The 288,358-nt window shown below is 43.1% G+C and overlaps 3 protein-coding genes, 3 long non-coding RNA genes and 4 pseudogenes across 23 annotated transcripts; 3 read left to right on the top strand and 7 right to left on the bottom strand.

Moving 5' to 3' along the window:
- Positions 1-48,644: 48,644 nt before the first annotated feature.
- On the bottom strand, positions 48,645-73,331 carry LOC145507416 (liprin-alpha-1-like). Of its 4 annotated transcripts, none has more exons than XM_081493919.1 (13): positions 73,298-73,331; positions 72,050-72,116; positions 71,064-71,177; positions 68,667-68,768; positions 68,054-68,194; positions 67,317-67,463; positions 61,142-61,225; positions 58,291-58,404; positions 56,988-57,050; positions 55,971-56,050; positions 53,630-53,765; positions 50,788-51,011; positions 48,645-48,983 (listed from the first exon to the last, which is right to left on the bottom strand). In XM_081493919.1, the coding sequence occupies exons 5-13, from the start codon at positions 68,123-68,125 to the stop codon at positions 48,665-48,667; spliced, it is 1,239 nt and encodes a 412-aa protein (XP_081350045.1). In that variant the 5' UTR covers positions 68,126-68,194; positions 68,667-68,768; positions 71,064-71,177; positions 72,050-72,116; positions 73,298-73,331; the 3' UTR covers positions 48,645-48,664. The 4 variants fall into 4 exon arrangements, with proteins under 4 accessions (XP_081350045.1, XP_081350056.1, XP_081350025.1 ...); XM_081493930.1 differs by having other exon boundaries at positions 68,667-68,730; XM_081493899.1 differs by lacking the exons at positions 72,050-72,116; positions 73,298-73,331 and having other exon boundaries at positions 69,971-71,130.
- Positions 70,408-74,155, top strand: LOC145507486 (uncharacterized). The gene is made up of 2 exons (XR_014054896.1): positions 70,408-71,520; positions 73,262-74,155. It is a non-coding gene; the product is annotated as an uncharacterized LOC145507486 (long non-coding RNA).
- A 1,837-nt stretch (positions 74,156-75,992) lies between these two features.
- Positions 75,993-99,432, bottom strand: LOC145507462 (huntingtin-like). 2 transcript variants are annotated; one of them, XR_014054891.1, is made up of 7 exons: positions 98,901-99,427; positions 88,455-88,538; positions 80,449-80,569; positions 77,645-77,704; positions 77,178-77,257; positions 76,179-76,354; positions 75,993-76,089 (listed from the first exon to the last, which is right to left on the bottom strand). XR_014054891.1 is itself a non-coding variant. In XM_081494038.1 (7 exons), the coding sequence occupies exons 1-7, from the start codon at positions 99,167-99,169 to the stop codon at positions 76,056-76,058; spliced, it is 810 nt and encodes a 269-aa protein (XP_081350164.1). In that variant the 5' UTR covers positions 99,170-99,432; the 3' UTR covers positions 75,993-76,055. The 2 variants fall into 2 exon arrangements, 1 of the variants encoding a protein (XP_081350164.1); XM_081494038.1 differs by having other exon boundaries at positions 76,179-76,340; positions 98,901-99,432.
- Positions 99,190-128,965, top strand: LOC145507494 (uncharacterized). Its single transcript, XR_014054902.1, has 2 exons — positions 99,190-99,351; positions 127,674-128,965. It is a non-coding gene; the product is annotated as an uncharacterized LOC145507494 (long non-coding RNA).
- On the top strand, positions 99,698-102,519 carry LOC145507488 (uncharacterized). The gene is made up of 2 exons (XR_014054897.1): positions 99,698-100,360; positions 101,695-102,519. It is a non-coding gene; the product is annotated as an uncharacterized LOC145507488 (long non-coding RNA).
- Positions 111,755-251,484, bottom strand: LOC145507431 (solute carrier family 71 member 2-like). Of its 10 annotated transcripts, none has more exons than XM_081493999.1 (7): positions 251,071-251,484; positions 204,230-204,325; positions 167,363-167,425; positions 152,878-153,005; positions 150,233-150,347; positions 146,146-146,364; positions 111,755-112,199 (listed from the first exon to the last, which is right to left on the bottom strand). In XM_081493999.1, the coding sequence occupies exons 1-7, from the start codon at positions 251,167-251,169 to the stop codon at positions 112,155-112,157; spliced, it is 765 nt and encodes a 254-aa protein (XP_081350125.1). In that variant the 5' UTR covers positions 251,170-251,484; the 3' UTR covers positions 111,755-112,154. The 10 variants fall into 10 exon arrangements, 8 of the variants coding, with proteins under 8 accessions (XP_081350125.1, XP_081350143.1, XP_081350134.1 ...); XM_081494008.1 differs by lacking the exon at positions 111,755-112,199 and adding an exon at positions 140,276-141,410; XR_014054862.1 differs by lacking the exon at positions 111,755-112,199 and adding an exon at positions 141,761-142,931 and having other exon boundaries at positions 144,807-146,364.
- Positions 117,125-119,371, bottom strand: LOC145507426 (olfactory receptor 10AG1-like; annotated as a pseudogene). The gene has a single exon (XR_014054859.1). The product of XR_014054859.1 is annotated as an olfactory receptor 10AG1-like (transcript).
- LOC145507423 (olfactory receptor 10AG1-like) lies at positions 127,837-130,149 on the bottom strand (annotated as a pseudogene). Its single transcript, XR_014054856.1, has 3 exons — positions 130,023-130,149; positions 129,350-129,394; positions 127,837-128,777 (listed from the first exon to the last, which is right to left on the bottom strand). The product of XR_014054856.1 is annotated as an olfactory receptor 10AG1-like (transcript).
- Positions 135,584-140,817, bottom strand: LOC145539522 (olfactory receptor 10AG1-like; annotated as a pseudogene). Its single transcript, XR_014077870.1, has 4 exons — positions 140,771-140,817; positions 140,406-140,445; positions 138,685-139,626; positions 135,584-135,712 (listed from the first exon to the last, which is right to left on the bottom strand). The product of XR_014077870.1 is annotated as an olfactory receptor 10AG1-like (transcript).
- LOC145507476 (uncharacterized protein C8orf88 pseudogene) lies at positions 189,626-190,403 on the bottom strand (annotated as a pseudogene). The gene has a single exon (XR_014054892.1). The product of XR_014054892.1 is annotated as an uncharacterized protein C8orf88 pseudogene (transcript).
- Positions 251,485-288,358: the final 36,874 nt, after the last annotated feature.

The following is a 288,358-nucleotide window of genomic DNA, read 5'->3' as shown; positions in this document are numbered from 1 at the left end:
CCCGCCTGCCCCAGAACAACTAAGCCCGTGTGCCCCAACTACTGAGCCTGTGCTCCAGAGCCCGGGCTGCAACAAGAGAAGCCCCTGTAAAGCGAAGTCTGCGCTCTGCAACGGAGAGGAGCCCCCGCTCTGCACAGCTCGAGAAAAGCCTGTGCAGCGACGAGACCCAGCACAGTCAAATAAATAAAAAACAATTTTTAAAATGGTATTGACAAACCCAAAGGAAAATATCCTCCAGAAACACCTGATACCTCTTTTCAATACACATTGCTTTTAATGTTAATTTCATATGAGACCCATTTACCATCATAAGTATTTCTCCTTCTTTAATGAGAATGATTCTCTGACTTCTAATCTCTCTGAAATATATGAAAATTACTATTCCAGAAATATGAACTTTGTTTCAAATTAACATATATAACTAATGTACTAGAATCTAACTTTTAAAGTGGTGAAAATAATTTTATAGTATGTTACTTTTTTCTTTGAGTTTTAACTAAATTTCTTATAAGGTTTGGAGTCTCTGATTTGAAAAATAATTTAAAACAGGTTATTTTTATTCATGAATTCTGTTGCTACAAAATGGAAAGGGTGAATGCAAATTTCCAATTAGAGGCAGCCTTAAATGGGCTTTTGAATCTCAGTCTATGTCCAAAGTGCAGAGATAAAGATAATTTTTAAAATCATATTTTTTCATTTATGCATGACATAGATAGCTATTGTATATTCTATGTGAATTCTCTCAAAAAATTGCTTTAGATTGAAGAGCAATACTCTGTCGATATATGAAATTGACAGTCACATTTAGAGTTGGACAAATGTGGCTTATACAAGGAAAATCTATTCTTATAATTGATAAGCAACACAATTCAGGAAAGCTAACATTTCCTATTTTGCTTCGGAGAGAGTCTTGAGGTTTACAAAGATGGAGGTTTCAGGGATTGCTGGCTAGGATGACCAGTGATAACATTTTTAAAGTCTTGGAAAAGAATATTTCTGAAAAGTAGATGAATTTGGATGACTGGTAACTTTGGTTGTTACACTAACAGGTGACCCGAATATGCCATACAGGGTGAGAGCACGGCCACACGGGGACGTCCAGGGGCCCACCAACATGACCGCCTGCCTTGCCGTCGGTTCCAAATCCTTAGAAAAACCAATTCATTCATTCAAACTATTTTGGGTGCTTTATATATATCATATATAACTATATATGAGCTTCCCTTGTGGCTCAGATGGTAAAGAGTCTGCTTGCAATGCAGGAGACCCGGGTTTGATCCCTGAGTTGGGAAGATTCCCTGGAGGAGGGCATGGCAATCGACTCCAGCATTCTCACCTGGAGAATCCCCATGGACAGAGGAGCCTGGAGGGCTACAATTCATGTGGTCACAAAGAGTCAGACACGACGGAGCCACTAAGCACAGCACAGCACAAGCTTTATATAGAGGATAGGTAAACAACAAAGTCCTACTGTACAGCAAAGGGAATTGCATTTACTATCCTGTGATAAGCCATAATGGAAAAGAATATAAATAAAAGGTATATGTATGTGTGTGTATATATATATGTATATATAGCAATCACTTTTCTGTACAGAAGTAATTAGCACACTATGAATCAACGCAGAAAAGTGAAAGTGTTAGTCATTCAGTCATGGCTGACTCTTTGGGATCCCACGGACTATAGCCTGCCAGACTCCACTGTTCCATGGGATTTTTCAGACGAGAAGACTGGAGTAGGTAGCCATTTCTTTCTCCAGGGGATCTTCCCAACCCAGGGATCGAACCTGGGTATCTTGCATTGCAGGCGGATTCTTTACTGTCTGAATTGTACTCATTATTATACTACTTCAGTTTTAAAAAATCAAATTAAAAAAAGAGAACAGGTTGGCCAGGTTAAGATATTATAAGGAAGCAATGTTCAAGCAGAGGTCTCAATAAGAAGAAAGAGCCACGCTTGCCAAATATGGGCACAGGGGTCCACATAAATGAAGAGCAGGTTTACATGTCACGTTAAGGTTCTGAGCAGGAGCCGAGTTTGCTGTCCACAAGCCCTCAAGGAGACGGCCTTTGGTCTGGAAGGAAAGGCAGGTGAGCAGGCAGAAAGGCTCAGGGCAAGGCCAGGCCTGAGCACAGCCTGGCGAGACTGGGGCAGAAGATGGGTTTTATCTGAACTGTCAGTCAGTGAAGGATGTTAGAGGGGTGAGAGACAGATCCAACTCTCTCTGGTTCAGCCTGCAGACCGGACACTGCAGAGCAGAGCAGGTCATCAAAGCTGCTCTGTGAGGACGAGGGAGCAGAGGTCGAGCTGGCGTGAGAGGAGACGCTGACCCGGGTCAGGACACACCGCAAGGCAGTGTCACAGGACCTTCTGGTGGTTCAGGGTACACAAAGGCTCTGAGGGGTGAGACCCAGATTCCTGGTTTGAGCAGCTGGTTGGGTCGTGGGAGGAATGTGGTGGCTTTGACTCACATGGGAGGGTGGGCTGCATTGAGGTGAATAAAAATGTCTGGTCCTTCTTGATACATTAAAAAATTTTTTCTTGGCGTCTAGTTGCTTTACAATGTTGTGCTAGTTTTTGCTATACAGCAAAATGAATCAGCTATACGTATACACATATCCCCTCTTTTTTGAATTTCCTTCCCCTTTAGGTCACCATGGGCTTCCCTGGTGGCTCTGACAGTAAAGAATCTGCCTGCAATGCGGGAGACCTGGGTTAAATCCTGTGTCGGGAAGATCCCTGGAGAAGGGAATGGCAACCCACTCGAGTATGCTTGCCTGTAGAATTCCATGTACAGAGGAGCCTGGGGGGCTACAGTCCATGGGGTTGCAAAGAGTCGGACACGATTGCATGACTAACACTCTTACTAGGTCACAGAGCACTGAGTTGAGGTCCCTGAGCTATACGGTACCTTCTCATTCGTTACCTGCTTCATACATAGTGTCAATAATACATGTGTGTCAATCCCGATCTCTCAATTCATCCTCTCTCCCTCTCCTTGGTGTCTATACATTTGTTCATTTGTTCCCTATGTCTGAATGTATATTTCTGCTTTGTAAATAAGATAATCTATATCAATTTTTTCGAATTCCATATATATGCATTAACACATGATATTTGTTTTTCTCTTTGTAGACATTCAAGTGAGGGTGTTGAATAAACATTTTGGAGCTCGGGGCCAATCCAAAAATTGGGACTCCTAAGTAGATAGACGGTTTCAAAGTTCAGGAATTAAATGAGATAAATTAGGACAAGTGTTTACACAGAAACAGAAGAGGACCTAATACGAATCAGGGGACATTTCCAAATAGGGAGGTGGGGAAGAGAAAGCGTTCACAGAGCAGGAGACTGAGACAGTGTGACCTGTGCAGTCAGAGTAAGGCAAAGGACCCCTCACTGCAGTCAGGGAGTCATGCCTAGGATTTAGGAAAACCAGCTTCGTTGGGTTAAGATTAGTTACATTCTTGCAGATGTTCACTGCTGTTCAAATTCTGCAAAAGTCTGAATTGTACACTGAATTGTTTTCAAACACTGTATTTAGCTACTAATACATCTAGTATTTCCACAGCGTCTGATTTCTGTCCAATTTTCAAGTACTTTCAAGGGATTTAAAGAGAACCAAGAAAATTAAGCATTGTTATATAGGTCTTTGATACCAGGTGACAATTTGAGTAAAAACTTTCCCACTTTTCCTATTTGTAGCATCGTGTTTCCCCAGTTATGTTCGATTTTAACTCTGACAACAAGATGTATCTAAGAAAGTAAGAAGAGCAAAATTAATAGTCATTAGGGAGGTTGTGCTTTTCAGTGTTTTTATTAGAAACTGAGATGATGATAATAATGATTGAAGAGAAAATCTTTCTGAACCAAATTTGTCAACTTGTAAACTGATAAATGTTTCAATGAGACATTCACAATGTTCATATTACTCAGAGCTTCACAGAAGTGAATTACGTTCTTGTAAACAAACAAACAAACTTCTCCTGTTCCTACCGCAATACTGATCTGAAGATGCTTTGCAAAGCTTACCCTCTTTTAAAACACTGGAAGGCTTGCTGGTTTACTATTACTCTCCCATTCCAGCTACCAGCAACATTCACCCACAGGGATTTGAGAAAAATCATTTATTTATCTCATTATAATACAATATATCTGAAAAATGTTTATATTTTTGACCAATTGTGCACTAATACTCTAAGGAAATCTCTTGAAAGAAAGAAAAATTTTAATACTTAGAAGATTATGTTCACAGGATTTTTACTAATTACATTTTATGCATAAAGAGAGAACAACCAGGACTTCCCTGGTGGTCCAGTGGTTAAGAATCCACCTGCCAATGCAGGTGACACAGGTTCAATCCCTGGTCTGGAAGGATTCCACATGCTTCAGAGCAACTAAGCCTGGAGCCACAACTACTAAGCCTGTGCTCTAGAGCCCAGGAGCCACAACAAGAGAAGCCACTGAAATGAGAAACTCACACACCACGACTTCAGAATAGACCCTGCTCACCACCCTTAGAGAAAAGCCGATGCAGCAACAAAGAGCCAGAACAGCCAAACATAAATAAATAGATGTTAGTTTTTAACAGAGAGACAGAGAGAGAATGTCCAGAAATGTTGTCCAAGTAAAATGGCTGTGTAGACTCAACCAGTGTAGATAAGAAATTATACTAGATAACAATTATAGAGCCAGATGAAATAAAAAGTTGAAAATGTAAAGGCAGTAGAAATTATCCAAAATCAGATAGAGGCTACAGGAAATTTTGCTCTTAAAAAAAAAACAGTTCTTAAGAGTAAGAAATGTGTTTGCAACAAAAAGAATAAAATACCTAGGAATAAGCCTACCTAAAGACACATAAGACCTGTATGCAGAAAATGGTAAGACACTGATGAAAGAAATCAAAGACTACACCAACAGATGGAAAGACATACCATGTTCCTGGACTGGAAGAATAAATACTGTGAAAATGACTAGACTACCTAAAGCAAACTACAGATTCAATGCAATCCTTATAAATTACCAAAGGCATTTTTTTTCACAGACCTAGAACAAATCATTTTACAATTTGTTTGGAAGCACAAAAGACCCCAAATAGCCAAAGCAATCTTAAGAAAGGAAAACAGAGCTGGAGGAATCAACCTTCCTGGCTTCAGATACACTACAAAGCTACAGTCATTGAAACAATATGGTACTGGCACAAAAACAGAAATACGGATCAATGGAACAAGGTAGAAAGCCCAGAGATAAACTCATGCACATATTGGCACCTTCTCTTTGACAAAGGAGACAAGAATATACAATGAAGAAAAGACAGCCTCTTCAATAAGTGGTGCTGGGAAAACTGGACAGCTATATGTAAAAGAATGACATTAGGACACTTCCTAACACCATATACAAAAATAAACTCAAAACAGATTAAAGATCTGAATGTAAGACCAGAAACAATAAAACTCTTAGAGTGAAACATAGGTAGAACGCTGCATGACATACATCACAGTAAGATCCTCTATGACCCACCTCCCAGAGTAATGCAAATAAAAACAAAAATAAACATATGGAGCCTAATAAAACTTAAAAACTTTTGCACAGCAAGGGAAACTACAAACAAGATGAAAAGGGAACCCTCAGAATGAGAGAAAATAATTGCAAATGAAGCAACTGACAAAGGATTAATCTCCAAAATATACAAGCAGCTCATGCAGCTCAATATTGGAAAAACAAACCCAACCAAAAAATGGGCAGAAGACCTAAACAGACATTTGTCCAAGGAAGACGTACAGATGACCAATAAACACATGGAAAGATACTCAACACCACTCATTATTAGAGCAATTAAAATTAAAACTATATGAGGTATCACTTCACATGGTTACAATGAAAGTTTTAGTCACTCAGTCAGGTCCAACTGTGACTCCATGGACCCCTAACCCACCAGGTTTCTCTGTCCATGGGATTCTCCAGGCAAGAATACTGGAGTAGGTTGCCATTTCCTTCTCCAAGGGATCTTCCCAACCCAGGGATTGAACCTGGGACTCCTGCACTGCAGGCAGATTCTTTACTGTCTGAGCCATCAGGGAAGCCCTCGGTTAGAATGAAGTGAAGTGAAGTGAAAGTCGATCAGTCATATCTGACTCTTTGCAACCCCATGGACTATACTGTCCATGGAATTCTCCAGGCCAGAATACTGGAGTGGGTAGCCTTTCCCTTCTGCAGGAGATCTCCCCAATCCAGGGATCAAACCCAGGTCTCTTGCATTGCAGGCAGATTCTTTACCAACCGAGCTATGAGGGAAGCACAAGTGTACCAAAGATGGTGCATATATGTGATTTCTCCAAAACGTCCCTGTTGGGTAATCATTTCTTTCGTAAATTATTTTTTAACATAAGACACATAACAGTTTAATATATTTAGTGAATAGTATGTGTGTTAGTCGCTCAGTCATGTGGAACTCTTTGCAACCCCATTGACCGTAGCCTGCCAGGCTCCTCCATCCACAGGATTTTCCAGGGAAGAATACTGGAGTGGGTTGCCATTTCCTTCTCCAAGTGAATGGTATAGATGCATATAAAACCTAGCCACGTGAAGCATGAAGCTAGAGGCTGGAGGAGCAGAAAAAGTCTGAGTGTTAAAAACGACAAAGCAGAAAATAAATCATTAACCATGTGTTAATCAACCCACTTTCCACAAGTCACCAGCTTTCTCAAAAGATTACACTGCTTTCATAGGTTCTCTAATTAATGTTTCTTAAATCAACATAGAGCCAGGGGTTAGGCTACCGGTTCTGTTTGTTTTGTGCATTAATTCTGCCTGTGACTGGTGGCTCAGTATATTAATAAATGCTTGTCCATAACTGACTCTGTGTTTTTTTGCTTGAGAAACCAAAGCGGAGAGTGGGCATACTTAAATTGGATTGAATGGTGAACTTCAGTTCTTTCTAGGGACACCGTGAAACAAGTCTATTCAACTGACCACACACTAAACACCTTTTGATCTGCCCTGAAGTTAAACACTATCATCAAAATGTTTTGCGGAGACTATGTGAGTATAATGGCTGTTTTCATAAAACTTGACAGTTTTTCGAGATGTGAACCTTGTTTATAAAATTTCATTTGTGGTTCTTGACATTTTCAACAAGAAATACTGGTGTTTTAATTTATCTTCATTAAAGTTTTAATGAGGAGGTGTTCAATGTAACTATTAAACCAAGTTTGTGTTATTAAATATCAAATTCATGCTAATTTTGAAATAATGTATTATTCTCTAGAGGCAATTCAGTGATCCCTACTTTCTAAAGTTACCTGACTCAGAATTCTAACTGAAGTGTAATAAGCTCTTTTTGTCTCCATACTTACGTCTCTCTATAAGAAACTAAAAGTAAACCTGACTGCTAATTTTTATTTAAAATCTATGGTATGTTCAGAAAATACAGTTTATTTTTTAACAATTATTTTGAATTTAAACAAATGTAAGACTTAGTTTAGTCATTCTATTTTTTTCCTTGTCTGAGCCACTTTGATCCAATTGCTCTAATAGTCCATGAACTTTGGAAGAGCCTATAGAGACGCTGAGTTATTTAAATGTCCATCATTTGAAAAGATATCCACTTCACACAGCCTCGGAAATTATATATACCTTTGTTGAGGATTTTCTAAAAATCTGTATCGTTAAAAATGCTTTCCAGAAGCCTTTTATTTTTAGTGCAAAAATGTTATGCAAGAAAAGAAAACAAGTATTTGGTTAAACTCTGGCACAAAAATGATGTTATTTACCCATTTACAAAGTATTGATCCCTAGAAATTTTTATTTACTTATATTGTTTTTCAAATTAAATATTGAATGGGACCTCAACTGTAGCTACTTTCCATCACTGTTGGTTCATGAATCTTAATTTTACCTTGAGATTTCAGGATCTTATTTGCAGTTGAAACTTCCTTCATCATCTCATTAATTGTAAGGCAGTTACATTCTACTAAAGAAACAGAAGTTGTTATGTAATTTAGGCCAGCACAGTAAATGATTTAATTTGTAAAAGAAGTTGTTTTCTCCCGATTATTACTTTCAAATAATTGTACTTGGATGAATAGAAGATTTCTCCCTTTTTGTTCATTCAAGTACAATTATTTGGAAGTAATTAAAACTATATTCTGTGGGTACATATGGTGTTATATTAACATTTATATGCCCATCTATCAAAAGATATATTCATAGAATATTTAAATTACATTTCAGAGACTACTAAAAGTTACCAATGATAACAAGCTTTTAAAGAACTGCAATGGTTTGCCATGCTTCTGTAGATAAAGAAGAACATCAGAGATTAAAGAGTTGGATTTCAGCAGACCCAAACTTTCATTTTAAGTGTTCTGATCATCTATTTCAGAGATAAATATTAGGTTTTATGAATTATCTCAGAAAATGAGACATGGTTTTACATAATCATGTGATTATATTTATAGTCTTTAGGATATATATTTATACATCCCGTTCTATATATATATCCTTAAGATTTATGGACTAACTGGGAAGAATTGGCTATTAAAGAGGCCAATATATGAGGTCAAGTTCACCTGTTTGATCTCCATTCTGGGTGTGTGTCCTTCAGCAAAAGGCAGACTTTTGCATAACAAGCAAAAGTCTTCAAGTCATAGGGGAGATAGTTACTGACTGGGTTGCTTATTAAACTATTGAGTTTACATTAAAATTAAATTATCGACTGAGCCTTCTTCTCAGCAGCTCTGATTGAATGACACCTGAATTCACCCCCTCGGTATAAACACATGACTGTCTTTAGAGCCACCAAAATAATGCATTATGTCAGTTACAAAACATAGAAAATTTAAACAGAAATCAAGCAAGAGGCAAGAATTAGAGAAAAGCAGTTATATTTCTATAGGAAAGAAGCATATGCACTCCTTGAAGATTCCTTTCCAGAATTTTGGAGTTCGAGGACCCTCAGGGATTAAAGTAATTCAAGTGGGTTAATTACACCAAGAAGGTAAATTCACCTTCCTGTAAGTATTTTACAGGTGTGCTTGACTGTAAAACTGTCAAAAGCAAGCTTTAATGAAATGACGTTGGCGAGCCTCGAATTGTTTTCATTTACTATTTAGCCAGATATAAATCACCCGTCAGGAAGATGGTATTGTAACATGTCTCTTCGAGTGGAAAAAATTTCACTGCAGAGCACTGCCAAAAACCTGCCCAGATCAGTATCTAAACCAGGTCTCTCTCTGCCACCGTAACTCAAGCTCTTATCCACAGCAAAACACTGTCTCTTCCACATACATCGCCCTGATTCTTCTGCCAAAACTGTTGGCTGTTTTTGTCCTGTTTTGTCATCAACTGATTCCCCCGTTTTGTGTGCGTGCTCAGTCACTAAGTCGTGTCTGACTCTTCTGTGACTCCACGGACTGTAGCCCACCAGGCCCCTCTGTCCACGGGATTTCCAAGGCAAGAATAGTGGGTTGGGTTATCATTTCCTCCTCCATCATTTTGTACAGTAGCATTTTATTTATTATAGACTCCTTTACTTGGGAACACTCTTCCCTTTTGCCTCAAAGGAAATTATAGTCCTTTTCCTTTCCTTTTGACAACTTTCCTATTTCTACCACATTTATTGACTCTGGAAAAAGTTAATCATAGGAAGATCACAAGCAATAGAATATGTCGAGCACACATTCCATACCTGAATTTACATTTTATTTTACACAGAGAGAAGTTATCACTATCACAATTTCCTAGTCGGTGATAAACAGCAGGAGCTTTGCGTGCGTTGTCTGATGGAACAGTCACTGTGAATCTTTTTACAAGAATACTCCTGGACACGCAAAGGTCCTTCCGTTCTTCTTGGAGGCTCCAGACATCCTGCTCAGTGGTTTTAAATATATTGCTTTTAGGCTTCACAACCTTCATGGAAAATTTTATCTACCAGTTTCCATATGAATATACTGAGGCTTAGAGAAGTTAAATAATTTTTCCAGGAATGGAAAGGCAGGAAGTGGCGAAACAGAATGTAACTCCAAAACTGTATCCATCACACGTACACAGTTAGAGGTTAAACACATCTAAGTGTGACTGCTGTGTGTTAGTCACTCAGTCATGTCTGACTCTCTGCAGCCCCATGGACTGTCGCCCGCCAGACTCCTCTGTCCATGGGATTCTCCAGGTAAGAATACTGGAGTGGGTTGCCATGCCCTCCTCCAGGGGATCTTCCCAACCCAGGTCTCCTGCACTGCAGGTGGATTCTTTACCAGCTGAGTTACCAGGGAAGCCCCTAAGTGTGATGATCCTACATAATTCGAGGTTATGTTATGAAGGAAAGAGCAGACCCTTTGTCAGTCCAATTGAGAGAGGAAATTAGCAGCGGTATTTTCACAGAGATGCTGTTACTCATAGATTTGCTTCCAGAATGGCCTGAGAACAGTCTGACAACAGCAGCTGAGCTAATGTCTAGAATGGGCGACAAGGCATTCTACATTTCAGCTCAACGAACACAAAACAAGGCTCAGTATTAAAGAACCCACCTGCCAAGGCGGGAGGCACAGACTTGGGTTTGATCCGTGGGTGGAGATGCCCTGGAGGAGGAAATGGCAACCCACTCTAATATTCTTGCCTGGGAAATCCCATGGACAGGGAAGCCTGGCGCATGACAGTCCGTGGGGTCAAAAACAGTCGCACATGACTGAGGACCGAATAACAACAACATGAATTAAACGCATGGCTGCTAAGGTGCGAATGGCCGGTGAGGAAGGCAGACAGGCAGGAAGTCAGAAGCAAGTCCGGGCTTTCAGTCTGGGAGGGTCTGCGGGCTGAGAAGGCCTCCCTCCCCTGGGGGTAGAAGCTGGGAAGGGCAAGATCTTTTGTAAAACATGTTTATTGGAGTACAGTGGATTCAAAGGCAAAATCGTTTGAAAAGCAGATTTTTCCTATAGAAAGGGATTCCTGAGAGAAACATTCCAAGCAAGAAATGTGATTTGCATTGCTTATCTACAGTATGACTTACTGAACAAATAATAAGAAAAGGTTATTCGTACTGCGATTGCATTTTACTATCACAGGACTGCATTGTCTGAACTTGACACTCTGGAATTTAACAAAACTCATGACTCGTGGGTGAGGGCCTCCACTGCAACTGAAGCTTCTGTTGAACTCATACATACTGGACTGGAAAATTCGATGCAGGCACGTTTTCCTTGTAGTCATATACAAGCATATTGCTAATAAGTATTATTATTATTGCTAATAATATTTCAAAACTTCTGTAACAGCTGTGGATTGCTTTACTGGAAGAGCAGGGCAAACATAACTGTAGGATCACTACTGCACGAGCACTCAGGGCCAGCTTTACCTCCAGGGCTCTGTGCTGAGGACCATTTACTCAAGCTTTGTCGTTGTTTAGTCACTCAGTTGTGTCGGACTCTTTTCGACCCCATGAACTGTAGCCCGCCAGGCTTCTCTGTCCATGGAATTTCCCAGGCAAGAATACTCGAGTGGGCTGCCATTTCCTCCTCCAGGGGATCTTCCCCACCCAGGGACTGAACCCGCATCTCCTGGTTTGGCAGGCGGGTTCTTTACCACTGAGCGCCACCTGGGAAGCCCTTACTTAAGCTTTCTGCATCTCAATTTTCCTACCTGTGAGATGGGCGATATGGGCTTCCCAGGTGGTGCAAGTGGTAAAGAACCCACCTGCCAATGAAGATTAGACATAAGAGACGTGGATTCCTTCCTTGAGTCAGGAAGATCCCCTGGGGGACGCCGTGGAAACCCCCTTCGGTATTCTCGCCTGGAGAATCCCGTGGACAGAGGGCAGAATCCCATGGCTGCCGGCAGTGGGATCGCAAAGAGCTGGGTATGACTGAGCAACGTAGCACAGCACACAGCACAGCAGAATGGGTGGCATAACAGCACCTGTGTTAGAGGAGTCTCTCGAGGACCACTTGGCAGGTAAAGCTCCGAGAAGCCCTGGAGCACAAAACACATCTGGGAAAGTGAACTATTATTAGCAGCTTTATTAAGTAGCTGTGCCAGAGTTTCAACCCAACTAATGCAGAAGCCCTGGCTCTCAACATCCCAGCACATGGCTTCTAGAGACGAGGTTACACATAGACACACACACAAACACACACACACATATGTATATTCGTATATGTGTGTGTAAGTATTCATAACATTTATGAGCAAATCTGAATACCAGCAAAAGTTCCATGGGTAGACATAGAAATATATTCTCGTATGTGAATACATTTTCTTTATCTGTAAACAGCTTCTACTGTGCTGAAAAGTTTTTCACAATCCCACTTTCTTCGCCAGTTATTGCAAACTCTGTTTCTTATGGCACAAGTCCTCCAAAGTGTATTGTACTTGTGTTATCCTGCTCCTCACCTCTGAATCTCCCTGGCTGCATCCTACCTGGGCTGTCACCCACCCCCTCTACCTGCTGGGTCCTGTGGAGGTTGGCAGTGACCTCCATGACCTGACCTATACCCCATTCTCTGCCTTCTCTTGCAGATATATGGGTGAGGTCTTGCCGGAGTTCTGCTCCAGCTGGTCCAGGGGTTCCTTCAGGAAGGACGGCGTCAGCCATGCGAAATGAGAAGACACAGCGAATCTTCGAGCCTCCAAGTGTCTCCTGACTTGATTGTTTTCAAGACAGCTGTTATATTTTTAGTGGTACATAGAAACAAATGTAACGTGTAGAGTCATACCAAATCAGCTTAATGGCTCAGCAGTTTTAACCCTTATGGACACCGTTTGCATATCTTAGTTACAAAAAGTTTCATTTTGTTTACATCATCTTCTGGCCTGGGGGCCTGCTAACATCTTGTGACTCTATTGATAAGGGTTGATCAGCCAGAACACTTTTGTATCAGGCACAGCAGGAAAGAATTCATCAACAGAAAGTTTCAAAGTAAAACCTGTTTTCGGTAATCTATCCTAGCCTTGAGCCTAACGGAAAAGAATGTGGTCCCATAAAATCATAGAACAGCAAGCTGAAACAATGTAGCGCAAAGGTCATTTCTTAGCAAAAATCACCAGCTGAATTAACAATTGTCTTATTATTTGTATTAAGGCTAAGCTTTTATTTTTATAATTCTTAAACTATTATATTTTTATTATGTAGGCTAAATATGTTAAGAGGAAAAATATAGCAAGTAAATATAGACTAAGTAACAGTTTCATAAAGCAGTATTTCTTATGCTTTCTAATAAGCCCTTTCCTACGAAGGGCTCTGTGCCCATTGGGGCTCTCTGTGCGGAGGCTCTTAATGCTGTTTATTGTTAAGGAGCAGTCATGCACATTAGCTCCAAAGGCACAGGGATTTTTATCAAGCAAACTAATATACTAGTAAGAGAAGTGTCAATTAAAATACTCTATATCCTAGATAATCTTATAGGGAACTACCGTTCAGGGGCCGTAAAGTTTTCAGATTGATCTATTTGAGAAGAGATCAGGAAAGGCCTTCTACCTAAGCCGCAGAAAAGAAGAAGAGGTTTATTAGAAAGATAGATATCATCTTTAAGGTGAGCGCCGAGGCAGCCTTCCGAGAATTCCCTGAGGCCTGAGTTGCTCTGCTCATCAGGTCTTCTCCTCATGACTCTGTCATGGGTGGGATCTCGTGAGCTGGCTCCCGGCAGAACCCCACCTCGCAGGCATTATAGTTTCTGTGTTTGGGTATGGTGCATGCTCAGTCGTGTCCGACTCTTGGCAAACCCCGTGGACTGTAACCCGCCAGGCTCCTCAGTCCATGGGGTTTCCCAGGCAAGAATCCTGGAGTGGGGATGGAATCTGCATCCTCTGCACTGGCAGGAGGCAGATTCTTTACCACTTGCTCCACCTGGGAAGCTCTGTATTTGGAGGAGACACAAAAGTTGGAGCTGTTTTCTCTCCTGCCAGTTTCATTCCAAAAGCAAGCAGCGAGAATTCCTTTTCTTCCCAATGGGCAAAGGAGAAGCTTACAGAAACACTAATGAGGACTCCGTGTGCCCATGTGGACCTTAGGGAGTTATATAACTTTATCACTTTTTTTTAAGTTAGAAGAACCCAGTGAAGCCTTCCATTACCTCCTACACATGGACACCTAGCACAACCCCCACGATGTCCCCAGGGACACAGAGGCTGGTGTTAACATGCTTAGGTTTATGACTTAGGAAATGAGAGTGATTTTATTTGACTGCTCCCTTAGGGTTTCCAAAAATACTAGCTTCTTTATATGCATCCTTGAAATCACAGCCCATTGTTCTCAAGAACATACCTGTCTAGGATCACGGTAAAATTTGTGGGGCCCGGTGCCAATGAAAACATGGGGTCCATTGTACAAAAGTTATGAAGAATTTCACAACAGTCACAGTACAGTAAAACATCAAACCCAGGGCTCTTTTTAGTGTGACCAGTGAAACCTTCCATATCACAAAGACAAAGCATGCGGCCATCTTCATGGCAGAGTCTCCCAGAAAGAACAGCTCTTTGCAAGAAAGAATGAGATAGGAGTATTGCTTCTCCAGCATTCTTTTGATTTTTATTTGCATACAATATCTTTTTCCAGCCCCAAAGTGAAGTCAGAAAGAGAAAAACAAATATCATACATTAACACAGATATATGGAATCTAGAGAACAGGTACTGACACTGATTTGCAGGGCAAGGATAGAGAAGAAGAGGGAGAGAATGGATTTGTGGACACAGCGGGGGAAGGCGGGGGTTGGGGAGAGCTGGGAGAGTAGTGTTGACAAGTATACCCGACCGTGTGTGAAATAGACGGCTCGAGGGAAGCTACTCTATAGCAGAGGGAGCTCAGCCCAGAGCTCTGTGATTACCAGAGGGGTTGGGGGGGAGGCTCAGGAGGGAGGGTGTGTGTGTAAAGGTTTGACTTCTGCACGTTGTTGTATGGCAGAAACCAACACAACGTTGTAACGCAATTACCCTCCAATTTAAACAATTAATTGATTAAAAAATAAAGAATCAATGAGGGTCTAGAGAGGCTGATTAATTTCATTAGGATTGAAGAATATACTAGCACCAATATGTTGAACCTATAAAATTACCGACATTTTTCGCTATAAACAGCAATTTCATACGGTTAAAGCCTCATTCACAGCTGTCATGACAGCACGCTTTCCTTAGGATTAATAACCTTTTGAGTTGGCAACACTGAAAGGAAATAAGATGATGCTGACGGCTGCCACACACGGGTCCTTGTATTTCATGTTTGCAGGACGATAACTAGTATCTATGTGTACACATGTGCATAAAGATAACACGTCTGCGTCTCGGACACTTAGAAAATTTTACAAAATTAATTTAAAAATGAACACGATTCTATGCTCTCATTGTAAAATTTGGGGTTTTCTTTTCCGTATAAACAACTTGCTTTCATTTGTTTGTTATTTAATTATGTATTTACTGGCTATGTGGGTGCCCCGTCGTGGCATGAGGCTTCTCTTGCTGCTCTGGGTCCCAGAGCCTCCCGGCTCTCGAGTCCCTTGCCACATGGGACCAGATCCCTGCCACCAGGGACTGAACCCCCGTCCCCTGCATTGGAAGGTGGGTTCTCAGTGACCACATCACCTGGGAAGGCCCCCAAGACTTTGGTTTTCATTCCAGTTTTCTGTTGTGTGTATGGATGGATTAATGGATAGATAGGTAGATACATAAACTCATGCATAAATGCATAGGTAGATATGTGTGTATATGTTCAGCTGCTCAGTCATGTCCAACTCTTTTTGACCCCATAGATGATAGCCCACTAGGCTCCTCTTGCTCATGGAATTTTTCAGGGAAGAATATTGGAGTGGGTTGCCATTTTCCTCCTCCAGGGGATCTGCTCAACCCAGGGATCAAATCAGCGTGTCTTGTGTCTCCTGCATGGGCTAAGTCACTTCTGTTGTGCCTGACCCTCTGTGACACTATGGACTGTAGCCCGCCAGGCTCCTCTGTCCATGGGATTCTAAAGGCAAGGATACTAGAGTGGCCTGCCATGTCCTTCTCAAAGGCATATTCTATTTTTATTACAATATTGGATTATGCCAAGTGGTCTGTTTTTGTTTTCTAATATTTTTCCCAAATTTGCAATATTGTGAGCATTTATATGTTCACAATCCGCAAAAGAAGATTTTTGAATTGTGTAATATTTTATCTCTTAGGAACTGTCATAATTTATTTAGCCATTTCCCTATGTGGACATCATTTTTAAAATTTTCTAAGCAAAAAAACCTGAGATGGACATTCTTCTATTTAAATTTTTTTCCACACCATGAGTTACTTCTCTAGGCTAAATTCCTAGATGTCAAATTGTTGCTTCAAAAAGTTGAGCTTTTAAAGCTGTTGACCTTGCCTTCTAGAAAGGTTAGATTTTTCAGTCCTGCATCAGGACAGGGGAGTTCCTTTCTTCACTGCCCTACTCAGTTATCAGCTTTAGAGAAGCACTGATTAGTGCTCATAGATTTCTTCTTTTCAAACACAAAAGTGGAATGGGAAGATGCAATAAGGCAAAACAGAGTATCAACCCTCCCCTTGTTCTCACTCCCCACCCCACCCACCTCACATATACACACTCGCCCTCTCCCAGCACTAAGACCCCCACCCCAGACATAGCTCCATTCTATTCTGATGCGTACACTCTTAGATATCTTCTGTACAGTAGAGTCATATGTACGCCCATGGACACAGACTGTTCATAGCTGTGATCTTATGATTCACATTGCACTGTGGTGTGACATATTTTCCGGGAAAGAATTGAAAATGTTTTGATAATTTTTTTATCTGTAAAAATTGGTTATGTCATTCTTTTGTTATGGCTTAATAGAATTCCAAAATGAATCATAAATAATGTCTCCATGGCCTTATTGACCTTTCGATATCATGATACATATTTATTTGTGCATCTGTTGGCTGTTTATCTGAGACCTCACAGAAAGGCATGCTTCCTGAGGTCAGGGTCATTGTGTGTCTCTTCCAGTCTGAATTTCCATAAGTCAAAAAGTCCAGATCTCTGAAAGGCTGGAGACAATGTTTTACAGCTAGCCCCGGCAATAGAAAACAGTGAGTTTGGAGAAATGGCCAGGATGGAAGTGACCTTATTCAGTTCATTGAGTTTTGAATGCATGTCCCCCATGTGCTGAGAAGTAGGGATGCACATAGCAAGTCAAGGGCTCCCCTGGGGGTCCAGTGGTTGAGAATCCACCTGCCAACACAGGGAATACAAGTTTGAACCCTAGTTCAAATAACAAAGGATTGGAGTAAGAAGGGCATTTAGATTTTTCTCCACTGCTAAAATGGACACATGTGAACATGTATCTCCATGCACATGAATGAGAATTGCTGTTTTTCTCTTTTTGGGCCCTGATACTCAGCTTGTGGGATCTTAGTTCCTCAACCAGGAATCAAACCTGTGCCCCCTGCAGGGAAAGTGTGCAGTCTTAACCACTGGACCACCAGGGAAGCCCCAAGAATTTCTTAAAACTGACCTACTAGGGTTTCCCTGGTGTCCACTGGTCAGTAATTCACCTCGCAATGCAAAGGACTCTGGTTTCAATCCCTGGTCTGCGGATGCCACATGCCACGAGGCAGCTCAGCCCATGAGCCACAGCTGCTGAGCCCAGGGTGGCAGCTACAGACACCTGCACACTCGAGAGCCTGTAGTGACCGACATGCGACGCTGTCGCGGTGAGGCGGGCACGCCCCAGCGAGGGTGGGCCCCCAACACGCCCCAGCGAGAGAGAGCCCACGGGGAGCAAGAGACCCAGTGCAGCCAAAAGTAAAATCGATTAATTAAAAAATAACCTCCTAGAAGAAGAAAGCCCTGCTCCAAGTGCATATAGTGTTTAATTTCTGGTAGAACTGCCCTTCTCAAGAACTAGATAACTTTCACTCCCACCAATCACGTCTGGGAGTTTATCTGCTTTGCTACATACTCTCCAGGACCGTGGGTATGGTTGGTTAATGAGGCGGTTTTGATTTTGGCAAGCATCAGCAGGAGCGCCATCTACAGCTCCTCAGGCTGCACACTGATCAACTCTGAGGGTGCCATTCGCATGACCTCCAGCACCAAGGGCACCGCCGCGCCCTCCAGCGTGGCTACTCTAGGAGGTCAGGGGATGGTCTCTGAGCATTTCTCCTTTCTTCTTGTGGTGCAGATACTGACAACTGCAAGCTGACCAATTCTATGCTGCTTATGTAACTTAACTAGATAAATGGTAGTTTCTTGAAAATGCTGCAGGACCTCGAAAGACTTTTACTGTACTTTGATTTCAGACTTCTAGATTTGTATGATATTTTCACTGTCTTGTCTCCCTCACACCTAATATGATAGCATCTTTTAGCTGATTGCCTTTATCATTTTTTTCCAAGGTGTTCAACTTAGTTGTCATAGAGATAATTCTCTTTTCATACTTACAACTTATCAGTTTATATAATGCTTAATTAAATGGTATAATTATAATAGCAAGTACAATTACCATGAACAGATTTAAGACAAAAAAATGAACACTTGGCAAGCACCAAGCTTCAATAGAAGTGTGCAGGAAAACTAGTCTACCAGCCTGGAGTCTTCAGCGTGGAGGCATAAGGAGTCAGAATGCTTTCCAGAAGGAACATGTGAGTTAATTAATCCAGCAAGGTGGCCAAGTAGAGGTCAATTCACAGAGCGTCAGAAATACCGGCAACAGTGCAAGCAACTGCCCCCTCCAACCAATGAGTAAATCATTCCAGAGTAAGAATCATGTAAGAAACACAGATCTGTTGTTTCTTTCTCCGTCTCCCTTCTCCATTGCCTTTCACCGTATAACCATCAGACTCGCTGGGGCTTAATGACGCAGAATTCCCTTTTCTACAGCCTTGCCTAAAAATACAAGGCAACTGCTTCTTGGGATGCTTACACAGAAAAACAGAGATCTCTTTGTACCCAAGAGCAGAAGTGGCCAGATTGAATCATTGACCTAATGTATGTCAGTTTCCAATAGGATGCCCTCCTAAAGAGATTTTCACAGTTAGTTCACCCTGCAGATGATTTCTGCCCTCTGTACTGACCTTCGAATTTTACCTAAGATGGAATGAGGATCCCCTAAGATGGCTTTTGCGCTGAGAAGATGCCAAATACTTTGCAATTTAGCTTTTAATGTATAGATAAAATACTAGAATCATTTCTAGTGGCATTCAGCGTTGCCGGCATCTACAGAAATTTATCACCTCCCCGCATAGTCTCATCTGATCAAAAAGCTGCCATCTCATCTCCCTCCAATCCTATGTTTTTAAAGGCACAGTGCTTGTATAATGCTGCTCTAGGAGGATTTATTACTAAATAATTAAACAACATCGATCTTAAAGTTGAATTACCCAGGATCTTTCCTTATGTTAACAAAGTGACTGATTCCTGTAAAAAACCAGCTCATTAGTAAATTTAGACTTTGAGATTCTTGGTTTATTCAGAAAATTTGGAAATACTTTATTTTATCCATTTAAAAGCAAGATATAACCATTTAAGTCTTTCTTTTTATTTTTGATTTTATGGCGAGTAGTTAATAACTCACATCAGACAGAAGAGTATTTTATTACTATTGCTGTTAGACTATCTCTCCTCTGAAGAATGAAACAATGTTATTTTTCTTAGTGGATTAATGTCTCCATAAATTGCTGCAAAACTATGCTTGTGTTGACACACATAGTATTTGTTGGTGAGCCTGAAATACGGAAATTTCTGCTATATTTCTTGGGATGTAAATATGTGTTTATGCATTCATCAAACATTCATTATAACCTTGCTTTGCACCAAATTTGTCCAGGGAGTCAAGAGTACAAGAACCTCTGCCATCACAGACTGTCAGTCCAGACGAGAAAACAGACATAACTACAGGCAATTTAAATGCTCCATACAGATAATTACACAATGTTAGAAGGTTGAGAGGGGGCACCTAATGTAACTTGGCTATTTAGAACAACAAATCTGTGCTTCTCTTAATCTACTCTCTCTACATCTCTTTATAAAAATCCCGACTCTCATCTAAGAAACTCACATTTTTAAATTACCTTCTAGAAGATACTTTGAATCATTTTGCTGAAAGACATTCTCAGATTGTCTCATAACTAAGAGCTGGGTAGTTTGGCTTTGGCCTAGAGTGGAGGTCAGCCAATGACTGCGGTCCATGCGCCAAATACTTCTGTCCCTTATCTTTGACCAAGGCTTAAGAATGATTCCTGTAGTGTTTGTTTGTTTGTTTTTAGTGGTCGAAAGATAAGCAAAGGAAGTTTTCTGAACACAATGTAAAGAGGAATGGATGACCCTCTCTTTCAGGGCAAAGACTAACATGAGAGAAGAGAAATACAAGCTCAGACACAAAATCTAAGGGTGGAAGACAGAATGCCAAAGCATTCAGTTATCCAGGTACATCACATTATAATGTAGTATTTTTCAATCAAAATTAACACCAAAACATCCATGATACACAAAATATTTTTAATGCATAATTACTATTATTAATTCCTTTAACTAATGGCTCACCCTAACACTACTCTTGACCCAATCTTTCTTTAAAATTTTGATTTTTTCATTCATCATGGGGTTTTTTTGTTTTTTGTTTTTTTTGCACTGGGTCTTCACTGCTGCCTGAGCTTTCTCTAGCTGCAGCAAGTGGGGCTTCTCTGTGTTCCAGCACGTGGGCTTCTCATTGCAGTGGCTTCTCGCTGCTGAGCACTGGGGCTGTGGGCTTCTGCAGTTTGGCTCATGCGCTTAGTTGTCCCAGAGCATGTGATCCTCCTGGGCCAGGGAGCCAACCCGTGTCCCTGGCATTGGCAGGTGAATTCTTAGCCACTGTACCATCAGGAAGCCCCATCATGGGATTTTAAATTAATTTTGACTTTTAAAACTATTGCATTAAATATCATTTATCTGGGGACTTCCCTAGTGGTCCAGTGGCTAAGATTCTATGCTCCCAAGGCAGGGGGCCCAAGTTCAATCCCTGGTCGGGGAACCAGATCCCACATGCCACAAGTATGAATTCACGTGCTGCAACCAAGACCCAGTGCAAATAAATAAATATAAATATTTTATAAAATAAAGTATGGTTTATCTGGATTACTAGGTTTTTTGGTGGCCTCTCGGGTATTGCACCTAAGGCCAGTGTCACATTCCCTTTACCCTAGCTGCCTTCGTCCATTCTGGGTGCTGTAATAGAACACTGTAGGCTGGATGACTATAACCACAAACGTTTGTTTCTGTGCATTCCAGAGGCTGGGAAGTCCAAGATCAAGGCATGGGCAGGTGTGGAGTCTCCTGGGTGCCCACTTCCTGGTTCACAGGCTACCATCTGTTTGTAATGTCCTCACATGGCAGAGGGGGGAGGGGAGCTCTCCAGCATCTCTTTGGTAAATGGCACTAATTCATTGATGGGGTGCTCCACCCTTCTGAAACCAGAAGGGGTTAGACTTCAACATATGGATTTTGAGGGTGCACAAAACAGTCTATAGCTCCAGTGTTGGCCTGCTGCAGAGTTACGTTTGAAATTCCCCTAAGTATGAATGTACTTGTTCTGGGAAGGGAGAGAGCAGCCCTTAGCATTTGAAGGATATGGCAGAGCTCTTTCAATTTAGGGAAACCTGAAGCCCACTACACTTACCATTTCTATAACAGAAACGTAAAATCCTCCCAGGGTTAAAAAGTCCATATATTTGAGGCGGATGGGAAGACTGGGGCCTTCATTTGTTACCTTTTAATGGGAACCCTGAGCACCCCTCTCTCAAGGTTATGGACGAAGTGGAATGACTGTGCTGTGAAGCTGTGCGGGGGTAACTCCCGGAATGTGTGGGTGGAACCACCGCAGAGCCGCAAATGACAGACTGGGAAAATGCTCTACCGTACCTGGGGGAGCCAGGCACTGCCAGATTCAGTATGATTTCAGAAATTCACTAAAAATCCAGATCTCTGAAAGGCTGGAGACAATGTTTTACAGCTAGCCCCGGCAATAGGAAACAGTGAGTTTGGAGAAATGGCCAGGATGGAAGTGACCTTATTCAGTTCATTGAGTTTTGAATACATGTCCCCTACGTGCTGAGAAGTAGGGATGCACATAGCAAGTCAAGGGCTCCCCTGGGGGTCCAGTGTTTGAGAATCCACCTGCCAACACAGGGGATACAAGTTTGATCCCTAGTCCAAGAAGACCCCGCAGGCCACGGGGCAACTAAGTCTGTGCGCCCCAGCTACTGCAGTTCGTGCGCCTGGAGCCTGAGCACCGCTGCAACAGTAGCCTCCGCTCCCGCAGCTGGAGAAAGCCCATGCAGCGGCGAAGGCCCAGCACAGCCAAAAATAATAAATAAATAAATACTTTAAAAATTTTTTAAATAGTTTTTTTTTTTAAAAAAGTCAAATGGTGCTGAGTCCTACCATATGCTGGGGATGATGGTGACCAGCTAATATGTTCACAGGTATTTACTCCTCATAAGATCTCTATAGAAACCAATATTGTCTGTTTCACACTTGAAGAAATTGAGGCTCTGAGATGCTCAGTAACTGCCTCAAGGTCACCCAGCTACTGAGGAATCCGCCTGAGATTCAACCCCAGATGATACACTGCAGAGATGAGAGACTAAACTGAGATAAACAATGGCAGAAGAGTGATTTGAATGTGGGGGGGTCACCTAATTTCCTACTGGAAAAATTAGTCACTTTACCCATTTATTGGAAGAATATCCTTGCTATTAAATACAAGGTCATTCAGCTAGAATTAAGGTCCCTGAAACCGAAGCTCTCGAGTTGGAAGGGCGATTAAAGAGTCTTGTTCAAACTTCCTTCCCTATATTATAGATGAAGAGTCTGGGGCATCCACAAGGAATAGCTTGTTACACTTGTAGAAAATTATTCATCTTCAGCCCTCCTGATAAACAAGGATTCGATAGCCAAGAATGTTCGGGGGAGGGGGGCAAGCTAAAAAAATGGGAAGACTAAAGAAGGAGAATCTGATCATTCAGAAATAAACTTATTTATTACCAGGAGCTACAACTTTGCAAGAAGGATGAAGAAGGTCTTTCACTTAACTAAAGCGAAATTGTGCCCTAGATATTTGCATGCAGCTGTGAGTGCATTTCAGGTTAACATTTGCCCTCAAATCTTCCTCTAGTTTCCCCTGACAGCAAAATACCCTAAATGTACAGCTGAATAAGTCTCCTTCAAGGTCCCTTTTAGGGAGATTATGCCTTGCCTGTTAGGAGGAAATTTTCCTCATCTTGTTTGCAGTTACTTAGACCTTCCTGTAAATTTAGTACTTTCACACATAATGGGGCTAAGACATATGTAGCAAAAGAAGATTGCTTTTGCCTTTTCTCCCTTTTTTTCCCTCCCTAAATTCCACATGGAGAAAATCACACTCATAGAGCCTACATGGTCAGCAGGAAAAGCATCAGTGATTCCGTTAATATGTCTGCACGTGGGGGCACATTCATCTCACCCTGCGTCAGTTACAAAGGGCAAGAACTGAGCTCCCTTACAACCTATGCCTTTAGGACAAAGCACATGATGCTAAATTGTGTTTTCCTCAGAAGGACCGTTGGCCCCAAAGTCAGGGAAGGAACACTCCACCCAAATTCCTTTAGAGCAATGGCTGTCAGTAAAGGTAACACCATCTCCTGGAGGTGGGCATTTTGGAAATCTGGTGGAGGCACTTTTATTGTTGTAATATCTAGGGGCGCTGCTAGCATTTAGTGAGTAGGTCAAGGATACTAGAAATTCTCTGAAACACTGGACAGTCCTGACCAAGAAAAGAAAAAAAAAGGACATTTCATACCCACATGACTTTTGAAAGACTCCCACTGAATATTTGGGCTTCTGTGATGGCTCAGTGGTAAAGAATCCAGAATCCACCTGCCAATGCAGGAGATGTAGGATTGATCCCTGGGTCAGGAAGATCCCCTGGAGAAGGAAATGACAATCCATTCCAGTACTCTTGCTGGGAAATACCATGGACAGAGAAATCTGGTGCGCTACAGTCCAAAGGGTCACAAGGAGTTGGATACAACTTAGCAGCTAAACAACAACGACATTGAATATATAGAAATCATGTATGTGGGGGTAATTTTTAACAATAGTGAATTTTCCAGGAATGCAATTATCATATACAGCAAGGGCAGTGCTTTTCCTTAATTTTGTTAAGGAGGTATGTATTTTATTAAGAATTTTACTAAAAGTTATTTTCCAGTTATTTATTTTGCTTATGTTTTGGCTCATTGTGAAAATAAAAATTAATCTCATGATGATGGTAGAAAAGGTAATCATCAATAAACCTAAATATTAGCTTGTTTCTATTTTGCATGGCTTTCTCAGAACATAATACGGAACTACAAGATAATCTAGGTGCTATCAGTTGTAAATGAGGAGAGAAATAAGCAATGGTCAACCTGCTTCCTTTTTTCCTGGGAGAACAGAAAACAAAGTAGAGAAGTGAAAGATGGAAGAGAAGCCATGTAGACAGAGCATCTCAGGAAGAATAAAGCCCTGCCTTTCTGGGTGAGCGGGACTAGGTGCCCCACAGCACGTGGGATCTTAGGTCCCCGACCAGTGATCAAACCACATTCCCTGCCTTGGAAGGCAGATTCTTGGCCACTGGACCACCAGGGAAGTCCCAAGCAACGGCTCTTTAATAGGAGGCTGACTGGTATGTCATAGGATCGCAAAGAAGGACTCAGGAGGCAGGAAGTTAAAACAAAAGCCAGAGGAAAATAAAGCCAAATGAATGGACCCTGAGTCCCTGTGAGGACATGGGCTTTTTCTCTTTGATGGGCAGCTATTGCTTAAGAGCTTAAAGATGACTCTACCTACTTCATAGTCAGGAAAGCAGACACATCTCTGAGAGATTAAAGGAGGAAGAACTGGGGAAAGGTTGGTGGGAAGTCAGGAAAACGTCGTTTTGACCACTTAATTGTTGCTCTAGTTTTCCCCTTTTGCTTACTTTACCCAACAAAATTTCAACGCCAAAGTTTTTCAATGAGTTTAGTCACCTCTTGTTATTTATTAGAATCAAGTTAAGTTACATGTTAAGAGAATAGGAAGATAAAAGTAATAGCGAAAGAAAGTGAGTGTTACTGGCTCAGTCCTGTCTGACTCCTTGTGACTCCATGGACTATATAGTCTGCCAGGCTCCTCTGTCCATGGGATTCTCCAGGCAAGAACACTGGAGTGGGTGGCCATATCCTTCTCCTGGCCATCTTCCTGACCCAGAGAAGGAACTCGAGTCTCCTGCATTGCAGGCAGGCTCTTTACCATCTGAGCTACCAGGGAAACCCAGAGAAAGAATGTGGGGTTTTTACAGGAAAATGTGGTTCTGTTTTGGGACCGATTCATCTTGATTATAGTTCTTTGGTGAGAAGTTAAATGCATTTGAGGAGGGGAAAGGAATATATATTTGAATAAGTATGCTGGATACGGGAGTTCAACAGAGTATTATTTCTACCTGTGGTCAACATGGGAAAGTGAAATCTCCACTCCCAGCCATCAGTGTTTTTAACCTTTCAAGGAAACTTCTTCCGTGGAAGGGAGTCATTCTATATAATCAGATTTAATTATATTAAGTGGGATGAGATGTAACATCCTTGCCAATTATGCCAGCAAGTTGCTTGCCTAGCCTTTCTGAGTGTGTCAGCAAGAATTCCTCCAGCACCGGAGAAGATTCCTGTTTGAGGCCACTTCTCAGAAAAAGGAAGATATAATAGTCTTTCATGTTGAAGACTAATTGCACAAAGAATCTCCCTAAAACTTCTGTCAGTTGTCCTCCTTCCAGATTAGACAAAAGCCAGGGAAATGACCCTCATGATTTTACATCTAAATTCCAGTACTAGGAATACCTTCTTGGAATTCATTGGGAAACACTCTACCTAATGCAACAGCAACTAGAATAAGAATTTGAATTGCTCTGATTTCTCAAAAAACTCAGTTCACTTTTTCACTTTTTTAAACAAATTCATGGGTGGGGTGGGAATGGATACTCTCTTTTGGAGTTAAACGTCATCATCAAGTAAAATCATAAGGAAGGTCACCTTCTATTTATCATTCTAGAATTCTAAGATTATTTACTATTGGGATTTCCCTGTTGGTGCAGTTGGTAAGAATCTGACTGCCAATGCAGAGGACACGTGTTCAATCCCTGGCCCAGGAAGATCCCACATGCCCCAGAGCAACTAAGCCTGGGAGCCACAGCTGCTGAGCCCGCTCTCTAGAGGCTGCGTCCGCTGGAGCCCACACGCCTGCAGCCTGTGCTCTGAAGCGAGAGGCGCCATCACAGCCACACCTGAGCCCTGCAATGAAGAGCCGTCCCCACTCCCCGCAAGCAGAGAAAGCCCACAGGGGAGCCAAAAATAAAGAGAGAAACTTATGTTTTTAAAAAACTGATTAAGTAAGATTATTTACTATGAAAGATTATTAAACTAAGATACCAGTAAATGGGAGATATCCTAGATGGATATTTCAAATATTCAGAATAAATAGATGACTGTGGGGAGACCACTCTGAAAAGAACAGATTCAGCATCACTAGGGTCCAGACAGAGTCTGAGTGCTCACTCAGCAGAGGGAGGGGTAGGCACCCAATGTGCACTGACAAAGCAGCTCTGTTAGGCCTGCTCTAAGCCTTGGTCAGACAAAGGAGCTTGGGGCTGAGGCTGGGGTTAAGGCCACTGGGCCTGTCTTCAAGGCGTTTACATTTTCTAACCCTTTCAATCTAAGATCTCACAATTCTGTATTTATAATGATAAGAAGCCTCGTCAAAAACAGCCTGTAGTAGAGAGTTTTCTGGTGGCCCAATGGTTAAGACTCAGCCTTCCAATTCAGGGAGCGTGGGTTTGATCCCCAGTCAGGGAACTAAGATCCCACATGAAAGAAAAAACATTATATAGCAAAATATAGCGAAGTAATAAAACTAAAAAGAGAATAACTATTAACTTTATTATTGAGAATCACTGTTAATAGCAATGAGCTTCCCATGTGGCTCAGTGGTAAAGAATCTACGTGCCAATGTGAGAGACAAAGGAGACATGGATTGCATCCCTGCGTCGGGAAGATCCCTGGAGAAGGAAATGGCAACTCACTGCAGTGTCCTTGCCTGGAGAAACCCACGGACAGAGGAGGCTGGCGGGCTACAGTCCACGGGTGCCGGGAGCCAGCTCACGAGATCCCACCCATGACAGAGTCATGAGGAGAAGACCTGATGAGCAGAGCAACTCAGGCCTCAGGGAATTCTCGGAAGGCTGCCTCGGCGCTCACCTTAAAGATGATATCTATCTTTCTAATAAACCTCTTCTTCTTTTCTGCGGCTTAGGTAGAAGGCCTTTCCTGATCTCTTCTCAAATAGATCAATCTGAAAACTTTACGGCCCCTGAACGGTAGTTCCCTATAAGATTATCTAGGATATAGAGTATTTTAATTGACACTTCTCTTACTAGTATATTAGTTTGCTTGATAAAAATCCCTGTGCCTTTGGAGCTAATGTGCATGACTGCTCCTTAACAATAAACAGCATTAAGAGCCTCCGCACAGAGAGCCCCAATGGGCACAGAGCCCTTCGTAGGAAAGGGCTTATTAGAAAGCATAAGAAATACTGCTTTATGAAACTGTTACTTAGTCTATATTTACTTGCTATATTTTTCCTCTTAACATATTTAGCCTACATAATAAAAATATAATAGTTTAAGAATTATAAAAATAAAAGCTTAGCCTTAATACAAATAATAAGACAATTGTTAATTCAGCTGGTGATTTTTGCTAAGAAATGACCTTTGCGCTACATTGTTTCAGCTTGCTGTTCTATGATTTTATGGGACCACATTCTTTTCCGTTAGGCTCAAGGCTAGGATAGATTACCGAAAACAGGTTTTACTTTGAAACTTTCTGTTGATGAATTCTTTCCTGCTGTGCCTGATACAAAAGTGTTCTGGCTGATCAACCCTTATCAATAGAGTCACAAGATGTTAGCAGGCCCCCAGGCCAGAAGATGATGTAAACAAAATGAAACTTTTTGTAACTAAGATATGCAAACGGTGTCCATAAGGGTTAAAACTGCTGAGCCATTAAGCTGATTTGGTATGACTCTACACGTTACATTTGTTTCTATGTACCACTAAAAATATAACAGCTGTCTTGAAAACAATCAAGTCAGGAGACACTTGGAGGCTCGAAGATTCGCTGTGTCTTCTCATTTCGCATGGCTGACGCCGTCCTTCCTGAAGGAACCCCTGGACCAGCTGGAGCAGAACTCCGGCAAGACCTCACCCATATATCTGCAAGAGAAGGCAGAGAATGGGGTATAGGTCAGGTCATGGAGGTCACTGCCAACCTCCACAGGACCCAGCAGGTAGAGGGGGTGGGTGACAGCCCAGGTAGGATGCAGCCAGGGAGATTCAGAGGTGAGGAGCAGGATAACACAAGTACAATACACTTTGGAGGACTTGTGCCATAAGAAACAGAGTTTGCAATAACTGGCGAAGAAAGTGGGATTGTGAAAAACTTTTCAGCACAGTAGAAGCTGTTTACAGATAAAGAAAATGTATTCACATACGAGAATATATTTCTATGTCTACCCATGGAACTTTTGCTGGTATTCAGATTTGCTCATAAATGTTATGAATACTTACACACACATATACGAATATACATATGTGTGTGTGTGTTTGTGTGTGTGTCTATGTGTAACCTCGTCTCTAGAAGCCATGTGCTGGGATGTTGAGAGCCAGGGCTTCTGCATTAGTTGGGTTGAAACTCTGGCACAGCTACTTAATAAAGCTGCTAATAATAGTTCACTTTCCCAGATGTGTTTTGTGCTCCAGGGCTTCTCGGAGCTTTACCTGCCAAGTGGTCCTCGAGAGACTCCTCTAACACAGGTGCTGTTATGCCACCCATTCTGCTGTGCTGTGTGCTGTGCTACGTTGCTCAGTCATACCCAGCTCTTTGCGATCCCACTGCCGGCAGCCATGGGATTCTGCCCTCTGTCCACGGGATTCTCCAGGCGAGAATACCGAAGGGGGTTTCCACGGCGTCCCCCAGGGGATCTTCCTGACTCAAGGAAGGAATCCACGTCTCTTATGTCTAATCTTCATTGGCAGGTGGGTTCTTTACCACTTGCACCACCTGGGAAGCCCATATCGCCCATCTCACAGGTAGGAAAATTGAGATGCAGAAAGCTTAAGTAAGGGCTTCCCAGGTGGCGCTCAGTGGTAAAGAACCCGCCTGCCAAACCAGGAGATGCGGGTTCAGTCCCTGGGTGGGGAAGATCCCCTGGAGGAGGAAATGGCAGCCCACTCGAGTATTCTTGCCTGGGAAATTCCATGGACAGAGAAGCCTGGCGGGCTACAGTTCATGGGGTCGAAAAGAGTCCGACACAACTGAGTGACTAAACAACGACAAAGCTTGAGTAAATGGTCCTCAGCACAGAGCCCTGGAGGTAAAGCTGGCCCTGAGTGCTCGTGCAGTAGTGATCCTACAGTTATGTTTGCCCTGCTCTTCCAGTAAAGCAATCCACAGCTGTTACAGAAGTTTTGAAATATTATTAGCAATAATAATAATACTTATTAGCAATATGCTTGTATATGACTACAAGGAAAACGTGCCTGCATCGAATTTTCCAGTCCAGTATGTATGAGTTCAACAGAAGCTTCAGTTGCAGTGGAGGCCCTCACCCACGAGTCATGAGTTTTGTTAAATTCCAGAGTGTCAAGTTCAGACAATGCAGTCCTGTGATAGTAAAATGCAATCGCAGTACGAATAACCTTTTCTTATTATTTGTTCAGTAAGTCATACTGTAGATAAGCAATGCAAATCACATTTCTTGCTTGGAATGTTTCTCTCAGGAATCCCTTTCTATAGGAAAAATCTGCTTTTCAAACGATTTTGCCTTTGAATCCACTGTACTCCAATAAACATGTTTTACAAAAGATCTTGCCCTTCCCAGCTTCTACCCCCAGGGGAGGGAGGCCTTCTCAGCCCGCAGACCCTCCCAGACTGAAAGCCCGGACTTGCTTCTGACTTCCTGCCTGTCTGCCTTCCTCACCGGCCATTCGCACCTTAGCAGCCATGCGTTTAATTCATGTTGTTGTTATTCGGTCCTCAGTCATGTGCGACTGTTTTTGACCCCACGGACTGTCATGCGCCAGGCTTCCCTGTCCATGGGATTTCCCAGGCAAGAATATTAGAGTGGGTTGCCATTTCCTCCTCCAGGGCATCTCCACCCACGGATCAAACCCAAGTCTGTGCCTCCCGCCTTGGCAGGTGGGTTCTTTAATACTGAGCCTTGTTTTGTGTTCGTTGAGCTGAAATGTAGAATGCCTTGTCGCCCATTCTAGACATTAGCTCAGCTGCTGTTGTCAGACTGTTCTCAGGCCATTCTGGAAGCAAATCTATGAGTAACAGCATCTCTGTGAAAATACCGCTGCTAATTTCCTCTCTCAATTGGACTGACAAAGGGTCTGCTCTTTCCTTCATAACATAACCTCGAATTATGTAGGATCATCACACTTAGGGGCTTCCCTGGTAACTCAGCTGGTAAAGAATCCACCTGCAGTGCAGGAGACCTGGGTTGGGAAGATCCCCTGGAGGAGGGCATGGCAACCCACTCCAGTATTCTTACCTGGAGAATCCCATGGACAGAGGAGTCTGGCGGGCGACAGTCCATGGGGCTGCAGAGAGTCAGACATGACTGAGTGACTAACACACAGCAGTCACACTTAGATGTGTTTAACCTCTAACTGTGTACGTGTGATGGATACAGTTTTGGAGTTACATTCTGTTTCGCCACTTCCTGCCTTTCCATTCCTGGAAAAATTATTTAACTTCTCTAAGCCTCAGTATATTCATATGGAAACTGGTAGATAAAATTTTCCATGAAGGTTGTGAAGCCTAAAAGCAATATATTTAAAACCACTGAGCAGGATGTCTGGAGCCTCCAAGAAGAACGGAAGGACCTTTGCGTGTCCAGGAGTATTCTTGTAAAAAGATTCACAGTGACTGTTCCATCAGACAACGCACGCAAAGCTCCTGCTGTTTATCACCGACTAGGAAATTGTGATAGTGATAACTTCTCTCTGTGTAAAATAAAATGTAAATTCAGGTATGGAATGTGTGCTCGACATATTCTATTGCTTGTGATCTTCCTATGATTAACTTTTTCCAGAGTCAATAAATGTGGTAGAAATAGGAAAGTTGTCAAAAGGAAAGGAAAAGGACTATAATTTCCTTTGAGGCAAAAGGGAAGAGTGTTCCCAAGTAAAGGAGTCTATAATAAATAAAATGCTACTGTACAAAATGATGGAGGAGGAAATGATAACCCAACCCACTATTCTTGCCTTGGAAATCCCGTGGACAGAGGGGCCTGGTGGGCTACAGTCCGTGGAGTCACAGAAGAGTCAGACACGACTTAGTGACTGAGCACGCACACAAAACGGGGGAATCAGTTGATGACAAAACAGGACAAAAACAGCCAACAGTTTTGGCAGAAGAATCAGGGCGATGTATGTGGAAGAGACAGTGTTTTGCTGTGGATAAGAGCTTGAGTTACGGTGGCAGAGAGAGACCTGGTTTAGATACTGATCTGGGCAGGTTTTTGGCAGTGCTCTGCAGTGAAATTTTTTCCACTCGAAGAGACATGTTACAATACCATCTTCCTGACGGGTGATTTATATCTGGCTAAATAGTAAATGAAAACAATTCGAGGCTCGCCAACGTCATTTCATTAAAGCTTGCTTTTGACAGTTTTACAGTCAAGCACACCTGTAAAATACTTACAGGAAGGTGAATTTACCTTCTTGGTGTAATTAACCCACTTGAATTACTTTAATCCCTGAGGGTCCTCGAACTCCAAAATTCTGGAAAGGAATCTTCAAGGAGTGCATATGCTTCTTTCCTATAGAAATATAACTGCTTTTCTCTAATTCTTGCCTCTTGCTTGATTTCTGTTTAAATTTTCTATGTTTTGTAACTGACATAATGCATTATTTTGGTGGCTCTAAAGACAGTCATGTGTTTATACCGAGGGGGTGAATTCAGGTGTCATTCAATCAGAGCTGCTGAGAAGAAGGCTCAGTCGATAATTTAATTTTAATGTAAACTCAATAGTTTAATAAGCAACCCAGTCAGTAACTATCTCCCCTATGACTTGAAGACTTTTGCTTGTTATGCAAAAGTCTGCCTTTTGCTGAAGGACACACACCCAGAATGGAGATCAAACAGGTGAACTTGACCTCATATATTGGCCTCTTTAATAGCCAATTCTTCCCAGTTAGTCCATAAATCTTAAGGATATATATATAGAACGGGATGTATAAATATATATCCTAAAGACTATAAATATAATCACATGATTATGTAAAACCATGTCTCATTTTCTGAGATAATTCATAAAACCTAATATTTATCTCTGAAATAGATGATCAGAACACTTAAAATGAAAGTTTGGGTCTGCTGAAATCCAACTCTTTAATCTCTGATGTTCTTCTTTATCTACAGAAGCATGGCAAACCATTGCAGTTCTTTAAAAGCTTGTTATCATTGGTAACTTTTAGTAGTCTCTGAAATGTAATTTAAATATTCTATGAATATATCTTTTGATAGATGGGCATATAAATGTTAATATAACACCATATGTACCCACAGAATATAGTTTTAATTACTTCCAAATAATTGTACTTGAATGAACAAAAAGGGAGAAATCTTCTATTCATCCAAGTACAATTATTTGAAAGTAATAATCGGGAGAAAACAACTTCTTTTACAAATTAAATCATTTACTGTGCTGGCCTAAATTACATAACAACTTCTGTTTCTTTAGTAGAATGTAACTGCCTTACAATTAATGAGATGATGAAGGAAGTTTCAACTGCAAATAAGATCCTGAAATCTCAAGGTAAAATTAAGATTCATGAACCAACAGTGATGGAAAGTAGCTACAGTTGAGGTCCCATTCAATATTTAATTTGAAAAACAATATAAGTAAATAAAAATTTCTAGGGATCAATACTTTGTAAATGGGTAAATAACATCATTTTTGTGCCAGAGTTTAACCAAATACTTGTTTTCTTTTCTTGCATAACATTTTTGCACTAAAAATAAAAGGCTTCTGGAAAGCATTTTTAACGATACAGATTTTTAGAAAATCCTCAACAAAGGTATATATAATTTCCGAGGCTGTGTGAAGTGGATATCTTTTCAAATGATGGACATTTAAATAACTCAGCGTCTCTATAGGCTCTTCCAAAGTTCATGGACTATTAGAGCAATTGGATCAAAGTGGCTCAGACAAGGAAAAAAATAGAATGACTAAACTAAGTCTTACATTTGTTTAAATTCAAAATAATTGTTAAAAAATAAACTGTATTTTCTGAACATACCATAGATTTTAAATAAAAATTAGCAGTCAGGTTTACTTTTAGTTTCTTATAGAGAGACGTAAGTATGGAGACAAAAAGAGCTTATTACACTTCAGTTAGAATTCTGAGTCAGGTAACTTTAGAAAGTAGGGATCACTGAATTGCCTCTAGAGAATAATACATTATTTCAAAATTAGCATGAATTTGATATTTAATAACACAAACTTGGTTTAATAGTTACATTGAACACCTCCTCATTAAAACTTTAATGAAGATAAATTAAAACACCAGTATTTCTTGTTGAAAATGTCAAGAACCACAAATGAAATTTTATAAACAAGGTTCACATCTCGAAAAACTGTCAAGTTTTATGAAAACAGCCATTATACTCACATAGTCTCCGCAAAACATTTTGATGATAGTGTTTAACTTCAGGGCAGATCAAAAGGTGTTTAGTGTGTGGTCAGTTGAATAGACTTGTTTCACGGTGTCCCTAGAAAGAACTGAAGTTCACCATTCAATCCAATTTAAGTATGCCCACTCTCCGCTTTGGTTTCTCAAGCAAAAAAACACAGAGTCAGTTATGGACAAGCATTTATTAATATACTGAGCCACCAGTCACAGGCAGAATTAATGCACAAAACAAACAGAACCGGTAGCCTAACCCCTGGCTCTATGTTGATTTAAGAAACATTAATTAGAGAACCTATGAAAGCAGTGTAATCTTTTGAGAAAGCTGGTGACTTGTGGAAAGTGGGTTGATTAACACATGGTTAATGATTTATTTTCTGCTTTGTCGTTTTTAACACTCAGACTTTTTCTGCTCCTCCAGCCTCTAGCTTCATGCTTCACGTGGCTAGGTTTTATATGCATCTATACCATTCACTTGGAGAAGGAAATGGCAACCCACTCCAGTATTCTTCCCTGGAAAATCCTGTGGATGGAGGAGCCTGGCAGGCTACGGTCAATGGGGTTGCAAAGAGTTCCACATGACTGAGCGACTAACACACATACTATTCACTAAATATATTAAACTGTTATGTGTCTTATGTTAAAAAATAATTTACGAAAGAAATGATTACCCAACAGGGACGTTTTGGAGAAATCACATATATGCACCATCTTTGGTACACTTGTGCTTCCCTCATAGCTCGGTTGGTAAAGAATCTGCCTGCAATGCAAGAGACCTGGGTTTGATCCCTGGATTGGGGAGATCTCCTGCAGAAGGGAAAGGCTACCCACTCCAGTATTCTGGCCTGGAGAATTCCATGGACAGTATAGTCCATGGGGTTGCAAAGAGTCAGATATGACTGATCGACTTTCACTTCACTTCACTTCATTCTAACCGAGGGCTTCCCTGATGGCTCAGACAGTAAAGAATCTGCCTGCAGTGCAGGAGTCCCAGGTTCAATCCCTGGGTTGGGAAGATCCCTTGGAGAAGGAAATGGCAACCTACTCCAGTATTCTTGCCTGGAGAATCCCATGGACAGAGAAACCTGGTGGGTTAGGGGTCCATGGAGTCACAGTTGGACCTGACTGAGTGACTAAAACTTTCATTGTAACCATGTGAAGTGATACCTCATATAGTTTTAATTTTAATTGCTCTAATAATGAGTGGTGTTGAGTATCTTTCCATGTGTTTATTGGTCATCTGTACGTCTTCCTTGGACAAATGTCTGTTTAGGTCTTCTGCCCATTTTTTGGTTGGGTTTGTTTTTCCAATATTGAGCTGCATGAGCTGCTTGTATATTTTGGAGATTAATCCTTTGTCAGTTGCTTCATTTGCAATTATTTTCTCTCATTCTGAGGGTTCCCTTTTCATCTTGTTTGTAGTTTCCCTTGCTGTGCAAAAGTTTTTAAGTTTTATTAGGCTCCATATGTTTATTTTTGTTTTTATTTGCATTACTCTGGGAGGTGGGTCATAGAGGATCTTACTGTGATGTATGTCATGCAGCGTTCTACCTATGTTTCACTCTAAGAGTTTTATTGTTTCTGGTCTTACATTCAGATCTTTAATCTGTTTTGAGTTTATTTTTGTATATGGTGTTAGGAAGTGTCCTAATGTCATTCTTTTACATATAGCTGTCCAGTTTTCCCAGCACCACTTATTGAAGAGGCTGTCTTTTCTTCATTGTATATTCTTGTCTCCTTTGTCAAAGAGAAGGTGCCAATATGTGCATGAGTTTATCTCTGGGCTTTCTACCTTGTTCCATTGATCCGTATTTCTGTTTTTGTGCCAGTACCATATTGTTTCAATGACTGTAGCTTTGTAGTGTATCTGAAGCCAGGAAGGTTGATTCCTCCAGCTCTGTTTTCCTTTCTTAAGATTGCTTTGGCTATTTGGGGTCTTTTGTGCTTCCAAACAAATTGTAAAATGATTTGTTCTAGGTCTGTGAAAAAAAATGCCTTTGGTAATTTATAAGGATTGCATTGAATCTGTAGTTTGCTTTAGGTAGTCTAGTCATTTTCACAGTATTTATTCTTCCAGTCCAGGAACATGGTATGTCTTTCCATCTGTTGGTGTAGTCTTTGATTTCTTTCATCAGTGTCTTACCATTTTCTGCATACAGGTCTTATGTGTCTTTAGGTAGGCTTATTCCTAGGTATTTTATTCTTTTTGTTGCAAACACATTTCTTACTCTTAAGAACTGTTTTTTTTTTAAGAGCAAAATTTCCTGTAGCCTCTATCTGATTTTGGATAATTTCTACTGCCTTTACATTTTCAACTTTTTATTTCATCTGGCTCTATAATTGTTATCTAGTATAATTTCTTATCTACACTGGTTGAGTCTACACAGCCATTTTACTTGGACAACATTTCTGGACATTCTCTCTCTGTCTCTCTGTTAAAAACTAACATCTATTTATTTATGTTTGGCTGTTCTGGCTCTTTGTTGCTGCATCGGCTTTTCTCTAAGGGTGGTGAGCAGGGTCTATTCTGAAGTCGTGGTGTGTGAGTTTCTCATTTCAGTGGCTTCTCTTGTTGTGGCTCCTGGGCTCTAGAGCACAGGCTTAGTAGTTGTGGCTCCAGGCTTAGTTGCTCTGAAGCATGTGGAATCCTTCCAGACCAGGGATTGAACCTGTGTCACCTGCATTGGCAGGTGGATTCTTAACCACTGGACCACCAGGGAAGTCCTGGTTGTTCTCTCTTTATGCATAAAATGTAATTAGTAAAAATCCTGTGAACATAATCTTCTAAGTATTAAAATTTTTCTTTCTTTCAAGAGATTTCCTTAGAGTATTAGTGCACAATTGGTCAAAAATATAAACATTTTTCAGATATATTGTATTATAATGAGATAAATAAATGATTTTTCTCAAATCCCTGTGGGTGAATGTTGCTGGTAGCTGGAATGGGAGAGTAATAGTAAACCAGCAAGCCTTCCAGTGTTTTAAAAGAGGGTAAGCTTTGCAAAGCATCTTCAGATCAGTATTGCGGTAGGAACAGGAGAAGTTTGTTTGTTTGTTTACAAGAACGTAATTCACTTCTGTGAAGCTCTGAGTAATATGAACATTGTGAATGTCTCATTGAAACATTTATCAGTTTACAAGTTGACAAATTTGGTTCAGAAAGATTTTCTCTTCAATCATTATTATCATCATCTCAGTTTCTAATAAAAACACTGAAAAGCACAACCTCCCTAATGACTATTAATTTTGCTCTTCTTACTTTCTTAGATACATCTTGTTGTCAGAGTTAAAATCGAACATAACTGGGGAAACACGATGCTACAAATAGGAAAAGTGGGAAAGTTTTTACTCAAATTGTCACCTGGTATCAAAGACCTATATAACAATGCTTAATTTTCTTGGTTCTCTTTAAATCCCTTGAAAGTACTTGAAAATTGGACAGAAATCAGACGCTGTGGAAATACTAGATGTATTAGTAGCTAAATACAGTGTTTGAAAACAATTCAGTGTACAATTCAGACTTTTGCAGAATTTGAACAGCAGTGAACATCTGCAAGAATGTAACTAATCTTAACCCAACGAAGCTGGTTTTCCTAAATCCTAGGCATGACTCCCTGACTGCAGTGAGGGGTCCTTTGCCTTACTCTGACTGCACAGGTCACACTGTCTCAGTCTCCTGCTCTGTGAACGCTTTCTCTTCCCCACCTCCCTATTTGGAAATGTCCCCTGATTCGTATTAGGTCCTCTTCTGTTTCTGTGTAAACACTTGTCCTAATTTATCTCATTTAATTCCTGAACTTTGAAACCGTCTATCTACTTAGGAGTCCCAATTTTTGGATTGGCCCCGAGCTCCAAAATGTTTATTCAACACCCTCACTTGAATGTCTACAAAGAGAAAAACAAATATCATGTGTTAATGCATATATATGGAATTCGAAAAAATTGATATAGATTATCTTATTTACAAAGCAGAAATATACATTCAGACATAGGGAACAAATGAACAAATGTATAGACACCAAGGAGAGGGAGAGAGGATGAATTGAGAGATCGGGATTGACACACATGTATTATTGACACTATGTATGAAGCAGGTAACGAATGAGAAGGTACCGTATAGCTCAGGGACCTCAACTCAGTGCTCTGTGACCTAGTAAGAGTGTTAGTCATGCAATCGTGTCCGACTCTTTGCAACCCCATGGACTGTAGCCCCCCAGGCTCCTCTGTACATGGAATTCTACAGGCAAGCATACTCGAGTGGGTTGCCATTCCCTTCTCCAGGGATCTTCCCGACACAGGATTTAACCCAGGTCTCCCGCATTGCAGGCAGATTCTTTACTGTCAGAGCCACCAGGGAAGCCCATGGTGACCTAAAGGGGAAGGAAATTCAAAAAAGAGGGGATATGTGTATACGTATAGCTGATTCATTTTGCTGTATAGCAAAAACTAGCACAACATTGTAAAGCAACTAGACGCCAAGAAAAAATTTTTTAATGTATCAAGAAGGACCAGACATTTTTATTCACCTCAATGCAGCCCACCCTCCCATGTGAGTCAAAGCCACCACATTCCTCCCACGACCCAACCAGCTGCTCAAACCAGGAATCTGGGTCTCACCCCTCAGAGCCTTTGTGTACCCTGAACCACCAGAAGGTCCTGTGACACTGCCTTGCGGTGTGTCCTGACCCGGGTCAGCGTCTCCTCTCACGCCAGCTCGACCTCTGCTCCCTCGTCCTCACAGAGCAGCTTTGATGACCTGCTCTGCTCTGCAGTGTCCGGTCTGCAGGCTGAACCAGAGAGAGTTGGATCTGTCTCTCACCCCTCTAACATCCTTCACTGACTGACAGTTCAGATAAAACCCATCTTCTGCCCCAGTCTCGCCAGGCTGTGCTCAGGCCTGGCCTTGCCCTGAGCCTTTCTGCCTGCTCACCTGCCTTTCCTTCCAGACCAAAGGCCGTCTCCTTGAGGGCTTGTGGACAGCAAACTCGGCTCCTGCTCAGAACCTTAACGTGACATGTAAACCTGCTCTTCATTTATGTGGACCCCTGTGCCCATATTTGGCAAGCGTGGCTCTTTCTTCTTATTGAGACCTCTGCTTGAACATTGCTTCCTTATAATATCTTAACCTGGCCAACCTGTTCTCTTTTTTTAATTTGATTTTTTAAAACTGAAGTAGTATAATAATGAGTACAATTCAGACAGTAAAGAATCCGCCTGCAATGCAAGATACCCAGGTTCGATCCCTGGGTTGGGAAGATCCCCTGGAGAAAGAAATGGCTACCTACTCCAGTCTTCTCGTCTGAAAAATCCCATGGAACAGTGGAGTCTGGCAGGCTATAGTCCGTGGGATCCCAAAGAGTCAGCCATGACTGAATGACTAACACTTTCACTTTTCTGCGTTGATTCATAGTGTGCTAATTACTTCTGTACAGAAAAGTGATTGCTATATATACATATATATATACACACACATACATATACCTTTTATTTATATTCTTTTCCATTATGGCTTATCACAGGATAGTAAATGCAATTCCCTTTGCTGTACAGTAGGACTTTGTTGTTTACCTATCCTCTATATAAAGCTTGTGCTGTGCTGTGCTTAGTGGCTCCGTCGTGTCTGACTCTTTGTGACCACATGAATTGTAGCCCTCCAGGCTCCTCTGTCCATGGGGATTCTCCAGGTGAGAATGCTGGAGTCGATTGCCATGCCCTCCTCCAGGGAATCTTCCCAACTCAGGGATCAAACCCGGGTCTCCTGCATTGCAAGCAGACTCTTTACCATCTGAGCCACAAGGGAAGCTCATATATAGTTATATATGATATATATAAAGCACCCAAAATAGTTTGAATGAATGAATTGGTTTTTCTAAGGATTTGGAACCGACGGCAAGGCAGGCGGTCATGTTGGTGGGCCCCTGGACGTCCCCGTGTGGCCGTGTTCTCACCCTGTATGGCATATTCGGGTCACCTGTTAGTGTAACAACCAAAGTTACCAGTCATCCAAATTCATCTACTTTTCAGAAATATTCTTTTCCAAGACTTTAAAAATGTTATCACTGGTCATCCTAGCCAGCAATCCCTGAAACCTCCATCTTTGTAAACCTCAAGACTCTCTCCGAAGCAAAATAGGAAATGTTAGCTTTCCTGAATTGTGTTGCTTATCAATTATAAGAATAGATTTTCCTTGTATAAGCCACATTTGTCCAACTCTAAATGTGACTGTCAATTTCATATATCGACAGAGTATTGCTCTTCAATCTAAAGCAATTTTTTGAGAGAATTCACATAGAATATACAATAGCTATCTATGTCATGCATAAATGAAAAAATATGATTTTAAAAATTATCTTTATCTCTGCACTTTGGACATAGACTGAGATTCAAAAGCCCATTTAAGGCTGCCTCTAATTGGAAATTTGCATTCACCCTTTCCATTTTGTAGCAACAGAATTCATGAATAAAAATAACCTGTTTTAAATTATTTTTCAAATCAGAGACTCCAAACCTTATAAGAAATTTAGTTAAAACTCAAAGAAAAAAGTAACATACTATAAAATTATTTTCACCACTTTAAAAGTTAGATTCTAGTACATTAGTTATATATGTTAATTTGAAACAAAGTTCATATTTCTGGAATAGTAATTTTCATATATTTCAGAGAGATTAGAAGTCAGAGAATCATTCTCATTAAAGAAGGAGAAATACTTATGATGGTAAATGGGTCTCATATGAAATTAACATTAAAAGCAATGTGTATTGAAAAGAGGTATCAGGTGTTTCTGGAGGATATTTTCCTTTGGGTTTGTCAATACCATTTTAAAAATTGTTTTTTATTTATTTGACTGTGCTGGGTCTCGTCGCTGCACAGGCTTTTCTCGAGCTGTGCAGAGCGGGGGCTCCTCTCCGTTGCAGAGCGCAGACTTCGCTTTACAGGGGCTTCTCTTGTTGCAGCCCGGGCTCTGGAGCACAGGCTCAGTAGTTGGGGCACACGGGCTTAGTTGTTCTGGGGCAGGCGGGATCTTCCCGGACCAGGGACTGAACCCTCGTCTCCTGCATTGGCAGGCGAATTTATTTGTTTGTTTTGAAATTGAAACACAAGATGCGTCTGACTCCCATGTGAAGGCTGGAGCTGGTCCTAGGAAGGAGCATCAGTTCTCACGGAGCAGATGTGAACAAAGCAGAGCCATAACCATGACTTAACTTTTCTTGAAATCAGTAAATAAAGTTCATGTCATCATATAAAAATCCTTCCCTGGTGGCTCAAGCAGTCAAGAATCCACCTGCAGTGCAGGAGACATTGATTGGATTCCTGGGTCAGGAAGATCCCCTGGTGTAGGAAATGGCAACCCACTCCAGCATTCTTACCTGGGAAATCCCATGGACAAAGGAGCCTGGTGGGCTACAGTCCATGGGGTTGCAAAGAGTCGGACACGACTGAGCGACTGAGCACACACACTAGTCTTATCCATTGAAATAGCAAATATAGTTTTTGCAAAATAATATTTCATTTTGATGTGTGATTGTGAAGTATTTAAGAAATAGACAAGCTGGAATTTACATATCCAGGCATGTATTGTTGTTTGCCTTGGGAGATTATTAATGATGGCAGTGATGCCCTTGTTTCAGTGATAAAAGTGAGTATTTTTCAGCACCAAATGTGCCAGCTTTGTTCTAAACACTTTAAATAGTTTTAATTTGTCCCTGTAAACAAGCCTATGAAGTAGGCTTTATTATTTCTCCATAATATAGTTGAGGTTGAATATATGGAAAATGAGATTCAGATGGTTGATGCTCTGTGGAGCATCCTTGTGTGAGGTTTTAGTGAAGATAAGGACCTGGAGCGGCAGGCAGGAGAGTCCAGGCAAACCATGGGCTTGCCACCGAGGCCCCCCACATGGGAGGATGCGACACCCACAGATGGGACCATCACCTGTGGATGTGTGTTGCTTTGGGAGACTTTGCTAGAAGCTTCCAGTGAGATCTGTCTCTGGTTATGCAGCCAAGCCAGGCTGACTCACCTGCATCAGCAGTTCCTGGCTGCTGTGGGAGTTGTCTGGGGTTAGTCTGAAACTGCTGCAGTGGGACACCCGCCCGCGATGCAGTAAGGAGTTTCATGATGCAGCCCCCACTTTGGGCTTCTTTTCCCTTCAGGTGTCTCAGGCCCATTTTCCAGACCGCATCAGAGGCCCACTGGCTCATCCCCAACAACGGGCAAAAGCCACTTCTGCTGTTGGCGATTTCCTCTGACGGTGAAAGGAAGGAACGGTGCTTACCTCTGCCCACAGCGGGCTTTTCTTTGACCTCTTCAGTTAGTGTAATGCCATCAGCATGTCAGCAGAGCACTGTTTTCTAGATGGAACACAGGCTGGTCATCTTGATCAGTGGTTCCCAACCTTTCTGGCATCAGAGACCAATTTTGTGGAAGACAATTCTTGCCCCAGCCGGGAATGAGGGGTGTTTTCAGGATGATTCAAGCTTTCCATTTACTGTGCACTTTATTTTTAATCTAACCCCACTACTGATGATGACAGGAGGTACTGAACCACAGCCTGGAGACTGAGGACCCCTCCTCTAGATGGTCAATGACCGTCTACCATCCATGCCACGTGGCACCCTCTGATAGTGTCACAGGAAAGGGACCACTCAGTGACATCCGTTCAAGAGTCCACAGGGAAATGGAGGACCCGGGGGAACACCAGCCTCCTGAACATCCTCCTGATGAGGTCCCATAATACGCCCCCGCCCCCAACCCCCGTGATGCTGTGAAAGTGCTGCACTCAATATATGCCAGCAAATTTGGAAAACTCAGCAGTGGCCACAGGACTGGAAAAGGTCAGTTTTCATTCCAATCCCAAAGAAAGGCAATGCCAAAGAATGCTCAAACTACTGCACAACTGCACTCATCTCACACGCTAGTAAATGCTCAAAATTCTCCAAGCCAGGCTCCAGTGATACGTGAACCGTGAACTTCCAGATGTTCAAGCTGGTTTTAGAAAAGGCAGAGGAACCAGAGATCAAATTGCCAACATCTGCTGGACCACTGAAAAAGCAAGAGAGTTCCAAAAAACATCTATTTCTGCTTTATTGATTATGCCAAAGCCTTTGACTGTGTGGATCACAATAAACTGTGGAAAATTCACCAAGAGCTGGGAATACCAGACCACCTGACCTGACTCTTGAGAAACCTGTATGCAGGTCAAGAAGGAACAGTTAGAACTGGACATGGAACAACAGACTGGTTCCAAATAGGAAAAGGAGTACGTCAAGGCTGTATATTGTCACCGTGCTTATTTAACTTCCATGCGGAGTACATCAAGAGAAACGCTGGGCTGGAGGAAGCACAAGCTGGAATTAAGATTTCCGGGAGAAATATCAATAACCTCAGATATGCAGATGACACCACCCTTATGGAAGAAAGTGAAGAGGATCTAAAAAGTCTCTTGATGAAAGTGAAAGAGGAGAGTGAAAAAGTTGACTTAAGGAATCTCCACACTGTTCTCCATAGTGGCTGTACTAGTTTAAAAAACTGGGAATAGAACTGCCATATGACCCAGCAATCCCACTGCTGGGCATATACACCGAGGAATCCAGAATTGAAAGAGACGCGTGTACCCCAATGTTCATCGCAGCACTGTTTACAATAGCCAGGACATGGAAGCAACCTAGATGTCCATCAGCAGACGAATGGATAAGGAAGCTGTGGTACATATACACAATGGAATATTACTCAGCCATTAAAAAAATACATTTGAATCGGTTCTACTGAGATGGATGAAACTGGAGCCCATTATACAGAGTGAAGTAAGCCAGAAAGAAAAACAACAATACAGTATACTAATGCATATATATGGAATTTGAAAGATGGTAACGATAACCCTTTATGCGAGACAGAATAAGAGACACAGATGCATAGAACAATTTTATGGACTCTGAGGGAGAAGGTGAGGGTGGGACGTTCTGGGAGAATATAGCATTGAAACATGTATATTATCATATGTGAAACAGAACACCATTCCATGTTCGATGCATGAGACAAGGGCTCAGGGCCAGGGCAATGGGATGACCCAGAGGGATGGGATGGGGAGGGAGGTGGGTGGGGGGTCCAGGAAGGGGAACTCATGTAAACCCATGGCTGATTCATGTCAATGTATGGCAAAAACTATTACAATATTGTAAAGTAATTAGCCCCCAACTAAAAAATAAATAAATAAATAAAAAATAAAAGAAATGAGTTATTTTCACTATTATGGGGGAAAAAAAAAAAGGACAAAAAAAAAAAAGTTGACTTAAAGCTCATCAGTCAGAAAACTGAGATCATGGCATCTGGTCCCATCAGTTCATGGCAAATAGGTAAGGAAAGAGTGGAAACAGCGTCAGACTTTATTTTGGGGGGCTCCAAAATCACTGCAGATGGTGATTGCAGCCATGAAATTAAAAGACACCTACTCCTTGGAAGGAAAGTTATGACCAACTTAGATGGCATATTTAAAAGCAGAGACATTACTGTGCTAACCAAGATCCGTCTAGTCCAGGCTATGGTTTTTCGAGTAGTCATGTATGGATGTGCGAGTTGGACAGTGAAGAAAGCTGAGTGCCAAAGAATTGATGCTTTTGAACTGTGGTGTTGGAGAAGACTCTTGAGAGTCCCTTGGACTGCAAGAAGATCCATCCAGTCTATCCCAAAGGAGATCAGTCCTGCGTGTTCATTGGAAGGACTGATGTTGAAGCTCAAACTCCAATACTTTGGCTACCTCACGCGAAGAGTTGACTCATTGGAAAAGCCCCTGATGTTGGGAAGAATTGGGGGCAAGAGGAGAAGGGGACGACAGAGGATGAGATGGCTGGATGGCATCATCGACTCGATGGACATGGGTTTGGGTGGACTCTGGGAGTTGGTGATGGACAGGGAGGCCTGGCGTGCTGCAATTCATGGGGTTGCAAAGATTCGGACACGACTGAGCGACTGAACTGAAAAGAAGTCTTCACTAAGAGATAATCTTGTATCAACCTAGAGGGGTGGGATGGGAAGTGAGATGGGAGGGAGGTTCAAAAGGGAGGGTCTATATGTGTACCTGTGGCTGATTCATGTTGCGGTTTGACAGAAAAGAACAAAATTCTGTAAAGCAATTATCCTTCAATTAAAAAATAAACTAATTAAAAAAAAATAGATGATCTCTCCTGGACTCCCAGCTTTTCCGCTGGTCCTGGGTCTGAGGACAGGAAACAGTGGTGGCAACAGTGTGGGGAACAGCTAACCCCTTCAGGGTCCAGACGGGTCTCACTTACACCTTTGCGCGTGTGGTTCAGCCAGGAGAGGTTTTAGGAAATATGCACGGCCAAGTATTTTTATAAACAATGAGTGCGCTGTTTTAACCAACTAACCTGTGCCTTTTTAATGAGATTCTGTAAAGAATACTGATCCACTGCAGCCCCACAGGAGCTTGGTGACAACAAAGTGACTTAGTGCAAAATACAGCTGAACTCATTTAACAGCAGTTGGATAAACCGTGCACCCTCCCCTGATCTCTAACCACCACCCTCAGACAACAGAAGGCTAAAAGGCTAGAAATTATCCACATGGAACTGAACAGGGATCAATCTCAAATTCAAGTTAAAAGAAGCATTCATAAAAATCAGAAAACAACAAAGAACAGACCAAGGAAGTGACACACCTGGGTTGACTATAGACTCCATGGAGAAAAACACCTGCCTCAGAGTCAGGGACCACGGCCAGGCCCTTCCCCCAGGCCTCCTCCTAAGGCAGGCCTCTGGGTCCCCAGCCTGGCTGCCCTCCCCCAGGATGGGAGCCCGCCCCACGGGTGCCCACGTGACTAGGACGGGCAGTACCGTGTCCTCACTTAACAAGAGGGCAAAGCAGGCCACAAAGCGGGCGAGCCGTACACCCAGGTCACAAACCCCAGGGTGACGGTGCTGCTCTGCTGTGCCCGGCAGAAGGGTTCCTGGGCACTGCGCTGCCTGAACTGGAGAGCGGCTGCCCGAGTCCTGCGGGAAGGCCCCAGGAGTGCTCGATTAGCAGGCTGGAAGCGAGAGAGGGACAAGGAAGGCCAGCCCTCGGGGCACTGGACTCCAACAACAGGGGCTCATCCAAGTGACCCGAGGGGAGAGGCACCGAGCTCCCTCCTGATGCTCCCTCCATCAGGGATGCCATGATGGACACGAGAGCCTCTGGAGGAAAGCGGGCTGGACGGCACCACAGCTAAGTGTCCAGGCTCTGATCAGACCAGTCCCCACCGCACTGCTGGGTGTGCAAGCCTGGGCATGGCGCCCAGCCTCTCTAAGCCTCAGTGTCCATGTCTGCTGAATGGGGATAACAGCAGCCTGGACCTCACCTGGGTGTCTGTGGGATTAGATGACAGGCTCAGAAAGCACTCTTCGGGGTGCCTGGCGCACAGAGTCTCCTGCACACTGCTACCCACCGTCATTAAATTGGTTTCCCCCAATTCTAACATCTATGGTTCTGATTCAGTCATTTCTTTTAAAAAACCACTAAGTGGAAATTCCATGGTGGTCCAGAGGTTAGGTCCAGAGGCACTTTCACTGCCCGGACACAAATCTGATCCCTGGTTGGGAAACTAAGATCCCGTAAGCTGTGCAGCATGGCCAAAATAAATAAGTAAATAAAATTTTAAAAATAATAAATAATACTATGTCCATTATAAATAAGCATGATATGATTAGAAGGCAAACAAGTGGGAGAAAGGCAAACTGTTACAATTTTCCCAAGGAATGACCCATTTGCAACAAAACCATCAGCATATTTTAAGTGGTGGGTGAGTTTCATCACTTCCATTAAAATGTCAATTATTCACCAGTACATAACCACATAGCGTTCATTCATGTAAAACGATAAAGACTCTTTAATACTTCATCGAGAAACAAAGGCATGCTAAATTACTAAATAGTTTACCTTTCGACGATGCTTCCTTAAATCACTAGGCTGATAGATGCATGCAAAGAAATGAAGAGAAACCAGATTTATTGCGACTTTGAAGCTAAAAATCCAAGAATCCGTATAGGCAAAGACAGTAAAGCAAAAATGACAGCAAACATATAAGTGAGATGAAGATTTAGAGAACACGTAACTGGAAACAGAACATTTTCTTTGACCACAGAAGTTAAATAAGCTATTCAGGATTTACTAGAGAAACACTATACATTATTCCTCAGGAAGATACAATTCTATTCCAACATCATGATTTGTTAAAGCACAGCATTCTGTACAACAAAGGGCCTTAACAGAGGGCCTGAGTTTTCTATTCTCAGCCAAACTTCTCTATAACTTAGTTTCTCTTAATAAATAACATGTTATACTTTAAAACAGTAATTTAACAGATGAGGAAGTTACCATAATACCTTTTTTAACACTGAACAAATCTAACCACCTATTGGACGTTAATGTAATATCTTTACGTAGAATCTGATTTCAAACTTCTCAAAATAAATTCATTAAAGCAGGTACCCTGTGAAAATATACAAGAATGAAAGCTAGAATAATAGCAGGTGGAGTCTTTACATTTTATGAACCATAGAAGATACATTTTAAAAGAGTCTAGTAGAGACATTAACCGTGCAAAAGCTGATGAGATTTACAGTCTTAAGTACAAGCACCAACACAGAAAGGATATTGTGTCAAAAGTCCATTAATTCTACACTTAGAGGATCATTTCTTTAGGTAAGCATAATCTCATTTATGAATCACACGTTACGTAGTGTACTGTCCATCTACATTCTGCTTGTAACTGCATAGTGATACAATAATTCAAACTTCCTGCTGTGGGGGAAGAACATCATTTAATGAGACATGAAGACAAAGCACAAACCCGACGAAAAGGGACACACGCTGTGGACCACAGCACTGCTATGACCAGAGCAAGTGGGAGGGCGAGGGAGGGGAGACGGATGGGTAAACTACAGCCTCCGGGTGGGGGGATGGGAGGCTGGGGTCTGGACTGACGACGACTAAGCAGACAACAGTATGAGACAGGAAATCAAAACCAATGATGAAAGCAGACACACCGTCAGAGAGCTCCAACAACAAGGAAAAAATATACAGAACTGTTCTTTTACAAATACTCGGAAAGAAATCAAACATGAAACCACAGAGAAATTTCAAAGAATTTTAAATACCAACTAATTAGCCAGTGATGCAAATTATAAAAACAGTGTGTCAAGAGACCACAAAATGGACGAGTTACCACTTCATCTGCAGCTAAAATGATTCACCGTTAATTTAATTATATGCTAACTAACAATGCAGCTACAATGAAACGGGTGGTAACAAAAAAAAGTGATAGTACAAGTGCAGTTACAAAGCAGAGTGTTGCAGACATGATTTCATGGGGTAAACAGCAATGCACTCACAAAACCTAAGCTAAACACGCAAGAAAGCTGGAACATGTGCTTTAGAGCCGCACACTCTGTCACCAAAAGCCCTAGGTCGTCATCCCATTTTTAGACTCGGAAGAGTGAGGAAGCCCAACTTCTTCCCTGGGGCCCTGGGCTTTTAACCTGGTTTCACACGCAGAGCTGGCCTGAGCGTGCGGCCAGGTCCAGCAGCAAGCAGACCAGTTTAGCTTCTTGGTTTTGTTCCCACCGCATGCCCTGCACCCTGCAGCCAGGCCATCCCCAATGGAAAATGTGCTGCACGGTTTTCACACACCATGAGACCTGCCTATGGTTACTTTCACGAAGCTGTCTGCTCCCTGAGAACAGAAACTTCCCTGCAGCTGCTGTACCCAGCACAGGCCAGGCCCAACGTTACAGAGGCAGGCTCTGGCTGAGTTCATGATGATGTGGCTAAGCCGGTGGTCCAAATATCAAGACTCATTTGTCGCTGTGTGATTATAGAATGATTAAAGACTAGCCGGTTTTAAAAATCTTAGACCTCTGAGTGTAGCAAATGTATCTGATTTTATTCTGGGTAAAAAGAGAAAAAAACAACAAACAAACAAAAACAAAACAAAACCAGTGTGCTTGGGGAGGGACGCAGCAGGGAGGCCAGAGTCTTGATGTCCAGCTTGTCTACCTCTTGCTCCGGGCTGTGCAGCCTCCTTTGGGGCTTGGAGCGCCCACTGCTGGGCGGGCAGGAGTCGGCAAGCGAGGAGGTGGGACACAGGTTGAGGGAGCTCACAGATTTACGACGACGAAGGTTGCCTAAGCTCCCCCTGCACACTCTGCTCTCAATCTCCTCGACCCGCTGCTCCGTGTTCTCCTTCTCTTCTTGGATCAACCTAAAATAGAATAAAACTCTTCACCTGCCTTTGTCAGCAGAGGAACGTGTCTGGACAACAAATTTGGGCTTGCATTGTGTCACGATTAGCAAATTCCAGGAACAGTTGCTCAACTAACATCTCAGCAAAAAGGTAGGACTTTCCCTCTTTTCAACAGTCTCAAACTTAGAATAATTATCATTGAGTCTTACAAAGTGGCCCCTGATCATTCACGTTTGATTTGACTGATTTACTCTAACATTCTGACGGGGCCTGGGTGGCGCCTCTCTCCCTGTGAGGAGATACCTGAAGTTGACAACCTTCACCTTCCCTGCTCTCAGGGCAGAGATGCACGGCAGTGCCTCAAGTCTTTTCCACTGGGAATCAGGAACTCTGTATAATCAAACAGCAATTCACGAACAAGCTGGAGTTTCTAAACACAAGTCTCCAGACCAGATGAAGTGCTGAGTTGATTTTTTTTTTTTTAAGGTTCTATACATACAAACGCATCACTTGATGCAGTTCTCCACCAGCTTTGTGTGAGTTTCTGGATTCATGTCAATGTGCTGCATTAACCTATAATTCATGGTTACTGCTTTTCTCCCCTAATGTGTCGTGGATGATTTTATATAGCAGTTTAAATACTCGATTATGCAAATAAAATGATTTTCAAATTTAACTACAAGATTCTTACAGGTCGTAACCTCTCCAGTTTCACTTCTGCTTATACATACTGGAAGTTTTTCACCATTGATAACAAGTTGATGGACAGCATTTGCCATTTACATCAAGTTAACTTGTGGCATAAGGAAAAATCACCTTTACCTGACAACGTGCTGTAAAAATAAAAATATTAATATATAACCGTTCCAGATTACCTGCGGGGACGGGGAAAGACAATCTTTCTGAGCTGTCTGTGCTCAAAGCTGGCCCACAGAGCAGTCTGTCTACGGCGTCAGAAGTGCAGGCGGCACCACCTGCGTTTGCTGGTTGGCCGTCACCCCCGCCTTTCCCCCGGGTCCCCCGTGCTCGGCCGACAGGAACAGGCACCTCGGCCTGGGCTGACGTGACAAGAACAATCTGAGCAGCGGCTCTGCCAGGTCCTGTGCAGAGTCACCGGCCTGCGACCAACTCTGAACGTGGACTCGGGACAGGAGGCACGGCTGTGCGGGTGTGGTACCAGGCAGATCTCGGGGCCCCCAGCCACCCGGCTGCACCCAGACCCAAGGCCCCCTGTTCACCACGAGGCCGGCCTTTGGATTCTAGCCCGTTTTGTAAATTGTTATAACTGCCAAGACGGTGTCTAAGGAAAACATCTTCAATATACTGATGAGATGAGAAAAACTCAAACACATGTCCTTGGACCACTGTCTTACTTACAACAAGCTGATCTTCACACTGTATTAACTTTAAAAGGAAAATGCAGATCTGAGTGGGAATTTGCCAACCCCCAAACCCCAGCTTTTCTGTTCTAGGTGGCTTTTCACCAGAATGTGGGCGGCTCCGAAGGACACAGGAGGGCGAACCCTCGGTGCCGGAGGGTGCACGGGCCACAGGGGGACACCGCCTTGGCACCTCACCCACCTTGGGGCTCAGAGCTGAGAGGGGAACAGCCCACGGCGCCTCCCCACAGAGTGCTGACACCACACTGTGGACAGAACGCCCTGGCTGACTGAGCTCTATAATCAAGGGTGATCTCGGAACTGAAAATTCTTGAAGCAGACCTGAAGTCAGTTTTCTTACTAGGGAACACTCAGACTTGTCTAAGGAGAACAGCTCCTCAGAGAAACCAAGTTTCCAGGAAGCTGGGCTCGGGCGCACCCACCGGATCTCTCCGCTGATGCCGTCCAGCTGCTCCTGAAGCATCGCAGTCAGAGTCTCGGCATCGCCCTGCCCGCTGGGCGACAGCAGAGCAGCCGAGCTGAAGAGGGTGGCCCTGTCGCCCTCGCCGTCAGACACGTCCACGTCACTCTCGAACGCCTGGGCCACGCTGGCCGGCACGCTGGCTTCCTTGGCGCGCTCGCAGTCCTGTTTCTTCGGGGTCTGCACCTGGGCACGAGAGGACCACGTCTCGTCAGTGACCACGATTTTACATGGAAGCCCTGACTTTGGATAAACGGGCCATGCTTATGAGACACTGCCATCTATTCAGCGAGCAGCACTGAAGAAACGGGCAGGAGGAGAATCCAGTTCCTAGATGGCCTGGTGACATTCAGGTCTTAGCGTGGACGGAAGGCAATCCTGTGAGGTTTTTCGTAAGGGTGGGCTGATGGAGTCAGAGACAAAAACCAAAAATTAAAAAAAATACATCCATGCTTTCTTCAGCCAGGCTGAAGGAAAAGAAAAAAAAAATCCTTCAGCTCCGCAGCCGCTGGGTCCACCTCAGCCATCATCACTTGTACTAGTTCACCGAGGAGTGCAGTCCTCGCAGGTTCCCAGCCCTCCGTTTTCCAGGCTGGTCTGAACACCTCAGACAGGAGTGAGCAGGGGCGGCCAGGGGACGGGAGGGCCAGCCACCCGCGGCTCTCCTCTCGGGACACAGGCACTTGGGCTGTTCTGGGGGACGGCCCCTCACACCGCAGGGGCGGCTCTGTCATCAGAGATGCCCGGGAGAGTGCCTGCTGGGCCCCATGCCGCTCTTCCACTCTCACACCTCACACCCTTCTCTCTGCAAATCTCCCCCCTGCCCCACTCTCAACCCAGGTCCTGCCTTCTTTTCCCAGACATGACCTCAAAGCAACCGAGGGGCAGCCTTCAGGGGCTGGTTCGACGGCTCCCTATCCCCCGTTGTCTGTGCCCTCGCCCTCTCTCTTCGTCACAATCCCTCCCCAGGGCTGGGCCACCCCCTTCGCTGGCTCCAGCACCTCCTGCCATCATTCTTGCTCCGCTCCAGTGAACCAGCTGCCTATGGGTTCACCCCCATCAGCCCGGTCAGCACGTCCTCTCCCTTCTCTCACCTTAAAATCACACAATGGGAACCAGCAGATTCCTCCTCCAGGGCTCCCTGCAGCACCCACTGCAGGTCTCTGAAAGCTCCCTGGGAGCGGCCTCTACTGTCCCCTGCCCCACCCAGTCTCCAGCTCTCTGCAAGCAGGTGGTGTGCCCCACCCCGCAGGGCAGTTCCCCGGGGGCGTCAAGGAACCCATGTTATCAAGCCCCCTCCCCTCCTTGCCCCCGCAGCATGTCTCTCCCTGGGCTCCAGGCCCCTCCCTCTCTGGGGTTATTCCTCAGTCCCTCGTGCCCCTTCTCAACCTTGGAATGTGGGGCACCCCACGGCTCTACTCTTGTACCCCATCTCTCTCCACCAGCATATGCCTGGTGACTTTACCGTGCTCGTGCCTTTAAATGCCATCTGTATGCCCACGACCCTGAGTCCTCTCCCGGATCCAGGCCGGAACACTCAGCTGCTGACCTGACACGTCCCCTGGACATCTGACGGGCTCGTCCACTTGAACAGGGCTGAGGTCGGCTCTTAGCTCCCCACCCCAGTGCCCTCCTCACCTCAGGAAACAGGCTCCGGCCTCGAGCTGCTCAGGCCTGAGCCCGGGGTCCTCCCTGATGCGGCCCTCTCTCTCCCTTATCTCCACTTGTTGACAGGACCCCTGATCTATCTCCGAGTGGCTACTTCTCTTCCTGCCTCCGGGTCTCTGTTCAAGGTCACCCTCCTGGTGTCACCTCGCTGGCCACCCTGTTCACACACGATCGTCCCCCCTCCTCAGACAACTCGGGCACTCTGGTCTCCTTTCTCTGCTCATTACTGTCCGACAGGCTGCGTGGGTTTAAAAATGGGTCCACAAATTCTTCCATCCTCTTCCCTTCAAGAGGCAGAGGGGGCAACTCCTGCTCAGCCCCTGAGCGAGGCAGGACTTCGCAGCTCACTCTCGCAAACAGAACTGAAGGTGTGCGGCTTCCGAGACCGGGGCGCAAAAGGCCCCGGGCTACATCCCGCGCTCTCGCTCTCAGAGGGTGTTCTGAGGAAAGCCAGGCCATGAAGCGGTCCACACAGCAGGGACCTGGGCCTCTCCCTACCAGCCAGGTGAGTCTGAAAGCCTGCCATCCAGCCCTGGGGGGCCTTCCCATGTCTGTGCCCTCAGGAGGCCCTGAACCAGGCCCACCTGCAACAATGCACAGAAACGGTGCTCTGTGACCTGCTCACTGGGACGTCACTAAGCTTTGCAGTGATTCCTTACGTCGCAGTGGATCAAGAATGCACACGGGTTTTAATTCACTGCTGGAGTCCTTCTTCTGACGATGTCTGGCCCCAACTAGCTGCTCACTGAATATGGAAGCTCAAACACAGACATGTATGAAAAAATTCATGCCATGAATGAGGCAAAAAGATAAAGGCACTTAAACTTCCAATGAGAATTCTTCTCACTATAAGATGATGGATATGTGTATCCAGTTACTCGTAGGACGATTTCAAAACTGTGCTAATTAGTACCATGCTGGGCCTCGCAGTAGGCCACAAGTTATCAGAATTGGTTCTTTTAAGAAAAAAAAAGCATGTCTTCAAAGTAAACTCTTAGCCAGAAAAAGGAAAATGGGAAGACATAAAGCGATCTATCAACGCTTTGTTCCAAACCCATCTCAGGACCGCAGTGTGAGGGTGCAGGTGCCTCACAAGGTGCCCACCAGGGACGGGCAGGGGGCGGGGGGGTCCTTGCCTTGGACGGCTCGTCACGCAGCGCGGCCAACTGGCCTTTCTGGGGGCACCGCAGCACCGCCCCGCTGCCGGAGGAGTCTGCCGGCCCATCTGCCACAGGGAACCTGAAGTCCAGGGCGCTGTCCAAGTGGGGTTGGCTGAAACACACGGGAGACAAGAGCGCTGTTAGAAGGAACGAGAGCTCACTCTGTCAGTCAAGCCAGAGCCTGTCAATTTGGAAAATCGGCAATTTCAGAGAAAAGGGCCCCCGGGAGGGCACTGCCCTCCTGGCTCCAACAGGAACAGGCCACCTGCTGCCCCGCAACCACTCAGGGCTCAGCCCACCATCTGCAAAACTCCCATATGGGGGGAAGGCAGTGCTGACGCGAGGGTGTGGAGCTGACTAGGACGGGATCAGCTGTCTGGGGCTGGGGCGTCCGTGGTCCCCTCGGAGCCCACCCTCAGGTCCTAGGGCGGGGCCTGCACCTTCTCTGCTTTCTCCTTGGCACCCGCACCTCCCCTCCGGCCCGCGCCTGCTCTGACCTCCCTCTCCCGCGTCATGTCCGTGGATCACAATCACCCGTCTACCTGGAACATTTTCTGCACCGCTCTCAGCGCTTCTAAAGGTGCCTCAGACAACCAGCAGCAGAAAGCCCTGAGACCCACAGCTCCGAGCTGAGCCGCACTGGTGTCTCCCATCAAAAGCAGAGATGAGCATGTCACCAGACTCTGGGCGGAACAAGGCCCAGCACAGATGCTCAGGCCCTGAGCACTAAGACTTGGGCCTGCTGGTGCCAGGAGCTCACTCAGGAGGGGCCTGCTGAGAGACGGTGCGGCCCCGCTTTGACTGTGAGCCGCCTACACTGCAGGACCGCCCGGGGTCTGCTCAGTCTTATCTCTGGGAAGAGGGTGGCGCCTTCACCTGCAGGAGTCCCTAAACCCGGGAGACAGAGCCCTCCTCCGAGGACAGGACACCCCATACGTCTGCAGAGCGGCCAGGCCAACCACCGGTCAGCCTGCTCGGGTTCACACGCTGCTCTGCTCAACAGTTTTGCGAGGAAAACTGTGCTGCGCTGAGATGGAAATCTGGACTCTCCCCGAGCCACACCTGTCTTCCCTCCCGGCTCCCCCACCTCCTGAGGGAAACACTCCTTTCTCTGCTCGACTTCTACCCAAGGGCCCGGGGCCAGACCACACTTGGGAATTGGGTGGGAGGTACGACACAGTCCCGCTGTGGACTGCGGACACTCGAGGGTCCTCTGAAGGCCACAAAGGTCTCTGGGTGTGTCGCCCCCCAACCATCACCTCCCAGTCCCCTCGTGGAGTGCAGCCTCCATCTCTCTCTCCCTCTTCACCCGAGGCTCTTTCCTCTGGGAGAAGGTCTCAGAGACAAGGTGACCATTTCCACTGGGAGGTCCTGCCAAATACGCCGAGCCTGCCCTGACTGTGAGCCAGCTTTTCTGTCCCCACTCCCTCCCTCCTGAGCCAGCATAGTGCCCCCTACCCAGTCCACACTGCCCGCAAGCCCTGTTCCAAGGCCCCCCTGTGCTGCCAAGTCCCTGCATGAGCCCTTGAGAGCTGCCTCCTGGACACACCCCTCCCCTGCACCAGCCTTTCTGGCTCTGCCTTTGTCTCAAATGATATCCCCTTACTCTAGAAGAAGGCTGGGCAGGGGCCCTGGACCGCGAGCATCCCCTAAGCACACAAACACAGAAATATGCGTGTGGGCTCCAAACTGTCTCCTAAATCGGGATTCAAGCAGCAGTCGATTTCCTACATATGAATGAATGTCACCAGTTAAGCACTTCAATAACCTTTGCTAAAGTTTCTCTCTTACTTGTGACCATTTTCCATGCAGAAGCCAAAGAAACATTTAAATACTTAATAAGAATTACTGCCGCTACAACAACGAGGAAGAAAAAATCAGGATGCTCAGTAATCTGCTTGCCTCATTCACAAGCCAGGTGATTCCTCCCACCGCAGCCAATGGCCAAGTCACGTCTCAGTCTCCATTCACGTAGAAAAGACTACAGGTCATTAACCTTCTGCGACTTTAAAGAAACATCAGTGTCACAGTCTGTCAGGTCCCTCAAATGAATACACCCATATATCAACTGGGCCGCCCCCTACTTCCAAACCTCCGCCTGTGGTTTTGAGTTTTGTCAATACTGTGACCACCACTCTCCCCGGTACCAAGTTCGACCCTGAGGAACGATGCTTGTCTCTTCCCTCTCGCTGGCCATGAAGCTACAGGCTCCTTGAGGTGCGACCATGAGCGACACCCAGTCATACTGTCCACACACCAGACAGGCCCTTGTCACATTCGACAGTGCTGAGGGGAGCTGCCCAGGGGAGGGCCCTACCCGTGGTGGAGGGGAGCCCCTCCCAGGATCATCTGGTCCACTTCGGCTCTCAGGGTTTCCAGGTTTTTAATCAGCTGGTCCTACGAGAGAGCAAATGACACAGCCTGCACCGCTTGCTTTCCGGATGTAAAATGACTTGCACCAAAATGTGCGTAACAGGTTACGTTAGTCGTTATCAACTCCGAACATTTTAATTCTGAGGAAATGTACTCTAAGCGTCCCAGAGCAAATGTAAACACTCAGAACAATAGTAACCCTTATAAACCATAATGAATTAGAAGTTACATCTCAGGTGTAGAAAAGCTTCTGGAGGTATCATGGCAAGCCATGAACAACGATGAAGGCTGTAGAGAGAAGCTGGACTTGGGGCGGGGGCTCGGGTCGGGGGGACAGGACTCACTCTATTGCCCTCGCTCCTCTCACTGCTTTAAAGTGTTTCCATGGAGCTCACATTCATTCCTCTACACCCCACTTCACTTCCTCACGGGGTAAAACAAGTCAAACGGGCCAAGTTTCCGAGTCGCTCGACTCAACCTGGCAGCTCTGTGCTGTCGGCCACGGCAGTCAATCACCTCGTGCAGCCACTGAGGACGAGACACAGGCCGGTGCAAAGCTCGATGCGGAAATCACACAGATTTCAAGACTCGCGGTGAAAAAAGTATGGAAGTAGCTCGTTCGTTTTTAGGAAAGTTTAGACTGTGTGTGTGGCTCGTATTATCTTTCTGACGGACAGCACTGTCCACGGGAAAGGCTCACGCTTTGTCTCAGCTTTCGGGTGAACCCAGAAAGGACTACTCAGAATTCTGAACCACACACAACGGCCACACACTCTAAATCCACCTATAATGCAAACACATTCAATGTTCAAAACCAGAAATGCTATACGTGTTACAGCAGTAGACTGGCCAGGAGGAAAAGGTAACTCGACTTCCACTAAGCACCTGTAGTAACTGTAACAATGAACCCAGCTCAATTCAGCTCTTAACACATTTCTGAAGGATTTAGAGATTTAAGTACCTGGTAGTTTTGCATTTCTTCTAATTCCTTTATCGCGTTTTCAACTCTCCGTTGGAACGAATTCTGAAAAAGACACACACAGTGCTTTAGAGTCAATAGTCACAGACGTCGCGTGGACTGCGGAGGGCTCCTCTTCCGTCTGAAAGCGAAAAGCACCTCGGGAGGAGCGGCAGAGTGAAGTGCTGGCACGAGGCCGGATGACAACTTTTAACGCTCACTTGTACACAGACAATCTCCTGCTTCCCCGACTGATCTTCGAGATACAAGGACACCAGGTCCCTGGGCTAAGTGAAACTGCTTTATACTTGCTTTCAGCTCTTGCAGTTCAGTGGTCACTCAGGAAACAGGCGCAGGGTACTTATGCCAAATTCAAACCTGAGACAAAACTCTCCCCACCTCAGGCCCAGCCCACAGGTCAGGGTGACGTGAGGGGAGCCCTGTGTGGTCTCTGGTGAGGTGTGTGTCACCTTGGGTTTTGTGGGGGAAAAACGTGCCGTAGCACTTGTAGTGACCATGGGTCCCTCTCAGACAAGCGTCGCCCAAGCGCCGACCTCGGGGAAGGTTCTGGGCCTTGTCTTTAGGGCACTGGTGCAGCTGGGGCAGGTTTTCACCAAGACTGAACCCGACTGTTGCCCACCGAGCTGCTCTGATGGAGCTTCTCAGACACTTTCCAAAGCAAATGAAACGAGAGGAGGCTGGAGCTGGCATATGAGAAAGCTTGCGTTTACTTGCTTCATTCTTTTCTATCACATTATATAAAAGATCCCGAACTAAACTTCTTGATTTGGCTGCGTCGGGCCTTAGCTGCATCACGCAGGACTCCTTTGACGAGACTGCCGCCTGGCACGTGGGACCTTAGCTCCCCAACCAGGGATCGAACCTGCATCCCTGACCTTGCAAGGCAGGCTCTCAGCCACTGGACTGCCAGCAAAGCCACAGAAATCAACTTCTAAGAAAGAAACGAAGGGGTGAGGGTGGATATAGAAGAAAGTTCTCACACGGTGGCTGGCAACACCGGGGCCGTCGGTGGATCCAGCTCCCTGATGCTTTCTGTAAGGGTTGTGGGCACACATCTAGGTCTGTTCCTGTACACACTGCCTGTGGAAGCTGTCACGCTTATTGACTAGCATGAGATGCTGCTACTCAATTATTCGTAACCATGAAAGACACTCACTCTGGGGCCCTCTATGGGAACAGTTTTCCGACTCCTGTCCTGGAGATCCCCCCCCGCACACACAGACTGGGCCGGGCCAGGCCAGGCCCAGATGCGCCTCTTTGTAAAGGGGCCGTGGGGCTGGCTCACCTTATCCTCCGGAGCCGCCATCCTCTCCTTCAGATGAAGCTGAAGCCTCTCATCTGATCCGGACAGAACCTTATCCTCAGTATGTTCTTCATGCATGTTTTCTCTCTGCCTCACCTAAAACAGGAAACACAAAAACTCATAAACTGCAAGAGCAACTACGGTCGTTCTTTTAAAAGCACTGGGGAGCCGCGACGTGAGCGGCCTATGCCCCGGTTCCCGAGGCGGACCCCTCCCACGGCCACCCCTGGTGGGCTCTTGAGCATCACCAGAGCAGACGGGCAGGTGCAGAGGGAGGCTGGGACTTCACTTGTCGAAGGTCACTCCCAACGCTTCTCTTCGGCACAGCACCTGGGGGACCTTAGTGTCACTAGCCATTTCCTGTCGAAGGGGCTCCGAAGGCAAGCACATTTACACTCAGAAACAAGGAGACTTTAAAGGCGATCGGCTTACACACACGTAGGTGAAGGAATTTCTCAGTACATAAACAGAAGCTTGAGTCTGGATTAAGGGGGTAAAATGAATTCAATTGGTAAAGTAAAAGGTGAGAAAATTCATTTTGGGAAAAAAGTCAGTGGAGATAGACTTTCACTAATTTTTCTTTATATGCAACATCACTTGCATTCTTTGTAATGATTGCTGCTCTTCAGCGGCTCAGTTGTGTCTGACTCTTTGTGAGCCCATGGACTGCAGCACGCTAGGCTTCCCTGTCCTTCACTATCTCCCAGAAGTTGCTCAAACTCACATCCATCGAGTGAGTGATGCCATCCAACCATCTCGTCCTCTGTCGCACCTACTCCTCCTGCCTTCGATCTTTCCCAGCATCAGTGTCTTTTCCAATGAGTCAGTTCTTTGCATCAGGTGGCCAAAGTATGGAAGCTTCGGCTTCAGCATCAGTCCTTCCAATGAATATTCAGGACTGATTTCCTTTAGGATTGATTGGTTTGATCTCAGTGAAGTCCAGGGGACTCTCAAGAGTCTTCTCCAACACCTCAGTTCAAAAGCATCGATTCTTTGACGCTCAGTCTTCTCTACGGTCCAACTCTCACGTCCATACATGACTACGGCAAAAACCACAGCTTTAACTAGGTGTTCCTTTGATGGCAACGTAATGTCTCTGCTTTTTAATATGCTGTCTAGTTTGGTCATAGCTTTGCTTCCAATGATAATTCATATTCAATTCAGTTCACTTGCTCAGTCATGTCTGACTGTGCGATCCCACGGACTGCAGCATGCCAGGCTTCCCTGTCCATCACCAACTCCCAGAACTTGCTCAAACTCATGTCCACTGAGTGGGTGATGCCATCCAACCATCTCATCCTCTGTCATCCACTCTCTTCCTGCCTTCAATCTTTCCCAGCATCAGGGTCTTTTCCAATTTGAAAATTCATATGAAAACACTGGAAATAATTACCTCAAGCAATTTTTAAATGTAATAACAAAGTTGGCAAATCTGTGTTTTATAAAATGAGCATCAATTTCACCGTTTAGAAAGCTGTTTTAGGACCTACTGTATAAAAAAAAATGCAGAGAAGACACAAGAATGATATACTTGAGACTGGCCCTGTGTTAGAAATTGCTGAGGCTGATTGACGGGTCATGGGTATTTATTATCCTACTGCATCCACGTTTGTGCATGTTTGAAATTTTCCATCGTAAAAACTTAAAAAACAGGTTCTTTTCTGTTAAATATTGTCTGTTAAAACAGAGTCTTCTCCAGCAACACAATTCGAAAGCATCAATTCTTCAGTGTTCAGCCTTCTTCGTGGTCCAACTCTCACATCCATACGTGACTACTGGAAAAACGATAGCTTTGACTCCATGGACCCTTGTCGGCAAAGTGACGTCTCTGCTTTTTAATATGCTGTCTAGGTTTGTCATCGATTTCCAGGGAGCAAGCATTTTTTTTGAATCTCATGGCTGCAGTGATTTTTGAGCCCATGGAAATAAAACCTGTCACAACTTCCACAATAAGGCATCGGCATTCAAATATTTTTAAAGCAAAACAAAAGTTGACTTTGAATTGGCTTAGTCATAAACAGCACCCCAATCTCAACAGCCTCTGAGCAGCAGTTCTGAAAGTAAGGAAGTACACCCCTGATCGGGAGACACTGAGCTCTCTGCCGAGGCGGGGAGAGCGCCTCACTGCGGGTCTCCTGATGGGAGTCAGAACCACTGCCCCCTGGGAGCCCGCGTGTGAGGCTCTGCAGTCCAGGCCCAAGAACACTGGTATGGTGGGGACCGTACTGACCCCTGAGGCTGGACCTGGGTTCATTTCCCCACTCCATTTCCTAGATGGTCTGTATCGCCGTGTGGACAACCCTTCTCGGAAACCTCCCTCAGACTCGCTCATGCGAGCCTCCACCATCGCCCTTTCCTGATGCGCCTTCTGTCCCAGCACAACTACGGTTCTCCTCCTGCCTAGGAGCAGCCATCCTACACACACACCCTGTCTGGACCAGCAGTTTGGCATATGGGACTTCAGCGCCACGTCTGAGGCAAGCAGCTCCACATCTGGGCGCCATGCCTTCAGTTTCATGAGCCCCGGGCTGGCACCCTCAGCTTTGTTTGCGGGGCAGTCGGGAGGTCCACCTGTATCCCGAGCAGCTCGCCGGACTGGCTGGTCAGAGCAACAAGCAGCCTCCTTGAACGTGGGGACGCCCTGGCCCCTGCCCACCGCCTATGGGCGACCACCTCTGGCCTTGCTCCCGAGGAGGTGGGTGCCCGGATCAGCAGACGGGCCACACACGCACACACTCCGCGGCAGAGACGGGAGCAGCGGAGAACGGCAGCGCCGGCCCCCGCCCAAGCCGCGTGTCCGGCCCAGACGCGGCCTCCCCGTCAGCACACGCACCGGCTGCAGCTCCTTGTCCTTCTCCTCCAGTTGGGCCTCCATCTGGCGCAGCCTCTCCTCGATGTTGCCGTGTCCCTCCTCCGCCTGTCGGCCAAGAACAGCGTCAGCTCCGCTCGCAACAACACTGTCCTGACGACATGCGGGCTGTGACCACAGGGGCGGCAAGCGGGCCATGCTCTGGGTGGACCACTGGCCCCGGGTTCGCGGGGGACACGCCCGCACGCCGGCTCACGCAGCCTGCACAGCTTCGCGTGTGACACGTGGGTGACGCAGGGTGCTGGTGACCGGCTCGTGAGAGGAGACGTGCGCCCCCCCCACCCCGGGCCCCACAACCGCGGCCGCTGCGCCCCCTCCTCAGACTGCCTGTGGCGAGCCAGCGTGGGCAGCAGGCAGCGGCAAGCACGGGACGCATGAGGGCATGCGTTCTGCCTTCCTAAGCTGGAAGGTAAGTTCCAACAGTTTAGCCTCCTTATGGCAGAGCTTCTGGAAGACAAAAGGTCAGACTACGAGGCCGACCGGGGACAGACAGCACAGATGCCAGCGGAGAGAAGAAGCCAGCCTTGAGAGGAAGATCACAGGCAGAAGGGCGCTCCCCTTGCGCCTGTTAGTGACCCTGCTCTGGGGGGTTTGCCAGCAGCCCCACCGCCGGCTTCCCGCGACCGGCCGGCCCCTCTGCCGCTCACTGAGCTCCGGGCAACGCTCCCACAGCCGCGCCACAACAGGCCCAGCCCGCTTCTCCGTGCCCAGACAGTGCCCGCCGGCAGCGCAGGGCCACGCCTTTCCTGCCAGAAGGACGGGGTGGCTGGCTGGCTGGCTGTGGGGACAATGCCCCCAGCAGCGCCACATCTCTGGGACGCGGCCTCTCACCCTCCGGCTTCCGGGGACGGCGAGCTGGGAGTGGGGCCCCTGGTCTGCACATGCCCCGCTCTGACGTCTTCAGCAAGTGTATGAATAAAGACTTAAAGCTGTGTTCACTGCAGAGCTATTTAAGCCATCTCTTCAACGAGAATGGGATTTTTCTAGGTCTCTATCCTGCTAGGATTTGAGTTGCTGACTGAACTCTGAGCAGCAGTGACTCGGAGCTGAAGTGTCCTGGGGACACACACAACACAGGACAAAACTGGAGGGAAATGAACGTATGGATGACACACAAGCGGGGACTGTCTGACACTCAGGGAGCACTCCCATCTCGGACGGGCAGCACGACCCCCGCGTCTGCGCTCGTTTGTGGACTGAGCAGCATGGGCAGGGGCACGGAGGGACAGCGCAGGAACAGGAGCCAGTAAGCCTCAGCAAACCACAGCAAGTAAAAACCCTAATCAGACTGGAGCTCTAACCCTGCCTTTTGTCACAGTGACCCCAGTTCCCAACAGGCTGCCGTGAAGTTCCCTGCTGCTGATTAGGGTTTGTACTTGCTGTGGTTTGCTGAGGCTTACTGGCTCCTGTTCCTGTGCTGTCCCTCCGTGCCCCTGCCCATGCTGCTCAGTCCACAAACGAGCGCAGAAGCGTGGCCAAGAGGAGCTAGGCCGGGCCGGGCCGGGCCGGGCTGGGGGCCGGGAGCTGGGGGCAGCAACCGACAGGGGCTAGGCCGGGCCGGGGGCCGGGGCGGCGGCCGAGAGGGGCTAGGCCGGGCCGGGGTCCGGGGGCGGCGGCCAACAGGGCCTAGGCCGGGTCGGGGCCCGGGGGCTGGGGGCGGCGGCCGAGAGGGGCTAGGCCAGGTCGGGGCCCGGGGGCTGGGGGCGGCGGCCGAGAGGGCCTAGGCCGGGCCGGGGCCCGGGGGCGGCGGCCGACAGGGTCTAGGCCGGGCCGGGGGGCCGGGGGCGGCGGCCGACAGGGGCTAGGCCGGGCCGGGGGCCGGGGGCTGGGGGCCGGGGGGCGAGAGGGGCTAGGCCGGGCCGGGGGCCGGGGGCCGGGGGCCGGGGGCGGTGGCCGAGAGGGGCTAGGCCAGGTCGGGGCCCGGGGGCTGGGGGCGGCGGCCGAGAGGGCCTAGGCCGGGCCGGGGCCCGGGGGCGGCGGCCGACAGGGTCTAGGCCGGGCCGGGGGGCCGGGGGCGGCGGCCGACAGGGGCTAGGCCGGGCCGGGGGCCGGGGGCTGGGGTCCGGGGGGCGAGAGGGGCTAGGCCGGGCCGGGGGCCGGGGGCCGGGGGCGGTGGCCGAGAGGGACTAGGCCGGGCCGGGGGCCGGGGGCCGGGGGCCGGCGGCGGCGGCCAACAGGGCCTAGGCCGGGTCGGGGCCCGGGGGCTGGGGGCGGCGGCCGAGAGGGGCTAGGCCGGGCCGGGGGCCGGGGGCCAGGGGCCGGGGGCGGTGGCCGAGAAGGGCTAGGCCGGGTCGGGGCCTGGGGGCCGGGGGCGGCGGCGGCCGCCGAAAGGGGCTAGGCCGGGCCGGGGGCCGGGGGTAGCGGCCGACAGGGGCTAGGCCGGGCCGGGGGCCGGGGGCCGGGGGCCGGGGGCCGGGGGCCGGGGACCGGGGGCGGCAGCCGAGAGGGGCTAGGCCAGGCCGGGAGCTGGGGCCGGCGGCGGCGGTGGTGGCGGCAAGAGGAATTACCCAAGGCCCAAGGTAAGAGAAACCCAAGTAAGACGGTAAGTGTTGCGAGAGGGCATCACAGGGCAGACACACTAAAACTAAAACTACAGAAAACTAGCTAATCTGATCACACGGACCACAGCCTTGTCTATCTCAATGAAACTAAGCCATGCCGTGTGGGGCCACCCAAGACGGATGGGTCATGGTGGAGAGGTCTGACAGATTGTGGTCCACTGGAGAAGGGCATGGCAAACCACTTCAGTATTCTTGCCTTGAGAACCCCATGAACAGTATGAAAAGACAAAAGGATAGGACCCTGAAAGATGAACTCCCCAGGTCAGTAGGTGCCCAATATGCTAATGGAGATCAGTGGAGAAATAACTCCAGAAAGAATGATGGGATGGAGCCAAAGCAAAAACGATACCCAACTGTGGATGTGACTGGTGATAGACGCAAAGTCCGATGCTGTAAAGAGCAATATTGCATAGGAACCTGGAATGTTAGGTCCGTGAATCAAGGCAAACTGGAAGTGGTCAAACAGGAGATGGCAAGAGTGAACGTTGACATTCTAGGAATCAGCGAACTAAGATGGACTGGAATGGGTGAATTTAACTCAGATGACCATTATATCTACTACTGTGGGCAAGAATCCCTTAGAAGAAATGGAGTAGCCATCATGGTCAACAAAAGAGTCCGAAATGCAGTACTTGCATGCAATCTCAAAAAAGACAGAATGATCTCTGTTCGTTTCCAAGGCAAACCATTCAATATCACGGTAATCCAAGTCTATGCCCCGACCAGTAACGCCGAAGAAGCTGAAGTTGAACGGTTCTATGAAGACCTACAAGACCTTTTAGAACTAACACCCAAAAAAGATGTCCTTTTCATTATAGGGGACTGGAATGCAAAAGTAGGAAGTCAAGAAACACCTGGCGTAACAGGCAAGTTTGGCCTTGGAGTACAGAATGAAGCAGGGCAAAGGCTAATCGAGTTTGCCACGAGAACGCACTGGTGATAGCAAACACCCTATTCCAACAACACAAGAGAAGACTCTACACGTGGACATCACCAGATGGTCAACACCGAAATCAGACTGATTATATTCTTTGCAGCCAAAGATGGAGAAGCTCTATACAGTCAGCAAAAACAAGACCAGGAGCAGACTGTGGCTCAGATCATGAACTGCTTATTGCCAAATTCAGACTTAAATTGAAGAAAGTAGGGAAAACCACTAGACCATTCAGGTATGACCTAGATCAAATCCCTTATGACTATACAGTGGAAGTGACAAACAGATTTAAGGGACTAGACCTGATAGACAGAGTGCCTGATGAACTATGGACAGAGGTTCGTGACACTGTACAGGAGACAGGGATCAAGAAAATCCCCATGGAAAAGAAATGCAAAAAAGCAAAATGGCTGTCTGAGGAGGCCTTACAGATAGCTGGGAAGAGAAGAGAAGCGAAAAGCAAAGGAGAAAAGGAAAGATATTCTCCTCTGAATGCAGAGTTCCAAAGAATAGCAAAGAGAGATAAGAAAGCCTTCCTCAGCGATCAATGCAAACAAATAGAGGAAAACAACAGATTGGGAAAGGCTAGAGACCTCTTCAAGAAAATTAGAGATACCAAAGGAACATTTCATGCAAAGATAGGCTCGATAAAGGACAGAAATGGTATGGACCTAACAGAAGCAGAAGATATTAAGAAGAGGTGGCAAGAATACGCAGAAGAACTGTACAAAAAAGATCTTCACGACCCAGATAATCACGGTGGTGTGATCACTCACCTAGAGCCAGACATCCTGGAATGTGAAGTCAAGTGGGCCTTAGAAAGCATCACTACGAACAAAGCTAGTGGAGGTGATGGAATTCCAGTTGAGCTATTTCAAATCCTCAAACGTGATGCTGTGAAAGTGCTGCACTCGATATGCCAGCAAATTTGGAAAACTCAGCAGTGGCCACAGGACTGGAAAAGGTCAGTTTTCGTTCCAATACCAAAGAAAGGCAATGCCAAAGAATGCTCAAACTACCGCACAATTGCACTCATCTCACATGCTAGTTAAGTAATGCTCAAAATTCTCCAAGCCAGGCTTCAGCAATACGTGAACCGTGAACTTCCAGATGTTCAAGCTGGTTTTAGAAAAGGCAGAGGAACCAGAGATCAAATTGCCAATATCCGCTGGATCATCGAAAAAGCAAGAGAGTTCCAGAAAAACATCTATTTCTGCTTTATTGACTATGCCAAAGCCTTTGACTGTGTGGATCACAATAAACTGTGGAAAATTCTGAAAGAGATGGGAATACCAGACCACCTGACCTGTCTCTTGAGAAACCTGTATGCAGGTCAGGAAGCAACAGTTAGAACTGGACATGGAACAACAGACTGGTTCCAAATAGGAAAAGGAGGACGTCAAGGCTGTATATTGTCACCCTGCTTATTTAACTTATATGCAGAGTACATCATGAGAAACGCTGGGCTGGAAGAAACACAAGCTGGAATCAAGATTGCCGGGAGAAATATCAATAATCTCAGATATGCAGATGACACCACCCTTATGGCAGAAAGTGAAGAAGAACTAAAGAGCCTCTTGATGAAGGTGAAGGAGGAGAGTGAAAAAATTGACTTAAAGCTCAACGTTCAGAAAACTAAGATCATGGCATCTGGTCCCATCACTCCATGGGAAATAGATGGGGAAACAGTGGAAACAGTGTCAGACTTTACTTTTTTGGGCTCCAGAATCACTGCTGATGGTGACTGCAGCCATGAAATTAAAAGACGCTTACTCCTTGGAAGGAAGGTTATGGCCGACCTAGACAGCATGTTTAAAAGCAGAGACATTACTTTGCCAACAAAAGTCCGTCTAGTCAAGGCTATGGTTTTTCCAGTGGTCATGTATGGATGTGAGAGTTGGACGGTGAAGAAAGCTGAGCGCCGCAGAATTGATGCTTTTGAACTGTGGTGTTGGAGAAGACTCTTGAGAGTCCCTTGGACTGCAAGGAGATCCAATCAGTCCATCCTAAAAGAGATCAATCCTGGGTGTTCATTGGAAGGTCTGATGTTGAAGCTGAAACTCCAGTACTTTGGCCACCTCATGCCAAGGGTTGACTCATTGGAAAAGACCCTAATGCTGAGTAGGGTTGGGGGCGGGAGGAGAAGGGGACGACAGAGGATGAGATGGTTGGATGGCATCACCGACTCGATGGACATGGGTTTGGGTAGACTCCAGGAGTTGGTGATGGACAGAGAGGCCTGGCGTGTTGCAGTTCATGGGGTCGCAGAGAGTTGGACACGACTGAGCGACTGAACTGAACTCTGCTCTTTCAGGAAAAACGCTAACAAGCCAACAGATTCACGTTCAAGTAAAACTAAAGAGTCAGGAGTGGAATTCCACAAAATGGTTACACCAAATCCCAAATAATTCAAACCTGTAAGTTGCAGTCACCCCCAATTTTTAAAAAATGGATTTCCTTCCAGTACCGCTTTTTTACCATGATGTACATCCACACTTTTGAACGCAGTATTTTAGGGGCATAAGAGCTTTACACTGGGACTTGATTTCCAACGTGGGAGTCACATGAAAAGGTCTTTACCTTCCTTCCTCCCTCAGGAATTCACTACTATAAAAGTCAGACACAGTTCAGTAAAAGCCATTACCTGTAGATGCATAGAATCCTTATTTGCGATTTCATTTTCAACTTTATCACTGAGGTCGTGCACAGAGGTGGCTTCACGCTGTGTGGCGAGGTAGCGTTTCTCAAGGGTAGTGATTCTCGCCTCCATGTCCGTGTTCTGGGCCATGGCCTATAGCGGGCGTTGCAGAGTAGAAAAGGTAAGTCATTATCACACAACACTCCAATACACTTAAGAGTAAAACAGTTGGACTAAATCCTAAGTCTCAAATCACACATAAAGTTGGCATCCTCAAAATTAAAGTCCTAGACAGGGCCCTTTTCTCAGACTTGAGCAGAAACGTGCCTACTTCAAATGTCACATTTGCCACGACTGGCACCCATCTGTCTTAACGTTCTGTCTGGCCACTCGGTTTATCAAGCTTCTTTTCTATATAATAAACCCAAACAGCAAACAAAAAGTATACTAAACTACCCTGTTATTGCAAGAATTCCAGGAGGAAAGGTATCTGGCATGAAGTCAGGACCTCAGGAGTCAGGAGTGTGGTGGGCTACAGTCCACAGGGTCACAAGGACTTGGACATGACTGAGCACGTACGCAGGCAACGCTTTTTAACCATATAAAACTCTTGACTTCGTACAGAAAAAATGTATTTACAAAAATTCAAGAAGCTCAAAAGTCAACTAGTTACATAAATACGTGCATCATCCACCTAACCAGGCAGCAAGTGTACAAATCCAGGACGGCCGGGTGGCTGGTACCTTCTCGCCCAGGGCCTTGTGGTGCTCGAAGAGTGACTTCAGTGCCCTGAGCACCTCCACCTCGCTGGTCATGCCGGCTGGGGACGTGCGGAGGGACGGCACGTACCGGGAAACCAGGCGCTCCAGGTGCTCCAGCAGCAGCTGCAGGGCGGGGCCAAAGGAGCACCGTCAACCTCATTCTTGAACTCAGGGTCAATAACTCCTCTCAGCCACACGCTAAAGCTGAAACCACGCTAAGGCAAGTCGGAATCCTGCCAGTTCAGTCTCAACTTAGAGTGGACTTCCCCAGTGGCCCAGTAGGTTAAGACTCCGCACTTCGGCAGGGGACATAGGTTTTAATCCCTGGTCGGGGAACTAAGATCCCACACAAAGTGGAGCATGGACAAAAATGTAAGTTAAGAGAATTCTCCCCTCAAACGTACTAAAATGACATCAGCTCTCATCATAAATTTGAAGCAAGGTATGAGAACCCCGAACTGATCCCCCTTGGTCTGCTCAGTGGGAAGATGTGAAAAATGACTTGAAAACCAGACCGAGTTTAAAGACAGCAACACAGAGCCCAGTGGTGACCCCCGCGGGGCAAATGGCAACACGTGAGAATCCCCCTACTGACCCTGGTGTTGCTCCTTTCCGCTTTCAGCTCAGCAATTTCTTCTTCTCGTTCAAGCAGCTGCTCCCTGCATACATTGAGTTCTTTAGTAAGTTCTATAAACTCCTAGAAGACAGTGAAATGAGTAAGTAACTAAATGCAAACACAAATTAAAAAGAGAGCGAGCCGCTGAACATTGACCCTGTCAAGTCTCTCCAGGCTCCACACAAAGGATCTCCTTGTCCCTCCAGAGAAGAGGGGGTCCCCCTGACCCCCAGACCACACAGACCACCACAACTCAGACCGGCCTGCAGCCTCCACCTCGACCTGGCAGGCACGCGCCAGGGGAGAACCCGGAATCCAAGCCTGCCTTCTCAAGACCCAGGGACGTCTGAGAAACTTTCCTAAACAGAAATCCTAACAACAAAGTGGATAAAGAGATTCTTAAATGACACCCAGACAAGTGACCTGGAACCACTGGGGAGAGTGAAGAACAAAGGTAAGGTCTACAAGGCCACCAGGCTTTGGAGTGTTCCTCTGGGAAAAAGGCTGATGGCACCCCAAGGCCATCCGTTAGCCTGACTCCACTGAAGTCACCCAGTCATTCAATAAACTGGTTAAAATGTTAAATTCACGTTATATGTATTTTACCACAATTTGCGTGCACACGGGGCCGTCCACGTGCTGAACTTGCTCAAACTAAACCACACGGAGTCTTTCATTCTTCTGTTTTTCTTTGCAGAAATACAAAAATCCTGGGCTATGTATCCCCTACTACATACTGAGTATTCAGCACCCAGAACAGTGCCCAACTCTTGTGAGAGGCATGTAGTAGACATGTGAGGCTATGAGGGTGTATGTTATACACGTAAAGCAGTAGGTACCAGTCATTAAAATACTGGACCCACTCGTCTGTGCTTTGTAAGATGGGAGACGTTAAGGGGCTTAGCATTTCTGCTTCAAGGACTGACTCTCTAGCTCGATCCACAGGCCCCAGAGACTCCTCCAGCCAGTATATCCCTTCTTTGGAAGAGGGGAGATAATAAGGGGCTTCGCCTTTCTGCTTCAAGGACTGACTCCATAGCTCAGTCCACGTGCCCCAGTGACTCCTCCAGCCAGTGTTGCCCTTCTTGTGGGGCCCCCGCCCATCCTCCACGCAGCACCTGCACAACCTCTTACAAGGTCCACCTGCTGGGGTCCATCCTGCCCACTAAGGCCAAACGCCCTGGCCGGCAAGGCCCACAACCGTGCTAACAAAATCAAACACAAAGCCAACGCTTTGCCGGCTGAGGGCCAATCTAATGGGCCCAGACCCCGGCTGCTCTCACCTCAGGCCACTCTGCTTCCAGGACTTGGGCCGAGGCCAAGTTCTTCCTCCTCTTGGCCTTTGCCTTGGGCTTGCAGCACTGGAAAAGCCCCCAAAGGCGGGTCTTTCTGCGACCCATCCTCGCGGATGGGGGCAGCCCCCCACTAGGGGGCAACTGCTGATTCACAATCAGATGCCTCAGCACCCGAGCTATCACCACCGATCTCACACAATGACCACCGCTATTCACACTACAACCACCCCACTCTCACACCCCGCTCTCACACACACAGCTCTCACACTATGACCACTGCTCTCACACTATGTCCACCAGCACCGGTGTCTCAAGAAGAAATGGCACGAAGGCTCTGCCTCCAGCACGTCTCCCTGGAGCCCGGAACCTGGAACCCACTGAGTCACAAGGGGCTCCGTGGTAACAGGGGGGCTGGCCTCAGGCCCACCAGCAAGGGCACACAGAAGGGGGAGGGGCTGCCAAAAAGACGGCAGGTGAGTGTGGGGTGCGGGAGAAGGAAGGCCGTGCCCACAGCTCAGGCCTACCGTCAAACATGATCCTGCAAGGTACTGGTTCACAGTCGAACCGAACAGGATGAACTGCTTCAGAAACCACCACCACTAGGAATGAGCGTATCTTCTAAGTGGACTTCTGCCCCTCCACCCGCTAAACAAGCCTCCAGGGAGGCTAGTGAAAGGGCACCCCTGAACTCAAGGGCGTCCCCAGAACCCACCCAGGTGAGGAGGACTCACCACACTAGCTGCCCCTCACTCTCACCCTGAGCTCGGTCCTCCCTGACTGACTCTCTCAATCGAGCTCAGCAAGGGCTTGACCAACCTCACTCCAGGCACTTAAAATGAACCCACAGTGGGTACAGGGGTTCACTCAACCTGCTGCGAACTCGCTCTCTTAACTTCGACCCTGGGCGGTCAGACAACTCTGCCCTGTGAGGGCTGCATGGTGGAGGTTCAGGGGTGTCCCTGCCTCGAGCCCCGACAGCCAGCCCCTCCCAGGCCCCGCCAGGTGCTGCCCCTTCCTCCGCCCCCGAGTCCCCCACGCCCCTCTCCCGGCTCCACTCCCACCCTCACGGCTCCCCACTCACCGGGGCACAGGCCACACTGCTCCTGGCTCAGCCGGGACCTCTGCTGTCACTTGAAGACCTCAGTCCCGAGGGTGCTTGGGGTCCTATATCCACCCATCTCAGCAATTACAGACTCTGGGAGAGACACAGGACAGTTTGGGGTGCCGCCCGCAGTTCACCCTCAACACATTCTGGTTTTTTTGGCTTTATCTACTGGAGTTTTCTGAGATGTCTTTTGAAAACCTCAACTGTTGCTTTCAAAGAGACTGTAAAATCACTGCTCAAATTTAAGAATCAAATCTTCATTTTCAACCTTCACGTGAAACTGGAGGGAAGACTAAAAGCAGTCATATTTTCAAACTGAAAAAGCAAACCCGCATGTGACCACGTCACAGAATACACGTCACCGAACCCCTTCCTCCTCAGCCTTCTCCTCCACCACCAGCCGCTCAGGATACAGCAGTGGGAGCGGCGTGAGGTCAGCCTGGGGCAGTTGGGGCTCTGCTAGTGCAGGAGATGGAAGAGATGTGGGTTCGATCCCTGGGTTGGAATGATCCCTAGAGGAGGGCATGGTAACCCACTCCAGTATTCTTGCCTGGAGATTCCCATGGACTGAGGAGCCTGGCAGGCTCCTCAGGCCATGGGGTTGCAAAGAGTTGGACATGATTCAAGCCACTGAGCACGCATAGACAGGTGCTCCGCAGCCTCCCTGGGCCAGTGGGTGCCCTGCTGGGCAGCACAACCTCTCAGATGTCTCAGGGTGGGTCAACCTGGCCCTGAGCAACCAGGGAGGAGAGAGGATGGTGGAGGAGGGAAGGACAGGGAGGTGTTAGGGGCCACTGGTAGAGGACAAAGGGGTGCAGGGAGGGAATTCGAGTCCTGATGGTCCAGGGACAAGCCGTCCCCTCTCTGAGTTGCCCTAACAGCTATGGAGACAGAAATTAGGCCACTAATTCTGTCACTCCTCCCTCCACTCCTGATCCACTGCCCAGGAGAAAAACACTCACTTTCAGTGGCGTCTCTTGGAACCAGCAGCCATCTTCTCCTCTGAGATCCTTCAGGGGCTGCTGGTTTCTGTAAAACACAATGGAGAGCAGCCTTGGTCTTCATCGAGGATCCTAGATTACAGAACTGAGCCTAGTAAACATTGTTCTGAAATTCTGGCAGATGCAGCCATAAGCAAAACAAAACCAATGCAGGATCTTTGAAGGGAGTGGACAAAAGAGTCATTATTGTATGTATGGTTGTATTCTTATCAAACTCGAATGGTTCAACACTAATACCTAAATGTGAATGTATGGATGGATGAATGTTAAAAATTATAACAGGCAATAAATTCTATAATGAATTATGAGTTGGATAAACTCATAAGGTTACAGAACACTGTAATACAAAGATACATCCTCAACAAGAAATGAGAAATTTACCAAAGAAAAACACACATGGAGTTGAGGGATTATAAAACGCTTCACTTAAAATGCTAAATCTTTTCATAAGAAAAATATAGAATACCTGAAAGATCTCAATTCCTTCTAGATTAATTTATAAATTAAGGTAATACTCAAAAACCTCAAAGCTATTGAAGTGATAGGACTCCAAACTGTAGATGTCACTGTATGTGTGTGTGTGCATATATGTATACATATATATTATATATATGTCTTTAGTCACTCAGTCATATCTGATTCTTTGCGACCCCGTGGACTGTAGCCTGCTGGGCTCCTCTGTCCATGGGGATTCTCCAGGCAAGAATACTGGAGTGGGTTGCCATGCCCCACACACACACATATACACAGTGAAAATACTTCTATATGTTGACAAAGAAATTTTACTTCAAGTAGATTCAACTTAATCATACTTTTGAAATAAATGTGAAATTCCTACTATGATGAGGAATGGCTTAAAAGGCTGTAACAATCACACAGACAAATATTAGGTAGCTCTGACTCCATCACTGGGTCAGTCATGGGAGGAGTCATCACCCTTCGGCTGCCCTGTTCTAGACCAGGGATGTGGTGAGAACAAGACAGAGGATCAACAGCATCAGAGCTGCCAGTGGACCAGAACAGGGCTTGGGCTCCCTTCCCCTCCATGCCCTGGTCTCCCTCCAGAGCAGGGAGTGGGGCTCCCTTCCCTCCATGCCCTGGTCTCCCTCCATCACCACCTCCCCAGAGGAGAGGAGACCTGACCAGCATTGCCTCTCCCTGTCTCTACCACAGCCCGAGCAAGCAGAAGGGCCAGAGCCCCACACTCACCAACAGACAGACTGCTTGCTTCATCTTGGGACTGGGCGTTGTCTTCTGTCAGCTTTTCCTGCCAAGGGACCAGAAGAGAAAGGGAATCTCCATTGGTCAGCGTATTGTTGTGGGCATGGTCCCGAGTCCCAGACCCTCTTGGGGGACACATAAGCACCAGAAAAGGGCCTTGAGAAAGCAAGGCGCTGACCCAGGAGTCACAAACCCACAAACCCCTACAGTATCTGGGGGGACACAGTGGGTTCTGCCTTCCCACCTACTCCTGTGCTTTGCCCCCCAAGTGGGCATAGACTCAGCACATCTGGGCTCTGCTGATGGCACCCAGACTCGGATGTGATGCTAAGGGGATCTGAGCACCCCTGCCTGACACCCTCCATGCCTCTGGGTCCAGGGTTACAGAGTGAGGGTGTCTCAAACAGTAAGGACAGGGCCGGGGCTGCCAACCGGCCTTAGGACAGCTCTCAACAGGCCCGTCTCCCTCCTACAGTCAGCCTAGAGCCCCCAGGCCAGTTGAGAGAGTCAGGGACAACAGTAGAGGACAAACCAGGGACCGTGTCCACCCTGGGCTTTGTTGTGGGGGGAAAGCAGTGACTGAGGGTCTGATGCTGCCAGATGCTGGAGAAACCGACTCACCTCGTGGCAACACTCACTCAAGCGACCTAGAAGAGAAGAGACATCCGCTGAGTGGTGGGGACAGCCCTCTTGCCACACCTCCCTCCCTAGGGACAGGGTGCAGGCTGGGGGCTCAGACACTGAACAGAGCCCCGGGCCTGTGACGGCAAGCGGGACATTCCGAGTCTGGAGAACCCTCAGGGAAGAGAAGGGAGAAAAGGAAATAAAATGAAAAATCTCTGTGCAGCGCTCCTGAACCACCTTCTTCTCCTGCCTCCTCCCACCAGACTCGGCCAGGGGGAAGAGGGGACCGTCAGCTGAGTTGGGGGGACCGATGTGATCACGGTTTGGTAGGACCTGGTGAGGTGGGAGGAGGAGGGGTTTCCTGGGGAAGAAGATCAGAGACAAGCCAGGAGGAACAGGAGGATTGGGGAGATGGAGGAGGGAGCCAGCACCTCCTCCTTCCCTTCTAGAACCTCACCTTTAAAGTATCAGCATACAGCACATCCGATTAGGATTAGGACAGTGCTGACTCCAAGTCCAGTTACCATTTTCATCACCAGTGAAGTGCATGAGGAGGGAGAGGGAGTGATGGGTAGTCTCTGGCTCATGGTTGCTCGCTCTCCAGGAACCAGGACCTCCCCATGGGCCAGGGTACTTGATTCTTGGTCCACACACTTGATGTTGCTCCAGGGCGTACAGTCCATGACCATGACCTTCCCATCAGGGCACCTGGGTACAGATACAGGGGGACTCATCAGGGACAGCTAGCTGCATGAGGAGAAAGAGGGGGTAGCCTCCTGTCCTGGGTCCCCTGACAAGACTGGAGAGGGGACAGGCTCCTGCTCTCTGCAGGGCAGGGTCCCCTCACTCCCCCTCACTGGGCAGGAGAAGGATCTAGGATTGTGTATTGTGGCTCCCGGGCTCCTGCTGAGTGTTCAGAGCTGTTCTTCAAGAGCTCTGTGAGGAGGGCCTCATCCAGGTCAAGGGTCAGAAGGGTATGGGCACAAGTCTGACTCATCTTCCAGTCAAACTTAAATACGAGGCCCTCTCATCCACCTGTTGACTCTTCCTACCAATCTCAGCCAACACTGGAGCGTCAGAGGACAGTGAATTACTATTGGCCACCGAGCCCCCCAACAGGAAAGATTCAGGTGCTACTGGGGAGCAAGGGCTGGGTGTGAGGCCTGGCGAGTTGGCTCCGGTTTTATAGGAACCTTGAAGGAGCACACACGTGGCCTCATGATGACTTCTGTCTGCTGTCAGCACTTCGGTCTTTCTAGGCCCCTCCTGAGGAGACGTGGGAAGGGGCCACTGGGAAAGCCGTGCAGGACAAACGGGGGTGGTGGGGAGCGCTGCTGCAGGCTCAGGAGACCCCACAGGCACAGGGGAGCTCTGAGAGGTGGGAGGGGCTTCACGGAAGCAGGAGAGAGACATGGGTACAAGGAAACTGGGGTCTCCTGTGGGTTGCAAGCCCCCTAGGCTCCTGTGTCTCACCCGGTGCTGCATTTTTGACAGAACTCAGGTGCATCTTCTCCACGGAAAGTGCCAGGTTTGCACTGACACTCAGTGTGCTTGGTGGAGGTGCAGCGGTTTTTTTCTTCTTCTCCTAGAGACCAAAGATAAGGTTTTGCTGTTTGTTGCTGTTTCAATGAAAGAATTAGTGTTTTTCATGGGTGTTTGGAACTTCCCTGGTGGCTCAGGCGGTAAAGCATCTGCCTACCAGGCGGGAGACCTGGGTTCGATCCCTGGGTCGGGAAGATCCCCTGGAGAAGGAAATGGCAACCCACTCCAGTACTCTTGCCTAAACAATCCCATGGACGGAGGATCCTGGTAGGCTACAGTTCATGGGGTCGCAATGAGTCGGACACGGCCGAGCTCACCCATGTGAGCCCCAGGACAGAGCACAGGTTCTCTGGCCACAGAGGACGACCTCAAAAACAGTCCTTTCCATCCCTCCCTCCTCTGTCATGATGCGAGGTGTGTTTTCTCCAAGGAAAGCATTTCCTGAAGTTTTCTTTCAAATAGGAAATCACTGAGGCTGCTTATACACTGGGAAGCAAGAAATAGGACTGTACTAGCCTTTCAGGTCATTCTGGCGTTCTTCTCTTTTCCTTTCCAGTCCTTTTCGGTCATAATTCAACCTTCACAGGCACACAATTCCACACTGCAAACTGTTTCTGTTTCCAAGAGAAAAAGAAAAAATTTAGACCTGGCCGCAGGCAAACATCTCTCAGCAGGCTAGTGAGAACTTCTTGCACCGACTGACCTGTGAAAACTATCAATCATTTTCAGTTGTCCACGAAGGGCTTTCTTGGTCAAGTGGTCCAGCATCTGCGCGTGCACAAGGCACTCCATGAAATAGCTACGGTTCTGCGGGAAGCCCAGACTGGGCAGCCACTTGTCGCCGATCCACTCATGTTTCACGTTCCTGTACGCAAGGGTCTGCATTCAATAATTAAGGATGGTTCATTGAGGAAAAAAATGGAGGAGGCAACGGCAACCCACTCCAGTACTCTTGCCTGGAAAATCTTGGTGACAGGATGATTTGAGAGAACAGCACGGAAACATGAATATCATCGTATGTAAAAGAGATGACCAGTGCAAGTTCGACGCATGAAGCGGGGCACTCAAAGCCGGTGCTCTGGGACAACCCAAGGGGTGGGGTGGGGTGGGGAGGGAGGCGGGAGGGGGCTTCAGGATGGGGGACACATGTGCACCCATGGGTGATTCATGGCAAAAACCACCACCACACCATAAGGAAATTATCCTCCAATTAAAAGAAATTAAAAAGATACAACTGTTTCAATCAGTCAAAACTTTCCTCACACTTCCTACTTTTAACCCATGTAACAGACAGACAAGAGTTTTCTATAATCCCTACGGTGAGCAACAGTGAGGTGGCACGCAGTCTTTGACCACCTGACAAGCATCTCCTTGGCGAGCCCCCGGGCAGACACCGTCCGCAGTGCTGGGCTACAGCAGGCCGACAGGGACGCCCCCTGTCCTGGGACGCACGTGCCTTGGGGGGCGGGGAGGGCAGAAAGCGAACAGGTGTGTGAGAGCGTTTCTGAGCCACGGCTGCTGTGAGGGAGAGGAAGCGGACGGCACGGACTGCAGTGGGACGGGAGGAGGGGGCTGGCTTCAGATGGGGGGGAGGGGAGACCTTCAGACAAACGACTTTTGAGCTGAGACAGAAAGAGTCCACAGGAGCTGGCCTCCCGACCAAAATAACAGCAACAGTGACGACCCACAGCACCCACTTCACCTGCATTTCTGAGGCCGAACCAGGTGAGCCAGCTCGGCAAACCTCCACAGGGCAGCGCGCAGGCTCCGAGGAGCGCCGTTCTGAGGGAGTGAAGGAGCGGTGTGTTACCCGGAGGAGCCACAGACACCGGTCATCAACAGGACTTCAGATAAACAAAAGAGCTGTTTTCACTAATTTCTAATTTTAGAGAAAAGGCCATTTAAGCGTGCAACTACTTTTGAAATTTTAAGGTTTAATGGGACGAAATTATACAGAATTTTTTAAAAAACTCCCATTTTAATTCCCATCTCATCCAATAAATAATGAAGAACAACATTCTGAGAAGAAGTAAAACAATAGAGTCTACTTTATCCAACAGCATTTGCTTCCTTCTAACATTTTTACTTATCAAATACAAGAAAATTTCATACATTACTCAATACAGTGGATCAATAGACTTGTTTCAATAAGGAAAAATAAAAACCCACCTTTTTAATTTCCTTATAGAGTTCCAGCTGCAACCTCGGAAGATTGGAATCCATCAAAGCCTACAACAAAACACAAGAGATTTGTTCAGAGAAGATACATTCTACTTACTAGCAGTTCTAAGAGTGATGAAGGACAGGGAAGCCTGGCGTGCTGCAGTCCACGGGGCCGCAAAGAGTTGGACACGACTGAGCGACTGAACAACAACCACGAAGCAGTTCTAAAGGAATCTGAAGGGCAACTAAAACTTCAATGTTGATGCGAAGGAGAATATAATAGCAACTAAATTGAAAACCTGTTCATTAAGAAAGAAGTATATGTATGCAGGAAGTTACCAACTAGATACAGGTCATTCACCATAATATTTAAAAAAGGAAGGAAAAGAATATTCATTACAATCAAACACTACATAATATCAAAATTAAATGGTAGATAGTTCAAATTCACTCTAAAGCTCTTATATTCAATTCAAGTACATACTTGAATCATTTTTAGTCATTAAAGCACATTCTTTAACCATCGTTTTTAATGATGATCCAACATCAGCAATTCCCTGGAGTCTGCAGAGCAAGTGGGACAGGAGGTGGACACCCAAGGGCAGAGCCCTGATTCTGGCGTGGGAACACGCCGCTCCACGCAGAAGCCGCACCCTTCCCAAAGGTCTGGTCCGCCCGTGAGGCACACGTGCTCCCCACCTCAGGGCCCCAGTGACACACGAACCTGCTGGAACCACAGGCTCCTCAGAGCCCTGACCCTCTTGCTCGATTACAAGTCAAACCGAAATGGCCACACGGGCAACTTCAACCCAGGAATAATGGCTGATGGCAACCACCAGCAAGGACACAAAGTCCACGCTGGAGATGGCTTCCCAAGACGGAAAGATCTCTGGGCCCCGCTCTCAGCCATGAGAACCCTCTCCTCCGAACGGTACTGCCTATGGCTTGCCCACAAGAAGAGAGGGAAGATATAACCAAGCCTCCACAGAAAAGACCTCTTCCTTTCCTGTGATATAAGCACGTGACAGCTAGAAACCAAGCTGGTCTTAGCAAACCCACAGAGGCTCAGCGAGCTTGAAAATCAAAACAGGGTCACATTCTGGGAGGTTCTGAATCATGCCTAGGATATTTAAAATTCTAATTCTACTATTTCAGTTTGGACTACAGTCCCTCAAACAAGCACATCAAAACGGACAAGTATATAGTAAAACACGGCTTGGCCAGTAAAACTAGAAGGCATATCCAAGTTTTGTTTCACTTCATAAATGTTTTATAAACTAATGTCAAATGTATTTTATTACAGGAGAAAAGTAAACTTCAAAGCCGAGAAATAGCACTGAATGGGCGCTCACAGCCACAGGCGATGCTAATGCGCCACCTGAGCCCTCCCTGCTCGCTCCTGCCTCCACCTCCACACCGGGGTGGACACACAGCCGCCAGGTCCAGTCCGTGACAGCCCAACCTCTGCTCCTCACTGGCACCCCAGCACCTCCTCCTGGCTCAGGGCCCCACCTCTCTTCCCTGGACACTTAGCCTCCCTCATGGATTCTGGGCACAAAGTCTCTCTTCTGTCCAAGGCAGGATACAAGGCACCACCAGGATACTTCAACTACCAGGTTACAAATCCTCGAGAGCTCTTCCCTTTCTTCACTCTCTACCAAATAAAGTGCAAACCCCTTGAACTGATCCTCAACATCTCCCGTTCTCTGGTAGAGTCCCCCTCCTCTGTGAGTCTGCAAGCGTTAAGAAGGTCCTAAGGGACGTCCCTAGAGCACTCCTTGCTTCCACTGCACTGGGGCCCGGGTTCGATCCCTGGTGGGGGAAACCCAGATCCCACATGCCACACAGGGAGCCAAAAAAAGAGAAGGTCCTAAATCTTCTGGTTCACCTAACTGCCACCACCTCCGGGGAGCCTGCTCTGCCTCCCCACACAGAAATCACCTCCACCTCCAGACTGCAATGATGAGCTGCCAACATCTCCCAGAACTCAGAACTTACACCATGCGTTCAGGCATTTCTGAACAAACATGCTCCCCATCTGAGACTGTACATCATCCGAAGGCAGGAGCACACTGTCAGCTGAAACCCCAGGATGGCTGGGGATACAAACAAGGAGAAGGGCAGAATGAGAAAAACAAAGGCAGTTTTCCAAGATAGTAACAATTATGAAAGAACTTCATCTTCAATGGCAGCAGAAAACAGGAAAAGGGAAAAGTGGATTAAAGCTACACTGATCTTGGGTACAAACTCTGCACTGGGAAAGCCTGAGCAAAGAGGACCTGTGTCCCCCGCGCTCCTCACCTCACCTCCCACCCAGGTGGCTCTGGCTTCACCAACCTTTTCTGGGAACTCCTATCTCCCCAGTCACGTCACACCAACTCCAGCCAGAACTCCAGCCAAGCTACCAGAGAAGGCACGTCCTTACCTGTGAACAGTCCTGCCTGACCCAGGACTCGGGAGACGAAGACATCAACGGCGGATTCCACCGCCCGTCCCCTTGCCTTCTCGGGGCGTCTTGGTTTCTCGACAGAGTGACACTCGGTCCAAGAGCCCCCAGAGGTCACTGCCAGCGCCCATCCCTGACCTACGCCCCGCGCAGGCATGAGGGGAAACCCGTTCCCTCTGACTGGGCAGGTACAGCCAGTACCCTGGCAGACACTAGAGTCCCTCCAAACCACACACTATTCGATTAAAAAAGTGCAGACGACCTAAAGGACTTTGCTACTCAAAACAAAAGAACACCAAGTCACGGCTTCTTCCCTTAGCTCCAGTGATCGTATCTCAGAGAACACCGTCCAGAGGGTTCTTACTTTTATGACTTTGTTGAGGCATTCGTCAGCCAGCATCCTGACATCTGACTCCGCGTCATCACTGCACAGCAGAAAAAGTTCCATAGCGATGCCCAGAAGTTTCTGGAATTCTGGAGAATTTCTAAATGAAAAGAGAAGAGAGACTGTCACAGCCCAGAGAACACACGATGATGAAACGCAGTTAGGTTTCTGGTATCCTGTGTGGGATTCTGGAAGAGAAAAAGGACGTTACATTTACGTTACAGGTAAAATTCATCTCAATAATATATTTCATTTAACCCAATGTATCCAAAATATTACTTCAACATGTAATCAACATGAAGAAATTACTGTGCTATGGAACAACCTGTTTTACAGCACATCTGAATTCAGACACAAAATTTTCATCAGAACTATTTTATTTGGGGGCTTCCGTGGTGGTCCAGTGGTGGGACACAGGCTCGCTCCCTGGTCTGCGAAGACTGGCAGGCTCCCACGTGCTGTGGGGACAGCTAAGCCCGGGCACAATACTGAGCCCGCACACCGCCATCAGAGCACCCCGCGCCTGCTGCAACTAGAGGAAGCCCGAGAAGGAGCGAAGACCCAGCACAGCCCAAAAGAAGTCATTAGATAAACCTTTAAAAGAGAGAGAGGGGGGGAGACAGAAATACGTGTATAGAGATTCCATACAATTCACAGCTGAAAAAGCAGGCTGACTTGTAATTAGTAGATAACCTGGAACTCGGAAGCACAGCCTAGTGATTGCAGTCAGCAATACTGCATTTTAAACTTCAAAGTTGCTAAGAGACGAGCTCTTTAGTGCTCTCAACACACAAAAAGGAATGACAATGATACGACAGAGGTGCTGGCTAACACTAGGTTGCCGCAGTGCATTATACAAGGGAAGCAAACCACCAGTGTTGTGGGCCCATTCTCTCTCAATTTTTTAAAAAGACAAAAAGTAGGTTTACATACTACTTCTAACCATGCTTTTAAGAAGCTCTCCAATAACGAAATCAAATACTGTTTTTAAATTTTAATTTAATAAAATAGATAGAGGACTTAGGGAGTCCCTGGTGCCTAGTGGTTAGCACTCTTGAGCTCTTGCTGCTGTGGCCCCAGGTTCGACCCCTGGCGGGGGAACACATTCTGTGAGCTGCACAGCACGCCCCCAAAACACAACAACAACGAGACACGGGGCTAGTCAGGCTATCTATTTCTGCTTGAGAGAGCTTTAGAAGTTGGTCTTTCAAGAAACTTGTCCATCGCACTTGCCTGATGCTACAGCCGACAGGAATCCGTCTGCCAGTGCAGGGGACATGGGTTTGATCCCTGGTCCACAAAGACCTCACATGCCACGGAGCAACTAAACCCGTACCCCACAGATTTTGAGCCTGTGCTCTAGAGCCTGACAGCCAAAACCACTGAAGCCCGTGGGCCTACAGCCTGTGCTCCACAGCAAGAGAAGCCACTGCAATGAGAGGCCTACCGATCGCAACGGAGAGCAGCCCCCGCCGGCTGCAACTACAGAAAGCCCGTGCGCAGCAACGAAGACCCAGCACCGCCAAACAGAATAAACAGTGCTTTTCGAAAAAGAAACGTGCCCATCATCTAAGTGGTTGAATTTACTGGCATAAAATTCATATTTCCTTGCTATCCTTTTAATATCTGTACAACCTACACTGACACCATTTCCCTTTTCCAGACATCAGAAACTTGTGACTTCACTTTTTCCTGATCAGTCTTATTCCTCTTACTGACCTTCTCAAAGAACACACTTTTCGTTTTATTGACTTTTCTATACACTTCTGTTTTGAATTTTACTGACTTTTGTTATTTTTAGTATGGCCATCCTTCTGCTCAATTTGGGTCTCATTTGCTTTTTAGTTTTCTAAGGTATACTGAGGTTACTGAAGGTCTCAGACCTTTCTTCTTTTATAAAATAGACGTTTAATGCTATAAATGCCCCTTTAAAATGCTATAGCAGCATATTACAAGTTTTTTAATCCTTTCTTTTTATTTTCACTCAGTTCAAAATATTTTCAAATTTCCCTTTTGACTTCCTCTTTGACCCATGGGTCACGTGGAAATGTGCTATTTGATTTCCACATAGTGGGGGCTTTTCAAGACTGCCTTTCAGCAGTAGAGTCCCAGACACCTACACTGAGGTCGGAGAGCACGCTTTGTGTGACGTTCAGTGATTTACGTCCACAGACCCGCTTACGGCCCCGTCAGTCTTCCTTGGCACGTGTCCTGTGGGCACTCAAAAGGAAGGAGTCTTCTGCTCTCCTGCATGAAGCTTCTGTAAATGTCGATCAGCACACAGTGGGACAGTGTTTGCAGTTTTCTAGATCCAGATTTTAAGAATTTCTGAGAGGCCACTGACATCTGCCTGTAACTGTGGGTTTGTCTATTTCTCCTTGCAATTCCATCAGGTTTTGCTTCATGTGTTTCTGAAGCTCTGGACTTAAGTACATACACATTTAGGGCTGTCATGCCCACTTGATGAACTGATGCCTTTACTGTTGTTATGAAATGATGATCCTATTCCAGGTCATGGCCTTGGATTAGAGACCCACTTCGATGATAACAGGGCTCCCCTGGTGGCTCAGCTGGTAAAGAATCCACCTGCAATGTGGGAGACCTAGGTTTGATCCCTGCGTTGGGAAGATCCCCTGGACAAGGGAAAGGCTACCCACTCCAATATTCTGGCCTGGAGAATCCCATGGACTGTATCGTCCATGGGGCCACAAAGAGTCAGACACAACTGAGCGACTTTCACTTCCACTTGATGGTAATATCAGCTTCCATCTGTTCAGGGCCAACATGGTGAACCTCTTTCCATTGTCTTCCTGTTAACCTATATGAATCTTTATATTTAAAATGGATTTCTCGTAGGCAGCAGAGACTGGGTCTTGCTTCTCATTTGATCTGAAAAATCTTTTGCATTTCATGTCATTATTGATATAACTAGGTTTATTTTTTATTTGTTGGCCTCAACGGGTCTCAGCGGCAACGCCCAGGCTCTTCACTGTGGCACTCAGGCTCAGCTGTCCTGCAACATGTGGGATCCCAGCTTCTCGACCAAGGATTGAACCCATGTCCCCTGCATTAGAAGGCGGATTCTTAATCACCAGACCACCAGAAAAGTCCCTAAAACTAGGTTTGAATCTGCCACTGTACTGCGACTTCCCTATTTGGTCCATATGCTCTTTATTGGCCCTCTTCCCTGCCTTCTTCTGGGTTAAATATTGTTTGGGTCAGCTTCAGTTATTTTTCTCACCGTTGCTCATGTTTTCCTGCTTCTTGGCATTCCTGACCATTTCTGATCAGATGCCAGACCTTATACCTTCTATCTTGTTGGGCACTATACACTTCTGAATTCCGACATTCTTGAAGCTTGCCCTGGAATGCAACTGTGTTATTCTGAAGGACTAGGGCCGCCCTGGGCTCCACCTGCAGGCAGGATCAGAACAGCATCTCATCTAGGGCTGAAGTGAGTCACCCCTGCTGTGAAGGCAAACCCTTCTGAGCAGCTGACCCAAAGCGCCAGAAGGATGAGGTTCCCCCTCTGGCTGGTGAGAGGAGCTCTTCCCGCACTTGGAGTTTCAGCACCTGCTCCCTCCAGCCCCTTCAGGTGACTCTACCCGCAGCTCCAGGCCACTGTCTGCAGCAAGACTCAGCTGAGACCTGAGAGCCCTCGCGGGTCTCCAGGTCTCTCTGTGCAGCTTGTCCCTCTCTGATCTTCCCCCCATGGTCCCAGCCACCCTGCCTCCTGAGGCCATCAACTCTGTCCCAGCAACCATGGGCTCTCCCGGGTTTCCCTCCTCCCGTCCTCACTGGGAAACCCCCTCCAGGCAGTCATCTGGGGAAATCCTCAGGCTCATAGCATTAGCTTCCATTTTCCCAGAGATACCTAATACCTGAGGCCTTGAAAACCACACTTAATGCATTGTATCCATTATCAACTGCTTTGGGCAGGAAGGCAAACCCTGTCCTTGTCACTTATCTTGTTGTTCAGTCGCTCAGTCATGTCTGACTCTGCGACCCCATGGACTGCAGCACGCCAGGCTCCCCTGTCCTCCACTGTCTCCCCGAGTTTGCTCAAACTCATGTCCGTTGAGTCGGTGATGCTATCTAACCATCTGAGTCAGAAGCAAAAATCCTTCATAATTTTTTAATTTAATCTTTATCATATTATTATTATATCACCTAGTCACAGATCTAGAAATCATCTTTAATAAAGTTAACTAATATTCCTTTCCATAAATGTATCAAGTTCAATTCCCCTGTAGGTAAGTCATCAAGATTATTTTTCATTCTTTAACGGGATGACTAGCATTGCACCAGTATCACCAGACACTTTCCTAAGGATAAACTCCTGAAGCGAAATGGCCAAATCAAACAGGCCAAACTGCCTTTCATTTTTTTAAATATTTACTTATTTGTCTGCGCCGGGTCTTAGTTGCTGCACACGGGATCTAGTTCCCTGACCAGGAATCGAACCTGGGCCCCCTGCATCGGCAGCACAAAGTCTTAGCCCCTGGACCGTGAAATTCCCCAAGTTGCCTTTTAAAAAAGTTGCATCATCTCTGACAAAATCCTGAGGATTGCTTAATGTCTGTAAAGTTGACAGGTAAAAAAGAAATGTTCTCATTTTTGTTTTCGTCTCATTCCAGTGATTACTAGTAAATCTGAACATTTCTCCACAGGAAGCATGAAATAAGTGTTAGCTATTACATCTACTGGCTCAGTTACATTTCTTCTTTTCCAAACTGCCCATTCATAGTTTTGCTTGTTTTCCTATTAGAAAGACAGCCTTTTTCTTAATGGTTTACAATTTCTCTCTAAAGAAGCTAGTAAACCTTTGATACATATACCATCAATACTTGCCCCAAGTTGCATTTAAGTTTCAGTTGCAAGTAGATTTTGACATACTGAACTATATTCTAGATTAAACACTTTCTTCCTTTATATTGTAAGCATTCCACAGACTAAGATTAAATGTTCTTTTTGTAGTAATGACTTCACTCTCTTACATTTAGGGAATTAATCTGGCATTTACGTTTGCCTGCAATATGAAGAATATTCCCCTAAATACTCAACTGGTTCAATAATCCATCATTTCCACACTAATACAAGATGTTACCTTTATCGGAAATTCGTATCTGCACATACACACATACACTTTCCCACTTCCTATTCTGTACCTTCTTTAATGTCTAAGAGCTATTTTAATGTCATGAACACCAGGTCTCACCAATTACTGCTGGTTTCAGATTTTGTTTGTTAAAACTGATGTATTTATTCTTGCAGATGAACAAGTTCAAAAATATCTCTACTAGAATTCTGATCAAGCTCATTTTAAATTTATGGATTAATTTAGAGAAAGTTTAACTTTATGATAAGGAACTGTTCCCACGTTGAAAAAGCAGGAAGTAGTCATCTGTCCCTTTCAGAGAAGTCCATACAGTCCTTCCATAGTTTCTGCATATCTCTTGTCAATTTCTTGAAATAGTATATGTTGGTGCTACTACGAATTGGATCTTGAAGCATTATATTTTCTAACAGATTTAAGCTAATATATGGGAATGGGAAATCTATAGATTCCTGTACACTTATTTTTACCCAATCACCTTATCAGGTCCACTTGCTTAGACGAGGGTGTTGAGGTCCTCCCAAAAGGAAACGAGTTACAAATGAATCCTCACCCTCCACTGGACAGAAAACATCAGAGTGCTGGGGAAAGAGGGCAGTGAGGTTATCTTCGTTCCTGTATTTCTAACAAATTTTCGGGGTGATTCTGATGTGCATGCGTATGTAGGAAGCAGCAGGACAGACCACCAAATTGAGAGCTGAAGTAGGCTGAGTCACAACACACCTCAAGGACTCGAGAAGCTGCCTGAAATAAGCCCCGAGAGATAAGATCAGTACCTGACAGAAGCTGAAGAACGTACCAGAGATCAGGTACATTAGAGGCGAGACCACAGGAAATGCCAGCCACGAAGACTTCCTAAATCATTACCTGTGTATAAAAGATCCACTGCAGCTCTACAACTCGACATTTCTGAAAAGTATGGAGAACATCTTAAAACAAACACGTTCTTTGATCTGATGCGACCAAAGACAACCTCTCTGGCTCCAAAACATATCCCATTCATCTGATCCTACGTAGAACAAGCACCGCAAAGACCATTAGCATTACTCCATAAAAACCGAACAGACACAGGAATGGAGAACCTATTAACAGCGATTACCATGATTTACGATGGCAAAGTGAACCACAAACCAGTCTTAACATATCTCAACGTACTTCCCAGGTGGCGCTAGTGGTCAAGAATCTGCCTGAATGCAGAAGACACAAGAGATGCAGGTTCAATTCCTGGGTGGGGAAGATCCACTGGAGGAGGGAAATGGCATCTACTCCAGTATTCCTGCCTGAAAAATTACATGGATAAGAGGAGCCTGGTGGGCCGCAGTCCATGGGGCTGCAAAGAGTCAAACGTGACTGAGCAATTGAACACACACTCACTCACACACACACACACACCCCCACACACAGGTGTGAATCTAAGCCAACAGTCCATCAAGTCCACTGGGAATTATCAAGAAACAAAGTAAGCGTAAGGCATGAAGCACTCAGAATGGAAAAGGTCTATTTTCTGGGTCCATAAGCTTTCGATGTGAGGTGTTCCTTCCTGAGACCTGGATGCTCGAAGTCTGATGAGCACAGCCGTGCTAAGGAAGCAGCAGGCCCCGGGGCTCTGCCAGGCATCTAACGTCCATCCACACAAGAGTCATGGCGGCTTGCAGGACAACGTGCGCCACCACAGGATGGATTTCTGCCTCTCAGGAGCTCATGAGCACTTTCACGCAGCTCTCAACAGCGTCCCACGGGTGTCGCTCCTCCCACAAGAGCTCTGTACACTGAGTTTACACATCAAAGACGAGGCCACAGGGACTCCAACAAGTTGGCCTTGTCTGAAGCTGCCTGGCTTATTCGGAGCGGAGACAGAATGCAAACCTTCTCCCCTACTTTGACTTAGTACTGTTGTCTACAAGAGCATGCTAACTTAGAATTTTTGTATTCTTAGTTTCAGCACATATTCTCACTTGTCACTTCATTTCTTCCCACGATATTTCTACAAATTAGATAAAAACAGTAGTCATACACTGTCTTTCAAAATGGCATTGAGTTCAACTAAAATGAAATAGTCTACATGAAATCACTTTGAAAGCATAAAATACAAGCGGCAAGTATAAAATACAAGTGGCAATGTGCCACGAAAAATAAATGAATCACCAAATTTCTGTCAGTACGAAAACCAAGGTGATTATTCTTAGAGGTTTTTCTAATAGATTACAAAGAGCCCTTCCCAACAGGAGAAGAACATGAACGATTTACTCCAAGAGAAAGTACTTACTCCAAGAGAAGTATTTCACACGTCCCATCCGAGGAACGGAGTTCAGAAACCATAAGCACATCTGTTTCCTACTCACTCATTTAGAGACAGGCTTAAAATAACTACCACCCACAGATACAAGGAACAGTACTCCGAAAGAGAGACAGACAGTAAAAAGCAAGGAGAATGAGGACAATCAGCAAAAAAGCGATACACGAAGGTGCTGCCTGCTCACCCCACAGGAAAGCCTGAGCCAGGGAGGTGGGCCTCCGGTTAACGCCCATGAGCCCACCATCCCAAAGCTGTGATGAGCAGGGAGCACCCCCACAGGGCGGACAGGGCAGAGCGCAGAAGAAAAGCAACCACGAGATCCCAGTAATTGGGCAGGCTCTTGTTCCCACACCGCAATAAGGAAAATACAAACATGCTGTTCAGTTATCCAAATGGTTACAACGACACGGTGTAAGATTACAAGAAGGAAGCATTACTCATTACGGTGTCTGGAAATCCTCCATATCCACCGCCAGAAGGGGGAGGGGTCCCGTCAAGGTTTCAAAACAACTAGGGCGACGATGAAAACACAGAAGTGTTCTATTTTCACTGGAAAGTTCAAAGTGCAGTTACCTGAGAGACTGTGCCACTATGTTTTCACGTATTGTCAGACAATGATTCACACGGTCTTTCTTGGTGGCTGAGAGTTCTTTCTTTCTAAAAGGGGGAAAAAAAGAGTAAAGGAAGTTAGTGTTGTCCACTCCATCTATTTCTACGTGGCATTCATTCATTCATTCATTCAACACAGCTTCTTTGACTCCAAGGAGTAAAACCGTGCCGGGGCAGGGTGCTCTGAGGTCAGAGAGGTGGGGTGGGCCGAACCCCGGGTCCCCTCCAGGACTGGGCTCCACAGAAAACTCAGGGGGCGTCACTAACACGCCTGCCTTCTCTGCTGCAGAGAGAAGAAACTGCAGCGCCAACAGGGCTGGCCCAGGATCGCGTGGACAGAGGGAGCTTCAATTCAACGCAATAGTATAACACCTACTCTCCACAGCGCCCCCTCGCAAAACCACACGGACTGACGAGTCAGCCCCACACAGGCCTCACACGATGGAGTATGAGAGAATGTATTAACACAATGGTTAATTGCTCCTATATCTCTGAATGGCTACAAACAAGTACCCTGCCCAGAGCCTTTCTCAAAAGCCTCCTAGTGAGACTTTTCAGTCAAAATTGTAAAAAGGAGACAGACTGGTCAAGAAGATGAGATAAAAGGTGCCTGCTTCTCACCCAAACCTATGACTTCAGAGGTCTCTGAAGTAGGCACCGGAGAAATACAGAAGACAGGGATGATCCAAAGAGGAAGCGAAAAAGAAATCAGGCTTGATGATTACATCCAAAAAAGGATCCGAGTGTCTGACAGCTACCAGGACACGGTACTAACTAGAAACAGTGAGACCAGAAGACTACTACGTTTTTGAGGGAATTCTATAAAGAGTACCAAAGAGATTAAAATACTAACTGACCAACACCTCCGTTTAATCCCTAATGCAACTGCAGGCCGGAGAAGGCAACGGCACCCCACTCCAGTACTCTTGCTTGGAAAATCCCATGGACGGAGGAGCCTGGTAGGCTCCAGTCCATGGGGTCGCTAAGAGTCGGACACGACTGAGCGACTTCACTTTTACGCACTAGAGAAGGAAATGGCAACCCACTCCAGTATTCTTGCCTGGAGAATCCCAGGGACGGCGGAGCCTGGTGGGCTGCCGTCTATGGGGTCGCACAGAGTAGGACACGACTGAAGCGACTCAGCAGCAGTAGCAGCAGCAGCAACTGCAGGCTCCAAAAAACTACATGTGAAGGAACAGACTCTTGCAATTGTGCAAACCAAGAAAGACACACCCTCAAAAGGCAGTTCAGACGTGGCCAGGGAAGAACATGGACAAGGAAGAGTCTCCCGAGCGGAAAGTCAGGGCCCGGGAGAAGGAAAGACAGGCCTGGATGAGAGGCCAAGTCCATGGTGTGCAGAGAGGGGCTCCCAGTCAGCAGCCAGTAAGTCTCTCACCACATGGACAGGTGACCATGTCTCCCACTGGTCTCCTTCCTAAAAGAGACTCGCTGATGAGCTGTGCTGTGGGCTGCTAGGCACCCACCAAAACACCGTGCTTCCCTTCTCAGACACGAGCTTCCTGCTGACAAGTCCCACAGCCCGGCTTCCCTGCAGCCAGGCACACACAAGTGACTATTCACACAGATGAAACAGGAACACAGCAGCGAGCGGAGCTTCTGCCTGTGGCTTGCCCAGGGCACCACCCCCTCCTTTTAGCTTCCCCCAACTGGAACAGATGCTTCTAACACCCAGTTTCTGAACATACAGACAAAGACAACAAAAAGGCTGCAGGGTGACAGGATGGAAGGAGCCTGGGTCCTGAGTGGCAGGAGGAGGCAGAGGCCTTTCACCTCCCGCCCACCTGAGTCACTCACTTCAAAAGTGCTGGGATGGAAACAACCCAAATGTCTCAGTGGATGGATAAACAGCTGCCATGGAGTAACGGAATACTGCTTGGCAGTGAAAGAAGCAAACGACTGACACACACAAGGATGAATTTCAATGCATCCGCTTCAAGGTACACAGGGATGATTCCATTTATGCCACAGTCTTTACCTTTAAGGGAATGTAAAGTGGTCTGAAATTTACAGGGGCCTGGCAGGGGAGGAGTACACTAAAAGAGGTACCGATGAGTGAACTGGATTCAAAACTGGGAAAGGAGTACGTCAAGACTATATATTGTCACCCTGGTTATTTCACATCTATGCAGAGTACATCATCCGAAATGCCAAGCTGGATGAAGCACAAACTGGAATCAAGATGGCCAGGAAAAATATAAATAACCTCGGATATGCAGGTGACACCAACCTAATGGCAGAAAGTGAAGAGGAACTCAAGAGCCCCGTGATGAAGGTTAAAGAGGAGAGTGAAAAGCTGGCTTAAAACTCAACATTCAAAAAACTAAGATCACGGCATCCGCTCCCATCACTTCATGGCAAATAGATGGGGAAACAGTGGAAACAGTGACAGACTTTATTTTCTTGGGCTCCAAAATCACTGCAGATGGTGACTGCAGCCATAAAATTAAAAGACGCTTGCTCCTTGGAAGAAAAGCTATGAAAAACCTAGACAGCGTATTAAAAAGCAGAGACATTACTTTCCTGACAAAGGTCTATCTAGTCAAGGCTATGGTTTTTCCAGTAGGCAGGTATGGATGTGAGAGTTGGACTGTGAAGAAGGATGAGCGCCAAAGAACTGATGCTTCTCAACTGTGGTGCTGGAAAAGACTCTTGAGAGTCCCTTGGACCGCAAGGAGATCCAACCAGTCAATCCTAAAGGAAATCAACTCTGAAGATTCACTGGAAGAAGGACCGACGCTAAAGCTGCCTTTTCATACTGTTCATGGGTTCTCAAGGCAAGAACACTGAAGTGGTTTGCCCTTCCCTTCTCCAGAGGACCACGTTTTGTCAGAGCTCTCCACCATGACCCGTCTGTCCTGGGTGGCCCTACACAGCATGACGCATAGCTCACTGAGTTAGACACGGCTCTGGTCCATGGGATCAGACTGGTTAGTTTTCTGCGACTGTGGTTTTCATTCTGTCTGCCCTCTGATGGAGAAGGATAAGAGGCTTATGGAAGCTTCCTGATGGGAGAGACTCAGGAAAGACTGGGGAAGACTGACGGCAGGAGGAGAAGGGGACAACAGAGGCTGAGATGTTTGGATGGCATCACCGACTCAATGGACATGAGTCTGAGTAAATTGCGAGTTGGTGATGGACAGGGAGGCCTGGCATGCTGCAGTCCATGGGGTTGCAAAGAGTGGGATACAACTGAGCAACTGAACTGAACTGATGCTGAAGCTCCAATACTTTGGCCACATGATGTGAAGAGCTGACTCTTAAGAAAAGACCCTGATGCTGAGAAAGATTGAAGGCAGGTGGAGAAGGGGGTGACAGAGGATGAGATGGTTGGATTGCACCACTGACTCAATGGACATGAGTTTGAGCAAACGAACTCTGGCAGATTGTGAAGGACAGGGAAGCCCGGGGTGCTGCAGTCCATGGGGTTGCAATGAGTCAGACATGACTGAAGGAGTGAACAACAGCAACTATATAGATATATGTGTGTGTGTGTGTGTATGTATGTGTATATTAGACCTCAGTTTGAAACAGAAAGTACTCAGTTCAGTTCAGTCGCTCAGTCGTGTCCGACTCTCTGCGACCCCATGAATTGCAGCACGCCAGGCCTCTCTGTCCATCACCAACTCCCGGAGTCTACCCAAACCCATGTTCATCGAGTCGGTGATGCTATCCAACCATCTCATCCTCTGTCGTCCCCTTCTCCTCCCGCCCCCAATCCTTCCCAGCATTAGGGTCTTTTCCAATGAGTCAACCCTTGGCATGAGGTGGCCAAAGTATTGGAGTTTCAGCTTCAACATCAAACCTTCCAATGAACACCCAGGATTGATCTCTTTTAGGATGGATTGATTGGATCTCCTTGCAGTCCAAGGGACTCTCAAGGGTCTTCTCCAACACCACAGTTCAAAAGCATCAATTCTGCGGCGCTCAGCTTTCTTCACCGTCCAACTCTCACATCCATACATGACCACTGGAAAAACCATAGCCTTGACTAGACGGACTTTTGTTGGCAAAGTAATGTCTCTGCTTTTAAACAGGCTATCTAGGTCGGCCATAACCTTCCTTCCAAGGAGTAAGCGTCTTTTAATTTCATGGCTGCAGTCACCATCAGCAGTGATTCTGGAGCCCAAAAAAGTAAAGTCTGACACTGTTTCCCCATCTATTTCCCATGGAGTGATGGGACCAGATGCCATGATCTTAGTTTTCTGAACGTTGAGCTTTAAGCCAACTTTTTCACTCTCCTCCTTCACCTTCATCAAGAGGCTCTTTAGTTCTTCACTTTCTGCCATAAGACGGCTGCGACGGCTGCGACGGCTCGGCGCAGAAGCGTGGCCGAGAGGAGCTAGGCCGGGCCGGGAGCCGGGGGCGGCAACCGAGAGGGGCTAGGCCGGGCCGGGGGCCGGGGCCCGGGTCCGGGGGCGGCGGCCGAGAGGGCCTAGGCCGGGCCGGGGGCCGGGGGCCGGGGGCGGCGGCCGACAGGGGCTAGGACGGGCCGGGGCACGGGGCGGCGGCCGAGAGGTGCTAGGCCGGGCCGGGGGCCGGGGGCGGCGGCCAAGAGGGGCTAGGCCGGGCCGGGGGCCGGGGGCGGCCGAGAGGGTCTAGGCCGGGCCGGGGCACGGGGCGGCGGCCGAGAGGGGCTAGGCCGGGCCGGGGCCCGGGGCGGCGGCGGCTGAGAGGGGCTAGGCCGGGCCGGGGGCCGGGGGCAGCGGCCGAGGGGGATAGGCCAGGACGGGCCGGGGGCGGCGGCCGAGAGGGGCTAGGCCGGGCCGGGGCCTGGGGGCCGGGGGCGGCGGCTGAGAGGGGCTAGGCCGGGCCGGGGGCCGGGGGCGGCGGCCGAGAGGAGCTAGGCCGGGCCGGGGGCCAGGGGCGGCGGCTGACAGGGCCTAGGCCGGGCCGGGGGCCGACAGGGTCTAGGCCGGGCCGGGGGGCCAGGGGCGGCGGCCGACAGGGCTAGGCCGGGCCGGGGGCCGGGGGCCGGGGGGCCGGGGGCGGCGGCCGAAAGGGGCTAGGCCGGGCCGGGGGCCGGGGGCCGGAGGCGGCGGCCAAGAGGGGCTAGGCCGGGCCGGGGGCCGGGGGCCGGGGGCGGCGGCCGAGAGGGTCTAGGCCGGGCCGGGGCACGGGGCGGCGGCCGAGAGGTGCTAGGCCGGGCCGGGGACCGGGAGCTGGGGGCGGCGGCCGACAGGGGCTAGGCCGGGCCGGGGGCCGGGGGCCGGAGGCGGCGGCCAAGAGGGGCTAGGCCGGGCCGGGGCACGGGGCGGCGGCCGAGAGGGGCTAGGCCGGGCCCGGGGCCGGGGGCCGGGGGCCGGGCGCGGCGGCCGAGAGGGGATAGGCCAGGCCGGGCCGGGGGCGGCGGCCGAGAGGGGCTAGGCCGGGCCGGGGCCTGGGGGCCGGCGGCGGCGGCCGAGAGGGGCTAGGCCGGGTCGGGGGCCGGGGGCGGCGGCCGAGAGGGGCTAGGCCGGGCCGGGGGCCAGGGGCGGCGGCTGACAGGGCCTAGGCCGGGCCGGGGGCCGACAGGGTCTAGGCCGGGCCGGGGGGCCGGGGGCGGCGGCCGACAGGGCTAGGCCGGGCCGGGGGCCGGGGGGCCGGGGGCGGCGGCCGACAGGGGTAGGCCGGGCCGGGGGCCGGGGGCAGCGGCTGACAGGGCCTAGGCCGGGGGCGGGGGTCCGGGGGCGGCAGGCGAGAGGGGCTAGGCCAGGCTGGGGGCTGGGGCCGGCGGCGGCAAGAGGAATTACCCAAGGCCCAAGGTAAGAGAAACCCAAGTAAGACGGTAAGTGTTGCGAGAGGGCATCAGAGGGCAGACACACTAAAACTAAAACTACAGAAAACTAGCTAATCTGATCACACGGACCACAGCCTTGTCTATCTCAATGAAACTAAGCCATGCCGTGTGGGGCCACCCAAGACGGATGGGTCATGGTGGAGAGGTCTGACAGATTGTGGTCCACTGGAGAAGGGCATGGCAAACCACTTCAGTATTCTTGCCTTGAGAACCCCATGAACAGTATGAAAAGACAAAAGGATAGGACCCTGAAAGATGAACTCCCCAGGTCAGTAGGTGCCCAATATGCTAATGGAGATCAGTGGAGAAATAACTCCAGAAAGAATGATGGGATGGAGCCAAAGCAAAAACGATACCCAACTGTGGATGTGAGTGGTGATAGACGCAAAGTCCGATGCTGTAAAGAGCAATATTGCATAGGAACCTGGAATGTTAGGTCTGTGAATCAAGGCAAACTGGAAGTGGTCAAACAGGAGATGGTAAGAGTGAACGTTGACATTCTAGGAATCAGCGAACTAAGATGGACTGGAATGGGTGAATTTAACTCAGATGACCATTATATCTACTACTGTGGGCAAGAATCCCTTAGAAGAAATGGAGTAGCCATCATGGTCAACAAAAGAGTCCGAAATGCAGTACTTGCATGCAATCTCAAAAAAGACAGAATGATCTCTGTTCGTTTCCAAGGCAAACCATTCAATATCACGGTAATCCAAGTCTATGCCCCGACCAGTAACGCCGAAGAAGCTGAAGTTGAACGGTTCTATGAAGACCTACAAGACCTTCTAGAACTAACACCCAAAAAAGATGTCCTTTTCATTATAGGGGACTGGAATGCAAAAGTAGGAAGTCAAGAAACACCTGGCATAACAGGCAAGTTTGGCCTTGGAGTACAGAATGAAGCAGGGCAAAGGCTAATCGAGTTTTGCCACGAGAACACACTGGTAATAGCAAACACCCTATTCCAACAACACAAGAGAAGACTCTACACGTGGACATCACCAGATGGTCAACACCGAAATCAGATTGATTATATTCTTTGCAGCCAAAGATGGAGAAGCTCTATACAGTCAGCAAAAACAAGACCAGGAGCAGACTGTGGCTCAGATCATGAACAGAAAGTACTATGAGAGTTTAAATGCTCTCTTCTTTGAGCCACCACATTCAAGTCTCGATTACAGCAGCTCACCTAGTTGAAGACCTTAAGTCTTCAAGAAAATTAAAGAACACTGACCTCTCCCAACAAGTTAGGAGGCAAACGAACTCTCTTCTGTATGGTTCCCTTCCAAAGTGAAAACCCACAAAGGCCTTAAATGAGCTGCATTCACACACCCGGTCTCCCAGCTCTACAGGCAGTGACCCCTCTGTGGGCAGCCTCTTACCCTAGGGTCTAAAACAACTCCTGGGGGGATGGCCATCAGAAAAAGCTGACAAACACTAAATTGAGTGCACCTCACTACCTAAGATGGTCACAACAGAAAACTGATCAATACAAATATAAGCTTTAAAAAGAACTGTGTCTCTCTCCTCGTATGTGGACTAGGCCACAAGAATACAGGTAACAAAAAATGATACCACTTTCTGAACCTGCTGCCTGATTTCCTTAAGACTCACATGTGCTGCACCCGAGGCCCCATGCTAGAATTTGAGCAAAATTTATGAAACAAGCAAAAAATCAAAGACCGAATACCAATTTCACCCATCAAAATAAAAGCACACTCCTGTGTTGTCTGCTTGGGTCTAGCTCCTCCTCTGAGCTCCCTGTGGGGATAGAGTGAAAGATACGTGTCTGTGTGTGTGTGTGTGTGTGTGTGGTGTCCGACTCTTTGCAACCCCATGGACTGTAGCTCACCAGGTTCCTTTGCCCACGGGGTTTTCCAGACAAGAATACTGGAGCGGACAGCCATCCCCTGTCTCCAGGGGAACTTCCTGACCCAGGGATCAAACCTGCATCTCCCTCTCTTGCATTGCAGGCAGATTCTTTACTGCTGAGCCATTGGGGAAGCCTGCCCTATTCCCTCAGGGCTCCTGCCCCAGGCCCTGCCATGAGCCAGCACCACACTCTGGAAGGAACGGTTCCCACGGTTACTCTCCAGGGATGACAGACTCACTGAGAACAAGCGCGTGCCTCTCACGGGCACTCAGCCCAGCACCTACACTGGACAGGTGTTTCCCAGACAACAAAGGAGTGGGCAAGTGCTTGCCGTACAAGAGTAGGTTGAAAGTGAAAGAAAATGAAAGTCGCTCAGTCGTGTCTGACTCTTTGCAACCCCGTGGACTTAGTCCATGGAATTCTCCAGGCCAGAATACTGGAGTGGGTAGCCTTTCCCTTCTCCAGGGGATCTGCCCAACCCAGGGATCAAACCCAGGTCTCCCGCACTGCAGGCAGAGTCTACTGGCTGAGCCACAAGGGAAGACCAAAGGAGTAGGTTCAATACACAGTAAAACTGACTCAAAAGTCTTCAGTCAATCTTTCCAACAGGTTTCGAAAGATAAATGATAATTATGTTAACCTTGAGTTTCTAAAACCAAGAGATGGAAAGAGAAGTAGAAACAGCAAAGCTTAAAAAAAAGAGAGACCCTGAAGAGCAGTCCCACACGACTGAGCTCAAGCAGCTTGTGGAGTCCGAGCTGCAGCCCTCAGGTGTGACCAAGACGTCAGTGACGGCCCTTCTGTGACCCTGACTGTCACAGCTTTACTGCCAGAAAGAGTGAGTACACGTCCCATCACGGTCAGCTACGAAGAAAGCGCATGGTTCAGATCTCTCTTCTAACTCATCCAAAGTCACTTCCCAGCAATCCACACCGATTTGAGGGGGAAAACATCTGCCCTGATTAAATTTTAGTCTTTTCTGCACTCAATAGGTAGCTCTAAAATCATAAAATTCTTCAGGTAGATGGACGGTCTTCAGTGGTGACTGATCTTATATTAAAATTCAAACAATAATGACTAGGTGGCGCTAGTGGTAAAGAATCCGCCTGTTACCTCAGGAGAAGCAACAGCTGTGGTTTCATCTCTGGGGAAAGAAGATCCCCTGGAGAAGGAAATGGCAACCCACTCCAGTACTCTTGCCTGGAGAATCCCAGGGACGGGGGAGCCTGGTGGGCGGCCGTCTCTGGGGTCGCACAGAGTCGGACACGACTGAAGCGACTTAGCAGTAGCAGCAGCAATGTATTGTTTATGCAAAGATGACAGACCAAGTGCTGGACAACAGACAGGGACGGCAGTTAAGACGTTCCTTCCCACCCAGAGCCTGCCTGGTGCTTCCTGTTTGTACACAAGATCCAAGAGACGCTGAGATGCGTGAACTTCTCTGACTTCTACCTCCACGGAGAAGCACTATGCTAAGTCTGGAATGGGTCATGGTTACAAGTTATTTGCTGCGGAGAAACGTCAAATTGTTTAAAAAAAGATTCTTTTTTCTCAAAGTATCCAAACAAGTTTTTCACCTTTTAGCAGAAAAAGCGCTTTACTGCTACATTTTCACAGATAAGCCAAAATGACTCCCCAAAGACTCATTTCCTGATTAAACCTCAGGACACAGCAAGGAATCATATCAGAAACAAAGATGAAAACATTCCTGAAAATGAATCCATCTTAACATTAAGGTGAACTTCTTAAAGGGGCGGCTTCCCAAAAACTGTCCTCATTAAATGCCGTCTTGTACAAATCCAGATGAGAAAGAAAACGCCCGCACATGAAAGAAAGGCCTGAACTGTAGCAGAGCACGCCCTGACTTCTGCGGAACACCCAAGACTTCAAGGAAAAGTACTTGGGCTCTGTAAGAAGGTGACATCAAATGGTCTCTCTTCTTCTGTTTCGAAAAGTTCCCTAGCACAAGCAACCGAGACCCCCTACTTCCGAACAGTACCAGGATGTCTGCCACAGGAGACTGTCCGCAGACACCCATCCAGGTTCTGGCCAGCGTGACTGCGATGCCCGTGAAATGGACATCACTCGCCCCGACGATTAACCTCTCCCTCAGCAAGATGTGATTTATTTCCAACTGCAGACAAGTAATAAACTTCAGCCCACTCTTCCCACTATTGAAGGCCGTTTTATTGTTTCTTGCGTGTTAGTAACAACCATCTGGGCTAAGTTCACACTACGGGGCGACCACTGCGCATTTAAGGGGCCTGCAGACCGCCTTGAACTGAGACAAGCCGGTCTCTTTCCAACACTTCAGTCTTCTGCCGCGACCCCCGAACTAAACGAAAAGCCCTGAGGCTACGGGAAGACAGGCCCGACTGACTCCCAGCCTGTTTAAAGGGGGCCCCGCCAGAGGCTCCCCATTGGAACGCGCGCGCTCCCCCGCCCTCCAGCCCGACGTCCCCGGGCATGAGGTCACCACTGTCCCCGCATCACTCGGGCTCCCAATTCCCGCCTCCTCGGGGAGCGTCCAGCGCCCGCGCGGCCCTGCTCCCCTCACAGCAGAAGAGTGGGGGCTGGACGCGGCCTCGGCTCGGCCGAGTCCTGCTCACAACGCAACCCCGGTTCCTCCCCAAACTGGGCAGCCGGGAGGGCAGAGGGCCGGGGCCGCCTCCGTGCCTCCGCGGGAGGCTGGCGAAGGCCGGGGAGGGCTGGGGCCGAGCTGCGGCGGGTCAGTACTCACGGTCGGTGCAGCGGCTCCTCGGCCACGGCCGGGCATAGCGGCGGCGGCGGCTGCTGCTGCTGGAAGGACTTAAGGGACGCGAAGGCCTTCATCAGCTTTTCCAGGGTCGCCATGGCGGCCTGCGCCCCGCGGGAACAACGCCCGGAGCCCTCGGGATGGCTCGCGGCTCCGCTCAGCAGCACGGCAATGAATGAGGTTCGGGCCGAGGACAGGAACGGAACACAGGCGCCCGGCCATCTTGGGTCCGTCCCGGCAGCCCCCTCGGCCATACGCCCCGCGACGCTCCGCCGTTGGGCGGGGCGGGGCCAGGCCGGCGGGATTGACAGCCAGAGGAGGCGGCCTCCGCAAAAGGCCAGACGCGGCGCCCGCCCGGCTCTACGCGTCCGCCGTCTCGCCTCCTGGAGCTGCCGAGGCCACAGACATCAGCGCGCTCCTCCCAGGAAAGAACGAGGTGGGCCGTGCGGAGGCGGGGGAGCGCGGCGAGAGGGCGGGGCGGGCGCGGAGGGGCTGGGGCGCGACGGCGTGACGCCGCGAGAAGGGGCGGGGCGCGTCGCGGAGGGGCGGGGGCGCGTCGCGGGGGCGGCGCGCGTCGCGGGGGCGGGGCGGGGCGCGGCACGGGGGCGGGGCGCGGCACGGGGGCGGGGCGCGGCACGGGGGCGGGGCGCGGCACGGGGGCGGGGCGCGGCACGGGGGCGGGGCGCGGCACGGGGGCGGGGCGCGGCACGGGGGCGGGGCGCGGCACGGGGGCGGGGCGCGGCACGGGGGCGGGGCGCGGAGGGGCCGGGGCGCGGCGCCGAGGGGCGGGGGCGCGACGGCGCGGCGCGGCGCGGAGGGGCGCGGCGCGGCGGCAGTGAGCCGCCGGCTCGCTGGCGAACGAGCCACTAGGAGAGGAGCCCCCGAGTGACGCCCGCGGTTGGAAGGGCGGGCCGGCCACGGGCTCGGAGCCTGAGACCCCGCGGGGGAGCCTGCCCACTCAGCGTCCCGGGCGGAGGGAGAGCTCACGGGACAGCCCTGCAGTGAAGGGAGCGGGGAGTGGTGCGCCTCAGGCGGAGTCAGGGCACTCTCAGGTGGAGCCCAGGTGGGGTCCCCGAGACGAGCACATCCCTGGAGGGTCACTGCGCAGCCCGAGGAAGAACCAAGGGGCTTGGGGCTGGCACGGCTGGTCAGAACCTGCCTGGTCTGCGCCTGCTGTCGCGAGAGGCCGTGGCTGGTATAGCGAGCAGCAGCTTTGGCCCCAGAGGTCCCTCACCCGCATGACCGCTTGACCCAAGGGTGTCCCCCTCCTTGACCGAGGCCGGCTGCGTGGGCGGGCCCGGGGCTCCAGAGCCTCAGCACCTGGAGGGGGGGCCCTGAGCAAGCCGAGGGGCGGCACGTGGGTGGCCCCCAGGAGAAGTCCCCGGTTCTGGGCCACAAGCCACATCTCCACCTGATTCCAGAGCCTGTTTTCCCCAAGCAGCCAGGTGAGTGGAAACCCAGCACCGCCACAGGAAACCGTGTCCCCACGGGAACAGCAACGGCCCCCTTCAGGGCAAGGACCTCGGAGAAACATGCCGCCAGCCTTGGGGCCCCGGTTCCCTGATGTTGTGTATGAGATAACAGCCCTTCTCCACAGGACAGGCCACAGTGGCCGGGCTCCAGGCGGTCAGGTACTGTGGTTGGCAGTATCCTGAGTGTGGGCTGTCACTGGTGGCTTGCTTCTGATTCAAGTTTACATACTAAGGTCAGACAAAAGAAGTTAAATGGAAAGTTCTCTGTGCTGTCTGCCTTCCTTCCCCATTAACCAGACGTCAAAGACTGGAGAGACGCCTGGCCTGCAAAGATCCACCTTCCTTCCTTCTGACCTAGCAGTGCAATGTCTTACAAGATTAGCATTCTTGGCCAGCTCTGTAGGGGGTCGTAATGACTTACTGCTCAGTTTGCTTGAGTTGATCTATATCCTTAGTGAGCTTTGATGTATAATCCTTTATCTCAAAACTGTATGGGATCATGCCTTGGGCTTTTAACAGGCTCGCTCAAAGCGTCTGAGAGTTTGTCTCCCGGGTTATAATCTTCACTTTATTTTTTTTCAATTTTTTTAAAAAAAATTTTAATTGAAGGATTATTGCTTTACAGAATTGTGTTGTTTTCTGTCAGACCGCAACATGAATCAGCCATAGGTATACATATATCCCCTAGCTTGAATAAAATTCTTTTTTAACTTAATTGAATTTTCACTGACACCTCTAACAGTGTAATGGGCAAGGGTGGCGCTCCTGGGTTTACGTTACAGAGGACTGAGCCTTCCCTGCAGCTGGCGTCCATACCCCCTTGGCTTGCACATGTTCTTGAAGCCAGCTGCCAGGGTGGGAGGCCCAGGTGGCCAGCAGCCCAGGGAGGACTAAATCTGCCAACGTCACAGGAGCTTGGACGCAGATCCCTGCACCGTCCAGCTTTCAGGTGAGAGGCAGATGATACTTGAAGGCAGGCTTTCAGGAGACCAGGGAGTGAAGGACCTCGTTAAGCTGTGCCCAGATTCCTGATCCACAACAACTATGACATCCTATGTGGTTAAGCCACCATGTAACTGGCAACAGATAAGTGTATTCATTTGCTAGGGCTGCTATAACCAAGCCCCACAGACTGGGAGGCTCCAACAGCAGGAATTTATCTTCTCACCCTTGAGGAGGCTGAACTCCAAGACCAAGGTGTGAGCAGGCTAGTTCCTCCTGAGGCCTCTCTCCTTGCTGTGTGGACGGCTGTCTTCTCCGTGCGTCCTCACGTGTTCTTCCTTCTATGCATTGTTTTTGTTGTTTAGTCGCTGAGACCCATCCGACTCTTTTGAGACTTCACGGACCGTAGCCCAGCAGGCTCCTCTGTCCATAGGATAGTCCAAGCAAGAATACTGGAGTAGGCTGCCATTTCCTTGTCCAGGCAATCTTCCCGACTTAAGGATCGAGCCCACATCTCCTGCATTGGCAGATTCTTTACGGCTGAGCCACCTGGGAAGCCCCCTTTCATGCATGTCTGGGTTCTAATCTTCTTTTCTTGTAAGGACAATGGTCATATGGATTAGGGCCCACCATCATGACTTCATTTTATCTTAATCACACCATTAAAGACCCTTTTTCCAACTACAGTCACATTCTGAGGTGCTGGGGGTTAGGACACAACGTGTGAATTTCCAGGGGACACAACTCAGCCCATCACGGTACGTAGCGCAGCTGTCTCCTGTAGCCACTCTGATGTCTTCAGTACCAGGACCTCAGTTCTACCTGGGCAGTTTTTCACTGCATTTCCCTCCTTCCCTTCAGCTGGCTGTAGCTGTGTGACTGAATAAGTTTTGGCTGATGAGATGTAAGCAGAAGTGATGGGTACCCCTTAAAAGCAAGGGGTACACCTGTCTTCTTCCTCTGCTGGGTTGGGGACAGAGTGGTTGGCCCTTAAACAGTCACTTTGGATCAAAGCCACATCCCAGGATGATGGTGCTGGCAGGACTGGGTGGAGATGCCATTCCAGCCTGCCTACATCAGATCTGGACTGCCCACAGACAAATACCTATAGGAGAGAAATGTAACTCCGTTTTTGCTTAAGCCACTTTTATGTTGGATTATACTGTATATCAGCAATCAATGCAAAGAAATAGAGGAAAACAATAGAATGGGAAAGACTAGAGAGCTCTTCAAGAAAATTAGAGATACCAAGGGAACATTTCACGCAACGATGGGCTCAATAAAGGACAGAAATGATAGGGACCTAACAGAAGCAGAAGATATTAAGAAGAGGTGGCAAGAATACGCAGAAGAACTGTACAAAAAGATCTTCACAACCCAGATAATCACGATGGTGTGATCACGTACCTAGAGCCAGACATCCTGGAAGGTGAAGTCAAGTGGGCCTTAGGAAGCAGCACTACGAGCAAAGCTAGTGGAGGTGATAGAATTCCAGTTTAGCTATTTCAAATCCTGAAAGATGATGCTGTGAAAGTGCTGCACTCAATATTCCAGCAAATCTGGAAAACTCAGCAGTGGCCACAGGACTGGAAAAGGTCAGTTTTCATTCCAATCCCAAAGAAAGGCAATGCCAAAGAATGCTCAAACTACCGCATAATTGCACTCATCTCACACACTAGTAAAGTAATGCTCAAAATTCTCCAAGCCAGGCTTCAGCAATACATGAACCGTGAACTTCCAGATGTTCAAGCTGGTTTTAGAAAAGGCAGAGGAACCAGAGATCAAATTGCCAACATCCGATGGATCATTGAAAAAGCAGGAGAGTTCCAGGAAAACGTCTATTTCTGCTTTATTGACTATGCCAGAGCCTTTGACTGTGTGGATCCCAATCAACTGTGGAAAATTCTGAAAGAGATGAGAATACCAGACCACCTGACCTGCCTCTTGAGAAACCTGTATGCAGGTCAGGAAGCAACAGTTAGAACTGGACATGGAACAACAGACTGGTTCCAAATAGGAAATTAAGTACGTCAAGGCTGGATATTGTCACCCTACTTATTCAACTTATATGCAGAGTTCTTCATGAGAAATGGTGGACTGGAGGAATCACCAGCTGGAATCAAGATCGCCAGGAGAAATATCAATAACCTCAGATATGCAGATGACACCACCCTTTGGCAGAACGTGAAGAAGAACTAAAGAGCCTCTTGATGAAAGTGAAAGAGGAGAGTGAAAATGTTGGCTTAAAGCTCAACATTCAGAAAACTAATATCATGGCATCCAGTCCCATCACTTCATGGCAAATAGATGGGGAAACAGTGGAAACAGTGGCTGACTTTATTTTTCTGGTCTCCAAAATCACTGCAGGTGGTGACTGCAGCCATGAAATTAAAAGACGCTTACTCCTTGGAAGCAAAGTTATGACCAAACTAGACAGCATATTTAAAAGCAGAGACATTACTTTGCCAACAAAGGTCCGTCTAGTCAAGGCTATGGTTTTTCCAGTGGTGATGTATGGATGTGAGAGTTGGAATGTAAAGGAAGCTGAGCACCAAAGAATTGATGCTTTTGAACTGTGGTGTTGGAGAAGACTCTTGAGAGTCCCTTGGAATGCAAGGAGATCCAATCAGTCCATCCTACAAGAGATCAATCCTGGGTGTTCATTGGAAGGACTGATGTTGAAGCTGAAACTCCAATACTTTGGCCACCTCATGCTAAGAGTTGATTCACTGGAAAAGACCCTAATGCTGGGTGGGATTGGGGGCAGGAGGAGAATGGGACGACAGAGGATGAGATGGTTGGATGGCATCACCGACTTGATGGACATGGGTTTGGGTAGACTCCGGGAGTTTGTGATGGACAGAGAGGCCTGGCGTGCTGTGATTCATGGGGTCGCAAAGAGTCGGACACGACTGAGCGACTGAACTGAACTGAACTGAACATGAGTACGTCTTGTAATGATAACTCTAGAACAATGTACTCCTTCTGTCCAGTATTTAATAGATAGTAGTGTGTTGTACTCTTGACTGTAATTAGAGTGATACAATGCAATATAGTTCAGCTATTTAAAAAATAATAATAAAAGCAAAAATGATATTAGTGAAATGAAAGCAAATGTCAGTAAGCATCAGCTGAGAGCATGTTTTAGACAGGGACGAGTTTAAGGCAATTCCTTAAATCCTCTCAAGATACCAAGTCAAGGGGATTAATGAATTAACTGCTTTTCTCTTTGGCATTCTTTATTATTCTTGGCTTCTAGTAATCACAGCATAAATATTAAATGACTGAGTAAAGTGAGCAAAAAATTAGTATTAAGTTAACTTCTCATCTTTAAAAATCACTCTATATAGCCTCCTCACTAATTATATATGTGAGCAAACACAAATAGCTGCATTTAATTTTTATCCTAGTATGATTCAGGATGTTGAGTCATTACTACTGCCACAGTCGGCTAGAACAAATGGTTGGGGTCATTCTCTCATTTATATAAAATTATTGAGACAACTACAGGGCTAAGAACTTCATCGTAATATCATCTAATCACTAAAAGTATGCTATAATATAGGCACAGAAAAGCCTAAGAATTAGAAGGGTTAGGATGCTCTCTTATGTTATTATCTCAAAGAGTGTGAATGAGATGCAATACCTTGTTAGGATAGTGGTTAATTTATTCTTATTTTGCCTGTTTTCAAGGTAATCAGAGTGTTCAGAAATGATAAGACCTAAATTTAGAGTTTATAAGCATTTGGTTAGAATCTTATATTAGCCACGTGAATTGTATGACCTTGCACAATTAGAGAGAATCTGCTATACTTAATACATGTACTATATGCATATTATTATATATAACATTATATCTATTTAAAATCATGGTTTCTCTGTCAGGTTAAATTAGGAAAACTACCTATCTATACTTTCTTGCTATCTCAGTTTAGATAGACTGCCACATAATAGTTAGAGTGAAGATTAGTTTCAATTACTCCACTGCTCTCTGCTCAGCAGTAAAGAATCCACTTGCCAACGCAGGAGATGTAGGTTCAAATCCTGATCTGGGAAGATCTTCTAGAGAAGGAAATGGGAACCCACTCCAGTATCCTTGCTTGGAGAATCTCATGGGCACAGAAGCCTGATGGGCTACAGTCCATGGGGTCACAAAGAGTTGGACATGACTTAATGACTAAATGACAACAGAAACAATTCCACTGCTCTCGCTTATCCCTAGCTAATAATTAGAACTATGTCACTATATCTTTTAAATAATAGTTATCATTTATATAATGATTGTGATGTGAAATGCAATATTCTAAACACTTTACATATAATTTATTTACTGTCACACAAAAATATACTAACAAAATTTCGCAGCAGTTGCTATCACTGTCGTCTTTCTCTTACAGTTGAGGGAGCTAAAGCACAGAGAGCTGGAGAGCTAAGATGTGATGAAAATAGGATTGGAGCCCAGGCTCCTGCCTCCAAAACTTCAAGACAGATTGGCTGTGTTAGCTATATTCTCATTATTGATTCCATATGTTGTATGGGGACATTGAAGCTTAATGTTCTGAGTCACTCCACAAGATGTGTGAAGTCAAAGTTCATGAGGACAACCATGAAGGTGGTTAGAGAATTAATAGTGTTGCCTCCGTGAGACAGGCTGTGGTGCAGACTTGCTGAAGGCAGGACAGAATGACTCAGTTATTTCCTAAAAATATAGTCCGTTACTCTCGGGGACTCACAGCGAGCATCCCTCTCAATAGACAAAGAAGGGTTTCTCTGGTGGCTCAGCCCTTAAACAACCTGCCTACAATGCAGGAGAATGCCTACAATTCAGGAGACCTGGGTTTGATCCCTGGTCAGGAAGATTCCCTGGTGAAAGAAATGGCAACCCATTCTAGTATTCTTACCTGGGAAATCCAATGGACAGAGGAGCTGGGCGGGGCCACAGTCCATGGGGTTGCAAAGAGTCGAACACGACTTAGTAACTAAACCATCTCTGCCGCCACCACCACCATCCATGTAGAGAAACGTGAATGAGAAGAGAAGCACGCGGGGAAAAGTTGGAGATGAGCGTGAATCTTAGATTCTTGCTTTCAATGGGAATGACCAAAAAGATTCAATCAAACTGAAGTGATTCGCTAAATTTTTCATAAATATATAGCAAAACAATGTTAGAACAGAAAATAAATTAATTAAAACTATCAGGTAGCCAATCATGTTTCAGTTTATTTCTGTTAACAAAAAAGCTTATTTAAACAAGGTGAGTGTTTCAGATCCCTGCAGAAGCTGTAAAAGAATGACGCAGGTAGATTTATTTGTGGGTAATATCTAATACATATGATTTTGTAACTATTTTGACACGTCAGTGGTCTCAGATCCATAAAAGTCTATTTTTGCATCAATAAAGCCAATCTGATAAACACAAAAGCTACTTACCAAAGAAGGAGACATTTTCCTATTACCTAGATAAATAATTTCACCGATAGAAGCAAGGACTTTTTATACATTCTCAAGCCATTAGGGACCTAATAACTGAAGATTCCAAACATGTTCATTTCCAAGAGATTCCTGGGGAATAATTAGTAAGTTATTGTGAATTATTATTTTGAAACAACTTCATAATTATAATAGCAATTCTGTTAGTGTTAGTTTGAAGAGGCAATTTTTGCTCTCAGTAGTATTGTGGTGGTTTTTTCCTGACACTTGAAATCCCACTAGAGTCCTACACTCTAATACTGTAGAGGTTCTTTTAAATAGTTCATATATTTTAAAATGTAGCTCTCATCTAAATTATTTCAAAAACCACATGGAAGTTCCTAAAAATGTTACTTGATATCCTCAGCACTGAAATGTAATATTTTTTGTTGCACTGAAGGGTGAGACCAGCAGAGGCTACTATAGAGCCTGTCATCAGTAGGTGCTTTCTGAGAAGATGAAAGGACTTTATTTTTTAAAATTATCTATCTACCTATATATTTACTTTTGTCTGTGCAGGGTCTTCCTTGCTGTGCATGGGCTTTCTGTAGTTGCAGAGAGTGGGGGTACTTTCTGTTGCAGACCACGGATTCTAGAACTTGGGCTCTAATACCACAGGCTCAACAGTTGCGGTGCATGGCTTAGATGCCCTTTGGCTTGTGGTTATCTTCCTGGACCAGGGATTGGCCCTGAAAAGTTGTTGCTGGACCATGAAAACACGGCCGGGATTCTTAGCCTCTGGAGAAGAATTCAATCCGGGGCCAAGATGAGGCTTGATCGCTCAGAGCTTTTGTGTAATAAAGTTTTATTAAAGTATAAAGGAGATAGAGAAACTTCTCACATAGGCATCAGAAGGGGACAGAAAGAGTGCCCCCCTGGTAGTCTTCAGCTGGATGTTACATAGTCACCAGCAGTCTGTTAATGAAAGAAAGAAATGTCTTAAAACTCAGAATGGCACCAGGCCCCTCATCCATAAGATGTTTCTTGGGATAATCTTGGCACCAGACGAGGAATCCCGGGTCATAAAACGATTGGCTTGAAACTTGTAGAAGGGCAGATTACCATGCAAATAGTTTCATTTACATAGATTAGGGGAACAATGTCTGAGTATCACATACTGGTTTGTCAAGTCTGTTATGAGCCATTAGGCGAACTGACTTGAAGCTAGAGTTTGGGGTAAATGCATAGTACATTAACATAGCTTAAGACAAACATTTTCATAAGAAGAATGCATAGGTTAACTCAAGGTTTGAGAATAGTTAACTTCAGGTGAAACCAGGTGTCATTATGACAACACAGTATTTTAAGAGAAACCTCATTTAAATTTGTTTAGAGAAGGGAAAAAATATCACTAGTTTGTTTCCTCCTGCCACTTAAGAGAGATAAAAATGTCTGACACTTGCAGCCTATTTCCTCCATTTGGAGACCCCTGGCCTTCCTGCCTGTTACCCTCTCAACCCCATGTCCTCTGCAGTGGCAGGTAGACTTTTAACCACTGGGCCACCAGGAAAGTCCCAGAAGGACCTTTAAATAAGAGTCTTATGCCTGAGAGCATCAAAAGGAGGCAAAACCATCCCAGTTAGTAAACAGTTTTTCATCGTCAACTTGATTGTTCTTATGTGCATTTTGTATGACAGTTTCACTAAAACAATGATATTTCAGCGGCTCTCAGAAAAGCTTGCAGAACTTGTGGTAATTACACAGTACTAGAGTACCCAAACTGGAAATTTGCATGGCTACAAACACAGAGCTGTCTTCCCTTCACAGCATTTGCCAAATTTTAAATTGTTTGGAGTGGGGGTTAAAGATATATCAAAAACCTCTGAAAGACAAGAGTAGACGATTCTTTTTTTCTTTTGGAACACATGTACACCCATGGTGGATTCATGTCAATGTATGGCAAAACCAATACAGTATTGTAAAGTTAAAAAATAGATAAATAAACTAATTAAAAAAAGAGTAGACAATTTTATATTACTTTCGTGCTGAAGAGACCAAGAAAGCTCAAGTACTTATGTGAAAGTCCTAGGTTGCTATGCCCTAGTAAGAGGGGTGAACTGGAGATACAGTGCATGTTGCCAAAACCAAAAGAATCAGTTTTCTATTGAATGGGGCTTACCACTCTTAATTGCATCAGAAAAATAATTGAAGCTTCGTTGATTTGAGAAATCCTGTAGAACATCTTTGTAGTCTGTATGGCATAAAATAAACAAATTACTAAGCATGATAACAGGAAAGATTTTATGCCCATACAAGAGGGAAAATGCCAAAAGCAAATACACATTGAACCAAAATTGGAGTTGGCAAGCAAGAATTTAAAAATAATTCTAAAAACATCCTAAAGAAAACTGTCACAAAAAAAAATTGAAAATGACAAAAATTGGGAGACATTCCACAAATGATTGGAAACCTTAGAAAATAAAAGAGAATTGAACATACATCTAAATTAGCAACTTATTGAATGGATTTATTGATACATTGAATTTTTAAAAACAAAGAATTGGATGAAAAGTGACAAGGTCAAAAGTGTTTGTATTAAGGATCTTTGGTTTGGAACTTGCAACTAATCTGGTAAAGGAGGTCATCAGGAAAATATATGCTACTTCCACTCAAATACTTAAATGCTCACCATGAACCGGCCTTAAGAAAACAGACTTTCCTAGCAAATGCTCTTTCACATTGGCACTGCTTGAGAAGAATGAACTTAAAAAGTGTTTTCCATATACCATAGAACCTGGAATCCTTACATCTTTCAGACAATAGATGGCACCAAGACAACTATCTAATCTAGTTAGTACGCCTCTGAGTCAGTCCTGAAAAAGAAACTTTCAGTGGTCTTAAAGATTTTTGCATAACTGAGATTTCCAATTATGTTAGTACTCTGTTTCTCACCGTGTATATATGTTTGGGTTTTTTTTTCAGAAATTTAAATTTTCTTTTAAGAAATTCTCCCATTACTTGGTAAATTGATAACACTTCTCTCTGTGCAGGAAACTATGACTCTCAGGTTCCAGTAAATCATTATCAAGCAAAAAGTCCTGATTCTTCTCATCCTTCGTATTAATACCCAAATATTCTTGTTGTTGTTTAGTCTCTAAGTCATGTCTGACTCTTTGCACCCCCACGGACTGTAACCCACCAGGCTCCTCTTTCCATAGAATTCTCTAGGCAAGAATACCTGAGTGGGTTGCCATTTCCTCCTCCAGGGGATCTTGCTAACCCAGTGATCAAACCTGGGTCTCCTGCACTACAGGTGGATTCTTTATCACTGAACCACTGAGGAAGCCCTGATATCCCAATAAGTTGAATTAATTTTACGGTAGGTCAGTAAAATACAATTGAATTAAAGTTGAACTCATGTTCTAGAATAAGCATCAAATTATTGCTTATAGTCTCACATATAGGGCTTTTCATAGGAAGCTGTGAGACAAGTAGATCTCAATACCCACCAGTCAGAATTCCAAATATTTATATAGAGGTCTTAACCAGCTTCAAGCATGTATACTGTCCAGACAGTCTCAACAGCAAGTTGCTCTCTCAAGACTGCTTGTGTGGTCTTTGAAAATATCTCTCACTGTAGGAATGATGGACAGAATGTACATTCTAAAGACTAGGGAGAGGGTGAGGAGCACCCAGGTCCAGTTTGCCAGTCAACCAGATGTCACCTTCTCCAGATGACCTCCTCCAATGGTCCTAAATGAATCTGTCAAATGAATCCCTTTATGTGCATGAGCCCTAAGTTGCTTCAGTCATGTCCGACTCTTTGTGACCCTCTGGACTGCAGTTCACCAGACTCCTCTGTCTATGGGATTCTCTAGGAAAGAACACTGGAATGGATTGCCATACTTTCCCCAGGGGATCTTCCTGACTCAGGGATTGAACTTGCATCTCCTGCAGCTCAGCAGGCAGACTCTTCACTGCTGACCCACTGGGGAAGCCTGAATCCGTTTATACATAATGTCATATCCATATTTCCAGAAGGAGTTGAATGCAGTTAATATCTTGAAAAAATTGTATGAGATGGCCAAGCTACTGAGATACCCTATGAGTAGTTAAGTAAAGTATCTTGTGTCTCTTTAGAGGTGAAAGCAAACTTCCTCTGAGAGGCAGTCGAAATAGGCACTGAACAGAATATATTAGCTAAATCTATGGCTGCAAAATACTTGATACTTGCTAATGGAATGAAGTCGGTAATTTCATTGTTATTGCCTATGGAGCCTTCATAGCTGGGGCTACAGCGTTAAGGTTGTGATCATATGGTGTCAATCATTATTTCCATTTTATGGACCGGCCAAACTAGGTTGTAAAATGGAAAAAAGTTGGGAGCTAATCCCCGCTCTTCCTGAATCAACTTGATCTGGAGAAAGGGGATGGATGAAGGTAGACGACAAAGCCAGGACACAAACCAAGGGCCCCTGGGCATTGTGCGGCTCTCGGTGCCTGATGGGGGGATGGAGTCCTTCATCCCTGTTCCCTGCAGCTTGTACCCCAGGACTGGGAACACGCTGCCTCTGGAACAGCCTATACTCTCTGAACCCAGACGGCCTGACCAGAAGCAAAGCAAAGGTCCTCCTGCCTTCCTGGGAAGGCCAGGGCTGCTGGGGCCCCCATCACCTCCGACTACAGGAGGGTCCAGCTTACGGCCATTCTCTCCCAGATGAATCACAGCCTGAACCTGGGGCTGTGCAAGGCCAGCCCCAGGGAGAGGGCGTGCAGTGAGCCTGTGGGCAGACAGGTCTGAGCAGGGGTCGCCTGGGCCACGCTCTTTACACAGCCCCACAGCCACAAGCTGCCGGTGTCAGCCCGGAGAGTCTGTTTCACAGGGACGACCTGCAGCGGCTGGTGCGGGTACAGAAGGACGGGGAAGACTAGAAGAGGAAGGCGCTTTCGGGCCCTAATTACTCAAAAAAAAAAAAAAAAATCCCCTTCTCTTTCAAATGGTTCTTGCATAAAGAGTTTAAGTCTTAGAGGATCCCATTTTATTTTACACTGGGTCATTTCAACTGTTTTAACTGTGTGCTTTAAAAGTTTTCCACCGTCAAACATCAAATATGGAGTCAGATTCCTTGTTTCAAGTCTCTTTTCATGAAACGTAGCATACATGTGCAGCTGAGCAGTTCTATCAGCTTAATTCCTGCCAGTAAAATTTTTGGATAATGGCTTTCTTTCATTTTGTAATCTGTCAATGAATATTGTTGTTGTTTATTCCGTAAGTCGTGTCTGACTCTTTTGCAACCTCATGGACTATGGCTTGCCAGGCTCCTCTGTCCATGGAATTTCCCAGGCAAGAATACTGGAGTGGATGGCCATTTCCTTTTCCAGGGGATCTTCCCCATCCAAGGATTGAACCCTTATATCATGCTTGGCAGCTGGATTCTTTACCACTGAGCTTCCAAGGAACCTGTCAGTAAATATAAATATATATGAATACTTATGCATTGCATATATACTTTTTGTATTTGCATATAAATATATAAAAATCTTCAAACTCTGTAATAAAGAAATCAACAGCACAAGTAAAATGTCAGAAAACAATTTGAACAGATAATTCATCAAAGAAGATATAGAGATGACAAATTACACCATGAAAAACTCAGTGTGAAATTACTGAGTTTGATTAAGAAAATCAAAATTAAAAAATGAAATATCTGTGTCTCTTTGGGAGGTGGGTTCTGGAAGGGGAAAACATGTACACTCACGGTGGATTCATGTCAATGTATGGCAAAACAAATACAATAATGAAAAGTTACAAAATAGATAAATAAACTAATTTAAAAAAATGAAATATCACTAGACACATTAAAGTTGAAAAGAAAATCTAATGAAAACAAAACAACAACAAAAATCAATGCACAAATAATACTTAATGCTGGTGATGATTTAGAACAAGTGAACTTCTGTGCATTTCTCATGGGAATGGAAAATTGAGACAGCTTCTCTGAAGGTTGGTGGTTCATTATAAAGTTATTTGCACACTTACAAAACACATTTATCCAGAAGTCCCACTTTATAGAGAAATGAAAACTTGTATTTACACAAAAATCTATTGCCAAACATTCAAGGCAGCTATAACAGTGAAATTCTGGAAACAGCTGCGTGTTCTTCACCTAAGGAATGAGTAAACAAACTCTGGTATATTGCATAGTGTAAGGCAATACTAAGAAATATAAATAAACAAACTATATTGATGCAGGCAGCAATATGCTAAATGCTTTATGCAAAGTGAAAATTCAGACTTGAAAGGCTTTATGATTCCATTTATATGACATTTTGAAAAAGGCATATTGGCAGAGGACTGGTCAGCTGGTAGTAAATTGGTAAGGTATTGACTAGAGAGACAAAAAATGAGAATTTTGGAGAGTTATCAAGCTGTTCTGTATTTTGATTATGTTTTTGGTAACATAACTCTGTGGATTTGTCAGACTTCTCAAAAAGTTTACAACAAAAAAGTGCATTTTAATTTGCATGCAAATTTAAAATATTATAGAATATATTTTAAAATGTTATCAATTAATGAAAACATCTCTATAGTATTATACATGGCCATTCTCATGAACCAGTCTGAAGAGGACCTTTTATCCTCATTTAACAATCAATTACCTTTGACAACTAGACTGCCATGGTCAGCCTGTGGGTTAAGAAATAATCTCAGTTAGATGCTGGCAGGAGGTCTTTGTCGTTCCTGAGTCACTTGTTTGTCACAGACACTCTCATACACCTAATCAATACAGTTTGCAGACAGGGACACACAGATGTTGACAGTAAAATTTAATGTTAAAACAAAACATGCCTGTTATGTCACAATTGTTTGACTGAAACATGCACAATACTGTTAAAATTGTGCTATATTTCAAACACGGTGAAGTGATCCTTTCCAGACTAGAGAACAACCCATTCTTCCTTAAAGGCTATATATAAATATTTAACTAATTTAATTTCAATGATAAAATTTTAGTCATAGGAACATATTATCATGTTTGGCTGAACATTCAAAGGAAAGATAGATTGAAACATAACTATAGGTCAGTACCAATATAGGCATTATTAATCAGAAGCAGAGCATATCAAGAAAGGGTGGCAAGAATACACAGAAGAACTAAACAAAAAAAGATCTTTATGACCTAGATAACCACGATGGTGTGATCACTCACCAAGAGCCAGACATCCTGGAATGAGAAGCCAAGTGGGCCTTAGAAAGCATCACTACGAACAAAGCTAGTGGAGGTAGTGGAATTCCAGTTGAGCTATTTCAAATCCTAAAAGATGATGCTGTGAAAGTGCTGCACTCAATATGCCAGCAAATTTGGAAAACTCAGCAGTGGCCACAGGACTGGAAAAGGTCAGTTTTCATTCCAATCCCAAAAAAAGCCAAAGATTGTTCAAACTACCGCACAATTGCACTCATCTCACATGCTAGCAAAGTAATCTTCAAAATTCTCCAAGCCAGGTTTCAGCAGTACATGAGCCATAAGCTTCCAGATGTTCAAAGTGGATTTAGAAAAGGCAGAGGAACCAGAGATCAAATTGGCAACATCCATTGGATCCTTGAAAAAGCAAGAGAGTTCCAGAAAAAATCAACTTCTGCTTTACTGACTATGCCAAAGCCTTTGTGTAGATCAAAACACACTGTGGAACATTCTTAAAGAGATGGGAATACCAGACCACCTGACCTGCCTCCTGAGAAATCTGTATGCAGGACAAAAAGCAATAGGTAGAACTGGACATGGAACAACAGACTGGTTCCAAATTGGGAAAGGAGTATGTCAAGGCTGTATACTGTTACCATGCTTATTTAATTTATATGCAGAGTACATCTTGAGAAATGCTGGGCTGGATGAAACACAAGCTGAAATCAAGATTGCCAGGAGAAATATCAATAACCTCAGATACGCAGATAACACCACTCTTATGGCAGAAAGCAAAGAAGAACTGAAGGGCCTCTTGATGAAAATGAAAGAGGACATTGAAAAAGTTGGCTTAAAGCTTAACATTCAGAAAACTAAGATCATGGCATCCAGTCCCATCACTTCATGGCAAATAGATGGGGAAACAATGGAGACAGTGACAGACTTTATTTTGAGGGGCTTCAAAATCACTGCAGATGGTGACTGCAGCCATGAAATTAAAAGATGCTTACTCCTTGGAAGAAAAGCTATGACCAACCTAAACAGCATATTAAAAAGCAGAGACATTGCTTTTGCTGACAAAGGTCCATCTAGTCAAAGCTATAGTTTTTCCAGTAGTCATGTATGGATATGAGAGTTGGACTATAAAGAAAGCTGAGCCTCGAAGAATTGATGCTTTTGAACTGTGGTGTTGGAAAAGACTCTTGAGAGTTCCTTGGACTGCATGGAGATCAAACCAGTGACTCCTAAAGGAAATCAGTCCTGAATATTTATTGGAAGGACTGATGTTGAAGCTGAAACTCCAATACTTTGGCCACCTGATGTTAAGAGCTGACTCATTTGAGAAGACCTTCATGCTGGGAAAGATTTAAGGCAGGAGGAGAAGGGGACGACAGATAATGAGATGGTTGGATGGCATCACTGACTCAATGGACATGAGTTTGAATAAGCTCTGGGAGTTGGTTATGGACAGGGAGGCCTGGCATGCTGCAGTCCATAAGGTCACAAAGAGTCAGACATGACTGAGTGACTGAACTGAATTGAACTGAATCAAAAACTGAATTGAACTGAATCATAAACTGTGGAAATAGTTTTCCCAACTTTAGTTTTACCATTATTTCAAATAATGATTATGGGGTCATATTCTTTGTAAACAAAATTGTAAATAAAATCTGCAAAGCCTGCATGTTCAACAATGCTTTTTAATGTTAAAATCGTATAGGAGTAGTAACAAACTGGGTGACAAAAAGAAACACATTTTTTTTTTAAATAGTAGATATTTGTGCAAAAATGCTGTCAAACATCTATAGCTATAGGATTTTTAATTATGAAATCCACACCTACAGAAGCATGCAATTCTTTTCTTTAAAATAAAACCTCTTTAACTGCTCTCACATTGACACCATGAGTATATTAAATTCTTGTAAAGTACTAATGAGATGTGTCTGTAGTCACAGCTGTTTATATTCACAGAAGTTCATATATCAGATGTAGTTGTGTTGAATACATACACAGCAGAGGAAAGCACTGTTTAAACATCGAAGTGGTCAGTCAAAACACACACATTAAAATAACAAAACCTGCATTTCTGAGAAACATTTCCTACCACTAAAGAGCTTCTGCACCAGCTGAAAAGCCACTAAAAAGTACTATCTACCACCACCAAACACTGTGAAACATGAATGTGTATTTTCTTCTTTAGCATCATATTCAAGCCTGTGTAACAAAACACATTTATTTATTTCACACAGCAACACTTCTGGTGGGATGGTATGGCTAACCTGTGCTTTTAAATAAGCTTCATACACATTTTAATTTTGTTCTTTAAAAGAATGAAAGGAAAAAATAGTAGCTAAATGACTTGCTCTACATCTGGTAAAGAGAAGATTAAAAGCCAATGATCAAACTCCTGGGACAGCAGTGTTCCACGATTTTGTAAAACCTTCTTTACTAAGTAATACATATATATGGAATCTAAAAAAAAAAATGATACTGATGAACCTATTTGTAGGAAAGGAATGGAGACACAGATGTAGGGAATGGACTTACGCAGTGGGGGAAGAAGAGAGTGAGATGAATGGAGAAAGTAGCATCAGCATATATACACAATCAGGTGTGTGATGGATAGCTGGTGGGAAGTTGCTGTGCAGCACAGGGAGCCCAGTCTTAGGTGATGACCTGGAAGGACGGGATGGGAGAGAGGAGGGGACATAGGAGTAATTATGGCTGATCTATGTGGTGTTGGAGAAGACTCCTGAGAGTCCCTTGGACAGCAAGGAGATCAAACCAGTCCATCCTAAAGGAAATTAGTCCTGAATATTCATTAGAAGGACTGATGCTGAAGCTGAAACTCCAATACTTTGGCCACTTGATGCAAAGAACAGACTCATTTGAAAAGACCCTGATGCTGGGAAAGATTGAGGGCAGGAGCAGAAGGGGACAACAGAGGATGAGATGGTTGGATGGCATCATTGACTCGATGGACATGAGTTTGAGCAAACTCCAGGAGTTGGTGATGGACAGGGAGGCCTGGCGTGCTGCAGTCCATGGGGTCGCAGAGTCAGACGTGACTGAGCAACTGAACTGAACTGAAAAATACAGTATAAAAAGAAGTGGTTAACTTCTAAACTGGGAAATGTAGAGATCTTTAAAAAATTTCTCTAATAACCCTGTGTCCAGTATTTAAAGCATTTTAAAATAAACTCATCACACTACATTTTTCAGTAATAATTTTCTCAGTGCTGCAATCACATCCTTGTTCCGAAGGCTATATATCATGGGATTGAACATTGGAGTCACTATGGTGTAGAACAGAGAGAGGAGTCTGTCAGTTCCTGCAGAATGACTAGATTTGGGCCTTGAGTATGCAATGATAGCAGATCCAAAGAATAAAAGCACAACCAACAGGTGAGAAGAATACATGGAAAAGGCTTTGGTTCGCCCTCTGGCTGTTGGCGACATCAGAATAGTGGAAATGATTTTGCTGTAAGAGGCAAGGATCAGCATAAAAGATACAGCAACAAACAACAGAGCTACTGCATAGACTGAGAGCTCATGTGCAAAAGTGTCTCCACAGGCCAGCTTCAGAAGGGGGAGAATGTCACAGAAGAAGTGGTTAATCTGGTTCGAATGACAGAAACGCAGAGAGAAGATCTGGCACATTTGCCCTGTCTGCACTGGGATTCCACTGACCCAAGGAGCCCACAGCCAGCTGGAGGCACGTCTTTGGGGTCATGACCAGGGAATAGTGCAGAGGGTCACAGATGGCCACACAGCTGTCATAGGCCATCACCGCCAGGAGGAAGCACTCAGTGGTTCCAAGGATAAGGAAGAAGCACATTTGGGCAGCACAGTTCAGCACAGAAATGCTTCTGTCCTGAGTCCAAAGGTTCACCAGAATCCTAGGGAGAGTGACAGACATGTAACAGATGTCCAAGAAGGAAAAGTTTGTCAGGAAGAAATACATGGGTTTGTGCAGTGCTGGGTCAAGACTAGTTAGTAGTATTATGAGACTATTTCCAGTTAAGATAATGACGTAAATGATGGAGAACACCCCAAATAATAGCCCTTGGAGGTTTCTAAGATCAGAAAACCCAAGTAGTACAAATTGTATCACTGTGGACATGTTGTCTTCTGCTTCCATCTCTTCCTATTTCATCTGTGGGAATGATTCAATCAGAGGCACTGTCATTTCATTTTTATTGACTCTTGTTTTTTGTGTATAAACTAGATTATATGTCTTCTTACTTTTCATTTCCCTATAAAAACCAAACATAATGCCAGGTGCTCTAAAAGTACAGAGAAATATACTTTTATTTATCATTAAACCTATCTATAAGAAAAAACTTCTGTCTCTGTTTTCTCTACAATATATTATTTTATTGCTTTGATTCTAAAGACATGTGATTGCAGTTTTGCTATTCATCTGAACACTTGAGAATTCAAATTGAAAATTATGTTCAGTTGTTACAATGATTTCATGTTTTCAACTGATGTGCTATTTTCACCTCTCTATTCTGTTTTCCATTATTATCAATTCAAAATTAATGTTATTGTTCCTGTAAATATTTTGCAAGCCACTTACAATTGTTTTGTGGATAAAGATAGTTAATTTTTAAAATGATGACCTTCCAGTGGTATTTCCAAATCTTGTTTGTCTTTGACGTTATGCATATTTAGCTCTTTTACTACAAAACCAAATCAATGAGCTGACCATTGAGTATTATGGGATACTATTTATTTTTTAAAAGTGTGTCTTTCAATGTAATGTCTATAAAAGCAACAATCGTAGTTTTTTTTAATATATAATTTCTGTTTTTATTCATTTATTTATTTTAGTTTGGCCACAAGGCATGCGGAATCCTAGTTCCCAGACTAGGGATCAAATCTGGACCCTTGCAGTGGAATCAGGGAAACTTGGTTACTGGACCCCCAGGGAAGTCCCAGTAGTCACAATTTTTATTCAGATTTTCCAACTTGGAGAAAAGAATCATTAAGCTGATCTTTCTGTCCAGGAACACCCAAGAGAGAAGAAGTAGGTACATCTGGCACTTATGTTCAAGCTAGGAGTTCTAACTAGAATGCTCACCCCTCACACACTTACTTCATGAAAGAAACATCAGCCACAGTTCATCTCTGAGATCTTCCTAAATTCCTCACATCCTTAATAATTGCTGTTGTTCTGCTGGCCCCATTTAATTCATTCATTCTTGTGTGTGTGTGGTTTTTTTTTTTTTTTTTTTTGCATTTTTGTGTATGTTTGTTTATGTGAATGTGAATATGTTCAGCTGAGGTTGCCCATATTCATTAAGTACTTGTCCTTTGCTATAGCTAGATTTTAAGTTTCTTGTGATATTCTATACATCTTTCTATGGAGTATATAGTATATTTTCTCACAAAAGCAATTTCTGAATTTATTGAATAAATCTTGATTATTTCTTTACAATAGTCCCCAAGATGTAAGCGAGGATTTCTACCCAAAATTCAGAACAACTTCATGTATCCTCCTGTTTTATTTACTTATTTAATTCAGCATAGACTGTAGTACTTGGATACTGATTAAAATTGCTTGTTGAAAGAATCATCAATCTTTTTAGACCAGTACAGTTCTAGTGTACCTTCTGTAGAGCGTGTGTGTGTCTAGAAATTATGCTCTTTTCACTCACTCTTGTAGGAGTTGCAAATTACATCATTGTTTTCAGTATATCATACATAACTTCCATGGTATGTGTTAACTGATCTGAAAGTTCACAGAGACGAAGCCACTGCAAAGAAGAGACATAACTATATCCATATTCTAACAATTTTAAGTGAAGACGAGGGTCAACATTTCAGCTACAGAAATGTAGACACTCACATGGGGCAGAAGGAACAGTCCATCCAAAACTTGAGCATCCCAAGGAATTCCTTTTCCCTAGGAAAAGGAAAGCTAAATATGAATCTATTTTATCATCTACAATATTTCAGACTACTTATATATATATATTTTTTACACATAATATATATTAAGGATCAGAAGGTATTTAAACTTAACTTATTATTATAGAATTTTCCCAATGAAAATGTGATTTTAAGAAACATAAAAATGCTTTGACTGAGTCTTTAAAATGATTAGAAACGGGGGTCTGATAGGTGACATTATTATGATATGATTTTATGTGTATAAGACTATGAAACAGTGCCTATTTTTTTCACTACCTTATCCTGACACCTTTATCCATGTTTATTCACCTATTTAATTCAATGTAGAGTGTAATACTTGGATACTGATTAAAATTGCTTGTTGAATGAGCCATCAATCTTTTCAGTCCACTATGCGTCATGCCCTACATTTGATGAGTTAACCTCTGTCTTCAGAAACTACCGTCAGTTTGATTTTTTTTTCTTTTATTGCATCTTCTTTTTATATAAGGTTTTCTCTCATTTTTTGGACTTCTGTCTAAATTATTCCTTTCTGTTCAAGTAGGATAGTACATTTGAATATCCCTAGGTCAAGAAGGTTTCCTGGAGAAGGGAATGGCTACCCACGCCAGTATTCTTGCCTGGAGAATTCCATAAACAGAGGAGCCTGGTGGGTTACAGTCTATGGGGTCGCAAAGAGTCAGACATGCCTGAGCCACTAACACTTTCATTTTTTCACACAGGGTAGTACATTTGAAAATCATACTGAAACTCAGGTTCAAAAAATAGCCAGAAGAAGTCAAAAAACAGAATTTGCAATCAAAAATACAGTGTTCTTAATTCATTGAAATATTTTTTTTATTCTTAACTTTGCTTTTCTTTGTCAAATGGAGCAAGATTTTATGAATCTTAAGTGGAATTATCAATGTAAAATCATATTTAAAGTAAGAAATATTAAAGCTATTCAAATCCTACCCAAGTTACGCTTAGTTTTACAAACTCAATCTCATCAAAATTTTTCTTCTCAAATCTTGCAATGTCCCAGCTGGTTTCCAACTTCCGGAAACCTTTAGATACTACTACTACTACACTCAGAAAGAAGAACCACTAAATTGTTCAGGTTATGTAGCCGCTTTTGTTTTTATCCAAATAACTCATGTTTGCTTTCCTGGTCTTTCCACTGTGTGAGGATTATAATAAGCATGTACATTATCTATCATTAAAATGTACATGGTGCTATTGAAAGCAAGTTTGTAAAATCAAACTGAAGATAGGAAATAAAAGTCTAAAATTGGTGACTCCAGAAGTCTAATTCCTTGTGTGCTGCAGTCCATGGGGTCACAAAGAGTAGGTCACAACTTAGCGACTGGACTGAACTGACTGAACTGAATTCCTTATTTAAAGTTTCTAAAGATTAAAATGAAAACATAGCAAAATCTCTTTCATATTGTCAGATTCAGTTTCCATAAAAGTTATTTTTAACAAACAGGATTTGATGTAAATAGGGTGCAAAATCCTTTTAATAAAGTTCATTTACTATCTTATCCCTTAGTTATATACAATTAATTTTAATGAGATATCCCCAGATTTAATACATGCAAACTTCTTAAATACATACTTAACACATAGCAATCACTTAATAAAGGTTAGCATTTAAATTATTATGATAGTGATGCAGAGGTAGGTAAACTTTGATATACTGGCCCACTATATTATAAAGTACTTTTGTAATTGTTTATTTGATAATATAATGATGTGGGTCAGAAAAGTAAAAAGGCTATCTGAATCAGGGTTTTGAAATTAAACAACAATAACAACAAAAGTTTCCTTGCTAAATTTTCTGAAATGAGTGTTTTTTGCCTGATGTTACATATAAATAGGAACATTTAAAACTAAATTCAACATTGGACAAAAATGAGGCATGCTTACCTGTTTATATTAAAGTCAAATATAATCCTTACCTTTATTAATTGAGTTATTGAGTAAAAAGCTGATAGAAACTGTGAGGGTTTTTTTTTTTTTTTTTTTTTGGCAATTAGGTAATTCCTCATACCAAGAATTTGATACAAGGCTTAACCGCCCTCTAAAATATCTTCCATCTTCGTAACAAATAGGGCTCTTTAAATAGGAATTATTCTTACCCTTGGGATCAGCTTCTTCCCCAGGTCACTTCCTAATTGAGCTAAACCTTTCTGCCTGTCTCTCAAGAAGTTTGGTACAACAAGCAAAATCATACCTGTCTATACCACTTGTTCTATTAATTATTTCTCTTGCTGTATTTTGTAATTATTATGATATATTATTTTTATAAAATAAAGATAGTATAAAAAGATGTAAATATACAATGTCTTACAGGGAATTTTATTTTTCTGATATTCAGTATTCTATAGTAAGAAATTCAGGACTGTCAGGGGCAGTTGTGTCATCTTCAATATAGATCTTCCATCTCTCCGTCCACATGAGCTAGGTAGTCCTTATCGCCTCCCAGACTACAGGCGGATACAAAGGAATGCTCACTTACTCCTTTTTAGATGTACAAACTGGAAACAGAATACTGAATTTCCAGGCATGATCCTTCATATCAACATTAGTTACAATATCACACTAAACTGGAAGAGAGGACGGAAATATTTCTAGCTGTGCTGCCATATCTCTGGCCAAGACTCCCATTTCTATCAACTGTGCTCAGTTGTCACAAACTAAAGCTCCAAGAACTTACTGTATTTTTTCCTCATCCAAAGATGCCCTCAAGTTAATTGTGGCAACTCTCAGTACAGAGACTATAAGGTACAGTATTGTCTGTACCACACACCACAAACAAACACACACAGACACAAACTTACAAAATACAATGGAGAAAAATATTAGATTTAACTATAGGAAGTAGAAATAGATTTATATTCTTATGAAGATTAATAAAGAGATAATTTAGAAATCTGATGCCCTGCATTGAAAGCTATTCAAAAGTTATATATATACACACCAATTTTGAATTATATCATTTTGTAATTTGTTTTATTTAACTCTAACAATTGAAATACATGTGTAGCATAATCTCCTTTTTGTTTTCATTTGCATTTTGATAATGACTAATGACAGTGACTATCCTTTATGTGATCATTTGACTTCTGCTTATCTGCTTTAGTAAAATATCTGTTTAAGAGTTTTGTATATTTAGTGGACATTTATATTACTTCCATGTCCTGCTTGTTGTAAGTAGTGCTGCAGTGAACATTGGGGTCCATGTGTCCTTTTGAATTATGGTTTTCTCAGGGTATATGCCCAATAGTGGAACTCTTGGGTCAATGGCAGTTCTTCCTTTTTAGTTTCTTAAGGAACCTCCATACTGGTCTGCACAGTGGTTGTATCATTTTAAGTTCCCACCAACAGTGCAAGAGGGTTCCCTTTTCTCCATACCTTCTCTAGTGTTTTTTGTTTGTAGATTTTTTGATGATGGCCAGAGAGCTAGTGGGAATCTGACAAGGAGCTCAACTCAGTGCTCTGCAGTGACGTAGATGATGGGATGTCAGGGGTTGGAGGGAGGGGACGTAGCATACATATAGCTAATTCACTTCATTATACAACAGAAACTAGCACAATATTGAATAGCAATGATACTCCAATGAAGGAAAAAAGAAAAATCTTGTATGCTGATGTTAGATTGCTTCTTTTCTTCCTGTCGGTTTTGAGAGTTCTTTGCATAATCTTTCTATACATTTCTTATGTGAAATGTGTGACTTTCAAATATTTTCCTTTTTAGCTTGTATTTTCTATTTGGGCTTCCCTGATAGCTCATGTGGTAAAGAATCTGCCTGCAATGCAGGAGACCTTGGTTTGATTCCTGGGTCAGGAAGATTCGCTGGAGAAAGGATAGGCTACCCACTCCAATATTCTTCAGCTTCCCTTGTGACTCAGCTGGTAAAGAATCTCTCTGAAATGAGGGAGACCTGGGTTTGATCCCTGGGTTGGGAAGATCCCCTGGAGAAGGAAAAGGCTACCCACTCCAGTATTCTGGCCTGGAGAATTCCATGGACTGTATAGTCCATGGAGTCACAAAGAGTAGGACACAACTGAGCGACTTTCACTTTCACTTTATATTTCTGAAGACGATTAGGACAACTTACTCTTCCTTTAGAGATCTTTCAAAAGCATTTTGCTGACTTTATCTTCATGATAAAATTTTAGATGTAGGAGCTTATTAAGACTGTATGAATATTCAAAACAAAAATAGATTGAAAATAAGTACTTATCAGTACATATACAGGCATTATTAATAATGTCTCTTGAAATCATTTTTATCTTTGGGCTACTATTTCAAGTAATGATGGAGGGGTCATACTTGTTATGAACCAAGTTATAAGAAAAGTTCAAGGCCTGCAGGTTTAACAATGCTTTTACATGTCAGAATTATACAATAACAAAATTGATTACAAAATGAAATATTATTTAAAATGTAAGAGATTTGTCTAACAGTTGCTTTCAGATCATCAAATTCCTTGCTGTGGAATATCATAATTATGAAAGCCACACTTACAGAAACATGCAATTCTTTTATTTGAAATATCAATAGGTCATTCCAGGGCCTTTCTTACTATTCTTCCCATTGACATTGTGGATATATTAAATTCTTGCAAAATGCTTATGAAATGTGTCTATATTCACAGCTGTCTACATCCACAGAAGTTCAGAAATTGGATGAAGTTGGGTTGAATGCACACACAGAAAAGAAAAGCACACTTCCCTTGGCACATCCAAAATGTCAGTCATAACCCACACATTAAAAGTATTAAAACCTGATACTATTCAGCTGCTAAAAGGAATGAAGTGATGTCATTTGCAAAAACATGGATAGATCTAGAGATTGTCATACTGAGTGAAGTCAGACATAGAAAGAGAAATATCACATGATATCATTTACATGCAGAATTAAAAAAAAAAGATGTGACGAACACACTGCTATATTTAAAATAGATGTTGAATGAAGACCTACCTACTGCACAGGGAGTGCTGCCCAATATTATGTAACAATGTAAACAGGGAAAGAGTTTGAAACAGAAAAGGTACATGTATATGTGTAAGTGAATCACTTGCTTTACACATGACATTTTGTGAATTTAGGGAACAGCACTATTTCCATGACATTGTGATTCCTGCTTTCCTAAATTTCAGAAACAAAACTACTATCGTTTTCTCCATCTAGATCGTCATCTTCATCATCACCATTATAATCCTCATCCTAGATTACATTACAGACTATAAATAAAAGTATATAAACATACTAAACATTTAATTAGAAGGTATATATGCATATCAGTTCAGTTCAGTCGCTCAGTCGTGTCCGACTCTCTGCAACCCCATGAATTGCAGTACGCCAGGCCTCTCTGTCCATCACCAACTCCTGGAGTCTACCCAAACCCATGTTCATCGAGTCGGTGATGCCATCCAACCATCTCATCCTCTGTCGTCCCCTTCTCCTCCCGCCCCCAATCCTACCCAGCATTAGGGTCTTTTCCAATGAGTCAACCCTTCGCATGAGGTGGCCAAAGTATTGGAGCTTCAGCTTCAACATCAGACCTTCCATTGAACACCCAGGATTGATCTCTTTTAGGATGGATTGATTGGATCTCCTTGCAGTCCAAGGGACTCTCAAGAGTCTTCTCCAACACCACAGTTCAAAAGCATCAATTCTGTGGCACTCAGCTTTCTTCACCGTCTAACTCTCACATCCATACATGACCACTGGAAAAACCATAGTCTTGACTAGACGGACTTTTGTTGGCAAAGTAATGTCTCTGCTTTTAAACATGCTATCTAGGTTGGCCATAACCTTCCTTCCAAGTAGTACGTCTTTTAATTTCATGGCTGCAGTCACCATCAGCAGTGAATCTGGAGCCCAAAAAAGTAAAGTCTGACACTGTTTCCACTGTTTCCCCATCTATTTCCCATGGAGTGATGGGACCAGATGCCATGATCTTAGTTTTCTGAACGGTGAGCTTTAAGCCAACTTTTTCACTCTCCTCCTTCACCTTCATCAAGAGGCTCTTTAGTTCTTCTTCACTTTCTGCCATAAGGGTGGTGTCATCCGCACATCTGAGGTTATTGATATTTCTCCCGGCAATCTTGATTCCAGCTTGTGTTTCTTCCAGCCCAGTGTTTCTCATGATGTACTCTGCATATAAGTTAAATAAGCAGGGTGACAATATACAGCCTTGACGTACTCCTTTTCCTATTTGGAACCAGCATATATGCATATAGACACTATGAATAAAATGAATAACTAAACCTAGTACGTCATATTTACTGCCTAGATATTTAAGGAAGCAAATGGACTGAGAAGTGAAATATAACTAGCTTCACGATATTGCCTTATACACATGTGTACTATTATAACTAAAACAACGAAAGAGCATAACTGTCCAAAGAACTGCCAGCAGAATTATTCTCTAAATGAGTTGCTGATTGTGTGTGTGTGTGTGTGTGTGTGTGTGTGCACTCAGTCGCTCGGTGGTATCCGACTCTTTGGGACCACATGGAGTGTAGCCCACCAGGCTCCTCTGTTCATGGAATTTCACAGGCCAGAAGACTGGAGTGAGTTGCCATTTCCTATTCCAGGGGATCTTCCTGACCCAGGGATTGAACTCGTGTCTCTTGCATCTCCTGCACTTGCAGGCAGAATTTTTACCACCCTGCCATCTGAATGGAATTGGGAGGATACCTGTTAATGATTCTATTGACAGATGCTCATTTTCCTTGTAAATATCAGTTCAAAGGTTTAAAAATTATATCACTTAGAGAAGGCTAAAAATATGGAGGACTAGGCAAGGCACACTAATGTAAACGCAATTGTGGAAACTTTGTGTAATTCTGAAAAGAACTTCTAACATTTTCTTCATATTAAAAATGCATATATTTTATTTTTAAAATATGAATTACATTGGGGTAGTTTGGAAGGCGTGATGAAATAATTCAAAGTAGATTATTTTGGGGTCAAAATTGGTACATAGAATATAGAAATATGTACAAAGTAAAAGTGTTGAGACAAACAGGGAGATACTTCTATAACATGCAATTAGGAAAAGTGCTCACTACATGAAAGATTTTATTTTATTATGATTATTGAAGTAAGTCCTCATGAGGGTACAGTGGGCTGAATAAACATACTCCTAGTGTCTAATGATTCTTTGAAGTTTCTAGATTTTGCCCGAAGTCTGACATAGGGCAAGGTAATATGCATTAGTTTATTCATTTGTTCAATTCCTCCTTCAAATAGTCATTACTTGACTGCTACTGGTCAGTTTCCATGCAATTGAATCAAAAAATGCCAACAATAGAATTGGAAAAATAGAAGCTGTGATTTAGGTAAAGAATCTTGCATGTTTTAAGGTATATTTAAGCCAAAAGTCTTAAGAGCTTGAATTCTGTTTTTTCATAAAGTATGTCATGAACATTATTCTTTATTCACAATAAAGGATTATTAAGGTATGAAATATTGAAGACACTTTGACTAATTAGCCCGCCAGGCACCTCTGTCCGTGGGGATTCTCCAGGCAAGAATACTGGAGTGGGTAGCCATTCCCTCCTCCAGGGGATCTTCCCAACCCAGGGATCGAACCCAGGTCTCCCGCATTGCAGACAGATGTTTTACCATCTGAGCCACCAGGGAAGCCCAATAAATATTTAAGCACAGACAACTGTGGATTATTTTAAAATATCTAAAAGTACCTTATAAGCTAGAAATAGTTAAGTTTTTAAGGGAAAATATAGATATTTAAAATCTTTCTCTGATAACTGTGCGACAGACAGCTAAAACATTTATAAATATACTCATCACACTATATTTATGTTTTCAGTCACTCAGTGGAGTCCAATTCTTTGTGATCCCATGGACAGCAGCGCGCCAGGCTTCCTTGTTCATCACCAACTCCTGGAGCTTGCTCAAACTCATGTCCATTCAGTCGGTAATGCCATCCAACCGTCCTGTCCTCTATCATCCCATCTCCTCCTGCCTTCAATCTATATTTTAAGTAACAATTTTCTCAATGCTGCAATCACATCCTTGTTCCGAAGGCTGTATATCATGGGATTGAACATCGGAGTCACTATGGTGTAGAACAGAGAGAGGAGTCTGTCAGTTCCTGCAGAATGACTGGATTTGGGCCTTAAGTAGGTAACGGTAGCAGATACAAAAAATAAAAGCACAACCAACAGGTGAGAAGAACACGTGGAGAATACTTTGGCTCTTCTGGCTGTTGGCAACCTCAAAATAGTGCAGATGATTTTACTGTAAGAGGCCAGTATTAATATAAAAGGCACTGCAGCAACCAGCAAAACTACTACATGGACTGAGAGCTCATGTGCAAAAGTGTCTCTGCAGGCCAGCTTCAGAATGGGGGGAATGTCACAGAAGAAGTGGTTAATCTGGTTCGAATGACAGAAACGCAGAGAGAAGATCTGGCACATTTGCCCTGTCTGCACTGGGATTCCACTGACCCAGGAGCCCACAGCCAGCTGGAGGCACGTCTTTGGGGTCATGACCAGGGGATAGTGCCGAGAGTCACAGATGGCCACACAGCAGTCATAGGCCATCACCGCCAGCAGGAAGCACTCAGTCATTCCGAGGATAAGGAAGAAGCACATTGGGCAGCACAGTCCAGGATAGATATTCTTCTGTCCTGAGTCCAAAGGTTCACCAGAATCCTAGGCAGAGTGACGGACACGTAACAGATTTCCAAGAAGGAAAAGTTTGCCAGGAAGAAATACATGGGTTTGTGCAGTGCTGGGTCAAGCCTAGTTAGTATTATTATGAGACAATTTCCAGTTAAGATAATGACGTAAATGATGGAGAACACCCCAAATAATAGCCCTTGGAGGTTTCGAAGATCAGAAAACCCAAGTAGTACAAATTGTATCACTGTGGACATGTTGTCTTCTGCTTCCATCTCTTCATATTTCATCTGTGGGAATGATTCAATCAGAAATATCGTTATTTCATTTTTTCACTTTTGTTTCCTTATGTATAAACAGGATGCTATATCCTCTTATTTTCCCAGTTCCCTATAAAAACAAAACCTATTACTGATAAAATGTGTGACAGTATAGTGAAATATATTTTTCATTAATATTAAATATATTTTTAAGAAAATAAATCTCTTCAGTCTCTTTTATCTATCATGGGTTATCATATATTTTTTTATATCTAAGCTCATGTGTTTATAATGTATATGTCTTCAATTAAACAACAAAAAATGCAAAATATGAATTTGTATTCAGTTCTATCAGTCATTTCCTTATTCTGGCTGATCTGTTTTGCTCCTTACCTCTCAATTCTGTTTTTAATCATTATCAATGTGAAAGTAATTTGGTTGCACAATTAAATTATTTGTAAGCCATCTAAGAAATTTTTAGGGGCAACTGCAGTTATTTTTTTAATTTTTTTATTTTTTAATGGAAGTATAATAGCTTTACAGAATTTTGTTGGTTTCTGCCAAACATTGACATGTAGTTAATTTTTAAAGTGATAGTTTACCTGCTGCTGTTTACTTTGGACATTTGCATATTTAGGCCATTTTATCTGAAAACAAAATTCACACGTTGACCAATCAGTATTATGGGATGATAAATATCATGTAATAATATTTAAAATGATGCATTTCAATGTAGGGTCTATAAAAACAGCAGTCATAATTTATATTCAGATTTTTCAGTCAGAAGAAAAGGAACTAAACTCATCTTCCTGTTCAGGAACTCTAGAGGTAAGAGGCATGTTCATCTATCACTTCTGTTCAAGCAAGCAATTCCAACAAGAATGTTCACCCCTCACACACTTATTTTAAGAGACATCAGCCCAACTCACCTCTGAAATCTTCCTAAATTACCCGCTTCTTCTATAATTGCTATTGTTCTGCTAACCATTTAATACATTCGTTCCTTTTTTTGTTATGTGTGTGTCTGTTAGTTCAAGCATGAGAATGCATTGAACAGAGATTGCCCATCTTTATGTTATACTTTTCTTACTGCTATAATTAGATTATAAATTTATTTGGATATTCTATACATTTTTTGTACAAGGCTTAGCATATCTCTTCCAGAAAACTTGATATACTAACTGCTTGAATAAATTAAAAGTGAATCAGTTTGATTGTTATTTTTTCAGAATAGTCCCCAAGGTTTAAGCAAAGGTTCCTACCCCAGATTCAGACCTTTTCTCCCCCTCTCTCCTGCGAGAGTTCCACCATGCCTTCAGTGGTGTGTGTGTACGAGAGTTGCTGTTATTCAGTGGCCAAGTCCATCTCTTTGCGACCCATGAACTGCAGCATGCCAGGCTTCCCTGCCCTTCATTATCTCCCTGAGTTTGCTCAAACTCATATCCATTGAGTCAGTGATGCCATCCAACCATTTCATCCTCTGTCGCCCCCTTCTCCTCTTGCCTTCAATCTTTCCCAGCATCAGGGTCTTTTCCAATGAGTTGTATCTTTGTATCAGATGGCCAAAATATTGGAGCTTCAGCTTCAGCATCAGTCCTTCCAATGAATATTCAGAGTTAATTCCTCTAGAATTGGCTAGTTTGATATCCTTGCTGTCCCAGGGACTCTCAAGAATCTGTGTTAGAAATTATACTCTTTCTACTCACTCTTTCACAGTAGCAATTATTTCATTGTTTTCAGTATGTTGTGTGTAACTTACATACTATGTGTTAATTAATTTGAAAGCCAGTAAATCCCTGCAAAGGAAACACACCTATATCCATATCCTTAAAGGATAATAAGTGAGGACAGTGGTCAAGTTTCAGCTACAAAAATGTAGAGATACATGAGGCAAAAGCAACAGTCCATATAAAACTTGAGAATCCTGAGGAATACTATAACTTAGAAAAGGAAATTTAAGTAGAAATTTCTTTTACCATCTACACTATTCCAGACTATATACATACTAAGGAACTGAAGGTATTTGAACCTTGCCTCATTATTATACAATTCTCCCAAAGAAAATGCTATTTTAAGAAATATAAAAATGCTATAAATGTGTGGTTAAAAACGATCAGTAACAAGTGACTGATAGGTGATATTACTAAGAAATGGTTTCATCTGTATAAGTCTAGACAACCATGAATATTTTTTTACTACCTCATCCTGACACTTTAACCATGTTTTACTCACCTGTTTAATTCAATGTAGATAATAGCACTGGGACACTGATTAAAACTGTCTTGTGGAATGAATCACACTTTTTTTTTTCAACTAGCTTGTATCATCCACCTACATTTGATGAGCTAACCGTTGCCTTCAGAAACTGTCATCTGCTTTCTTCTTATCGTATCTGCTCTTTATGTAAGGTCTTCTCACAATTCTTATTGTTCCCCTCTCTCAATTATTCCTACTGTTCAAGTAGTGTAATGCATTTGAAATGCATACTGAAATAAAATATTTCCAGAAAAAGAAAGAACAACAGAACTTGATAGCAAGACTGTAGTGAAATCTTGTTTTGCCTCAATTTTTATTTGTCAAATGGAACCACATTTTATGACTGTTAAGTGGAATTATCAGTGTAAAGCCATTATTTGCAAAGTAAGAAATATTATAATTTTTCAAATTCTATCAAATTGGACTTATCTTCAAAACTTTAAGTGTTAGTTGCTCAATCGTGTCCGACTATTTTGCCATCCCATGGACTGTAGCCTGCCAGGCTCCTCCGTCCAAGGGTTTTTCCAGGCAAGAATACTGAAGTGGGTTGCCATTTCCATTCACAGGGATCTTCCTGACCCAGGGATCGAACCCCGGTCTCCTGCATTGCAGGCAGACTCTGTGCCATTTGAGTCACTAGGGACCACACTTCTGAACTCTATCTCACCAAAAATTTCCCTCAAATTATGCCACATATGTTCTGGCCTCTGTGACTTCTAGAAACTGTTGGGTCCTTCTATTATACTATTCAGAAAGAAAAAAAAATTAGCTAATTCAGCTATATGTAGCAACTTCTTTTACTCAAATTACTCAATTTTTTTTTTATATTTCCACTAAAACAATGATTTCCTTTGCTGTGGGGGTTATTGTATTAAGTGTAGGTGGTATGTCATAATTCATTTATTACTATTGACAGCAAGTTTATAAAATCGAATTGAAGACAGGAAATAAAATCTAAAATTGATGAATGAAGTACAGAAACCTTTTTCTTTTAAGGAGAATTCTCCAAAGACAAAAAGAAAACCTGGCAATATATATTTAATACTTTCAGATTCATTAATCATAGAACTTAATTTTAACAAGCAAATGATTCCCTTGGTGTTAGTAGGATGCATACTCGTTGTAATAAAGTCCATTCTCTTATCTTACTCCTTAGTAATATACAATTAAAATTTTAAGAGCTTGAATATATACAAACTGTTTAAAAGAGGTATAACACAAAGTGATCAATTAGTAAATACTCACAGTTAAGATGATAATGATGATGATGAAGATGTCAGTAATATGATATATTGGACCATTGTATTACAAAATACTTTGTAATTTCTCATTTGATAATATAATGATGAGAATCAGAAAAGTAAAAAGCTGTGTGAATTAGGGTTTGAAGTCAAACAACAACAATTACATGCAACAATTTCTTTTTTAAATTTTCCAGAATAAGTGTTGTCTTTCTGATGCTAATTATATACAGATATATATAAAAAATAATTTGCAACTGGACAAAAATGGTTCGTGCTTACCTGTTTAAATTGATATCAAATATAATGCTTACCTTTATAGATAGAGTGAAAAGACAGAGAGAGAATGAGAGTTTTTCCCTCATAGTTAGATAATTCAGATTTATTTAAAACAGAGGTTAATTGGCATCTAATATATGTTCTATTGTTTTAACATGTAGAGTTCTTTAAATAGGAAATATTTACTCTTGGGATCAGCTCCTTCCCCAGGTTACCTACCTCCTAATTGAAATAAACTATTCTCCCTGCCACTCAAGGACTTTATTACAACAACCAAAATCATATCTGCTCATACCACTCCTCAAAATTCTCTACCTCTCTTATGGTATTTTGTGATCATTAGGAAATATACACAATGTAAAATCAAAAGTTTATGATTATGTATTACTTGTGATATGAAATGAAGATGTTCTTAAAAAGGATGCAATTATACAATGTTTCAAATTGAAGATAACTTAATTTTTCTGAAGTAGGAAAAAATTCAGAAGTAGGAAATGCAGGGATGTTGGGGGCAGTTATGCCATCTTCACCATGAATCTTGTCTACACAATCACACAGTAGCAAGGTGTGCCTCTTAACTTCCCAGACTACAGAAAGGGAGCTGGTGATCACAGGAATCAATCACTAATTCCTTTTTTTGATGTACACTCTGGAAACAGCATGCAGAGTTTCCAGGAATAGTCCCTCATCTCAACTTTAGTTGCAAGATCACTCCAAGTAGGAAGAGAGGATGGAAATATTTCTAGCTGTCCTGCCATGTGACCGGCTAATATTCCCTATTTCTTTCGTTAACTTCCCTCACTTGGAACAACCTGAAATTCTAAGTAGTTCCTGGATAAACTTCTCAGTCAAGGGTGTTCTCAGATTAATTGTGAGGATTCTCAGCAGTGGTTACAATGTAACAGAACAATTACTCGCTATCACCTCTTACACACACACGCACACAAACACACTCACAAAATACAATGTAAGAGAATATTAGACTTAACTATGGGAAGCAGGAATACATTTGCACCTGTATAAAGATTAAAGGAAATTTGAAAAAAGCATATTTTAGAAAATCATGCCAATGCATGGAAATCGATCACTCTTCAAGAGTTATATATTTATATAACATAACAATGTTTAGTTATTACTTTGTGATTTATTTTAATTTAATTTAATTCTAGCCATTAAAATACATAAAAACATAAATTATGTTTAGCATAATCTTATCTTGGTTTTAATTCACATTTCATAATGGCTAATGGTGATGAGCATCTTTTATGTGATTATTTGATTTCTGTTTATTTGCTTTAGTAAAATATCTATTTAAGAATTTTGTACATTTGTTAGTTGTTGCTTGGCTTCCCTGGTGGTTCAGACAGTAAAGAATCTGCCTGCAATGCAGGAGACCCAGGTCCAATCCCTGGGTAGGGAAGATCTCCTGGAGAAGGGAAGTCTACCCACTCCATTACTCCTGCCTGAAGAATTCTATGGACAGAGGAGCCTCTTGGGCTATAGTCCCTGTGGTCATAGAGTCAGACATGACTGAGTGACTAACACTTTTTCAGACTTTCACATTTATTAATTGCATTATTTCTATTTTTACTGTTGAAGGCACACTAGGTTTCAGAAAAAATCATTAAATAGGATTCACTAAGCTTACTGGATAAAAATTAAGCAATAATTTATGACAGTCAAGGCATCCTGTTAAATATCCAACTCCTTTTTTGCACTAGTGAAAAAAGAGAAAGCCATCCAACATGAACAGGAAAATGGTTTCAGCAGACTTACCATTTGAGTGGTATCCTCTTAGAATGGGTCTTATAGCTAGATGCAAACTCACCATAATGTCAAAAGAGGCAAATTTATATATAATATACGTTTTATATAATAATAAGTGCTGTAACATTCTTATTGGAGAAGGCAATGGCACCCCACTCCAGTACTCTTGCCTGGAGAATCCCATGGACAGAGGAGCCTGGTAGGCTGCAGTCCATGGGGTTGCAAAGAGTCGGACACGACTGAGCGACTTCACTTTCACTTTTCACTCTCATGCATTGGAGAAGGAAATTGCAACCCACTCCAGTGTTCTTGCTTGGAGAATCCCAGGGACAGGGGAGCCTGGTGGGCTGGCCTCTATGGGCTCGCACAGAGTCGGACACGACTGAAGTGACTTAGAAGCAGCAGCAGCAACATTCTTATGCATGATGATCTGTAGTATTTATAGAAATGTTATATATATATATATATATATACACACACACATAGATACATATATAACATAATAAGAATGGTAATTATGCAGTGACTTATTCCCCATTTTTGTCTGAAAAGTACTTTTTTTTTCTTATTTAAGAGTGAGTGTTCCTTGACAATCTTATTTAGCATGATCCTGTTCCAAAGAGAGAGAGAGTAAGGTGTCTAAAGAGAAATTTGAATACATTTACTACAATTTTAGTTCTTATTACTGAAATTCACTATATATTACTGAAGGGAGTAATATATCGAGACAGTTGGCAGATAGAAGGTTTTAGGAATTGTAGTTCATGGCTCAGCGGCTAAAGAATACATCCGTAACGCAGGAGACACAGGTTTGATCCCTAGGTCAGGAAGATCTCCTTGAGGAGCAAAATGGCAACCCACTCTAATATTCTTGCCTGAAAAATCCAGAGGAGCCTAGCAGGCTACAGTCCAAAGTGTTGCAAAGGGTTGGACATGATGAGAGACTAAGCACACACAACAAAGGCCACATGCAATTTTGCAGCTTAAAGATACGATGTTTAAAACTTTTATGTATCTTCTAAGGACACGTATTTCTATACGTCATAAATTTTTATTGAAATGGGCTTTTGTTATTATAATTGTTACTACCTTCTTATGGGTAATTAAGCTTAGTTTTCACACGTATTTTCTTTAGAAGGGCATTATGCCAAAACTATTACTATTGCTAAAGAAACAATGTGTAAATGTCCCTTGTGAAAAGCAATCTTCAACATATAACAACATTCAACCAAAATGAATCCAGACAGGAATGTGCATGTTTTTTGTCTCATTAAACACACATTTTTGGTGGTATATATTTTGAAGCCATTGTTTTAACATAACAGAGAATCTAATCTCACCAAGTCATATACTGGGTAGCCCAATCAGGTGGCCAGAGGTGAAGAAATGCTGCTGTCCAGAAAGCAGGTGTAGTTTAAAAATCTGGAAAAACAAGATACAAGAGACTAATGTTTGGTCTTTACTTCAAGAGATTAATGGAGCCCCAGATGGCAATCTTTGGCTAATATTTCAAAAAAGTATAGATAAAGTCCATTGTTTTTATGAACCATATCATAAATTTCTTTCCTGTCAATTTAAAATATATTAGCTGCTAATGGATAGAAAACAAAAAAAAATTAAATGTCAAGAAATAATTTCTAGGGGCTACCCCATGTGAATCAAAAGTTTGGGAAGAAAAGAGTTAGAGAAATAAAAGGAGGAAATATAAAAATCGCAAGGAATTTTGTAATGGTATAATCCTGCCCTTGTTAATAAACACTGAGTTCACAATGATACACATGTTTACTGATATTTCATTTGAATATTACTGAAGGTTTAGCTCTGATTTAGAACTCAGTGCATGAAAGCCTTTCCTTTGGTATTCTGATTGGAGTTATTCCACATGAGGGTATAGTGGGTTAAATAACCAATGTTTAGTGGTTCTCTGAAATCTCTAGATTTTTTAGCATCAGTCTGAGATAAGCCATAGCAGTGTTCATTTCTTCAGTCATTCATTCAATCCCTCTGTCACACATTATTTAACTGCTAATGAGCAGTTACTATGCCATAGAATCAAGGAAAGCCAACAAGTACAGGTGTGGATTAGTAAGCAATTATGTACATAAATAATCTTGCATATTTGCAGTATATTTGAGCCAAAAATCTTAGCAGACTGAATTCTGTTGTTGTTTTTGTTCAGTGGCTAAGTCAAGTCTGACTCTTTGTGATCCATGGATTGCAGCATGTCAGGCTTCCCTGTCCTTCACTATCTCCCAGTTTGCTCAAACACATGTCCATTGAGTCGGTGATGCCATCCAACCATTTCATCCTCTGAAATGATGCACATAACACTTTTATTCATAAAGAAGGATTATTTTTAGACATAGAGTATTGAAGATAGATTAATTTGCCTAGTATATACCTAAGCACAATAAATTTTGGTTTATTATTTTAAAGTATCTAAAAGTACATTTTGGAAAGATATTCCCATCTGAATGCAGAGTTCCAAAGAATAGCAAGGAGAGATAAGAAAGCCTTCCTCAGCAATCAATGCAAAGAAATAGAGGAAAACAAGAGATTGGGAAAGATTAGAGATCTCTTCAAGAAAATTAGAGATACCAAGGGAACATTTCATGCAAAGATGGGATCAATAAAGGACAGAAATGGTATGGACCTAACAGAAGCAGAAGATACTAAAAAGAGGTGGCAAGAATACACAGGAAAACTGTACAAAAAAGATCTTCATGACCCAGATAATCACGATGGTGTGATCACTCACCTAGAGCCAGACATCCTGGAATGTGAAGTCAAGTGGGCCTTGGAAAGCATCACTATGAACAAAGCTAGTGGAGGTGATGGAATTCCAGTTGAGCTATTTCAAATCCTCAAATATGATGCTGTGAAAGTGCTGCACTCAACATGCCAGCAAATTTGGAAGACTCAGCAGTGGCCACAGGACTGGAAAAGGTCAGTTTTCATCCCAATCCCAAAGAAAGGCAATGCCAAAGAATGCTCAAACTACCGCACAATTGCACTCATCTCACATGCTAGTAAAGTAATGCTCAAAATTCTCCAAGTCAGGCTTCAGCAATACATGAACTGTGAACTTCCAGATGTTCAAGCTGGTTTTAGAAAAGGCAGAGGAACCAGAGATCAAATTGCCAATATCCGCTGGATCATCGAAAAAGCAAGAGAGTTCCAGAAAAACATCTATTTCTGCTTTATTGACTATGCCAAAGCCTTTGACTGTGTGGATCACAATAAACTGTGGAAAATTCTGAAAGAGATGGGAATACCAGACCATCTGACCTGTCTCTTGAGAAACCTGTATGCAGGTCAGGAAGCAACAGTTAGAACTGGACATGGAACAACAGACTGGTTCCAAATAGGAAAAGGAGGATGTCAAGGCTGTATATTGCCACCCTGCTTATTTAACTTCTATGCAGAGTACATCATGAGAAACGCTGGGCTGGAAGAAACACAAGCTGGAATCAAGATTGCCGGAAGAAATATCAATAACCTCAGATATGCGGATGACACCACCCTTATGGCAGAAAGTGAAGAAGAACTAAAGAGCCTCTTGATGAAAGTGAAAGAGGAGAGTGAAAATGTTGGCTTAAAGCTCAACATTCAGAAAACTAAGATCATGGCATCCAGTCCCATCACTTCATGGCAAATAGATGGGGAAACAGTGCAAACAGTGTCAGACTTTATTTTTTTGGGCTCCAAAATCACTGCTAATGGTGATGGCAGCCATGAAATTAAAAGATGCTTACTCTTTGGAAGGAAGGTTATGGCCAATCTAGATAGCATATTTAAAAGCAGAGACATTACTTTGCCAACAAAAGTCCGTCTAGTCAAGGCTATGGTTTTTCCAGTGGTCATGTATGGATGTGACAGTTGGACAGTGAAGAAAGCTGAGCGCTGCAGAATTGATGCTTTTGAACTGTGGTGTTGGAGAAGACTCTTGAGAGTCCCTTGGACTGCAAGGAGATCCAATCAATCCATCCTAAAGGAGATCAATCCTGGGTGTTCATTGGAAGGACTGATGTTGAAGCTGAAACTCCAATACTTTGGCCACCTCATGCAAAGAGTTGACTCATTGGAAAAGACCCTAATGCTGGGAAGGATTGGGAGCAGGAGAAGAAGTGGACGACAGAGGATGAGATGGTTGGATGGCATCACTGACTCGATGGACATGGGTTTGGGTAGACTCCGGGAGTTGGTGTTCGACAGGGAGGCCTGGCATGCTGTGATTCATGGGGTCGCAAAGAGTCGGACACGACTGGGCGTCTGAACTGAACTGAAAAGTACATTATAAACTAGAAGTTGTTAACTTCTTAACAGAGGAATGTAGAGATTTGTAATGATTCTCTGATAACTACATGCAAGTAGATAAAGCACTGATAATTAACCTCATCACACTATATTTTAAGTAATAATTTTCTCAGTGCTGCAATCACATGCTTGTTCTGAAGGCTGTATATCATGGGATTGAACATCGGAGTCACTATGGTGTAGAACAGAGAGAGGAGTCTGTCAGTTCCTGCAGAATGACTGGCTTTTGGTCTTGAGTAGATAATGACAGCAAATCCGAAGAATAACACCACAACCAACAGGTGAGAAGAGCATGTGGAGAAGGCTTTAGTCTGTCCTCTGGCGGTTGGCAACCTCAGAATAGTGGAAATGATTTTGCTGTAAGAGGCAAGGATCAGCATAAAAGGTACAGCAACAAACAACAGAGCTACTGCATAGACTGAGAGCTCATGTGCAAAAGTGTCTCCGCAGGCCAGCTTCAGAATGGGGGGAATGTCACAGAAGAAGTGGTTAATCTAGTTCGAACGACAGAAACTCAGAGAGAAGATCTGGCACATTTGCCCTGTCTGCACTGGGATTCCACTGACCCAAGGAGCCCACAGCCAGCTGGAGGCACATCTTTGGGGTCATGACCAGGGGATAGTGCAGAGGGTCACAGATGGCCACACAGCCGTTATAGGCCATCACCGCCAGGAGGAAGCACTCAGTGGTTCTGAGGATAAGGAAGAAGCACATTTGAGCACAGAAATGCTTCTGTCCTGAGTCCAAAGGTTCACCAGAATCCTAGGGAGAGTGACGGACATGTAACAGATGTCCAAGGAGGAAAAGTTTGCCAGGAAGAAATACATGGGTTTGTGCAGTGCAGGGTCAAGCATAGTTATTATTATTATAAGACTGTTTCCAATAAAGATAATGATGTAAATGATGGAGAACACCCCAAATAATAGCCATTGAAGGTTTGGAAGGTCAGAAAACTCCATGAGTGCAAATTCCATCACTTTGGATATGTTGTCTTTTGCTTCCATATCTTCATATTTCACCTGTGGGAATGATCCAATCAGAGGTACTATTATTTCACTTTCATTAGGTCTTGTTTTCTTATTTATAAAACGGGATGTTGCAGCTTTCTATTTTTCAATTTCCTACAAAAACCAAACCTATAACACCAGGTACTCTAAATGTGTGATAAAGTATGTTTTTCATCATTATTAAATCTATCTGTAAATTAAAAAAAAAACTTTTAATCTTTCTTTTCTGCTATATACAATATTTAGTTCTGAAGATGCAAAATTGTAATTTTGCTATTCATCTGAACACTCAAAATTACAAATTCTGAATTTAAGTTCCTTTGTGAAATAACTTGATATTTTCATTTGAAGTGTTGTTCTTTTCACTTCTCCATTCTGTTTTTCATTATCAATTCAAATTTTTTTTTTTTTTACTCTTTTAAATGTCCTAAGCAATATAAAATAGTTTTAGGGATACATAAAGTTAATTTTTAAAAATCAGTTTTTTTTCAGTCATATTTCCAACATCTTTTTAACTTTGACATTCTGCATATTTAGCTATTTTATTATAAAACAAAGTTCATCAGCTAACCTCTCAATATTTTTGAATGGTATTTAATTTTTAAAACTATGTATTTCAATATAGTGTCTACAAATTCAGCATTGATAATTTTTATTCAGATTTTTCTGCTCAAAGAATTCTAAGCTGGTCTTCCTGTCCAGGAACTCTCATAAGGGTAAGAGGCATGTTCATATAGCATTTATATTCATTAAAACATTCAAACTAGAATGTTCACCTGTCACACACTTACTGTAAGAAATACATCCACCACAACAGCTATCTGAGAGCCTCTTAAATTACAAAGGACTTCAGTAATTGCAACAATTCTGCTGAATACCTTTAATTAATTAATTGTTTTTGTTTTGTTTTGGTCCTATGTGAGTGTTAGTTCATGCATGTGAAAGCCTTGGGTTGAGATTGTCCATCTTTAAGTCATCTTTTTTCTTTGCTATATCTAGGTTTTAAGCTTTTGATCATCAGTGTGTCTTTGTATGCAATCTGTATTATGTTTCTTCCACAAAAAGTGACTTACTAACTTCTTGAATTAATAATTAAAATGAATCAACATGTTTGCTTTGTCAAAATAGTCCTCAACATGTAAACAAGGATACTTACCCAAAATTCAAATTGACCATCCTTCCCTCCTGGTACAGCTCAACCATGCCTTCTCTGCATATATGTCTGTGTGTGAGTGTGTGTGTATTTAGAAATTGCACTTTTTTCACTTACTTTTGCAAAATATCAAGTTATTTCATTATTTTCAGTATGTCATACATAGCTCTCATGGTATGTGTTAATTAATTTGGAAGTCCATGGAAACAGTCACTGCAAAGAAGAGGCACACCTATATCCATATTCTAAAGTGTTTTAAGTCATAATGAATGATCAACATTTTGGCTACAGAAATGTAGACACACATGGGGCAGAAGCAATAGTCCATCAAAACTGTGGGCTTCCCGAGGAATTCTGTGACTTAGAAAAAGAAAGCTAATAACATTTATCTATTTAATTCAATGTAGAGTATATTACTGGAACACTGATTAAAATTGTTTTTTGAATTAATTTCCAATCTTTTTAGACTGGCTTACATCATGCACCTACATTTGAAGAGCTGTTAATGTTCAGAAAATTCCACCTGCTTGATTTTCTCTATCGTATCTGCTCTTTATGTAAGGTCTTCTCTGCTTCTTTGGTCCTGTCTCTCAATTCTTTCTACTGTTCAAGTAGGGTAGTACATTTGAAAATCATACTGAATCTAAGGTGCCAAAAAAAAAAAAAAAGAAAAATCAAGAATAACAGAATTTGATATTAAGAACATAGTGTTCCACATTTACTAAAATCCTTTTTAGCTTCAACTTTTTGTCAAATGGGACATTTTGTTAAAATCAATGGAATTATCAATGCAAAGTCATTTATAATGTAAGACATATTGCAATTATTCAAATCCCATCCAAATCATACTTAATCTAAACTCAACCTCATCAAAATTACTTTTCTCAAATCTCATAGCATAGCTGCTGGTTTCTGATTTCTGGAAACCTTTAGATGCTTTTATTTCTACAACTCAGAAAGAAAATTACTAAATGATTCAGCATACATAGCCACTTTTGTATTTACTCAAATAATTCATGTTTATTTTTCTGACCTTTCCACTGCAATGTTTATCTTTGGTGTGAGATTTATGATTAACATATACACCATCTATCATCAAAATGTATAGGCAAGTTTAAAAAATCAAATTGAAGACAGGAAATACAAATCTAGAATTTGTGATTACAATTCCGAAGCCTGTATCCTTAGGATAAGCATGTAAATATAAAAATGAAAACATTCCAATGTCTCATTATTATTTTCCATTTCATTTACCATAAAATTTAAATTTAACAAGTATAGAGTCTCTTTAATAATAGGATGCAAACCCATTTTAGGAAAGTTCATTTATTATTTTTCTCTTTGGTTATATACAATTAATTTTAATGGAATAGCCCCAGATTTAATACATGAAAACTACCTAAATATATGTGCAACAAAAAATCACTACAAGTGTTAGCACTTAAAAAGATTATAAATGACAAAAATGTTGAAGAGGTCAGTAATCATTGGTATATTAGCCCAGATGTTACAAAGTATTTTATTATTTCTCATTTGATAATATAATGATGACAATCAGAAAAGTATCAAAATGTTATCTGAATTTGATTTGAAATTAAATAGCAACAATTACTTTTTTTTTAATTTTCCAAAATGAGTATTCTCTTGCTGATGCTAAATACATACATATATATGCAAAAATAAGTTGATATTGGACAAAAATGATCCACACTTAGCTGTTTGAATTGTTAAATATAATGCTTCCCCTTATAGGTAGAGTTAAATGACAGAGAACATGACAAAGATTTTTTGTTTGTTTGTTTATTTTGACAGTTGAGAAATTCACATTTACTTGAAATGAGGTTAGTCAGCACCTAAAATGTATTACACTGACATAATAGATAAAGCCCTTTATATAGGAGATATTATTTGCTCTTGGGAACAGCTCCTTTCCCAGCTCACTTTCTATCTGAATAAAACAATTTTGTCTGCCACTCGAGAAGTTTGGAGACGGCAATGGCAAACCACTCCAGTACTCTTGCCTGGAAAATCCCATGGACTGAGGAGCCTGGTAGGCTGCAGTCCATGGGATCGCGAAGAGTCGAACACGACTGAATGACTTCACTTTCACTTTTCACTTTCATGCATTGGAGAAGGAAATGGCAACCCGCTCCAGTGTTCTTGCCTGGAGAATCCCAGGGAAGGGGGAGCCTGGTGGGCTGCCGTCTATGGGGTCGCACAGAGTCGGAAATGACTGAAGCGACTTAGCAGCAGCAGCAGCAAGAAGTTTTGTGTAACAACCAAAATCATATCTGTCCATACCGTGCCTTTTCAAAACTCTCTACTTCTCTAACAGCATTTTTGTGATTGTTAAGGAATATAAGCATTGTAAAAGCAGACATTTACATATTACTTATGATATAAAATAAAGATTTTTTAAAAATGCAATTGCACAGTGTCTCAAATTAAAGAGAAGTTTATTTTTCTGTCATTAAAATTTAGAAATAAGGGTCTTCCATGGTAGTAGAGTGGATAAGAAACTGCCTGTCAATGAAGGAGACACAGGTTCGATCCCTGGTCCTGGAAGATTCCACATGTCACGGGAGAGCTAAGTCTGCACCATGACTACTGAGCCTGCACTCTAGAATCTGCAAGCTGCAACTATTGAAGCCCATGCTCCTCAGAAAGAGAAACCACCACAATGACAAGCTCCATTACACACATATACACAATCACACATAGACACTCACTCACAAAATGTAATGGAAAACAATATTAGATTTAACTATAAAAAGCAAGAATACTTTTATACTTTATAAAGATTAATGATTAGAAAGATGAAAAATGTATTTTAGAAACATTATGTCCATACATGGAATGGTATCACTATTCAAGGTTTATATATTTACTCACAAATTTTGTTATATTATTTTGTGATTTTTTATTTTATTTTAATTCTAGCCATTAAAGTACATGTGTATCATAATTTTATTTTAATTTTAATTTGCATTTCAAAATGCAAATGCAAATGCTGAAGATAGTGAGCAAGTTTTGTGTTATTATTTGAATTCTGTGTATCCTTTTAGTAAAGTATCTATCAAAGAGTTTTAGTCTCTATTACAGTATCTATCAATTTGTTGATTAGGTTGCTTCTTCTCTTGCTACTGATCTTGGGGAGTTTTTGTATTGTCTATATACATTTCACTTTTTTGAATATGTGATTCACAAATACTTCCACACCTCAGTTTTATATTAATGTTTTGTTGAGACAAGAAGACAACTTATTTTCTCCTTATGAGTCCCATTTTACATATTTAGCAGACTTAATCTTAATAATACAATTTTAGTTATAAGAACTTGTTATGACTCAGTTGTTCAAAGGAAAGACATTGAAATAACCACGGATCAGTACTGATGTAGCTACTATTAATCACAAGCTCTTGAATTAATTTTTCCTATTTGGGGATGCTATTTCAAATAATCATGAAAGTGTCATACTTGCAGTGAGCCAAGTTTTAAAGAATCTGCAAAGCCTACAGATTTAACAATGATTTTGAATATCAAAGATCATATAACAGCAGAACAATGTTGATGACAAAGTTAAATATTATTTTAAAAATAAGGTATTTGCCTAAAAAAACGCTTTTAGATCATCAAATGTCTGACTGTAAAAAGTTATATTTATGAAAAACAAAATAACAGAAACATGCAACTGCCGGAGTCCAGCTCCAGCAGCCAGGGAATTGGCCTGAAGGGATGAGCGATGTAGGCAGAGAATGATGCAGCCTCTGACTCAAGGTACAGGTGCTGCTACTGCTAAGTCGCTTCAGTCGTGTCCGACTCTGTGCGACCCCATAGACGGCAGCCGACCAGGCTCCACCGTCCCTGGGATTCTCCAGGCAAGAACACAAGGTACAGGACTGCATGTTTATTTCAAGCATCAGGTTTTCTTTTATACTTTGACAAAAGCATTAGGTCAGAGGTTTGACATCTCCAGTTCCCCCTCACCCAGATTTATTGTCTCCAGAAATCATTGTTGCCCTTCAACCAGAGTTCCTGCTTTAGCGATTCTCTCAGAATCAGGTTTACTATCTATTATCTACTTTCTCTTAAGTATCCTATGTTCAACTTGTGACTACATTGTAACTCATGCTTATCTCTGGGCTGCACACCACATTCCTCAGTTTATTTCTTATCTTTCTAAATCCTGCTAGCGGCCTAGTAGCCTAAGTTCATTATCTCCTAAAAAGGCTTCTAGCTATTAGTATCTCTAAAATTCCTAATCTCTATAAGCTATAGTAAAATATGCCAACACTACAACATTCCTTAAACTTTTAGCTTCTAACTATTCTTAATTATTCCTAAATCCTAAACTCAGCAAACTTCTTTTGCCATAAACATTTCCCTCACAAGCAGGTCTCAGATAACAATCTTTCCCATGACCTCAAGCTGCGACCTACATGCTCATCCTGGAACATTCTTTGTAAAGATCCTTGAACAAATGTCAGTAGTTAACTTTATGGGTTATTTCCTGGGCATAACTGCAGAAGGCTTTATGCTTTCTCATGCTCCTCGCAAGAACAATAAGCACCTTAACACTATTTCCAGTCAACTCAACTGAAGGAAGGAAAGGAAAAGTCAGAATCACAAGACCTAACTTCTTCATCCCGGGACCGTGCCTGCGGGATGAGGAGAGGGGGTTGGGGCTGTGCCTCCATTTTGTCAGTAATGCCTAACGCGGCTCCCAACATGCAACACTTTTCTTTAAAATATCAATAGATCGATAGATCTTTCTAAAGTTAGACCTTTCTTGCCAATCTCCCATTGACACCAGGAAAATATTAAAATATTACAAAATAATAGTGAAACGTGTCTGTATCTTCAGCAGTCCATATCCCAAGAAGTTCATATATCAGATGAGAGTGTGTTGAGTACACGCATACCAAAGCAAAGCATCCTTGAAACACCGAAGTACTCAGCCACAATACACACATGATCATCATTAAAATCTACAAACAATAAATGCTGGAGAGGATGTGGAGAAAAGCGAACACTGTTGCACAGTTGGTAGGAATGCATGTTGATATAGCCACTATGGAGAACGGTATGGAGAATTCTTTAAAAAAAAAAAATTAGTAATAAAACTACAATGTTGTTGTTCAGTCACTCAGTCATGTCCGACTCTCAAGAATTATCAATTTTATATATTCTTTGGTGTACAGTTCAGCTCTGTCCCTTATTTGCAATTAAATTTTTTCTATTTTTACTAGAGAAAAAAATAAACCAGCAACTGCTAGGATGCTTGAATCTGCAGAAATGCACTTTTGCAGAAATGCACTTTTATTTGCATGGTTTAGAAAGATATTCAGGAAAGTAAGTGTTTTCATGTTTTTATTTACCGCAAAAGGGTCTGCTTGTTTCCAAGAAATCCGGGCTCCCCAGGAAAGAGGTCTCATTTTCTCTGGCAAAGATTCTGGAACAGCCAATAAGATGAAGCAGATGTCTAGAAGAGCTACCACTGTGGCTACTAGCACAACAAGGCTGTCTCCATAACTTGCAGAAAGGTATGCACCAATGGCTGGGCTGCTGACCAGGCTGGCTGCAAACGTGGCTGAGACCTATGGAGAAAGGACACTCTCACCCAGGGTTGCATCCAGAGCAGATGCACACTCACATTCCTGTTTCTAACCAGGGTCCCACAGGTGCATATCTAAAACCATCCTTCTCTAACTTTAAAGACAAAAGGATTGTATTGCACACAACTTTTAAGAATGAAAAGTAATTTTCTTTTAAGAATCTGCTCACAAGTTATTAACTAATTTGAATAACTTTCTAATTCTTGTAGCTTTCTAAGAGTTACTCTAGAAAGCTATAGGAATAAAAAAAATATGATTTATTTAGAAATAAAAACTGTAAAACCTTCCCCACAAACAATCCATACATACTTTAATCTTCTGTAATTAGGGAACAGGGATATAGAGAGAAAGGAACAAAAGAAGTTTTTGCAGGGTTGATAACAAAATCTACAAATTACTCAGAAACTAGGCTTGATTTCATCTTCCAAAACTGTGCAGGGTTTCACCATTTCATTAGCACTAACTGGAGGTGGAAATCCCTGGCAGTCTTAGAAAAAGGTATATAACAACAACAAAAATCCAAAAACGTTTGTTGAGGGAGACCTCAAACGCTTTTTAATTAGAGGAATCCCTGGGCTAGGAGTTTCTGTCATGCTGTCACCCACAACGTCCTAATACCAAAGACCACTGAGTTAACTGATCACACTTACAACTTGAATCTGTGTGAAGCTTCTTCACATTGCTTCCCTATAAGCATGTAGAAGGCTCTCTTTATTTTGAAATGTAGTCTGAATGTTCAGAAGCTTAAGTGGACAGCCTCCAAATTATAACCAGACTGAGTGTGAAAAGCACATTTATAAGCTGGTCATCTAAACTTCCAATGGATTTTAATAGGAACTACAGAAATCATTCACTATGACTAAAATTATAACTCCTGGATAACCAATGATATTCTTCCTTCATCCATAATCCCAAAGTGACTGTAAAAATACAATGTATTGGAAATTAGTATTATACCAAAATTATAAAAGCCTAAAGTTAAAAAATTTCTGGGGGAAAAAAAGGAAGTACATAGAATTCCAATTTGAGGAATAGGAATTCCCTGGATCAATAATTATTGAGTATTTATATGTGCTAGAAAAATAGGAAAACAGAGGTCCTGCCCTTAATTACATAGCATTCCAAGTGTAAAGAACTAAAGATCACGGAGCATACAAATATCTCATTATTTGTCAAAAAGACATTTTTAATTCTGTCATCATAATTCTATTCTGTATCTGTAAGGTAGCTTGCAAGCTTTTTTTCCTTTTCTTTTTTCAGGTTTGTCATCTCAACATCTAACACATAGAGTTAAATGTAAAGGTTAGTCATTGGCCAAACCCTGAGTCCTATGACCCAGTCTGGGCAGCCTTATGGCCTGGAGGGCATACTTCAGCAGGGCGCTCCTCTAACTAACTTCTCTCAACATACCTATGAACAGTCATTATTATAACTGGCATTTTACAGATGAAGAACTGAGCTAGAAATAGGGAAACTAAGTCATGATCACTTTGGTTCCATAACTCTCTCTGAAATCCTTCCTTAAATACTACTGCTTAGCACAACAGCTTTGTGAGGGATTTTCCTGATGAAGCCAAAAGAACAAAAATCGATTAAAACTGAAGAGGAATGAGTGTTTCCTGCAATGTTGAGAAAAGCTTCCCAAGTGTGATAAATGAGGCTCCTGCACCCCTCAACTCCGCTGAACAACCTCAAAAGCCCACCTTGAACATCCTGCCTTCTTTGAAGCATTCCTATCTGTTTCTCCCTCTGTCCTCCTCCACAGCACTCAGGAGATGCCCCTGTTTTAGGACATGACATGAGAAACATTCAGGGGAGGAGGAAAGAAGGAAAGAAGAAGAAAGTAGTAGCTAGAGGGCAAGTGGCTTGGAGAAGTTTCTAAACTTCTGACGTCTAAAGTCAATAAACCAAAAATGACTGTAGTGTTTTGTGGAACAACAGTTAACTGGCATATATGTCCATCACTGATCCATACAATTATTCACTCAGTCAACACCGAATGACTGCTACTGTCTTCCAGGAAGTGGAATTAACAGAAAGAATAAGACTCAGGAGAGAAGTAACCTGAGTGTTTGGCATTCAGTCCCTCTCCAATCATTCAACAATCCAGCCAGGTTATCTTTCTTCTTCCATCTTCTTACTATAACATTTCAAACATAGGAGAGTTGCAAGAAGAACAAAATGTACACTAAAGGGGAGCAAAATAAGCTACCCCAAAATGTGCCACTTTGGCATGTGGACTGTTTCAAGCAGAAGGCAATCATGACCGAGGAGACTCAGGCAAAGCTTTTTACCTTTCCCATAAGAGCCTACTGCAGTCCATAGGGTCTAAGAGTCAGACATGACTGAGTAACTGAACTTAACTGACAACACCTGAAAGAACTTAGGTAGGAGGCCTATACCAAGAAATACTGGTAAATACTAAAGATAACTTTTTACATTAGATACTAAAGATAAGTTTTTATATTATAAAGATAATACTCTGATAAAGATACTAAATACTAAAGATAATTTTTTATATTAGAAAGACTTACCTACATGTAATTTGATTTGCTCTCCTCATCTTCCTGTGAATTATCTTCCTTCCCTTTGAAGTCCCAGACCCCTATAGTCTTTCTCCTCAGCTCAGGATGGTATATAAGCCTCAACCGCTGACAGTCCTCGAGTCTCTCACATCTTTGTGAGACTCCCACACATATGAAATTAAATTTGTTTTTCTCTTATTAATCTGTCTTTGGTTTTAGCTGCTAAGTCGTGTCTGACTCTTGCAACCCCATGGACTGTAGCCCACCAGGATCCTCAGGATTCCCCAGGTAATAATACTGGAGTGGGTTGCCATTTTCTTCTCTAGGTTCTCCCTAACTTTTTGTCAATTGAATTATTTTGCTCACTCTTCCCTTGTGGCTCAGCTGGTAAAGAATTTGCCTGCAATGCGGGAGAACTGGGTTTGATCCCTGGGTTGGGAAGATCCCCTGGAGAAGGGAAAGGTTACCCCACTCCAGTATTCTGGCCTGGAGAATTCAATGGACTGTATAGTCCAAGGGGTCGCAAAGAGTTAGACACAACTGAGCGACTTTCACTCCGTTAACTCAAAGAACCTAAAAGGGAAGAAGGGAAAACTTTCCCAGTTCATACCTGCATACCCTAAGAGGTTCACACATTGAACACATGCCCATAAATGCTCACCTGTCATTTTTCCCCCTTGAACCACTTAAGTATTTCTCAGAGGTGTGACACTCTGACCTAAATGGCTGCCATCATTTATAGGTCTTTCTTCTCCTACATAATCACAATGCCAATATCTTGGCATTAGAAAATTAGAAGCGACTTTCTAATTTCAATTATCCCAAAAAGGTCTCCTATAACTTTTGTTATTAACTCAACAATTACTTCCTGAATGAATGTAGTCCTTTTTCTGTAGTACTACATTCCAAAGAAGCGTCTGAGTCATACAACCTGCAATACAGTGACAATGAATTAACATAACTGAGGTTCTATCACCTCTCCAATTCTAATTAGGTGCACAGAGATCTATGATTGTAGCAACTGTTTACTGTTTATGGTTCCTCAAGAGATCAGCTAACAAGAAACAAATCAAACCAAATTTTAAAAAACTTTGCAAGTGACAACTCACATATCCTGCCGATCTTCCAACACTAAAACCAAAGGATAAATCAGTAGCATCCCTATCTTGATATTTTTAGTTTCTCACAAGTCTCCTTTTTTATTTCAACTGTTTTGGATTTTCTTTACATAATTAACACTATTTTAATAAAAGCTCACTTTCTAATAAATTTTTAGTAGAATGTTTATTATTTCTCTGGTTAAAAAACATAAGCTATTATCTTACCCATCCATAAGCAGTACTTCGCTCATGTTCCTGAGTGACATCAGCTACATAGGCAAATATCACAGAGAACGTGACTGAGAAGACTCCAGATATGGAAATCATTGCAAAATACCACCTATAAAAAGATTATTTTAAGCATTCATGAGAGAAGTAGTGTATATACACTTTTATAATCAAAACCAAAGATACCATGTAAAAGGTTATAAACCAAAAAATAAATTGTAAAAATACATGTATATTTAAAGATATAAAGGACAACTAATAAAATTATAATCAAGATGGAGGGGAGCAGAAACGTACCAATATTGTCATTCCTCAAGGGGTGTCAGTACATGCAGTTTAAAATGGAAAAGTAGGAGTATGCAGTAAAGTTAGTTTTAATGGTAGCCAGAACAGAAATGAATACTTTCTAAATTTCTGAGTTTTAGCTGAGAAAAATACATATACACAAAAGCAGGAAGCATTTTAAAAATTAATACAAGACAAAAAATTTATACCATATAAATAGATGCCTAACAAAAATCTAGTTAAAATATTAGCCAACAGAATCTCATAGAACAAAAAGTCGTGTTTTAATTCTAGGATATAATGATGTTTCAATATTAGAAATCTATTAATATAATTAATCATGGTAATAGATTTAAGGAGAAAATTCAAATCATCTCCACTGATACTGCTGCTGCGTCGCTTCAGTCGTGTCCAACTCTGTGCGACCCCATAGACGGAAGCCCACCAGGCTCCGCTATCCCTGGGATTCTCCAGGCAAGAACACTGGAGTGGGTTGCCATTTCCTTCTCCAATGCATGAAAGTGAAAAGTGAAAGTGAAGTCACTCAGTCGTGTCTGACTCTTCGCGACCCCACGGACTGCAGCCTACCAGGCTCTTCTGTCCATGGGATTTTCCAGGCAAGAGTACTGGAGTGGGGTGCCATTGCCACTGATACTAATGGCATCAAAAGTCGATATTCCCTTGATTTTAAAAAAGAAAATCTCTAAACAAAATAGGAACAAGTATTTTTCAACCCAAAAGCTAGTTTGATACTCAAGGATGAAACATAAAATTTCCTTCATATACATGAGGAAGATAGGTCCATAATCATCACTTTTATTTAACAATAATAAAAGATTTTTATTTTATGTATTAGTCAATACAAGCAACAGAAGCAGCAGCACGAAAACTGGAAAAGAGGTAAAATCATTTTAAGATTCTAAAGAAAAAAATTGTAAGCTATTGAGAGGACATTGAAAAAACAAAAAACCTAATGCATCAGAAAAGCATGACTTGTTTTTGAACAGAAAGATTCAATACCAGAAAGTATTTTATAAAAATTTATATGGTAGGGACCAAAATGATTCATTATAGGTACCCAACACATTTAGAACATGACAAATGCTGACATAAAATTCCTATCAGATAACCAAATAAGAGTATTCACATTGAGTATCCCCCAAATCTATCAATTGCATTTAAACCCTAAATGACTGAAATGCAAAAGACCCTTCCATTCTAAACTGTGTTATTCACATAGGAATAGCATCTCAGCAACAGGAATTCTGGCCAAAAACTAAGTCACAGCTCAGGTACAAATTTCAACACATTTTTATTAACTAAATGACCTTGGTTATTACATGCTAATTATTCTCTCCCTATTTATCATGAAAAAATAAGATCAAATTAAAATTCACATTAGGATTTAGAATAGGCTACTGGTCATAATATGGTACACACTAAAGTGACTCCTGCCTCCTTTTAAAAAATTGATTTATTTTTGTCTGCACTGGGTCTTTGTTGCTGGATGCAGGCTTTCACTAGTTGTGGTGAGTGGGGGTTACTCTCTAGTTTTGGTGGATGGGCTTCTCATTGCAGTGGCTTGTTGCGGGGCACCAGCTCTAGGGCATGCAGGCTTCAATAGTTGTGGCACACAGGCCTACTTGCCCAGTGGCATGTGGAATCTTCCTGGCCCAGGGATCGAACTCGTGTCCCGTGCATTGGCAGACAGAATTCCAACTGGACCATCAGGAAACTTGGATTCTTGACTTTTGATGTAAACTATGTTCATGTCAGTGCCCTAGAACAGGGGTCCTCAACCCCCAGGCAGCAGACTGTGGCCTGCTAGGAACTGGGCCACCCAGTGAGAGGTGAGCAAGAGAAGCTTCACTGGCTGTTCCCCATGGCTCCTCACTGCTTGCATTAAACCGGAAACACACACCCAACCCTCACTGTCTGGGAGAAAACTGTCTTCCATGAAACTGGTCCCTGGTGCCAAAAAGCTTGGGGATCGCTGCATGAGCTGATAAAAACAACACATCTGCAAAGTCAAATGAGCCACAACTGAGTGAGCACAGAGACTGTCTGCCCCCTGTCAGGACCCAATCATGTAACTTACCTCATGACAAAAACAACTGCCCTTAGAGACATCTTTTATTTCTATTTCTTCACCTAAGTAACTATCTTAGACTTAATTTCATGTCCTCATTTATAAAATGGGCACAATGGCAACTGCCTACTAGTTTTCAGTATTAGCAAAGAGTTCAAATGAAAATACAGGTACAAGTGCTCTGCAAAGGCTGAAAAGTGCACTGCAGATGTATTCTCCATATGTGACCCAAAACAGACAAGTCATGATAGAGGGCCTAGTCACTCACCATGGACTGATTCTCATCAGTGGAATTGGGAAGCAGGTGAAGAAGACAGTGCCAAGAAGAAAGGGCTTCCTTCCCCACACATCAGACAGTGCGCCTATGAGTGGGGCACTCAAAAAAGAGAGAAGACCCTGGAGAAGAAAACAGAAGCAAGGGTCAAATTTATAATGTGATCCCCCAATTACTTATAATTTTCATTTTCTAAATGAATTTCTAAATGCTCTAATTCATTTTAGTGGCTCTGAAACAGAATAATTTGTAACATTAAATATAATCTGGTTTTTTAAAAAAAATTTAACAAAATTTGTAAGCATGCTATTTGAGAAGGAAGAAAAGGATAAAAGCTTGTTTTCTGGGTGAAACTGGAAAAGTGAGGTGATATGAAATATATATACTCACAGCTGGCCCTTAATGTGAACACACACCAAAGGTATGGGAAGAAGCCAGAAACTTAACTCATTTTATAAATACATACAGCATATCTATTACGTGCAAAGCTCTGAATTAAGTGGTGAAACGAAAACACTCAGATGAGTACATACCTTCTGCTCTCAAAGGGCTTGTAAGCTAATAGGGATAAACAGGATGAATGTGCAGATACTAAATGTCCCTGAAAGAAGTAGATTCTATTTGTCTGATGAATTTAGGATAGAGATAATGAAAAGTTGCACAAGAGTTGAGGCTAAAGGGAAGCAAAACACCACTACACATAAGCAAAGGAAGTAAAAAAACTCACATTTGTCAATTCCTCACAATTTGCCAATCACCCTGCTGGCTGATCACTTCCATGTGAATTTCTTTTTTGATGTCAGGGCCCTTTGAGGTGCCCACAGGCCTGCCTCTCAGACTCTGCTGGTGCCACTGCCTTCCCTTTAGACACTCTGCCTATATGCATGGCCACCACAACCTACAATATGAATAGCTGTCCAATCTTTGAGTTCTGTGTCTACAGTCAAATGGACTTTCCTACTTGGACATTTAACATGAACACTGTTCCCTATAAACTTGACCAAACACCCACACTTCCCATCTTGGCTAAGAAGCTGTCCAAAGCTTCCCCACCATTCCTTCACTCCTTAAGGTGATTTTTCAGACCATTCTCTTATAATGACTTCTCTCGGTCTATCCCCTGCTGTGATGCATTTTAGCATTTCTTGCATGGATTTAAATAAAATAATCTAACTGTTTCCCTGCCTCTGGTTCTACTTCCTTTCAATCTGTCCTCCACATAACCCCAAGAGAAACCTTGATGAGCTGCAGACTTCAGTTCTTTGATCCCTTGTTTAAAACCTCAACTGTGCAGAATTGAAATTCTTCAAGTGTCTGAACTCTGCTTTTAAATACTAAAATTAAAAATGAGTGGTGGAAAACCAAGATAGATGAGATAAGAGCAGGGAGATGTTGATAAATAATGAAACTAGGTGATGAGTACATGGGTGTTTATTATCTTATTCTCTCCTTTTGTATATCTGAATTTTCATAATACATTAAAAAAAATTCTTCAGCACAGCATACAGATAGAACCCTCCAAAATCCAGTACCTAGCACACATCCTATGCTTTGGCTATATGCAATACTTCTTGGTCTTCTGAACATACTACATTCCTTTGTGCAAATGGGCATTTGCAAGGCCCTTGCTGTGCTTGTAGGCATTTTCCACACTTGGACCTGGTAAACTACTAGTCATTCTCAACTCTGGGCCAGGAGTACCTCTTCCTCTATTTTCTTAGCTACTCAAATAGAATTAATCACACTGGTTTTTGAGGGGTGCAAAACAAATAACTCCTGTCCCCACCCTGGCACATATCTCTTCTATTGTAACTATAATCCTCTATTACAATTACTTGTTATTTGTCTATCTTCTTTATTAGATTAGACATTGAGATTAAAGTCAGAGGAATGGTTTTCTTTCATCTCTGTACCTTCGGTACCTACCACACAGTCTGGTAATAAAGGCTTGCAAAGAGGATTGGTAAGCTGAATAGAACTTTTATGAGGAAATCAACTCATATTTCTAAGGCTGAGAAGAGAAAGAACAGGATTTTAATCCCCTATCAGCCACTAGTAAACCCAGAGACAATGGGTCAAGAGATGGGTAAACTGAAGCAGTCAAAGCTATGGTTTTTCCAGTAGTCATGTATGGATGTGAGAGGTGGGCTATAAAGGCTGAGCACTGAAGAACTGATGCTTTTCAACTGTGGTGTTGGAGAAGGCTCTTGAGAGTCCCTTGGACTGCAAGGAGATCAAACCAATCAATCCTAAAGGAAATCAATCCTGAACATTCAATGGAGGAACCGATGCTGAAGCTGAAGCTCCAATACTTTGGCCACCTGATGGGAAAAGCTGACTCATTAGGAAAGACCCTGATGCTGGGAAAGATTGAAGGCGGGAGGAGATGGGGACGACAGAGGACTAGACGATTGGATGACATCACTGATTCAATGGACATGAGTTTGAGCAAGCTCGGGGAGATGGTGATGGACAGGGAAGCCTGGAGTGCTGCAGTCCATGGGACTGCAAAGAGTTGGACAAGCTGAGCGACTGAACAACAAGGCATCAAACCCTGCAATTTATAAGACACATTGGATTTCCAGCATTTGGTCTGTTTTTGCATCAAAAGAGTTAAATGATCTCTTTAACTAAGAGCTAAACAACTGTAGAAGCAGGGCTGAAATTCACGACTTGCAACATCAGTTTTATAAATTTAGAAAAGAAAATCGTTTATGTTGCTTTAAGATTTTCTAAAAATATTAAATACCTGAGTTCTTGGGTAGTATAGAACTGGTTAAGAAAAACATGAAAATAAATTTAAGAGGACAAAAGAATAGAAATAAGAATCACCACAAAAACAGTAACAAAATCTAAACACAAAGAACCCTGGAAAATTTTTTGGACAGTTCTGATTTGAGATTTCATACAATAAGATATGGAATGCATGTCATTAAAACAAAGGACATGAGAAGGCCAAGAATTAAAAGTTTTATTTAAAATAATGTAGTTTTTACCAAAAAAAGATACTGTTATCTAGATTCTGGATTTCAACTGTAATTTAATCTATTCATTAAATAATTATTATTTTAAAATAATGCTGAGTGACAATTGTTGTTCAGTGCTCAGTCGTGTCCGACTCTTTGTGACCCCATGGACTGCAGCCCACCAGGCTCCCCTGTTTTACACCATCTCCTAGAGTTTGCTCAAACTCATGTCCATTGAAAAGATGATGCCATCCAACTATCTCATCCTGTCACCCCCTTCTGTCACCCCTTCTCCTCCTGACCTCAATCATTCAATCATTAAATCATTAAAAGAGTAAATAATTATTTTTTAAAAATAATTCTCAGTGACAATAGATACTGAAAATATCCTCTGGGAGAACCTACATTTATTACGATGCTTAAATATAATCTAATAAAATACTTGCCTCTTTGGGAAACTTGACTTTCTCAAAAACCAAAGACTTTCTTCTGTTTCAGAATTACTTCTTCACCACTCAATCCAGTCCTAGATCCTATCATGCCACATTATTAGAATAGCAGATTGAGAAGGATATCTGTACCTTGATTAGGCAAGTATTGCAGCAGTCCTAAAGAGGAAGAGCACGATTTGCAAATGAGAAAATATTTAAAGATTAAAACCAGACTGGGACTTCCCTGGGGGTCCAGTGGTTAAGACACCACACTCCAAACGCAGGGGGCACAGATCTGATCCCTAGTCTGGAAACTAAGATACCACATGCCACAAAGCATGGGCCAAAAAAAAAAAAACCCACCAGAGTGACATCAAAATCTTAGCCTTTAGCATAAATATAGTTGGCTCTCATTACCTACACTGGTTATGTTCTGTAAGTTTTCCAGGAACACCGAATTAAGAGAATCTGGAACTGCTGTTGTAGAGGAAACACAAGGTGGTATTCCTACCATTCTCTGGTCACATATTTTAATTAACTGATCTATATATAACCTTGGTTTATGTATATTTCTCTTTAAAGATGACTTATTTAATATGTAGATTGCTGATTTATTAACACTGAAGTCTCAGCCATCAGCACTATGACTCATGTCTGAATGAGGCTTATCTAACACAGTCTTTTCTCCATAATGTATATCAACACCCCCCTACACTTAGAAACACCTAACAACACTTTGGCACTACACTTGAGGCCATTTTAAACAGAGAAATTGTCAACAAAAGGAACAAAAATGCAAGATACATAGCACTAAATGGACTGCAAAATGGACACGCTTATAGTATGAGACCCGAAACAAAAAGAATGTCCTTTGTTCAATCTCAGCTGGAAACATGCAGTTGGGCAACTCAGATTCCCTCCTTATGCCATACATGAATGAATATGAAAGCACTGTATTGACTTAGAGGTTGCAAACAAATTTAGTGAGTACGCAGATTTTGCAAATATGAAATCTGGAAGTAACAAGGGCTGAATGTACTAAGCCATGCTATCAGGGTCCAGTGACTACTGGATAAAACATGGTGTGCAGAAGTCCAGTGTGGACCAAGAATTAGTATGCCAGTTTTTGTAAATTAGCTTCCCAGTCCAGTAGATTTTTAAGGTGGCATAATTAACTGGTCAGTAATCCTAACATGGCCTTCAGTTCACTTCAGTTGCTCAGTTGTGGCCGACTCTTTGTGACCCTCTGGACTGCAGCATGTCAGGCTTCTGTGTCTATCACCAACTCCCAGCGCTTGCTCAAACTCACGTCCACCGAGTCGGTGAGGCCATCCAACCATCTCATCCTCTGTCATCCCCTTCTCCTGATCATTGCCTTCAATCTTTCGGGGCCTTTTCCAATGAGTCAGTTATTTGCATCAGGTGGCCAAAGTATTGGAGCTTCAGCTTCAGCATCAGTCCTTCCAATGAATATTCAGGACTGATTTCCTTTAGGATTGACTGGTTTGAGCTCCCTGCAGTCCAAAGGACTCTCAAGAGTCTTCTCCAACACCACAGTTCCAAAGCCTCAGTTCTTCAGCCCTCAGTATTCTTTATAGTCCAACTCTCACATCCATATATGACTACTGGAAAAACTGTAGCTTTGACTAGATGGACCTTTGTTGGCAAAGTGATGTCTCTGCTTTTTAATATGCTGTCTAGGTTAGTCATAGCTTTTCTTCCAAGGACCAAGAGTCTTTTAATTTCATGGCTGCATCCACCATCTGCAGTGATTCTGGAGCCCAAGAAAAGAGTCTCTCACTGTTTCCCCATCTATTTGCCATGAATTGATGGGACCAGATGCCATGATCTTAGTTTTTTGAATGTTGAGCTTAAGCCAGCTTTTTCGCTCTTCTCTTTCATTTTCATCAAAAGGGTCTTTAGTTCCTCTTCTCTTTCTGTCATAATGGTAGACACGGCCTTACAGGCTCTAATTTGACAAAATAGCAAATTAAAGCTTATTGTTGAATTAAATGCAATTATCTAATAAACTTTTTAAAGCATACAAAGAATGGCAATTACAACTCACTTGAAGCAAAAATACATGAATTTTATACTTTATACAGCTATTATAAAAGTACCAAGCATAAGCTTTCCTTAACATAAGCATCTGACAAATATTTGACTAAATAAATGTGTCAATATCATTAAAAAGTTTTAAAACAAAAAATTCTTTTTGTTTTGTTTTCCTTCAAATATTTTAATTAACTCTGCAACTCAGTATGAGAGAAAAATGGTACCCATGAAAAATAGGATATAGTCTTTTAACTGCTTCTGAAAACTTTCATTTTTCCATGAAAAAGTTCACATCTTATGACATCCTTTATAAGCCACAACGACGTACAACATATAGACATGGATTACCCCCAAATTATATACATTCACTTTGAGTTTTCATACAATATTTTACTAATAATGACTTTCATCTCTTTTCATTTTTTAAAAGGAGATCAAAGAGAAATTTTCACACTGATGGAATTGTTTTCATTTATGTAACTGACAAATGCAAATTTTTTCACATAAAAAATAGTCCTAAAACAAGAATCACCTTTCAAACCTAGGACACATTATACCCTACACAGTACACAGCTTTTATTCCCAGGGTGCACAACAATCACTTTTATAGGACAAATGACAAATATGACACACTCAAGTCCAGGAAAGGTGATTTGAAAAGCATGAGGAAGGTCTAAGAACAGCTAGTAATCCTGAAACTTCAGGGAGAGACCAATATGGGCAAGAGGGCTGAAATGCTTTCTTTTGATTGAGGGAGCAAAGGAGATGGGTATAGGGAAGATTCACTGAAACAAAATTTTAATTAAAATATAAAGGAACAGACTGTTTTCACTTAATCTTAGAAGTAGTAGGGCCATTACTTCAAATTGATTCCAAGAAAAAATAACAGCACTTCTACATGCCAATCTGTTCTATGCCTTTCACACAAATGTCTTACCCTATGAGAAGGGTACTGCTAGGGTAAGTAACTAGCCTAAGGCTCAGGGCTCATAAGCAGTAGAACCAGGATTCATCTCAGGCTGAGGTGGCTCTAAGACCTGAGACTAACCCAGCCCATAATTCAAATCAATTATCACACTATTTTTCTTACTAGCATTTTAGTGTCTCTGTCCTGAAGCACACAAAGGACTAGACTTTACCTACTTGTGAATTCTCTTAAGCATGTTTCAATAAATGTATAAATTACCAGTGTGTTATAAAACAATATTTAATATTTATGAAGTCATCTCTCTCAAGTAGGTTGCTTTACAATTTTGTTTACAGATAATTAAAAGGATAGATTTTATCCAACTTCCTGTCCAAATTAAGGAAGCAAGATTATTGTGTATGTGTGTGTATGAAAAACACTTCTGTACTTAGTAATACTGAAGAGTAGCTAAAAGGGGACTGTCAAGGTATCTTTTTTTTTATTTTTTTAATTCTTAGAGACATCAGTCAACAATTTCTCTGTGTGTTTGTGCTATGCACTGGTTGATGATTTAATTCATTAAATAGCAGGATGAGACAGTTCAGCAGTAATTTCTAGGATCAGATAAACTCTTGACATATTAAATGTCCCTGTATGAGTGTTCAGGCAAAGGATCTACACAACCATCTCCTTGATCAGACTTAACCATCCAGTCTAGACTGAGAAGAAGCACTGCATGTGAATCCCTGTGGGCAAGCCCTGGGATGGATTGCTGGGTCTTCTACTTTCCCCCTCTTTCAGCCTCTTGCTGTGATGTCAAAGCTAGACAAGAATAAAGCAGCATGCTTTAGAGGCACTTTCTTCATACTGATTGACCCAGCTATAAACCAATCCTGGACATCCAGCCCACTTAGTTTTAGTTAGTTTGGGACACTGATGAAGATATCTAGTTTCTTAATAAGTATAAAATAAGCTAAAGAAGAAAGCTTCAAGAAGTTTCAAGGTGGACACTGGGCAATCAGACCAACTCTCTTCATGAAGAATATTATTATTCACTCCATCTGTTAAATCCAGCAGTAATAACTTGACTTCATCTACTAAGTCAAACCACAGCATCTTAGCCTGGTTATACTTCCAATGAAGTGTAGCCAAAACTACTTCAGTGGTTAGTTTTATGTGTCAGTTTGGCTAGGCTATAGTACCCAGTTATTTAGTCAAACACTAGCGTGGGTGTTGCCATGAAGCTAATTTGTAGATGTGGTCTAACATCTACAATTACCTGGCTTTAAAGGGTATTTTTGCTGTTTAGTTGCTAAGTCATGTCCAACTCTTTGCGACTTCATGGACTAAAACCCGCCAGGTTCCTCTGTCCATGGGACTTCCCAGGTAAGAATACTGGAATGGGCTGCCATTTCCTTCTCCAGGGGCTCTTCCCAACCCAGGGATTGAAGCCATGTCTCCTGCATTGGCAAGCAAATTTTTCACCAACGAGCCAGCCACCAGGGAAGCCAAAGTAAAGGGTAGTATCCTCACTAATATGGGAGTCTCATTTAAGTCAGTTGAAGGCCTTAATAGGGAAATCTGAGGTTTCCAGAGGAAAGAATTCTGCCTCAGGATTGTAGCATCAACTCTGGCCAAATTTCCAGCTTGTCCTACATATTTCAGACTTGCTATCCCCACAATCATGTGAGCCAATTCCTTAAAGTAAGCCTCTTTATATATATTCTATTGGTCTTATTTCTCTGGAGAACTCTAACATAACTTACTGCTAGTCACATAACAATGTCTGCCATATATTTTAATTTCATAAAAATAAAAATTGCTAGTGAAAAAATGTGAGTAGGACTTTGAAAACCTGAGAAGTATGATTAAGTATAAGTTATTCCCTTTTTAACTGTTAAGATGAACAGGTACTAAATTAATAATCATTAAAATGAGAGGATTAACACAAAATAAATTTCATTATTGAAAAATTAAGAATTGAACAATCTTTATTAGAAAAATAAAGAACTTGAAGGCACTTCATAAAAGTAGCCAGCAAATAATGTAAAAATATCTAACCTCATTTGTAATCAAAGAAATACAAATAAAACTACAGTGAGACATCATGCTCAAGCTATCAAATTGGGAAAGATCTGAAAAGTAATACTTGTACTAGAGCATGGTGAAACAGATATACATATTGCTGATCGGAGTGTGAAATGGCACAATTGCTCTAGGAGATAATGTGGTACTATATATTCAAGATTGTTTAAAATGCTCACACTTTTCTACTCACGTTATAGTTTTACAACTCTATTTCTAAGGAAACAATAAAAATATATAAAGACTTATTTTAAAAATTTACTCAGAATTATCTTCAATAGTTTTCAATTAGAAATCACTTATATAGGGAAATGGATAAATAAATTATGGAATATTCATACAATGGAGTAGCATATAACCATTGCAAACAATACACATAGTTTTTACTTTGCATAGTAGTATAGAACTGAAAGAAATGACTGCAAGTGAAACTATGTAGTTATTTTAATCAATGGGAAAAACTGATTCATTCTTTGCCTTTCAGAAATTTTTGTCAGAACACTGAAAATTCTTTCACTATCACTTATAAATGTCTAGTGAAATGAAGGGATGACCTGGAGGAATGGGATGGGGAGGGAGGTGGGAGGGGGTTTCTGGAAGGGGAAAACATGTACACCCATGGTGGACCCATGTCAATGTACGGCAAAACAAACACAATATTGTAAAGTTAAAAAATAGATAAACTAATTTAAAAATAAAAAAAGGAAAAACTAGTATTTATTTAGTACATTGTGATTTAAAGCATTAATAATTAAAATGTTCTTTGTAAAAAAAAAACATTAAGAGTCATTAAGACTAGCGGTTGTCTTCTTTGAAAGTCTTATAATATATGATGCACATATCTTCTATGAACTGGAAAACTGTCATATGCCTTTCTAGGTTTGGATAAGATTCCAACATATCACTGGATCAAAGAGGCAACACAACATACGTTTTGCTATACATGCATGAACTAACAGATGCACAGTGAAAGGTCACCAACACTTTGAAATGTCACAATGGGTTATGATGTGCCTCTGTTATTTATATAGTGTTTTGTGGACTGAGGAGTTAGCAGCTGTTTATATTTTATGCAACTACTCACAGTTAATACACATGGTAATGGAAATCTGAATTGTGTGTTGGGAGACTTGCTATTTAACTGAACTGTGGTAACTGAAATTTGTGTGTACTACAACATGCAAAGAGAGGGCTGCTTGTACTTCATGTAGTTTTAATGTCATGGGGAAATTAGTAAGGTATAATTAGTAAATGCTGATATAAGAAAAAAAAGAAACATAGTTACAGTCTCTAAGTAAGCTGGATCTTGACTTTATCAAAAGGACTAGAAAAAAGACTGGAAGCACTTTTAATTCAACAATATTTGTTGTTGTTTAGTCGCTAAGCTGTACCCAACTCTTTGGTGATCCCATGGACTGTGGCCCGCCATGCTCCTCTGCCCACGGGATTCTCCAGGCAAGAATACTGGAGTGTGTTGCCATTTCCTTCTTCAGGGGATCTTACAGACCCAGGGATCAAACCCACATCTCCTGCACTGGCAGGTGGACTCTTTACCATCTGAGCCACCAGGGAAGCTGAGTGCTAAGAACTATGCTGGGGACAGCAGCGAGGAAAGTGGACAAAAATCCACGCCTTTAAGAAACTTTCAGTCTAAAACAGGAGGAGTGAGGAGAACACAATAACAAGATAAAGATAAAGCAAAATATACAGCATGTCAAAGGAGAGAGAATGCTTTGAAGAAAAAGCAGAGAAAGAGGATTAACAGTGATGAATGAGAACTGGACACATTACTCAAGATGGGAGTCAGTGAAGCCTTCACTGAAAAAATAATATCCAGGTGAGGAGCTGAGGGTTAGGAAGTAAAGCCTATCAAAACCTGGGAAAAGCAAGCAGAAAAAAACAGTACCTGCAGAGTGCTCAGGCAGAAATAGGCTGAGGAAGTTGTGGCTGCAGCAAGGTCAGTAGGAAGTGGAACAGAGTAGAAGGATGCTGTCAAGAGAAAATGGGGTTTTGGGTTGGGTTGGTTAAGAAGAGTGCCACAGGGACTTCCCATAGGTCCAGTGGTTAAGAATCTGTGCCTCTAATACAGGGGACAAAGGCTCAATCCTTGGTCAGGAAACTAACACTCCACATGCTGCTTGGCACAGCGTGTGTGTGTGTGCGTGTGTGTATGTGTGTAAACATATACATATACATATACACACATACATACACACACACACACATATAAAAGAGAGGAAGAATGCCACAAACTGGTTTATATTTTATCACGATCTCTACAAAATGGCTTCCCTGGTAGCTCAGTTGGTAAAGAATACACCTGCAATGCAGGAGACCTGGGTTTGATCCCTGGGTCAGGAAGATCCTCTGGAGGAGGGCATGGCTACCCAATCCAGTATTCATGCCTGGAGAATCCCACGGACAGAGGAGACTGGTGGGCTACAGTCCATCAGGTTGCAAAGAGTCAGTCACGACTGAGCCACTAATCACAGTACACACAGCACTGAAAGGGGGACAAGTACAGTTTTGATGATGGTTCTGTTTTGAAGTAGAATCACAGAATTTGCTAATGGATTGGGTTTGGGATATGTATGGAAGAGAAAGAAGACTAATTCCAGGAATTTTGGCATAAGCAAGAATGCCATGACAAGTAATTAATATGAGGAAGACTTGTGAGTTGGTCAGGCTGGAGGGGAAGACCAGGAACTTAGTTTTGGAGCTGTTAACTTTCAAATACTTATTATGCAAGGAAGTAGAGATGTCAATTAGGCAACTGAATATACCAAGTCTAAAGTTCCAGCCCAAGGTCTAGGAAGATACTTATTTGAGAGTTTCAAGTCTTAAGTCTGATGACATCATTAAGGGAGTAAGTACAGAAAGAAAAAAGAAAACTGTCCCTGGCTTGAGCCACTTATCTGACAGAAGTCTAGGAGATTAGGAACATAAATTACTTGTCAGAAACAGGGTTAAGAAAGAAGTTAATTTGAAAACACAATTTTTAGAAACTCAAATTACTGTATGACCCAGAAATTCTACTCCTAGCAATGTACCTATGATAAAGTGAAAACAATGTCCATATCAAAACTTGTATACAAATGTTCACAGCAGCATTGTTCACAATAATATAATTAAGAAACCAGAAACAACCCCAAACGTCCATCAACTGATAAATGGATAAACTGTGGTTTGGATACAGAGTGAAATATTGTTTGGCCGTAAAAAGAATAAAGTACTAATAAGAACTACAAGTGAACTTTGAAAACACCGTAAGAAAAGAAGTCAGTCATAAAAGACCATACTGTATATTCCATTTATGTGAAATGTCCAGAACAGACAAACCCACAGAGACAGAGAGCAGATTTGTGCTTGCTAAACACTAATGAGGTTAGGGAGGAATGAGGAGTACAGGATTTCTTTTTGGAGCAACGAAAATGTGATAAAATTGACTGTGTTGATGGCTGCACAACCCTGAGTATAATTAAAAAACATACATACACTTTAAAGGGATTACTTGCATGGTAGGTGAATTATATCTCAATAAAGCTGCTGCAATAACCAAAACCACAAACAAACAACCCCCCCCAACTGGAAAATTCACAAAACAGAACTGGTTACTCTTGTATACTTTATTGATGCTCACCCCAAATCTAAAACTTCTCTTCCATGCATTATGATAGTAAACTTACAAAGTGAAAGTTAACTGTAGAAAATCTACAAAGATGAACAAAATATATAAGGAAGAAAATTAAAAATCATCCATAAATCCACATCCTTTCAAACTTCAGGTTATTCCTTTTTAATCATTCCCCCCCCGCCCCCCGCTTACTTACATTTATTTTGGTCACAATAAAACTGAAACCCTAATATATTACATTATATGGCTATACTACACGTATCTATTCTAATTTTAAGGAATTTAAAAAGTTTATACATGTTTACTATTACAAACAGTCCTTTAGCCGAATCTCTAAGTAACTCAATTTGAGAAGAACAAATTTCTAGAAATGCAATCATTTGTTAAAATATGTGGATATTTTTTTAACTCTTAAAATACTGCCTTCCAGAAAAGCTATACCAATTTATCCTCTCATCAAAAGTGCAAGGGGACACAATTTACCACAAATTGAACTAGTTCTTGTCAGTTTAAAATTTTTTACCAATGTGCATGAAAACATATTATCTTATTTAATTTGGGACTCATTTCTTAATAGTGATAAACTTATTTTCACATTGACATCTTTTGTAAACTGCCAGCTTACATCCTTCTTTGCTCTTCTGGGATACTAGTCATTTTCCTACAGTTTTACTTTGAGAATGCTTTTATGTATTCCTCCTTCTATAATAAATAATATTTTGTCATTTGTATTTTAAGTTTGATGATGGTGGCTTTGACTTACCAAAATTAAAACATTGATGTAAATGACTCAATCTTTTCATTTATGAATAATTCTTATTCTAAAAAAGAAAGTCTTTCCCCAAACTGGTGAGAAAAATGGTCATCAAGCTTTCCTTCTAACAGATTCTGTTCTTTATTTTTCTTTGCAATATTTACTAAGTATTTAACACATGAATGTAGAATGCTAATAGTTTTACATATACTAGCTCATTGATCTTTCTCATTGCTTTCCAATGAAGGGATGATTAAATTATATGACTAAGGTAACTGTTAATAAGATGCAGAACAGAAATTTAAAGCTAAAGGAATATAAAGCCATATTGTTCCACTGTGCTCATATCCATATTAAGACATTTTAATAGAGCTATGCTTGGCTACAGGGTTCTCTCATTATATCCTCATCTGAGAAACAACAGCCAGTTACTAAAACATGTAACTCCTTAAGTTCAATAAATTGAAGTTCAATAGTTGCTGAAGTTAAATAAGTCCTGGTCCACAGCCTTGAATCAACTTAAATACTTTTTGTTCTATGTTTTTTTACAATAATATTGTGGGTGTATCTAAGTGAAAGTATGATAAACATGCCACTTGGCTTTTGGACACAGACCAAGTTGGTTTTATTCTGTAGAACCAGACTAAAATAGATTTTATTAGCTCCACATGATAAAAGAAAAAGATCTACAGAGTAACTTTCAAAGAATCCACTATAATGATAAACTTATGTAGTATTTGTAATCAATGCCCTCTCATTAAGTTTTTCTTTTGATCATGTAGACAAAACTGTTCACAATCTAGTGCTTAAATAAAAACACACCAGATTCTTGATAATATTCCTCTTCTCAATGAGTATTAAAAATGTCTTATTTTACTTTATTCAAACTGTCCTGTTTTACTTATGTTATTATTGTAAGCATTCTCAAATTCTTTTTGAAAATAGGCAAAGAATAAGTAGTATTCATTACAATTAATGTTGTTCAAAGCTATGCATTCAGCAAATTCCTCTGACTGAATTTAGCAAAGTACTATGGTATAATTTTAAGTGTGCTGTTCAACACAACGTAAAATTATGTAGACTGATATTACCTAAGTTGAAAAGAACAAATTAGATGCTGAACACATATACTTTACTACAAATTGGGACTGGAACACAGCATTATATTTTAACCCCTTATTTATAAGCTTTTCTGACAAATATCACATTAAAATTTAAACAATGAATTAAGGCTAATTATGTCAAGTGGTTGAGAGCTCAGAAAGTTGTGTCTGGAACACCAGCCCTGCAATAAGACTTTACATCCAAGTAAATCTTGATGACTCCTTCAATCTCAAAGTCTATCTCAAAAAAAGACATTAATACTTGACCGATTTTTAAGACTGATTTTATTCTGTGAATAGAGGAATTAAAAGTTCACATAATTATACCCTTCATATTCTGCTCTGTACATGTTAATAAAAATAAAGTAGTGGCTTATGGATTTGGGTTGTGTTTTATTTTGACTTTGATAATTCAACTAAAAATTTGATTTACAAAATTTACAAATGGTAATAGTTTTCCAGAGTCCTATTTAAACTTCCAAAGTTAAGCTATCAAGGATTCCTGGCTTTGGTTTGTTGTGAACCAAACAAAAATTGTTCTTACCTTTACACCCTGAATGAGACCATTCATGAGGAATGTGTGTTGAGGAAATGTTTCATGTAGAACCTACAAAAAGCAAACAAACGTCAAGAAAAATTCTAAAGTAAATGAAAGGGAAAGATTTCTGCCTTTTGTTAATGGCAGACTAGGTAACTAAACACCAGAATGAAAATGTTAAGGAATAATGAAATATGGAAAATGTCTTAAAAGTATGACAAGGTAACAAGATAGTGAGGCAGAAATCTTAATAAAGAACCTAAAAAGGCATGCCCAGGATTCAGTTGCTTTTGCTACAAAAGCACAAACAATTTAAAGGATATACTGCAAAGAGTTACTTAAACTCAGTTATGAACCTGCAGCCCAGCTTCATGTTACGGACCTAGTCCAGGAAACCTCAAACCTTAAATTTGGATTATACTGATCCAGACTGGTAGCCTCTCCAGATGTTTAGAAGAAAAAAATCTCAAGTTATTTCTGAAAAGGCCATCACCCAGGCTTCACATCAACCATACATATACTTTCTCAAATATAATGACAAGGACATAATCAAAGGTAATCAGATACAAAAGTAAATAAGACACCATGAACAAGAAAACAGCAAACAATACATAACAAACACTCAAAGACCTCATGTTTTGGAATTATTTAACAGACTTTAAAATTAGCATGCTTACTGTGTTACAAGACATATAAAGTAAGCTTGAAACTTTGTAGCAGATTAAAAGAACAAAAAGAAAGTCTAGAACAGAAAAAATTAAATTAAAAACTCAATGGGTTACGTTTAACAAGATTAAACACAGTTTAAGAGAGAATAACTGAACCAAAAGGTAGGTCAAGAGAAGTTATCCAGAATGCAGCAGAGACAAATAGACAGGATCTAAGAGAGAAAGTAAGAGACACAGAGGATCCAATAAGAAAGTCTAACAATTTAAACTAGTCCAGTGATAACAGTGAGGCAGAGACAATATTTTAGAAGCCAATGACTGAGAATATACTTGAATCAATGACAGACATCAATGAAGAGATTAAAGCGACCTATCAAATTTTAAGCAGTATAAAAAGAAATCCATATTTGCAATCAGATTAAAATTATAGAGAACCTTAAAAAAATTCTTTAAAAAAGAAATAACAGATTGCTTTCAAAGGAACAACAGTTAAGACTGACATTTTTGAACTGAGACAAGGAGTATGCTATTCTATCATCAGTATAGTAAGAAAAATAAAACAAATGCCAACCTAAAATTGTATACCCAGTTAAAATGTCCTTTGACACAAAGGCAAGTATCCACATTTTTTGATTTGGCAAAAACAACTTTACTAACTTATACGACTGAGTTTACTAACTTATAGACTCCACTTATAAAAAAAATACTTCCAGGAGAAGGAAAATTATAGAGGTATAATTAAGGTTCAAGATGCAAAATAAAATAAAGATCACGGAAAATGGTATATGAATGAACAGGGATGCTACAAAACAAAAATAATGGGTCTTATAGTTTTTATTTTCAATTATACAGAAGTAAAATATTTAATTGGATTTTACATAGAGCAGTGTGTACATGACCATGTAAAATGGACAGCCTTACAAAGACCTCAGTTGTATAGCATGCGGAACTCTGCTCAATGTTATATGCTTGCCTGCACGGTTAGAGAGGTTTGAGGGAGAATGGATCCACGTATATGTATGGCTGAATCTTTGCACTATTCACCTGCAACTACCACAACATTGTTAATCAGTTGGTTATATGCCAATATAAAATAAAAAGTTTGAAGTAAAAAAAAAAAAAAAACTTAGAGAATGAAATGACAACCCACTCCAGTATTCTTGCCTGCTAAGTCCCATGGCAGAGCCCTGGTGGGCTATATAGTCCAAGGGGTCAAAGAGGCAAACAACCCTTTGTGACTAAACAACAAAAACAAAATAATTAATAATATTCATTTACCCCATTTATGCTAATATGCAGCACATCGTAAAGGAATGTTTAAGGAAATCAACCCTGAATATTCATTGGAAGGACTGACGCTGAAGCTGAAGCTCCAATACTTTGGCCACCTGATGCAAAAAGCCGACTCACTGGAAAAGACACTGATGCTGGGAAAGATGGAAGGCAAAAGGAGAAGAGGGAGGCAGAGAATGAGATGGCTGGATAGCATTACTAATTCAATGGAAATGAACTTGGGCAAACAATGGGAGACAGTGAGAGACAGGGAGGCCTGGCATGCTGAAGTCCATGGGGTTGCAAAGAGTTGGACATGACTTAACAACTGAACAATAACATGTTAATATTATACAAAATTAAAGATATTGATTAATAGTAGACTTGGATAAGTTTGCATGTAATGCTATAGAAACCACAAAAATAACAGGAATAGAATACTTCTAATGTAATAGAAGAAAAATTAGTCTAACTATTCAATGCAAATGAAGGCAAAAAGGAACAAAATGACAACTTAGAACTGCAGTACATAGAAAAAAATAATGAGCTAATTGAATTCACATAGACTTAATACACCAGGTAAAAGGCAAAAAAAAGTGTAGCCTAAAACCAAATTTTAGACAGAATCTGAATCACAGGATTTGGAACCAAAGGATCACTTCACACATACTGGGTTGGCCAGAAAATTCCTTCGGTTTTTAAGTAAAAATAAAAGACACATTTTTCATTTTGCCAAGAACTTTATTGAATAATGTATTCACCATTTTGTTCCACTTATCTTCTGCCATTTTCCAGGCAACTTCGTAATTCAATCTTACCAAAACTTTTTATCGTTTTGAGCAAAGAACTGTTCCAGGTGACTTCTACAGTCTTTCAGGGAATTCAATTTTTTTTCCATTAAGAGAAGTTTGTATAGACTGAAATAAGTCGAAATCTAAAAGTGCAATGTCTAGCGAATACAGTGGATGAATCAGAACTTCCGAGCCAAGCTCTAACAATTTTTGCCTGGTCATCAAAGAAACATGCATTATCCTGATGGAAGATTATGCATTTTCTGTTTTCTAATTTTGGATGCTTTTCATTGTGTGCTTTCAGTTGGTCTCAATGGGCGCAGTACTTGTTGGAATTAATTGTCTGGTTTTCCATATAGAGCCCATAATAAAGGACTTCCTACCGATCCCGCCATATACATAACATCACCTTCTTTGGATGGAGACCAGCCTTCAGTATGGTTGGTGGTGGTTCATTTCATTTGCCCAGCAATCTTTTCCATTTCACATTATTGTACCATATTCACTTTTCATTGTCCATCACAGTTTTAAAAGCTGGTACATTTTTGTTACATATAAGTAAAGAATCCTGTGTGAAAATGCAGTCAAGAAAGGGTTTTTTTTTTGCTTAACTTATGTGGAACCCAAACATCAAAATGACTGGCATAACCAAGCTGGTACAAATGATTTTCAATGCCTGGTTTGGATATATTTGAGTATGTTGGCTCTCTCCCACGTGGTATAACATTGACTTTGGAGTACCATCCAGCAAGAAATCTCCAGTATGAAACTTGGCAAGCCACTTTTGATACATTCAACAGTCACAGCACCTTTTCCATATACTGCTCAAGTCTTTTTTCTGCATTTCAGTTGTGTTTTTACCTTTCTTGAAATAGTAAAGCATAAAATGTCAAAAAAATGTTGCTTTTTTCCTTTCACCTTCAGTATTCAAATGGCTACAAAAAAGTTCACTAATTTTGATGCTTTTTTAAAAACTCATGCTGCTATGACAACCATCACAATACAATTTAACAAAACTTTCTAATGAAGTTAAAAGCAACTAAATGCAACTAGATAAAAATGGATAAACTGAACTTTTGCATAAACTATGATCCCATAATGTTTAACCAGAAAAAGAAAATCAAGCATATGAACATCGAGACATGTACAAGAATGTTTACAGCAGCATTGTATAAACAATGGAAAAACTAGAAACAAATATTCATAAATTGCACTGCTGCTGCTGCTGCTGCTAAGTCGCTTAAGTCGTGTCCGACTCTGTGCGACCCCATAGACGGCAGCCCACCAGGCTCCCCCGTCCCTGGGATTCTTCAAGCAAGAACACTGGAGTGGGTTGCCATTTCCTTCTCTAGTGCATGAAAGAAAAAAGTGAAAGGGAAGTCGCTCAGTCGTGTCTGACTCTCAGCGACCCCATGGACTGCAGCCTACCAGGCTCCTCCGTCCATGAGATTCTCCATGCAAGAGTACTGGAGTAGGCTGCCATTGCCTTCTCCCCATAAATTGCACTAACAGTGCACAACAGAAAAAAGGAAGCCCCAGAAGACAACATGCATGTTATACATTATGCCCCTTCTTAGAAGTTCAAAAATGACCAGAATCAAATAACATGGACACATCCGTGTGTTTATATATATAATAATGTGACCTAAATCTAGAAAATAATCAAGCAAATAACAAAAAAATTCAGAATTGTAGTTATCTTTGTGGATGGATAGTAGGGAAAGAGATAGGCAAGGAGGACATAGAAATAAATTGTTATTGGGTCATGCAAGGGTTCATCGGTATTCAACACATCCTTAAAAACTATGTTGCAGCAATAAATTTTAAAAACAAAATAAGAAGGATAAAACAAATGGGGGAATGAATGTTTAATTAAATGTTTCATTCCATGAGTGAAACAAATCTATGTATCATGAAGACAGTTATGACTAATCTATTTCTATGCACCTGAAATCCTATGAATTACAAAAATGGGGGAAGAATAGAGTGACTAGTCTCTAACTTCAGACAGTTTATCTCCACAGGTTTTTCAAAAAATGAAATTAAGATGTATCCATAGAAATGATTTCAAATTATCCCTTAATAACATAATTTTCATAGGTTACAAAAGATTTGCCATCGCAGCTAGTGGCATTTGAACTCTACTCACTGTACTGAAAAACAAACAAACAAAAAATAGAAAAGATGAAGGGCAACAAATAACTCAAGTGCAAAATCAGTTTTCAGAAAAATCTTTCCTAATAACAAATTTCATAGGGTACAGAGATACAGAAACTTCAAAGAGAATACTAATCAATATTAGAACTATTTAATGATTTGTCATATGCATCATAGAAATATGGTAAAATAGCAAAACAGTCAGTATATTTTAAAAAAATGTTTCTCTGATCCCTCGTGTGTCAAAAACATTTTCGGACAAGAAAAATGTTTCTCTTATCCAGTCTTTTAGCCCCACTTTTTCCCTATTATACACTGTCAGACCAAGGTTGAGAACTTAACAGGTATTTTTCAAACTCCCCTTGTCTATGGGTTTCCTCAGAGTTTTTGCTAGTGGAAAAAAATAGGGTTGGGGGAGCGCTGGTGAGCACTACACCAGTAACTCCAGGACTGCCTTCATTCTGTCAAAGGGACAGTAATTCTGTTCACCTCTGCTGCCCCCAGCTTCATCCTCACCTTGCAGACCTCTGGTCTCCCCTAAAATAGTTCTATATTCAAGATGATCCAAATATGCATTCACTTATGCAGGTAATGTATTCTAGGATTAAGAAATTAACTCTTTAATTTGGCAAGACCATATCCATGTCAATCTTAAAGGAAATCAACCCTAAATATTCATTGGAAGGACTGATGGTGAAACTTAAACTCCAATAATTTGGCCACCTGATACAAAGAGCTGACTCACTGAGAAAGACTGATGCTGGCAAAGACTGAGGGCAAGAGGAGAAGGGGGCGAAAGAAGATGAGATGGTTGGATGGTATCACCGACTCAATGGACATGAGTTTGCACAAAATTGAAGGACAGGGAAGCCTAGTGTGCTGCAGTCCATGGTGTCCCAAAGAGCTGGACACAATGAGAAACCGAACAACAACAACATATCCATGTATGAATGATAGAACATGGATTTACTGAACTGCACATTAAAATATATAGCTCTAAAGGAATTAGATACGACTGAGCAGCAGGCATGGCAGGGCAATGGAATTTCTGGCAGTATAAGAAACTGTTTCTGGGTAATAAAGCAATGATGCAGGCAGTTCCTCTAAAATTTTTCAATATGTGCTTTTTAAAACTTTTCTACTTTTTCCTATTAAAAAAAGATACTGAAATAGTAAAGTTTTATTAAAGAAATAAGCAAAACAAAACAAGTCAATAATTTCTTTTCTAGTAAGCTAAGGACTAAACCTTTGTAAAATAAAGCAGCTATAAAGAAAACAGCAAACTTTTCCAAACTTTCCAAATTCAAACATTTTTTTTCAGTATATAAATAATTATTCTGCAAAAGACAGTAGCTGTTATCACAACAAACCTAATGCTAAGACTTTTCTGGTGGTCCAGGGGTTCAGAATCCACCTGCCAATGCAGGGGACCTGGGTTTGATGCCTGATCCCGGGAGATTCCACATGCTGTCAGGAAACTAAGCCTGTTAGCCACAGCTACTGACGCCTGCACGCTCTGGAGCCTGTGCTCTGCAACAGGAGATGCCACTGCAATGAAAAGCTGGGAAACTAAGCCTGCATGCTGCAGCTACTGAGCCCACATGCCACAGCTACTGACGCCTGCATGCTCTGGAGCCCACGCTCTGCAACAGGAGATGCCACTGCAATGAGAAGCTGGGAAACTGAGCCTGTGTGGTGCAACTACTGATGCCTGCATGCTCTGGAGCACGTGCTCTGCAACAGGAGATGCCACTGCAATGAGAAGCTGGAAAACTGAGCCTGTGTGCCACAGCTATTGACGCCTGCATACTCTGGAGCCCGCGCTCTGCAACAGGAGATGCCACCGTAATGAGAAGCTAGCACACTGCAACTAGAAAAAACCTGCACTGCAACAAAGACTCAGCACAGCCAAAAATAATAAAAATAATTTTAATTAGTTAATTATTTAAAAGTATACTGACATTCAGGTCAAGATGGTGGAGTAGAAACACCAGCACGCAACTCCTCCTGTGAGAGCACCAAAATTGCAACTAACTAGCTGTTGAAAAACCATCGACATGAGGACACTTCAGTTCAGTTCAGTCGCTCAGTCGTGTCCGACTCTGCGACCCCATGAATCGAAGCACACCGGGCCTCCCTGATCATCACCAAATCCTGGAGTATACCGAAACCCATGTCCATCGAGTCAGAGATGCCATCCAGCCATCTCATCCTCTGTTGTCCCCTTCTCCTCCTGCCCCCAATCCTTCCCAGCATCAGGGTCTTTTCCAATGAGTCAACCCTTCGCATGAGGTGGCCAAAGTACTGGAGTTTCAGCTTCAACATCAGTCCTTCCAATGAACACTCAGGACTGATCTCCTTTAGGATGGACTGGTTGGATCTTCTTGCAGTCCAAGGGACTCTCGAGAGTCTTCACCAACACCACAGTTCAAAAGCATCAATTCTTTGGCGCTCAGCTTTCTTCACCATCCAACTCTCACATCCATACATGACTACTGGAAAAACCACAGCCTTGACTAGATGGACCTTTGTTGGCAAAGTAATGTCTCTGCTTTTAAATATGCTATCTAGGTTGGTCATAACCTTCCTTCCAAGGAGTAAGAGTCTTTTAATTTCATGGCTGCAGTCACCATCTGCAGTGATTTTGAAGCCCCAAAACATAAAGTCTGACACTGTTTGCACTGTTTCCCCATCTATTTCCCATGAGGTGACAGGACCAGATGCCATGATCTTAGTTTTCTGAATGTTGAGCTTTAAGCCAACTTTTTCACTCTCCTCTTTCACTTTCATCAAGAGGCTCTTTAGTTCTTCGCGGTCTGCCATAAGGGTGGTGTCATCTGCATATCTGAGGCTTTATTGATATTTCTCCTGGCAATCTTGATTCCAGCTTGTGTTTCTTCCAGCCCAGCATTTCTCATGATGTACTATGCATACGAGTTAAATAAGCAGGGTGACAATATACAGCCTTGACATACTCCATTTCCTATTTGGAACCAGTCTGTTGTTCTATGTCCAGTACTAACTGTTGCTTCCTGACCTGCATACAGGCTTCTCAAGAGACAGGTCAGATAGTCTGGTATTCCCATCTCTTGAAGACTTTTCCACAGTTTATTGTGATCCACACAGTCAAAGGCTTTGGCATACTCAATAAAGCAGAAATAGATGTTCTTCTGGAACTCTCTTGCTTTTTCAATGATCCAGCGGATGTTGGCAATTTGATCTCTGGTTCCTCTGCCTTTTCTAAAACCAGCTTGAACATCTGGAAGTTCATGGTTCACGTATTGTTAAAGCCTGGCTTGGAGAATTTTGAGCATTACTTTACTAGTGTGTGAGATGAGTGCAATTGTGCGGTAGTTTGAGCATTCTTTGGCATTGCCTTTCTTTGGGACTGGAATGAAAACTGACCTTTTCCAGTCCTGTGGCCACTGCTGAGTTTTCCAGATTTGCTGGCATACTGAGTGCTGTAGGATATGAAATAGCTCAACTGGAATTCCATCACCTCCACTAGCTTTGTTTGTAGTGATGCTTTCTAAGCCCACTTGACTTCACATTCCAGGATGTCTGGCTCTAGGTGAGTGATCACACCATCGTGATTATCTGGGTCGTGAAGATCTGTTTTGTACAGTTCGTCTGTGTATTCTTGCCAGCTCTTCTTAATATCTTCTGCTTCTGTTAGGTGCATACCATTTCTCTCCCTTATCGAGCCCATCTTTGCATGAAATGTTCCCTTGGTATCTCTAATTTTCTTGAAGAGATCTCTAGTCTTTCCCATTCTGTTGTTTTCTTCTGTTTCTTTGCATTGATTGCTGAGGAAGGCTTTCTTATCTCTCCTTGCTATTCTTTGGAACTCTGCATTCAGATGGGAGTATCTTTCCTTTTCTCCTTTGCTTTTCGCTTCTCTTCTTTTCCCAGCTATTTGTAAGGCCTTCTCAGACAGCCATTTTGCTTTTTTGCATATCTTTTCCATGGGGATGATCTTGATCCCTGTCTCCTGTACAATGTCACGAACCTCTGTCCATAGTTCATCCGGCACTCTGTCTATGAGATCTAGCCCCTTAAAGCTATTTGTCACTTCCACTGTATAATCATAAGGGATTTGATTTAGGTCATACCTGAATGGTCTAGTGGCTCTCCCTACTTTCTTCAATTTAATCTGAATTTGGCAATAAGGAGTTCATGATCTGAGCCACATTCAGCTCCCGGTCTTGTTTTTGCTGACTGTATAAAGCTTCTCCATCTTTGGCTGCAAAGAATATAATCAATCTGATCTCGGTGGTGGCCATCTGGTGATGTCCATGTGTAGAGTCTTCTCTTGTGTTGCTGGAAGAGGGTGTTTGCTATGACCAGTGCCTTCTCTTGGCAAAACTCTATTAGAGTTTGCCCTGCTTCATTCTGTACTCCAAGGCCAAATTTGCCTGTTACGCCAGGTGTTTCCTGACTTCCTACTTTTGCATTCCAGTCCCCTATAATGAAAAGGACATCTTTTTTGGGTGTTAGATCTAAAATATCTTGTAGGTCTTCATAGAACCGTTGAAGTTCAGCTTCTTCAGTGTTACTGGTCGGGGAATAGACTTGGATTACCGCGATACTGAATGGTTTGCCTTGGAAACGTACAGAGATCATTCTGTCATTTTTGAGATTGCATCCAAGGACTGCATTTCAGACTCTTTTGTTGACCATGATGGCTACTCCATTTCTTCTAAGGGATTCTTGCTCACAGTAGTAGATATAATGGTCATCTGAGTTAAATTCACCCACTCCAGTCCATTTTAGTTTGCTGATTCCTAGAATGTCAATGTTCAGTCTTGCCATCTCCTGGAACCCATCAAAAAAAGATACTCCTGGAGGACACTGGAACCCACCAAAAAAAGATACCTCATGTCTAAAGACAAAGAAAAAGCCACGATGAGATGCCAGGAGGGGCTCAGTCATGATAAAATCAAATCCTCTACCTGTCAGGTGGGTGACCCACAAGCTGGTGACAGTAATACCAAGCAAGTTTTCCCACTGTTGTGAAGGTTCAGACCTCCACATCAGGCTTCCCAACCTGGGATCTGGCAAAGGAACTGGGAATCCCCAGGGATTCTGACTTTGAAGAACAGCAGGGATTTGATTAGAGGGCTTCCACAGGACTGGGGGAAACAGACTCCACTCCCAGAGGGCACAAACAAAACCTTGTGTGCACCAAGACCTAGGGGAAAGGAGTAGTGACCCCACTGGAGGCTGAACCAGACCTACCTGCTAGTGCTGGAGGGCCTCCTGTGGAGGCATAGGTCAGCAGTGGCTCACCGTGGGAATGGGGGCACTGGCAGCAGCAGTCCTGGAAGTGGACTCTTGGTATAAGTCCTCCTGGAGGTTGCCACTAACCTTACCAGAGAGGTGGCTAGCCTCAGGCTAAAAAACAAACAGGGAAGGAGCACAACTCCACCACCCATCAGCAGACAACTGAATTAAAGTGTTACTGAGCATGGCCCACCATAGCAAGACCCAGTTTTCCCCTACCCATCAGAAGTTTATACAAGCCTCTTAGCCAACTCCATCAGAGGGCAGACAGAGGAAGCAAGAATAATCACTATTCCACAGTTGCTAGACGAAAAACCACATTACAGGAAGTTAATCAGCATGAAAAAGCAGAAAGTTATGTCCCAGATCAAGGGACAAGATAAAACACCAGAAAAACAACTAAATGAAGATAGGCAAGGAGGCCTGGCATGCTGCAGTCCATGGGGTCACAAAGAGTCAGACACAACTGAGCAGCTGAAGTGAACTGAATTGAATATTCCAGAGAAAGAATTCAGAATAATGATAGTGAAGATGATCCAGGATCTTGGGAAAACAATGGAGAAGATGTAGGAATTGACTGCCAAAGACCTGGAAGAAACGAAGAACAAAAGAACAGAGATGAACAATAAACTAGAAGGAACCAATAGCCAAATAACTGAGGCAGGAAAATGGAGGACAGAATGGTCAAAATCACTGCCACAGAACAGACTACAGAAAAAAGAATGAAGAGACCTCTAGACAACAATAAACGCACCAACATTCACATTATAGGTGTCCCAAAAGGAGAAAAGAGAGAAAGGACCCAAGAAAATACTTGAAGAAATACTAGCTGAAAACTTTCTTAACATGGGAAAGGAAATTGTCAAGTCTAGGCAGCACACAGAGTCTAAGGCAGGATAAACCCAAGGAGGAAAACACTGAGATACACAGCAATCAGTATGACAAAAATTAAAAACAAAGATAAAATATTAAAAGCAACAAGGGTAAAATGACAAATAACATACAAGGGAACTTGCACAAGGTTATAAGCTAGTTTCTCATAGAAACTGTGCAAGCTAGAAGGGAATGGCACGATATATTTAAAGTGATGAAAGAACCTACAACCAAGAATACTCTACCCAGCATGACTCTTATTCAGATTTGATGAAGAAATCAAAAGCTTTCCAGACAAGCAAAAGAATTTACCACCACCATACCAGCTTTACAATCAATGCTAAAGGAACTTTTCTCTAGGTAGGAAACAGAAGGAAAAGACCAGCACAAAATAAACCCCAAACAATTAAGAAAATGGTAATAGGATCATGTTGTTGTTCAGTCGCCCAGTCATGTCCAACTCTTTGTAACCCCATGAACTGCAGCACACCAGGTCTCCATGGCCCTCACCATCTCCCAGAGTTTCCCCAAGTTCATGTCCATGCCTCATTGATACCATCCAGCCATCTCATCCTCTGATGCCTTCTTCTCCTTCTGTCCTCAATCTTTTCCAGTATCAAGGACTTATTTTAAATGAGTCAGATCTTCACATCAGGTAACCAAAATACTGAAGCTTTAGCTTCAGCATCAATCCTTCCAATGAGTATTCAGGGTTGATTTCCTTTAAGACTGACTGGTTTGATCTCTTTGTTGTCCAAAGGACTCTCAGAAGTCTTCTCCAGCACCACAGCTCGAAGGCATCAGTTCTTTGATGCTCTCCCTTCTTTAAGGTCCAATTCTGACAACTCTACATGACCCCTGGGAAGACCAGAGCCTTGATCATATGGACCTTTGTAGGCAGAGTGATGTCTCAGCTTTTCAACACACTGCGTAGGTTTGTCATAGGATCAGACATATCAATAATTACCTTAAATGATAAGGGATTGAATGTACCAACCAAAAGACACAGACTGGCTGGGCAGATGAAAACATGTGCATGTATGAACCTCTATTAACACATCACTCTACTTAACTCCAAATTGTATGTTATTATTTAGTATTTTTAGGTTAATCATGTTTCCATTATGGCTTGCAATTGTAATTATCTTCTATTTTTGTCTGGCTATTGATACTAAAAACTTGATAAACATCTTCTACTATTGTGATTTTTGCTTAATACCATAATTGTATCATGACTGGTCAACAGAAAATAATAGAATTCTTTATCACTAAAACTATCACTTATTAGAAAAACCTGCAATCATTTTTTAAAATCCAGATGCATATCAGAATTATCTTGGAATTTTTTGAAAACTACAAATGCACATATGTTGCTTTTTCTCCTGCAAAGTTTCAGATGTGTTTCTAATGAGCAGACAAGCTTAAGAACAATTGGACTATATTACAATCTTTCACTTTTATCTAGCATGTTTCATTTTTTTCTATGTCACGCTCAGTGCTCCCATTTCATTTAGTTTATGCTTTCCAATTTCTCCATCTATCTTTTTTTGATGTTCTTTCTCAAGCCGTTACCAATCACAGTAGAAAAGCTTTTGTATACACACACACACATACATATATATTACTATGTATAATAAAATACATATATGTTTTAGAAAACTTACAAATTTTTGCCCAGTTAAAAAATTTGATATTTTGAGTACACTTGTGTGACTTAGTATGAATAGAATGCTAGACTTCTAATTAATATTCATTCAAAAATTTGATATTGTTTATATATTTTGGCATCTAGTATTACTGTTAAAAGTTTAATTTATTGTCGTGTGTGTGTGTGTGTGTGTTAGTTGCTCAGTCATATACAACTGTTTGTGACCCCATGGATTGTAGCCTGCCAGGTTTCTCTGTGCAGTAATTAAAAAAATAATTTTGAATGAGGCTTGAAGCTTCTAATCCAATTCTGAGAATATAAAGAAATATTATGTTGTTTAAAAAAAAAACCAGGGGATTAACATGTGATATAGTATTAACGAAAGTACAGATTTTGTTCAAATCTTAGAAAATTTTATGTTTGTGTCCCTTATTTGTTTTCATACCTTATTCAAGACCCCACATTGTGTTTAATTGCAGTGAACAGTTCCAGCTGCATGCAACAAATTCTGGTAAATTCTTTTTATTTTTATTCTATCACAAATATTTTCTAGTTTTCATTGTCATGGCATCTTAGATATACCCCTCACTTAAAAGTAGACATGTAATTTCCAAATACATGGGATATTTTTAAGTATCTATTATATTAATTTCTCATTTAAATGCTTTCTTCTCTGCAATCACCCTCTATGTTTTTTCAGCCTTCTAATTTTATTGAGGTGTTCAATGGCTAAGTCAAAGATCTCTCCTAGTAAATGTCACACTAGACTTGAAAATATGTGGTTTATTTTAAAATATCTTTTGATATTGACCACTAACATAACTTCACAGTAACAAGAAAACAGTCTGTATGATTTCAATACCTTTAGACCATGAAATTTCTGCACCTGGTCTTATGTCTCTGGATATGTTCCAGTATCTCCTAATTTATAGCCTATGGGAACTTGAATACAATTTGGATCCTACCGTTATGTGAAAACTGTATAAATCTCAATTATGTCAAACTGGTTCATAATGGTTTTCAGGCCTATTATATTCTCTACTTCTCTGTGCAGTGGAGTGCTCACTCACTCAGTCGTGCCTGAATCTATGCTGCCCCATGGACTGTAGCACACCAGGCTCCTCTGTCCATGGGATTCTCTGGGTAACATTACTGGAGTGGGTTGCCATGCCCTCCTCCAAGGGATCTTCCCAACTCAGGTATAAAACCCAAGTCTCTCACATCTCCTGCATTGGCAGGAGGGTTCTTTACCACTAGTACAACCTGGAAAGCCTCTGTACATTCATTCTATTAATTTCTGAGGGTTTGATATCAAAACTCCAATGAAAAATCTTAATTCATCTACTTAAAACAAAAAATTGTAATATATAGTGGAATTATATGTAACTTTTTCCAGTATTTTCCAAGTCTCCTGTAAATGTGTTATCATATTTTATAACTTAAAAATAAAAATTAAAAAAACTAACAAAGTATATTAAATATCTCAAATAAGATCCAAGTTTTAATTTTAAATATCTTTCTATGCTAAAAATTTCAAGAAGGATACTGCCTTTATTCTTGAGAAGGAATACAATAAACAAAAAATATAATGGCATTTGCTTATCTCTTAAAAAAAATATAAAAGAAAACTTTAGAAACTTAGAACTGAATTGACACCCAGAACAATGAAGCTAATAAATATCTGTATGGATCTATGTATATTACATATGTATATATTATACACACACACATTACATTCAAACGTACACATATCTGTTTTCTACTTCCACATCAAGTATCACTGATAGAACAGAAAAAAATATGAATCTAATTTAGAGCATTTTCTGAAACACTTCTGGATGATACAGAGCAGATGGGAAAAGGCTTTATGAAGAGTTGAAATAAGAGTCACATGTTAAGGTGAAAAAGATCTTTTAGGTAAATTTTTTCAGGATTCAGGGGGACCAAAAAACAAAACTGGAGAAGGATGCCATTCATAATTCAATAGGTTAATAAAAGGTTACAAAATAAGTCCCTGGTATCTTGCTCTCACAGCTGCTGACCTCTCCATCTGTCCCCAAGATAACAATCATTTAAGTATAGTTCTCTGAAGTGGGACATGTAAATGGGATACGTGCAGAACTGAATGGGGGTGGGATACAAAATTTATAGTCTTCCAGGTCACTTCTGGCTTCCAAGAGTGGCATATAACCCTATCATCACTTCAGAAACTACTTCAGTACTATAGAGGAAATCCCAGAACATCCACACTCTCAGAGCTCCTACAAGCAGTGCTTGCATGCAGCACCACAGAACAGAGATTTCCACCTGAGTTGGAGAAAAATACTCTGGCTACCAGAGGTGTCTAGGCCATGGGTGGCAAACTGACAAACTAACATGCTTTTTCACTCATAACTTATTTTCCAAGCGAGCTGGTTGTCAATATGTAAATCACAGGAAATTTAACCAAACTATATATAAATTTTCTGGCATTTCATAGGAACGCATAAGGTTTCAAAACATGGGGACTGAATCGCAATGTCACCAATTGTCTAAGTAGATAGCGGCTGCTGCAGTAGAAAGAGCATGTATTCCAACAATAATACAAACCTATTCTTACCCCACTTCTCACATTTACAACATTTGGGTAGCCCCAGAAGACATTTCTTTTCACAACCGCTGAACTACCCTCTCATTTGTAAATATAAAATACATAAAATTCATCAAAAGAATTTGAAGAAAACCACTGGAAGACACAAAAAAAGAATACAGGAAATAAAAGATAATCTACCTCATTGTCAAATAACCAAATCATAGTAGGAAACAAAAGGAAGCTTTAAAATAAGTTTACGTGTCCTCCAAAAGATTCAAGGGGATGCCACACGCATTCAATCTGTTGCAGAAGGACCAGCACCAAACAAAGCAAAGCATCAAACAAGTAAGGAAAGTCTGCATTAAAGAATTGATTATAAGGAGAGAACAAGATGGCAGAGGAGTACGTGGACGTGGAGTACATCTCTCTCCACGGATACATCAGGAATACACGTTCAGATGCAGAACTGCATGCAGAATACCAGCTGAGAGCGGACAGGAGTACCTGACCAGTGGAAAAGAATATACAGAACCACGCAAAACTCAATAGGATCATGACACTAGGGGGAAAAACAGGAGTGTTACTAGGACTCGGCAGCTGAGGGAACTGAAGTAAGAGTCCAGTCCCCACATTGGGGCAATTGTCTTGAGTCAGAGGAAAAACATTTAAGGCTGAGAGTGAAACAGCTGATCTGTGGCAGCCTAAAAGGAATGAGAATCAGACAGTCCTTGCCACAGACATACATACCTTGGACAGGGATGCAGGTGCCCTAGAAGGCGCAGTGGCTGGGAGATGGGAGTTTAGGGATTGTGGCGCAATCCCAGGGTGAGGGCTGTTGTTGACCGTGCAGAGATGGATTGAGGGGATGTGAGGGAGGAGACTGTGGTGGGAAATGCCTGCAGAGGAAAGCTAGGCAGCCAAGGGAGAAAGGCAATACTGCTGAGTCACGAGTAGGGAGTGGAGCCATCACCATAGCCTCTCTCTAATAGAGAGGCTGGACAATCAAACACCTTACGCACTGAACTACAAAGTAGGACCCTACCCAGGATGCTCCTTTAAGTGACTGATGGTCTGAACTACAGAGTAGGACCTCACCCAGGGCACCCCTTTAAGTGCTTGACGAACTGATCTACTGGGTAGGACCCCAGTCAGGGGGGCCCCCTCTATGTGCCTGATGTGCCGAACAACAGAGAAGGACTCCAGGCAAGGGAGACCTCTAAGTGCTTGAACGGGCAGAGTTATGGAGATACATTATGCGGAATGCTGGGCTGGATGATGATGCAGAAGCTGGAATCAAGATTGCTGGGTGAAATACCAATAATCTCAGATATGCAGATGACACAACCCTTATGAAGAAAGCTAAGAGGAACTAAAGAGCCTCTTGATGAAAGTGAAAGACGACAGTGAAAAAGTTGGCCTAAGACTCAACATTCAGAAAACTAAGATCATGGCATCAAGTCCCATCTCTTCATGACAAATAGATAGGGAAACAATGGAAACAGTGAGAGACTTTCTTTTTTTGGGCTCCAAAATCACTGCAGATGGTGACTGCAGCAATGAAATTAAAAGACCCTTGCTCCTTGGAAGAAAAGCTACGCCAGCTAAACAGCATATTAAAAAGCAGAGACATTACTTTGTCAACAAAGGCCTGTCTAGTCAATGCTATGGTTTTTCCTGTATTCATATACGGATGTCAGAGTTGGAAGGACTGATGTTGAAGCTGAAACTCCAATATTTCGCCGACCTGATGCGAATAGCTGACTCATTTGAAAAGACCCTCACGTGGGGAAAGATTTAAGGCAGGAGGAGAAGGGGACGACAGAGGATGAGATGGTTGGATGGCATCACCGACTCGATGGACATGGCTTTGGGTAAACTCCGGGAGTTGGTGATGGACAGGGAGGCCTGGCATGCTGCGGTTCATGGGGTTGCAAAGAGTCGGACACGACTAAGCAACTAAACTGAACTGAACGCAATCACATTCAAAATTTCCAGCAAGTCATTTTGTGAATATTGAAGAGTTGATTACACAATTTATATGGATACAGAAAAGGCCTATAACAGCCAAGGCAATCTTTTTTAAAAAATAAATTCTTTATTATTATTTTTTACACATACTTTTATCTATTCTCCCCCAGTCTCCCCACTGTTCCCAGCTATAGCCAAGGCAGTCCTGAGGAAGAAGAACCAAGTCACATAAGTTATAGAAGATATCAAGAAATGCTAAAGAAATCAACATAGCATAGTACTGACACAGGATATATACAAAAATAGAATATAAAACCCAGAAAATAAATCCGTGTGAATATAACTGTCTGATTTATGATAAAGTTGACACATGGAGTGCGGAAAGATTTTTTTTAATAAACGATGCTGGTTCAACCATACATTAATATGAACCAAAATGAATCGACCCTTATAAAATATGAAACTGGTTCATGAAAAAATCACAGACTGAGAATTGGTATGAAAGATCTGTGTGTGAAAAACAAACAAATAAATCTTGGGGGAAGAAGAAAGTTTCTTTTTTAAAATTTTTACTGGAGTATAGTTCCTTTACAATCTTGTGTTAGTTTCTACTGTACAAAAAAGTCAATTAGCTACACATGTGCCCCCTCTTTTTTGGATTTCCTCTCCATTTAGGTCACCACAGAGCACTGAGTAGAGTTCCCTGTGCTATAAAGTAGGTTCTCATTAGTGGAAGAAAGTTTCCTAAACAAGATTTTAAAAAAGCAACTAAACATACGAAGAAAAAAAAAAATCAGTAAACTGAACTGTGTAAAGATTATGAACTTCTGTTCATCTGAAGACACTATTAAGAGAATGAAAAAGTAATTCAAGGAGGGAAAAAAGACGTTATCAATAAATATGTGAGTGTTCAAAAATAAACAAACATTTTGCTGTTACTGTTGTTCAGTCCCTAAGTTGTGTCTGACTCTGCAACCCCAAGAACTGCAGCATGCCAGGCTTCTCTGTCCTTCACTATATCATGCTGCTGCTGCTGCTAAGCTGCTTCAGTCATGTCTGACTCTGTGTGTCCCCATAGATGGCAGCCCACCAGGTTCCTCTTTCCCTGGGATTTTCCAGGCAAGAACACTGGAGTGGATTGCCATTTCCTTCCCCACTATATCATGGAGGTTGCTCAAACTGATGTCCACTGAGTTGCTGATGCTATCTAACTATCTCATCCTCTGAATGTCTAAGGTTGTTGATACTCCTCCCAGCAATCTTGATTAAAGCTTGTGTTCCATCCACTCTGGCATTTCCCATGATGTACTCTGTGTGCATATAAGTTAAATAAGCAGAATGACATTATACAGCCTTGTTCATTTCCCGATTTTGAACCAGTCAGTTGTTCTATGTCCGATTCTATCTGTTGCCTCTTGACCCACATTTAGGTTTCTCAGGAGACAGGCAAGGTCACCTGGTACTCCCACCTCTTTAAGAATTTTCCATAGTTCTTTCCCATTCTATTATTTTCTTCTATTTCTTTGCACTGTTTGTTCACTTAAGAAGGCCTTCTTTTCTCTCGTTGCTATTCTCTAGAACTCTGCATTCAGCTGGGTGTTATCCTCCCTTTCTTGTTTTTTGCTTCTCTTCTTTCTTCGGGTATCCAGTAAGCCTCCTCAGACAACAATTTTGCCTTCTTGTATTTCTTTTTCTTTGGGATGGTTTTGGTCATGGCCTCCTATACAACATTACAAATCTCCATCTACAGTTCTTTAGCACTCTGTTATCAGATCTAATCCCTTGAATCTATTCATCACCTCTACTGTATAACCATAAGGGATCTGATTTAGGTCATACTTAAATGGCAAGAGTAAACATCAACATTTTAGGAATCAGTGAACTAAAATGGACTAGAATGGGTGAATTTAATTCAGATGATCATTATATCTACTACTGTGGGCAAGAATCCCTTAGAAGAAAAAGAGTAGCCCTCATAGTCAACAAAAGATCTGAAAAGATCTGCACCAGTTCCTGGGTGCAATCTCAAAAACGACAGAATGATCTCTGTTCGATCCCAAGGAAAACCATTCAATATCACAGTAATCCAATCTATGCCCCAACCAGTAATGCCGAAGAAGTTGAAGTTGAATGGTTCATGATGATCTACAAGACCTTCTAGAACTAACACTAAAAAAAGATGTCCTCTCATCACAGGGGACTGGAAAGAAAAAGTTGGAAATCAAGAGAAACCTGGATAAACAGGCAAGTTTGGCTTTGGAGTACAAAATGAAGCAGGGCAAAGGCTAACAAGAGTTTTGCCAAGAGAATGCACTAGTCATAGCAAACACCCTCTTCCAACAACACAAGAGATGACCATATATATGGACATCACCAGATGGTCAATACCAAAATCAGATTATCTTCTTTGTAGCTGAAGATGTAGAAGCTCTATACAGTCAGCAAAAACAAGACCAGGAGCTGACTGTGGCTCAGATCATGAACTCCTTATTGCCAAATTCAGACTTAAATTGAAGACCATAGGGAAAACCACTAGACCATTCAGGTATGACCTAAATCAAATCCCTTATGATTATACAGTGGAAGTGACAAATAGGTTAAAGGGATTAGATCTGGCAGACAAAGTGCCTGAAGAACTACAGACGGAGGTTTGTGACATTACACAGGAGGCAGTGATCAAGACCATCCCCAAGAAAAAGAAATGCAAAAAGGCAAAATGGTTGTCTGAGGAGGCCTTACAAATAGCTGAGAAAAGAAGAGAAGTGAAAGGCAAAGCAGAAAAGGAAAGACAAACTCATCTTTACGCAGAGTTCCAAAAACAGCAAAGAGAGATAAGAAAGCCTTCCCAAGTGATAGAAAATGCAAAGAAAGAGAGAAAAACAATAGAATGAGAAAGACTGGAGATTTCTTCAAGAAAATCAGAGATACCAAGGGAACACTTCATGCAAGAATGGGCACAATAATTGACATAAACAGCAAGGAATGAACAAAGCTATGGTTTTTCTAGTTGTCATGTATGGATGTGAGAGTTGAACCATAAAGAAAGCTGAGCACCAAAGAATTGATGCTTCTGAACTGTGGTGTTGGAGAAGACTCTTAGAGTCCCTTGGGCTGCAAGAAGATCAAACCAGTCAATCCAAAAGGAAATCAGTACTAAATATTCATTGGAACAGCTGATGCTGAAGCTAAAGCTCCAATACTTTGGCCACCTGATGCAAAGCACTGACTCACTGGAAAAGGGTACGACAGAGGATGAGATGGTTGGATAGCATCACCGACTCAATGGACATGATGAGGAAGCTCTGGGAGTTGGTGATGGACAGGGAAGCTTGGCTGCTGCAGTCTATGGGTCACAAAGAGTCGGACATGACTGAGCAACTGAACTGATCTTAACGGCCTAGTGGTTTTCCCTACTTTCTTCAATTTAAGTCTGAATTATGCAATAAAGAACTCATGATCTGAGCCACAGTCAACTCCATGTTTTGTTTTTGTATATAACTTCTCCAATTTTGGCTGCAAAGAACATAATCAACCTGATTTCGGTATTGACCATTTGGTGATGTCCATGTGTAGAGTCGTCTCTTGGGTTGTTGGAAAGGGTGTTTACTATAACCAGTGTGTTCTCTTGGCAAAAGTCTGCTAGTCTTTGTCCTGCTTCATTTTGTACTCCAACACTAAACTTGCCAGTTACTCCAGGTATCTCTTGACTTCCTACTTTTGCATTCCAATTTCCTATAATGAAAAGGACATCTTTTTCTGCTGTTCTGGAATATCTTGTAGGTCTTCATAGAAGTGGTCAACTTCAGCTTCTTTCACATCATTGGTTGGGACACACACTTGGATTACTGTGATGCTGAATAAGGCTTGCCTTGGAAACAAACAGATTATTCTGTTGTTTTTGAGACTACACCCAAGTACTGCATTTCCGACTCTTCTGTTGAATATGAGAGATACTCCATTTCTTCTAATGGATTCTTGCCTATAGTAGTAAATATGATGGTCATCTGAATTAAATTTGTCCATTCCTATTCATATTCATTCAGTAAGTGCTAAGATGTCAATGTTCAATCTTGCCATCTCCTGGTTAACCACATCCAATTTATCTTAATTCATGGATCTAACATTCCAGATTCCTATGCAATATTTATTGTATTATTGGACTTTACTTTCTGCACCAGACACATTCAAAGCTGAACATTATTCCTGCTTCAGCCCAGACACTTCATTCTTAGTGCAGCTATCAGCAATTGCCCTCCACTCTTCTGTAGTAGTATATTGGACACCTTCCAATTTGGGTGGCTCATCTTCCATGTCATATCTTTTTGCCTTTTTATACTGTCCCTGGGGTTCCCCAGGCAAGAATACTGTAGTGGGTTGCAATTTTCTTCTCCACTGGATCACGTCCTGTCAGAACTCTTCAATATGTCCGTCCATCTTGAGTAGCCATGCAGTGCATGGTTCATAAACTCATGGAGTTACACAAGCCCCTTTGACACAGCAAGGCTGTGATCCATGAAGGGAAAACAAACGTACATACATTTAAAAAAACCCAGAACTTATACCTAGAATATATAAAGAAATCCTACACATGGGCTCCAAAATCACTGCAGATGGTGATTGCAGCCATGAAATTAAAAGACGCTTACTCCTTGGAAGGAAAGTTATGACCAACCTAGACAGCATATTAAAAAGCAGAGACATTACTTTGCCAACAAAGGTCTGTCTAGTCAAGGCTATGGTTTTTCCAGTGGTCATGTATGTATGTGAGAGTTGGACTATAAAGAAAGTGAAAGTGAAGTCGCTCAGTCGTGTCCGACTCTTAGCGACCCCACGGACTGCAGACTACCAGGCTCCTCCGTCCATGGGATTTTCCAAGCAAGAGTACTGGAGTGGGGTGCCATCACCTTCTCCGACTGTTCATTGAACACCCTGAATTATTCTAAGCCCTAGGGAGATTGTAAAGATCCTTTCAAGTGCTAGTATGAAGTCAGTGGGAAACAGAACAAAAGTAACTTTAAAGCAACAAGAAATTCTGTATCATGTATACATCATAGCAAATACTTTATATTTGTGAATCTTTACAGCTTACATTTCCATTCCATTATTACAAGTGGTGAAAAACAAAAATTGCAAGTAGCATTCAAATTGTAAATACACAGTCGTCCCATTTCACTAACCAAATTCTTACTTTTCAGTGTTACTTCCCAATTTATGCAGGAAACTGCCTACAAAGCTGAAACTGATTAGAAAATTTTTAAGGTTTAAAATCTCTTTCTCATTTTAGGAGAAACCAAATACCCAACCATCAAAATTAAAAATAAATTGAATTGGCACAGTCCAATACAGTTATTGTTACTAGATCCACTTCATTTGCAGGTGTCCAAAATAGAAAATGAATAATTCTTTATCTTCAAATACATATGTTCTTAAAATGCTACTTAAAGCTTTGGTTGTTTTCTGGTTTTTGAAGTACAATGGGATGATCAGGCAGAAAGTCTGGTTTTTTTCTGCAGATGGAAACACTTGAGAGCTTCTACAGGAAATCTCTGCTGTATTTGATTCTCTCTTTTTTAACTGGAGAATGATGTTCATTAAGACCTTGAGAAAAGGCTTGCATTCCATTCGTCTTACATCTGCTAACTCCAGTTTGTAAGTACTGGGTGTTGCATGGATATTCATTCTGAAAGTTGAAAGGGAATACTGCTTCAGGTGGAGAAGTCAGATGACAAATAGCCTTGCTGGTTGAAGCGGTTTACCAATCAACTTTTTGGTTTCCATTATCATAAAGATCTTGAGGTTCCATACGCCTGAAGATCCTGGAGGATCTCGGGGCCAGCAGCCGCATTGCGGCGCTCAGTCCAGACACAACCGCGGAGCGCCGGGGGTGCCCGTCTGGGAACGGCTCTGCGGCTTGCTCGAGGCCGGGATTGGCAGCCGCGGGGTGGGGCAGACGGCAGCCCCCAAAGCTGAGCACCAAAGAATTGATGCTTTTGAACTGTGGTGCTGGAGAAGACTCTTGAGAGTCCCTTGGACTGCAAGGAGATCCAACCAGTCCATCCTAAAGGAGATCAGTCCTGGGTGTTCATTGGAAGGACTGATGTTGAAGCTGAAACTCCAATACTTTGGCCACCTCATGCGAAGAGCTGACTCACTGGAAAAGACCCTGATGCTGGGAAGGATTGGGGGCAGGAGGAGAAGGGGACAACAGAGGATGAGATGGTTGGATGGCATCACTGACTCGATGGACATGGGTTTGGGTGGACTCTGGGAGTTGGTGATGGACGGGGAGGTCTGGTGTGCTGCAGTTCGTGGGGTCGCAAAGAGTCGGACACAACTGAGCGATTGAACTGAACTCAAAACAAGAAAAGAATAGACAACACAATTATTTAAAATGGATGAAATACTGAGCTGACACTTCACAAAGATAGTCACAAGACAAATATATATAAAGGACGTTAACTTCATTGATCATTAGGAAGATGGAAAATAGGGCCACACTGTACACATCAGAATCATTAACAATGAAATACCAATTGTGGGTGAAGATGTAGAGCCTGGTTTACTGGAGGGTAAATTGATTCAACAACTCTGGAAACTTTGGGCAGTATATAGCAAACTGAACAAAACTCTGCAGTTTATTCCTAGGTAGAAAGAAGTTTAACGTATACACATTCACCAACAGACATATACAGGAAATACCGTAAAACCAATATGTGTAATAGGCAAACAGAGGGAACCCAAATGTCCATCAACAATAGAATTTGGATTTCTGTGGTTTGCCAAAAGGAGTCACAGGACTCAGAAACTGTTACACTCACAGTTACAATTTAACAAAATTGCTCAGAACTGAAAAATCACTGTTGTTGCCTGAAGTTGAATAGCTTAATAAGTAAGTGCTTCTCAGTTTGTTGTGTGCCTCTGGTTGAATTCCAGAGTAATGAAATGGTTGTTTGTGATTGTTTTGTCCAGCTTTATTAGGACAGAATTTGTTGACCTTCTGTTCTGTCATACCAAAGTGAAAATTCTGATGGTAAAATTCTGAAAAAAGTGAAAATTCTGGTGGCGCAGGTGGGATGAACTTCACCTCCAAGTCCCTTGACACTTGTGACAATTCAAGTATGATGAGAGTCCCAAATGGAAAAAATAGAAAGGGCAGCAAAAATATTTGAAACAATAATGGCCAAAACTTCGCAAATTTGATTAAAAAAAAAAAAAAATATATATATATATATACATACATATATATATATACACACACACACACATATATGGGAGTGGGTTGCCAGTTCCTTCACCAGGGGATCTTTCCTATCCAGGGAATGAACCCATATTTCCTACATCCACCTGTACTGGCAGGTGGGTTCTTTACCACTAGCACCAGCTCAGTTCACTTCAGTCACTCAGTCATGTCTGACTCTTTGCGACTCCATGGAAAGTAGCACACCAGGCTTGTCCATCATCAACTCCCGGAGCTTGCTCAAACTCATGTCCACCAAACTGGTGATGACATCCAACCATCTCATCCTCTGTCATCCCCTTCTCCTCCTGCCCCCCGTCTATCCCAGCATCAGGGTCTTTTCCAGTGAGTCAGTTCTTCGTATCAGGTGGCCAAAGTATTGAAGCTTCAGCTTCAGCATCAGTTCTTCCAGTGAATACTCAGGACTGATTTCCTTAGGACTGACTGGCTTGATCTCCTTGTAGTCCAAGGGACTCTCAAGAGTTTTCTCCAACACCACAGTTGAAAAGTATAAATGGATTGCTGCATCAAAATTGCTGAATCAGTGGTTTCAAAAGTGCCACCTGGGAAGCCATATAAATCTGCAGACTTCAGAAGCTAAACAAGTGAGAGGGTAATAGGCAGGAAGGCCAGGGGTCTCCAAACAGAGGAAATAGGCTGCAAGTGTCAGACATTTTCATCTCTCTCTTAAGCGGCAGGAGGAAACAAATTAGATATCTTTTTTCCCTTCTCTATACAAATTAAAAAGGAGGTTTCTCTCAAAATACTGTATTGCCACAATTGGTTCAGTTCAGTTGAGTCGCTCAGTCATGTCCGACTCTTTGCGACCCCATGAACCGCAGCACGCCAGGCCTCTCTGTCCATCACCAACTCCCGGAGTCTACTCAAACCCATGTCCATCGACTCCGTGATGCCATACAACCATCTCATCCTCTGTTGTCCCCTTCTCCTCCTGCCCCCAATCCTACCCAGCATTAGAGTCTTTTCCAATGAGTCAACTCTTCGCATTGGGTGGCCAAAGTATTGGAGTTTCAGCTTCAACATCAGTCCTTCCAATGAACACTCAGGATTAATCTCCTTTAGGATGGATTGATTGGATCTCCTTGCAGTCCAACGGACTCTCAAGAGTCTTCTCCAACACCACAGTTCAAAAGCATCAATTCTGCAGTGCTCAGCTTTCTTCACCATCCAACTCTCACAGCCATACATGACCACTGGAAAAACCATAGCCTTGACTAGACGGACCTTTCTTGGCAAAGTAATGTCTCTGCTTTTAAATATGCTCTCTTGGTTGGCCATAACCTTCCTTCCAAGGAGTAAGAGTCTTTTAATTTCATGGCTGCAATCACCATCAGCAGTGATTTTGGAGCCCAAAAAAATAAAGTCTGACACTGTTTACACTGTTTCCCCATCTATTTCCCATGAAGTGATGGGACCAGATGCCATGATCTTAGTTTTCTGAATGTTGAGCTTTAAGCCAACTTTTTCACTCTCCTCTTTCACTTTCATCAAGAGGCTCTTTAGTTCTTCTTCACTTTCTGCCATAAGAGTCGTGTCATCTGCATATCTGAGGTTATTGATATTTCTCCTGGCAATCTTGATTCCAGCTTGTGTTTCTTCCAGCCCAGCATTTCTCATGATGTACTCTGCATATAAGTTAAATAAGCAGGGTGACAATAGACAGCCTTGACGTCCTCCTTTTCCTATTTGGAACCAGTCTATTGTTCCATGTCCAGTTCTAACTGTTGCTTCCTGACCTGAATACAGGTTTCTCAAGAGACAGGTCAGATGTTCTGGTATTCCCATCTCTTTCAGAGTTTTCCACAGTTTATTGTGATCCACACAGTCAAAGGCTTTGGCATAGTCAATAAAGCAGAAAGAGATGTTTTTCTGGAACTCTCTTGCTTTTTCGATGATCCAGCAGATGTTGGCAATTTCATCTCTGGTTCCTCTGCCTTTTCTAAAACCATCTTGAACATCTGGAAGTTCACGGTTCACGTATCGCTGAAGCCTGGCTTGGAGAATTTTGAGCATTACTTTACTAGCATGTGAGATGAGTGCAATTGTGCAGTAGTTTGAGCATTCTTTGGCATTGCCTTTCTTTGGGATTGGAACAAAAACTGACCTTTTCCAGTCCTGTGGCCACTGCTGAGTTTTCCAAATTTGCTGGCATATCGAGTGCAACACTTTCACAGCATCATCTTTGAGGATTTGAAATAGCTCAACTGGAATTCCATCACCTGCACTAGCTTTGTTGGTAGTGATGCTTTCTAAGGCCCACTTGACTTCACATTCCAGGATGTCTGGCTCTAGGTGAGTGATCACACCATTGTGATTATCTGGGTCATAATGAGTTAACTATTCTCAAACCTTGAGTTAACCAATGCATTTTTCTTATGGAAATGTTTGTCTTAAGCTATGTTAATGTACTATGTATTTACCTCAAACTCTTGTCTTTAAGTCAGTTCTGCCTAATGGCTCAGAAGGGACTTGACAAATCAGTGTGTTATACTCAGACATTGTTCCCCTAATCTATGTAAACAAAACCATTTGTATGGTAATCTGCCTTTCCATAAGATTCAAGTCAATCATTTTATGGCCCTGGATGACTCCTCTGGTGCCAAGATTATCCCAAAATGCATCTTATGGATGAGGGGCCTGGTGCCATTCTGAGTTTTAAGACATTCCTTTCTTTCATTAACAGACTGCTGGTGACTATATAACATCCAGCTGAAGACTAGCAGGGGGGTACTCTTTCTGACCCCTTCTGATGTCTATGTCAGAAGCTTCGTCTATCTCCTTTATACTTTAATAAAACTTTATTACACAAAAGCTCTGAGCGATCAAGCCTCATCTCTGGCCCTGGATTGAATTCTTCTCTGGAGGCCAAGAATCCCGGCGTCTTTTCATGGTCCAGCAACAACCTTTCACAAGCCCCAAGTAAATAAACCAAAAAGAGAATTCCCTGGCAGTCCAGTGCTTAGGGCTCTGCACTTTCATTACCATAGCCCAGGTTCAACCCCTCATCAGGGAACTAAGATCCTCCAAGCTGCAAGACATGGCTAAAAAACAAATAAAGAAACAAACAAAACACAGATCCACACCTAGACACATTACAGCAGAAACTATTGAAGACAAAGAGAAAACCTCTAAAGCAGCACGAAAAGGAAAATGAATTACTACTTACAGTAGGGACCAACAAACTTATTGTGTAAAGGAACATAAATATAAGATAAATATTTTAGGTAAGATGGTCTGTGTTACAACTAGTCAGCTCTGCCACTGTAGAACAAAAGCTTTCACCTTCAGTGGGCACTGCTGTGGTCCAAGAAAATTTTACATTTGAATTTCATACAGTTTTCATGTGTGACCAAAAACATACTTTTTAGAAATGCAAAAAAAAGTTTTTAGTACACAGACCACATTTTATTAACAGGTAGTGGGCCAGATTAAGCCTGTGGACCATAGTTTACAGACCCCCTGCCTGACATCAAGTGAACTACAATACTTACTAACAACTCTCTTCCCATCAGATGTTATGGATGCCAGAAAGCAATATAATGATATATAAAAAGTGCTGAAAAATTATTAAAAAATCTAGAATGCACACTAAATATTTTATATACCAAATTCTAAGACAAAGAGACCCACCAACCGTTACCCTGCATTGATATTTTCATGTCAACTCTTCTTAAAATTAATTAACTTGGTAAGTTGGCAATCAGCATTTTTTAAAGCATTCACAAGTTTACAGATATAAAAGCATGCTACAGATTACAACATACAACACACAATAATAAGACAGAAATAAATGGCAAACAAAGATCATTGCATCTGATTAGCTAAGACATGGTAACTGTCAGCTATGCAAAAGAAGGTAAAGATTTAATATAATGTCATCATATTAATATACCGGGCTCCCCTGGTGGCTTTGTGGTAAAGAATCCACCTGTCAACGCAGGAGACGCAAGAGATGCAGGTTCGATCCCTGGGTCAGAAAGATCCCCTGCAGTAGGAAATGGCAACCCACTCCAGTATTCTTGCTTAGAAAATTCTGTTAGGGGAAGCACACTGACTGAAACCGCTCACCCTGGCCAGGCACCATAGTAACCATTTGCATGAGTTGTTTTAAGACAGGGGGTCCTGGTAAGGAACTCAGAACTAAGAAGCTACCACCAACCACCAAAGAGTTCAGGAAAGGTCAAAAGGTGACACCACATAGTCAACCACCTCCCAGAATCCTTCTCGCTGGCATCCATCTTGGCTGAGCAATGTGTGCACCACCAGGAAGGACTCTGAGTCAGAATGATTGGCCAAAGACAACCCGGAAACTAATCCCATCACCATATAACCCGAGACTGCGAGCCATATGGCAGAGCAGTCCTCCTGGGTTCCCTTACCCAACTGCTCTCCACCCAGGCACCCCTTCCCAATAAAAATCTTTCTCTGTCAGCATATGTGTCTCCTCAGACAATTCATTTCCAAGTGTTAGACAAGAGACCACTTCTGGGCCCTGGAAGGGGTCCCCCATCCTTCAACAATTCCATGGACAGAGGAGCCGGGTGGGCTACAGTCCACGGGGTTGTAAAGTGTCGGACACGACGGAGGGACTAAGCACACAAATATACATCATGTGTTACAGGTACTTTTAGTGAATGGTACTTATTTTAATAATTATATGACACACAAAAGGGTAGTGAGAGGGTAACAGGTAGGAAGGCTAGGGGACCCCAAGTGGAGGAAATAGACTGCAAGTGGAGGATTTTGTTTTGTTTTGTTTTGTTTTCTTTCTCTATACAGAATAAAAAGTTTTCTTTCAACTATGTATTTTGTTGTAAATCTGCCTTTCTTTAAGATTCATGTCAATTGTTTTATGGCTGGGGATGCTCACTCTGTGCAAATGCTATCTCAAAATGCATGTTGTGGGAGACGGGCCTGATACAACTCTCTCAGTTTTGAGGTGATTCTTTAACAGATATATAACTCTTTGCTAAAAACTAGCACACTTTCTGCCCTCTTCTGATGCCTATGTCAGAAGCTTCCTCTATCCCTTTATACTTTAATAAAACTTTATGACACAAAAGCTTCAAGTGATCAAGCCTCATCTCTGATTCTGGATGGAGATCCTCTCCTCCAAAGGTCACGATTTGCAGTGTAGCTCACGGCTTGCAGCTGCAACCTTTCAGTAGGTTCTGGGTACTATGGTCAAAAACACCATTAGGAAATTGTCAAAATCATATAAAATGAGCCTGGAACACCTTATGAGTCCAGAAAGCAAACAGTGCCAATTTGCTTATAGTCAGAACTTCACTTCCTTTCCAAGTGCAGAGCAAATTATGCCTCAAAGTGCCTGTGTACTCGGCCAAAAATGCCTGACAAACAGCTCTATCTATCCATCCACCGCACTTCTCAAGAGAAAACACTGGTTATGCAAAGGAAGCAGAAGGGCTGGACTGTGGAGCTGATGAGATAGGCTACATGTCTGTTATATCAACATACATGTTGAGAGTAAGTAAGAAGGTATAGGAAAACTGAATGTGGCAGCAAAGTGTTTGAAGAGCATTCTTTGGATTAACAGATCACCATACAGAGAAAACGGGGTGGTAGGAAGAAACATTGAGTCCTTGAATTTTTAGCAGGATTCCTGAAATGTGAGTTTACAAAAGGAAACACATTTTGATGAGAGGGTAGAATATCAAACAGGAATGTAAGACAAGAGAGAAGTCATTTTTATGTATGAGCTAATAGTACTACTGGAAGGTTAAGGCCATTGTGTAAGGCCAACCTTGTGGTTTTGCTTCAGTATATTAGGGGTGGAGAGCTTTCTGATGGTGCCTAATTAACAAACTAAAGCTGTAATCTAGGACATGGCCACATGAGAGAGGCAACAAACCTCACAAAGAAAATAATAAGTAAGTTCTTGGGAATTCCTTGGTGATCCAGTGGTTCAGGATCTGCTTTCCAGTGCATGGGACGCAGATTCAATCCCTGTCGAGGAATTAAAATCCCACATGTCATGGGACAACTAAGCCCACGCACACACGTCACAACTACAGAGTCCATGTGCTCTGCAGCCCCCATGCCGCAATTAGAGATAAGGCCACACACCACAATGAAGAGCCTGTGCGCCACAACTAAGACCAGACGTAGCCAAAACAAAACAAAAAAAAATTTTTTTTAAAGACGTAAATTGTTCTACACTACTTAAAACAGTCCTAATGAATGCTAGGATGAAGTCAGGCTGTACAAAATATGATTATGTATATACCGCTCTGTATCTCCAAACTCTGATCTCAGGACTTTTTCTTGCCCTGGAAACAGAACAGAGTGCTTGCTATCTACTAGCTACAGCAGAAGTTGGAGCAGGGGGAAGGAATACACGTGAACCATCATCCTTAAATTATACCAAGGTGGATGACAGAATCAAGATTCCAAGAACTGGAAACTGGATATTAGTAAACTCCATCATAAAGGAAGAGAATAACAAACTCCAGCTGTCATGAAACAAACCCTATATTTGCCCCTTCCTTTCTGAACAACCTAGTATTATCACTTCTCTGTCCAACCAGAAAAGGCAGAAAGTGGAGGGTGTATACCTGAGAAAATCTTTCTTTTCAAAAAAAGGACTAAACCAGTTCTCCCACATCAAAAAGAAAGAAAGAAACAAAGTTACCAAACTATGGTGTAAAGTCTAGAGGAGACAGGAAAGTAAAAGACCTTTAGCTTAATTTAGCAAGACCAAAAGCTTACAAAGAGCCATGAAAACATGGGCTTCCTTTGCAGCTCAGCTGGCAAAGAATCCACCCACAATGTTTGATCCCTGGGTCGGGAAGATCCCCTGGAGACGAGAAAGGCTACCCACTCCAGTATTCTGGCCTGGAGAATTCCATGAATTGTATAGCCCATGGGGTTCCAAAGAATCGGACACAACTGAGCGACTTTCACTTTCACTAACTGAGCAATACTTTGTCTATGACACTGTCGAGTGACACTAGCAAAGCTGTACTCCTCACATAACTAATCATTTTAACCAGACCTTTGCAAGCAGTAAAACTGCTGAGAATCTGCAAGGAGGCAGTAGAAGAGCATTTTAGTTGTCTTCTAAAATTGCATACCAGGGTCTCACAGGGGCATAGAAACCCTAAGAAAAGTATCTGTTTTGGGCAGTAAGAAAGAAGATAGACTAGGTCACTGGGGCACATTAGCTAATCAGTTAAATTCGAAAGGGATCTGATAATCTGGCCACAGCTGCATTAGGGTGCAGGGGCGGGGGCTATGTGAGAAGGGCAGGGGCTGCATGACACCAGCTGTGTGAGGGCGCAGGGGTGGCAGAGAGGAGTTACCCCAAGTCCAAGGAGCACTGGGAGTAGCTACCACACGTCCATGGTCAGGGGCAGCAACCAAGAGGAGCTACCCCACCTCCAAGCTCAGGGGCGGTGGCAGAGAGGAGCTAACCCAAGTCCAAGGTCAGGGTGGCCCAGAGGAGCTATCCCACATCCAAGGAGCAGCTGGGAGGAGCTACCCCACGTCCAAGGTCAGGGGTGGCGGCTGAGAGGAGCTACCCCATGTCCAAGGTCAGGGGCAGCGGCAGAGAGGAGCTACCCTAGTCCAAGGTAAGGAGCAGCAGCTGCACTTTGCTGGACCAGGCTTGAAGAGATACCCCACATTCAAGGTAAAAGAAACCCAAGTAAGAGTGTAGGCGCTGAGAGATGGCATCAGAGGGCAGAAGACTGAAACCACAATCACAAATTAGCCAATCTGATCACATGGACCACAGCTTGTCTAACTCAGTGAAACTAAGCCATGCCGTGTGGGGCCACACAAGATGGAGGGGTCATGGTGCAGAGGTCTGACAGAATGTGGTCCACTGGAGAAGGGCATGGCAAACCACTTCAGTATTCTGGCCTTGAGAACCCCATGAACAGTATGAAAAGGCAAAAAGATAGGACACTGAAAGATGAACTCCCCAGGTCCGTAGATGCCCAACATGCTACTGAAGATCAGGGGAGAAATAACTCCAGAAAGAATGAAGGGAGGGAGCCAAAGTAAAAACAATACCCAGTTGTGGATATGACTGGTGATAGAAGTAAGGTCCGATGCTGTAAAGAGCAATATTGCATAGGAACCTGGAATGTTAGGTCCATGAATCAAGGCAAATTGGAAGTGGTCAAACAGGAGATGGCAAGAATGAACGTCAGCATTCTAGGAATCAGTGAACTAAGAGGGACTAGAATGGGTAAATTAAACTCAGATGACCATCATATTCATGGCTATATGGAGTAGCCATCATAGTCAACAAAACAGTCCAAAATGCAGTATTGGATGAAATCTCAAAAACAAAAGAATGATCTCTGTTCGTGTCCAAGGCAAACCATTCAATATCATGGTTATCCAAGTCTATGCCCCAACCACTAACGCTGAAGAAGCTGAAATTGAACGGTTCTATGAAGACCTACAAGACCTTCTAGAACCAGCACCAAAAAAAGATGTTCTTTATATGATAGTGGACTGGAATGCAAAAGTAGGAAGTCAAGAAATGCCTGGAGTAACAGACAAATTTGGCCTTCGAGTACAGAATGAAGCAGGGCAAAGGCTAAGAGAGTTTTGCCAAGAGAAGGCACTGGTCATAGCAAACACCCACTTCCAACCACACAAGAGAAGACTCAACACATGGACATCACCAGATGGTCAACACCGAAATCAGATTGCTTATATTCTTTGCAGCCAAAGATGGAGAAAGCTCTATACAGTCAGCAAAAATAAGACCAGGAGCTAACTGTGGCTCCGATCATGAACTCCTTATTGCCAAATTCAGACTTAAATTGAAGAAAGTGGGGAAAACCACTAAACCATTCAGGTATGATCTAAATCAAATCCCTTATGATTATACAGTAGAAGTGAGAAATAGATTTAAGGGACTAGATCTGATAGACAGAGTGCCTGATGAACTATGGACGGAGATTCATGACATCGTACAGGAGACACGGATCAAGACCATTGCCGAGAAAAGAAATGCAAAAAAGCAAAATGGCTGTCTGAGGAGGCCTTTACAAATAGCTGTGAAAAGAAGAGAAGCGAAAAGCAAAGGAGAAAAGGAAAGATATGCTCATCTGAATGCAGAGTCCCAAAGAATAGCAAGGAGAGATAAGAAAGCCTTCTTCAGCGATCAATGCAAAGAAAGAGAGGAAAACAACAGAATAGGAAAAACTAGAGATCCCTTCAAGAAAATTCGAGATACCAAAGGAACATTTCATGAAAAGATAGGCTCAATAAAGGAGAGAAATGGTATGCACCTAACAGAAGCAGAAGATATTAAGAAGAGCTGGCAAGAATACACAGACGAACTGTACAAAACAGATCTTCACGACCCACATAATCATGATGGTGTGATCACTCACCTAGAGCCAGACATCCTGGAATGTGAAGTCAAGTAGGCCTTAGAAGTATCACTATGAATAAAGTTAGTGGAGGTGATGGAATTCCAGTTGAGCTATTTCAAATCCTCAAAGATGATGCTGTGAAAGTGCTACATTCAATATGCCAGCAAATTTGGAAAACTCAGCAGTGGCCACAGGACTGAGAAAGGTCAGTTTTCATTCCAATCCCAAAGAAAGGCAATGCCAAAGAAGGCTCGAACTACCGCACAAGTGCACTCATCTCACATGCTAGTAAAGTAATGCTCAAAATTCTCCAAGCCAGGCTTCAGCAATACGTGAACCGTGAACTTTCATATGTTCAACCTGGTTTTAGAAAAGGCAGAGGAACCAGAGATCAAATTGCCAACATCCGCTGGATCATCGAAAAAGCAAGAGAGTTTCAGAAAAACATCTATTTCTGTTTTATTGACTATGCCAAAGCCTTTGCCTGTGTGGATCACAATAAACTGTGGAAAATTCTGAAAGAGAAGGGAATACCAGACCACCTGACTTGCTTCTTGAGAAACCTATATGAAGGTCAGGAAGCAACAGTTAGAACTGGACATGGACCAACAGAATGGTTCCAAATAGGAAAAGGAGGACGTCAAGGCTGTATATTGTCACCCTGCTTATTTAACTTATATGCAGAGTACATCATGAGAAACGCTGGGCTGGAGGAAGCACAAGCTGGAATCAAGATTGCCAGGAGAAATATCAATAACCTCAGATATGCAGATGACACCACCCTTATGGCAGAAAGTGAAGAAGAACTGAAGAGCCTCTTGATGAAAGTCAAAGAGGAGAGTGAAAAAGTTGGCTTAAAGCTCAACATTCAGAAAACTAAGACCATGGCATCCAGTCCCATCACTTCTTGGCAAATAGATGAGGAAACAGTGGAAACAGTGGCTGAATTTATTTTTGGGGGCTCCAAAATCACCCCAGATGGTGACTGCAGCTATGAAATTAAAAGATGCTTACTCCCTGGAAGGAAAGTTATGACCAACCTAGACAGCATATGAAAAAGCAGAGACATTCCTTTGTCAACAAAAGTCCGTCTAGTCAAGGCTATGGTTTTTCCAGTAGTCATGTATGGATGTGAAAGTTGGAATATAAAGAAAGCTGAGCACGAAAGAATTGATGCTTTTGAACTGTGGTGTTGGAGAAGACTCTATTTAGAGTCCCTTGGACTGCAAGGAGATCCACCCAGTCCATCCTAAAGGAAATCAGTCCTGGGTATTCATTGGAAGGATTGATGTTGAAGCTGAAATTCCAATATTTTGGCCACCTGATGCAAAGAGCTGACTCATTCGAAAAGACCCCAATGTTGGGAAAGACTGAAGGTAGGAAGAGAAGGGAACGACAGAGGATGAGATGGTTAAATGGTATCACTGACTCAATGGACATGAGTTTGGGTAAACTCCAGCAGTTGGTGATGGGCAGGGAGTCCTGGTGTGCTGTGTTTCATGGGGTCGCCAAGAGTCGGACATGACTGAGCAACTGAACTGACTGACTGACTGATAATCTGGTATAGGGTCAAAATGCCTCAAGGATTTTAACTGTCTGGAATGTGGTTTTAAAATTTCTCACAGGATATCAAAAACACTAAACTATTCCTCATTTCAATTTGAATTCTTACCAAATAAAGAATGGTTACAGAATAACTTCTACACTGAGAAACTCTCTGAACAACTTAAAGTATAGACAATTGGTTGCATCAGAAAAGCACTATTTTGAACTCTGAACTTTGTAACCTTAAGACACGGCGGGGTGGGGGGTGGTAAAAATCAGAAAACATGGATCAAAAATTAAATTATAACAGTCTGTTAAAATGAATAGACTGGTGTGTCTATATTTATATTAAAACTATGTCTTAGAGAAGCAATCACTCAAGACACCTATACCTGTAACACATACATTTGTTCAAAGAAAATGCACATTTTACACCTGTGCCCCAGGCAGCCCCAGGCACTAGGGACATAGTGAAGAACACGGCAGGCAGGATCTCATGAAACTTGAAATGGAGGCCACTTATCCCTCATTAACTAATAACCAATAACCTTCTACAGTAAAGGATTAATGAAGAAAAAGGCAATGCAATAAAAAGAATAAAACAGAGGATTAAAAACAAAGGCAGTTTAACCTTACTATTTCATCCAAGATGTAATTTTATATGTGCTAGAAGAATTAAAAACTTTAAAAAAGTGTATAGCAAAGTAATATGTAAAGGTAATAGCCACCCTCTCAAGTTCTCTATTTTCTAAACCTAATTTGGGAACAAAGTTTACCTGGATCCAAAGGGATTCTCAGGTAAGGCAAAATGGTGATTGGGAAGAGTTAACCAACAATGATTTTTATAAAACAATTTAAGACAACTGAACTCTTAAGGCCAATTTAAAAATACCTTTATTAAAACTGAGTGTTAAGTAGTTACTAGGCACTTAATGTCTGCACCCCAATCTTTTCTTCACCATCTCCCTTCCCTCTAACCACCACACCATATATCAAACCTCCAAGTTCTTGCTAAGGGATTAAATGGTCTCTGCAAAGAAATGGCTATAGGTCAGCTACCAAAAATGGAAATTCTTCATTCTTTCATTCATCACTGTCACTGTTATATATAGTACTTACCAATCTCCTATTACTATGTTCTTAACTCAAAGGCTGTTACACCCTTACTAAGTAAGTTAACAAAGCATTGCAATGTTTTCCTCTAGGACTTCTAAAAGATTTTCCTAACTATGCAGACTAGAGTACATACACAAGCACTCCCAAGATTTTGGTTCAATGGAAGTAGTCCTGCTACCCAAGAATATTTAATAAGCATATATTTTGTTGCAGGTGGCTCACAGTCTACAGTGCAAATAACACAATTAAACAGTCTTAAATTACTGTCAAGAGCTACTCTCAAACACATACCTAGATATACAGCTCATACGCTTAAGGATGTCTCTGCTCTCATAAACAAGGACCTGGTTCAGCAATACTTACAGTTAACATTGATGTTGTCAATAGGCCCCACGCAAAGAATTCAAGGAAGATGACAATAGCAGCATGGTATACACTTGGTCGGCCAAAGCCTTGTAGCTAAAAAAAGAGGAAAATTATTATGAAAAACAGTAAACAGTTAAAAGAAACCCATTATCCTAAAATGGTACTTAACACACACAAACTGTATAAACTTAGGACCTTAGGACCTATGGTTAGGTCCTACCTATTTTCCAGTAGTCATGTATGGATGCGAGAGTTGGACCATAAAGAAAGCTGAGCACCAAAGAATTGATACTTTTGAACTATGGTGATGGAGAAGACTCTTGCGAGTACCTTGGACTGCAAGGAGACCAAATAAGTCAATCTTAAAGGAAATCAGTCCTGAATGTTCATTGGAAGGACTGATGCTGAAACTCCATTACTTTGATCACCTGATGTGAAGAGTTGACCCATCAGAAAAGACCCTGATGATGGGAAAGATTGAAGCCAGGAGGAGAAGGGGACAATAGAGGAAGGGATGGTTGGATGGCATCACTGACTCAATGGACATGAGTTTGAGCAAGCTCTGGGTGTTGGTGATGGACAGTGAAGACTGGCATGCTGCAGTCCGTGGGGTCGCCAGGAGTTGGACACGACTGAGCGACTGAACTGAACTGATATTATTTAAGATAAAACTTCATTCTGTGGTATCTCTGATTTCTTTCATCTTCCCTTATGAAAGATATCAAGATTATAGACTTTCTACTTGGCCTGTCAATGTAAATGACTGGAACTCTGATTGAAAATTAAATGGGTCTTCAAGAGACTCAGGTTCCAGGACCTGAATATTCTGTCTGAACATACTAATTACAGGTTCCTTAGCCATTTGGCCTAAGTCTGAAGCTGCCCTTGTTACATGAGAGAGGCAGACAGGGAGTCAACACTAAAAAGCTTCAGGGGCAGCATAGATGATTTAAAATGATAGGAGCTGGGGGAGGAACAATAAGGATTAGGTCAAATCTGAAAACACACTTTGATACATAACGGTGTCAAAATCTAGCTTTGTATTTCTTTTTTGTTTTAAAACTGTGCCTATTCTGCTAATTTTCTCCAGTTTATGACTTCTGGAGATAAAATCTAAAAATCCACTGAATTAATGTTCTTTGACTCTGTGACAATGGTTATTACAAGGTCAAGTGCTTTATTAGCATTTTGTAATAACTGGAAGTGATACTTACAAAAGACTCTTCAAAATCCCCACTATTCCCATGCTTTTCATACTTCAAAAGGTAAAAGCATATCTGCATGGTTTAGTTAGAATCTAACCATGAGTAAATGATCAAATTCAGATTATGAGACATCTGTAAGACAACCGGCCTGGTCTCCTTAAAAATGTCAATGTCATAAAAGACCAAAGTAAAGGTAGGAGACTAGTACAGATTAAAGGAGACAAGTCATGACAACCAAATGGGGGATTCTACTGGATCCTGGATAAAAAGGAGACAAGAGGAAAAAATTTGAATATATAATATATATTAGATAATCATATGGCATTAATGTTACTGCAACTTACGGCTATCAAATGAATTTTCAAAAAAGAAGGTACATATATACTTTCTAAAGCAAATGTCACAAAATTTAATTTTGTTAATTGTTGAGTCTCAATGAAGGGAATGACTATTCATTTTACTATTCTTCTAATTTTTTATTGTTTTGAAAATTTTCAAAATTTTCAGGCCAAGAACAATTGTTATTAAAAATCCGAACTTGCAAATTTCTAGATTTTTGCAACAACTAATAAGTAGTTTTAAATGCCACTTAAATAAGACATTTGCAAAACAGAAAGCATTTTACAAAATTTTTAAAACAAAAAAGGACCATTTAAGCACCAAACAATTAAAACAAAGGAAGATCTTTATTATAACACAACCTTCAAACCAGGTTTTGAAACAGGAGGGTAGAGGGCACAACCTTGAGAATAATGACATAGCCTAGGATATACAGATGGAGAAGGAAATGGCAACCCACTCCAGTATTCTTGCCTGGAGAATCCCAGGGATGGCGGAGCCTGGTGGGCTGCCGTCTATGGGGTCGCACAGAGTCGGACATGACTGAAGCGACTTAGCAGCAACAGCAGGATATACAGAACATAACCTGGTTAGAATCAACTAGGTCTCCTGAGAAACCTATGTGCGGGTCAAGAAGCAACAGTTAGAACCAGACATGTAATGACTGGTTCCAAACTGGGAAATTAGCATGACAAGACCATATATTGTCACCCTGCGTATTTAACTTACATACACACAGAGTATACCATGTGAACTGCCAGGCTGGATGAATCACAAACTGAAATCAAGACTGCAGGGAGAAATATTAACAATCTCAGATATGCAGATGACACCACTCTAACGGCAGAAGGTGAAGAGGAACTAAAGAGTTTCTTGAGGGTGAAAGACAAGAGTGTAAAAGTTGGCTTGAAAGTCAACATTAAAAATACTAAGATTAGGCATCCAGTCCCATCATTTCATGGCAAATAGAAGGGGATAGAGTGGAAGCAATGACAGATTTTATTTTCTTGGGTTCCAAAGTCACTGCAGATAGTGACTGCAGCCATGAAATTAAAAGACACTTGCTTCCTGGAAAGAAAGCTATGACAAACCTAGACAGCATATTAAAGAGCAGAGACGTCACTTTGCCAACAAAGATCTGTATAGTCAAAGCTATGTTTTCCCAGTAGTCATATAAGGATGTGAGTTGGTCCATAAAGAAGGTTGAGCATCCAAGAATGGATGCTTTCTAGCTGTGATGCTAGAGAAGACTCTTGAGAGTCCCTTGGATGGCAAGGAGATCAAATCAGTCAATCCTAAAGGAAATTAACTGTGAATATTCATTGGAAGGGTTGTGGCTGAAGCTCTAATACTTTGGCCACCTGATGCAAAAAGCCAACTCACTGGAAAAGACCCCGATTCTGGGAAAGAATGAAGGCAAAAGGAGAAGGGGGCAGCAGAGGATGAGATGGTTAGATAGTATCACTGACTCAATGGACATGAATCTGAGCCAACTCCAGGAGACAGCGAAGGACAGAGGAGCCTGGCGAGCTATAGTTCATGGGGTCGCAGAGTCGGACATGACTCAGTCTGTCCCTTACTGAATTCTTTCTGTGACACAACATTAAGAATCCAAGCTTCATTAAGTCCTGAGTCCAGGTGTGGGATCTCAATTAAAAGAGACAGGGGCTCAAGTCCCATCTGAGTTGTAACTGCACCAATTACAGAGTAGCTTTCATCCTAGCTCCTTCATCTCTTGCAAGGTAGCCAAAGCAACCATTTAAATGTAAATTGATCCTCTTCTCCACCCTCCCTGGCTCCTACTGCACTGAGCCACACATCTGACACATACCACATGGTCCTACACCTTTCTATTTCCTTTGTTATCTGCTATGGTTTTCTAGAAGATGTCTAACAAACTTTATTTTTGTTTACTGTCCACCTCCCCTAGACTGGAAATGTAAATGCCATGAAGGAAATGGATTTTTAAAATCTGTTTTGTTCAGAGATGTACTCCAAATAGTACAACCTACAATAACAAGCCCTCAACAAAATGCAGGTGAGATGGAAGAAGGAGCTCTTTGGAAAATAATGGTTTTTCTCTGGTCTCTTAAACCACAAAATCTAGAATTTAGAAAAAAATGACCCATATTCCCCAAAGACATGGTATGGAGAGGATAAAAAGGAGAACCATATACTACATTAGTATACAGAGTAAAACAAATTTGAGCAATACTAACCAAAAGCAACATGTGGACTTTGGGTTTTGACTAATGGGAAAAATTGAGTCAATTGTGAAGTAAAACTCACATTTTAAACCAAGAGAAGAAAAAATTAAACATAAAAAAAATTTCTCTGCCCTCTGGCCTCCTCTCTCCCTACTGTGGATAGTTTATCTGCCTTATGCATCAACCAAACCTTTCCCATCAGTAGAAATTTCCCCTCATTCATAAATGGCAACATTCTCCTAACACAACACCTTAAATATAACATTCTTTCTTGCTAAGGTGTCACATGGCTCTCAGATATGGATTGTGTAAGCTGTCAATAATATGTTATTTGATGTATAGCCCTCTGTCTCAAAAACACTGGCTATAACTGTGTCTTGACCTCTGAAGAAGTGCAGTGATATAACTGTGTATGGACCAAACGATTTTCAGAGTTTTCTGACATGCTCCTCCTGGTTAAAAACCTCAAGTTTAGCGCAAACAAAAATTTTCATTTTTTTCTTAGATCAATTAATTTTTCATCAACCCAATCATAGAAGTTTGAAAATAGAATAGGTACTAAGTGATACTCAAGACTTATACTCATCATAATAATGGTACTGAAGACTTCAAGTCCTTAAATCGTAGAGTCACAAACTAATGTATTAAATTTTAAAACAGAAGATATCTGTAATCTGTTTTAAAATCTACAGAATGAAACAAAAGCAGAAGTAATGATAAAAATAAATTTTAAAAGTAAATAGCTTATATGCATTTACCAATAATTTCCAAATTATCTAGGTTTAAATTACCCACTCCCACATTGCAAAGAATCTAGTCTCAAAACGTGGATGAATATATGTCAACAAATTGCATAACTATCCTTGTAAATCATTCATTTTATCAATCATCATGCACACAAGAATTTTTAAAAAAGCAAATAAAAACACCCCAAAACCTTTGAAAACTGCTCACACTAGGAAGCAAAGGAGGGTCACCCTATTTCTCATTTGCAGTTTCTGTGGTTTAGTGTAGTACTCTTTCCCAGGCAAGTTCTATTTATGAAGACCATTGAGATAGAGATACACGTGGCTAGAATGCTAATTAAATATAAAAACAGGCACTCAGTTTGTGGGCATATATCATTAAACAATTATGCTACGTTTAACACCTTATAAAAAAATAGACAACCCGCCTTTTGTTCAAATATTAAATGTTTATATCTGTCAGCTAAAAATTGTTTAAATTAACATCTCTTCTAAAATGCAAACACTTTCTTTCATCTCTATGCAAACTACTTTAATTGTCATTCATCCCTAGCAAATAGGAATGGGGCTTGACAGCCAGGCCTTGATCTAGTGGGAATTTTGTGTGGGTAACTGTAAGAGACAGTGACAAAAATAAATCTGCTTTCCTTCCAATTCTTCCTTAAGTTCTCCGTAGCTAGTATGCTGATGAAAAAAGCAGCACATGCTTCTTTAAATTATGAGCTAATTAGAAACAATTTACTAAACTTTTAACTAATTATTTCCAGTTGAGCATGATGTAGCAAAGCCTCTCTGGATCAGTTGAATGTCTCCCCTTTCTTTTTTCAGTCATCAGTCAGTTCAGTTCAGTCTCTCAGTCATGTCCAACTCTTTGTGACCCCATAGACTGCAGCATGCCAGGCTTCCCTGTCCTTCACCAACTCCAGGAGCTTGCTCAAACTCATGTCCATTGAGTCGGTGATGCCATCCAACCATCTCATCCTCTGTTGTCCCCTTCTCCTCCTGCCTTCAATCTTTCCCAGCATGAAGGTCTTTTCAAACGAGTCAGTTCTTCACATCAGGTGGCCAGTTACTGGAGTTTCAGCTTCAGCATCAGTCCTTCCAAAGAATATTCGGGACTGATTTCCTTTTTGGATGGACTGGTTGAATCTCCTTGCAGTCCAAGGGACTCTCAAGAGTCTTCTCCAACACCACAGTTCAAAAGCATCAATTCTTTGGCACTCAGCTTTCTTTATAGTCCAGCTCTCACATCCATACATGACTACTGGAAAAACCATAGCTTTGACTAGATGGACCTTTGTCTGCAAACTCTGCTTTTTAATATGCTGTCTAGGTTGGTCACCGCTTTTCTCCCAAGGAGCAAGTGTCTTTTAATTTCATGGCTGCAGTCACCATCTGCAGTGATTCTGGAGTCCCCAGAAATAAAGTCTCTCACTGTTTCCACTGTTTCCCCATTTGCCATGAAGTGATGAAACTGGATGCCAGGATCTTAGTTTTCTGAACTTTGAGTTTTAAGCCAACTTAAATCCCTCTCTGTTGGGGTCCTTTAATGGACCGGAACTTGGTGGTACGGAGTTGATGATAAGAAAGTAAAAGAAAGAAGGAAGGAAAGAGACTGATATTCTCCGGTTTACACAGAGTGTCAATATAACTCTAAGGCAAAGAGTTAGCACCGTCTACATAGGCTCAGGGCGCCCTCTCGAGGAGGTCTTGAAAGCCCAGGCAAGTAAGTAGACACAGCGGACCCCTGTGCTTCATAGAAGCAGCCTGAATGAGAGAGAAAGAGAGAGAGAAATGAAGAAAGACATGGAGAACAATGTTCTGATGGAACAAGGGCATTTATTCAACATATTGTGGGCATATATATACTGTCTTACAAGATAGATTTTCTCAGTAGAGATAAGGATCAAAAATCTTACAAGTCATCCAGGAAACATGAGGCTAGAATCAATCTCAAAGAGAAGGGGTTGTAAATAGTTATTTTCCATATCAGAAGGGAAGAGAGTTGTAAGTGGTTACTTTTCACAGTATGGAAAAGCTAACAAAGGACATGCATAGATTCCTATTATTCCCAGGAACCGCTTATGGCACCTCTCGCTCCTGCATTCAGGAGCTAATAAGGAACAAAGGATTTATGCAAGACAGAAAACAGCACATAGGAAGCCTCCTGTTAAATGCTTCCTGACACCTCTCCATTTTGCCCCTTTATAAATCAGTATGGAACATCTTGAGATATTTTGAAGCACAGGATGAAAAGTATGTGATGTCTTTACACATTCACATCTCTCCCACAGATGATGATCCCGCCTTGACTACTCTTAACTCACAACTCCCTCCAAATCTTTCTTGACACTACGCTCAAGAGTGATCATGCTAAAATATAAATCTCACCCCATTAGTCCTATGTGTGTGTGTGTTAGCTGCTCAATCGTGTCCAACTCTTTGCGACCCCACAGACTGTAACCTGCCAGGCTTCTCTGTCCATGGAATTCTCCATGCAAGAATACTGGAGTGGATTGCCATTTCCTTCTCCAGAAGAACTTCCCAACCCAGGGATCGAACCCTGGTCTCCTGTCTCACAGGCAGATTCTTTACCGTTTGAGCTACAGGGAAGTCCTATAGAAGACTTCAAAATATGAACTACAGATTCTTCCCATTCCTGTACACTAAACCTTTTAACCTCAAAGGTGATGCTGTGAAAGTGCTGCACTCGATATGCCAGCAAATTTGGAAAACTCAGCAGTGGCCACAGGACTGGAGGAGGTCAGTCTTCGTTCCAATCCCAAAGAAAGGCAATGCCAAAGAATGCTCAAACTACCGCACAATTGCACTCATCTCACATGCTAGTAAAGTAATGCTCAAAATTCTCCAAGCCAGGCTTCAGCAATACGTGAACCGTGAACTTCCAGATGTTAAAGCTGGTTTTAGAAAAGGCAGAGGAACCAGAGATCAAATTGCCAACATCCGCTGGATCATCAAAAAAGCAAGAGAGTACCAGAAAAACATCTATTTCTTCTTTATTGACTATGCCAAAGCCTTTGACTGTGTGGATCACAATAAACTGTGGAAAATTCTGAAAGAGATGGGAATACCAGACCATCTGACCTGTCTCTTGAGAAACCTGTATGCAGGTCAGGAAGCAACAGTTAGAACTGGACATGGAACAATAGACTGGTTCCAAATAGGAAAAGGAGTCCGTCAAGGCTGTCTATTGTCACCCTGCTTATTTAACTTATATGCAGAGTACATCATGAGAAACACTGGGCTGGAAGAAACACAAGCTGGAATCAAGATTGCCGGGAGAAATATCAATAACCTCAGATATGCGGATGACACCACCCTTATGGCAGAAAGTGAAGAAGAACTGAAGAGCCTCTTGATGAAGGTGAAAGAGGAGAGTGAAAAAGTTGGTTTAAAGCTCAACGTTCGGAAAACTAAGATCATGGCATCTGGTCCCATCACTTCATGGGAAATAGATGGGGAAACAGTGTAAACAGTGTCAGACTTTATTTTTGGGGGCTCCAAAATCACTACTGATGGTGATTGCAGCCATGAAATTAAAAGACGCTTACTCCTTGGAAGGAAGGTTATGGCCAACCTAGATAGCATTTTTAAAAGCAGAGACATTACTTTGCCAACAAAAGTCCGTCTAGTCAAGGCTATGGTTTTTCCAGTGGTCATGTATGGATGTGAGAGTTGGACGGTGAAGAAAGCTGAGTGCCGAAGAATTGATGCTTTTGAACTGTGGTGTTGGAGAAGACTCTTGAGAGTCCCTTGGACTGCAAGGAGATCCAATCAATCCATCCTAAAAGAGATCAATCCTGGGTGTTCATTGGAAGGTCTGATGTTGAGGCTGAAACTCCAATACTTTGGGCACCTCATGCGAAGAGTTGACTCATTGGAAAAGACTCTAATGCTGGGTAGGATTGGGGGCGGGAGGAGAGGGGGACGACAGAGGATGAGATGGTTGGATGGCATCACCGACTCAATGGACATGGGTTTGGGTGGACTCCGGGAGTTGGTGATGGACAGAGAGGCCTAGCGTGCTGCAATTCATGGGGTCGCAAAGAGTCGGACACGACTGAGCGACTGAACTGAACTGAAACCTTTTAACAGGATGACTGTGCTGTCAATTCCATTAGGTTAATTTCTCCACTTCCTGAGATATGGAGGGGCTTAGCAACTTGATCTAACCAACATATGTCAGATAAAGTAACAACACAGACCTCTGATGAAGGCCTCCAGAGGCCTTCAAGACTGCAGAGAAACGCCATCTAGGCATACAAGGATGAGAGCATATGAGGCTCTCCCTATGAGGCCATCTAGATCAACCAAGGTCTGATACAGGGGCAAGGCCAGCTGAGATCATCCAATTCCAATCAAGCCAGCAGATGACTGAAGAAGTATGAATAACTCCCTCCGCCTCTCCAAAAAAGAAAAATGCAGTGAAGAACCCCACACTGAGATTAGCCGAAACTGTCAATCCAAAGAATACTTGTTTTAAGTCACTAAATTTTAGGGTCGTTCCTTATAAAAAGCAAATACTAATGGGAACTGATAAAACCACTACCCCCTTGCCCTCATGATTAAACTCAAGACTGTTCTGAGTCTCCTCTGTAGCTCCCCAATCTCACCCTTAGTCCAAACATAACTCAATGAAAAATGTGTGAGATTAAAGAATAACCTCCATCACAAACATCCTTCTATTTTAAAAAGTAGATGGAATAATCATTATATTTATTATAGACATTTGCGGTTACAAAGAGAAACAAGAATTTCTGAGATACCATTTTTTGAACACTAAGCTACAAAAAATTAGTTCACAGTAACAGTGGTGGTGGGAGCAGGGGAATGAGGGTGACATCTGGACTTAAAATATAAGCATGTGAAACAGGCTACAACATGAATGAACCTTGAGGATACTATGTTAAGTGAAATAAACCAGTCACACACACAAGAAAACAAATACCTTATGGTTCTACTTATACGAGGTATCTAGAGTAGCTGAACATAGAAACCAAAAGTAGAATGGTGGATGCCAGATGGAGTAGGGGGAAAGAGGAAATCGTTATTTACTGGGTATAGTTTACTTTGAAAGATGAAAATGTTCTCTTAACAGTGCAAATATACTTAATACTACTGAACTGTACACTTCAAACTTAACATCTTAGTTGTTTTATATTATGTATATTTTACCACAATTAAAGAAAATTTATATGTACGCATATATATGTACATATATACACGCCTGCAATGCAGGAGACCCGGGTTCGATCCCTGGGTCAGGAAGATCCCCTGGAGAAGGAAATGGCAACCCACTCCAGTACTCTTGCCTGGAAAATTCCATGGACAGAGGAGCCTGGTAGGTTATAATCCGTGGGGTTGCAAAGAGTCGGACATGACTAAGCGAGTTCACTTACACACATATATATATAGGTAGACTTAATATGTGTGTGTGTGTGTGTGTGTGTGTGTGTGTGTGTGTGTGTATATATGCATGTGTATATTCAAAATCATGTAAGAGACCCCCAAAGAGCATTCTTTTAGAGATACCAAGGGAACATTTCTGTACTCCAAGGCAAAATTTGCCTGTTATGCCAGGTGTTTCCTGACATCCTACTTTTGCATTCCAGTCCCCTATAATGAAAAGGACATCTTTTTTGGGTGTTAGTTCTAAAAGGTCTTGTAGGTCTTCATAGAACCGTTCAAGTTCAACTTCTTCAGCATTACTGGTCGGGGCATAGACTTGGATTGCTGTGATATTGAATGGTTTGCCTTGGAAATGAACAGAGATCATTCTATCGTTTTTGAGATTGCGCCCAAGTACTGAATTTCGGACTCTTCTGTTGACCATGATGGCTACTCCATTTCTTCTAAGGGATTCCTGCCCACACTAGTAGATATAATGGTCATCTAAGTTAAATTCACCCATTCCAGTCCATCTTAGTTCACTGATTCCTAGAATGTGGACATTCACTCTTGCCATCTCCTGTTTGACCACTTCCAATTTGCCTTGATTTATGGACCTAACATTCCAGGTTCCTATGCAAAATTGTTCTTTACAGCATCGACTTTGCTTCTATCACCAGTCACATCCACAGCTGGGTATTTTTTTGCTTTGGCTCCATCCCATCATTCTTTCTGGAGTTATTTCTCCACTGATCTCCAGTAGCATATTGGGCACCTACCGACCTGGGGAGTTCATCTTTCAGCATCCTATCTTTTTGCCTTTTCATACTGTTCAAGAAAATTAGAGATATCAAGGGAACATTTCATGCAAAGATGGGCTTGATAAAGGACAGAAATGGTATGGACCTAACAGAAGCAGAAGATATTAAGAAGAGGTGGCAAGAATACACAGAAGAACTATACAAAAAAGATCTTCATGACCCAGATAATCACGATGGTGTGATCACTCACCTAGAGCCAGACATCCTGGAATGTGAAGTCAAGTGGGCCTTAGAAAGCATCACTACGAACAAAGCTACTGGAAGTGATGGAATTCCAGTTGAGCTATTTCAAATCCTCAAAGATGATGCTGTGAAAGTGCTGCACTCGATATGTCAGCAAATCTGGAAAACTCAGCAACGGCCACAGGACTGGAAAAGGTCAGTCTTCATTCCAATCCCAAAGAATGCTCAAACTACTGCACAAGTGCACTCATCTCATACGCTAGTAACGTAACGCTCAACATTCTCCAAGCCAGGCTTCAGCAATACGTGAACTGTGAACTTCCAGATGTTCAAGCTGGTTTTAGAAAAGGCAGAGGAACCAGAGATCAAATTGCCAACATTTGCTGGATCATCAAAACAGCAAGAGAGTTTCAGAAAAACATCTATTTCTGCTTTATTGACTATGCAAAAGCCTTTGACTATGTGAATCACAATAAACTGTGGAAAATTCTTAAAGAAATGGGAATACCAGACCACCCGACTTGCTTCTTGAGAAACCTGTATGCAGGTCAGGAAGCAACAGTTAGAACTGGACATGGAACAACAGACTGGTTCCAAATAGGAAAAGGAGTATGTCAAGGCTGTATACTGTCATCCTGCTTATTCAACTTATATGCAGAATACATCATGAGAAACGCTGGGCTGGAAGAAACACAAGCTGGAATCAAGATTGCCAGGAGAAATATCAATAACCTCAGATATGCAGATGACACCACCCTTATGGCAGAAAGCGAAGAACTAAAGAGCCTCTTGATGAAAGTGAAAGAGGAAAGTGAAAAAGTTGGCTTAAAGCTCAACATTCAGAAAACTAAGATCATGGCATCTGGTCCCATCACTTCATGGGAAATAGAAGGGGGAACAGTGCAAACAGTGTCAGATTTTATTTTCTTGGGCTCTGAAATCACTACTGATGGTGATTGCAGCCATGAAATTAAAAGACGCTTAGTCCTTAGAAGGAAGGTCATGACCAACCTAGATTGCATATGAAATGCAGAGACATTACTCTGCCAACAAAGGTCCGTCTAGTCAAGGCTATGGTTTTTCCAGTAGTCATGTATGGATGTGAGAGTTGGATGGTGAAGAAAGCTGAGCGCCGAAGAATTGATGCTTTTGAACTCTGGTGTTGGAGAAAACTCTTGAAGAGTCCCCTGGACTGCAAGAAGATCCAACCAGTCCATCCTAAAGGAGATCAGTTCTGGGTGTTCATTGGAAGGACTGATATTGAAGCTGAAACTTCAATACTTTGGCCACCTCATGAGAAGGGTTGACTCATTGGAAAAGACCCTAATGCTGGGAAGGATAGGGGGCAGGAGGAGAAGGGGATGACAGAGGCTGAGATGGCTGGATGGCATCACCGACTCGATGGACATGGGTTTGGGTAGACTCCAGGAGTTGGTGATGGACTGGGAGGACTGGCGTGCTGCCATTCATGGGGTCACAAAGAGTTGGACACGACTGAGCAACTGAACTGAACTGAACTGAACTGAAAGAAGATCTGCAAAAGCTGCTGAAACTGAAGGTAAGGAAGCCTGTGTTATTAAAGATGATGAGAGGCCCATATGGATTAAGACCTATCTCTTTGAAACATAAACCCCAAATAGAGACATCCAAGAGCAGCCAAAGGTCTAGACTTGTCTTAGAGTTTCCTTTCACACACAGGGTGCTCCAGGGTGCTTACTACAGGAGTTATTTTTTAACTTCGTGATGATTTTCCTGGCATATTCAAAGTTAGCTTGTAGTAAATGAAAGGCATGGTCCATAGCATTCTGTTTTAAAGACTGTATACTACCCATTATAGGAAAAGAGTAAGCACTCATTTTTTTCTTTTAATGTGAGCAATTAACATTGTATTGCTTAAGAAGGAAAACAACTTCAACTCTCAGCTCTCTTAATTAAGCCTACTGTGATTCTCTCCTCAGGAGACATGCCTATAGGTTTGACATCATTCTGGCTATACAGGAGTTTGTAAAAAAGCAAAAATGTTAGTCACCCAGTCGTCTTTGACTCTTTGTGACCCATGGGCTGCAGCCCGCCAGGCTCCTCTATCCATGGAATTCTCTAGCCAAGAATACTGCACTGGGTAGCAATTCCCTTCTGCAGGGGATGTTCCCGACCCAGGGATCAAACCTTGGTCTCCTGTACTGCAGGCAGATTCTTTACCTTCTGACCACAGGAGTTTGTAACTAGTCATCAAAACAATACACAATGCAAAACAAGTAACTTCCTGGACTTCATTCAAAGCCAGACACAGCAATCAACCAATGAATCACTGCACATATAATCCTAAAAGTTACCTAATGAGCTTAACACAAAAAGCGAAAATATCAAATACATGAAAGGCGTTATTAAGGGAATTATATACTTGGACTTAGCACTTCTCTTCTATCTTAATGTTTTATATAACAGTAGAGACTAATAAGAGAGTTAAACAGTAGAGACTAATAAGAGAGTTAATTTTTAGGTAGGTTGATAGAGTGTCCAGGGCCCTTGAGGAAGAGGAGGAGGCAACCCTTTTTTTTAACATTCTTTCCTCTCAGGCCTCTGAGCTGCTGCAGCAACAATCTATTTTGCCTAAGACTAACTCTAACACCGGAGCTAATGATTACACAACAAAAGAAAGTGAAGTCACTCAGTCATGTCCCACTCTTTGTGATCCCATGGACTGTAGCCCACCAGGCTCCTCCATCCATGGGATTCTCTCCAGGCAAGAGTACTGCAGTGGGTTGCCATTTCCTTCTCCAGGGGATCTTCCCCACCCAGGGATCGAACCCAGGTCTCCCACATTGTAGGCAGATGCTTTACTGTCTGAACCACCAGGGAAGTCACAACAAAACAATGTATTTACTCAGAAACCTGTTTTTCTTCAAAAACCTATGCCCTTGATTATATGGATACAATATATCTCAACCAGAGACATCTTGTTCAGAGACCTGTTCTCCTTGGTTAATCTTGTTAATCTTGTTATCTCAAGATGTATGTTGAGGGAGAGGAGCCTGGTAAAACTTTCACAGCCTTGAGGCATATATAATACTCCGCTATAGCAGCCAGGGTGGGTACTCTCCTACCTCCTTCCAGTGCCTTTCCCTGAAAGCTCCTCTCTATTCTTTCACTTTAATAAAATCTCTGCCACACAAAGCTCTGAATGACCGAGGCTGCATCTTTGGTCCCAGAGTGAATTCTTCTCCTTCGGAGACCACAAATCCAACACCATTCACCGTAAGCTATCACTAATGAGTTAATTATCTTTTCGCATTCCTTTTTATGGAATTGACATACACAAAAACATTACAACTGTTTCATGAACATACAAAAGTCATAAAACCTTAAAGTAAGGGAATATATTAATTAATATATGTTCTACTCTCCATAGGCAATCACAATGCTAGAAATGCGTCAATATTTTTACACATGTACATTATAGGTAAAAACATTCTTTTACATAAACGGTAGCAGAATATGCATCTTCTTTCTTTTTTATGGATACCTTAACCTATTTTTCCATGTCACTGTATACAAATTCTTGTTCTCTGTAATCGATACACTGTATCCCACTGTATGAAAATACCATTATTTTAACCATTCCATATTGATGGATATCAATGGAGTTTTGACTTTTTTAATGTTGTTGAAATAATAATTTTTATTTTAAAGCATTTTAAAGATAAATCTAAACCTACAGAAACCAGTAGAGTCTTTGTATATCCCTTACGAGCTTCCCCAAATGTTAACATATTAAATAGTGAAAGTGAAGTTGCTCAGTCGTGTCCGACTCTTCACGACCCCACGGACTGCAGCCCACCAGGCTCCTCCGTCCATGGGATTCTCCAGGCAAGAGTACTGGAGTGGGGTGCCATAGTATATTAAATAACTATGGTATAATTATTCAAACCTGGAAGCTAACATCATTACACTACTTTAACTAATTCACGAATCTTATTTGAATTCACTTTTTTCCCACTAATTTATTTTTCCTAGTTTAGGATCCAATCAAGGATTTCACATAGCATTTAGTTCTCAAGTTTCCTTAGACTTTTCCAACCTGAGATGATTCCTAAGATTTTTATTTTATATTTTCATGATCTTGACACTTTTAAGAAGTATTGGTATATACTTTACCAGTTATTTTGTAGAATGTCCTTCAATTTGAATTTGTCTAATGTTCTCTCATAATTAGTTTAGTGATATTCACTAAAAATGTTTATTGAGATATAATTCATATCTCATAAAATTCACCTTTCCATATATTCACAAAGTTTCAAAATCATCACCCAAAAAGAAATCCCATACCCATGAGCAGTCACTCCCCATTTTCTCCTCACTTCATCCACTGGTAACAATCTAACTTCTAAATCTGTCTCTACACATTTGCCTATTCTAGAATCATATATAAACAGAATTCACAAATGGAATCATACAACATGTGGCTTATTGTGTCTTGCTGCCCCCATTCAGCATAATATTTTCAAATTTCACCAATGTTCATTATTCAATTCTATGGCCAAATGATATTCCATTGTGTGAATATACTGCATTCTGTTTATTCCTTTATCAGTTTAATAGACATTTGAGTTCTTTCTACCTTTGGCTATTACAAATAATGCTAGCATAAACACTGATGTACAAATTTTTGTAGAACATAATTCTCTTGGCTATGCATTAAGGAGTAGAACTGTTGGGACAATTAATATTCTTTTATATATACAAATGTACAGTATTCTAGGATAAATTCCTAAAAGTGGAATTGTAGGGCCAAAGGTTAAACACACTTTAAATTATAACCAATAAGAAACAATTATAATAAAAAAGCAATACAAACTGTGAGTGGGAAAAAAAAAAAAACACTTCAGATTACATCAGCTAATCTACAAATGTCTCTAACACACACAATGCTTCTTTAAAAAAAAAAAAAATCAAAGAAAAGACCAAAATCCCAACAGTAAGATGAGCAAAAGACAAACTGTTCATAGAATAAGGTATTATATCAAATAGCCCTTCAACAACTTCATTCATAATAAGAAAACTGCAAATTGAGCTTTATTCAGATAATTTCTCACTGTCAGATCAGGCAAAGCTTCCGAAGTTTGACAATATTCCCTCATACTGCTAATGGCATGAAAAATCGTACAATCATCTAGCAAAATTACTTACATATTTATCCTTCAAAGCAACAATTCCACTTTAGAGATTTGTCCCAAAGACAAAACAAGAATAATACGAAGTATCATATAGACAAGGCTCTGGAACACTTCAATAGGGCTTTCCCCTCAAGGGACTCAGTTCATTCAGTAAAGTACTACCAGAATAGACCATAGTAAATCCATACACTAGAGTATTATACAGTGATTAAAAAAGGCTGCCTACACATTGCTTCAGAGCAATGATCAGAATATGCTGTTAAGTAAAAAATGCAAGGCACGTACAGTACTTTTTAATCTAAGAGATCAAATACTATCAATACCTATATACATACATACATTTGCTTATAATAAAAAACAAAACACAGGCGGAAGGAAGCATCCAAAGCAGTATCCAAAGAAAACCAGTTACATACATGAGGGAGAGAAATGGGGGTGACAGATGAAAGTAAGATTTCATATCTTGTTGTATATATTTGCTGTTGGAAGAAAGGATTATAGATGCTTTGAAAGTGAAAGTGCAAGTCACTCAGTCACGTCCTGCTCTTTGCGATCCCATGGAGCCCGCTAGGCTCTTCCGTTCCTGGAATTCTCCAGGCAAGAATACTGGAGTAGGTAGCCATTCCCTTCTCCAGGGGATCTTCTTGATCCAGGAATTGAACCTGGGTCTCCTGCACTGCAGGCAGATTCTTTGCCATCTGAACATAACACAAAATTAAATCCAAATGAAATAAATCGACCTGTGTATCAAGGTGTTGTTTAGTTGCTTTAAAATACAGAATTTGAATGTACATCCTAAGGATCAAAAAAATTAAAAAAAAAAAACCAAAACTAAGCTGTCTTAAGGTAATCATGTTGGTACTGCTAAATCACTTCAGTCGTGTCCGACTCTGTGCAACCCCATAGACGGCAGCCCACCAGGCTCCTCCATCCCTGGGATTCTCCAGGCAAGAACACTGGAGTGGGTTGCCATTTCCTTCTCCAATGCATGAAAGTGAAAAGTGAAAGTGAAGTTGCTCAGTCGTGTCCGACTCTTAGCGACCCAATGGACTGTAGCCTACCAGGCTCCTCCATCCATTGGATTTTCCAGGCAAGAGTACTGGAGTGGGATGTTGGTACCAGTAACACTTTTATTTTCTGAAACTTCAAATGCATCTAGTAGCACACAGTAAATAAGTTACTATGCTATTATCTCTAGGAACCAAGATTTTCATTGTAAGAGAAAAAGATACAAATGTAAAATAAAAGAAGTAAAAACTTGAAATCTTAAATTTGGTTTACAAATATCAATATAGATTGTGGTATAATTACCTTAAAGGAAAATAGAATTCCTAATTCTATTCACTGGAAAGGTCTACAAAAAATGAGCAACCTAACAGGAGTGAACACCTCTTAGAGTACAGTTTGTGGTCTTGAAGTATCATTTCCCACTAAAAGAAAATTGAAATTTTTGGACATTAAGTTGATTAAAGGTTTTCAGTCAAAAAATGTACACGATCTTGGAACATATTTTGCCAAAAGCAAAGATGCTATAGACAACTATGGTCATATCAAAAGGATTCAGGAACCAATCTAAAAGGACCCCCACTGGGGAAAGAAGAGCAATATCTGTATGAATTGAAATGTAAGATCTTTGGTGGATGTTGGAAAACTAAGCTATTATTCTGAAAACTGGTAAATGTGGGAAAAAATGAGAGAGAAGCATGTATTCCCCTTTTCTACATCTCAGGATAACCAAATACTGATAAGCTAAAGTTCTTTTTAAGAATTTTGACAATGAATGAAAAAGAAATGATTAACTTATTATCATCACACTTTGTAAGCTCGATGAAATACTAAATCCAGGCAATAACTATTAATGGCCTTAAAGTCATTACGTCCCTTCATTAATCACAGCCTTGTCATGGCAATGAGGCTCATGTCATGCAAGGCCACACAATATGGACGGGTCATAGTGGCGAGTTCTGACAAAATGTGGTTCACTGGAGGAGGGAATGGCAAACCATTCCAGTATTTTTGCCATGAGAACCTCATGAACAATATAAGGCAAAAAGATATGACACAGGATGATGAGCCCGCCAGGTCAGATTGTGTCCAATATACTACTGGGAAAGAGTGGAAGACAATTACAAATAGCTCCAAAAAGAATGAAGCGGCTGGGCCAAAGCAGAAATAATGCTCAGCTGCGATGGTGGCTGGTGGTGAAAGTAAACTGATGCTGTAAAGAACAATACTGCATGGTGTGGGGAAAGAGCAAATTAGCCAAGATGGTGTGGTCAGGCTCTCTCGCCCCAGGCTCTCTCACATGTTTATCACCCCATGTTCTGTAAACAATGACTCTGCACAATTATGAACATCTGAGATCACTTACAGCACTGCACATGTGCATCACGAGGTACTTGCTTGGTCACGGGCTACTCTGCGTGGGACATCAGTACAAACTTCACTTGGAAAAGCCCTAAGGGTTGTGTGCGGTTATGTGGTGCTCTGTCTCATGCTATGGCTGCTGCAACAGCCAGGAGAGAATAAATGCATCTGCAGTTCCCATGGACCCTAGCATTTTCTTCCAGCCTCTTAGCTCACACCTTGCCTACCATGGGTTCAGTGAACAATGCGGACAGTACGAACAGGATGAGCAAGACAAGTGGCACTGTGAGCAGGATCAGCAGTACACAAAGGAACCTGGAATATTAGGTTAGTCAACAAGAGTCCGAAATACAGTACTTGGGTGCAATCTCAAAAATAACAGAATGGTCTCAGTTCATTTCCAAGGCAAACCATTCAACATCACAGTAATCTAAGTCTATGCTCCAACCAAGGACGCTGAAGAAGTTAAAACTGAATGGTTCTATAAAGACCTATAAGACCTAGAACTAACACTGAAGAAGATGTCCTTTTCATCATAAGGGATTGAAATGCAAAAGTAGGAAGTCAAGAGATACACAGAATTATAGGCAAGTTTGGCCTTGGAGTACAAAATGAAGAAGGGCAGAGGCTAACAGACTTTTGTCAAGAGAACACACTGGTCATAACAAACACCTCTTCCAACAACACAAGATACAACCCTACAAATGGACACCACCAGATGGTCAATACCGAAACCAGACTAATTATATTCTTTGCAGCCAAAGATGGAGAAGCTCTATACAGTCAGTAAAAACAAGGCCTGGAACTGACTGTGGCTCAGATCTTAAATTGAAGAAAGTAGGGAAAAACAGTAGGCCATTCAGGTACAACCTAAATCAAATTCCTTATGATTATACATGGAAGTGATGAATAACGGGATTAGCTCTGGTGAACAGGGTGCATTAAGAACTATGGACAGATTCATAACACTGTACAGGAGTCACTGACCAAAACATCCCAAAGAAAGAGAAATGCAAGAAGGCAAAGTGGTTATCTGAGGAGGCTTTACAAATAGCTGAGGAAAGAAGAGAAGTAAAAAAGCAAGGGAGAAAGGGAAAGACATACCCAACTGAATACCGAGTTCCAGAGAACACCAAGGAGAGATAACAAGGACTTCTCACAAGAACAGTGCAAAGAATAGAGGAAAATGATAGAACAGGAAAGACTAGATATCTCTTCAAGAAAACTAGAGATACCAAGGGAATAGTTCATGCAAGGATGGGTATGATAAAGGCTAGAAATGGTAAGGACCTAACAGAAGCAGAAGAGATTAAAAAGAGATGGCAAGAATACACAGAAGAACTATACAAATAAGGTCTTAATGACCCAGATAACCATGAAGGTGTGGTCATTCATCTAGAGCCTGACATCCTGGAGTACGAAGTGAAGTGGGCCTAAGGATGCATTACTACAAACAAGGCTAGGGCTTGTAGAGGTATTGGAATTCCAGCTGAACTACTTCAAATACTACAAGATGATGCTGTTAAAAGTGTTACGCTCAATGTCAGCAAATGTGGAAAACTCACCAGTGGCCACTGGAAAAGGTCAGTTTTCATTCCAATGCCAAAGAATGTACAAACTATCATATGGATGCACTTATTTTGAATGCTAGTTAGGTTATGTTCAAAATCTTCCAAGCTAGGCTTCAGCAATAGATGAACCAAGAATTTTCAGGTGTACAAGTTGAGTTTAGAAAAGGCAGAGTAACCAGAAATCAAATTGCCAACATTCACTGGATCACAGAGAAAGCAAAGAAATTCCAGAAAATCATCTACATCTGCTTCATTGACTATGCTAAAGTTTTGACTGTGTGGATCACAATAAACTGTGGAAAATTCTTAAAGAGATGGAATATCAGACCACATTACATGTCTCCTGAGAAATCTGTATGCAGGTGAAGAAGCAACAGTTAGAACCTTACATGGAACAACAGACTGGGTTGAAATTAGGAAAAGAGTACTACAAGGTTGTTTATTGTCACCCTGTTTATTTAACTTATATGAGGAGCACATCATGAGAAATGCTGAGTCAAGTGAATGGTGAATCAAGATTGCTGGGAGAAATAGCAATAACCTCAGAAACGCAGATGATACCACTGTGATGGCAGGAAGTGAAGGGCCTCCTGATGAGGGTGAAAGCGGAGAGTGGAAAAAGCTGGCCTAAACCTCAATATTCAAAAAACTAACGTCATGGCATCCAGTCCCATCACTTCATGGCAAATAGACAGGGAAAAAGTAAAAACAGTGATAGTTTTTATCTTTATTTCCTTGGGCTCCAAAATCACTGCACATGGTTACTGCAGCCATGAAGTTAAAAGACGTTTGCTTCTTGGAAGGAAAGCTACAACAAACCTAGACAGAGTATTAAAAACCAGATATATCACTTTGCCTACAACAACCAGTACAGTCAAAGCTATGGTTTTCTCAGTAGTCATGTATGAATGTTAAGTGTTGGACCATAAAGAAGGCTGAGTGCTAAAGAATTGATGATTTCAAATTGTGGTGCTAGAGAAGAATCTTGAGAGTCCCTTGGACTGCAAGGAGATCAAACCAGACACTCCTAAAGGAAATCAACCTTGAATATTCACTGGAAGGAGTGATGCTGAAGCTGAAGGTCTAATACATTGAGCACCCAATGGAAAGAGCCAATTCATTGGAAAAGACCCCTGATGCTAGGAAAGATCGAAGGCAGCAGGAGAAGGGAACAACAGAGGATGAGTCAGCATCACTGACTCAACGGACCTGAGTCTGAGCAAACTCCGGAAGATAATGAAGGACAGGGAGGCCTGGCATGCTGCACTCCATGGGGTTGCCAAGTGTCGGACATGACTGAGCAACTGAACAACATCAACAGAGTCATTTGGTGAAAGTGAATAAAGTATCTCACAGGGGAAGAAACAGACTAATACCTGACACCTGACCATTCATAACATCACTAAGAAAGTCAAAGATTATTTCTCCCATGATGTGATAGAAAAAGAAATAATACCACTTATAAATTATTCTTTCCAAAATCAAATAAATCAAACAAAAGCTTGGAAGCAATTCAGGTGATATTTAAAGACCTGTTTACACAAAATTTAGGTGAAAAAGAGATAATGTTTCAGGAACAAGATGGCAGAGGAGTAGGGGGGCATGGAGTACATCTCTCTCCACAGATACATCAGGAATACGTCTTCGACACAGAAGTGCATGCAGAACACCAGCGGAGAGGGGACAGGAGTACCTGACCAGCAGAAAAGAATTATATAGAAGTATGCAAAACTCGGTAGAATAAATGAACTAGGGGGAAAAACAGGAGTGTTAGTAGGACTGGACCTGCCTTTGGCGGGTGGGGGAACTGAAGCAGGGATTTGAACACCACATCAGGGTAACTGTCTGAGTCAGAGGAGAAACATTTAAGGCTGAAAGTGAAAACCTGATCTGTGGCAGCCTAAATGGAATGAGAATCAGACAGTCCTTGCCACAGCCATACATATCCTGGACAGGGACGCAGGTGCCCTAAAAGGCACAGCGGCTTGGGGCTGGAGTTTAGGGATTGTGGAGCAATCCCAAGGCGAGGGCTGCTGTTGACTGTGCAAAGATGGATAGAGGGGATGTGAGGGAGGAGACTGTGGTGGGACATACCTGCAGAGGAAAACCAGGCAGCCATGGAAGCAAGGTGATAATGCTGAGTCACGCATTAGGCGTGAAGCCATCACCACAGCCTCTCTCTCCTCAAACACCAGCATTGGCAGCTGAACAACATAGAGGCTGGCCCATCAACTGCCTGATGGGGCGAACCACAGAGTAGGACCCCACCCAGCACGCCCGTTAAGTACCTGACACGTCAATCTACTGAGTAGGACTCCATCCAGGGGGACCCCTCTATGCGCCTGACATGACAAAAAACAGAGAAGGATTCCCAGCAAAGGAGCCCTCTAATTACCTGAACGGGCAGGGCTGCAGAGAAAGACTAGCCAAAGAGGCCTTCTGATCACCAGAGGCTCGAAAAAAGACTCTCATAGAGCCATAACTCCTGAGGCAGAGGCAGTCCTTGTCCAAGCACACTTGGCGTGGCCAGGGTCCCCGTGACCCAAGCAGCTACACCACCTTCATGCTCAACCTTCACTGGGCCAGAGCTACCACAGGCAAAAATACTCTGACATCTATGCAAGCGAGGTCACTTCAGTTGTGTCCAACTCTTTGCAACCCTGTGAACTATGGCCTGCCAGGCTTCCCTGTCAGGGGGGTTCTCCAGGCTAGAATACTGGAGTGTACATGCCAAAACTGGTTGCCATACCCTTCTAGAGCACTATTATTTCCTGCTGCCCTAGCTGCCAACTCCCCTGAGTGCTGCCAGAACCCCGGCAACCCAAGCACCTGCACCACCTTCACACCTGGTCCTCACTGGGGCAGACCCAAGTCCTCCAGGGCAGCCTCAGGAGCAAACTCCAATGGACGACCCACATGCAGAGGTGGAAATAAAACCACAATTGAAATCCAGGTGCACTGTGGCTAAGAAAGAAGACCCAAAACCTTCCCACCAGCTGTACAAGCTACAGATAGTCCACATGATCAACTAGGCAGATTCTGTGTCTGTGTTATAAAACGACATTGAGAGCTCCCACAGAAGCAAACACACTAGTTCTGATAGCTGTGGACATTGTTGGCAAGAACACACAGGGGCGCAGAGCCAGATTAGAATCTGAGCTGCCCTCACAGCAGGTCCAGAGATCAGCACAGGGTATCCTAGGGAGGTGAGGTGGACATGACTCCCAGCAAGCAAAAGGACTCTGACAGTAGTGACTCTAGAAATATATTTATTATTATGTTTTGACTTATTCCATAGTTTCTTTTGAATTTTTCTTCTCTTTTTTCTTTTTTCTCCCTGTTGTTGATTTTATTGGCACGATGAAATCTAATTAAGTGCTTGAGTTTGTTGTTGTTAAATTACACTTTTTAGTGTTGTTATAAACCTCTGCCTCTACATTGGGCTTTTGTACCTCTATGAAGTTTTCGTTTTTCTTTTTTATTTTCTTTTCTCTTTTTTAAATTTAAATTTTTAACTTTTTAAAACCCATTATTATTTTTTTTCTACACTTATTCCTTTGTTTGCTTTTCCTACTGATCTCCTCTTGCGGTTATTCTTTAATGTATATAAATATTCTTAATCTACTTCTATTTAACCTTGCATGTCTATTCTTTCGTTTCTTTCTTTCCTTTTCCCTGAACATATTTGTTAGTTTTGTTTTCATTGCTTTATTCCCGACCTGACAGCTTGTTTTAGTTTTGCTTTCCAGTTTGTGCTTAGTTAGTTTTATTCTTAACCAGTAGATAAAATTTTTGGTTTTGTTTACTGGGTCAGTTTATTGTACTTTATTTTTGTTGCACTGTTTTGATTTTGCTTTTGAATGTATATGTTTCTATTCCATTATTTTAATTTTTATTTCCCTGATTTGTAACTGCCATCTGTCTGGGGTTCATCTTTGGTTTTTCATCTTTGGGCATTTCTTTTAATCTCACTTAATGCCATAACAAACAATTTGTGGAATCTTCATTCCTGACCAACGATCAAGCCCTGAGTCTTTGGAGTGGGAGCAGTGATTGCAAGACCCTAGACTACCAGAGAACTAATTCTAGGGAGTATCAAATAGTGAGAACTCAAACAAAGGAAACCACTTGAATACAAGACTTGGCATCACCCAACCACCATATAGGACGCCTCATCCAAAAAACAAACAAAACAAAAATACAAACCCAATAATCAGCAGACAGGATTACCACCTCACTCAGCCTTGTCCATCAGAGGAAAAACAAGACAAAAGAAAACAAAACAAACAAAAAACTCAGCACAAATCTCACACGACATGAAGCTTACACAACCCAATGGACCAAACTTAGGAGGGAGGAAATCAAAAGGAAGAAAGAATCCAACCTTGAAGCCTGGAAAAAGGAGAACTCAAACACAGTAAGTTAAAAAAAAAAAAAATAATGGAAAGGCAGAGAAATACTGCACAAATGAAAGAACAAACTAGAAACACAGAAGTTCAAATAAACGAAGAGGAAATAGGCAAGCTACCTAAAAAAGAATCCAGAATAATGATAGTAAAGATGATCAAAAACCTTGAAAATAGAATGCAGAAAATGTTACAATCATTTAACAAAGACCTAGAATAATTAAAGAATAAACATACAGAGACAACACAATTACTGAAATTAAAAATACACTAGAAGAAATCAATACCAGAATATCTGAAGCAGAACATAAAATGGTGGAAGTAACTTCTGAAGAGCAGAATAAAGTAAAAAAAAAAGGAAAGAACTGAGGATAGTCTCAGAGACCTCTGGGACCATATCAAACACACCAACATTCGAAAAGAGGGGTCCCAGAAGAAGAGAAAAGAAAGGGTATGAGAAAATTTTTGAAGGGATTATAGTTGAAATTTTCCCCAACATGGAAAAGGAAATAGTCAATCAAATCCAAGAGGCACAAGGAGTCCCATACAGGATAAACCCAAGGAGAAACACGCCAAGACACATACTAATCAAACTAACAAAGATTAAACACAAAGAAAGAATATTAAAAGCAGCAAGGAAAATGTAACAAGTAACATACAAGGTAAATCCTATATGTTTAACAGCTGATCTTTCAGCAGAAACTGCAGGCCAGAAGGAAATGGTAAGATATATTTAAAGTACTGAAATTCCCTTTTAAATATACCACCAAGATTACTCTTCCCAGCAAGGATCTCATTCAAAATTCACAGAGAAATCAAAAGCTTTGCACACAAGCAAAAGTTAAGAGAATTCAGTACCACCAAACCAGCTTTAAAACAAATATTAAAGGGACTTATATAATCAAGAAATATAAGAGAAGAAAATGATTTACAAAATCAAATCCAAACAATTAATAAAATGGCAATGGGAATATATATATATCAATAACTACCTTAAATGTAAATGAATTAAATGCTCCAACCAAAAGAATCAGACTGGCTGAATGGATACAAAACCAAGACCCATATATATGCTGTCTACAAGAAACCCACTTCAGACCTAAAGACACATATAGACTGAAAGTGAGAGGATGGAAAAATATATTCCATGCAATTGGAAAGCAAAAGAAAGCTGGAGTAGCAATCCTCATATCAGACAAAATAGATCTTAAAATAAAGACTATTACAAGAGATTAGGAACACTACATAATGAACAAAGGATCAATATAAGAGGAATACGTAACAACATAGGAGCACCTCAACATGTTAGACAAACAATAAGAGACATAAAAGGAGAAACTGACAGTAACAATAATAGTAGGAGACTTTAACACCCCACTCATACCAATGGACTGGACAGATCATCAAAACAGAAAATTAGTAAGGAACCACAAGTCTTAAATGATACATTAGATGAGATGGATCTCATTGATATCTTCAGGACATTCCATCCAAATATAGAATACACATTCTTCTCAAGTGCACATGGAATATTCTCCAGGATAGACCACATCTTGGGTCACAAATCAAACATCAATAAGTTTAAGAAAACTGAAATCATATCAAGCATCTTTTCTGACTACAATGCTAAGAGACTAGATATCAATTACAAGAAAAAAACTGTAAAAAACACAAACCCATGAAGATTAAACAATATGTTTCTAAATAACCAACAGGTTAATAAAGAAATCAAAAGGGAAATAAAAAAATTTCTAGAAATAAATGACAACAAAAACACGACAACTCAAAACCTATAGGATGCAGCAAAAGTAGTTCTTAGAGGGAAGTTTACAGCAATACAATCCTACCTAAAGAAACAAGAAAAACATCGAAGAGACAACCTAACTTTACACCTAAAACAACTGGAGAAAGAACCACACCTCTCCCGCCCCCCGCCCCGCAATAATGGCAGAAGGAAACAAATCCTAAACATCAGAGCAGAAATAATTAAAAAAGAAATGAAAGAAACAATAGTAAAGATTAATAAAACTTAAAGCTGGTTCTTTGAGAAGATAAACAAAATGGACAAACCTTCAGCCAGACTCATCAAGAAAAAAAGAGAGAATAATCAACAAAATCAGAAATGAAAAAGGAGAGGTTACAACAGACAATGCAGAAATACAAAGGACTCTAAGAGACTATTATGAACAACCACATGGCAATAAAATGGACAACCTGGAAGAAATGGACAGATTCTTAGAAAAGTTCAATCTTCCAAGACTGAACCAGGAAGAAATGGAAATTATAAACGAAGAAATTACAAGCACTGAAATCAAAACGGTGACGAAAAATCTCCCAAAAAACAAATGCCCAGGACCAGAATCACAGGAGAATTCTATCAAACATTTAGAAAAGAGCTAATGCCTATCCTTCTAAAACTCTTTCAAAAGATTGCAGAGGAAGGAACATTTCCAAACTCATTCTACGAGGCCACCATCACCCTGATACCAAAACCAGACAAAGACAACACACAAATAAGAAAACTACGGGCCAGTATCACTGATAAACATAGAAACAAAAATCCTCAAAAGAATTTTAGCAAACAGAATTCAACAACACATCAAAAAGCTTATACACCATGATGAAGTTGGGTTTATTCCAGAGATGCAAGGATTCTTCAATATACACAAATCAATCAATGTGATGCACCATATTTACAAACTGAAAGATAAAAACCATAAGATAATTTCAATAGGTGCAGAAAAAGCCTTTGACAAAATTCAGCACCCATTTATGATTAAAACTCTTGAAACAATGGGCACAGAAGAACTTACCTCAACATAGTAAAGGCCATACATGATGAGCCTACAGCAAACATTATTCTCAATGGTCAAAAACTGAAGCATTCCCCCTAAGATCAGGAATAAGACAAGGGTGTCCACTTTTACCACTATTATTCAACATAGTTTTGGAAGTCCTAGCTACAGCAACCAGAGAAGAAAAAAATTAAAAGGAATCCAGATTGGAAAAGAAGTTCTCACTGTGTGCACATGACAGATAGTATACACAAAAAACATTAAACATACTATTAGAAAATTAGTAGATCTAAACAGTGAATTTAGCAAAGTCACAGGAAACAAAATCAATACAGAGAAATCACTTGCATTTCTATATACTAACAATGATAAATCAGAAAGAGAAATTAAAGAGTCAATCACATTCACCACTGTAACAAAAAGAATAAAATATCTCGAGATAAAGTTACCGGAAGAGACAAAAGAATTGTACAAAGAAAATTATAAGACACTGATGAACGAAATCAAAGATGACAAAAGCAGATGGACAGATATTCCATGTTCCTGAGTAGAAAGAATCGATATTGTGAACATGATACTATCAAACACAACCTACAGATTCAATATGAATCCCATCCAATTACCAACGGCATTTTACACAGAACTAGAACAAAAAATTTCACAATTCATATGGAAACACAAAAGACCTTGAATAGCCAAAGCAGAAGAAAGAATGGAGCGTAGCAATCCACATTCCTGACTTCAGATTATACTACAAAGCTACAGTCACTAAGACAGTATGGTACTGGCACAAAAGCAGAAATAGAGACCAATCGAACAAGCTAGAAAGCCCAGAAATAAACCCATGCACCTATGGGTACCTTATTTTTGACAAAGGAGGCAAGAATAACAATGAGGCAAAGACAGCCTCTTCAATAAATGGCACTGGGAAAACTGGACAGCTACATGTAAAAGATTGAAATTAGAACACTTCCTAACACCATACACAAAGATAAATGCAAAATGGATTAAAGACCTAAATGTAAGACCAGAAACTATAAAACTTTTAAAGGAAAACAAAGGCAGAACACTTGATGACATAAATCAAAGTAAGATCCTCTATGATTTACCTCCTAGAGTAATGGAAATAAAAACAAAAGGAAACAAGTGGGACCTGATTAAACTTAAAACTTTTTGTACAGCTAAGGAAGTTATAAGCAAGGTGAAAAGACAACCCTCAGAATGGGAGAAAATAATAGCAAGTGAAACAGCTGACAAAGGATCAATTTCCAAAATATACAAGCAGCTCATACAACTCAATACCAGAAAAGCAAACAACCCAATCAAAAAGTGGGAAAAGACCTACACAGACATTTCTGCAAAGAAGACATACAGATGACGAACAAATACATGAAAAGATGCTCAACATTGCTCATTATTAGAGAAATGCAAATTGAAACTACAATGAGGTACCACCTCACACTGGTCAGAATGCCCATCATCAAAAAGTCTACCAACAATAAATGCTGGAGAGGGTGTGGAGAAAAGGGAACACTCTTGCACTGTTGGTGGGAATGTAAATTGATACAGCCACTATGGAAGACAGTATGGGGATTCCTTAAAAAACTAGGAATAAAACCACCATATGACCCAGCAATCCCACTCCTAGGCATATACCCTGAGGAAACCAAAACTGAAAGAGACACATGTATCCCATTGTTCACTGCAGCATTATTTACAATAGCTACAACATGGAAGCAACCTAGATGTCCATCAACAGATGAGTGGATAAAGAAGTTGTGGTACATATATACAATGGAATATTATTCAGTCATGAAAAGAATGCATTTGAGTCAGTTCTAAGGAAGTGGATGAACCTAGAGCCTATCATACAGAGTGAAGTAAGTCAGAAAGAGAAAGATAAATATCGTATACTAATACAAATATACGGAATTTAGAAAAATGGTACTGAAGAATTTATTTATAGGGCAGTAATGGAGAAACAGACATAGAGGATAGATTTATGAATTCGGGGAGAGGGGAGGAGAGGGTAGGATGTATGGAAAGAATAACATGGAAACCTACATTACTATATGTAAAAATTTGCTGTATGGCTCAGGGAACTCAAACAGGGGCTCTGTATCAACCTAGAGGGGTGGGATGAAGAGGGAGATGGGAGGGAGGCTCAAAAGGGAGGGGGTATATGTATACCTGTGGCTGATTCATATTGAAGATTGACAGAAAACAACAAAATTCTGTAAAGCAATTATCCTTCAACTAAAAAATTAAATAAATTTATAGCTAAAAGAAAAAAGATAGTGTTTCATCTAGAATAAGATGATGAACACATGGGTATATTCATAACAAAATAGTAAAAAACACCAAAAATTTATTAAGTTACCAAAAATTTAAAAAACAACTTGCTACATCAACAGTGCTTGAGAATACCTGTCTCCTCATATTCTAATATTACAAATAAGTTTCACATTTTTGTTAGACTTTTTAAAAATGATCATCTCATTCTATTTTGGATTTCCCTGATTACAAATCAAATTGAGCTTCTTTCCTATGGTTATTAGGTATTTGTATTTTTTTCTATGAATTGTTCACCTTTTGTACTTTTCATTAAAAGTGAAATATATCATATTTATTTACAGGACCCCTTTATGATCAATATAAACAGTTTCCCTGGTGGCTCAGACAGTAAAGATTCTGCCTGCAATGCGGGAAACCAGAGTTTGATCCCTGCGTTGGGAAGATCCCCTGGAGGAGGAAATAGCAACCCACTCCGCTATCATTGCCTGGAAAATTTCATGGATAGTGGAGCCTGGCAGGCTACAGTACACAGGGTCACAAAGAGTTGGACATCACTGAGCAACTTCACTCACAATCAATATCAAAGATATTTATTTTGTGCAACATTAAGTCAATCCCCCTCATCCACTGGCAACCATACCCTTTAAAAAAGGCACAAACAGAGAAATCAACAATTAATTGGAGACTTCAATATCCACTTCCAATAATGGATAGAACAATTAGACCAGATCGACAAATAAACAGAAGATTTCACCAACACTAATAGTGTAATACTGTACACTAACTAGACATGAGAGATGTTGAGTATCCTACCCTACTACAGCAGAATACACATTCTTCTCACGTACACATGAAGACTATAAAACAAGTCTCAATAAATTTTAAAGAATTAAAAATCACAAAGTATATTCTCGACCACAATGAAATGAAACCAGAAGTCAGTAACATACAAAAATTTGGAAAATTCGTAAACGTGAATATTAATCAATGTTCGCCTTAAAATGATGATGGGTCAAAGAAGAACTCACAAGGCAAGTTACCAAACTATCAGATGCTGCTGCTGCTGCTGCTGCTAAGTCGCTTCAGTCGTGTCCGACTCTGTGCGACCCCATAGACGGCAGCCCACCAGGCTCCTCCGTCCCTGGGATTCTCCAGGCAAGAATACTGGAGTGGGTTGCCATTTCCTTCTCCAGTAAACTATCAGATGAAAGTAAAGGAAAACATAACATATCAAACCTTCTTGAGTGCAGCTAAAGTAGTATTTAGAGGCAAACTTATAGCTGTAAATGCCTGATAACAGAAGATTTGAAGTCAATAATCTAACCTTTCACCGTAAGAAACTAGAAAAGAGCAAACACAAAGCAAAAAAAAAAAAAAAAGGAAAGAAAGAATAGATTACAGAAGAAGTAAATGCAATATAGAGAAGCAACAAAGCCCAAAGTTGATATTTATGAAAATATCAAAATATTGACAAATCTTTAGCAAAACTAACAAGAAAAATAGAGGGAAGACTTAAATTGCTAAAATCAGAAATGAAAGAAATGTCACAAGGGATTATTCAATACTCAGGCCAACAAATTGGATAAACTAGTTGAAAGGGATAAATTCCTAGAAACACAAAATCTACTAAGGCTGAATCAAGAACAGAATATAAAAACAGACCTAGAACTAGTAAGACTGAATCAGCAATCAAAAACCTCCTGACAAAGAAAAGCCCTGAATCTGATGGCTTCACTTTAAACCAAACATTTAAAGAACACCAATCCCTCTCTAACTCTTCTCACAACTGAACACATTTTATGAAGCCTCTCTATGATGACAGCATTAGCTGTATAAAGTCAGACAAACATACTTCAAGAAAAGACAACTAGAGACTAGTTTTCCTATGTTGTTGATGCATAGTTCTTAACAATAGTTCTTAGCAAACCAAATGCAGCAGCATACTAAAAGAGCTATATACCACGACCAAGTGAGATTTATTCCTGGAATGTAAAAACGGTTCATATATGAAAAGCAACCAATGAAATACACCACATCAAAACGAAGGGGGAAAAAACCCACATGCTCAACCTCAAATGATGCAGAAAAAGCGTTCAACAAAATTAACACCTTTCTATGGTTAAAAAAAAAAAAAATTCCAAAAAACAAGCATTTAAGGAAACTATCTCAATATAATAAAGGGCACATATGCAAAATTCATACCTAACACCAAAATAGTCAAAGGTGGAAAAAATTGAAAAAACTTTTTATCCAAGATCAGGAAGATGCCCACTTCCACAGTTTATATTCAGCACAGCAGTGCAAGTTCTAGCCAGAGTAATTAGGGAAGAAAAAAAAAATCCAAACTGGAAAGGAAGGAGCAAAATTATTTCTATTTAGGATGTCGTGATTATATATGGAAATCTCAAGGAACCTTGAATAGCCAAAAGAAATCTAGAAAAATTAGAACAAACCTGTAGTTCTCACATTTCCTGATTTGAAAACATATTACTGGGTTGGCTAAAAAATTCCTTTGGCTTTTAAGTTAAAAAATAAAAGACATATTTTTAATTTTCACCAAGAATTTTACTGAATAATGTATTCACCATTTTGTTCCAATATCTTTGCCATTTTTCAGGCAACTTCAAAATTCCATCATCCAAAGCTTTTATCTTTTTGAGCAAAGAACTGCTCCAGGTGCTTTCTACAGTCTTCCAGGGAATTGAAACATTTTCCATTAAGAGAATTTTATAAATACTGAAATAAAGGGAATTCTGGAAGTACAATGTCTGGCTAATATAGCAGGTAAATCAGAACTTCCCAGCCAAGATGTAACAGCTTCTGCCTGGTCATCAAGGAAACATGCAGTCTTGCGTTATCATGATGGAAGAGTATGTGTTTTCTGTCGACTAATTCCAGATGCTTTTTGGTCAAGTATTGCTTTTAGTTTGTCTAACTGGGAGCAGTACTTATTGGAAATAATCGATTGGTTTTCTAGAAGGAGCTCATAATAGAAGACTCCCTCCAATCCCACCATACACACAACGTCACCTTCTTTGGATGAAAATCAGCCTTGGTGGTTCATTTTGCTTGCCCCATAATCTCTTCACTTCTACATTATTGTACACTATCCACTTTTCATCACCCATAACAATTTGTTTTAAAAATAGAATGTTTTCATTATGTTTAAGTAGAGAATCATGTGCAGAAATATAGTCAAGGTTTTTTTGGCTTAATTTAGGTGGAACTCAAACATCAAAGTGATTAACATAACCAAGCTGGTACAAATGGTTTTCAACACTTGATTTGGATATTTCGAGTGTGTCAGCTATCTCCTGCATGACATAACATTGACTGTTCTCGATTAATGTCTTGATTTAATTGCTATCAACTTCAACTGGTTTACCTGACTGTGGAGCACTGTCCAGCAGGAAATCTCCAGCACAAAACTTTGGAAACTACTTTTGACATATTCAGTCAGTCACAGCACCCTCGCCATATACTGCACATATTTTTTTTTCTTTTTTTTGCATTTCAGTTGCATTTTTACCTTTCTTGAAATAATAAAGCATAATATGCCCAAAATGTTGTTTTTTTCCATCTCCAATATTAAAATGGCTACACAAAAATTCACCAATTTTGGTTTCTTATTAAATGCACGCTGATATAACAGCTGTCACAATAAAATCTAACAAACTTGTTCTAAATGAACTTAAAGACAACTAAGTACTACTAGATCCATCTTATGGAAAAACCAGAATGAACTTTTTTGCCAACCCTATACAAAAATAATCAAAACAGTGTGGTACTGGGATAAAGACAGACATATAGACCAAATTAGTATAAGAGAATCCAGAAATAAACACTTGTACAATGGTCAAATAATTTGCAACAAGGGTGCTAAGACCATTCAATGGAGAAAGAGCAGTTTCTTCAGTGAACAGTGCTAGGGAAGTGGGATCTTCACTTCACATGTGCAAGAATGAAGGAGACCTTTTTACTCTACATCATGTACAGAAAGGACTTCCCTGGTGGCTCAGCTGGTAAAGAATCTACCCACAGTGCAGAATATCAGGGTTCAATCCCTGGGTTGGGAAGATTCCCCTGGAGAAGGGAAAGGTCACCCACTCCAGTATTCTGGCCTGGAGAATTCCAAAGATTCGGACACGACTGAGTGACTTTCACTTTCACTTTTTCATGTGTAGAAAACAAACTAAAATTGGATCAATGCCTTGACCATAAGAGCTAAAACTATCAAATTTAGATGACAACACAAAAGCTTCATGACACTGGACTTGGCAATGATTTCTTGGATAGTAACATCAAAAGAAAAAGCAAAAAAAGAAAAAAATAGATACACTGAACTTGATCAAAACACAAACCTCTCCGCTGCTCTGTGACAAACTGGAGGGACAGGATGGGGAGCAAGGTGGGAAGTGGGGGGTTCAGGAGGGAGGGGACATACGTGTGTCTATGGCCAATTCATGTATGGCAAAAAACCATCACAATGCTGTAAAATAATTATTGTCCAATTAAAATTTTTTTAAGAAGCAATATAAGAAATCCATATGCTGACAGCCTCATCTACAACTCTAAATAAAAATAACTATGCTAAAAAAAACGGAGAAAAAAAAAATACAAACTTCCACAGAAGGAGAAAAGAAAGAACTTACTTGAAGACAATAGCTGAAAATTTCCTTAACTGGGGAAAGGAAACAGACATCCCAAACAGTCCAGGAATCACAGACATCTGAGACATGGTCAACCCAAAAAGGACCACACCAAGATAAGTAGTAATTAAAATGGCAAAAATAAAGAGAGAATACTGAAAGCTACAAGTTAAGTACAAGTGAACTACCATAAGGCTATCAGCTGACTATGCAGATGAGAAGGGAGTGGCACAATATTTAAAATGATGAAAGGAAAAAGACCTACAAAGAATTTCATTCAGATTTGACGGAGAGATCAAAAGTTTTACAGACAAGCAAAAGCTTGTTCAGCACCACCAAATCAACTTTATAAGAATGTTAAAAGGGACTTCTCTAAGTGAGGAAACAAAGGCCACAACTAGAAACAAGAAAATGTAAAAGGAAAAATCTCATCTGTAAAGACAAACACACAACAGCTAATAAATAAGCCATGTATAAAGCCAGTAGGGATAATTAGCAAAATTAGCTAGCAATAATTAGCAAAATCATCTCTATCTACAATAAGCAGTTAAGGGATATAGAAAACAAAAAGATGTAAAATAGAATGTCAAAAACAGTAAGTGTAGGGTAGCAGGAGTAAAAATGCAGGGTTGTTAAGATGCATTTGGACTTAAGAGATCAGCAACTTAAATACAGAAAGAAAGCATTAGTCACTCAGTCGTTCTGACTCTACAACTCCAGGGACTGTAGCCCGCCAGGCTCCTCTGACCATGGGATTCTCCAGGCAAGAATACTGAAGTGGGTGGTCATTCCGTTCTCCAGGGGATCTTCTCACTGTGTTGCAGGTCAGTTTTACCTCAAAAACAAAGAAACAAACTCAAAGAAAAAGAGATCCAATCTGTGGTTACCAAAGATTGAGGGGAGGGATTGCATGAAGGAGGTCAAAAGGTATGAATTTCCAGTTATAAGTACTAGGAATATAATGTACAATATGATACATATAATGAACAGCACTGTATGTTATATATGAAAGTTAAGATAGTAAGTCCTAAGAGTTCTCATCACAAAAAATTAGTTTTTTCTTTAATTTTGTATCCACGAGATGACGGATGCTCATTAAGTTTACTGTGATAACCACTTCATGATACATATATATATGTATAAGTCAAATCATTATGCTGTACACCTTAAACTTACAGATGCTGTATGTCAATTATATCTCAATAAAACTAGAAGAAAAAATTTTGAAGCAAAATTAAAACTTGTGCTCTATAAAATGAAAATGGAATGGAAGTAAATATTTGTAAAACTCATCTCAGGTAAGGCAGCAGTACTCAGCCTTTCTGGCATCAGGGACCAGACAATTTTTCCATTGGCGGGGGGGGGGGTGGGGGCGGGGGGGGTTGATCTTGGGATGATTCAAGCACCATTACATTTATTGTGTACTTTATTGCTGTTAATATTACATCAGCTCCATCCCAGATCCATCAGGCATTATTAGATCCCAGAAGGTTGGGGATCCCTAAAATAAGAATATATAAAGAGCTCTTAGAGTTCACTAATAAAATGACAACCCAATTTAAAAATGGGCAAAAGAAGACAAACAAGTGGTCAATAAGCACATGAAAAGATGTTCAACTCGTTAGCCATCAGGGAAATGCAAATCAAAACCACAGTGAAATACCTCTTCGCACCCAGTTTAGGGGCATTACTGTGTAAGGATGTGTTACTTGAGCAGTTAGCCATCTTGAAACCACAACGGGTTGATCCTAAAGACCAGAAGTCAACATACCGAGAAAAGCAAAGTCTATGAATGTAATAAGCATTCGAGGTACACCAAGGGATGAAGTCAAACTGCTAAGCTAAGCACACTGTTCCTGGACTTATGTACAATAATAAATCCCTTTATCAAATACATTATTGCATCATCCACAGTTAACCTGTTAAAAATGAAAATATTTGAGTTTGAACCAAGTGTAACTATGTAAACTATTGTCTCTATTATACCTCTAAACAAATATGTTCTAATTAAAAACTGGTACTCCACAGTTGGAAATTACTGCCGTAAGATTTGGTCAGCCATCTCTGCATCACTATAAAAACATATGTGAAAAGTATGTCTCACTATGAGCCTTCAATATTTTAATAATTTTTACATATGCTTTTTGCCTATATCATTTATACCTACCTGGTTAGTAAAATACCCTATCAAAAATAAATTTTTTATTAGAAAGCTTTTAAAATACAAACACAAGGAGAAGAACACAAATGGTTTTAAAAAACAAATAAATGACTATTACCTAAAAGTGTGCTTTTCTTTCTCCTACCTAATAATATTGGAATGCAAGTTGGAAAAGCAGTTTTACTGCCTATTTCTTCAGTAGAAATAACTTCCACAGAAAATAAAAATTTTCTCAGTCCTACATTAAATAGCTGAGTAAATGACACAGCTATTATGTTGGTAAGATCAAGAATTCATAAAATATTTATAAAATAACTTTTTTCTCATTCAAGTTTTCAAACTTAATTTACCAACTGCCACCCAACTTAAAGCAAACCAAGATCCCAAGAACTGCTTTTGTAAATATTCTACCTCTATCAGGATTCTTTTTTTTTTTAAATTTGAAAATATTTAGTTTTAACTGGAGGATAATTGCTTTACAATGTTGTGTTGGCTTCTGCTGTACAATGTGTACCAGTTATTAAATATACATATATCTCCTCCCTCTTGAGCCTCCCTCCCACCCACCTCCACCAGCATTCTTTAACAATAAAAAAAATATTCAACTCCAGGGTGTTCCCTGGCAGTCCAGTATTTGGCATTTTTATTGCCCCAGTCCAGGACCTGGCACTTTTATTGCCCTTAGTCAGTTTGGGGAACTAAGATCCCATAAGCCAAGTGGCACAGCCAAAAGAAAAACATCAATCACTCCAAGAGATCAATTCATTCAACACATATTTGTTGAGTTCTGCTATATGTCGACAAGATACTTAGAATAATAGTAGCAATAGAAGAAACTATTCCTGCTCCCATTTCATGTAATGTACAATTTAAAATGGAAATAAACACTCTTAAGGACAGGAACACAGGTCAGGGACAGTCTACTACAAAAGGTCCTGAGATATAAAACAGGCAAAAATTATCCTTTTACAGCAACAGATACCCTGATAAAAGCACATTACTATCATTTTATCCTAACTATAATCTTTTGAGATAGGAATTATTATTATCCCCATTTTATAGATGACAAAACTCAGATGCACAGAATTTAAGTACTTTCCCAATTCACATGATTAGTAAGTGCCAAAGCTGGTATTACATCTGGAGAGTCACATACCTCCAGAGTATGTGCTACTAACCATTTGTATTACTTACACTGCCTTTCTTTCTCCACAAATAGAATCAGGACATACATATAGCAGGTAGCCTGGACTACAACAACTTCAGTTAAGGGGTAACAGAAGTCAAAGGTCAGTTTCTCAGGCAAAGTAAAGCACAGGCCTTTACTTATTCACCCATTTCTTTCCCAGCACTAAGAAGTCTGCCCTGGACAGTGTGTACCTAGGTGAAGGATTATTTTCACCAACCCCTTCAACTGCTTTCCCAACATGACCTGAAAAGTTCAGATGAATGAGGACATCTGACTTTTGTCAATCAGGTTATCTGCTGCCAACTGGAAAAAAGATAAGGTTGTCCCACGTATAACTCCAAACTCAAAGATCACCGTATATCAGAACTTGTCAATATAGAAGCCAGAAGGAGGCTATCATACATACCAACTGAATAAAACTGAGAGGCCACAAAGAAATTCCTGTATCTATGTCCAATTGATTGTTGTCAAAAAACAGTGCCAAATCCATTCAATGAGCAAAGAACAGTCTCTCCAACTAACTGTGCTAAGACAATTCAATTTCCACATATAAAGAATGAAGGTGGAACCCTACCTCACACCACATACAAAAATTAACTCAAAACAGATCAATGACCTAAGCTAAAACCATAAAACTCCTAGAAGAAAACAGAGGTAAATCTTGGATTTAGGAATGGATTCTTAGACATGACTCCAAAATGACAAGCAACAAAAGAAACAACAGATATTGGACTTTATCAAAATTACAAACTTTTAAAATGAACCAAAGACCTATGGAGAGAAATAAATTAGTAGTTTGAGATTAGCAGGAAAGAAAAAAAAGACCTAAACATAAGATCTAAAACTCTTAGAAGACAACACAGAGGAAAAGCTTCATGATATTAGATTTGACAATGATTTTTTTGGATATGGTACCAAAAAACACATGAGACAAAAGTAAAAACAGATAAACTGGACTTTATAAAAATTTAAAACTTGTGCATCAATGGACAAAGTCAACACAGTGAAAGACAACCTATAGAGAAAACATTTTTAAAGTGTGTATCTAATAGAGTTAATCCAAATAACCCAATTTAAAAGGAGGCAAAGGACTTGAATATACATTTCTCCAAAGAAAATATACAAATGGCCAACAAACATATGAGAAGATGCTTGAGACTTCCCTGGTGGTCCAGTGGTTGGGACCTCACCTTCCGACACAGAAGGGCAGGTTTGATCCATGGTCAGGGAGCTAGATTCCACATGCCTTGTGGTCAAAACATAAAACAGAAGCAATATTGTAACAAATTCAATAAAGACTGTAAAAATGGTCCACATCACAGAAAAAAATCTAAAAAAAAGAAAAGAAACACGCTATAATATAAAAAACAAACAAACAAACAAAACACATGTCCAACATGCTAATCATTAGGAAACTGCAAAATCAAAATGAGGTATCACCTCACACAAATCAGGATGGCCACTATCTGAAATAAAAATATGTTCACAATAGCCAAAAAACAGAAGCAACGTCATGTTCATCAACAGATAAATGGAAGAACAAAACTGTGGCACATACAGAAAGTGGAATTACTCAGTCTTAAAGGAAGGAACGGAGAAGGCAATGGCACCCCACTCCAGTACTCTTGCCTGGAAAATCCCATGGATGGAGGAGCCTGGTAGGCTGCAGTCCATGGGGTCGCTAAGAGTCGGACGCGACTGAGCGACTTCACTTTCACTTTTCCCTTTCATGCACTGGAGAAGGCAGTGGCAACCCACTCCAGTATTCTTGCCTGGAGAATCCCAGGGACAGCAGAGCCTGGTGGGCTGCCGTCTATGGGGTCGCACAGAGTCGGACACGACTCTAGCGACTTAGCAGCAGCAGCAGTAAAGGAAGGAAATCCTTACACATGCCATACATGCCTTCAACAATCTTAAAGACAGCATGTCTTGAGGGCATTATACTAAGTGAAATAAACCAGTCATAAAATGACAATGTATATGATTCCACTTATGAAGTATCTAGTCAATACTTTGAAACTTAAGGCAGAATGGTGGTTACCAGGAGCTATGATAAATGGGAAGGTGCTATTTAACAGATACAGAGTTTCAGTTTTAGAAGATGAAAAAGTTCTGGAGATTGGTTGCACTACAATGTGAATATACTTAACACTATTGAATTGTACAGTTAAAAATAATTAAACTTTATAGTTTTAACTGTACCATCAAAATAACTGAATGGTAAATTTTGTCACATATATCACAATTAAAAATTTTTTAAATGAATTGTGTTTGTATATTGGCAAAAAACAATTGTGAACTTTAAATTTCTTAATAATTTACATTTATAGTATGTTTGGGCTTCCCTGGTGTCTCAGCTAGTAAAGAATCCGCCTGCAATGTGGGAGACCTGGGTTTGATCCCTGGGTTGGGAAGATCCCCTGGAAACGGGACCAGCTACCCACTGCAGTAGCTAGGAAATTCCACCGACTGTATAGTCCATGGGGTCACAAAAAGTCGGACATGATTGAGTGACTTTCACTTCACTTTCATAGTATGTTTACATCACATGTAAGGTATGAGTGTGACAAGTGACACAAAAGAACTGTTAAAAATTATAAAGCATGGCTGAGAAATTAAAGATACAAAATAAATGGAGAGATACCTTGTTTATAGATCTATACTTTTTCAACTCTTTCTAACCTGATCTTCTGGATCGCCACAATCCCAATGAAAATATCAGCCGACTTTTTTGTAGAAACTGACAAGCTGGTTTTATAATTCTAAAATGCAAAGGACTCAGAATAGCAGCCATGAAATTAAAAGACACTTGCTCCTTGGAAGAAAAGCTATGACAAATCTCGACAGCATATTAAAAAGCAGAGACATCACTTTGTTGACATAGGGCCATATAGTCAAAGCTACGGTTTTTCCAGCAGTCATGTACGAATGTGAGAGTTGGACCATCAAGAAGGCCGAGCCCCAAAGAATTGATACTTTCGAACTGTGGTGCTGTAGAAGACTTTGACAGACTCTTGGACAGCAAGGAGACCAAACTAGTCAATCCTAAAGGAAATCAACCCTGAATATTTACTGGAAGGACTGATGCTGAACCTCCAATACTTTGACTACATGATTCAAAGAGCCTGAACATTAGAAAAGACCTTGATGCTGGGAAATATTGAGGGCAGGAGGACAAGGAGGCAACAGAGGATGAGATAGTTAGATGGCATCATCAACTCAATGGACATGAGTTTGAGCAAACTTTGGGAGACAGTGAAGGACAGACAAGCCTGGCATGCTGCAGTCCATGGGGTCGCAAGAGTGGGACACGACAACAAAATAGCCAAAATCATTTTAAAACAGAAGAACAAGGATGCAGGACAAACTCGACTTGTTTCAAATCTTATTATGAATCTCCAGTAATAAAGATGGAATGGTATTGATATAAAGATAAACAGATCAATGAAACAAAATAGAGAATCCAGAACAGACAGACACATACATGGGAAAACTGAATTTTGACAAAGGTACAAAGGCAATTCAGTGAATAAGTCCTTTCAACAGATGATGCAACAATTCATTGCCATATACAAAAAAAGAAATCCCATCCATACTTTGCAACATATAAAAATTAACTCAAAATGGGTCATAAAACTGTAAAATCTAAAAAGATTCTAAAAATATAAAAGGAAATAATTGTGATATTGAGTTAGGATTTCTTAGATACGAAACCAAAAACAATCCTTAAAAGAACATACTGATAAAATTAAAACTTTATCAAAATTAAAACTTCTGCTCAGAATATTTGCAAACATATATCTGATAAAAGACTTGTAACCCAAATAAATAAATAAATATTATCTTATATCTCAATTATAAGATAATAACACAAAAACAACAAATAAAAAGGCAAAAGAGGTGAATAGACACTTCACCAAGAGGATATACAGATGGCAAGTAAGCTTATGGAAAGATGCTGAACAAAATTAGCTACAGAGAGATGCAAAATAAAAACAAGTAAGACACTACTACAGATCTAACAGAAGAGCGAAAATTGACTGACCAAGGGTTGATAAGGATGCAAATGAACTCTCACAGGGCTGGTGGCAATAGAAAATTTTAAATTAAAATTTTAAAATTAAAAAAGTTTGGCAGTTCCTTAAAATGTTAAACAATACACCTACCATATGTTCTAGCCACTCTACTCCTAAGTATGATATTTACTTAAAAGAAAATAAGGTATAGTTCATACAAAGATTGGTTGATGACTGCTCATTGCAGTTTTATCTGTAACTGCCCAAAACTGGTGATAAACCAAATGTTCACCAAGGGATGAATGAAAAACCAAACTGTGATATATCCATACAATTGAACATGTTGTTGTTCAGTCACACAGTTGTGTCCAACTCTTTGTGACCCCATGGACTGCAGCACGCCAGGCTGCCCTGTCCTTCACCATCTCCCAGAGCGTGCTCAAACTCATGTCCATTGAGTCAGTGATGCCATCCAACCATCTCGTCCTCTGTCGCCCCTTTCTCATCCTGCCTACAATCTTTCCCAGTGTCAGGGTCTTTTCTAATGAGTCGGCTCTTCACATCAGGTGGCCAAAGTACTGGAGCTTCAGCTTCAGCATCAGTCCTTCTAACGAATATTCAGGACTGATTTTCTTTAGGACTGACTGATTTCATCTCCTTGCAGTTCGAGGGACTCTCAAGAGCCTTCCCCAACACCACAGATCTAAAGCATCAATTCTTCAGTGTTCAGCCTTCTTTATGGTCCGACTCTCATATCCCTACATGACAGTGGAAAAATACATATACTCCTGTTAAGCGGAGAAGGTTGTACACTTTTATCATTACTACTGAATGTTTTCCTCAATAGTCTAGTTCATATAATACAGAAATATAGGAATAAGACATGAAATTATTGCTATTTGAAAAACTTGTGACTATCCAGAAGACATCAGAAAATTAATGTATTTTAAAGGTAAAAATTACCAATGTAGCAATAAAAAAAAAAAGACTAAAGATCCAATAGTAATTAAAAAGAGCCTAAGAGGCTGTTAGGAACAACTTTATGCCAATTAATCTGAAATTTTAAATGAAATGGACAAGTTCCTAGCAAAATACAACTTACTAAAACTGACAGAAAAAAATAAAAAAATCAAACAGAAAATCTGAATTGTTCTAAAACTACGTTAGTCCAAAAAAGTAAAGAACTACAAAGTTCTAACTGTATTATCCATCTTACACAAACTCTTCAGAGAATAAAACAGAACTCTCCAATTTGTTTTATAAGGTCAACCAAAACATCATATAATAGCAACAATTTAATTTCACTGATAATCATAATTGCTGGTTTAAACTTGACTGATTTACTTCTCTAATACATTTTCTGATGATTGCCTAAATATTTAAATTAAAAGATACACAGCTGTAGTCCCTGTCCTCAAAGATTTAATCTGGTAAGACAAACAGAGGAAAAGGATGCTCAAATACCCAAAGAAGCAAATTCTGAAAAATCCTGCCTTTACCAGGCCTAAGAACAATAAAACAACAACTATAATTCTGTGTTCTGATAAAGACTGGGCTTAATAACAGAAAGCTGTCTAGACATCTGCATAATTCTAAATATAAAGTATAAATGTCTCTGCTATGAAAGCATGATGCAGTTACTCATAAATTGCAACAGATCAACTATTCACGAATGCTTTTAATCTTTTTTCTGCTATCATCTATTTAGCAGAGTTTGGTTGCACCAGTGTCCCAGTACTGTTTTATTACTGAAATGACATACTGATTGTTAAGAACTGAAAGTTAATTTTAAAATAAATTTCCCCTAAAATATCCCTAGGACCTCTTTCACTTTTTTTTTTTTTTTTGTCTGTACCACTCAGCATGTGGGATACAGGATCCTAGTTCCCTGATTAAGGATCAAACCAGTGCCCCCTACAATGGAAGCGAGGAGTCTTAACCACTGGACCACCAGGGAAGTCCCCTCTTTAATTTTTTACAAACAAAACATATCTAGTGATTTCAGCCTTTTTTCTGTTTTGTTTTGGTAACAAACTGCTCTTTGATATTATTTCCATTTTGCCCATATGACATTCTTGTTCTTGTAAATCAAAATTAGCCTTTACAGGGGCCTCTCTGAAACAATCTGAGGAAAATCAACTAAATAGACATCAAATGTAACCAGAATGGCACTGATCCTGAGAAGCCATCCATCAGGGATCCTATCTGGTATCCTAGTACTGGCTTTTTTTTTTTTTTTAAGTTTAATTAGAGGATAATTGCTTTATAATATTGTGCTGGTACATCAACATGAATCAGCCACAGGCATACATATGTTCCCTCCCTCTCATCTCCTACCCCTCTAGGTTGTCACAGAGCACTGGGTTGAGCTCCCTGTGTCACATAGCAAATTCCCACTGGCTATCTATTTTACATATGGTGATGTAAGTGTTTCCATGTCTCTCTCTCAATTCATCCCACCCTCTCCTTCCCCCACTGTGTTCACCAGTCTTTTCTCTATGTCTGCATCTCCACTGCTGCTCTGCAAATAGGTTCATCAGTACCATCTTTCTAGATTCCATACACATGTGTTAATATACAATATTTCTTTCTCTTTCTGACTTACTTCACTCTGCACAATAGGCTCTAGGTTCATTCACCTCATTAGGACGGACTCAAATGTTTTCTTTTTTATAGCTGAGTAATATTCCATCATACATATGTATAATTTCTATATCCATTCATCTGTCAGTGGGCATAAAGGTTGCTTCTATGTAGTTCATGAACACTGTGAAATACCTAGTATGCTAAATTCAGCTGTATTTTCTTTGCAGAAAATCTTTAATTCTCATTAGATGCTCAAAGGTAAATAACTCCAAAAGGAATTTCCCTTTACCTGGTAATAGGAAATATGCTTTCAATGATAATGCAAATAATTCTGACACCATGTTTCAAGGTGTTACATACACACACAACTAGGGAGAGACAGAGCAAAGAAAGGACACTAAAAAAAGAACTTATTTTCTACACACACCTCCCTTTTCTAGAATGCGATGATCTCTTAGAATAAACACACGATTTCCTTCTATTATTCAGGTCAATACATCTATTTGCCAACCAAATCCCTGGACATGGGCAGTCTTGCTTGTGATTATTAGTAGCATCTAAGAACCTGAAACAATGAATACACTATTATAGAATCAAGGTATAAGGAAATTCCAACACATCAAGATGAACCAGTTCTTGTTGTTTAGTTACTAAACAACTGGGGAGTGGGAGGTGGAGGCAAAGAATGTAGCACCTGTTAGCAACACTAGAAAGAAACTACAAGCAGGAAAGACACATGATTTGCGGGTACTGGCATATGACATGAGCATATTAAAGGCATTCACTTCTTTCCCAGGCCACACATATTACAAAACGTGCCACTGGATGAACTCTGTTACCTGCCCATTCTACTGATCTCACTGAACAGAGCAAGCACCAAAACTCATTGTCAGTATTCACTGCAATTTATCAACACTGACTAGATGCACCCTCAGAGACAAGGAAAGACTGGACAGGAATCTATTCCTAATTAGCATCAAGACTCCTATCAGGGAATCAACTGTCTCAGTTTCATTGAATACACATCTCTCAAAAGTTTCTGCTCTAAGCACATAAACTTAGCAATTAAAATTTTTAGGTTGGAGTCTAGTTCCTATATAGATTATTAGTACATGGGAGAGAATTGAATGCTTTTTATCAGTCAGGGATCACTTATACATTCTGACCAATCATTTATGTCCGAAATATTGAGAAAGGTTGTATAACTTGCCGTAAGTTATATAGGTAATAAAAGGTGGAAAGGGAAATTCCAAGCATGCTCACCTAATCATTATGCTATAATGTGTCAACTTGTCAGGTTATTTTTTTATACAATAAGCCACGGAAAGCCAATGAAAATATTTAAGAATAGCAATAATGATCATATTTACATTCTTGATTCCACTGATCAATAAGGTGGAGAGCAACCAGATGGTAAAGCAACAGTATCAAAGCCAAAATCTAGCTCAAAAATGCTGAGGAACTGAACCACAGGAATGCAGAAAGGATAAAAAAACAAAACAAAAAACTAAAATCTTTACCTGGTAAACCTAGATAGACTTATTAATGTATTAGATGAAAATATGGAAAAGGATGAAGGAGGCTACCTCCAAGGTCAGTACCTTGGCCAATGGTCAGTAATTATGGTCTACTGATTCAAAGACAGGAGGAGGAGCTGGCAATTCGGTCTCCTTTAAGCGGCAGGAAGACAAGTCTAATTTTTATGTAATCAAAAACAAAACGAGAAAACCCAATTCTATAGAATTTCCCTCCTCCTACCAAAAAACCTTTCCACTTTCCAGAAATATTATCTTTGAAATGAGGAACCCTTAAGGGTTTTTGTTTTTCCAAAAATAAAAAGTCATTTGGGCAGGAGGGGGTCTTCAACATCATTTAGCATTCTTTAAAAGCAAATTAAATCCGAAGCCGATTGCATATAATTTAATTTTCTTAAAGTTTCTATTTTTCTTTGGAAAAAAGTCTCGTTGGCATTAGTTTGTATTCATTGTACCATTTCTGTTTCCTGTCTAAAAGAGACTCCAAAAAAGATCTTTAAGAAATGACACTCTATGCTTAAGAGTTCCACCGTCAGACATCTAAACGCCACGGACATAGTCTGTTCTGCCGAACCCAGTCTGAATCTCACGTGAAACTGTTCAAGAAATTGGCCTGAATAAACTCCTCAGTCGGGCCCTGGGATCGGCAGCTCCCTCTGAAATCCTGCTCACCAAACGCTGCAGAGACAGCCTAAAGAACCAAGAAGGAACAGGAAGGAGCTGCCCAGCCTCCACGCCACCTTCCGGGTTCAGGGTCCAGGGCCCAAGGCAGGTTCTGAATGCTCTCCGCACATCTTCTAAGTTGGCTCAAGCCAGAAATGCACCATGAAAGCAGTACCGGCTGTCACGTGTATGGAGAACTCTGAAAAAATCAAATTACTTATATTCACAATCCCACATCGGGCGTCTTCTGAAACAACCAAGTCGCCTAAATTTTAATCTAGCGGCGAGCAACGCTAGGAAAGCCTAGCAGTGATGAAGTCGGCTGGCTGAGTCGGAAAAGGAAAGGCTTTCCGAGAGCCAGAGACCCTGCGCCGAGCCGACGGTCAATGTTTCATCCCCAGGGGAACCAGATCCCAGTCCCGCACCGGGCGTCCCTGCACTCCGGCCACAACACGGCCCAACCTCCCCTGACTCCGGGTTTCGGGCTGAGCAACGCGTCCGGCCTCCAAGCCCACGCTCACCGAGTTGCCGCCCGCGGCCCGCGAACCCGCGCGCTTCTCTGGCATGGCTCCTGCCTCCGCCTCTGACGCTGCTTTCTCCTCTGGAGGTTCCGCGTTCATGCTGCGGTCATGACTCCGTCGGCTCCGGGCGCCCCGGAATTACAGCTAAGCTGCAAAAGCGGCGGCGGGGCCCGCGCTCTCATGGACTCTGCGGCCCAAAACGGCCGGCAGGTCAAGCGGCAGGCCAGCGGCGAGGCCGTGGGTTGTGAGGGATGCTGAGGCAGCAAGAGCGCGACTGCAGCGGCCGCAAGCCACAACCGCCGAACCGAACAAAACTCAGGTAGCCGCCCACCTCTTCATCCGCGGGCCTGGGCAGTCAGAAGGCCGAGCGCCCGCCCCGCCCCGCCTCGCCCCCGCTTCCCCACGAGCTGCCACGGGGAAGTAGGCCTCGCCCCGGATCTCAGCTCCCGCCAGAAGCTCGGCGTCAGCGCCCGAAGCCTCAGCGGCGGCCGCCCACCTCAGGCCCCGCCTCCACGTTTCCGGAGCCTCCTTGGCTTCCGGATTCCGCTGCGCGCCAGAAATGCGTCATCTTCTAAGGCCTCCAACCTTATTTTCTTTTTCCTGAGCGGATGTGGACAAGTGAGAATGTCAGGTGCATTATTGTTAGTGACTGCACTTTTGGCCTTGGTTTGGAAGCCAAACCGCCGAGCTAATTTTTTCTGATGCCCCCAACAGTTATATGGATGGGCACGTTCTCAGTTCAGTTCAGTCGCTGAGTCGTGTCCGACTCTGCGACTGCTATGGACAGTACAGCCAGGCTTCCCTGTCCATCACCAACTCCTAGAGCTTGCTCAAGCTTACGTCCATACAGTCAGTGATGCTATCCAACCATCTTATCCTCTGTCGCCCCTTTCTCCAGCTTTCAAACTTTCCCAGCATCAGGGTCTTTTGCAATGAGTCAGTTCTTCTCATTAGGTGGCCAAAGTATTGGGGCTTCAGCATCAGTCCTTCCAATGAATATTTAGGACTGATTTCCCTTAGGATTCTCTGATCGTTCTAATATGGAAATATGTCCCGATTCTGAAATCCTGAAATGGGAACTATAACTACCATAGTTTGTTCCTATTCAGAATCTGAAGCTGACAAGAGCTTACCTGGGCTGTGGGATTCATGGGAGGACATACAGGTCCCTGTTCCAGTTCAGAGCTACTTGATGGTACCAACACGTTGAACATGAACTGATTACTTTGGTGGCCAAACGCATGGCTTTCTTTGTCCACTGATGCCAAATAGAAAATACAGAGACAGAGTTTGGAGGAAATAGAAAAATGGCTTTAATGCTCAGCCAGTGGAGAGGGGAACACAGTAGGCTCATACCTCAAGAACTGTGCCCTCGCTCCATGAGCGCTATGGAGTCTTATATAAGATCAGGGCTTGCAGTCAGGAGTCGGTGATGAGGAACAAAGGTGTAAGGAGCTTGCTTTCTTCCAAAATCAGTCATAGACTGGTGTCAGTAACCCAGTAATCAAGTCTGACAATTTGTGGCTCTGTGGCCTTCTTTCTGATATATAAAAAAGAAGAACTACAAGGGGAAGAGTGTACTATAAAGATGAGCACCAGATACAGTTTGTATTTAGCATACAAAGGATAATAGGTGCAAAATGTAGCTCCTGCAGAGTTAGGGGGCAGAAAAGCTAACTTACTTACAGGCATGCAGAGTTAGGATGAGTTAAAGGAAGATAAGTAAGAATGTTCAGGCCTGCTCACTGTTCTCTTTATCTTCATTATTCTCAGGAGAGGAAACAAAAAACTTATTTCTTCTTTTTTTTCACTGAAACAATTACTCAAAGTCTCAGATCCTCTTTGGATAAAATGCTGATGGACAGACCAGGTAACACTAATGGTTGTGATTCCATAAATGCTATTGTTATGATTACTGGCTGGAAAGGACCTTGTGAGATATTACATCCTACTTTGCAGATGCCAACCCAAGTTTCGAAAGCAAAGTGGCTTGGCTAGTTAAAGAGCTAATGTAACAGACAAAATCTCCACAAATTTGGGGTACAAATATAGTAAGAATATTTTTTATTAGATATTTGAGTGGTGAAATGAAAGTATCTCCTGAATATCAGTAAACAACAAATGTCACAGCCATCAGTGATTTCTGGCATCCAAATGTGAATGAGGGCTCCCCAAACTGCGATCCAGTGGATGCTGCCACACACCCCCCCACAGTGATTGCTGAGGAGCTGGGGGAATGCAAGAAACAAAGTGAACAAGGAAACAGGATTGACCCCAGATAGCTGAGGTGCACTGGAAAGGAATGAATTCAGTAAGCCCAGAAGCTTGCCTCTTCCAATACATAGAATGCTAAATTCCTTGATACCTAATCTTGGATGTTCAGACTGCTTGCTCCCTTTGTTGCAAACTTGTATACAGCCTGACTTTCCGTCCTGTCTCATTTGAGCAGTTTTCTCAGAGTTACTGAGGTGCTATGTCCCAGTTTCAGAGTCCTAAACATTTCCACCAATTAAAATAACACTCTACTTTCAGGTTGTGAAAATATGTTTTAGTCGACAGCATTCAATGCCTCCTTTAACGAAGATAAACACTTTGACTCTGAAGAACTTACGTCTTTCTCCTTATTACTGAGCCACCAGGGAAGCCAAGTCAATGGATACACTATAGCAAATCAAACAAAAATCTTTAGGATTGTAGAAAACATATTTGAAACACTAACAATATAAGATGTAAATCAATAGTAAAAAGATTTTTGTTTGAGCTGACATCTAAGAGATTAGGTTTTCCTCAAAACCCTGCCAGGTAGATTACGTTTGTCAACATTGGGGGAAATTCCTCTAAGCCAACAGTTTTAGATCGCTGATAAAGAACTTTAAGAAGGGCTTTGTAGGAGATTAGGGAGTCAGGGTGACCCCCAGGAAGCTTTGTAACTTATGTGAGCTCCATTGGTCATCTGTTAACTTTGGATGGCCGCCAGACGGCACTTTCCACCTGCCCACTGTCCAAGCAGTGCCCCAGGTAGTCGCTGGTACTCCAGGACATCCAGATTAGTTTCCATACATAGAATCCTGGCTTCTAATAGCACAGACCCTTCCCCCATGGGCAAGATTTTGCACAAACAGACAGGGACAGAGTAGGGTATTTGTGGCACAACCACTCAGAAAAAAGAAAGGAGGAAAAAAACTTACATTCCAGGGAGATCTAGTGGAAGACCCACTACTGCCCCTGCCATACGTTCCCCTGACTCCACAAGCCCCAGCACAGCCAGCTCCAGACTCATTGCCAGATAGTCCACCCCTCCGTGTCCCCTGCACCACCTCATGAGCAAGACTCCAGCCCCGAGCCAGTAGGGAAGGGTTCTGCTCAGCCAAACAATATAACCAGCTGGCTGCAGCCCATCAGATGCCTCTGCAAGAAACTCAAGGTCCTCAACAAGTGAACAAGGATGGCTCAGTCCAGCCTGGTCACTCCATCCTCCACTACCAGCCCTTCAGCACTACTCATCTCCTAAACTGAAAACAGTGTAACCTAGTATACTCTGATAAACCATAGGCTATGACTAACCTCCTAGAGTCCATTTTCCACACCCAGCAGCCTATGTGGAACGACAGTCGCCAGCTCCTTACGTCTCTCTTCACCGCTGAGGAAAGGCGATGCATCTCGACAGAAGCCCAAAAATGGCTCCACGGACAAGCCCCCACAGAGGTCTTAAATATGGAAGAATGGGCACCAGAAGCAATGCCGGAGACGAGACCTAATTGGAATTTCAAACCAGAGAAGGACAAGAAACCCTGAGTTGCTACCGTGATGCCCTTCTACATGGACTTTGAGTGGGAGCCAAAAAACCCAGCAATATGTCCAAAATTATAACAATAATCCAAAAAGTGGATGAGACCCTCAATGATTTCTGTGAAAGACTATGTGAAGGGTTCCAGACATACACCCCGTTCGACCCTGAGCCAGCTGAGAATCAATGGATGATTAACGCTGCCTTTGTGGCTAAATCCTGTGCAGACATCCAATGAAAGCTTCAAAAGCTGGAAGGCTTCACTGGGATGAATGCCACACAGCTCCTGGAGGTAGCAAGTAAAATCTTTGTGAACCAAGACCGTGAAGCCCAACGAGAAACAGATGAAAGAATAAAACAGAAAGCAGCCTGGCTAGCAGCAGCACTGAGGAGCTCAGATCCAGTGAGACAGACTGTTCCTGCATGGAAAGGGGAAATTAAGAAGTGACCACCACTATGCTATGACTAGTGGGCCCATTGCAAAGAAACTGGACACTGGAGAGATGAGTGCCCCCATCACAGAGGGACATCTAAAGAGTCGAAGAGGTTCGGTCAACCCAACAAAGAAATCTCACTGTCCAAAACCTTATCAATCTGGCCGGAGCGGAATCAGACGAGGGAAGACAGGGCTTCCTGATCCTGGGCCCCAGGGAGGCCATGGTCATGATGAGAGTAGAGGGCCAATCAATGACTTTTATGGAGGATACTGGAGCTGAACACTCCATGGTAACCACAACTGTGGCTCCTCTCACAGGCCGACTAACAACTATTGTTGGGGCCACAGGGGACATGGCAGCCCACTCATTTTGCAAGGCCCGTTCATGTCACCTAGGGAGCCATCTGGTGACTCCTGAATTTCTGTACTTACTGGAATGCCCCATTACCTGCTGGGTAGAGACTTACTGACAAAACTGGGGACACAAATCACCTTTGCCCCTGGAAAGCCTGCGAGCCTCACCCTGGGGAGCCAATCGGCTCTGATGATGGCCATGCCCATGCCCAGGGAAGGTGAATGGCTTCTCTATTCCTCAGGGAGGGAACAAATAAATCCCCCCAGGCTGCTGAATAATTCCCTGATGTCTGGGCAGAGAACGGACCCCCAGGTTTGGCCAAAAACCATGCCCCCATTGTAGTGGACCTGAGGCCAGGAGCCACTCCTGTTGGGCAGAAACAATATCCAGTACCATGGGAGGCATGCCTGGGAATTCCGGATCACATCCAGCGCCTACGAGATGCTGAGATCCTAATAAAATGTGTCTCCCTGGAACACTCCACTCTTACCAGTCAAAAAGTCTGGAGGGAACGATTACTGCCCTGTCCAGACCTCTGTGCTATCAACAGTTCAGTGATCACCATCCATCCAGCGGTCCCAAATCCCTATACTCTTCTGAGTCTCTTACCTGCTCAGGCAAGCTGGTTCACCTGCCTTGATCTCAAGGACGCATTCTTCTGCCTCCAGCTGCCCTTGTTTGCCTTTGAATGGGAAGATCCACACCCTGGGAGAAAGATACAGCTGACTTGGACTTGACTGCCACAAGGCTTCAAAAACTCATCTACCCTGTTTGGTGAAGCCCTGTCTGCGGACCTTGCTGCCTTTCCCGTAGAAACTTTAAACTGCACCCGACTCCAGTATGTGGATAACCTGTTGCTAGCCAGTCCCACCCAAGGGGACTGCTGGAGGCACCAAAGCCCTGTTGGCTCTAGTCTCTACCACAGGGTACAAGGTGTCATGGAAAAAAGGCTCAGATCGGCAGACCGGAGGGCAAGTACTTGGGGTCTGTCATCTCAAAAGGGCATCGGGTGCTTGGACATGAGAGGAAGCAAGCCGTCTGTTCAATACATCAGCGGAACACCAAGAAAAAAGTCCGTGAGTTGCTTGGGGCTGCCAGATTCTGCCGAATCTGGATACCAGGTTTCTCTGAAATTGCCAAGCCTTTGTTTAAAGCCACAGCAGGGTCTGATAAGGACCCCATAGAGTGGGGACCTCAACAGGGAAAGGCCTTCGAGGAGATAGAGACTCTTGACCAGCGCCCCAGCATTAGGGCTGCCAGATGTGACATAGGACTTTAACCTCTTTGTACATGAGAAAAAGTCACACTGCACTGGGGGTCCTCACACAAACAACTGGGCCATGGCAGCGCACAGTCACATTCCTGTCCAAACAACTGGATCCAGTGGCTGTGGGATGGCTGCCATGCTTCCAGGCATTAGCTGCCACTGTGGTTTTGGTCAGAAAAGCAGATAAGCTTACTCTAGGACAAAATATAAATGTAAAGGTTCCCCATGCTGTTACTGCCCTGATGAACAGCCAGGGGCATAAGTGGCTGACCAACTCCAGGATGACTTACTATCAAGGACTGCTTTGCGAAAACCCACAGGTCCAACTCGAGACTGTGTGGACACTGAACCCTACCACCATTTTACCTACGAAAGTGGGGTCATACCTATGAAGAGGTCATAGATGAAATTTACTTGAGCAGGCTGGACTTGACAGACATTCCCCTCCAGAACCCAGAACTGGAACTGTTCACTGATGGAAGGAGTTTCATCCAAGATGGGCAGTGCAAAGCAGGCTATGCCATAACAACAACTGATTAGATAGTGAAGGCTGAGGCCTTGCCACAAGTGTAGTCAGTACAATGGGCTGAGCTATGGGCACTCACCCAGGCACTAAGGCATGCCAAAGGGAAATGAGTCAATATCTATACAGATTCATGGTATGTCTTTGCTACTTTACAGGTTCATGGAGCCATTTATAAAGAAAGGGGACTATTGACAGCAGGGGGAAAGGAGATTAAAAACAAAAAAGAAATTCTTCAGCTGTTTGAAGCAGTCTGGAAGCCTTCCCAAATGGCAATCATCCATTGTAAAGGCCATCAGCGAGGAACTGATCCAGTCAGCAAAGAAAGTTGGTTGGCTGACCAGGCAGTCAAGGAGGCGGCAACCCAACTGAGCCCCTCAGTGGACCCCAGGTCAACCTTTAAGGTCCTCTTGACACCAAAATTGCCTCCATCCTCAGGGTATACCAAGGAAGAAGATCAGTGGACTCTAAATGAGGGAAGAATAAAAGAAAAGGAGGGGTGGTGGAAGCTCCCAAAGACTCTTTGTCCCCAGCAATATAGCAGTCCAGCTGGTAAAACATCATCATGACACAACTCATTTAGGAAAAACTGCCTGGAGAGTTTACTGAGCTGCCGCTGTTTCATTCCTAAGCTTCCAACCCTATGTGTCAGATCAGTGCTGGCTGTGTGACTTGTGTGCAAAGCAACACCAGCCAAGGGCCAAGACCCAACCCACGGGTGCAGACAGTTGGGACACTGCTCTTTGAAGGTCTAGAAGTGGACTTTATTGAACTCAAGCCCTATAGGGGCTACAAGTATTTACTTGTGGGAGTCTGCACCTACTCGGGATAGGCTGAAGCCTACCCACACGCACTGAACAGGCACGAGAAGTGGCCAAGGCCCTACGAAGAGACATAACCCCGAGATATGGGCTGCCTCTCTCCCTAGGGTCTGACAATGGGCCAGCTTTTATGTCTGAGATAATCCAAACTTTATCCAGGACACTGGGAATCAAATGGAAGCTTCACATCGCTTACAGGCCACAGAGCTCAGGGAAAGTTGAATGCATAAATTGGACCCTCAAGACTACATTAGCCAAACTCTGTCAGGAGACCCGTTTATCTTGGGTCGACATGTTATCCCTAGCCTTACTCAGAGTCTGATGCACCCCAAGGTCCTCAGGCTATTCTCCCTTTGAGATCTTATATGAGAGAACACCCCCAGTGATAGGAAAACTCAAGGGAGACCCCCAGCAACTAGCTGATCTGGAGATGTCCTGACACGTCCAGGCCCTGGGAAAAGTCTTCCACCATATCTCCAGAGAAACCTTAGAAAGGACACCCATTCCTTTGGGCAATTGGGTTCATCCTTGTCAGCCAGGATATGAAATATGGGTTAAGGACTGGAAAAAGGAACCACTTCAGCCAGTCTGAACCGGCCCTCACATGGTCGTCCTGGCAACCCCTACTGCTGATAAAGTTACAGGTGTCGTCCCTTGGATCCACCACACCAGAGTCAAGAAGACAGCAGCTTCCTGTGATGAGGACACCTGGAAAACATTTCGGGACCCCCAAAACCCCCTCAAGGTCTGGTTCCAAAAAGAACAGCCCTCACCCACAAAGGATGCTGAGCCGTGCTCTAGTCACTGACTAGTCAATGCACAGCAGAAGCTTGAGGGTCTGGCTATCAAAATATCAATGGATATTTGTCAACCCTGACCTGTATCCCTGATTGGTACTATTGCTGTGCTCTTCACTACAGGACTAGCTTCAGTCACACCCTAAGACTGGGGATTGAGTCAGAAGCTGCAGTTAGCTGTCTGTTATCTTGCCATAGTGGGAAGCTTCATTCTTTTTAGATGTCTTTTATGATTGATTCTCCCTAATAACTAAATTGCTCCACAGGATAGCTGACCCCTCCTTCACAATAGGCTCAGTTGCTATAGCCGTGACAATCCAAAGATGGGGAGAAAACCTTTTGCTAGTGTTCAGTTATCTGTTGCGTGCAGGCTGCTTTGCAGCCTTTTGGTGTCCCTTGCTGTAACAGATGGTGCCATTCCTTACCCATCATGCACCTGTCAACATTAGAGTCAACCCTTGTAAAATTGCTTACTTAACCATCAGCTAGAACAATGTATAGATAGCCAACCCTATAGGCCAATCACCTACTGCCTTCTTAACCATGTGATATATATCCAGGGCCCTGGGTGCCAAAAATGTTTTCAAGTTATGCCCTCCACTGCTGCTACCTTTTCCCCACCAGAGGATCCAAACTCGTGCCCATTCAGAGGCTCTGACACCATGGCATTGCCATCATGCCCCTGTGCCTCCATGTACCCCCAAATGCCACACAGATTGTTACAACCCAGAACAGGTGTCTGTCTGACAAATAAATGGAAAAACCTACTAGACATGGACAATAAAGCAGACAAACGAAATCAGGGACCAACTTTGCCCTAAAAAATCAGGCTCTGACTATTGGCATTATGACCCAGGTTACAGACTTAACTCCCTTTTAGACCCTTGTCTGTACCAGTTTCTCAATGCAACTCATTGCCTTCTTAATGACACCAACCCCCAGCTGGCCAGGGATTGCTGGTTTTGCTTATCCTTAGGAGCTCCATGGTACTTAGCTACACCAGAACCACCATACAACAGCCATGGGAACTCCTACAGATCCACACTTACAAGGGCCAGACTTAAGGACAATTGAGTTAACTCAAAAGGCTCCAGAATGGTTTACAAATGATGGAGGAACTGAAAGTGAAGTCACTCAGTCGTGTCCGACTCTTTGCGACCCCATGGACTGTAGCCTACCAGGCTCCTCCATCCACAGGATTTCCCAGGCAAGAATACTGGAGTGAGTTGCCATTTCCTTCTCCAGGAGATCCTCCTGACCCAGGGATTGAACCCTGGCCTCCCACATGGTAGACAGATGCTTTACTGTCTGAGGCACCAGGGAAGTCCAAACCTGTAGATAATTTAGCCAGGGACCAATGTAATAAAATTTTAAAAGGTGAGTGGCCCATTCATCCTCCCACCAACACAATATGGTGCCACCCCCATCAAGGCCTTTTCTTTCTTTGTGGGACAGATGCTTACTTATGTCTACCAGTCAAATGGATGGACCTTAGCATTCCTTACTCCCCAGATGAATATTGTTCCTAACAACCAGACTCTCATCATACCTTTGGCAGCACATATGTGGTCAAAAAGAGCCATCCAGTTTATATCCTTACTAGTTGGTCTGGGAATTATGGCTGGGATAGGTATGGGAATAGGAGGAATTGCTTCATCAACCACCTTTTACCATACACTATCCAAGGACTTCACAGATGACATTGAGAGAGTAACCAAATCTTTAGTGGCCTTACAGGACCAACTAGACTCCCTGGCTGAGGTGGTTTTACAGAATAGGAGAGGGCTAGACCTACTGACAGCTGAAAAGGGAGGGCTCTGCCTCTTCTTAAACAAAGAATGCTGCTTTTATATAAACCAATCAGAAATAGTCAGGGACATGGCCCAACAGCTAAGGGGATGAATCACAAAAAGGAGAGAGAAACTAGCTAGTTCCTGGGTTAATTGGAACAATATCTGGAGCCAGGCATCGTGGCTTCTCCCTTTAACAGGTCCTCTCTTCATGTTCTTGACAGCACTCTTGTTTGGCTCTTGTATTCTCAAAGCAATTACCTGGTTCATAACCTCTCAGACTGAATCCGTCAAGTTACAAATAGTAATAGCTTAATATAGCTCCCTAAATGATGCGGAGCTCTGAATGTCCTACCAAAACATGAGATGATGCTTTCTACAAGTGGTAGAAGCATCAAGAGTGGGGAACGAAGAGGAAAGTTAAAATTTTACATCACCTTCTGCTCCTTCTGCCTCTTTAACTCAGCTTGCTCCTTACAAAGTCTGGATCACATAGGTCACATAGTCTCAGAAAGTGGGGATTTACAATACTAGGAACTGGAGCTTATCTCACTCACCCTTGTTCTGCTCTTTGCAATTGCCCAGCCCCTGCAAACCTGCTTCATCATGCCTGTCCGTGTAAAGGTCAGGCATCCCCCTCCCCACCTTGACCACTGTTCCCACACGCGGGAAACCCCTTAGTTTCAACCAGCCTGTTAGCAGCTAGTATTGCCCACTATAGTAGGTCTATAAAGACTCTGTGACCCCTTTGTTCAGGGCTCAGAGCTGGGAGTGTTAACTCCTCTGGGCCTGCCTGTGTAATAAACCTGAGATCTCCAACTCTCTGATTGCGGTGTTTGGTTTCTCAATTACTGGTTTCTGCAACATTTCGAGTAAATAACACCTGTCTTCGAGGAATGTTCTAGGAATGTTCATCAAGTCACAGCACAGACATTCGAGAGTTAATTGCAAGATGTTTCACTCATACCCTTTAAAAAAAGTCACAGGAAATGATGTCAACCTTGCTAAATATTAGAGAAATCCAAATCAAAACTACAATGAAATATCACCTCACACCAGTCAGAATGGCCATTCTCAAATACTCTACAAAGAACTAAGGCTGGAGAGGATGTGGAAAAATAAGAACCCTCCTCCATCAATGCTGGAATGTCAATTGGGAACAGCCGCTATGGAGACAGTGTGCGTGCATGCTAAGTCACTTCAGTCATGCCTCTTTTCAACCCTGTGGACAGTAACCTGCCAGGCCCCTCTGTCCATGGGATTCTCCAGGCAAGAATACTGGAGTGGGTTGCCATGCCCTCCTCCAAGGGGATCTTCCCCACCCAGGGATCGAAGCCACGTCTCATATTTCCTGTGTTGGCAAACAGGTTCTTTACCACTAGTGCCACCTGGGAAGCCCATGGAGACAGTGTGGAAGTTCCTTAAACAATGAAACTGGGAACAAAATTAAAATACTTCTGTTGACTTAAAAATATTCACAACCTAAAAGTTGAGATTGATGTTTTATTTGGTGGGAATTTTTAGCCCAGGAGACACTATCTCAAGTTAACCCTGAGAGAAGTGCTCCCAGGAGGTGAAGGGAGGAGCCAGGTTACATAGAACTTTGTAACAAAGGACAGGTAGTCTGAATATAAAATGATTATTGTTAAAGAAAACCAGATATCCTGAGTCAAGGAATTGAGTGTTTTTCTTATGCAGACAGGCCCAGAGGAGTTAACACTCTGAGCCCTGAAACAAAGGGATTACAGAATTTATAGACAGATTATAGTGGGCAACACTAGTTGTTTCTAGGCTGGTTTAAACTAAGGGGTTTCGTGCATCCAGGAACAGCAGTCAAGATAGGGAAGGGATGCCTGACCTTTACATCGACAGGACAGGCATAATGAAGCAGGTTTGTAGGGGCCGGGCAATTGCAAAAGAGCAGGACAAGGGTGAGTGAGATAACCGCTAGTTCCTAGTATTGTAAGCCCCCACTTTCTGGCTATGTGACCTATGTGATCCGGACTTTGCAAGGAACAAGCTGAGTTAAAGAGGCAGAAGGAGCAGAAGGTTATGTAAAATTTTACTTTTCCTCATCAGGTTCAGGAACATGGAGGCCTCCCAGGTTCCCAGTTCCTGTGCCCCAGTGACTGTGAGCTCCTCCTCCAGGGCGTATGGCCAACCCCCACACTAATTCCCCTCGACACCCATGGCCCTGGCCAAGCCTAATCCCTCCATCAGGCCCTGACAAAGCTCCCTGCCCCCTCGGTGCATCTCACATCCCACCCCCAACATGGTCTTTCTGAAACCTAAACAAGACCATGCCCCTCTCCTCCCTGTGATTCCCCTCACCTGATGAAGCCAGGCCTTCATCCCTTCCAGGGGACTCTAAGGGCCTCATTCTCTCCAGACTCCACCTGTGTGGCCGCTGTCTGTGCCTGTCTATATGGGCCTGTGGTGATCTCCTAAAATGAGGATTATTTTATACAAAAAGAATGGGGTGAATGGTGGCCCCCAAAGATGTGTCCCCTCAGAACACGGGAACAGGGCCATATCTGAGAAAAGGGTCTTCGTAGATGTAGTTAAGGATCTGAAGGTAGGGTTATCTAGGGTTAGGGTGACCTTCAATCCAACTGACAGAGTCCTCATAAGAGACGAAAGAGGACACAGAGAAGCCTCTTAAAGGTGGAGGCAGAGATAGGAGGAAGGGGGCCACAAGCCCAGGAACCCCTTGAGCTGGAAAAGGCAGGAAGGATCCTATGCTGGAACCTCTGGAGGGACCTCAGCCCCACGCCACCTTGATCTCAGGTGTCTGGTCTCCAGGAGTGGGGGAGGATGAACTCCTGTTGCTTTAACCCACCCAGCTTGTGATCATTTGTTAGAGAAGCCACAGAGCAGTCACACAGACTCTGCTCTGTAGGATCCTAGAAGTGTGGGTCTCACTAAAGGCAGATGGAGGCTGGATTACAGAACCCTTAGAGTCAGCACTGGGGCCTAAGAAATGCTAAAGCAGTAGCTGGACGTCAGAATGATGAGGGGTCAAGTCTGAGGCCTGTCCCTAGCGGTACTGGCTGCACACGCCTCCCCAGGTTCTTACACTGGTACATGTGGTGTAACATCTCAGTCCTGAGGACATTTAATATCACTGTTCACATTGCTACTTAAGAAGCCACCAGTTACACAGGTGAAAACCCAACTGGGACACTTGCTACAAGGATGAGCAATTCTGAAGATGGTTAGGGGTGGGGTCTTAGTCACGTGCAGCCAGCAGCCCCCTCACCCCACCCACTCCCCTCCCAAGGAGGGTCCTCAGTGGGAAACTGGGAGACCCTATGGAAGCATCTCTAAGTAAACGCTGGCTGACCCCCAGGCTAGCTGCTCCCGAACCTCATCGACCCTTCCCAGGTAAAACACTGGAATATGTGCAAAGACTTCATAGGCTGGAGTAAAGTGTTTGGAGCCACTCCAGCAACAGCACGCTTGCTGAGTTGGCCCCTGTAGGTCAGGCAGGATGGTCCTGGCCTGGGTGATCTTCTGGAAGCTTTCCACTTTCTTAAGTTACCCCTCCTATCCTGCTCCAACTGCCTGTTTTCTTGTTTCCTCACTTATGCCTAGGAAGACTTCCAACAGCAGGTACAGGCGACACAGTCTCTTCCTTAGCAAGTGGCAGCCTACCACCTCCTGAAGAAGGTCCAGCAGAGTCCCACGCAGCCTGGATCCTCTGAAACGCCATGGCCCCTCACTCTCTCACCAGGCCAGTCCTGTAACTTCCGGGCAGAGGAGACAGCATCAACTACAGCTGCAGGCCCTCTTGCTGCCTTGAGGGGGTTTATATAGACCTCAACCCCAGGCACACATGCAAAGGGCGGGCCAGCCAGGTCAGCCAATCGTTGTCCATCTGGGCTTGTGGTTTCAGAAAATGGGCCTCATTGTGCTGGCCAAGGTTCCAGGAGCACCTGTGGGTCCTGAGGGTGAGGATGGATATGGGGCTGCAGCTCTGACTTGTTTTCTAATCATTTTATCTGGCCCACAAGCGGGAGAGAATTTCAGGAAGGCTTTCTTCTAATGAGAGGGACCCAGGGGTCAGCGAGAGGAGGGGTGGGGGTGGAAACAGGCTCAGTGCCCAGGTGCTATGGAAGCCTCTGGAAAACCTGCTGGAAGGAGGCCGCACACAGTGAAGCCCAGGGTCACAGACCTGTCCAGAAGCTGCAGTTTGTTACCTCAGGTCCTGCTCTGAGGGGCTCAAGGTCAGATTTGTCCAACCGAGGTGTTGAGGGTGCTCTGCAATGAGGGCTTTGTGGACAGTTCCTGGGTGCTGAGCCCTGTGGGATATCTGCCCAGGTGAGCCCCATATCCTGGGAGGTGCCTTCCCTTAGGAATCCCGTGCTCCTGGGAGGGGCAAGTGAACAAGTATTCTCTCTGTGCAGCCATCACAGAGTAGCTTAGTGACTGTCATGTGGGCAGTGCTGGGATGAGATGAGAACAAGGACATGCTGTGAGGTGGTCCCCTGAAACCCCCCAGGCCCATCAGAGTGAAGAGGTTGGTAGGTGGGTACTGCTTGCTGTGCTGGTATGGGAGGCCACGTCCCCTGAAACCCCCCAGGCCCATCCAGAGTGAAGAGGCTTGCTGCTTGCTGTGCTGGTGTGGGAGGCCTCATGGGTACGTCTTTTTTCTTCCCCCTGACACCACAGAGGCCTCCCCCAGACACAGAAGACAGCCTGCCCAGGGACAGTGGGAGCTCCTGGTGACCAGGCACGGGATGTGAGAGGCAAGGACCAGGCCGAGAGGGCCCTTCTGCTCTGAGCTGGGAGTGGGCAACAAGTGCTGAGTGTGATCCAGGAAAGCGGCCCTGCGATGGGAGACTTGTTGAGGCTGTCTCAGCATGAGTTGGAAAAAAATTTCCAGACATAGAGTGTTTCAGAAGAGAGTGAGTTTTTATTAAGAACAAAGAGCAGAGATTAAGTGGGCACTGTGAGCACAGCGGGCCAACCTGCGGACAGACTAGGGAAAATCGACAGCTTTCGTGGGTTAAGAACCAATTTTTACAGCTTCAAGACAAAGAAAATTCCTGCTGGAAGGTTGATGTTAGGTGATTGGATGGGGCACCATAGGATGTTGACTGGAATGAGCATCTTTGCTTGGCGGGGGGTCAGGAAACTTGTTAGTGATGATCAAGGGCTTTTGGGAACAGTTGCAAAGGGGCTTAGTCAGCTTCACAGGTGACCTTGGTTCTGGGCTCCACTACTGTGGCCTTGGAGCTGAACTCACTCAATAAGAATGACATTGCTTCAGAGTAAAAGTTCCATCAACTTGTTCCATCAAGTTTTCTTTGTAGGAGAGATCCAGTGATCCTAGGTCTGTTTGGAAAATGCTTGGATACTGCAGGGATACATACCGAGTGTGAACCTGGATCCTGCACCTTGTTGGCAAAATTTGCATTTTCTCTCTGTTGTCCCTAAAAGGGTGCAGGCTGGCAGCACCCCTGAAAAACACTATCTTTTTTTGCCTTTCATTCATCAAAGGAACATATATTTCACAACATTCTGTTTGCTGAGAGTAACAGACTGCTTGGAAATTCTTGCTTGGAGGTCATTTTTAAGTAAAAGACCCTGTGTTACCTTAGGGAAGGCCCCCCACAGTCACAAAGAAAAACAAACAAACAACAAAATGGGGTAAAAGCATCTGTTCCATGAAAGTCTCTGTAGGGGGGATCCAGTGATCCTAAGTCTGTCTGGAAAATTCTTGGATAGTGCTTCGACACATACTGAGTGTGAACCTGGATACTGGACCTTGTTGGCAAAATTAGCATTCTCTCTCTGTTGGCCATAGTAGGTTTGGGCTTAGCAGCTGCTTGAAAATCAGTCCAATGGCTGATGTCCCACTTATGACAGCAATAGCTTTGGTCAAAACCCTGGGATTTCTGAAGCAAGCAGGTGGCTTGCAACTCCTTGCAGCAAAATAATTTCCATTGGAATGTCAGCTAAAATAGATAAAAACAGTATGGCACTCAGCTCAATCAGACACACTCCTGCAGCCTTTCTCCTTGTGGGTATTCCCAGCATGAGGTAGTAATCTGTTCACAAGGCTCTGAAAGTGCAGGGAAACATATTTGCTGTGACTCTGAAAATTAGGGCCTCTGTGGAAATGTGGCGTTCTCACATCTTAGAATCTAGACAGTTGCTGAAAGATGGATGCCTGAAAAGCACTCTTCTTATTGCCATTCATTCAATGAAGGAGCATAGGTTTCCCAGCATTCTGTTTTCTGAGAGTAACCCATTACTTGCAAATCCTTGCTTGGAGGTCATTTTTAAGTAAAAATTTCCCCTTACCTTTGTTATAGTAGGGAAGGTCCCCACACTCACAGAGAAAAGCAAACATCAAAATGTCAGTTCCATCAAGTTTTCTCTGTAGGAGGGACCAGTGATCCTAGGTCTGTCTCAAAAATTCTTAGATACTGCAGGGACACATATTGAGTGTGAACCTCGATATTGGACCTTGTTGACAAAACTAGCTTTTACTCTCTGTTGGCCATAGTAGTCTGGGACTTAGCAGCTGCTTGAAAATAAGTCCAGTTGCTTTTTTCCCACTTATGACAGCAATAACTCTGGTCAAAACAATGGGATTTCTGAAGCAAGCAGGCAGTTTGCAGCTCCTTGTGGCGAGATCATTTCCACTGAAATGTCAACTAAACTAATGTCAATATTAGGATCCAGTGATCCTAAGATTGTCTGGAAAATTCTTGGATACTGCAGGGACACATACTGAGTGTGAACCTGGTTATTGGATCTTGTTGACCAAATTAGCATTTTGTCTCTGTTGGCCCTGAAAGGGTGCAGGCTGGCAGCTGCCTGATAATACACCCAAACGAAATTTTTGTACTTATGACATCAATAGGTTTGTTCACACCTTTCTGATTTCTAACACAAGCAGGTGGCTTGCAACTCCTTTCTGCAGGATCATTTCCATTGGAGTATCAAGTAATCTAGGTAACAACAACTCGAGCTTGGTTGGTACTCAGGGTTCCTCTTGACTTGCGGTAGGGCTTCCTGTCGAGTTCCCTTGGGGCAACTTGTCTCTAGCAGGGATGTGCATGGCAGCTCCTATCTTGTTGCAATGATGGGTGGCTGCTCACTAGTTTTGGCAAGGGACTACTCGCTACTTGTGGTCTGGGTCAACTCTGTAGTTGTGGGCATTTCACTTCTCTCTAGTGGTGGTGTGCAAGCTCTTCTCTCCTTGTGGTGCGAGGTTCATCTGTATTAGCAGAAGAGGGGCACCTCTCTCTGTGTGATGTCCAGTGGGCTCCTCTCAAGTTGTAGTGGAGGGCTCCTCTCGAGGGGCAATGCTGTGTCCTCTCTGGTTGGGGTGTGAGAGTCTCCATGGGGGAGGCCCTCTCTACTTTTGGCTCTATAGGTTCCTCACTAATATTAGTAGGATTGCTGCTCTCTAGTTGTGAGGGCTTCAACTAGACTTCCTTTAGGGAGCTTGTCTCCATTGGAGGCAGAAGGTCTTCTCTCTAGGTGTGATATCCTAGGGGACACATCTCTAGTTGCGTCTGGGGAATCCGCTTTAGTTTTGGCCAGGGAGCCACTCCGTCATTTGGCCCAGTGATCTCTTTCTTGTTACAGCCTAGGGATCCTGTGAAATTGAAGTGGGGAACTTGGGGTGCCTCTTGAGTTGCAGCCTGTGACTCGGGGTTCCTTTAGAGTTGTGGTGGAGACTCCTCTGGAGCTGCAGTGGGGGAGATCCTCTCTAGTAGCAATGTGCAAGCTGGTCCCTGTCTGAGTGCAAAGTGTGGGAGGCTACTCTAGTTGCAGCATTGGCTCCATGCTAATTGCAGTGGGCATCCGCTCTTCATTTGCTGTGGGTTGGCTCATCTCTAGTTGTCATTTGCACCCACCTCTCTCATTGTGGCAGGGGAAGTCCTCTTTAATTGTAGTAGTTAGGCTCCTCTCTAAATGCGGTAGAGTGTTCTTCTAATTCAAATTGGGAGTTGGGTGACTCCTCTATGGTTGTAATGAGAAGGGGCGCTTTTTCTGGTTGTGATGTTCAGGAAGCTCCTGGCTATTAGTGGCAGGGCGGGCCTCCTACTTAGTTGTGGTATGAGGCTTCCTCTCTTGTGGCAGTAGAAAGCTCCTCTCAAATTGTGGTGGGGTAAGCTCCTCTTTGGAATCCTCTGGAGTTGCATCAAAGGGCTAGTGTCTCTACTTGAGTTGCGATGGGAAACTTGGGGCTCCTCTTGTGTTACTGCAGGTGAATCGGGCCTCATGTCGTGTTGAGGCAGTGAAGTCGGGGCACTTCTTGAGTTGTGGTGGGAAACTTGGGGTTCTCTCAAGTTGTAACAGGAGTCAGGCCTCCTCTCTAGAAGAGGCGGGTAACTTGGGGTTTCTCTCAAGTTGCGTCGGCGATCACAGAGTTCCTCTCGAGTTGCAGCTGGGGAGTCGGGCATCCTCTCGAGTTGCAGAGGGGAACTCAGGTTTCCTCTTGAGTCACAGCAGGGACTCAGAGGTACTCTTGAGTTGCAGTGAGAAATCAGTGTTCCTCTCGAGTTGCAGCGTGGGACTTAGGGTTCCACTGGAGCCGTGGCAGTGAAATTGGGGTTCCTCTTGTCTTGGAGGTTACTCAGGGTTCTTCTCAACTTGCATTGGGGCCTCCTCTCGAGTTCTCTTGGCACGACTCATCTCTAGCAGGGATGTGCAGGGTGGCTCCTGTCTTGCTGCAATGTCAGGTGGCTACTTGCTAGCTTTGACATCGTACTTCTCTATCATTGTGGTCGGGGTCAACTCTGTAGTTGTGATGGTTTCAATTCTCTTTAGTTGTGGTGTCCAAGCTCCTCTCTACTTCCAGTGTGAGATTCATCTCTTTTAGCAGCAGAGGGGCTCCTATCTATGTGTCATGTCCAACAGGCTCCTCTCAAGTTGTGGTGGTGGGTTCCTCTCCAGGTGTGGGGCTGTGTCCTCTCTGGTTGGGGTGTGGGTGTCTCCACAGGGGAGGTCCTCTCTACTTTTGGCAGTAGGGGTTCCTCACTAATATTAATGGGATTGCTGCTCTAGGTGTGAGGGACTCCACTCGACTTACCTCATGGAGCTCATCTCCATTGGAGGCAGAAGGTCTTCTCTCTAGGTGTGATATCCTGGGGGACACCACTCTAGTTTATCTAGGGGAATCCGCTTCAGTTTTGGCTGGGGAGTCCCTCCGTCACATTGGCCAGAGGTGCCTTTTATTCTTACAGCCTGGGGCTCCTGTCAAATTGCAGCGGGGACCTCGGGGTACCTCTTAAGTTGCAGCAGGTGACTCAGGGTTCCTTTAGACTTATGGTGGAACCTCCTCTCAAGCTACAGTGGGGCAGATCCTCTCTAGTAGTGATGTACAGGCTGGCCCCTGTCTAGTTGCAACATGCCGGAGGCTACTCTCTAGTTGCGGCATGAGGCTCCACTCTAGGTGCAGTGAGGGTCCATTCTTTATTTGTGGTGGGATGGCTACTCTCTAATTGTTGTTTGCAGACTCCTCTCTAGTTGTGGCGGGGGACTGCTTTTAGTTGTGGTAGTGTGATGGTGTGGCTCCTCTCTAGTAGCACTGTTCAGGTTGGCTTCTGTTTAGTTGTGATGCATGGCTGGCTAAACAACCTGTGGCAAGGTGCTCCTCTCTAGTTGGTGTGGGGGGTCATCTCTTACTTGTGTGGGATGAGCTCCTCTATAGTTGTGGTGTGCAGTCTCCTCTCAAGTTGTGTTAAGGATCTCTTCTGTATTTATGGTGTTTGGGGGGCACTTCTAGAGCTGCAGTGAAATGTTTCTCTTGAATTGTGGAGGGGATTTCCTCTCTTGTAGCAATGTGCACAGGCACTCTTTCCAGGTGTGATATTTGCGAGCCTGCTCTCTAATTTTGGCATGGCCCCTCCTCTTTAGTTGTGGAAGGAGGCTTCTGTGTAATTGCTTTGTGTGGGAATGCTCCTCTCAAGTGGCAGTGTTCAAGGGGCTGCTCTCTAGTTGTGGCATGAGGGTCTACTCTCTAGCTGTGCTGAGGTTACTCTTCTCCGGTGGTGGTAGGGGGATCTACTCGCCTGGCACAGTTGGTGCATCTCTATTTGCAGTGGAGTGAACCCTCTCTAGGTGCAATGTCCAGGGTCTCCTCTTCAGTTGTGGTGGGAGGACACTCTCCAGTATTGTCATGTGGGCTCCTCTCTCATTGTGGCCATGGGCTTCTCTTGAGTTGTGGCATAAGCCTCTTCTCAAGTTCAGAAGGGGACTTGTGGCTCCTCTCTAGTTGCCATGGTGCCTCCTCTGGGGGGATCTCTGTGGGGAGGGTGTTCTCTCTACTTGTGGCATTGGGGTCTCCTCACTAGTTTTCATGGCTCCACTTTAGTTGTGAGAGTCTCATCTCATGTTACTTCAGGGTCCTCATCTCTATTTGTGGCAGAGTCTTCTCTCTAGGCGCGATGTGCCAGAGGGCACCTCTCTAGTTTTGGTAGGGGAATCCTCTCCAGTTCTGTTGGGTGGCTTCTCTGCTTTTCACTGGGGGCTCTTTCCTTGTGACAGCATAGGGCACCTGTCGAGTTGTGGTTGGGGACTCGGGGTTCCTCTCTAGTTGGGGCAGGTGATTTAGTGTTCCTTTAAAGTTTTGGTGGGGCCTCCTCTCGAGCTGCATGGGGCAGCTCCTCTCTAGTAGAGATTAGCAGGGTGGTTCCTGCCTAGTTGTGATGTGTGGTAGGCCTTGTATAGTTATGGCTTGAGACTCCACTCTTGTTGCAGTTGGGTCAACTGACATTTCTGTTTCAGCTCCTCTCTAGTTTTGGATGCAGACTTCTCTCTAGTTGTGGCGGGGGGCGGGGGGCGGGGCTCCTCTTTAGTTGTGATATGGACCTTCCTCTCTTGTTGTGGAGGAGTGCTCCTCTTGAATTGTGGTGGGGTAGGCTCCTCTTGGGAATCTTCTGGAGTTGCATCAGGGGGCTTTGGTTCATCTCAAGTTGCGATGGGGAACCAGGGCTTCCACTGAAGTTGCTGCAGGGAATCAGGCCTCCTCTTCAGCTGAGGCAGGGAACTTGGGGTTCCTAATTAGTTGCAGCATGGAACTCGTGTTTCCTCTTGAATTGCAACAGGGGAGTCAGGCCTCCTTTCGAGTTGTGAGGGGGAACTCGAGGTTCCTCTTGAGTTATGGTGGAAAACTTGGGGCTCCTCTCAAGTTGCAACAGTAGACTCAGAGCTCCTCTCGAGTTTTTGCAGCGGGAACTCAGTGTTCCTCTTGTGTTACAGTGCAGGACTCAGTGTTCCACTCGAGCTGTGGCAGGGAAATCGGGATTCCTCTCATGTTGGGGTGGTACTCAGTGTTCTTCTTGACTTGCGGTGGGGCCTCCTCTTGAGTTGTATTGGCGTGACTGATCTCTAGCAGGGATGTTCAGGGTGGCTTCTGTGTTGTTGCAATGTGTGGGTGGCTACTTGCACTAGTTTTGGCATGGGACTTCTCTCTAGTTAGGGTTGGGATCAACTCTGTAGTTGCGGTGGGTTCGATTCTCTCCAGTTGTCGTGTGCAATCTCCTCTCTAGTTGTGGTGTGAGGTTCGTCTCTATTAGCAGCAGAGGGGCTCCTCTCAATGTGTGATGTCCAGCTGGCTCCTCTTGAGTTGTGGTGAAGAGCTCCTCTCAAGTTTCGTGGCTGTGTCCTCTCTGGTTGGGGTGTGGGTGGCTCCATGGGAGATGTCCTCTCTACTTTTGGCACTAGGGGATCCTCACTAATATTAGTGGGATTGCTTCTGTTGAGTTGTGAGGGACTCCACGCGACTTACTTTAGGGAGCTTGTCTCTATTTGTGGCTGAAGTGTGTCTCTCTAGGTGTAATATTCTGGGGGACTCCTATCTAGTTGTGCTGGGGGAATACACTTCAGTTTCAGCTGGGAGCCTCCGTCATTTGGGCCTGTTGCCCCTTTTCTTGTTGCAGCCTAGGGCTCCTGTCAAATTGCAGCGGGAACCCAGAGTGCCTCTTGAGTTGCAGCAGGTGACTTGGAGTTCCTTTAGAGTTGTGATGGAGCCTCCTTTCGAGCGGCAGTGGGGCAGATAATCTCTAGTAGCGATGTGCTGGCTGGCCCCTGTCTAAGTGCAATGTGTGGGAGGGTACTCTCTAGTTGTGGCATGGGGCTCCACTCTAGTTGCAGTGAGGGTCCACTCTTTATTTGTGGTGGGTTGGCTCCTCTCTAGCTGTCATTTGCAGACTCCTTTCTAGTTTTGGCAGGGAGGCTCCTTCTTGTTGTGGTGGCTATGCTCCTCTCTAGTTGCAATAGAATGTTCTTCTCAAATTGTGATTGGGATGACTCCTCTCTGGTTGTGATGAGAAGGGATGCTTTTTCTGGTTGCAATGTGCAGGAGGCTACACTCTCATTGTGGCAGTGGGAGTCCTCTTTAGTTGTAGCATGGTGGGCTCCTCTCTACTCGTGACAGGGGTCTTCTGTCTAATTGTGATGTGTGGGTATGCTCCTCTCTAATGGCTATGTTCAGGGGGTGTGTAGCTCTTACTGCAGTAGGGGTCTCCTCTCTAGCTGAAGTGCTGGCCTCCTCTTTCGTTATGATCCGTGTGGGAGTTCCACTCTAGTTTTGTTGTCCATGTGTACTTTTCTCTAATTATGATGTGTGGGGTGGGCTCCTATCTACCTGTAGCAGGTGTGTCCACTCTAGTTGTGGCAGTGGTTCTCCACTCTAAATGTGATGTACAGGAGGGGTTGGGCACCTCTCTAGTTACAGCCTTCTGCTCCTCACTATTTGTGCCTGAGGGTCAACTATCTAGTTGTGGCATGCATTCAACTCTAATTTTGGCGTTTGGGCTTCTCTCAAGTTGTGTGGTGCTGGACTGCTCCTCCCTAGTTGTGCTGTGCCTGGGGAAGTCCTCTCTAGTTGTGGAGTGGGAACTCCTGTCTTGTTGCATCATGTTATGTGGCTCTTCTCTAGGTGCAGTTTTCTGGCTCGTCTCTAATTGTGGTTTGAAGGGCTATTCTCTAGGAGTGGTGTGGAGCCTCCTCTCTCAATGTGGAGTATGAGATTGCTCCACTCTAGGGGCAAGGTGCAGGGCCTCCTTTCTTTATGCGGTGTCTGGGTACTCCTCTCATGTTGAGGTGTGTGGGTTCCTCTCTAGTTGTGGTGGGGGACCCCTCTTGAGTTGCATCGGGGGACTTGGTGCTCCTCTTGAGTTGAGGTGGGGCCTCCACTCGAGTTTTGGTGGGGTGGCTCCTCTCTAGTAGCAATGTGCAGGGTGGCTTCTGTTTAGTTGTGATGTGTGGGTGGCTAAACTCCCTGTGGCATGGGGGTACTCTCTAGTTGATGTGGTGGGTCAATTCTTAGTTGTGTCGGTGGGCTCCTCTCTAGTTGTGGTGTGCAGCCTCCTCTCAAGTTTTGTTAGGGGGGCTTTTTTCTAGTTACGGTGTGTGAGGGGCACCTCTAGTGTTGCAGTGCACTGTTCCTCTTGAATTGTTGAGGGGGTTTCTTCTCTGGTAGCGATGTGCACAGGCACTCTTTTCAGGTGTGATATTTGCGAGCCTACTCTCTAATTTTGGCACGGACCCTCCTCTTTAGCTGTGGCATGGGGCAGCTCCTCTGTAGTAGAGATTAGCAGGCTGGCTCCTGTGTAGTTGTGATGTGCGGTAGGCTAATACATTTTTATTGCATGGGGCTCCACTCTAGTTGCAGTGGGGCAAACTGACAATTTTTTTTTCTGCTCCCCACACGCCATTGCATGAGCTCGCACATCCTCGCACGCCCTCCCACACCCTTGCACATCTTCTCATGCCCTCATATGTCCTTGCAAACTCCTGCATGTTCTTGCATGACCCTGCACACACTTGCACGTCCTTGCATGGCATCGCACCCCATTGCACGTCCTTACATGAACTCAAACAGCTTTGCACATCCTGGCACACACATTCTCACAAGTCCTCACATGCCCTCACAAACTCCAGCACACCCTCATATGCCCTCAGACACCCTCAGACGAATTTGCATGCCCTCACATGCCCTCACATGCCCTCGCATGAACTGGCACACCATTGCACGTCCTCATACAACCTTTCACACCCTTGCACGTCCTCACATGAACTCACATGCCCTTGCACATCCTCGAACGCTCTTGCATGCTCTTGTACAGCCTCGCACGTCCTTGCATATCCTCACATGCTCTCAAATGCCCTTGCACACCCTCGAATGCTCTCACATGGCCTCACATCATCACACATCCTCACAAGCCCTTGCACAACCTCACATGTCTTTGCAGGCCCTCGCATGTTCTCTCATCCGCTCACATACCCTCGCATGCCCTCACATATCCTCACACACTGTTGCACATCTCGTTCAGGATCGCACGTCCTCACATACCCTCGCATGCCCTCCCACACTCTCGCACATCCTCTCACATCCTCACACACCCTCACATGGTCTCATACACCCTCGTATGCTCTTGCACGCTCTTGCAAGCCTTTGCACTCTCTTGCATGCTCTCACACATTCTCGCACGCCCTCAAATGCCCTCGTATGCTTGTGCAAGCCCTCATATGCCATCACATGTTGTCGCCCCTCGTTGCATGCTCTCATGCCCTCGCTCGCCTTCCCACCTCCTTGCATGCCCTGACAAGGTATTGCACAGCATCAGACGACCTGACATGCTCTTGCATGCTCTCATACGTCCTCACATTTCTTGAATGTACTCACATGCACTTGCAAGCCTTCTCATGCCCTTGCACACCCTAGCACAACCTCGCCCACACTGGCACATTCTTGCACACCCTCACATGTCCACGCATGCTCTCACATGTCCTTGCACACCATTGCACGCCTTCACATGCTCTTGCACATCTTCACACGCCCTCGCACAACCTCACATGCTTTTGCATGCCCTAGCATGCCCTCTCACGCAATCGCATATTCTTGCATGTCCTTGCATGTCCTTGCATGATCTCACATGTCCTTGCATGCTCTTACACACCCTCACACGGTCTGGCACATCCTCGCATGAAATCACGCATGCTCACACGCCCATGCACGCTCTTCCATGCCCTTGAATGCCCTCACACGTCCTCGCATGCTCTTACACATCCTCACATGACCTCACACACCCCTGCACACCCTTGCCCATTCTCACATACTATCATATAGCCTCGCATGCCCTCGCATGCTCTTGCACACCCTCACATGCTCTTGCATGCCCTCACACAAACTTGCACATCCTTGTATGCTCTCACACGTCCTTCCAGGCTTTCACACATTCACACACCTTCCCACCTCCTTGCATGCCCTGACAAGGTATTGCACACCCTTGCACGACCTGACATACTCTCATGCTCTCGCATGTCCTTAGATGCAATTGCGCACCCTAGTATGTCCTCACAAGCCCTCACACACTCTCGTGCACCCTTGACTGCCCTCCTACACCCTCCCACATCCTCACATGCCCTCACACACTCTTGCATGCCCTTGCACACCCTCGCAAGTCCTCGCATATCCTCACATGCTCTTGCATGCACTCGCACATGGTCGCCTGCTCTCTCATGTCCTTGCACACTCCTGCACATTTTCACACATCCTCGCACACCCTCACACACTCTTGCACGTTCTTACATGTCCTCACACGCCCTCGCCCATCTTTGCCTGCTCTCGCATGTCCTCGCACACTCTCACACTCCCTCGTATGGGCTCTCATGTCTTCGCATGCCCTTGCACGTCCTCGCATGCTCTCACAGACTCTTGCACATCCTCACACACCCTCATACGGACTAGCATGCCCTCACACACCCTCATATGCCCTCGCATGCTCTCACACATCCTTGAACACCCTCACAAACCCTCACACACTCTCATACATCCTAGAACACTCTCAAAAGCCCTCGCACTCACTCGTCTGCTCTTGCCCGCCATCACATGGCCTCGCACAGCCTCACATGTCCTCATACACCCTCGCAAACTCTTGCATGCCTTCTCATGCCCTCACAGGGCCTCACTCACTCCTGGACTCTTGTATGGCCTCACATGTCCTCACACGCCCCCGCAGGTTCTTGCACGCTCTCTCACTTCCTTGCACACTCTTGCATGCCCTTGCCTGCTCTTTCATGACCCTGCCTGCCCTTGCATGTGCTCGCATACCCTTGCACACTGTCACACAGCCTCGCATGCACTTGCATATCCTCACACTCTGGCACGCCATCACACACCACTGCACACTCTTGCATGTCCTCCCATGCCTTTACACACTCTCGCATGAATTCACATGCTCTTTATGCTCTCACACGTGCTCACCCACTCTCGCACATTCTTGCACACACTTGCATGCCCTCGCATGGGGTTGCACATCCTCATACTTCCTTGCATGCCCTTGCAAGCCCTCGCATGCCCTTGAACATCCTGGCATGTTCTCACATGTCCTTGCACACTCTTGCATACCCTTGCATGGCCTTGCACATCCTCTCATACCCTCAGATGCTCTTGAAAGCTCTCACACTCACACATGTATCTCGCACAGCCACATACCTCCTCACACACACTTGCACACCCTAGCACGTCCTCCCACCACCTAACATGTCCTTAAATGCCCTTGCACACTCCTTCATGCCCTCGCACTCTCTCACACATTGTCAAACGCTCTTGCATGTCCTTGCACACTCTCACACACCCTCGCATAACCTTGCACTCACTCCCATGCCCTTGCACGTCCTCATATGCCCTCGAATGCTTTCACATGCACACACACACACTGGCACAGCCACACACCTCCTTGCATGCCCTTGCAGGCACTTGCACACCCTAGCACCTTTCCCCATGCCCTAGCACATCCTTAAATGACCCCACACACACATGCACACCCTTGCACTCTCTTGCACATTGTCAAACGCTCTCACACATCCTCACACACACTTGTATGACCTCGCATGCTATTGCATAGCATTGCACACCCTCACATGTTCTCATACACTCTTTCACATTTTCCCATGCACTCACACACCCTTGCACACTGTCACACGGCCTTACACTCCCTCGCACATCCTTGCACCCTCTCGCAAGTCCTCACACATTCTCACATGCTCTCACAAGCTCTCCCATGCCCTCATCCACTCTCACATGTCCTCACAGGCCCTTGCACACTTTTGCACATCCTCACACACACTCACAAGCCCTCACATGCCCATATATGCCCTAGCACACCCTCACCCATGCTTGCAGATCCTCACACACTCTCACACATCCTTGCACACCCTCACATGCCCGTGCACACCCTAGAATGCCCTTGCCCACGCTCACATATTCTTGCACTCCATCACATGCCCTCACATGCCCGCACACGCCCTAGCATGCTCTCACACATTCTCGCACGTCCTCGCATGCTCTCACTCGGCCTCGCATGCACTCAAACGTCCTTGCATGATCTCGCAAGTCCCACATGCCACCTCACATCCTCGCATGGAGTCACACACCCTCGCACATCCTCCTATGCTCTCGCACATCATGGCATGCTCTTGCATGTCCTTGCACGCCCTCACAGATTCTCGCATGCCCTCGCACACTCTCCCACGGCCTCGCACGCATTTGCACATCCTTGTACACCCTCACACATCCCTGCAAGCCCTCACGCACTCTCGCACAGACTCGCATGCTCTTGCACACCCTCTCACGTGCTTGCCTGCTCTTGCACGGCCTTGCACATCCTCGCACACACTCGCATGCCCTCTAACGCCCTCATATGGCATCACAAACCCTTGCATGCCCTCCAACATCCTCGCATGTTTTTGCATGCCCTCCTACGCCCTTGCACAGCCTTGCATGTCCTCGCACACTCTCGTTTGCCCTCAAATGCTCTTGCACGCACTCACACACTCTCACACAGCCACAAACATACTCCCAAGCCCTCACACGACCACCCATGCCCTCACACACCCTTGCAGGTCCTACCACACTCTCGCCCATGCTCACACATCCTGGCATGCACTCACATGACCTTAAATGGCCTCACATGCCCTCACACACTCCTGCATGCCCTCTCAAGAGCTCACACGCCCTCACACACTCTTGAACATCCTTGCACACTGTCACACGCCCTCACATGACCTCATGCACCCTTGCACACCCTCCACGACCTCACATGTTCTCGCGCATCATCACATGCCCTGCCATGCCCTCACATGCACTTGAATGCCCTAGCATGCCTTCACATCTGCTCACACATCCTTGCACCCTCTTGCATGCCCTTGCATGCTCTCATATTCCCTCACACACCCTGGCACACCTCACACGACCTTGCATGCTCTCGCATGTCATCACACACCCTGCAATGCCCTTACATGCACTCGCACACCCTAGCACACACTTGCATGCCCTCGTATCCCCTCACACCCTCTCGCATATGCTTACATGCCCTCACATGCTCTTACATGGCCTCACACTCCCTTGCACGTCTTCGCACACACGTGCATGCCCTCACATAGCCTCACACACACGTGCACATCTTTGCATGGCCTCTCATGTCCTTACATGCCCTCGTCTCCCCTTGCATGTCCTTGCACCTTCTCTTACATGCTCACATGCCCTCACGCACTCTCACATGGCCTCACTCTCCCTCGAATGTCCTCACATACCCTCACAATTCCTTGCACGCCCTCATACGCTCTTGCATGCCCTCGCATTCCCTTGCACATACTCACATACTCTCACACCCACTTGCACTGTCTCACATGCCCTCCCACACCCTCTCACACTCTCACAGGCCCTCACATGCCCTTGCACACCCTCTCACACCCTTGCACATCCTCACACACTCTCACATGACCTCACACGTCCTTGCACTCCCTAACATGCCCTCGCATGCCCTCGCCTGCTCTTGCACACCATCGCATAGTTTCACACACTCTTGGTCGACCTTGCACATACTCACACGCTCTCACACACCCTCGGAAACCCTCACATGCCTTCACATGCCCTCTCAGGCTCTCACAGGGCCTCGCATACTCTCACACTCTCTCTATGTCCTTGCATGTCCTCCCATGCCCTTGCACATCTTCACACACTCTCGCACGTCCTCACACATTGTCTCACGCTCTTGCCTGCTTTCACACACCGTTGCACGGCCTCGTACACCTCTGCACACTCTCACACATCCTTGCATGCCCTCTCATGCTATTGCATGCCCTTGCATGCTCTCACACATCCTTGTACTCTCTCACGTCCATGCAGGCTCTCACACACCTTCGCACACCCTCAGACACCCTTGCACACACTCGCATGGCCACACATGCCCTTCCATGTCCTCACATATTCTCGCATGCCCTCACACACTCTTGCCCAATCTCGCATGCCCTTGCACATCCTTGTATGCTCCTGCACGTCCTTACATATCCTCGAATGACCTCGCCTGCCCTTGCACACCATAACATACTCTTGCACATCCTCGCATGCTCTCTCACACCCTTGTATACTCTTACAATCCCTCACACACCCTTGCACACTGTTACACTCCCTACCACTACCTCACACACTGTTACACTCCTTGCACATCTTTGCAGTCTTACATTTCCTCATTCACCCTTACACTACCTCACACACTTTTATACTCCACTGCACACCCTCACACACTTACACTCCCTTGCTCACTCTTACACTCCTTGCACATTCTTATACTTCCTCCCATGTTCTTACAATCCCTGAAATGACCACTAGTTCCAGGTGACTTCCAACCTACCCTGCACCTGGGATCTCTCTTAAACTCCCTGGAACACCCTCTGACACTCTTACATTCCACTTCACACCCTAGCATACTCTTACACTCCCTCACACACCCTCACACACTCTTACATTCCCTCACATACTCTTACACTCCCTCACACACCCTTGCACACTATTACATTCCCTCACGTGCTCTGACCCCCTCACACACACCCTCATACTCTCTTTCACTCCGTCATCCACCCTTGCACACTTTTACACTCCCTTGTACACTCATACTCCATTGCACATCCTTGCACACTCTTACACTCTTTCACACACCCTTGCACACTCTTACACTCCCTTGCATGCCCTCATGCACTCTTACTCTCCCTCACACACCCTCACATAATCTTACACTCCCGTGCACACTCCTACATTCCCTTTCACACCCACACACACTCCCTCACAAACCTACACCTGTGGTCACATGTACATAGTCTCAGGGTTAACCACTCTCAGACCATATACATGTTGTCACAAGTTAACAGTCTCCTTGATTACCCCACCTACCAGACTGTGTACCTGAAGTCACATTTCCAGTTTCCAGGGTAATCCCCACACTCAGACCCTACACATTGTGTCACTTGTCCACAGTCTTCAAGGTGAACCCCTCCCAGACCCTACACCTGAAGTCACATGTCCACAGTCTCCACGGTGACCTCATAGCACCTACCCTGTACCTGGGGTCATGGTGACCCTCCTTCCAGAACCTGTACCTGGGGGTCACATGTCCATAGTCACTAGGGTGACCCCCTTTCCAAACACTGTACCTGGGGTCACATGTACACAATCTCCCTGGTGACTCCCTCTCCCAGACCCTATTTATTTCCTATTTATGAACCTCTCACCCCTTAACAGTCCTTAGTGGTGGTGGTTTAGTCACTAAATTATGTCCGACTCTTGTGACCCCACGGACTGTAGCCAGCAAGGTTCCTCTATCCATGGGATTCTCCAGGCAAGAATACTGGAGTGAGTTGCCATTTCCTTCTCCAGGAAATCTTCTCAACCCAGGAATAGAACCTGGGTCTCCTGCATTGCAGGTAGATTCTTTACCAACTGAGCTATGGGGGAAGCTTTTGAACTATGAGGGAATGCCCAGACCCTGTGTCTGGGGTCTCACTTCGACAATATCCAGGGTGTCCCTCCTGCTCATAACCTGCACCTGGTGACATATGTTCAGTCAGCAGGGTGACCCCTCTCCCAAATCCTGCACTTGGGGTCACATGTCCACAGTCTAGGGTGACACCCTCCCAGAAACTGTACCTGGAGCCACACATCCACAGTCTCCAGGGTGACCCCCTTCCAAGACCCTGCACCTGGGGTCTCATGTCCACAGTCTCCAGGGTGATCCAGCTCCCAAATAATGTACCTGGGGTCTGATGTCATAGTCTTCAGGGTGAGCCACCTCCCTGTCCCTGGGATCCTATGTCCACAATCTCCAGGGTGACTCTGGACCGGGGTCACATGTCTACAGTCTAAAGTGTGACCCCACCTCCTATACCCTATATGTGGAGTCACACATCCACAATCTCTGAGGTGACACCCTCCCAGACCCTGCACCTGGAATCACACATCCAGTTTTCAGGGTTAGCCCTCTCCCAGACCCTATGCTTTGGGTCAAACATCCATATTACCCATGTTGACCCCACTTCCCAGATGCTGTACCTGGGGTCACATGTCCACAGTCTCCAGGGTGACCCTGACCCCAAGATCCAGTACCTGGGGTCACATGTCTACAGTGTTCACGGTGACCTCCTCCCAGACCCTGCAGCTAGGGTAAGACATCCACAGTCTCTACAGAGGTCCCCTTCCAGACCCTGCACATGGGATCACATGTCCACAGTACATAGGGTGACCCCATCACTCAGACCCTGTACCTGCTGTCACATGTCCACTGTCCCCAGGGTGACAGCACCCCCCAGACCCTGTATCTAAAGTCAAAGGTGCACCATCTCCAGGGTGACAAACATCCCAGACACTGAAACTGGGTCACACATGCACAGTTTCCAGGGTGACGACAGCCCACATCCAAGCACCTGGTGTACATGTCCACAGTCTCCATGCTGACACCCCTCTTCAGACACTATACCAGGTGTCACATGGCCACAGTCTCCCTGGTGAACACCTTTGCAGACCCTGTACATGGGATCACATGTCCACATTCTGCAGGGTGAACCTCCTCCAAGACCCTGAACCTGGGGTCACATATCCACAGTTGCCAAGGTGAACTCACTTCAAGACCCTGCACCTGGGGTCACACACCCAGAATCTCAAGGGTGACCCCACCTCCCAGATCCTTGCCCTGGGTTCACACATCCACAGGCTCCATGTTGACTGCTTTGAAGTACCTGCACCTGCAATCACATGTCAAAATTCTCCCTGTTGACACTGCTCACACCCCACACCTGGGTTCACATGTTCACAGTCTCCAGGGTGACTACACCTTACCAAAACTTGTACCTGTTTTCACATATCCTCAGTCTCTTTTATGACCCCTCTCCAGCCCCAGCACCTGGGTCACAAGTCCACATTCATCAGGGTGACACCCTCCCAGAGCCTGTATGTGTGGTCACACATCCACAGTCTCCTTAGTGCGACCCCTCCCCAGACCTGGGACCTTGGGTCACATGTCCACTGTCCCCAGGGTGACCCCACCTCCCAGATCCTGCACCTGGGGTCACCCGTAAACAGTCCCCAGGATGAGACCACTTCCAGACTATGTACCTGGGGTCACATGACCACAGTGCCCAATATGACATCTCTTCCCAATCCCTGCACCTAGGGTCACCCATCCACAGTCTCCAGGGTGAACCCCTCCCAGACCATATACCTGGAGTAACATGTCCACAATCCCCAGAGTGACACTACTTCCCAGATCCTGCACCTGAGTTCCCATGTCCACAAGATTCAGGGTGACCCTCTCCCACACCCTGGACCAGGGTCACATGTCTACAGTCTGAAATGTGACGCCACCTCCCAGAAACTGCACGTGGGTTCACACATAAACAGTCTCCAGGGTAACCCCCTCTTGACCCTGTACCTGGGGTCAAATTTCTGTAGTATCCAGGGTGACTCCCTCCCAGACGTTATACATGGGATCACACATCCACAGTCTTTAGTATGAGCCCACATCCAGACTCTGTACCTGAGATCTCATGACCACGGTGTCCTGGGTGACACCACCTCCCAGTTCCTGCACTAGGGTAACACGTCCAGAGTCTCCAGGGTAACCCCTTCCCAGACCATTCACCTGATGTAACATGTCCACAATCCCCAGAGTGACCCCACATCCCAGATCCTGCATCTAGGATCACACATCCACAGTATGCAGGGATAGCCCCCTCCCCAGAACCTGCACTTTGGGTCACATGTCCATAGTGCTCAGAGTGACCCCACCACCCAGACCCAGTAACCAGAAACACCTGCACACAATTTGCATGGTAACCCCACCTCCCAGACCCTATACCTGGAATTTCATGTCCGCAGTCTCCATGATGAACCCTCCCAGACCATGCACCTGGGATCACACACCCAGAGTTTCCAGGGTGACCCCCTTCTCCCCTGCACCGGGGGTCATATGACCACAGTCTCCATGTTGACACCCCACATCAGATCCTTTACCTGGTGTCACATGGCCACAGTTTCCCTGGTGAACCCCTTCATAGACCCTATTCATAGGGTCACAACCTGGAGAAGGAAATGGCAACCCACTCCAGTATTCTTGCCTGGAGAATCCCCTGGACAGAGGAGCCTGGTGGACTACAGGCCATGGGGTCACAAAGAGTTAGACACGAATGAAGTGACTTGGCATGCATGCATAGAGTCACATGTCCATAGTCTCCAGGGTGAACACTCTCCCAGACCCTGAACCTGGGTTCACATGTCCACAGTCTCCACGGTGACCCTACCTCCCAGACACTTCACCTGGCTTTACACATCCACAGGCTCCAGGGTCAGCCTCTACCCCAGACATTGCATTTTGGGTCACACATCCACTTTCTCCAGGGAGAAAACACCTCACAGAACCTGCACCTGGGGTTATATGTCCACAGTCTCTACAGAGAGCCCTCTCCCCAGACCGTGCACCTGGTGTTAGAGATGTCCATAGTCCAGGGTGACCCCTACTCCCAGACCTTTCACCTGGGGTCACACATCCACAGGCTAAAGGGTGAACCCTTTGAAATACAAGCACCTGGGGTCAAATGTCCACAGTCTCCTTGGTGACTCCTAGCCCAGACCCTGTACCTGGGGTCACATTTCCAGTTTCCAGGGTAACCGCCTCTACCAGACTCTACACCTGGGGTCACATGTCCATATTCTCCATGGTGACCCCACCTCACCAGAACTTTGGTCACATGTACACAGTCTCCAGGGTGACACCCCCCAGACCCTGTACCTGCGGACACAGTCCACAGACTTCAGGGTGACGCTACCACACCAGTCCGAGCACCTGGGACGACACAGCCACAGTTTCCATTGTGAGCTCCCCTCCCAGACCATACCCTGGTGTTACATGTCCACAGTTTCCAGGGTGACACCCTCCCAGATCCTGTATCTGAGGTCACATGTCTTCAGTCCCCAGGGTGACCTCTCCCAGGCACTGTATTTGGGGTCACATATCCACAGTCTCTACTGTGTGCATTCTCCCAGACCCAGTACCTGGTGACACATGTCCATAGTCTCTGGGGTGATGTCATTTCCCAGACCTTGTACCTGGGTCACATGTCCACAGTCTCAAGTGTGAACCCCCACCCAGACCCTGTACCTGGGGTTAAATATCTGCCATCTCCAGAGGACACCCACCAAACCCTGTACCTGAGGTCACACTTACAAAATATCTAGGATGACATCCCCGCCCAGATCCTGCACCTGGTGTCACCTGTGCACAGTCTCCAGTGTGACCGCCCTCCCAGATCCTGTACCTAGGGTCAAATATCTGCAGTTTCCAGGCTGACACCCTCCCTGACCCTGTACCTGGGAACACACATCCATGTCTCCCAGGGTGAGCCCCCTCCATGACCCAGCACCTGGGGTCACAGGTCCAGATCCTTCAGGGTGACCCCTCCTCCCAGACCCTGTCCCTGGTGTCATATGTCCACACTCATCAGTGTGACTTCCCTCCCAGACCATGTACCTGGGGTCACACGTCCAGTCTCCAAGGTGACCCCTCTCACACACCCTGTGCCCGGAGTCACATGTGAGTAGTCTCCAGGGTGACACCCTTCCCAGACCCTGTACCTGGGGTCACATATCCAGTCTCCAGGGTGACGACTCCCTAACACTGCACCTGGATTCACATATCCAAAGTCTTCTATGTGACCCTATCCAGATCCTACACCTGGGTTCACATATCCAAAGTCTCCTATGTGACCCCATCCAGACCCTGCACCTCAGTTCACAGGTCCACAGTATCCAGGGTGACACATCTCCCAGACCTGGCACCTGGGGTCATATGTCCACGGTCTCCATTGTGACACCCTCCTGTCAGACCCTGCACCTGGTGTCCACATGTCCACAGTCTCCAGGGTGGCAGTCTTCCCCAGATTGTATACTTGGGGTCATATGTCCACATTTTCCAGGGTTACCCAACCTCACTGACCCTGGTCTGGGGTATCAGGACCACAGTCTTCAGGTGACCTAACCTTACCTACCCTGCCCCTGGGTTCTGACGACCACGGTCTCCAGGGTAAACCCCTCCCAGAACCTGCACCTGAGATAACATATTCACAGTCTCCAGGGTGACCCCATCTCACTGACCATGTATCTGGAGTCATATGTCCATAATTTCCTGGTTGAGATCCTCCCCATAACCTGCACCTAGGGTCATATGTCCACAGTCTCCAGGCTTACCCCACCCCCCAGACCCTGCACCTGGGGTGGTATATCTACAAGCTCCAAGGTGTCCCCCTCCGAGACCTTGGACCTGGGATCACATGTCCACAGTCACCAGGGTGACCCCACCTCCTCAACCCTGTACCTGGGGTCAAATGTCCACAGTTTCCAGGGTGATCCCAGCTCTCAGACTCTGCACCTGGGTTCTCACATCTACAGTCTCAAGGTGACACCTCTCCCAAACCTACACCTGTGGTCACAAGTACATAATGTCCAGGGTTACCCCCTTCCAGACTATCTACATATTGTTATAAGTCCACGGTCTCCACGGTCAGCCTCTTCCTCAGACACTACACTTTGAGTCACACGTCCATAATCTCCTAATGAACCTACCTCCTAGAACCTGTACTGGGAGACATGTGTACAGTCTCCAGGGAGACCCCACCTCAGAGATCCTACATCTGGGGTCACATGTCCAAAGTCTCCAGTGTGATCCCACCTCCTAGACCCTGCACCTGGGGTCACCTGTCCAAAGTCTCCAGTGTGACCCCACCTCCTAGACACTGCACCTGGGGTCACATGTCCACAATATCCAGGGTGAACCCTCTCGACCCTGGACCTGGGGTCACATTTCCAGTGTCTAGGGTGACACCCCTCCACAGACACTGTACCTGGGCTCACACGTCCACAGTCTCCAGGGTGACTCCACCCCCCATATTGAACTAGGAGTACATATCTACAGTCCAGGGTAACCCCAAAGCCTAAACCTGTAGTCACACATCCATAGTCTCCATGGTGCCTCCCTTCTAGACCATGCATTCAGGATCACAAGACGACTATTTCCAGGGTGACCCCCACCCAACCCTGTACCTGGGGACATATTTCACAGTCCCTAGGGTGACACTTCTCCCCAGACCCTGTACTGGGGGTCATACAGGCACAGCCTCCGGGATGACCCCACCCCCCAGACCCTGCCCCTGTGGAAACATGTCCACAATCGGCAGGATAACCCCACTTCCTAGACCCTATACCTGGAGTCGCACATCCACAGTTTCTATGGTGACCCCCTCCTAAAGCATGCATCTTGGATTATGTGTCCACAGTCTCCAGGGAGAGCACCCTTCCCTAAATCTGCACTTTGAATCACACATCCACAGTCCTCGGGGTGACCCCACCTCCCAGATGAATGAAAGGCATAAAAACAGAGTGCTTTTCAGACATCTCTCTATCAGCAACTGTCTAGATTCTAAGATGTGAGAACTCCAGGTTTGCAAGAGGCCCTGATTTCCAGAGTCATAGCCAGTATATTTCCCTGCACTTTCGGAGCCTCGTGAACCCATTCCTAGCTCATATTGGGTCTCCCCCTGAGGAAACAGGCTTGGGAAATTGTCTAAGAGTGCTGAGTGCCATACTGTTGTTACCTTAATTAGTTGACATTCTAATGGAAATGATCCTGCAGCAAGGAGTTGCAAGCTGCCTGCTTGCACCAGAAATAGAACAAGTTTGACCAAATCTATTGATGTCATAACTAGGAAAACATCATTTGAATGGATAATCAGGCAGCTGCCAGCCCACACCCTTTTAGCACCAACAGAGAGAAAACACTAATTTTGCCAACAAGGTTCAATAACCAGGTTCACACTCAGTATGTGTCCCTGCAATATCCAGGAATTTTCCAAACAGACCTAGAATCACTGGATCTCCCCTACAGAGAAAACATGATGGAATTTTTACTCTGAAGCAGGGTGAATCTTGTTGAGGTGAGTCTTTCCCCAAGGCCACAGCTGAGAGGCCTCACACCAAGGCCACAGAAGTGGAGCCCAAAACCAAGGTCACCTATAAAACTGACGAAGCCCCTTTGCATCTGTTGCCAAAAGCCCCTGATCATCACTAACAAGCTTCCTGACCCCCCACCAAGCAAAGATGCCCATTCCAGTAAACACCCTATGGTGCCCCATCCAATCACCTAACATCAACCTTCCAGCAG

Source organism: Giraffa tippelskirchi, chromosome 1 (genome assembly GCF_054371585.1).
Source record: "Giraffa tippelskirchi isolate mGirTip1 chromosome 1, T2T-mGirTip1v1.2.pri, whole genome shotgun sequence".
NCBI lineage: Eukaryota > Metazoa > Chordata > Mammalia > Artiodactyla > Giraffidae > Giraffa > Giraffa tippelskirchi.
This window is presented reverse-complemented; position numbering and strand designations above follow the sequence as displayed.

Bases quoted from the DNA above. Each gene is read 5' to 3' on its own strand.
- LOC145507416 (XM_081493899.1), bottom strand. From the start codon at position 70,087: ATGGGTCGCAGAAAGACCCGCCTTTGGGGGCTTTTCCAGTGCTGCAAG. The intron at 68,195-68,666 runs GTCAGTAGGGGG...CCCGCCCTGCAG, and splicing joins CGGAAAGGAGCAACACCAGG to CTGCTGCTGGAGCACCTGGA. The intron at 61,226-67,316 runs GTAATGGCTTTT...CTTGGCCGACAG, and splicing joins AGGATTCTATGCATCTACAG to GCGGAGGAGGGACACGGCAA.
- LOC145507462 (XM_081494038.1), bottom strand. From the start codon at position 99,169: ATGGCCGAGGGGGCTGCCGGGACGGACCCAAGATGGCCGGGCGCCTGT. The intron at 80,570-88,454 runs GTAACTGCACTT...CTTTTCATTTAG, and splicing joins ATAGTGGCACAGTCTCTCAG to AAATTCTCCAGAATTCCAGA. The intron at 76,090-76,178 runs GTCAGTCGGTGC...TCTTGGAAACAG, and splicing joins ATGATTGATAGTTTTCACAG to AAACAGTTTGCAGTGTGGAA.
- LOC145507431 (XM_081493968.1), bottom strand. From the start codon at position 251,169: ATGAACGCGGAACCTCCAGAGGAGAAAGCAGCGTCAGAGGCGGAGGCA. The intron at 167,426-204,229 runs GTAAGTATTGCT...TGCTTTTTGTAG, and splicing joins TGACAACATCAATGTTAACT to GTTCTACATGAAACATTTCC. The intron at 146,365-150,232 runs GTAAGATAATAG...CTTTCTCCATAG, and splicing joins GAAGTACTGCTTATGGATGG to GTCTCAGCCACGTTTGCAGC.